At 37.2% G+C, this 284507-nt stretch overlaps 24 protein-coding genes, 3 long non-coding RNA genes and 2 pseudogenes across 37 annotated transcripts; 9 read left to right on the top strand and 20 right to left on the bottom strand.

Annotated features, from left to right (window-relative positions):
• Positions 1–1909: 1909 nt before the first annotated feature.
• Positions 1910–6026, bottom strand: LOC113715661 (putative late blight resistance protein homolog R1A-3). The gene is made up of 3 exons (XM_027239928.2): positions 5886–6026; positions 2526–5618; positions 1910–2307 (listed from the first exon to the last, which is right to left on the bottom strand). Exons 2-3 carry the CDS (start codon positions 5609–5611, stop codon positions 2289–2291), a joined length of 3105 nt encoding a protein of 1034 aa, XP_027095729.1. The 5' UTR covers positions 5612–5618; positions 5886–6026; the 3' UTR covers positions 1910–2288.
• Positions 6027–13494: 7468 nt separating this feature from the next.
• LOC113717402 (uncharacterized) lies at positions 13495–14961 on the bottom strand. Its single transcript, XR_011823193.1, has 2 exons — positions 14045–14961; positions 13495–13901 (listed from the first exon to the last, which is right to left on the bottom strand). It is a non-coding gene; the product is annotated as an uncharacterized lncRNA (long non-coding RNA).
• Positions 14962–23272: 8311 nt separating this feature from the next.
• Positions 23273–24598, bottom strand: LOC113716205 (putative late blight resistance protein homolog R1A-10). The gene has a single exon (XM_027240501.1). It carries the CDS (start codon positions 24596–24598, stop codon positions 23273–23275), a length of 1326 nt encoding a protein of 441 aa, XP_027096302.1.
• Positions 24599–27182: 2584 nt separating this feature from the next.
• On the bottom strand, positions 27183–30157 carry LOC113716204 (uncharacterized). Of its 2 annotated transcripts, none has more exons than XM_072069875.1 (2): positions 29896–30157; positions 27183–29690 (listed from the first exon to the last, which is right to left on the bottom strand). In XM_072069875.1, exon 2 carries the CDS (start codon positions 29599–29601, stop codon positions 27919–27921), a length of 1683 nt encoding a protein of 560 aa, XP_071925976.1. In that variant the 5' UTR covers positions 29602–29690; positions 29896–30157; the 3' UTR covers positions 27183–27918. The 2 variants fall into 2 exon arrangements, with proteins under 2 accessions (XP_071925976.1, XP_027096301.2); XM_027240500.2 differs by having other exon boundaries at positions 27183–29618; positions 29896–30155.
• Positions 30158–31032: 875 nt separating this feature from the next.
• LOC113716346 (putative late blight resistance protein homolog R1B-16) lies at positions 31033–34423 on the bottom strand. Its single transcript, XM_027240642.2, has 2 exons — positions 31676–34423; positions 31033–31457 (listed from the first exon to the last, which is right to left on the bottom strand). Exons 1-2 carry the CDS (start codon positions 33916–33918, stop codon positions 31439–31441), a joined length of 2262 nt encoding a protein of 753 aa, XP_027096443.1. The 5' UTR covers positions 33919–34423; the 3' UTR covers positions 31033–31438.
• A 1791-nt stretch (positions 34424–36214) lies between these two features.
• On the bottom strand, positions 36215–40397 carry LOC113716382 (putative late blight resistance protein homolog R1A-3). 2 transcript variants are annotated; one of them, XM_027240685.2, is made up of 3 exons: positions 40202–40397; positions 36735–40098; positions 36215–36562 (listed from the first exon to the last, which is right to left on the bottom strand). In XM_027240685.2, exons 2-3 carry the CDS (start codon positions 40094–40096, stop codon positions 36544–36546), a joined length of 3381 nt encoding a protein of 1126 aa, XP_027096486.1. In that variant the 5' UTR covers positions 40097–40098; positions 40202–40397; the 3' UTR covers positions 36215–36543. The 2 variants fall into 2 exon arrangements, with proteins under 2 accessions (XP_027096486.1, XP_027096487.1); XM_027240686.2 differs by lacking the exon at positions 40202–40397 and having other exon boundaries at positions 36735–40195.
• An 8821-nt stretch (positions 40398–49218) lies between these two features.
• Positions 49219–54621, bottom strand: LOC140016580 (uncharacterized). The gene is made up of 4 exons (XM_072070145.1): positions 53131–54621; positions 52843–52956; positions 50359–51909; positions 49219–49863 (listed from the first exon to the last, which is right to left on the bottom strand). The coding sequence occupies exons 1-4, from the start codon at positions 54619–54621 to the stop codon at positions 49219–49221; spliced, it is 3801 nt and encodes a 1266-aa protein (XP_071926246.1).
• Positions 54622–57400: 2779 nt separating this feature from the next.
• Positions 57401–58704, top strand: LOC113715481 (uncharacterized). The gene is made up of 2 exons (XR_003453992.2): positions 57401–58254; positions 58408–58704. It is a non-coding gene; the product is annotated as an uncharacterized lncRNA (long non-coding RNA).
• Positions 58705–61344: 2640 nt separating this feature from the next.
• Positions 61345–61847, top strand: LOC113715749 (uncharacterized). Its single transcript, XR_003454069.2, has 2 exons — positions 61345–61514; positions 61647–61847. It is a non-coding gene; the product is annotated as an uncharacterized lncRNA (long non-coding RNA).
• A 15550-nt stretch (positions 61848–77397) lies between these two features.
• On the bottom strand, positions 77398–78214 carry LOC113715790 (hevamine-A-like; annotated as a pseudogene).
• Positions 78215–79908: 1694 nt separating this feature from the next.
• On the bottom strand, positions 79909–81044 carry LOC113715345 (acidic endochitinase-like). Its single transcript, XM_027239531.2, has one exon. It carries the CDS (start codon positions 80991–80993, stop codon positions 80094–80096), a length of 900 nt encoding a protein of 299 aa, XP_027095332.1. The 5' UTR covers positions 80994–81044; the 3' UTR covers positions 79909–80093.
• Positions 81045–85330: 4286 nt separating this feature from the next.
• Positions 85331–86399, bottom strand: LOC113716203 (E3 ubiquitin-protein ligase RHA2A-like). The gene has a single exon (XM_027240499.2). The coding sequence runs from the start codon at positions 86224–86226 to the stop codon at positions 85705–85707; it is 522 nt and encodes a 173-aa protein (XP_027096300.2). The 5' UTR covers positions 86227–86399; the 3' UTR covers positions 85331–85704.
• An 8689-nt stretch (positions 86400–95088) lies between these two features.
• LOC113715660 (nuclear poly(A) polymerase 1) lies at positions 95089–102745 on the bottom strand. The gene is made up of 12 exons (XM_072070728.1): positions 101799–102745; positions 100986–101063; positions 100795–100902; positions 99778–99840; positions 99501–99662; positions 98782–98895; positions 98637–98699; positions 98209–98532; positions 97027–97191; positions 96121–96939; positions 95535–95599; positions 95089–95384 (listed from the first exon to the last, which is right to left on the bottom strand). Exons 1-12 carry the CDS (start codon positions 101919–101921, stop codon positions 95321–95323), a joined length of 2148 nt encoding a protein of 715 aa, XP_071926829.1. The 5' UTR covers positions 101922–102745; the 3' UTR covers positions 95089–95320.
• A 2040-nt stretch (positions 102746–104785) lies between these two features.
• On the top strand, positions 104786–107155 carry LOC113716202 (uncharacterized). Its single transcript, XM_027240497.2, has one exon. It carries the CDS (start codon positions 104786–104788, stop codon positions 107153–107155), a length of 2370 nt encoding a protein of 789 aa, XP_027096298.2.
• Positions 107156–107767: 612 nt separating this feature from the next.
• On the top strand, positions 107768–109961 carry LOC113716201 (uncharacterized). The gene is made up of 2 exons (XM_027240496.2): positions 107768–108984; positions 109082–109961. Exons 1-2 carry the CDS (start codon positions 107768–107770, stop codon positions 109959–109961), a joined length of 2097 nt encoding a protein of 698 aa, XP_027096297.2.
• Positions 109962–113789: 3828 nt separating this feature from the next.
• LOC113717087 (2-oxoglutarate and iron-dependent oxygenase domain-containing protein CP2-like) lies at positions 113790–120226 on the bottom strand. The gene is made up of 9 exons (XM_027241736.2): positions 119489–120226; positions 118237–118284; positions 116739–116915; positions 116493–116643; positions 116313–116399; positions 115476–115600; positions 114766–114884; positions 114379–114490; positions 113790–114304 (listed from the first exon to the last, which is right to left on the bottom strand). The coding sequence occupies exons 1-9, from the start codon at positions 119948–119950 to the stop codon at positions 114269–114271; spliced, it is 1317 nt and encodes a 438-aa protein (XP_027097537.1). The 5' UTR covers positions 119951–120226; the 3' UTR covers positions 113790–114268.
• A 5782-nt stretch (positions 120227–126008) lies between these two features.
• Positions 126009–131425, top strand: LOC113716920 (fructose-bisphosphate aldolase 3, chloroplastic). Its single transcript, XM_027241473.2, has 6 exons — positions 126009–126370; positions 129020–129289; positions 129372–129481; positions 129601–129691; positions 129788–130057; positions 130937–131425. The coding sequence occupies exons 1-6, from the start codon at positions 126206–126208 to the stop codon at positions 131213–131215; spliced, it is 1185 nt and encodes a 394-aa protein (XP_027097274.1). The 5' UTR covers positions 126009–126205; the 3' UTR covers positions 131216–131425.
• Positions 131426–131933: 508 nt separating this feature from the next.
• Positions 131934–147092, top strand: LOC113716919 (DExH-box ATP-dependent RNA helicase DExH5, mitochondrial). Its single transcript, XM_027241472.2, has 19 exons — positions 131934–132913; positions 134315–134469; positions 134555–134642; positions 135022–135252; positions 137011–137106; positions 138027–138215; positions 138306–138465; positions 138547–138677; positions 139471–139638; positions 139726–139998; positions 141075–141269; positions 142309–142512; positions 142688–142757; positions 142874–143022; positions 144665–144970; positions 145257–145316; positions 145395–145547; positions 145759–145869; positions 146079–147092. Exons 1-19 carry the CDS (start codon positions 132527–132529, stop codon positions 146544–146546), a joined length of 3594 nt encoding a protein of 1197 aa, XP_027097273.2. The 5' UTR covers positions 131934–132526; the 3' UTR covers positions 146547–147092.
• Positions 147093–153590: 6498 nt separating this feature from the next.
• Positions 153591–162226, top strand: LOC113717254 (CDP-diacylglycerol--serine O-phosphatidyltransferase 1-like). Of its 3 annotated transcripts, none has more exons than XM_027241999.2 (14): positions 153591–153976; positions 154200–154254; positions 155469–155635; positions 156945–157010; positions 157108–157167; positions 157845–157935; positions 158385–158439; positions 158579–158658; positions 158793–158909; positions 158997–159081; positions 159925–160016; positions 161276–161529; positions 161672–161760; positions 161908–162226. In XM_027241999.2, the coding sequence occupies exons 2-14, from the start codon at positions 154252–154254 to the stop codon at positions 162033–162035; spliced, it is 1287 nt and encodes a 428-aa protein (XP_027097800.2). In that variant the 5' UTR covers positions 153591–153976; positions 154200–154251; the 3' UTR covers positions 162036–162226. The 3 variants fall into 3 exon arrangements, with proteins under 3 accessions (XP_027097800.2, XP_027097799.2, XP_027097798.2); XM_027241997.2 differs by having other exon boundaries at positions 153839–153976; positions 161276–161574; XM_027241998.2 differs by lacking the exon at positions 154200–154254 and having other exon boundaries at positions 153837–153976; positions 161276–161574.
• A 14394-nt stretch (positions 162227–176620) lies between these two features.
• Positions 176621–179375, bottom strand: LOC113717929 (palmitoyl-acyl carrier protein thioesterase, chloroplastic). The gene is made up of 6 exons (XM_027242776.2): positions 178878–179375; positions 178669–178802; positions 177797–177910; positions 177546–177714; positions 177404–177472; positions 176621–177295 (listed from the first exon to the last, which is right to left on the bottom strand). Exons 1-6 carry the CDS (start codon positions 179238–179240, stop codon positions 176954–176956), a joined length of 1191 nt encoding a protein of 396 aa, XP_027098577.2. The 5' UTR covers positions 179241–179375; the 3' UTR covers positions 176621–176953.
• A 3248-nt stretch (positions 179376–182623) lies between these two features.
• LOC140016805 (uncharacterized) lies at positions 182624–188846 on the bottom strand. 4 transcript variants are annotated; one of them, XM_072070707.1, is made up of 5 exons: positions 186129–188846; positions 184381–184486; positions 184182–184282; positions 183778–183856; positions 182624–182995 (listed from the first exon to the last, which is right to left on the bottom strand). In XM_072070707.1, exon 1 carries the CDS (start codon positions 188551–188553, stop codon positions 186289–186291), a length of 2265 nt encoding a protein of 754 aa, XP_071926808.1. In that variant the 5' UTR covers positions 188554–188846; the 3' UTR covers positions 182624–182995; positions 183778–183856; positions 184182–184282; positions 184381–184486; positions 186129–186288. The 4 variants fall into 4 exon arrangements, with proteins under 4 accessions (XP_071926808.1, XP_071926805.1, XP_071926806.1 ...); XM_072070704.1 differs by having other exon boundaries at positions 182624–183016; positions 186129–188845; XM_072070705.1 differs by having other exon boundaries at positions 184381–184457; positions 186129–188845.
• Positions 188847–192928: 4082 nt separating this feature from the next.
• On the bottom strand, positions 192929–198372 carry LOC140016989 (origin of replication complex subunit 4-like). The gene is made up of 16 exons (XM_072071325.1): positions 198148–198372; positions 197891–197981; positions 197719–197775; positions 197531–197578; positions 197085–197135; positions 196962–197005; positions 196771–196834; positions 196599–196685; positions 195943–196034; positions 195776–195857; positions 195223–195308; positions 195029–195138; positions 193919–194011; positions 193765–193829; positions 193530–193673; positions 192929–193239 (listed from the first exon to the last, which is right to left on the bottom strand). Exons 1-16 carry the CDS (start codon positions 198255–198257, stop codon positions 193198–193200), a joined length of 1266 nt encoding a protein of 421 aa, XP_071927426.1. The 5' UTR covers positions 198258–198372; the 3' UTR covers positions 192929–193197.
• Positions 198373–212116: 13744 nt separating this feature from the next.
• LOC140016579 (uncharacterized) lies at positions 212117–214583 on the top strand. Its single transcript, XM_072070144.1, has 4 exons — positions 212117–213175; positions 213266–213317; positions 213360–214366; positions 214452–214583. Exons 1-4 carry the CDS (start codon positions 212117–212119, stop codon positions 214581–214583), a joined length of 2250 nt encoding a protein of 749 aa, XP_071926245.1.
• Positions 214584–217625: 3042 nt separating this feature from the next.
• Positions 217626–222588, top strand: LOC113717021 (sec-independent protein translocase protein TATC, chloroplastic-like). Its single transcript, XM_027241654.2, has 4 exons — positions 217626–218019; positions 220516–220823; positions 221601–221891; positions 222266–222588. Exons 1-4 carry the CDS (start codon positions 217746–217748, stop codon positions 222473–222475), a joined length of 1083 nt encoding a protein of 360 aa, XP_027097455.1. The 5' UTR covers positions 217626–217745; the 3' UTR covers positions 222476–222588.
• Positions 222589–223001: 413 nt separating this feature from the next.
• Positions 223002–226565, bottom strand: LOC113717020 (uncharacterized). The gene is made up of 4 exons (XM_027241653.2): positions 226417–226565; positions 226223–226316; positions 225376–225585; positions 223002–224112 (listed from the first exon to the last, which is right to left on the bottom strand). Exons 1-4 carry the CDS (start codon positions 226492–226494, stop codon positions 223397–223399), a joined length of 1098 nt encoding a protein of 365 aa, XP_027097454.1. The 5' UTR covers positions 226495–226565; the 3' UTR covers positions 223002–223396.
• A 2326-nt stretch (positions 226566–228891) lies between these two features.
• Positions 228892–233118, bottom strand: LOC113716643 (protein DETOXIFICATION 14-like). Its single transcript, XM_027241035.2, has 7 exons — positions 232750–233118; positions 230463–231007; positions 230287–230373; positions 230142–230198; positions 229804–230042; positions 229453–229664; positions 228892–229334 (listed from the first exon to the last, which is right to left on the bottom strand). The coding sequence occupies exons 1-7, from the start codon at positions 232987–232989 to the stop codon at positions 229272–229274; spliced, it is 1443 nt and encodes a 480-aa protein (XP_027096836.1). The 5' UTR covers positions 232990–233118; the 3' UTR covers positions 228892–229271.
• A 5058-nt stretch (positions 233119–238176) lies between these two features.
• On the bottom strand, positions 238177–244030 carry LOC113716439 (protein DETOXIFICATION 12-like). 3 transcript variants are annotated; one of them, XM_027240768.2, is made up of 8 exons: positions 243693–244030; positions 240934–241478; positions 240752–240838; positions 240606–240662; positions 240272–240510; positions 239945–240150; positions 239765–239843; positions 238177–238423 (listed from the first exon to the last, which is right to left on the bottom strand). In XM_027240768.2, exons 1-7 carry the CDS (start codon positions 243930–243932, stop codon positions 239781–239783), a joined length of 1437 nt encoding a protein of 478 aa, XP_027096569.1. In that variant the 5' UTR covers positions 243933–244030; the 3' UTR covers positions 238177–238423; positions 239765–239780. The 3 variants fall into 3 exon arrangements, with proteins under 3 accessions (XP_027096569.1, XP_027096568.1, XP_027096567.1); XM_027240767.2 differs by lacking the exon at positions 238177–238423 and adding an exon at positions 239239–239588; XM_027240766.2 differs by lacking the exon at positions 238177–238423 and having other exon boundaries at positions 239599–239843.
• Positions 244031–259714: 15684 nt separating this feature from the next.
• LOC113716200 (protein DETOXIFICATION 14-like) lies at positions 259715–260928 on the bottom strand (annotated as a pseudogene).
• Positions 260929–278187: 17259 nt separating this feature from the next.
• LOC113716438 (protein DETOXIFICATION 12-like) lies at positions 278188–283309 on the bottom strand. 2 transcript variants are annotated; one of them, XM_072070616.1, is made up of 8 exons: positions 282913–283050; positions 281210–281289; positions 279591–280135; positions 279408–279494; positions 279253–279309; positions 278917–279155; positions 278595–278800; positions 278188–278484 (listed from the first exon to the last, which is right to left on the bottom strand). In XM_072070616.1, the coding sequence occupies exons 2-8, from the start codon at positions 281285–281287 to the stop codon at positions 278422–278424; spliced, it is 1275 nt and encodes a 424-aa protein (XP_071926717.1). In that variant the 5' UTR covers positions 281288–281289; positions 282913–283050; the 3' UTR covers positions 278188–278421. The 2 variants fall into 2 exon arrangements, with proteins under 2 accessions (XP_071926717.1, XP_027096566.1); XM_027240765.2 differs by lacking the exon at positions 281210–281289 and having other exon boundaries at positions 282913–283309.
• Between the last annotated feature and the right edge of the window lie 1198 nt (positions 283310–284507).

Genomic DNA, 284507 nt, shown 5'->3' with positions numbered 1-284507 from the left:
GATAGAGAAGCAAAGTAACTCAGAAGCATTTCAAAATGCTGTTAGCTGTGCTTTGGATGAGGTTAAAAGACGTGTTGAGCTAGGTCTAGCCTGCTCTTGTATACCAAAGAGAAGCACATAAAAGATTGAATATCAGATTGTTGAAAACACTGGGATCCAAGAGGAATCAAGCAGAAGAAAAGGTGTCGAAAGGTAAAGTTCTCTTGTTACTAAAGTGTGAAGGGTAAAGTAGGCATATTAGGAACAAGTTTGTGGTAGAAATCTATTTTCCATAAGAAACACGGGCATTTCCAGTGTGTTTAAGACAAACGCCGTACATTTGACGATTTCCGTCCACTTTTCAAAATAATTCAAACTATGAGGTGCCGACGCGTATGATATCAAACCACAGGGGACTTTTCTGTATGATGGTTATACCACAGGGGACTTTTTTGTTTTTAACCCTTTTTTTTTTGGGTTCAAAGTAAGTGAAACTGTGAAAGCATGACCCTTTTTTCTCTTCTAAAGTGCATATTCATATAATCAGGTGATCTAGAAAGCAAAGAACATTTTCTACAGAAATCTCGAGCCTGGAATTGCTTAATTTGGAGAGTGATACCCGGGAAGCGCAGCAGATGCTACAGCGTTTACAAAAGAGAAGCAATCGCCTAAGCCACCCATACAAGTATTGCAAACCGAAAATGTGGAGCTTGTTATTTCTTTCCGCGTTTTTTTTTTCCTGAATGATGTTGATGGTTAGGCTGATACAACATTCCTCAAAGCTGAATATTGCAAGCCAACTTCTAAGCAGAAGCTTGTTTCTATTTCCTATGTCTCTTTCTTGAATCCTGAACCCCGGTTAACATGTGTAGGTTTTCACTGCAGATTTGGGTACTAGAATAGAACTAACTCGCAACAACTCAAATCCGTTTGTCTTTTTCATTATTCGACTAGCTTATCTCTGTTCTGAATTCATATCAAACTAGTTCAGATTTTATATGTAAGCATATTTATTCATTCCCTACAATTGAAGGCTTAATTCTTTAGGGGGGGAAAAAGTTCCAAGACATGCTATAAACAATCAATTCTAATCAGGACCGTACTGAGAACAGAAACTTAAAAAATGAGCATAAAAATGGGTACCATAATATTAATCATCAAGAACAGACTAGAATAGATTAGGTGCTCCCAAGCCACAAGAATGGATCAGTTCAGGAAGCTTCTTTTTATGTCTTTGCTTTCCTCTGGGCTACTGAATTGTGCTACTGACCATCATTCGATCTGGCTTACTAACAGAACAGAGCTGCACGTCATGCTAGCTATAATAGACACCATTTTTGTCTGCATGGGTTAAGATCATGGGAATTTGGGTTCAAGAATTATAATTTAGCAAAGAGTATCAGTGAGAGAAGAAACCTTTAAGATGGATCATCAAGATGGATTTAATCCTATTTGGAGCAATGTCAGGACAACAAAGTCAACAACCGATCAAGCATTAAACAAGAGCCAGTTATAAACATTACATGGGAAATCAAGTAGTCAAATTTAAGAAGGATAGAAGGTGTTGAATCAAGTATTCAATTTTCAATGGACTACTTATCTAGTCCCAAAACCACAGGCCTCCTATGAGAAGAGATGCTTCTGTTCAGATTGTACTTTCATGAAGGGATATTGGTACCAACATCTCTTCACCATTAAAGTTCTCCTTCCTTTCGCCAAATTAGATACCTTGACACTGTCTTAACAGACAACATACTGGTGGACTGCATTTCAGCCCCGTTATTAGAGGGCAATAGTAAAGTGCTTAGAAGGAAAACTCATCAGACAAAAGTGAAACTGGATGCATTTCTGAAGCAATTTTTCCCTGGATTGATGGAGAAATTTTATTAAAACATTCTATTGCAAAATTTAATCGAATAATACACAGATGTCTACCATCAATAACTTCTTTACAGAAGAAAGGATTACATCCAATAACTAGGAACATACACAAAGATTATTATTGCAAAGCTTCTTGTGAGAGGAATTCAAGACATCCATGTTAACAGTCATGAAACTCATCTGAACCATAATAGATAATCAAGCAGGACATCAACATAGTACTACTGACACAGGCATCAAGAAAACGTAGAATAGGAGGACCAACTTGTCAAATCCTAACTGAAGACTAAAACCATGAATATGCATTTGGCAGTCACAGCGCATTTGCCACATGAGAGAGAAGTCTTACAAATGGTTATTTGGAAAGAAAGTTGGAAACAAAGAAGTTGTAAACATTGGATATTAAGAGAGAGAATTGAAAGCACTCCTTATGCAGAGTCTGGATTCCTGTTACAAAAAGGGGAAGAAAAATAAGTAGCTTCATAGACAGAAGAAAAGAAAAGAATGCCATTAGCAATAGTAGGAACAGGAAAAGACATAACTACTCGAATCTCAGACATAAACCGTTTGAATCAAAGTGCTTCCGTCTTAACTGAAGTTCAAACTATCAGATGCAAGTAAAAGATCACAAGTCAAGAATCATACAAGGACAGTGTTTAACATACCGATCACTTCTGATAATAACATCAATGCCTTCAATCTGTTCTTGAATTTCTTTAGCAGAATTCTCAATAGGTTCACTACAATAGTGGGCCTCAAGCCGCTGCAGGGTACCAAGTTCCTCAACACCAAAAGGGATCTCCTCCAAGAGCTTGCATGATTTCAGAACAAGATGTTGAAGGCACGGAAAGTGGCGAACTATTATTGCTTCCCAATGGATCAAATCAGTGTTTTCAATTAGCAAATGCTTTAGACTATGAAAACCTTCTTCAGTTGGCTCCCATTTTGGCCCTTGGAAAGCATAATTTTTGAGTTTAAGCACCTCAAGGTTGGGCAACATGGCAATAAAGGTCATATCTTCCCATGGTAAGTAACTCCAACTCAAACTCAAATGCTTAAGAGTCGCTGGCAAAGCAGCCAAGCCCAAATTCTTTCGCACTTCTCTATTTTGTGTGTGGAAGGAACAGTCCAGGGTTTCAAGTTCTTGCAAGCAAACAAGATTATTTAGGACTTGTGACAAACTGTCTGTGCTGTAGTCTTCTTTAGTTTCACAAATTCCCAGTTTCTTAAGATGGGGCATGACACTGAAAAATTCCTTTGTGCAACATGAAAATTGTATTGTATAGAGAGTTTGCAGGTGTTCTGAAGCAAATGGACGAGGAAGGTTATCTTGTACAGTGAAAGGATTCTTTAGATGACAAGCTGCAGTAATATGCACATGCCTCAGTGAAGGCATACTCCAATACTCCAGTAACAATGTTGGGCTACCGCCAGATTCCCGACAAAGCCATGGACCATGAATGACTAAGGTCTGGAGATTCCTCAGTTGGGAAACTGAGGCAGGAAGCTCATAAGTAACATTGAGTGCAAGATACCTCAAATGTATCAGTTTTAGTATTTGATCAGGGAAGTAATCGAAATGCAGAAAGAATATGTCTAATACTCTAAGCAACTTAAAGCCTAACTGAAAGAATAGAATATCAGGTACTATATTAGCACCCAGTGTGAAACACAGAAAAGATGAGACATGTGGGATTGCAGGTGCTGCAGACACATCACTGTAGGGATCCAAATGGAAACTCAGACGACGTTGATTACGCGTGCCTGTTTGAACACCTTTGGCACTTCTCCTTTGTATGACATGCATGAAGTTCTCCTTTTGAGCTTCTTTCAAGCACAATTCCCGTAAGAAGTCATGGAGGCGACAAGTTTTGACTTCCCCCCCAAAGCGTTTCTTTTCAACCAAAACTAAGTTTCTGGCGATAAGGTCTTCCAAGTAATCCTCTCCAATCTGTTCCAACTGTTTCTCTGAATCCAAATATAAGAAGCCCTCTGCAGCCCATAAATTAATCAATTTTGAAACTTCAATCTCACAATCTTCAGGGAAAATCCCCATATAGAGGAAGCAGGCTTTCAGGTGATGGGGCAAGTAATTGTAACTCAAAGCAAGTATATCTAAGCAATTTTCTGGATCAGTAGAAACAACTGAGCTAACCTCCTCTGCAATATCATTCCAATAATTGTATTCCCTGATGACACGTGAGAGAACACCAGCAACAACGACAATAGCTAGAGGTAATCCCCGGCATCTCTTAGCTATTTTTTTTCCAACTCCTACCAATTCTTGGGGGCAGCTTGCTGTGCCGAAGATGAGCATTTCCAATAGTTCCCAGCTTTGTTCTGTATTCAGAAGGTTCATGCAATGAGGTGGCTTTTTGGGACTCACATTTGTTGCTAACTCCATGAACCGGGTTGTAACTACTATTCGACTTCCATTTTTGTCATCAGGAAAACATCTTTTGACATCATTCCAAGCATCAATACTCCACATGTCATCCATAACAATCATATACCTCATACCTTTCAAACTTCTGTATACAGCTTCAGCTAATTGAGCATTGCTCTTCTCAACCATTTTATCAGTGGACCGTGCAATGGAGCTCAAAAGGCCTAGTAACAAATCTCTCACTTGATAGACTTGGGATACAGTTATCCATGCACGACAATAGAAGTGATAAACAATATAAGGATCATTAAAAGCTTTTCTAGCAAGAGTTGTCTTACCAATGCCGCCCATCCCAGAAATTGTCACTATTTCTAGTCCTGGCAGTCCAGTGAGCCCCTCCAAGATAGTCGTCAGCTCAGCATCAAGACCTACCACAATATCCTCCTTATTCGAACTAAGTGGTGCTTTCCTGACGCTTGATCCCTGAAATCTTAGACTCTTTTCATCTATATTTGTAGTCATTCTCTTGATAGATTGAACATCCTGTAATGCATGAACTAAACCTCGACGAATGCCCTTCTTTCCATCTAAGGCACTCTTGACCACAGTTTCAAGAGAACTTTTCCCCACTGCCTGCGGTAGGAATCTAGATGGTGACTCACTATTGGACAAAGTGCAAATGAGGTACGTCTTTACTGGCTCGACTTGATTGTCCACGATACATTCTTCAACAAGATCTCTTGCTCTATAAGCAACGTCTTTGATGCATTTCAGCAATTCATGATCCTGGAATTTATCAGAAGAATCATCAAGAAAACTCAGCAAGGAGAAAAGATCCTGGTAGAGAATTGTGATCTCACAAGCAACTTCATAGAAAAAGATTATGGCATGTTTGAGCTTATCCACGGCCCGAAGCATTTTTCTTGCTGCTTCACGAGAAGGTTGATGAACAACGTAGTTGGATAGATCTGTCCGGATGTCGCGGGCAGTGGTTTCCAGAAATTTCTTCAGGTCTTGCTCCAAAGATCCAATTTCCGTCAGAATTGGTGGCTTTTTTTCCTGCAATTTTGGTATTCCGCAGCTCAAGGACACTGTTCTTTTCTTGATCTCCAAGAAGTCAGCATGCAGACCAACTGCCCCAAGAAATCCTTCAAAGCTGGATGCCAGAGTTTCAGGTTCTTCGCTTAATTGCTGTAAACCTGAGCTCGACGAAGCTGAGGGTTCTCCTTTCAGGAGCAATAAGACTTGACGGAATCTCTGTGTGACAACCTCCGCTTGCATCTTCTTCATTTCCAGAACCAAACAGGGAAATTGCAGCAGATACTCCAGCGTTTGTACCAGGGAAGCAGCTGCAGCGTAGGCCATCTCTCAGCTGTAATAGGAATATATCCAAGACGATTAACAAAATCTGAAGGTACATGATAAAGGGTTGAAAGACAAGCAATTACAGGAACCAGAAGCATAAAAAGGAGAATTTTTTGGTTAAAAATATCCAGTAAGAGATGGGATATGCATGTATTAGGGATAAAAGAAAAACTTGTTGAACATAAGCACCTAACAGAGCAATCAAAAGGCAAAAATGAACCGCTTTTGACTGATAGAAAATAAATGGAAGAGAAGTTGTCAGGATTACACTCACCAGTAGCAGAGAAGCAGAACACGATTAGAATTCAGAAGGATGAGATGATCCCTTTTGGTCAAAAAAAAAAAAAGGTTCTTGAGTAGTCGGAGTTACTTACTAGAGATGAATACAGAAGAAAACCCGATTATGACTGTACTAGTCAACCCGGGGAAGGGTCCTCGGTCAAGTGTTGGAATACAGTTGTTTGCTACAATCTGTGGATGAAAATGTAAAATTTGAGTTTTTAATTTTTGTGGGGGCAATGGATAATATTGACCGTGGTTGAGGCCTCTTTTCAGTCTTTAGTTGATGGTTATTATCACGTTGCCCCCTTAACGTTTGGTATTATTATCAATTTTTTCCTTAATGTTATTTTTTAGTCACTTTACCTCTATAACTAACTATCAAACTTAAGAGAATTTGTTAATTAAAGTGAAAAGACATGTTTAACTCTTAAAATAATTATCACTTTACCCCTATAAAATATAGTATCATTATCAATTTACCCCATAGAATTATTTTTTAGGCAATTTATCATACCATTAAACCAATTTATCAAGTTAAAAAATTTTAAAAGAAAATACGCTCCTCTTTGCACAATAAAAATAATAAAAAATTTAGAGTGACTCTTCTCCTTTTTAATATCAAGGAAAAAAAGTCAATGTATTAATTTCTTTCTTCTTGGCAATCTTATTAATATTGAAAAAAATAGAAAGATGGAGAGGGGAAGGAGGAGAGAGAGAGAGAGCTCAATTCTTTTTTTAAAAATTACAAATAAGAAAGAATTAAATACTTTTATTATTTTAAAATTATTTCACTTTTTTATTTACCACCAAATTCCAATTCTAAACCCGACAACCTTCAAGTAATACGATAATGGTAGACTTTTCTTTATTTTCTTTTTTTTTTTTGGTAAAATCTAATTTTTTGTCTCCTTCTTTTCTATCTCTTTTTCTTTTCCTAGTATTAATAAGTCTGAAAATTTTTTTTGAGAAAATCCTTTTATTTTTATATTTTTTGATCTCTTAAAGTGAAAAAAAAGGAAGAATAACTATTCCAACTTTTTTATTTTTAATTATATATAAAAAAGGATAATTATATTTAAAATTTTTGAATATACTAGTTAGATTAATGATGAGATAAAATGTCTAAAAATTAGGAACTAAAGTGATTGTATCCCTATAATCCAAATGAATAAAGTGATAATAACAATGTAGTAATGCTATAAAATAAAAGGGTATTTTTATCCAAAATATCTTAGCATGTTGAGTTGAATTACTTATGGGGGTAAAGTGACTAAAAGATAACGTTAGAGGGTAAACCGATAGTAATGATATAATTTAAGTGGGTAAAGTGATAATAACCCTTTAGTTGACTTGAGAAATCCATCTTTTTATTGTTTTATGAGTTAAGTTCACTTTGCATTATTTAATTATACCAACATTTTCACTTTCATCTCTAACGTTGAAATGAGACGCTTTAGTTCCTTAAATATAAAGGTGATCCGAGTTAATTAGTGAAAATGAGATAGACTTCATGGATTAATTTTTATTTTCTTACATTATCAGGGTATACACGGATAGGTTTAGATGTATGTCATATCATCTGAATTTGATCTTAAACTCCAAAAGTTTCAAATATGACATGCATCAAACCATATTAATATTTACACTGTTAATATATAAAAGATTTGCTCTAAATTTTATGTTTAAGTGAAACAAATTTTATACTTTAGAAACTAAAGTGGAATAGATTTTATACATGAGGGGATTTAAGTGAAATAGATTTCATACTTTAGGGATTAAAATATGATAAATTTTATATTTTAGAAACTAAAGTGTTCTATTTTGAAATTAGGGATCAAAATAAATATTCGAGTATAGTTTGATTGATTGATTTGGAACTGACGCATTGTTTCATTTTGGATTAACTGCACCTCATACTTCTCACCTATGCTCTTATTGTAATTTGCATCTTCGAGTATAAAATTTTAGCACTCAACTACCTTTAACTTTTAATTTTTCGCAATCCCTTACAATTGACCAAACCCTGGTAAATGGAAACAAATTCTGCCGGCCACGAATCAATATAAAGACTGTTTTATCCCTTTTCTTCTCCTTCATGGGAAACTCATTGAAATTGTACATATATTATTGCATATTTTCTCCCATTATCCTTACTTCTTAATGTCTTAAATTCTTAATGGAATCTCAAAATTATCCAAAATTTTGATTTAAAAGTTAGTCTTTAAGGAATATATTGGTGGGAAAGAAGGGATCATTGCTTAATTTTTGTTGATGAAACTCTATTATTGTGAGGCATAAAAGCTTGCTTATTTATGTACAAAACATAGAAAGGATATAGTCAATAAAAAAACAAAAAATCAATCCCTACTTGGAGTTATGATGAAAATCAATCTAATATAATGTTCCAATTTAAGCCGTCAATTGATTTTCACTATTCTTTGAACTCTTCAATGTGAAATGAGACAATAAAGTGGTGTTATTAATCATTAATTCATCCATTCACTTCCCCTAAAAATGGCTTAAATCAATAAAGTTACAAAAAGACTCTTTCAAGTTGCATGAGACAGAAAGCTCGCCCCCGTCTGGATTGCGATTTTTTCACAGAAAAATTGCTACGTTTTCCGTGAACACATTTCCCTATCACCTTTTTTCCTCACATATATCAAATCGCTACAGTAATTTTTCTACAAAAAATCCAAAAGAACCTTTTTCCCTCACATATATCAAATCGTTACAGTAATTTTTCTATAAAAAATCCAAAAGAACGCAATTCAAACATGAAAGAGGAAAGTATTATTAGATTGGAATTGGAAATTGGTTTCTAAAACAAATGAAGGATTGGATTTGGAACTTCAACTTGCATATATTTGAAAGTGTTCCTTTAGTCTCATCTCAATTTTTTTTTTTTTTTTGTTGTTGTGGAAACATACGAGTTTAGCCTTAAGAGATTCTTGTTAGTTTGCATTGATCTGGGAGGCCCCGACTTCCAATTGATTTTATTTAGATTTGGAAGAAGGGGTTGACCCTAGATCTCTTTTACAATAGCTAAAAATGAGCATCTTTTAGCAAATATTTTTGTTAACTCTGATTTTAAGCACTAGTTTGATAAAATCATAGAAAATTTCCTCTTTGTTTTGCTGTAACTCCATTAAAATAGACAATAACTTAGCTCAACTTCCATCTTCAAAGTTTTTGTATGATCGAATATAAAATAAATATCTAATTTGTTTTATATGCAATATACACTTTGTATGATTGACAATTACTAAATTTTGTGGATCATAATTTCTTAGAATGTATTCTATTTACAATCAAAATTTAGCAAAGAAATTTAGTATATAGAAAATGTTATATTTTAAAAATAATATATTGAAGTACAAAACACGTGACACATTACTAGTTGTTGTAAAAGTTGGGAAGCGAGGAAAATAAAGTGTAAACAATTTCGATTGGATTTGACTCATATTATCTTTTATTGACACAAGGAACAAAGACTCATGGAAGCTTTTAATTATCGAACTCCATTATGTCATTTTGCATAAAGTTTCCCATGCAGCAGATCTTAATCCACCTGACAGCATTTTAATCACATTATTATGTCATTTTGCTTTAGTTTACGATGAGGATATTTTCCAGCAAGTACCTTAAAACTATTCTACCCCAAAGCCGACTGATTCCCCTTGATCACGTAATTGGGAGGGAAGAGGAAACATATGACATTAGAGGTGAACGATCAGACGGACAATGAAAAAAACTTGAACCTAAATTAAGGAATCAGGACGGTGCAATAAGATTGCATTAACGTTTGTACTTTTTCTAAACAGAGGCTGCTTTATGCCCCTTTTTTTGAAAATCTGGCAAGATTAACTTCTTGGAAAAGTACTATAAATTGTGCTGATTTTCTGCAATGCAATTGTGCAAAGCACCTGCTCTTCTTCTTTTTCTTCCTTTAAAAGCACTTAGACAATGTGTCATAGGCAGTGAAGGAAGATCTTCTCTGGCAAACATCTCACAGATCATAGACGGTGAAGGAAAGCCATTTCCTCCAAATGCAGCATTCTGCGATTGAAGGTCTTTTCTGTGAAGCTTGCTAAGAGTCATATCAATAATCCCTTCCTTGCAGGAATGAAGCATTTCTAAAGCATCCAACAAAACCAATCGCTTGCCATTTTTCCCATCAAAAAATTTCTTGGCCATCTTCTCGACACAATTTTCCTTTATAACTTCAGCATCTTCACACATTACATTAGGATCCAACAGTATGCGTTCCTCAAATTTCTGCATCTCCGAGGTAAGACTATGTTTGTCTGCACAGTTGACAGCATCAAGTGCTTTGATCGTGACATCCCTGATGCCTTCCACGAATTGGTGACAAGGCCATTCATTTGAATGCTCGCACTTCTTGGAAATGGTCAGCAGGAACCTTAGACATTCGCACAGAGCAGCTAATTCAGTACCGACTTCATGGAAAAAGATTATGGTGTCTTTGAGTAGACAACTAGCCTGAAGCAGTGCTCTTACCGCCTGACGTGAAGGTAGTAACGCCAAATTGTTGCGTAAATGTTCCCAGGCATTTCTTTTTTTGTAGAAGTCAGTTGAATCAAGAAATTTCTCCAGCTTATTCTCATTGAGATCAATCTGTTCTACTAATTCTGGCACTTCATTTGATAATTTTCCTCTGTAACAAGTAGCCATTGTATACTCAAGTTTCGGCCTTATGGTTCGTTGCCTAGGTCCTCGAACAAAATCTCCAACGGGCAGTGCAAGAGGTAGAATCTCTTCTGCTAATTGTTCCGGCAAAGCTGGGGCTCCTTCCATTTTCAGTAACATGATGATCTCACCAACTTTTTTGGTAAATAACTTGGCTTGCAGTTTCTTTATATTCAGTATTTTCCGTAATATAAGAATCAATTGATGCAGCTCGTTTACCAGACTAAAGATCCCACTGTCAGCCGTCCTTCCTTCTGTCAATCCTACCCCATGTAACGAATACTAGATTTAACCTCCAAAAAAAAAAAATTCGCCTAAATGTTTCGAATTAAAGCTGTAACCAAGATGCCAAAAGCAGCTAGCATGAAGGAATTCCAAGTAAAACTCCAAGAAAAAAGAAAGAAAAATACTAACATACAGGAAAATTAAAAGTATGGAAACTGGGGTCGGCCATCATTGAAAAATGTGTAAGAGAAGCTACAACTTACCAGCAGCAGAGGAACGAAGGGCCTTCGGCTGAACGGAATCACGCTGCCTGGAAGATAGCCAGCCATGAGAATTTGTGGTCAACGAAGATGAAGCAGCCAAACCGCCCGAGTGCATCTTCTTTCATTTACCGTAACAGCGTAACGCGACCGATAGTAGAAAAGTTAAATCATTTATTTTAGGTGGCAGGACACTTGGTGCAATATTATAGGTGGCATTGAATTAACATAGAGAAACATGTCACCGAGGATCCCAAGTGCTCTATGGACCCTACACATAGGGAAAATTTAAGGGACAATTTAATTTCTCCTAAAGTTTATAAAATTACACAAACCTCCCCTAAGGTTATGATTTTGATAATAAAATGAGTTCAATTAGAAAAAGTAACATTAAAAAAAGTACTTTAAGGAGAGTGATGGAATTTTTATTTCTTAAGTACCTCTTATGCATATATATAAGTTGTACCAATAAAAGAATAAAAATAATTAAAAATTAGAAACAATTAATACACAAATTTCGGCACTCAAAAGTTCACATTGAATAAATTAGACAACACAAATAAGCCACAAAACTACACTAATGATCACAAGATTCAGCGTAACGAACTAGTCATCTCTTTTGACATGATGTTTACTATGATTCTTGTGATTTTGAACAGAAAATTTTTTCAAAATTTACCTTTCTTTTCCCTCCATTCTCCTATACTAATATCAACAATTAAGTAATTAGAGTACCAATTAATTATTAGTAACTAATTAATGAAAATAACTGTTGAAAATTTCTTTAATGATAAACGATGACTTGTATTTACATAATAATATCAATTGATATAGCTAATGGAGGAAGGAGGGAAAAGAAAGACAAAATTTAGAAATTTTTCGATTCAAAATCACAAGAATCATAGCAAATATCATGTTAAAAGAGATGACTAGTCTATTTTACTGAATCTTGTGATCATTAGTGTAGTTTTGTTGCTTAATAGTGCTGCCTAATTTATTAAACATGAACTTTTTGAGTGGCAAAATGTGTGTATTAATTATTTCTAACTATTAATTATTTTTATTCTTTTACTAATACAACTTATATACATGCATAAGGGGTATTTATAGAATCAAATTTTCATCTCTCTCCTTAAAATACTTTTTTAATATTACTTTTTCTCATCGGACTAATTTCGTTATCAAAATCCTAAAATCAGGGGAGATTTGTATAATTTTACAAATTTCAGAGGAGGTTAGTTAAATTGTTAAAAACCTTAGGGGAGGTTTTTGAAATTATTGCAAAATTTAATTAACTATACCCAAATGAATGTTTGAGTCAGTTTGGATATGGTTATTTAAATACATATATATATATATATATATATATATATATATATATAATTATTTTTATGTCGCCTTCTACACCATTCAAACATCTCTATATTTTGCATACAGTACCAAAGAGTTATAGTAGAGTGTTCAAAAAAAATATTTTACAAAAGTTTTACATGACAAAACGGTTCCATTTTCAACATAAAGAAACAAAGACTCAAAAAGAGTCTTGCATTATTGGACACTTTCTTCTTCTTCTTCTTTGGTTAGTTTGCACCAAATTGCCCCATGTTGGCGTTTAATAGCCCCAGATTTTAATTCGGTTGCTTTTCAGTAAGTAATGCATTGTCTTGTTAGTCCTGTTAAGTATCCTATTGTGGCACTTGCTCTCTCTTTCTTGTTAAGTGCGTGCGTGCGTGAGTGAGTTAGCAAATGTTGAAAAAGGCTTTCATGACTGGATATGCATATTTTGTTGTTACATGTTTTCTTTTCTTTTTGCTTTTTTTGTTTTAAGCAACTAACGCATTTCCAGATTTTCTCAAATGGGTAATGAAAATTTTCAATTGCGATTTGCTGGTATGTCAAATCAATGGTTGATCATAATAGCAGATAATCCATGTGATACATTTTAAACTTCCCCTGCATGCAACTATGGACTAACACAAATTCTGGACATCAGACTTGAAACTTTGCGCACATCAGGTTAGCTTCATCCATTTCCTTTTACATTAATGCAGCTTCGCATTAGTACACGACAAGAATATTGCAGTAGATTGCCTCAACAATATTGCCTCTGCTCGCTTTTCTGGGACTGACCTCGTGGAATGAAAATTGACAACAGAAATAAGTAATGCTAAACCATTTTTAACCTGTTTCTCAAAATCAAACAGCTTTAAATAGTGTATATTGCTGACACAAAAGATCAAGAGACAGAGGAGTTGATGTCAAACGAACATATTAACTTTTTTATTGTAAAACCCTGTAAAAGATTAAAAGATATCCTGCAAGGGAACAAGCAATTTTGCGAACTTTGAGAGAGTTTGACGAATTTTTGTTTACATGCACTAGATGATTACTTCAAACGCATCAAGATGAGTAATAAAACAAGTGAAAATTGATATCAGTTCACTTGGGAGGTACCACAAGAACTAAAGGATTGTGTTTATTCAATGTAAAAAATATAAGCATTCCTAGCCAAATGGGATTCATTTGATTCTTGTCCATTCATATTCAACAAGACGTATTAGAAGCTTCCTGCTCAATCGTTACCTAGGACTAGGAGAAAATCTCAGATCAATTTCAAGATAAAATGAACGAGGTACATGCCAAGACCTTGAAACGCTTTCATCATATGGCGTAGGGGCTGGCCTTCCACTCTCTTATGCAGCATTTACGAGAAGCCTCAGCAAGATGGATGACAAGAAGCAATTCCAGATCAGGTGGGAAATCGAAATTGCAAGCCGCAGCTCAAAGCTTCCCTTTATGCAGAGTGCTGAAATCTGTGACATGATTTTGGAGACATCACAGATACATGCAATCCATACAATGTCAGGAAATGCAAGTGCGGGAATGGTGCGTCAATATAAACTTCATAAACTGTATGTTTCAATCAAAGTGATTCTAAATGCAAATAAAGACTTACCTATTGCTTTTGATGACAACATCAAGGCTTTCAACTTCAATACTTGTAGCAGAAATTATTGCAGATTCACTACAGTTGTGCAACTCTATCCGCTTCAGGGTAGAAATTTCTGTAATACCATGGGGAACCTCTTTCAGGTACTTGCGAGACTTGAGAACTAGATACTCAAGACGTGGAAAGTGATTGCTTGTGGCCACCCATGACACTAGATCAGTCATCTCAACCAGCAAGTGCTTCAAAACACGAAAGCCCCCTTCATTTGGTTCCCACTTTGGCCTTTGGAAAGCATAATTTTTCAGTTTGAGCACCTCCAGTTTGGGTAACAAGTCAATGGAGATCATATTCTGCCACGGTTGATAGCTCCAACTTATGGTCAATTTCCTGAGATTAGCTGGCAAAGCATCCCAAAACAAAATTCTCCGTATTTTTGTACTTTCTGATAGGTTGCAATTTTATCATTTATTTTATTATTAATTTTCCCTATTACTTGACCCGATGTGGACTAATTGCTGGATTCTACTCACTTTTAGTATTTGGCATATATTTCAGGAAGTAGAACGAAAATACCATAATAAGTATCAATTTGACAGTTATCAGGAAAGAGTCCAAATAGCAGGCAATCAAAGGCATTCGTGAAACAAGGAGGTGCAAGACCTTTTTGGTAATTTTGACCGAAGACAGCAACTGAAAAAGGGAAAAGAAAGCAAACCTCAGGAGACTTCTTCTTCCTCTGCGGAAGGAGGGCCGCCGCACAGAGCCGCGGCAAGGAGGAGTCAGACTTAGATAGGAAAAAAGAGAGGACTGCAGATGCCTTTTACCTTTTTCCTTCATCTTTGACTTTTCTACTTTAACTTGTAGTAGTGAAATGCTTCTTACGAAAGTCAGGCAGCATTTAGAAATTCTTAGCTTTGACTTTTTCTTCATGTTGAACGCTTAGTACTCCCTTTGCTCCCTTCGCATGTCATCCGAAGTGAAACAGAGGATTGCTTCATGTAACTTTGCTATCTCTTGATTGGAACGGATTAAATTCTCAAAAATCAATGACAATGGCCGCGGCTCCCTCTCCAATTTTGCGTCAGTTTTTCATATTAAACATGAACTAATCTCTTCGCTCTAGTCAAGGAACAACGGAGGCTTTGGTTCGCCTACATTTGTGAGATCGATTTAATTTTATCTTTTCCTTTTATTTATTGGTATTTGCTTATTCCCTGGTTACAGTGCTTATGATTGTTTAATTAATTGATTGTCTTGGATTCGGATAATTAGTTAATTTAATAATCTATTGTCAATTGGGACGTTAAATCCGTAATTGTTTAATTGTCTCAAAATAGTGATAACTGACATGATTGGATTTGTGTCAGGAGAATACGCGGGCTAATCTAAAATAACCCTGGTAGTGCGTTATTTGATTAGAATAGGGCTCCTCTAATACGTAAGGTAATTGGGGAATTAAATTCTATGGGCGTACCTAGGATTATTTCTCAATTAGAGCAGTGATTAACGGGCGTACCTTAATCATCGACACAGTAAGGAGGGGTTGACTGTCATCGCTTGTTTGACAGTTATAACCTATTTATTAGTAAATAATTGGAATTGCCTTTGCTTATCGATGATCAATTGGGTGAACCATTGCTGAAGTTATTTCTTGGCTAGATCCTTAATTATCACTCATTAGATTTTAGTAACTTGTTATTTAATTTCTAGTTGGCTATTTTATTTTTTTACTTTTAATTGAATTGTTTAAATTGTCACTCCTGATATAAAACACCCCCTTTGTCACTGTGAATTTGGAAAGGAACAATTACTCTCAATCCCTGTGGATTCGACCCTGCTTACTGCTATCTACAGAAATTAACTTTAGTTTGAGCAGGTTTTATTATTGCACAGGTTTCGACAACTTGTCAATTTTTGGCGCCGTTGCCGGGGACTGGTGTCAGATTAATTTGTTTCTTTTTGAGTTCACCTTGTTTTCATTTTTAATTTATTTTTCTCTTATTTTTTTTATGGCTTCTAACACTCCGTATTTTGGTGATGTACTGGATTTTATTTCCGGGGAAGGCGATGAGATTTGTTTTTTTCCTGAGTCTGCATATGCAGAGGCAGTAAACTCTATTAGAAAAAGAATGGCTGCTGCAACCTGTAAAATTTGTTATGCCAGAAATCATTCAACCGGTATGTGCTCCGAATATCAAGATAATCTGAGTGTCCCACTCAATAATTATGGAGATTTTTCACCTTGGTCTCAAACGTGGTATAACCCTAATCCATACGGGTATGATCAAGGAGGGTGTGATAACTCCAATTATAATTATCCAACGGGGCTAATGAATTTTCAGCAGTATGAGTCTCAAGAATCGTCATCTATGTCAGGTATGTCTCTTGAAGAAATAGTTGAACCAATAGCTACTAACACATACCAATTCCAACAGGAGACACAAATGGGAAATGAAATGATAAAGGATGCAATGAATTATCTGGCAGATCAACTATGTCTATTGACATCCAGAATGAATCGATTGGCTTCTCAAATGGAAGAATTGCCCTCGGAAACCATTGTTGATCTAGAAGAAAATGAGAGTGCAATTTGCTTGACTAGTGATAAGGAGATGCAAGAGTGTCAAAATGAGAAATCTACAGATGCAGTTGAAAAAGAAGCCGAAAAGGAAGAAATGGAACCCCAACCGTAACCCATTCAAGTGAAAGAATCCAGTGAAAAATCATCAAATATGGTGACACCACCTCCATTCCCTAACCCGCATTTTCTTAACTCTTACTCCATGATTTCTGTTGATGAGATTGATTTTGTTATACCGGAAGTTTTTGAGTCTCATGCCAGAAATAAGTTAAGAGTAGCTATGGTCAAATATCTGGAACAGTTGAGTGCTCTTGATAGAGGAGTGGATGAAGAATTGAGATCACTGCTCTATTATTTGGCGCCATCAACTAGTCCATGGAAGACCGTACCTCGTGTGTTCAAAGATTACTCCATCTATGAGGGTTACCAGGATCACATTGAAGATGAAGCATTGAAACGAGCTACACGATTTTATCCTCCATGAAAAAACATAATAATGTCTAGCCAAAGACGTTAAAAAAAGGCGCTTATTGGGAGGCCCCAATTATTTCTTTTAATTGTTTGTTTTGATTTCGTGTGATAGTTTAAGTATGTTTTCCTTGAATTCGACTGATTTTGGGTTTCAGTTTTCGTTTTTGCTGATTTATAGGTGCCCTTCACTCATCTCTTGCCCTCATGACGCGCCCGCGTGGTGATGTGCATGAAGCTCACGATCAGAAACTTCTGGGAGCTCTCTTTCCCTCATGACGTGCCCGCGTCACGTTCACGGGAAAGGTAAGAATTACAAAAAAAAAAAAAACAAAGAAAATTTTTCTTATCACCGTAGCTTTAGTTTCTAAAATTCAAAAAAAAAAAAAATTTTAATTTCCATAGAAAAAAAAAGGAAAAAAAAACCAAAAAAAGAAAAAAAGAAAAAATATTTCTCACCGTAGCTCAAATGGAGCCTAAAAAAAAAAAAGAACAAAAACAATTTCTTTCTTTTTCTTTTTCTTTTCCTTCTTTTCTCTTCTTTCTTTTCCTTCTTTTTTCTTTCTTTCTTCCTTTTCTTCTTCTTCTCCGCTGCTCCCCTGTGTTTCCCTTTTTTTCTTCTTTTTCTTTCATGCCGCTGCCCACCGCGCCGTACGCGGCCAAGAAGCTTCGTCGCCCACTACCAGCTCGCCAGGCCCAAGCCACTGCCCGCGCTCATCTCTCTCTCTCCGTGAGCTCCGCCACCAGCTCCTCGCAGCTTCTACCTCCACCACGGGCAGCTTCACTTTGCGGCCAGGAGCTGCCGCGAGCCCGACAGAGTGCCGCCCATCTCCCCCTTCGCTGACCAGTCCGCCGCCGCCTCTCCCTCACTCGCCGTCCACGCTGCCATCGCCCACACCAGCGGTCACCCTCGCAGCCAAGACGCGCCACCAATCTCCCCTAGCTCTCCTCCACTCTGCCCAGGCTCCACGACCACAACCACCACTTCTCCTCCTGCCCAGCAGCGCACCACCATGCAACCTCCTCCAGTTCACCACCCTCTCGGCCACCTCAGCTCACGTTCCACCAAAGCCACAAGCAGCCGCGCGCATCTCCCGTTCTCCTCCATTGCCGCACGTCATCACCTGTCAAAATTGACAGGTGGAGGTATTGTAATTTCTTCCACGATTAGCATAAATTTCTGGAATTTGTGTTTGGGTTTCTGATGATTAGAAGAAGGTGTTGTTTTGGGAAATTTCTAGGGTAAAATTGTGGACGGAATTAGGTTTAATTGCTGCCATACGTGGGGATATTTCCTGATATTTATTGAGTTGCTGCTGTCTGATTTAAATCCTCCCTGTGTGTACACCAGTGGTACTGGTTGTGGTGTTGACTAAAATTTCTTAATCCTTTATGCTTGACTGCCTACTTGATTCTTGGGTTTTAGTGCTTAAATTGTTTCTCAAATTCTAAACGGTGGTTGCTAGAATTGCCAGTTGCTTGGCTCAATTGCTAATTTTGGTCGGTTGAATTGGGTAATTAAATGTCCAATTGGTGACATTTGTTGAATTTCACTTGCTCCAATTGGTTGAATTCTTTGCTCTGTTGGGGTCCCTGTTGGTATCACTTGATTTCTGCTTTGTTAGTTTCTATATCATGCCCCTTGATCTTATTTTGACTGAATGGGTGACCCAGTGCATATTCATTCAATTTGCGGTGTTGTTAGGGTACTTTTCTAGCCTTTGGGGTGCCTCAGTTGTGCTTTTTATTCATTGGGTTGGCCATGTGGTTCCCTCCTTTCCTGTGTATACACCAGTGGTACTGGTTGTGCTAATTTGCTTACAATTTCTTATTTCGATATGATTGAGCATCTGTGACTGAGTATCCTTCGATCTTGCTGCTTTGTTGGGATTGTTTTTGGTGTCAATTGAGTATCATTTGGTACTTTCTGCCTGGAGTCTATTGAGCTGCCTTTGGTTGGGGTTTACTGCATTTAATTGATGCATTGGACGGCTCCTGTGCCATTTCCGTTGCTTATTGAAGTAGGTTGCCTCTATTTGCCTTGGGAGTTATTTGCCCAATTGACTACCATTTTGGTCTTTTCGATTTCTGGTACTGCTTGGCGTTGCTTGGAATTATCAATACTTTGGGTTGGTCATTTGCTTTAATTTTTCCCTGTGCCTCCACCAGTGGTACTGGTTGGAGTAATTGGACCTGGATTTGTTACTTTTATTTGGTTGGTTGCCTGCCTAATAGCTACGAGTTTGTAATTGAGATACTGAGGTCAAAGTTGTGCGCTACTTTGCTGGATTATGTTGGTTTCGAAGGTCATATGCTTATTACTGTGAGCGGTTATGCTTTATGGGAATGTTCGCAACTAGTGGTTGGGTGGATTTTCCTTGAATTGCTTGATAGCAATTGGTAGAGTACATTTGAATTGGTGGGCTGTGGTTTCAATTGTGGTAGCTGGCCTGTTTTGTTCTTGTCAAAATTTGGATCTACTATTGCTAGAATTGTCGATTTTGAGTTGAGATACTCACTGACCAATTGGAGCCTTTGTTGAGATTTTGGGTGGACAGAGTTTGGCATTTGCTGGTTGAATTGAGTTATGATGTCTCAGAACTTGGGCGCGTACTTCCACCACATTGGTTTCCCTCCATCGTCCCCGCCTACCCCGTAGCCACTTGAGAGGGAAGTTTCGTTGTCCTCTTCACTTTAATTGCTTTAATTCCTCCATTGAGGACAATGTATGGTCTAGGTGTGGGGGGGCAGCTGTGCTAGTTTCTTTTTCTAGTTTTTAGTTTTCAGATATTTTTCTTTTATTTTTAGTTTGTTATTTGTCTAGTTTTCGCCTACTTTTTGTCATTTATCTGTCTAGCTCTACCAAGTTTGATGTTGGATTATTGCCTCTATTTCTACTTTTGCCAAGTTTTAATAATAAAAGGGTGTCAAGTTAATGTGGTTGAATCCAAGAACATCTTTTTGGTGAATATCGATGATTGTTTTACTCTTATAATTTTTTGGTTAACTCTCCTAGGCATAGGGAATGACTGTTGGCATTTTCATGTGAATTGGTCCGGTTATTAACCTTAGTTCTCCATATTTAAAAATGAGACCAGCAGCTGCAAAGTTCCTTTTGATTTTTGTGTTTTTTTGAATTTTTGGTATTATTTGGCTGTGAATAAGAGTTGACTGTACTCCGCTAGTATTTACTACCGAGTAACCGGGGATCTTCACCAAAAGTGTTGATTCTCGCGTCAAAAGATAATAATTCCTATGAGTACGTGGTCACGTGACGATAGAAGCTGAGTAACCGGGCTCCTTCATCTGGCCAATGTTGGAGTTCGCGTCAAAAGGCTCAAATGGCTAGCGACTAAGTCTCTTGTTACTATAAAAAAAAAAAGAGAGAAAAGGAGAAAAAAATTGTGAAAAAAGTGAAGGTTGTGTTAGTGTGTAATAAAAGTCAGCTTGCCGAATTATGGATTTAATGTTGAGATTTTGGTTAATAGTTGGACCATTTACTGATAAATGTTATGCGTCATTCCTTTTTCTTAGAATAGTTAACTTGAAATTAGAGGAGTTTGTGGTTTAGAAGCTAACCGGAGTGATATTTCTTGGACTTGACCATTGGTGCTTGATTATTATTTTTCTTGGTATCTTGGCAATATGGTAGATGGAATAATGACCATTATCAAATTTTGGTATTTGTTTACTATTCTTATGCTTGAGAACAAGCATGGTTTAGGTGTGAGGGGAATTGATAGGTTGCAATTTTATCATTTATTTTATTATTAATTTTCCCTATTACTTGACCCGATGTGGACTAATTGCTGGATTCTACTCACTTTTAGTATTTGGCATATATTTCAGGAAGTAGAACGAAAATACCATAATAAGTATCAATTTGACAGTTATCAGGAAAGAGTCCAAATAGCAGGCAATCAAGGGTATTCGTGGAACAAGGAGATGCAAGACCTTTTTGATAATTTTGACCGAAGACAGCAACTAGAAAAAGGGAAAAGAAAGCAAACCTCAGGAGACTTCTTCTTCCTCTGTGGAAGGAGGGCCGCCGCACAGAGCCGCGGCAAGGAGGAGTCAGACTTAGATAGGAAAAAAGAGAGGACTGCAGATGCCTTTTACCTTTTTCCTTCATCTTTGACTTTTCTTCTTTAGCTTGTAGTAGTGAAATGCTTCTTACGAAAGTCAGGCAGCATTTAGAAATTCTTAGCTTTGACTTTTTCTTCATGTTGAACGCTTAGTACTCCCTTTGCTCCCTTTGCATGTCATCCGAAGTGAAACAGAGGATTGCTTCGTGTAACTTTGCTATCTCTTGATTGGAACGGATTAAATTCTCAAAAATCAATAACAATGGCCGCGGCTCCCTCTCCAATTTTGCGTCAGTTTTTCATATTAAACATGAACTAATCTCTTCGCTCTAGTCAAGGAACAACGGAGGCTTTGGTTCGCCTACACTTGTGAGATCGATTTAATTTTATCTTTTCCTTTTATTTATTGGTATTTGCTTATTCCCTGGTTACAATGCTTATGATTGTTTAATTAATTGATTGTCTTGGATCCGGATAATTAGTTAATTTAATAATCTATTGTCAATTGGGACGTTAAATCCGTAATTGTTTAATTGTCTCAAAATAATGATAACTGGCATGATTGGGTTTGTGTCAGGGGAATACGCGGGCTAATCTAAAATAACCCTGGTAGTGCGTTATTTGATTAGAATAGGGCTGCTCTAATACGTAAGGCAATTGGGGAATTAAATTCTATGGGCGTACCTAGGATTATTTCTCAATTAGAGCAGTGATTAACGGGCGTACCTTAATCATCGACACAGTAAGGAGGGGTTGACTGTCATCGCTTGTTTGGCAGTTATAACCTATTTATTAGTAAATAATTGGAATTGCCTTTGCTTATCGATGATCAATTGGGTGAACCATTGCTGAAGTTATTTCTTGGTTAGATCCTTAATTATCACTCATTAGATTTTAGTAACTTGTTATTTAATTTCTAGTTGGCTATTTTATTTTTTTACTTTTAATTGAATTGTTTAAATTGTCACTCCTGATATAAAACACCCCCTTTGTCACTGTGAATTTGGAAAGGAACAATTACTCCCAGTCTCTGTGGATTCGACCCTGCTTACTGCTATCTACATAAATTAACTTTAGTTTGAGCAGGTTTTATTATTGCACAGGTTTCGACAACCTGTCACTTTCCCTGTAGAAGTATAGCTTCAAAAGTTCAAGTTCTTGCAAATAGAAAAGCTCTTTTAGGCATTTGGCTGACCAATCCATCTCATAGTCTTCCTTGGTTTCTGACAATGCTAACATCCGTAGAGAAGGCATGCTGATGAAAACTTCCCTGGTGCAGCTTGCAAATCTAATTCTGGACACAGTTTGGATGCATTTTGAAGTGAATGGCCATAAACTAATATCCATTTTGACAGAAGGGCTTCTTAAACAGCAAGCAACAGTAATATAGATATGCCTTAACTTTGGCATACTCCAATATTCAAACAACAAATTTGGGGACTCAGCATAATCTGTGCTAGTCCAGGGACCATGAATCACTAATGTTTGCAGATTCTTGAATCTAGATAACATTTTGGGAAGCTCAAAAGTGACCATCAGTCCAAGGTAACTCAAATTAACCAGTTCTAGTATTTGAACAGGGAAAGTTTCAAATCGCAGAAAAATCACATCCAATACTTTTAGCAATTTAAAGCCCTACTGGAAGAATAAGATGTCTGGTTCGAAGCCAGAACCCACATCAAAATACAGAAATGATCTGACATATGGTATTTCAGGTGCCAAGTGAACATCAAGATAAGAGTCCTTGTGGAGACTGAGACGGCGCTGATCAGCTATACCTGCAGAAAACCCTTTTATCACAGACAAGAAGTTTTCTTTCTGAGCTTCTCTTAAGCACAGTTCCCGCAAAAGATCATGGAGGATGCATGTTTTGATTTTGCCATCAAAACTCCTTTTTCCAACCAAAACTAAGCTTCTGCCAATGAGGTCTTCCAAGTAATCCACAGCCACTGCTTCTGGGTGTTCAAGAACTTTTGGATCCAAGAAGCCCTCGGCTATCCATAAATGGATCAAGTTTTGCACTTCAATTTCACAATCTTCAGGGAAAGCCCCCATATACAGGAAGCAGACTTTCAAGTAAGGGGGTAGGTGGTTGTAACTTTAAGCAAGCATTTCTAGACAAAGTTCAGCGTCAGTGCATAGGAATGAACTAATGCTGCTTGCTATGGCCCTCCAGGAATCAAGGGTTCTCGTGACACTGCAAAGAAGACCAGCAACAACAACAATAGAAAGTGGCAGGCCTTGGCACCTTTTGGCTATATATTTTCCAACATCTACCAACTCCAGAGGACAACCTTCTTCTCCAAACAATATATTTTCCATCAATTTCCAGCTTTCTTCTATGCTTGGCAGGCTCATAAAATGAGGATTCGTTTTCGGATTGACATAGATAGCCACATCCGTTAACCGAGTAGTTACTACTACTCGACTTCCATTTTTATCATTTGGAAAAGATCTTTTGACATCATCCCAAGCCTTAGCACTCCACATATCATCCATGACAATTAGATATCTCCTGCCCTTCAAACTTCTATACAAGACCTCAGCTAATTGGTCATTGGTTTTTGAGTAGGTTTCAGCACTGAGTTGACTAACAGAGCTCAAAACGCCTAATAACAAATCCCTCACTTGATAAACTTGGGACACTGCAACCCATGCACGACAATAGAAGTGATAAATGGTGTAAGGATGATCAAAGATGTTTTTGGCAAGTGTTGTTTTACCGATGCCACCCATCCCAACAATCGTGACTATTTCTAGTCTAGATGGAAATCCAGTAATTTGGTCCAACATTCTACCCAAGTAGTCATCAAGGCCAACCACAATATGTTGCTTATTTGAATCATGCTGTAATGAGCCCCTGAGCGAAGCATTTCCTGACTGCAAATATTCCTTGCCACCACCTCTTTTACCATACATCTTCCTCATCATTTGTCTAACTGAACGAGCCATCTGCAGTGTCTGGAACAAACCTTGATAAATCCCACTCTCTCCATCAAAGAATTTCCTAACTACTTTCCGGACGTAATGAATCCCTATCAGTGATTCTCTTTGATCACCGAGTGTTACATGTATGAATTCAATGATCTTTGACTTCATTGGATTAACAAACAGATAATCATCAACAATATCTCCAGCCTTGTTAGCGAGATCTCTTAAACTTTTCACCACTTGGTGATCACCACGGAATTCATTTGAAGAACTCTCAAGAAAACTTAGCAAATATCGTAGATCCTGGCAAAGAACTGTCATCTCCATGGCCATTCTATGGGAAACGGTTATGGCGTGTCTGAGTTTGTCACTGGCCTGCAGCAATTTTACCACCCAGGCACAAGAAGGTTGTCTTGAATGTTCTCCCACCCTGTTGTTGTGGGGATATGTTGTCCTACCGAGCAATTTCATCAGCTCTGCCCTAAAATGACCCATTTCTTCCAGTACTTTGGAACATTTTTCCAACATTCTTGGTGGTCAACCAAAAACATGTTTTGCAATATCTCAAAAATTTTTGATACTAGCTTATGAGTATTAACTGTCTCGATAAATTCTCCTACAGTCAATGCTAGAGGTTCAGTTGTCGCGATTAATGTCCTTAGATGAACCTTGGACATAGTTGAGGTTCTTCTGGAAAGGTTAAGGGCCTTGTCAACTTTGTTATTGAAAGCTTTGGCTTGCATTTGATTAATTTCTAGAATCAGACATGGGAATCGCAATAGATGCTCTAGTGATTGCAAGAGAGAAACCACCGCAGAATAAGCCATCTCAAAGTAAAAGCATATGAAACCACAAGAAAAGCTTATACAAAAATTAGACTGGAAGGAAGGAAAAAAAACTGAATGAATGTCACAGGGATAATGAACTGAAAAAAAGGCAGTTACTTACCTGCTGCAGTTTTGATACTTAATACATGATCAAAAGAGAAACTAAGTACCACATCAGGACCTCCCTCACCTTAGTGGAAGGAGAAAAATCAGAAATTTGCACTCCGCATGATCTACTTGTATCTGGTCAAAAGAGAAACCATTGTCAACTTCTCACATTTTTCCCATTGTTGGTGGGCGCTGTCCGTAGACGAAAGGGAGGTGTGTACTCTTATTTTATGCCTCTAAACTAGTACTACTTTCTCATTTTACACTCTAAGCACTTAATTTTGAACATTTTACACCTTACATTTTTAAATTTTGTCAAATTAAAATTCAATTAATAATTACATTCACAAAATTAACTTGAAAGGAAGGTGAAAATTAATGATAATATACTGTTTCCTTAGCTTTTTTTTTTTTTTTTTTACCACTTTCAGTACATTATCTTTGGTCATTTTTTGTTTTGAGCGATCAAATCTTGATTTTCCCTAGTCCTCCCATCCCGGTGATTTCCTGTGGATTCTCCTCTTCCACAACTTATTCTACAGGCTCAGATCTCTCGGATTCAGAACTTAGTAATTGCGTACCAAGTCAAAAGATAGTAGGCTCTCTTAGCTTTGCCTTCTTGCCCCTTGATCAATTACTACTTAGTATAGTAGTTTTATGCTGCTTAGATATGTTGTATGCAAAACTTTCTGATCGTCATATTTCCTGACCATGGTTCTAGCCGAAAAGGGCTTGGATTTTGGGGATACTCCTCCTAAAATCTGGAATGGGTTCAAGATGCAACCAAACTGATCTTTTATGCGACTTGCCACCATGAGTATACCGGATAATAATGAAAATTCTGCATCCCAGAACAATGGAATCTCCTAGCTCATTAGACATGGAATAGATGAGTTAGATACCATAGCACCAACTAAAGAAATAGCAAAATATCCCCCAAAATTTTAGGAAAAGATCGCTCCAGAATTGAACTTACGACATTCTGTACCAGCCTATCAGGGCCCAGTGGCTCCTCCCCTACATAATCGAGGAAGTTGCAACTTTTACATTCTACTGATTCTACATGTGATTTCTCATCAGATCAAAGGAGCACTACAAGGATTGCATAAATAGCTGAAGCCCGATAAAATTTTGTCGACTTTATTTTGGTGGTTTTTTCTTTGTTTTATTTGGATGGTGTAGAAGCAATACTGCTTGGCAGTGGCGGGGGTTGGATCTTTTAGGAATAATTGACTTGCTGTCAATAGGCCTGTCTGGTCAATTTGCAAAACAGCAGAGACATCAAACACTTAACCTGAGCTTGATGATCAAATGGGCATGTAGACATCAAACACTTAATCGGCACTCGTTTCTCATCCATTTTTGAAGACAATAAAATAAACAATTAACGCATTCAATGAATTTGGCTTCAGTGAATTTGATGGAAGACAGAAATGGAAATCTAAGCCAACAATAACAACGTTGGTAAGCTTCACTTTGAAAATTGGTTCTCTAACAATTAGATTACCACAAAACTACCCAATCACGAATGAGATTAGTTAAATAAATTTTTTCTTGCATTGTGTTCCCACGTTCACGTATAGTTTATCAAGGTGTGAAGCACTTGGTTTGGCCTAGAAGATCAAGATCCTGTAAGATGGTGCCCCCTTCTAGGCTTGCATCCGGAGACTGAAACTTGGCCAAGAAAAGCTATGTTTATATGACCACGAAAGTTTTTAACATCCTCGTATGTTATTACCAAATTCTGATGCAAACCTAGGGAACCAAAACCCGCATCAAAGAGACGTACAGGAATGGTTACCTAGTTTGAGGATTCAAGCTAACATGGATTTCAAATAGAAAATTCTTTACTGCTACTGCGCAGTTCAAAAGCACTTCTGTTTTCTTTTAGAAACAAAATTTAACGAGGTGTTTCATTTGCATTAGTATATCACACTATTTTTCAGTGAGTACCTTGAAACTATTTTACCAAAAGAAAAAATAATATAAAAACCTAGAAACTAAAATGAGGAATCAGGACACTACGCCAAGGTTAAAATAACTTCTGTACCTATTCTAAATGCACACCGTTTTCTTTCCTAGAAAATGCATAATAAAGTAACTATGTATTCATTTTAACATGCACGAATCTACATAGGTATCTGTTGGTAAATTAAATACCCTGCAATGCTTCAACAATTGAAAATCGGGGAAGATTAATCTCTTGGACAGTACAAAGCTGTGCTGATCATGTTCTGAGCAATTCTCTAGAAAACTATGATCAACGAGAACAGACACCAGATTACATGATTTATGACGAAAGAGGAGTAGAATTTTACCACAAAGTAGAGCAGTCACAAAAGAGTAGAGTTTCACCATGAAACAGAGTATAAAAGCTATAAAAAAGTGTTTCTAGTCCCAAAAGCATTTAATTACTAAAACACAAGAGAACTCAAAATATTTATTCGATGAACCAAAGGTCTAAATAACTCATTAAAAGCTCTCTTAGTGGTTTGGTGATCAACGGACCCATACCGTGAATATAGTAATCTTGCTCTATCTTCTTCGCAAAACTCTTCACGAGCTATTTCTCCATTCTTGGTAGCAGCAGCGCATACATTCTAGAGCTATTTCTCCATTTGTGGCAGCAATACCACATACATTCTGGTTCTATTAACATAGTTTGTCATCATTGTCGGAACTTGACGCTTAACCAGTCTAGTACTAGACCTAACACTAACAACGCTTCTTCTTTTTCCTCGAAAAACACGTAGATAATTAACCTGTTTGTTAGATCTTGTTTAAGGCGGCAAAAAAATTAAGCTACTCATGAGCAGCTGGAGTCAAAACTCGACTTAAGTTCGATCAACATCAAACTCAAGTCTTTTTTAAGCGCTTGAGCTAGCTCGAGTTGCGCTCGCTCTCGAACTCGAGCTCGAGCTCGCGCTCGTGCTCGAGCTTGAGCACGAGCTCGCGTTGGCGAACGAGCTCGAGCCGGCGCTCGAGCAGCACGAGCTCTAGCCGGCGCTCGAGCAACACGAGCTCGCGTTGGCGCTCGAGCTTGAGCTTGAGCACAAGCTGGCGCTGGCACTCGAGCTTGAGCATGAGCTCGCGCTGGCGCTCGAGCTGGAGCTCGAGCACAAGCTGGAGCTCAAGCTCGAGTTCGAGCTCGAGCTCGAGCTGGAGCTGGCGCTCGCGCTCGTGGTCGAGCTGCACGAGCTCGATTGCCAGCTCCAGCTCAAGCTGCATGAGCTCGAGCTTGCGCTCGAGCACGAGCACAAGCTCTCGCTCACGCTCTTGCTCGCGCTCGAGCTCGAGCGCACGAGCTCGAATTAGAGCTAGAGTTTGACCTTGAACTTGATATTCAGATTGGCAGCTTGTCGAGTTCGAATTCGAGTTCAAATTTGATAAAACTAGGCCGAGACTCGGCTCGATTAGATCAAAACTCGATTCAATTCGATTCATTTGCCGCTCTAGTATGATATTAGACACTCTTCTTCTTTTTCCTCCAGAAGCAAGCAAATAATGAACCTGTTTGTTAGGTCGCCTGATACCAGACCTAACACTAACTCTCCCTCTTTTTCTTCCTTCAATTAAAGGAAAAGCACGTAGATAATACGTGATCGGCAGTGAAGGAAGATCTCCTCTAGCAAACTTCTCACGAATCACAGACAGTGAAGGAAAACCATTTCTTCCAAATGAAGCGTTATGCGATTGACGATCTTCGCTGCCAAGTTTCCCACAAGTAGTATCAATCTCTTCCGTGAAGGAATGAAGCCTTTCTAAAGTCTCCAACAAAACCAATCGCTTTCCATTTTTCCCATCAAAAAATTCCTTGGCCGTCTTCTCGACACAATTTTCCTTTACAAGCTCGGCTGAAGCATATACATTCGATTTAAATTCCCGCATCTCTGACCTAAGACTATCTCTATCTGCACATTCCAGCGCATCAAGAGCTTTGTTAGCAACATCCATGATGCCGTTCACAAATTGGCGGCAACGCCATTCATTGGAACGCCCGCACAGCTCAGCAAAGCACAGCAAGAACTTTAGATGTTGGCAGAGAAAAGCTGATTCAGTCCCCACTTCACTGAAAAAGTTCATGGCGTCTTTGAGTTCTCGACAAGACTGAAGCAGATCCATCACCGCGTCACGACAAGGTAGGAAGGCTGAATTGTGGCGTAAATCTTCCCAGGAGCTGTAGAAGTCAGATTCATCAAGAAATTTCTCCAGCTTATTCTCATTTAAACCAATCTGTTCTACTAATTCTGGCACTTCTCTTGATAGCATTCGTTCCCAGCCGCGACGAATATTCATTCTATACTCATCATATAGCGGTGAAGTAATTAGTAGCTTAGTTCTCCGAGCAAAATCTCCTACAGGCAATGCAAGAGGTGCAATATCTTCTACTAATTGGTCCGGCAAAGTTGGGGGTCCTTCCATTTCCAATACTCTGATGACCTCAACAACTTTTTCTATAAATAACTTGGCTTGCAATACCTTGATATTCAGTATTTTGCCTAGGATAGTAGTTAACTCGTCCACCTCCTCCACCAACAGATAAACAACGTCATCGTAAGCCATCTTTCCCTCCGTCAATCCTACCCGATGTAATCAATAGCAAATTAACAAATAAATCACCCTTCATGTTTGGATTTAAAGATTTAACCGGACTGCAATAAGTAAATATAAAAGAAAATAACATGAATGAATCACCTAGGACAAAGCAAAAGAAAGTGTAGGAGAAAGAGCATACTAAATAAGTAAATATGAATGAATCGGAAAAAATAAAAAATAAAAGAGCATACTAACATGTAGGAGAAAGCAAAAAAACCGGGGCCTGACAACTATGAATGCGAGAGAGAAGCTACAGCTTACCAGCAGCAGAGGAGGAACGGACTTTGATGATCGGCATCACGATTGCTAGAAGAAAGCCGGCGATGAGAACTTGTGGTCAACGAAGATGAAGCAACCAAGTCTCCCCAAGTGCCAAACGTCTCCGTCTTTAATTTCTTTTCTTCTCAATTTTCTTTGAGGGGACCTCGCTAGTGACAGTGTGACACAAGCTGAATATTTAGGAGTCCTAGAACAGCTGCACCGGGCCTTGCTAAGGGAGTAGCATTGGTTGCATTCCTAAAGGAACTATTACCCACTCCAAGTAGTTTGAATTAGTTACTGTAAATTGCATTTGTATCGATTTTTTGTGTAAATTAAATAATTCAAGTTTACCTATCTCTCCTTTTTTTCTTTGAGGTTAAAAGTAAGTGACCCTTTTTTCTCCTTTTTTTTTTTTTTTCCTATTTTTTCTCCTGAGCTGGCACACAATTCATATAAGAGAAATAGATCTTCGTAAATATGAACTGTGCAACTTCTGTTTCAAAGTGCTTGAAATTTGTGGGATACTTTGACCGTCAAATGCTGGAGCTTTAAGTTTACTAATTCCAGTTTGTGACTGAATCCAAAACAAAATTATAGCAGGAAAATACAAATGATCCGGTGCATATTCACGTTCGAAATCCCTTGTATAGTTCTTCTAAAGTGCATATTCATATAATCAACGAACATTTTTTCTACAGAAATCTCGAGCCTGCAATTGTTTAATTTGGAAGCACAGCAGATGCTACAGCGTTTACAAAAGAGAAGCAATGGCATAGGCCACCCATACTAACCGTATTGCAAACTGAAAATTTGGAGCTTGTTTGTTTTCCTGAATGATACAACATTTCTCACAGCTGAATATTGCAAGCCAACTTCTAAGCAGAAGCTTGTTTCTGTTTCCTATGTCTCGTTCTTGAATCCTGAACCCTGGTTGAGATGTATAGGTTTTCACTGCAGATTTGAGACTCGTAACAACAACTCAAATCTGTTTGTCTTTTTCATTATTCGACTAGGCTTCTCTCTCTTCTGAATGCATATCAAACTAGTTCAGATTTTATATATTTCACTGGATTGATGGAGAAATTTTATTAAAACACTCTATTGCTTAAAATTTAATATTATAATACACAGATAACATGAGCTGAGCCAACATACAATGTCTACCATCAGTAACTTCTTTGCAGAAGAAAGGATTACATCCAATAAATAGGAACATACACAAAGATTATTATCGCAAAGCTTCTTGTGAGAGGAATTCATGACATACATGTTAACAGTCATGAAACTCATCTGAACCATAATAGATAATCAAGCAGGACATCAACATAGTACTACTGAAACAGGCATCAAGAAGACGTAGAATGGGAGTACCAACTTGTCAAATCCTAACTGAAGACTAAAACCATGAATATGCATTTGGCAGTCACAGTGCATTTGCCACAAGAGAGCGAAGTCCTACAAATGGTTATTTGGAAAGAAAGTTGGAAATGAAGAAGTTGTAAACATTGGATATTAAGAGAGAGAGAAGAATTGATAGCACTCCTTATGCAGAGTCTGGATTCCTGTTACAAAAAGGGGAAGAAAAATAAGTAGCTTCATAGACAGAAGGAAAGAAAAGAATGACATTAGCAATATTAGGCGCAGGAAAAGACATAACTACTCGAATCTCAGACATAAACCATTTGAATCAAAGTGCTTCCGTCTTAACTGAAGTTCAAACTATCAGATGCAAGTAAAAGATCACAAGTCAAGAATCATACAAGGAGAGTGTTTAACATACCGATCACTTCTGATAATAACATCAATGCCTTCAATCTGTTCTTGAATTTCTTTAGCAGAATTCTCAATAGGTTCACTACAATAGTGGGCCTCAAGCCGCTGCAGGGTACCAAGTTCCTCAACACCAAAAGGGATCTCCTCCAAGAGCTTGCATGATTTCAGAACAAGATGTTGAAGGCATGGAAAGTGGCGAACTATTATTGCTTCCCAATGGATCAAATCAGTGTTTTCAATTAGCAAGTGCTTTAGACTATGAAAACCTTCTTCAGTTGGCTCCCATTTTGGCCCTTGGAAAGCATAATTTTTGAGTTTAAGCACCTCAAGGTTGGGCAACATGGCAATAAAGGTCATATCTTCCCATGGTAAGTAACTCCAACTCAAACTCAAATGCTTAAGAGTAACTGGCAAAGCAGCCAAGCCCAAATTCTTTCGCACTTCTCTATTTTGTGCGTGGAAGGAACACTCCAGGGTTTCAAGTTCTTGCAAGCAAACAAGATTATTTAGGACTTGTGACAAACTGTCTGTGCTGTAGTCTTCTTTAGTTTCACAAATTCCCAGTTTCTTAAGATGGGGCATGACACTGAAAAATTCCTTTGTGCAACATGAAAATTGTATTGTATAGAGAGTTTGCAGGTGTTCTGAAGCAAATGGACGAGGAAGGTTATCTTGTACAGTGAAAGGATTCTTTAGATGACAAGCTGCAGTAATATGCACATGCCTCAGTGAAGGCATATTCCAATACTCCAGTAACAATGTTGGGCTACCGCCAGATTCCCGACAAAGCCATGGACCATGAATGACTAAGGTCTGGAGATTCCTCAATTGGGAAACTGAGGCAGGAAGCTCATAAGTAACATTGAGCGCAAGATACCTCAAATGTATCAGTTTTATAATTTGATCAGGGAAGTAATCGAAATGCAGAAAGAATATGTCCAATACTCTAAGCAACTTAAAGCCTAACTGAAAGAATAGAATATCAGGTACTATATTAGCACCCAGTGTGAAACACAGAAAAGATGAGACATGTGGGATTGCAGGTGCTGCAGACACATCACTGTAGGGATCCAAATGGAAACTCAGACGACGTTGATTACGCATGCCTGTTTGAACACCTTTGGCACTTCTCCTTTGTATGACATGCATGAAGTTCTCCTTTTGAGCTTCTTTCAAGCACAATTCCCGTAAGAAGTCATGGAGGCGACAAGTTTTGACTTCCCCCCCAAAGCGCTTCTTTTCAACCAAAACTAAGCTTCTGCCGATAAGGTCTTCCAAGTAATCCTCTCCAATCTGTTCCAACTGTTTCTCAGAATCCAAATATAAGAAGCCCTCTGCAGCCCATAAATTAATCAATTTTGAAACTTCAATCTTACAATCTTCAGGGAAAATCCCCATATAGAGGAAGCAGGCTATCAGGTGATGGGGCAAGTAATTGTAACTCAAAGCAAGTATATCTAAGCAATTTTCTGGATCAGTAGAAACAACTGAGCTAACCTCCTCTGCAATATTATTCCAATAATTGTATTCCCTGATGACACGTGAGAGAACACCAGCAACAACGACAATAGCTAGAGGTAATCCCCGGCATCTCTTAGCTATTTTTTTTCCAACTCCTACCAATTCTTGGGGGCAGCTTGCTGTCCCGAAGATGAGCATTTCCAATAGTTCCCATCTTTGTTCTGCACTCAGAAGGTTCATGCAATGAGGTGGCTTTTTGGGACTCACATTTGTTGCTAACTCCATGAACCGAGTTGTAACTACTATTCGACTTCCATTTTTGTCATCAGGAAAACATCTTTTGACATCATTCCAAGCATCAATACTCCACATGTCATCCATAACAATCATATACCTCATACCTTTCAAACTTCTGTATACAACTTCAGCTAATTGAGCTTTGCTCTTCTCAACCATTTTATCAGCGGACCGTGCAATGGAGCTCAAAAGGCCTAGTAACAAATCTCTCACTTGATAGACTTGGGATACTGTTATCCATGCACGACAATAGAAGTGATAAACAATATAAGGATCATTAAAAGCTTTTCTAGCAAGAGTTGTCTTACCAATGCCGCCCATCCCAGAAATTGTCACTATTTCTAGTCCTGGCAGTCCAGTGAGCCCCTCCAAGATAGTCGTCAGCTCAGCATCAAGACCTACCACAATATCCTCCTTATTCGAACTAAGTGGTGCTTTCCTGATGCTTGATCCCTGCAATCTTAGACTCTTATCATCTATATTTGTAGTCATTCTCTTGATAGATTGAACATCCTGTAATGCATGAACTAAACCTCGACGAATGCCCTTCTTTCCATCTAAGGCACTCTTGACCACAGTTTAAAGAGAACTTTTCCCCCATAAAAAGGAGAATTTTTTGGTTTAAAATATCCAGTAGAGACGGGATAAGCATGTATTCGGGATAAAAGAAAAACGTGTTGAACATAAGCACCTAACAGAGCAATCAAAAGGCAAAAATGAACCCCTTTCGACTGATCGGCGTAGAAAAAAAATGGAAGAGAAGTTGTTAGGATAACACTCACCAGTCACCAGTAGCAGAGAAGCGGAACACAATCAGAATTCAGAAAAATGAATGATCCCTTATTGTCATAAAAACAGAAAAGTTTTTGACTGATCGGAGATACTTACCTAAGAAGAATAGAATGATCAGATTTTAAGTATAGTAGTCAACCCAAGGAGAGTCTTCTGGTCAAGTGCTGGGATACAGTTGTTTGCTATACTGTGTGGATAACATATTATTATAAGAGTGTGTTTGGATAGCTTTTAATTTTTGTGGGGGCAAATATTGACCGTGGTTGAGGCCTCATTTTTGGTGCCTTTAGAAATCCATCCTTTTATTGTTTTAGGAGTTAATTTCACTTTACATTATTTAATTTTACCCGAAATTTCACTTTCATCTCTATACTTTGAAATGAGATGCCTTAGTTCCTTAAATATAAAAACGTTTGTCCTATTTAAGTAAAATCATTGGGGGAAATGAAATAGATTTCATAGATTAATTTTTCTTACATTGTCTTTTTCTTTCAATGAGATCTTACATTATTTGTGTACACACGAATAGGTCATGCATGGCACTTTATTTGAAAAGTCATTTTCCCCTCAAAAAATTTTTACGTTTTTTATGAACAAATTTTTCAATCACCTTTTTGCCTCGCATATATCAAATCGCTGTAGTATATGTTTACGCAAAATTCCAGAAAATAGCAATCCAAACATATCTGAAGTTGACTTTGAATTCCAAATTTTTCATGTATGGAATGCATCAAACTCCACTAGGATACAATGTATGGAAGATTTACCTCAAATTTTATATTTAAGTGGAATAAATTTTATATTTTATGGACTAAAGTGGGATAGATTTTCTATTTAAGAGGATTAAGATGAAACCAATTTTATACTTTAGGAATTAAAGTGTAACACATTTATACTTTAAAGGCCAAAACGTATTATTTCCAAATTCGGAGACCAAAATAAAAATTAATGCAAGTGATTATTACTCTTATTTTAAATCGAGGAAAATAGAGAAAAGTTTGACTGATTGGGTTGGACCTGACTCATTATTGTTTTCATTTTTGGATTAAGTGCACTTTGTTCTCCTCAATTATACTCTGATCGAACTATAAAAGTTTAGCACCAAACTAACATCTCTCTTCCCACCACGGTTATCGCCCCACAAGAGACTGAAGTGGACAAGATCGTTAGGCATTTGGATGAAATGTCCCTGTAGGCTTCACATGTTGCCAGTCTTTTTTAAGATATCAAGGGATGGAATGAAACTTCGGGAGCAACCACCAATCAAGGTCCTGGAAGACCGAAATGATTCTGAGATGTGAATCTTGTCCAGGTTCCTAAGGAACCAGCTCACAAAAATGGTAGGAATCCTAAATTTTTGGCTGAGGTGATACGGAAACGTCTCAGAGATAGCAGTTTCTAATACTCCTCCTCCAATCGCAAGAGCAGGGCCTTTCTTTCATATCCCCATATTCAACCATTGCTTCCCAGAACCACAGTACACTTTTCTATACCACTCACAAGAGATTCCCAACTTCGGATATAGGATATTATGGCAGAATCTTAGAAATAGTTGCGGGTGTGAGAACTTCAAGTGCAGGACTATTAATGTATCATCAGATGATGGGATGGGACTTTATTCGTATATTGCAGCCATTTATTCTGGGAAGCTGCTCTTGGGGAATAGAAAGGTGTCTTAGTTATGGAAGCTCCTAGCTCCTAACCAATATTAAAAACGAATTAGAAGTTGCCTAACTGGTAACTTTGCTATCTAAGACAAGAAGGATATTTTCGCATTGAATTTCCAAAGCAAATTTATTTTCTGGAAACTATGCAGAAAGCTATAAACCTCCCAATTTCCTGGTACTGGACTGATAACTTACACCCAGCCAATGTTCAATCGGCACTGTATCATGGTGTTGAGGTAACATGCACAACCTTGGATCATCGGCGACCAAAAATCGGATGAACACATGCACGATTATCATTTCAAAGCAGAAGAGCATGCACAAGAAGATCATCAAGCAAATATATTGTGAAAGGACCTCATATCATCCATGATAATCATAATGAAACTAGTTTCTTCTCAGTAAAATTGATAAATTGAGAGACACAAACGTAGCAATACTGAAAGAAAAAATATAATGAAGAATGGAAGCAATTTGTCAGCTGCTGACCAAGATCATACACAGTTCTAAATTTCCCCATGCACATAAATTAATCAGAGGCTGCGCATTCAATGCATTGTTAAATGCTTACACAATGCCTTGTAGAAGAGAAAAGAGCAGCAGAGAAGTTGAGATGGAGTGGGAAGTCCACCTCAAAAAGAGGAACTGAATTTTCTTCTTATGCACGGTCTGGATTCCTGTCACAGACACCAGAAGGAAATAAGTAGCTTCATAAACCAATCGAAGACGTATAACAATATGTCAATTAACAACAACAGGTGCAGGGAAAGACAGCACAACGCTACTCAAATGAAATTGCAACCATTTGCACCAATGTTCGTCGGAAATTAGACAAGAATTTTCACTTACTGCTCACTTCTAATAACAACTTCGATGCCTTCAACCTGTTCTTGAATTTCTCTAGCTAATATCTCGGTAGTTCTGTTACAGTGATGCAGCTCAATTCGCTGCAGGGTACCAATTTCCTCCACATCAAAAGGGATCTCCTCTAAGAGCTTGCAAGACTTCAGAACTAGATATTGAAGGCGTGGAAAGTGATGAACTGCGGCTTCCCAATGGACCAAATCAGTGTTCTCAATCAGCAAGTGTGTCAGACGACAAAAACCATTAGCCTTTGGCTCCCATTTAGGTCCATGGAAAGCAAAATGTTTGAGTTTGAGCACCTCAAGTCTGGGTAACATGCCAATCAAGCTCGTGTCTTCCCATGGCAAATAACTCCAACTTAAACTCAATTGCCTAAGAGAACATGGCAGGGCAGAAAAAAATGATATTTGCCGCGCTTCTACTCTTTGTTTGTAGAAGCAACACTCAAGTGTTTCAAGCTCTTTCAAGTACTGTAGATTCCCAAGTAATACAGATGGCTCACATATGCCGCAGTCTTCTTCTGTCTCACAAATTTCAAGTTTCTTGAGATGGGGCATGACACTGAAAACTTCCTTTGTGCAGCATGAAATTTTGATGGTAGAGAGAGTTTGTAGGTTTTTTGGAACAAATAGCTGAGGGAGTTCACTATTAGCTCCAGGAGGATTCTTCAAATAAATGGTCACACTACACTGGAGATGCCTCAATGAAGGCATGCTCCAATACTCCAGTAACAATGTTGGGCTACTGCCAGACTCCCGGCAGTGCCATGGACCATGAATCACCAACGTTTGGAGATTCCTTAGTTGTGATACTGATGCAGGAAGCTCATAAGTAGCACTCAGCGCAAGATACCTCAAATGAATCAGTTTTAGTATTCGGGCAGGGAAGTAATCAAAATGCAGAAAGAATATGTCTAATACTCTAAGCACCTTAAAGCCTAATTGAAAGAACAGAATATTCGGAACAATATTAGTACCCAATGTGAAACACATAAAAGACGAGACGTGTGGGATTCCAGGTGCCGCAGCCACATCACTGTAAGGATCCAAATGGAAACTGAGGCGATGCTGATTACGCAAGCCTACTCGAGAGCGTTTGGTACCTCTCTTTTGTATCACATGCATGAAGTCCTCTTTCTGTGCTTCTCTCAAGCATAATTCACGTAAGAAATCATGGAGACGACAGGTCTTGACTTTTCCTCCAAAACACTTCTTTTCAATGAAAACTAAGTTTCTACCAATAAGGTCTTCCAAATACTCCTCTGCCACCTGTTCTAGATTTTCTGAAGATTGGGGATCCAAGAATCCCTCTGCAGCCCATAGATTAATCAACTTTTGAACTTCTATTTCACAGTCTTCAGGGAAAGCCGCCATATGGAGGAAGCAGGCTTTGAGATGATGGGGCAAATAATTGTAACTCAAAGCAAGTATATCCAGGCATTCTTCTGGATTAGTGGAGATGATTGCGCATACCTTCTCTGCAAAATTATTCCAACAGTCACATGTCCTGACGGCACGTGAAAGAACACCAGCCATTACAACAATTGCTAGTGGTAGTCCTTGGCATCTTTTAGCTATAAGCTTTCCATATTTCTCCAATTCAGGCGGGCAACTTGCTATCCCAAATACAAGCTTCTCCAACAGTTCCCAACTCTGCTCAGTATCCAGAAGACTCATACAATGAGGAGGCTTCTTTGCATTGATGTAGCTAGCCAACTCTGTAACGCGGCTGGTTAATAAGATTCTACTACCAGTTTTGTCATCAGGAAAGCATCTTTTGACGTCATTCCAAGCATCGATACTCCATATGTCATCCATAACAATCAAGTACCTCTTACCTTTCAAACTTCTATACACAACTTCAGCTAATTGAGCGTCGTTTTTCTCTACCAATTTATCAGTGGAGTGACCAAGACAGCCCAAAAGGCCCAGTAACAAATCTCTGACTTGATATACTTGGGAAACTGTGATCCATGCACGGCAATAGAAGTGATATTCAGTGTAAGAATGGCGAAAAGCTTTTCGAGCAAGAGTTGTCTTACCAATGCCGCCCATCCCTAAAATGGTCACAATTTCTAGCCCTGATGGCACTCTGGTGAGTCCCTCCAGGAGGCTAACCAGTTCATCATCAAGACCCACCACAATGTCGTCCTTATTTAAATGGCGTAGAGATATGCTGCTAATTGATGTGTGCGCACTGGAACTCTCATCGTTTATCTTTGTAATCATTTCTTTAATGGGTTGAATCTGCATTGATGCCTGCACCAAATATTGGCAAATGCCCTTCTTTCCGTAGAAAATCCTGTCCACTGCACACTCAAGAATCTTTCCAGAGTCTTGTAATTTTGCAGGAATCCCAGCCAATAAGCAAAAGGGGTACGTTATAATGGACTCGATTTGGTAGTCTACCATACATTGTTCGACAGGAACCCTTGCTCTATCTGCAACATCTTTCATACATTTCAGCAATTCATGATGAGGGCAGAATATATTAGAAGAATCCTCCTTAAGAAAGGTTAGCAAGAACCGAATATCCTGGTGGAGAGTTGTTAAATCGGAAGTGGCTTTCGAGAAGCTAGTGATGCTGTCATCGACCCGACGACAGGTTCTCCACAAATGTCCCATCTTGTTAACAATTACTGGAAGTTGGCTCTGGCGAAATGCCAACGACAACAGCTGTTCAAGGTCTGGAAAGGAGATGGTTCCATTTGAATGTTGTACGGTCGAGTCAAGTTTGTCGACGTAGGGGTCATCAGTCTCACTGCTTGGTGAGGAGAACGGGGAATCAACTACTGGTGTTTCACTGTCTACTTGAGAATATACAATTTGTATAAAAAAATCTGGCAATTCTCGAGGATTTAGATCCTCTTCCACATGGCCATATCGGTACAAGAAATGGTTAGGCCTGCCTGACAAGCAGTCTTGGACAGTGCTGTGGAGAAATTTCCTCAAATTTTCCTCAAAGGATGTGATCTCCTTGAATATCTGAGGCTTTCCCTCCGCAAGAAGTTCAGATTTTGGCTTTGTACTACTAGTAAAGTAGAGTAGCAATCTTTGTCTGATCTCCGAAGTATCAGCTGCATGAGACCTCCCAAGTGCCTCAATAAAATCTTCTACTGATGATTGCAGAGATCGATCAGTTTCTTCAATTAGCTCCCACAGACAAGAGCCGGAGCCCGAGCTCCACACTGCGGAGGGTTCTCCTGCCGTCAAAAGCAATAAGAGTTCATCGAGTTTTGGTTTGAGAGCTTCGGCTTTCATTTTCTTAACTTCGAGGATCAACAACGGGAACTTCAGTAGATAATCCAGCGTTTGCAGAAGAGAAGCCAGTGCAGCATAAGTCGCCATCTCTGATCAACAGGATGGAACAGCTCCATTAGTTATCTGATTTCAAGAAAGAAGAAATCCAAAGAGTAAGATCAAAGAATTACTAAAAGCAAAAAAAGATCGTACCAATAGTTCAATTTTGAAGTAGAAGAAGCTTTCTGGTCGCGGCTGATCGGAAAATTTACTACCGGTAGTAGACAAGAAACCATGAAAGCGGGGAGCTTTTCTTTGGAGCCCACTGGTCAACTCTATTCAAACTTCAGTCCACAAAGAGCCAAATTCACATTACAACTTTAGCCCCGGTTTCCCGGGGAATTTAGCATTTAGGCGCACTTTTTAGCTTCAATCAAAACAGGATACACTTACGCTTGGCAGTAGTGGTGGGCAAAAAAACCCGCCGATCCGAAAACCCGATGAATCCGATCCGATCCGATCCGAAAAATAGGATATCCGATCGGATCCGAAAAATAGGATATCCGATCCGATTTTTTTTAGCGGGGCAGATGAGGGTCGGGTACCCGAAAAATCGGGTACGGATATGGATCAGAAAAATAAAAACCCGCGGGTACCCGACCCGCAGGGTATATTTTATAAATATTAAAAAAGTAGGGATCATTTTATAATTTTGTAATTTTTAATCCTAAGTGCAAGTGAAGTGGCTCGCAGCCTCATATTCTAATCCTATATGATCTACTCTTCTCATTTTTTTTGAAGAAAGTGAATATTCTCGGTGAAACATGAACAAAATGAAAAAAAAAATTTGTGAAACTCTGTTATAAAAATTGTTCATCCCTTTCATCTTTTTTATTTTTATTCTACCTGCATCGATCTTTCCTGCAAATCTTGTATCAATTCAATCAAAGATTTTTGTTTAGAGTCTCAATTTTCTGTTAGCTAGATAATTAAAATATTTGTGTCATTCATTTGCAATTATATCTCTTAAATTTGTCTCTTTTATTTAGTGTAAGAAATTTATTTTTCTTTTTCATTACCTTAATACCATAAGGTCTATTCCAAAGTTGTAAAGAAGTTGGGGAAGATTTTTAACATTATTTTGGTTATATTTTTTTCAAAAATAATTAGTTCTATTCAATTCTTTTCCGAACTTGATTTCACAATTGACTTATTTGAGATGCGGTCTTGTACCATAATATCCTTGGGGAAGTTACCAAATACTTATTATCCTTGTGTTTGTTGTGTTGTGGAAGTATGAAATGTGTGAAAATGGTGATGTACTCAAAATTATTATGAAACTTCGTTTTGTCCATTAGATATTCTAATATGTACTAAATTTATGAGATCGATTTGATTATTGGATGAAATGTGTGAAAATGGTGATGTATGGACTTTAATTACAATATCTCTACCAATATTAATTGGAAAAGCATGTTTCTTTATTGAAAAACATGTTGATATTAAGTAGAAAATAAATTTTTTTTTATTGAAAAATAGTTTTTTTTAGGGGTGGGTACCCTATGACCCGCCCCTTTTTTTCGGGTACCCGCCCCTTTTTTTCGGGTACCCGCTATTCGGGTACCCGAAAATATTAGGAGCGGGTTAGGGTCGCAAAATGGCTGATCCGACATATTAGGGTCGGGTCAGCCAAATCATGTTAGGGGCGGGTACCCGACCCGTGCCCACCCCTACTTGGCAGCGTCTGCGTAGCTGGGACTAGGGCTACAAACAAGTCGGATCGAGTCGAGTTTTGAGCTAATCGAACCGAGTTTCGATTAAATTTTACCGAGCTCGACGAGCCGGTAATTTTTAAGCTCGAGCTCGACTCGAATCAAGTCGAGCCAAGCTCGAGCTCGAGCTTGAGCTCGAAAAAATTAAAAAATAATTATTTTATTTTTAAAAAAATAAATAAAATAATATTTTTTTGAATAAATAATAAAATATTAAGGATATATACGTAATTTTACTATGAAAATAAAAAATAAAAAAATATATATAATATAAGTAATTTTATTATTAAATAAAAATAAAAATAAAAATATATATATATATATATACTCAAACTCGCGAGCCGGCTCGCGAGCTAACGAGCTTAATATTCTGAACTCGAGTTTGACTCGAGCCGGCTCGAGCTCGACTTGAGCTCGACTCGAGCCGCTCGCGAGCGACTCGATTCGTTTCCAACCCTAGTTGGGATCCGTTCTATTACCTAAAAAATTCCTCCGCCTTCCGCTCCATCCGCCACGCCACTGGTGCCCCAATCCCCACTTTTACTTTACTTTTTACGTGACTTTATTTTTATATATGTATAACACTAATGATAATAGATTTAGCAAAAAATTTAACATGAGATAAAATTTAAAAATTATTTTAATCACATGGATCTGTGTTTTTATATTTGATATTACATAAATTCTCAGTCAATTATTATTTAACAACATGCCATGACAAAAAAAATGGGATAAACTCACGTAACAAAATTATCATTATATTATATATCTTATATCTTATATTATATTATATATTTAATATCTTATATATATAATATTATAATTTATTGATTTTTTTTTTTTGGTTGAGAAGTAACTTATTGAAAGTGAAGCATTTTTAATGACACTGACTTGTACAACGCCTGGGGTGATTTACCCAACATTTTAGCGTTACTACCGTCTCGTGTGGCAGTAAGAGCGATGCTTCAGGCTAGTCATGAACTCAAGGCGACCATCATGCTTAGGTTCTTGAGAGAATTGCAGTGCGAATGTTCACCTGAATTGGTCAAAAGCATCAGGGATGTCGTTAAAAAAAACACTTGATGCTGCAAGCTGTTTGACAGAAGATCGTCTCATCTCGCGTTTTTGAAAATTCAAAGATGTATTCTGGGGTTATTCTACCAGATCAGGAAAGGCCAAGAAGCATTCCATTGATGAGATGGCCAGAAATTTTTTTTTTTTTTTTATGGTAATAATGAAGGTTTCCGCTTGGTTTTGTTGGAGGCGTTAGGAGGGTTTCATGCCATCACAGCAGGAGAGATTGATATGATATGTGAGAAAATTTGGTAGAGAAGATATTCTAATGCAAAATGCTTCATTTTAGCTTTTCACATCCAACTGCGAGAAATGGTGCTTTTGCTTTTCCTTTGTCCACAGAAATCAAAAGAAGAAGAAATCGTTCTTTTTAACTTTTGAGAAGAAGGAAAATAGGCAGATATCCATTCCTGATTCATATGAAGTCAGCCCCCTTAAAATAAAGGAGCATTGCTGACAGGTGCCGAACCTGTGCAATAATAATTACTAAAAAGTCCTAACTACCACATCAATTAAATAATTATAGAACAAATCCAAGTACTGGAGCAGGGACCCTAGGTGTGCAATGGGTTACTTGATTCACCCTGTTCTCGAAGAGTTTGCTTGATCCGATATACCGGATTTATCTATAAAAATACTAATTTTGCGTACAATGGCAAGTAGGGTCGATTCCACAGGGAGCAGGTAGGAAATTATTTCTTTCCAAATCAGCAGAACAAAATTGGGGGATTTTCAATGGGAGGCAAATAAAAATAAAATAAAAGTAAAACAAACAAAACGAACTAAATTCAAAACTAACTCACAAAGCTCAATTCACTAAAAATAGCAATTAACAAAAGTTCTACCCAAAGGATCAACTGCTCAGGCACGGTCCTTTTAAATGCTCATCGATGCAAAGATATTTCACCCATTTATCACCAGGTTGGTTATAGCCATCAATAAGCTCTGACAACCAGCTCTTCCTTACTTTTTCGACAGTCAAGGTACGACCATTGACTGCTTCTCTAACCAGATAACAACCCTAGGTACGACCGTAGGAATTTAATTACCCAATTGCATTAAAACTAGAAGAACCCAACCCTAACTAATAAACACGCTAAGAGGGTTTATTTAAATTAGATCTTGCATTTCCCCATCATAAAACCAATTATGGTGGTTGCCACGAGGTGTTAACTAAAAGAACAATTACGGATTCTATTTAATTAACGTGGCAGTAGGCTATTAAATTAAATCAAATACCCGGCCGTTGATATTCAATTAATCAAATACCCATGAACAATTAATTCAGGAAATGCACGAATAACAATAAATTGGGAGAAATAATGAAGATTCGATTAGATCTCACAGATATTATGGACCGCGCCTTCGCGTCAACCTTTGGGTAGAGGAGAAAATTAGCCGCTCCTCATCGTGTCAATCCCACGTGATTTAATTGAATTCATTCAATTAATTGCCGAAGAATTGGAAAAGCACAAGAGTAATCTCACAGAATTTTGAAGAGTCAAAGGCAAAAAGTAAACAGGGTCTCCGTTCTACGGAGCCCAGATGCAATCCGCGAGAATATTCAATGCCTGGCCGCTAGCCACAGGCGAACAAAAGTAAAAAGAAAAAGAACAGGAGAAAGCGTCTGGCACCAGAGCCGCAGAAAGCAAAAGAAAACTCTAGCTACCTAATTTCTGTCGTCTCTGTTGCCGACCAAGAAAGGGAAAAAAACAAAGCCCCGCCAAAGTGGCGGCTGACAAGGGGTAGAAGAGGAAAATTAAAGCTAAGCCTAAAAAAGTTCCTCTGAATCTTGCTTTTCTTTTTCTCTTATAGCCGCCGCAATTCACAGTCCAAAGCCCACACGTCTGGTACAATTCAATCTCCAAAAGCTATTTCCCCCATTGAGTTTTGATCCCATGCGCCTGGTCCACATGGACCACGGTCCGTCTTTCGGTTTCGTCCACCTTCCAAGGCGTGGTCACGCTCTGGGACGACAAGTCTTCTGGAAATATTTTCCCGCGATATCTTTTTAATGCTAACCACCTACAATTCACGCAAATGTCAAATATGAGTGAAATCCCCTTTCTTAGCACCATGAATAGCCAAAATTAGGACAAGATGACAGTGCAAATCGTGCCAAATAACGGCTCTATCAAATCCCCCCACACCTAGACAATGCTTGCCCTCAAGCATTTCGGAGCTCAGAAATACAACCAAGAGAGCAGAGGTTATGCAGTAGTCTATACTAACACAAGCATCTAGGGTCCCTGACAATATCACCAAAGGTAGAACACACCGGCCATGGTGTAATTCGAAGAATATATATGAATACTAGGAACGCTCAATTCAACATCACGGAATGCCATTACCATAGGCTTGCACATTTATCACATCTCCACCACTTAAAAGTGAATCGAACACATAAATCAAAGGGACTTTAATAGGGTTGTAATGGGGCTCAGGTGAAAGGCAGGTTAAGAAGGTATGGATAGGGGGTAAAGTGTCAAGAGAATGTCCGAAACTCCCCAGTAACCACAGTGCTTTATCGACGGAGTTTAACTAATAAGGCAGTTTCCATCTGCTGTACACCCCGTACAAGTGCCCAAAATATATATATATTTTTTTTTTTTTTTTTTTGGGGGAACTGCTTGCAAGGCGTGGGCACGCCTTGTAGCCCATAGTCCTCTGGTCACGAGTCTCTTCAAGGTTTTTTTTTTTTTTTTTTTTTTTTTGAAGAGAAAGTCCTGTAAGGCGTGGGCACGCCCTGTAAGCCATAGTCCACTGGTCAGTGGCCCTCTTCCAATTTCTCATTCTTTCTACAAGGCTAACATCATATGGCACCTAATCTAAAACCACTTGCAACCCCCCAAATTTGTTTGTTTTCGCACAAATGATGGAATTCAGGCATCCCTTGACAACACAGGGGTAAACAAGAAAGTTTAAAGAGGTCTTGGGTTAACAAATATGGGTAACAACCAGAAACGAGGGACAAAAGCTCAAATTGGTTTACTATTGGGAGATAAGATGAGGGATTGATTTTTTTTTTTTTTTTTTTTTAGATAGCTAAAGAGGGTTAAATCCTAAATGCCCTTATCATTTCAAATGCATCCAATTCAACAAAAATGTGACCTTGACATGTATAAACTAGCAAGTTCTAGAATGCCAATACCATGTGTGATACCCACTCATTCAAACAAAATAGAGCAAATAAGAATAATATGCTCAAGCAAGGCTCAAAAGCTCCCAAAAGTTTCAAAAAGGGGTGAATTCCAGCATACTCAACATTCAATGACATTGCCAAGGGAAGCAAAATGCATAGCTAGCATATTCGACCACATACCCACTCACTTTGATTATGTCATTCATCACAGCAACATGCCCCAACACTAACAAGCATAGAAATAACCAAAAAGCCGACTAACTATAATGATTCTTTTAGATTTTTCATTTTTTTTTTCTTTTTTCGAGTAACTAATGAAAAAGAACTAATGGAAGCCACTCCCCCCCACACCTAAAACCTACATTGTCCTCAATGTAGAAAAAACAAATGAAGTATTAGGGGAAAAGAAAAGAAACTTCCCTGACCACCGGGGAGAGAAAGCGAGACACTAAGGAGGAGGGGGATGAGGCGGCGTGAATCCAATGTGAGCGTAGAAGGCCGCCTGATTTTCTGCCTGAATGCGGGCGAAGACCTGGAGCGCCATAAGACGGCCATCTATCTGTGAAAGCTGGGTGTTGAGCTCATGAACGCCCTCCTGGAGGTCCGGGTAGCGGGGGTCTCTAGCAGGGGGAGGACGCGTGGAGGACGGTCCCGCCTGATCCGGATGCGGTGGCAAGTCAGTGGAGGGTGCAGTGGCGGGCATCCGAGGCTGTGGGCCGTCTTCACCAGGGAGCGTAAATTGGTAGACATCGCCACCTTTCGGATGACACCCATTCGCTCTAAACTGCGCAAATCTAGTGGCTCAATCTCTCGAGCTAAGGCGAAGTTGTGCTCCTTGTCAAGGTCTAGCACTCCCAATCGGATGGCCAAGTGGGTAATGAGCGAGCCTAGGATAATCGGTTTATTTTGCTTATGAATGACTGACTCCATTTGAGTGGCTATCCAACACCCAAAGTTAACCTTAACATTGTTGCGCATGCACCAAAGGAAGTAGAATTCTGCTTTGGTAAGGATGCCGGAGGAATCCTTTCGTCCCGAGAAATTGTAAGCCAAGAACCTGTGGATGACCTTTAAGACCGGATCCTTCAATTCAGAGGCCTTGGACTGACTCGGATTATAAACTAGCCGATCCGTAGACCACTCCCTCCAGATGTCAATATATTCAGTTCTGAACGGTCTGGTGTAGTCAATAGCACTATTAATATAATCTCCGGAGGCAATGGTGTCCTCACTGACAAACCCCAAAGTCAGATTAAACTCATTGATTGAAAAATCATAATCTTTGCCTTTTAATCTAAACCGAATAATCTCCCGCTCATCCAGAGTGATATGCTGATTCCTGATAAACTCAAAGGAGCAGTAGAATTCGCAACAAAGCTCCTCAAACGTGGGGTAGTTAATGGTGAGATACTGCCCCCAGCCTATTGCCGAGAACAACTGTTCAACCTCTCGAGCAATTCGCAGATGGTCCAGGGTTGGGGCATGGAAGCACTTACAAGGGGCAACAGGTCGATTCACCAAAGTGTTAAACCGGTCCTGTTGGGCCCTTGTAAGATTAGTGATCGGTTCCCCCCATTCCCCAGGGGACATGGTACTCTTATTCAGGCCCAAACGGGACCGAATGGGGGGCTGGACCGGGGCTCGTCTCTTCCGCGGTTGGGACCCAGATGGCCCAGCCGTAGTTGCCTTTTTAGGAGGCATTCAGGGACCACCAACAAAGTGTATCAGCTCAGAAATAGCCAAAGAACCAACAAAAGCAGATCGGGGACCACAAACAACAAGAATTATCGAATATTCCAGCAGCTTAGCAACAAAAGGACACAATTACCCCACCAAGCAACGACCAGTCAACACACACCAACCAATCTCCCCCACTGTCGCCAATTAGCCGACAACAATAAAGAAAACCGAACTAACTCCCTTTAAATCAAAATATTGGTTAATCAAAGGCAACAATCAGAGGGCTACCAACCACGTGTTCCAAATAATAAATTCACTAGGGCCCACAGATATCTCAAATATATAGTCACAGGGAAGCAGATATAAGGTGTTTCTCTTCAGATAATCAAACCACTGGTCCCCCCCGACAATACCAACAATTATCGCAACCCAAAAGGAGGCAAAGTTTAGCAATAAAAAGTCCCAATCGAAGTCACCAGTTTAACAAGAAAGGCAAATCGAGGTACCATTTCATTCCCTTTGTCCACGCTGAAGAAGAATTTGGCGGAGAAGGAGAGCTGAGGCTGGGCGGTCGGCAGAGCAGGTCGCGGGCGCTGGGGTGCGACTGGCGGGCGCCCAGTGGGCTGGGCTCGGTTGCTAGTCGGGCGGCGCAGGGGCCTGGCGCGCGATGGAGAGGCGCGCGCGCGGTCAGCTTGCTGTGGGAGATGGGCGCTGGTAAAGGCTGCGCAGGTGGGCCGGCGCGCGGTGGAGGCTGGCAGATCTGGCGCTGGGCTATCGCGGATGCTGAGACGCAGCACGACTGGGGAAGCGCGCGCAGGGGGTCTGCCGCGCGCGGGAGAGATGCGCGGGGCTAGAGGTTGCGCGCGTCTGGTGGTGACCTGCGCGCTGTAGGCGCGCGCGAGGATGCTGAGCTGTGCAGGGGGAGGCGGCTGCTGTCCGCGCGGGCGCTATGTGCGACAGATCTGGACGCCGCGCGATGGATCTGCTGCTGGGTCGCGTGCAGCACGGCGGGCGGCGGCGGCGGCGGCCAGCAAGCAAAAAGAGGAGAAGGAAGTGAACTAGGTGCTAAAGCAAAAACAAAAGAAACTTTCAGCGTGGGAGGACTTTAGACAGAGGTGCTGGGCAAAACTATGCAAAGAAGAAGACAAAGTGACGAAGTATGGTCTTGGTCAAAAATTGTCTTTCTTCTTTGACTTTCGTCATCGGAAGGGTTGGAAGGCGTGGGCATGCCTCGGAGGACCTAGTTCTCTGGCCAGCGCATCCTAAATGACACCCAAGAGTTTTTTTTTTTTTTTTTTTTTTTTTTTTTTTTAAGTGGTTGGAAGGCGTGGGCACGCCTTGGAGGACATGGTCCTCTGACCAGAGCAGCTAAATGATTTCCAAACGAATTTCCCTCAAGGCGTGGGCGCGCCTTGGAACCTCTACTCCTCTGTCCAACACCACAAACACAGTCAAAACATTACGATAAAACTGGAAAATCACAACTAATATTGTAGTCATTGGATTGCCTCCCAAGCAGCGCCTTTGTTTAACGTCTTTGGCTAGACATGGCCTTCAAGTGTTCAAATCTCTCCATTTGGATCTTCAAGAAATAGAACCTCCATTTGCTCATTATTAAACCCTTCGTAATAAGGCTTTAGACGGTGACCATTGACTACGAACCTTTTCTCCGTCTTAAGACTTTTTATTTCCACTGCACCAAAATGAGAAATGTTAGTAACAACAAATGGACCAATCCAACGGGAGCGCAACTTACCAGGAAAAAGCTTAAGTCGTGAGTGATAAAGTAAGACTTTTTGCCCTAAGACAAACGACTTTCTCGAAACTTGTTGATCATGAAAAACTTTGCTTTTCTCCTTATAAATTGCGGAATTCTCATAGGCTTCATTCCTTAGCTCTTCCAACTCCTGTAATTGGAGCTTTCTGTGTCCTCCAGCCTCCATGAGATCCATGTTACACCGCTTAAGTGCCCAAAATGCTTTGTGTTCATATTCCACCGGGAGGTGGCAAGGCTTACCAAAAACTAACCTGTATGGGGACATCCCAATCGGCGTCTTATACGCTGTGCGGTAGGCCCAGAGAGCATCTTCCAATTTCACACTCCAATCCTTCCTATCAGGCTTCACCATCTTCTCCAGGATCGACTTAACCTCTCTATTCGATACTTCGGCTTGACCATTTGTTTGGGGATGGTAGGGAGTGGACACCTTGTGAAGCACACCATACTTACGAAACAAAGCAGTGATCGTCTTATTACAGAAATGGGTGACCCTGTCACTCACTATAGCTCTTGGCATTCCAAAACGGACGAAAATGTTAGATCTTATAAAATCTGCAACCACTCTAGAATCATTAGTCCGGGTGGCTTTTGCCTCCACCCATTTGGAAACATAGTCAACAGCAAGTATAATGTACAAGAAACCAAAAGACGAGGGGAAGGGACCCATGAAATCTATACCCCAGACATCAAAAATCTCAACAAATAATATGGGGGTTTGACTCATTTGATCTCTTCGAGAAATATTCCCCACCCTTTGACACTTATCACAAGATTTGCAAAACAGATATGCATCCTTAAACAGAGTAGGCCAATAAAAACCACTTTCTAACACTTTACGAGCCGTCCGCTTCGGACCAAAATGCCCACCACATGCAAACGAATGACAGAAAGCCAAAATAGAGTGAAACTCACCTGCACTTACACACCTTCTTATCACCTGGTCTGAACATTGCCTCCATAGGTATGGGTCATCCCAAAGGTAATGTTTGGCATCACTCTTTAGCTTATCCCTTCTAGCTTTTGACCAACCTGTAGGTAATTGACTTGCTACCAAGAAATTTACAATATCGGCATACCATGGTGTCGACGAATCAATGGCCAGAAGTTGCTCCTCAGGGAATGACTCCCTCAACGGTAGATCTTCTTGATTCGTGAGCAACCGGCTCAAATGGTCAGCCACCAAATTCTCAGCTCCACTCTTATCCTTAATCTCTAAGTCGAACTCCTGCAGGAGCAGGATCCATCTAATGAGCCGCGGTTTGGCATCCTTTTTCGCCAACAGGTACCTCAAGGCTGCATGGTCAGAGAAAACAATTACTTTCGCACCCAATAAATATGACCTAAATTTCTCCAGTGCAAAAACAACAGCTAGTAATTCCTTCTCCGTCGTGGAGTAATTAAGTTGGGCTCCACTTAAGGCTCTCGATGCGTAGTAGATCGCGTGTGGCGCTCTTCCAATTCTTTGTCCCAACACGGCCCCCACGGCATAGTCACTCGCGTCGCACATGATTTCAAACGGAAGGCTCCAATCTGGCGGTTGAATGACAGGCGGCGATGTCAGTGACTCCTTCAATTTATCAAACGCTACCTTACATTCACTTGTGAAATCAAACGGCACGTCTTTCTGCAGTAGTTTGAACAGGGGTGCTCCGATTTTCGAAAAGTCTTTGATAAATCTCCTGTAAAAACCTGCATGGCCCAAAAACGAACGCACTTCCCGTACACATACGAGGTAAGGTAGAGCAGAAATAAGGTCTATCTTAGCTTTATCTACCTCTATGCCCTTAGCCGACACAACGTGTCCTAAGACAATGCCATGATCTACCATAAAGTGACACTTTTCCCAATTAAGTACCAAATTCGTCTCTATACATCTTTTCAGAATTAAAGCCAGATTTTCCAAGCATTCATCAAAACTGTCCCCGTACACACTGAAATCATCCATGAATACCTCAATTATTTTCTCTACATACTCGGAGAAAATACTTACCATGCACCTTTGAAAGGTCGCTGGAGCATTGCAGAGTCCGAAAGGCATCCGGCGGTAGGCAAACGTGCCAAATGGGCATGTGAAGGTGGTCTTCTCCTGGTCTTCTGGTGCAATCGCGATCTGAAAGTAACCTGAAAAACCATCCAAGAAACAATAGTAAACACGACCTGCCAATCGTTCTACCATCTGATCAATAAAGGGGAGGGGGAAATGGTCCTTTTTAGTCACGGCATTTAGCTTCCTGTAGTCGATGCACTGGCGCCAGCCAGTTGCTTTCCTGACCGGGACCATATCACCCTCCTGGTTCTCCTCAACGGTCACTCCCGCCTTTTTCGGGACTACCTGGACAGGACTCACCCATGGGCTATCCGAGATAGCAAAAATGATCCCCACCTCTAGAAGCTTTAGTATCTCCTTTTTCACAACTTCCATCATCAGGGGGTTCAACCTCCTTTGAGCCTGTCTTACCGGCTTCGCATCTTCCTCGAGTCGAATTCGGTGCATACATAAGGATGGACTTATTCCCTTGATATCTGCTATACTCCACCCAATTGCCTCCTTATGCTCCCTCAGGATCCGCACTAGTTTGTCTTCTTGACTTGGAGACAGGTGCGCAGAGATGATTACCGGCAGTGTCTCCCGATCTCCTAGGAATGCGTACTTAAGATGCTTTGGCAGAGGCTTTAATTCTAAATCTGGTGCCTGCACCACTGAAGGAAGCAGTTTCGTTTGAGTCTCTGGCACAAAAAGAGAAGTAAGCTCATACCTTGGGGATACGGGTGGAAGTGAGTGTAAGGCTTCCACAGCATGGAGCAAATCTCCCCTTAGGTCCACATCATGAGTTACACCCAACTCCAAGTGCTTGGCCAGAGCCACTTCCAAAGCGTCTTCGCCATCTAATTCGAAAATTTCCTGCACAAAAGGCTCAATAACACTCAAAGCAAAGACCGAGTTAGATTCTTCTGGGTACTTCATCGCCTCAAAAATATTGAAATTCACAGTTTCACCATCAAATTCCATTGACAAAGTACCCTCATTCACATCTATCTTAGTCCTGGCAGTGCTAAGAAATGGTCTACCTAACAAGATAGGTGATGGGCTTAATGATTTCTCATCTCCCATGTCCAAGATATAAAAATCTGCAGGAAAAACCAATTCATTTACCTGAACCAAGACATCCTCAACTAGCCCCTCTGGATATGCATTTGTGCGGTCAGCTAGTTGGATTATGATGGCTGTTTCTTTAAGTGGCCCAAGATTTAGAGAAGCAAAAATAGTCTTGGGCATCACATTGATTGACGCCCCTAAATCTAACATTGCTTTCCTAATCGGTGTATTCCCTATCTTACAGGGGATCGTGAACATACCTGGATCTCCACACTTGGGGGGAAGCTTCCTTTGGAGCATTGCTGACACATTCTCTCCCACCGCTACTCTCTCGTCCCCTCTCAGTTTCCTCTTATGGGTACATAGATCCTTGAGAAATTTCGCGTACTTCGGTACCTGTTTAATTGCCTCCAACAAGGGGATGTTGATCTCCACTTTTTTGAACACCTCCAAAAGCTCTTTTTCCTTCTCTACCTTTTTTGTCTTCTCCAGTCTACAAGGAAAAGGAGGTAAGTTAGATTTAATAGTGGGCGGAGAAGTGAAGGTTACCTTAGGATTCTTGCGAATACGCCCTTCCTCTTCAATTTCCTTCTCTATCTCCTCTTCATTTTTGCCTTTTGAACTTTCCACTTTAGGCCCTTCCAGTTCCTTGCCACTCCTCAGCGTCATGGCACTTACATTCTTGGGATTCACCTCGGGTTGCGATGGTAGTTTCCCATAAACGTGGGACTCCAAGCGGTTGATGGCAGTTGCCAGTTGACTTATTCGACCGTCTTGGTCCTTCTTGTCCGCTTTGGTGTCCTGCTGGAGCTGCGCGGTATTCGCGGCCAAGGATCTGATCTCCTGTTGAAGTTGGGTAGTAGTCGTGGCCAGGTTAGTAGTAGTCGTGGCCAGATTTTTGACTAGATCCTCCAGGGAGCTCCCTGAATTGGAGGACGAGGGTTGAGATTTTGGTTGCCATGGCTGGCTGAATCCTGGTGGACGATTTGGAAATGAATTTTGCTGCCTGTTCCCATAACTAAGATTGGGATGGTCCCTCCAGCCCGGATTGTACGTATTGGAGTATGGGTCGTACTGCCTGCGGGGCGCGGGCACGCCTCCGGCCATGTTTACCTGTTCTGCCCCGTCCTCTTGCAAAATGGGGCACGAGTCTGTGCAATGGTCCATGCTAGTGCAGATTCCACATACTTTCGCTCGCGGCGTGTCTCTCATGGCCAATTGTCTCACAACAGACGTCAATTCTGACAGTTGCTGCTGTATGGATGAAGTCTCTACCTCGTTGACTCTACGGGGAGGGTTGCTCTCACGTAAGCCAAATTGCTGGGAGTTCTCTGCCATGGCTTCGATGAGCTCCCACGCTTCCCTCGGTGTCTTGTTTGCAAGTGCTCCCCCACTGGCAGCGTCAATGATACTCCTGTCTGTTGATTGGAGCCCCTCATAGAAGTATTGGATTAACAGTTGCTCACTAATTTGGTGCTGCGGGCATCTAGTGCACAACTTGTTAAACCTTTCCCAGTATTCATACAAGGACTCACCGGGATATTGCTTAATGCCACATATCTCCTTCCTCAAACTCGCAGCTCGGGATGCAGGGAAGAATTTTTCCAAGAATTTCTTTTTTAACTGTGCCCATGTGGTAATACTACCTGCTGGTAGGTAGTACAGCCAATCTTTAGCTGCATCTTTGAGAGAAAACGGGAAGGCTCTAAGTCTTATCTGCTCCTCTGTGACCCCGGGAGGTTTCATGCTAGAGCAAACTACCTCGAATTCCTTGACGTGCTTGTGGGGTTCTTCGCCAGAGAGGCCATGGAAAGAAGGTAGGAGGTGAATCAATCCCGACTTCAGTTCGAAAGCAGTGTTCTCAGCCAAAGTGGGGAATGTGATGCATAAGGGCTGGTGAGTCAGCTCCGGGGCAGCCAGCTCCCTCAAGGTTTGGTTGGTGGCCATGCTTACTTCGTCTTCCGCTGACTCGTTTGCAGCAAATAAGTGCCCTTCTTTTTGCCTCTTGGTCTCTTGCCTCCGCCTACGCGCTGCCTTCTCTACCTCAGGATCGTATACCAATTCACCTGTGCGAGAAGAACGGGGCATAAACTAGCAAAAATACCAAGAAGAATAAAATAAAATAAAAACTGAATTTAAAAAGAAACAAATAATCCAAACGCCAACTCCCCGGCAACGGCGCCAAAAATTGACAGGTGCCGAACCTGTGCAATAATAATTACTAAAAAGTCCTAACTACCACATCAATTAAATAATTATAGAACAAATCCAAGTACTGGAGCAGGGACCCTAGGTGTGCAATGGGTTACTTGATTCACCCTGTTCCCGAAGAGTTTGGTTGATCCGATATACCGGATTTATCTATAAAAATACTAATTTTGCGTACAATGGCAAGTAGGGTCGATTCCACAGGGAGCAGGTAGGAAATTATTTCTTTCCAAATCAGCAGAACAAAATTGGGGGATTTTCAATGGGAGGCAAATAAAAATAAAATAAAAGTAAAACAAACAAAACGAACTAAATTCAAAACTAACTCACAAAGCTCAATTCACTAAAAATAGCAATTAACAAAAGTTCTACCCAAAGGATCAACTGCTCAGGCACGGTCCTTTTAAATGCTCATCGATGCAAAGATATTTCACCCATTTATCACCAGGTTGGTTATAGCCATCAATAAGCTCTGACAACCAGCTCTTCCTTACTTTTTCGACAGTCAAGGTACGACCATTGACTGCTTCTCTAACCAGATAACAACCCTAGGTACGACCGTAGGAATTTAATTACTCAATTGCATTAAAACTAGAAGAACCCAACCCTAACTAATAAACACGCTAAGAGGGTTTATTTAAATTAGATCTTGCATTTCCCCATCATAAAACCAATTATGGTGGTTGCCACGAGGTGTTAACTAAACGAACAATTACGGATTCTATTTAATTAACGTGGCAGTAGGCTATTAAATTAAATCAAATACCCGGCCGTTGATATTCAATTAATCAAATACCCATGAACAATTAATTCAGGAAATGCACGAATAACAATAAATTGGGAGAAATAATGAAAATTCGATTAGATCTCACAGATATTATGGACCGCGCCTTCGCGTCAACCTTTGGGTAGAGGAGAAAATTAGCCGCTCCTCATCGTGTCAATCCCACGTGATTTAATTGAATTCATTCAATTAATTGCCGAAGAATTGGAAAAGCACAAGAGTAATCTCACAGAATTTTGAAGAGTCAAAGGCAAAAAGTAAACAGGGTCTCCGTTCTACGGAGCCCAGATGCAATCCGCGAGAATATTCAATGCCTGGCCGCTAGCCACAGGCGAACAAAAGTAAAAAGAAAAAGAACAGGAGAAAGCGTCTGGCACCAGAGCCGCAGAAAGCAAAAGAAAACTCTAGCTACCTAATTTCTGTCGTCTCTGTTGCCGACCAAGAAAGGGAAAAAAACAAAGCCCCGCCAAAGTGGCGGCTGACAAGGGGTAGAAGAGGAAAATTAAAGCTAAGCCTAAAAAAGTTCCTCTGAATCTTGCTTTTCTTTTTCTCTTATAGCCGCCGCAATTCACAGTCCAAAGCCCACACGTCTGGTACAATTCAATCTCCAAAAGCTATTTCCCCCATTGAGTTTTGATCCCATGCGCCTGGTCCACATGGACCACGGTCCGTATTTCGGTTTCGTCCACCTTCCAAGGCGTGGTCACGCTCTGGGACGACAAGTCTTCTGGAAATATTTTCCCGCGATATCTTTTTAATGCTAACCACCTACAATTCACGCAAATGTCAAATATGAGTGAAATCCCCTTTCTTAGCACCATGAATAGCCAAAATTAGGACAAGATGACAGTGCAAATCGTGCCAAATAACGGCTCTATCAAATCCCCCCACACCTAGACAATGCTTGCCCTCAAGCATTTCGGAGCTCAGAAATACAACCAAGAGAGCAGAGGTTATGCAGTAGTCTATACTAACACAAGCATCTAGGGTCCCTGACAATATCACCAAAGGTAGAACACACCGGCCATGGTGTAATTCGAAGAATATATATGAATACTAGGAACGCTCAATTCAACATCACGGAATGCCATTACCATAGGCTTGCACATTTATCACATCTCCACCACTTAAAAGTGAATCGAACACATAAATCAAAGGGACTTTAATAGGGTTGTAATGGGGCTCAGGTGAAAGGCAGGTTAAGAAGGTATGGATAGGGGGTAAAGTGTCAAGAGAATGTCCGAAACTCCCCAGTAACCACAGTGCTTTATCGACGGAGTTTAACTAATAAGGCAGTTTCCATCTGCTGTACACCCCGTACAAGTGCCCAAAATATATATATATTTTTTTGGTCATCTGTCGTTTGTTAAGTGAAAATGATGGACCCAATAGAAAGAAGAATAGATTTGGGTTTCAATCATCGTCATTTATGAGTATTGATTTTGTCTAAGCTTACCAGTGTTCTTATGGTTAAAAGACAACCTTGTTATGCTCGATCTAACAATGCCACTACTATGTTTCATTAGTGAGTGAGTCAATACAGCTCAATGATTGCTCTAACGACTAATTCTATGATGCTCGATCTGCTAATTCAATGCCGCCATGATGTTTCACTAGCGAGCGACTCCATATAGTTCAATGATTACTCTCACGACTAATACTATTTTGCACTTTTAAACTTGTATCACTTTTTTATTTTATAATCTAACCTTCAATTTTAAATGTTTTACACGCTTAACTTTTTATTTTGAACATTTACGTTTTAAACTTTTAAATTTGTCCCATTTAAATTCGATCACTCGCACTTTACCGCCTAAGTATCCCGGTATTATGTGTAAATCTGTCAAATGGCACTCCACAAAAGAACAAAAAATCCTCAAATTGCACTAGGAAATGGTGATATTACTACTCACACCCAACTAACTCTTATAATATTATCAAAGTGGTAGACGTTTTTCTGGTACACTTTGATTAGGGTTTGCATTTCTTCCACAATTGGATGGCTTCTTTTTGGGCCGGATGACATGCAAAAACGAGGTGGGCTGGGTTAGGGTTGATTGGTGGGGTCCTCTAACCGCGTTCTCATTCTTGGACTTAATGGGGAGGAAAAGTTTATAAAAGGTGTCGCACGATGAAACAAACAGTCACTAAATGCAATTCGATGCTTCTCGATTAGGGTTTTTGCCCTTCCCCTCTTTGCTCTTGCGGGTTTTTGGCTTGTTTCTTTTTTTTTCCCCTTAAAATTATGGTACAGAGGATGATATTGGAGCTCAGGAAGAAAGGGGGTAAGATGGAAGCGGAGCTAGATCTGCAGGAAATTGTGGGCATCGCCTGGCTTGGAAAGGAACTTTATTTTTTTTTCTTTCTTATTTTTGTGGGTTTTTAAAAAAAAATTCTATTTTCGATCTTAAATTTTTAGGTTTGGAGATAGGATGGAGAGAATCCTTACCGAGGCCAGCCATGCCTATGATTTCATGTGGTTCCTCCATTTCTTTTCCTTGTCCTTGAATGGATCTGGCATGTTCAGCTGAGGTCATGGACTGTCTTCTTCTTTTCCTTGTTTTTTCATTTGTTCTATTTTGGGTTTAGGGTTTTAGGGGCTTTGGAGTAGGATCCTTTCCAATTCCGGGCATGCCGATGATTTCATGTGGTTCCTCCTTTTCCTTTTCCTTACCTAGCTATGGTTCTTTGATCTTTGACCATCTTGCGTGGTAAGGTAAATGGTTCAGGTTCGTATTTTAGTACAATTTTCCATGTAAATCTGTCAGAAAATTTCCAAGTCTATCTCATTCTAGCTCGAGCATTTTGTATTATGAATAAGTTCCTAGTTTTGTACGATTTCTATGAAATGCTGTTCTAACCTGTTGATTGTTTGTTGAAAGTTTGCAAGTCAAAAATCATTTGACGGGTCCCTGGCATTCACCTGTTACAAGTTCACAAAGAGAGGAGATTTGGCATAAGGTGCTGCTGCCTTTGGAGCGACTTGACTATTTCTTCCAGATTTAGGCAATTGACATGCTATAGGACTGGATTTTTTTTTCTTTTTGCCAGATTAACCAATTGTATCGTTGCTGGTGTAATAATTTTGTGGCAAAGATGATTGAAAACGTTAATTGGACCGCTAGTTTTGCCTTTTTCGCTGGCATAATATATGGGAGTGTGGAGTGCTATAGATCGAACTTGGAGGTTCCTTCATTTTCTTGCTGTGATTTTGACTCATTCTCGCATACCAAAACTCGAACCGAAACTGAAAGTATAAAATTGCTATACCTTATAGTTTGAATAACCTTTTAACTCAATGACACAAATCCAGTTTTATGGAAGTTCTAAGGATAAAATTCTTACCCAAACCGAAACTGAAAGTAAAAAATTGGTCAGAAGAGAACATGGTAAAGCTTCAAAATCAAAATGGTGCAGCGTTGAGTAGCTTGTGATAAAGGTACAAGGCATGATAAACCCACAGCTTACTGCCCTACAAAATTAAGCTAAGTTTTGTTTTGCTACCCGACTTGATTGCTCTTTTAAGTAGTTTCAGAGCTATTCTGCTGGTTCACTTTGTGTTTGGTGCTGAGATTGTCCTACATGCACAAACCTAAAATCTTGGCCCTGTTTGGAAGCTTGGTTTTTTACCAAGTTTGTATAAAACTAGTTTTTTAATAACTTTTGCTACAGGAACCCCAAAAAACTTATCAAAGTTTTTAACCTACACACTTAAAATATCCAAAACACAAAAAAAAAAAAATTCCCTTCCTCTTTTCTTCTTCTTCCTCCCCCACCACCACCTCCATTGCCGGCTCCGTCACCAATTTCCGGTGCCGGTCTTTTTTTTTCCCCCCTTTTTTTCCCTCTTTTTTTCCCTCTCCCCCTCTTCCTCCACTACCATCATCCTCTCTTATCTTTTTTTTTTCTCTCTACGTCCGGCGCATAGGGGGGTGGCGCAGAGGGGAGCGGCGATAAAAGAAAATGGCCTATGAATTGAAGTACTCAAAATATATTGCTCATCTGGAGATGGTTCCATTGAAGTATATATGGCCGGTGGTCCAATTGGCTCCACTGACCCATCCAGAGAGGCCACAACAAGTTGTGTAGTAGCATAGTACTCAAATAAATCTTCATCATATTCGTCTTTGAGCAGATCTTGGAAGGTTCTCGTTTGAATAACATTTTTTTGCTCATTAGACTGAATCTTAGGACCAGAGGGGGGCAGAGGGGGGTGGCGGGGGGAGGGGGAAGGGGCAGAGGGGGCGGCGCAGAGGAGGGTGGCGGGGGAGGGGGAAGGCGGGGGGGGGAAGGGGCAGAGGGGGGCGGCGGGAGGTGGAGTTGCTGCTGGGGGTGGCGGAGGTAACGGGGAAGAAGAAGAAGAAAAAGAGAAGAAAGAAAAGAAAAAGGAAAGAAAGAAAAAGAAAAAGAAAAAGAAAAAGAAAGGGAAAGAGAAAAGAAAAAGAAAAGAAAAAAAAAATTTTCACCTTACAAAAACTTCTACAAAATTTTTCACCTTACAAAAACTTCTACAAAATTTTTTCAAAAACTTCTACAGTGCACTACAGTAAAGTTTTAGACAAACTCCCAAAAAATTCAGGTTCCAAACAGGCCCCTTATTGCTGGGCATCATGGTCTACAACAAAACCATGAGAGCATACTTCAGCTTGTGGGCTGTAAGTTTTGATTTGCAGCTTACTGGGTGGTTTACTTCAGTAAACGAAAAGAAAAATACACTGGACGCCCAACCTTAGTCCCGTTTGATGAATGAGTTTTTTTTATGTTTGTTTAAAATTTTACCGTAAAAGTTATAAAATAATTTTTGAAGTATGTAAATTTTTATATATTTTGAAATATAATAATTTAAAATTTTTGATGTTATTATAACTAAAATTGTTAAAAATACTTGTAGCAGATAAATTTGACCAAAAATTTGTTTGTCCAACAGGACAAACATGGGGCATGGAGATAAAAAAAAATAAAAAAGTTTATAGAAATTGTTCAGCAAAAAACACTGCACCCAACCCAATGAGAAAGATACTTGAAATTTCGACAAAATATGGGTGTGTTTGGATTGCTTGTTTCCGTCGGAAAATATTGTCGTTTTTCGTGATCACATTTCCCTATCATCTTTTTCCCTCACATATATCAAATCGCTACAGTAATTTTTCCATGAAAAATGACGGAAAATGCAATCCAAACACACTTTTAAAACTACTACCGAACTCCTTGACACTTGTTCTAATATTTCAATTTTCATTTTTCTAACTCTTTTTTTTTAAATCATTTTTCTAACTCTTAAGCAATTTTGTATCTCCAAATGCATTGAAACAACATATTAATATAACTCTTGAAGCCTTCCATTCTTTACTAAGTAGATACAGCTCATAAATCAATCGTCAAATCCACACAGTAATGGTAACAAGTATTATTGTGTGCTTAGATCAGTGAATGGTGCTGGCGGCGGCCCATTGCCCACGTAGTCACGAGTAGAGAAAACGCAAAGGACAGAAAGACTTGGAAACACCAAGGACAGGGTATTAAATAATGTACTACTATGAAAGAAAAAGAGCATCCAAAGCGGCAATTGGACCAAGACACATGGAAAGAAAAGCAGAAGAGATAAGACACCCAACTTCCAAGAAAGGTTCCATTTTCCAGTACCAAACGCAACTTGCCTTAGTGGTGGTGGTGACCAGGTCTACTAATCAATTTCCTAGCAGTTTCTTTTGGGGGATTGCATCTGTGTATATATATATATATTATACATATATATTGGACATGAAGCACCATGCCATGCTAATCCATGGTGGGAGTTACTGAGTAAGAGGGAAAGGCAGATAGATCTGCAGGAAGTTTTGGGAATGGGCTGCTAGGGATGGAAGCGACTAAAAAGTGAATCCCTTTCCTAGCCCGCCCATTCCTATGATTTCCTGTGGTTCCTTTCTTTCCCTACCTTGCTTGTTTGATTAAATCCAATTCATCTGATCCCCTGCTTTCTGGACTGGTGGTATTTTCACTTCTCCTTGCTCTACATGATTATTACTGTTTTGGGTCTTATTTGTTTTTATCATTATGCAATTGCTAGCTACTACTCTTTACTAGTATCTTTCAGGATCATCTGAAGTGATTCTTCTTGCAGGAAATTTAGCAGCTCAGAGTGGAAGATATTAATTAAGCTGCCGGTTTTACTCAGGTTTTTTTTTTGAAAAAAAGCAGCTCTCTGATCTTTTTGGTTTCCATGCGTGCTTATTCATCGTTGAGAAAAATTCTGCAAAAAAAAAAAAAGGAAGTGAAAAAGAGAAATACTCTGTCCTTGAGAAAGACGAACAGGAGACCTTAAGCATATGGGTTTATCGGCAGAAAGACCTTTGGTGCTTGGATCATAAGATGAAAAGCTACAGCTTTGTGAAGGAACTTCAATTTCTACAGGAACTAATTGAAGTAGATCTTACAAGTATGAGTAGATCTTGGCTTTAAATTCTATTTAGATGCTTCTGCAACAAAATTGAACGTACATAAGCCAAATCTAAAGCAGGTCATATAACCAATGCTAAACTTGGTTCAAAATCACTCACTGAAGTGGCTTGGAAATCCATGAACAATTAGCTATACAATTCCTCTGGACGGTTTTTTTTTGTTTTTGCCTTTATTTTTTGGGGATTAAATACTTGGAATGAATCCTGAATTTCCGCCAGTAGGATTTGCCTGGCCAAATAAAGAAAGGGGATGTACGAGTTGAATCTCATGTCCAAATTACAGCCGATCGATCCAAGTAACCAATTTCGAACTCCGATATTCTCTGGGCTTTAACCAGTTCATATATTCCACTTGATGCAAATTTGTGCATTCAAAACCTGCACCCCTTCAAGAAAAATGTTCTATAACAAGTATGGTAGTAGTGATGGTTAGCTAGAACATCTGGGGAAGTTACAAGTAGGATGGTTAGTAAATTTCGTCCTTGGAACATACCTTACAAAAGAAATCGAATCTTTTGAATGCTGGCCAAGATTTTCAGCCTAACAAATCCATTGTTGAAGTCCCAATATGCTATGTTTTTAGATTCGAATCGGGTATCGATTCGGCCGAACTCAAAGGGCAGGGTCAATGGATTCGATCGGGTTCAATCAGAGTTGAACCGGATGATGTCATAAATAAAAATTATTTAAAAAATTAAAATATTATATATAAAATACCTAAAAGTATGTTAATATTAATAAAGTATATTCATATATATTTAATGTTTCAAATATATTTAACAAGAAAATACAAAGAAATTAGAATAACCAAGTAACAATTTATATTATTTAATGAACGTTAACAAGTTTAGAATTAAAATTATGGATTTGATTGAAAAACAGCATCAAATTTTAGGACAATATTTATAAAGTATGAAATATTTGAGACATATTAATAAGTTTTAACAATTTAGGGGTCAAAACATAATATTAAAAAAATTTAACTTTTTTTCAAAAATACTCTGATTGAATCACTTTTTTTCGATTTTTTGGGGTCAAATCCGAGTTTTGAGTCTTTTGATTTTGAAAAACAATTCAGACCGAATATTTGGCCGGTTCTTGATTCGACCGCACCGGTCCGATCCGAGTTTAAAAACACAGCGAATATGTCAAGGGAAGAATCTCTGTACTATACGAGAATAAAAGGAATCTGTTTCCCCTGTTTCATAACCACCTTCTTTTATGTTATCATCATTTGGGGGGTGTTTCAATTCCAGTGAAATCATTTCTACAGTTGGTAATGGCTAATGAGATGAGGAAGCAGCTGGACTGGCAAGACTTAATTTTAAAGCTCATCACCTGAGCAGGAGAGTAAAAGTGCTAAATGCAAATTTCCAAACATTTGTATTTGGATTGCAATTTTTTGAAGTTTTTATAGAAAATATACCGTAGCGATTTGATATATTTGAGATAAAAAAATAATTAAAAAGTGCATTTACGGAGAGTATAGAAATTTTTTTATGAAAAAATTATTTTCAAACAAAGAAATATTCTGCATAGTACATATGAAGAATTTCATTCAATCAACTATATGCATTGCTTTGCCAGTGTACTCTCATACTCTCACCTACCAGCATTCCATATTGTGATCATTTCCAGCAACTCATACTTAAAATCCATCAACAATTCAGTGAACGCTCAATGGAAGCCAGCCCAGCAAATGACACCTTGGACATAGCCATATGACCCAAACTGTTGGTGTGGACTCTCTCTTTTGGGTTCGATTGGAAGACTGACGACAACCCACTCAATTAAAGCTTGTAATTTTCTTGCAAGCACGGCTCTTGTTTTATCGTGCACCATCATAGGAGTTCCAAACTAAATATAACACTTTTTGTTTTTTGTTGTAAGAAAAGTATTGTATGCTACTTCTAATTTCAATGATTAGGACTTCCTTCACCTTTGCCATCATTGATGATCTTAAGCATTATGTTAAGGGCGATTTACTATGCAACTGGATCTTAGCAGAAGTCACTCTAATCTCATCCAAGAGGAAAATATTTTTGAAAAAAAAAAAAGACAGAAAGGAAAAAAAAAGCTATTTTTAAGAGTTTTTGTAGAAAAATTTAGTGTAGTGACTTAATGTTTGTGGGATAAAAAGATGATTGAAAGATATAAAAATTTTTCTATGGAAACTTACAACACAAACAAGGTATCACATGATGAAAAAAATTAGAGTAGACATCCAAATTAGCTTTTCTTTACCTTTTCTTTTTCTTCTTCTTCGGTCACCTTGTATTATATCCTAAATCCTAAAAGGTATAAAAAGGGGAGTTGGCTTATGAATTTGAGCAGCAGTCATGGTCCCCTATGGGCTATGACTAGGTGGCTAAATTTGGAATTTTCATCTTAACATGTTAGTATTGTACAGATTGAGTTAGGTTAGTGGTATATTGATTTTGTTGTGCCCTAGGGGTGAAGTTGCATGTCTGTCTAAAATGCTCCAAATGCAAATTTAGTGTTTTTTGTGCTGACAGTCTCTTCTTCCCCACCTATGTCTAAAACCATGTACCTCACTTATGTTTCGCATAGAGATGTCAAAATGGGTGATTTGGACGGATTTATGTTGGTTAAAATGGATAATGGGTATAAGTGAGTCAATCCATTTATACCAATTTAATTAGATGGGTATAAATAGATAAGTCAAAAAATGAATTGGGTAACCCAATTACCCATTTATTTTAATTTTTGTAAACTCATTTAAATTCATTTTTGCAAACTAAGCTGCCTATTTATACCACCCTTTGCACCTATCATTAGTTTTAAATATTTACTTATAATGCTCAATAAGCCTAATTACCAATTTTTTTTTCATCCGTACTCTATGTCGCAAAATTACAAACTATTTAATAATTGAACAATAAGAATATAAAATTTTGAACTAAGTACTATAAAAGTTAACATAAAACTTAGTCCAAAAATTTTGAACTCCTAATATTTTTTTGTGTGTAAATTAAAATTTTCATTTTGGAAAGGTAGGAAAAGAAGTTAAAACCTGTCATAAATTGGTAATACTGAAAAATGAGCAAGTTAAGAAACTAAGAGAAAATAAAATAATAATAATAATAATAAAACAAAAGTAGTTAATATCATGACAAAATGAAGAATCTGAAAAAAAAAAAAAATGGGTAGGGGAAAAGAGGAAGTTTGGAAGAAGACAATTCTAAATGAATTAATTGGATTTGATGAGTTATACAATAATACTCGTATGTTAAAACTTACGATACTCATATCTATCTATTCATAAGCGGCTATGGGTAAATTTAGTTAAATGGATTTATTGGTCATTTATAGTTTTACAATAGTTGTTGATATTAGTTTTCTACCATGCAACCACCTACTTTTGCTAATTAAATAGTGTTTTTGTCTACGGTTCTTTGTATGAATTTTCTATCGTGTAATGACCAACTTTTGATAATGTACATATTACTATAAAAACAATGTAACTAGTTATACTGAACTACCACTCTTCCATCATCAAATTTTCATACATCCACTTTTACCTCCATACACATACAACTAATAATTTCACCAAAAATTGGGCACCCTCATGCATCGCATGAGGCACAAATAAACTAGTACTCCAAAAGAATGGCGATGGCATAGCCTGAAGATGACAAAAAACTCGAAGAAAATAAAAGAGGATGATAGTTGATAGGGGACCCATTGTGGAGCTTGTGTTGTGTAATAGATTACCCAATCATTTTAGCATCCCAGTTGAAGTTTCTACTCGAATTCAGAAATGCAAAGCATAAGTAGCACAGTAGACAATTATGCGAAGAAAGAAAGAAAGCAAAAAGGGGATGCATGCATGGGGTGGCCGCCCTCAATTCTCTTCCACCACCAACCCACTCACACTACCAACAGTGTCAAGAAAAAGGCACTGGATCCAATGCTTTGGCGTGCATTTTCAGCCGTTGCAACTCCAATTTTACCACATGAATATGTGTCTTATGCGTCTATGAATGTGTCATTGGATTATGGCATGAGGTTTCTCCTTTTAGTTTTTTTTTTTTTTTTGGGGACCGTGGCAAGTTATGAGGTATTAGAATGGGAAAATTAAAGACAGGGTGGTAAAAAAGAAAAACAAAATTAAAATTTATATGTTGAAATATGGATGTCTTGAATTAATAAAAGTCATATGTGTTGGATAATCAGTTCAATATTCATCATAGAAGTTGGCATGCCGTTTCTTCTCTTCCATCAATTTTCTTATGGTTAATAATTTAAGCGAGAGAAGAGCACAGATTATGCTCATTTATCTATTTGTTATCCTTATTGGTTTTCCAGCTTTCAATGCACACAACACATCCAGACATAAATAGATTTTCCAAATTTTCCTTCAGTTGGATTAGAATTTAGAAGACCATTATAGACGTTCTACAATAATAATTTTCAAGTGGAATTAATCCAAGTAAGAACTGTTAGTGCATATGGAGCGGTATTAGCATAAAAAAATTTTCAATTAGAAAGGTGAATCTTACACTATATATAGAGCAAAAAGGATGAATTTGGTGAAAACAAACTGTGTCATTTATGACACATGTGTAAAATTTGAGTTTCAAATTCAAATTTGGATTATGTGTTATGTATCCAATGGTGAAAGTATATATACTGTCAGTATATAGCCCTTAATATATTATCTAATTTATCTTTATTGCTAAAGATAATTACATCATTTCAACTACCTATTTTTCCACAATCACTCCATATATTGTTAAATTAATTAACACTTCCATAACCAAAAAAGAACTACAACTTTACTAAAATATTAAAAGAGTTGAATTTTTTTAAATTACTACTTTCCAACAAAAAAATATTTGAATCCTTTTAATATGTTTTTATTAGTTGCACACACATTGAGTGTGCCTCCTAGTACTAAAAAAAGAATCACTAGATCAAAAATTTTCTATATACAGAAACTTCAAAAACTCAAGTGAAGAAAAGAAAAAGAGAGAGACTGAGAAATAAGTGTGTTTGGATTAGAGATCATATGAATTGTATGAAATAATTATCCTAGCAGTTTTTATGATATGATGCGTGTAGGATAAAAGGATTATCGGAAGGATGATAAGTTGATTGAAAATTATAATTGTGATGCAAACAAATAATTTAGTTCTTCTGGCCTTTTGTCTTGATAAAAAACTAGTAGAAAAGATAAAAAAGGAGAAGGAAGAAAATAAAAACAAGAAAAAAGATGGAAAAGGCAAAAGCAACAGTCTCTGGCCAGCTTGAAACGGCTAAAACCGGGAGAGTTGTTCCTATCTTATGTGGGTGGGACCCGTTAGAAAAATGTAGGGGGAAGTTAGAGTTCCAAGGCTCACGCGCCGCTATATGTCTACCCAAGACGGGACAGCGAGTGGACAGTTGGGACTTTGGATAGCTTTTGTTTGGGTTTTAGATTTTGCCGACGAGACATGAGGCGTAGATTAGGCCGTCGAGTATCTAATGATTGATTTTTTCACATTTTATTTTACCTGCTGCTGCTAGCTGCTTTCCAACGCGCTGCTCAGCCTCGTAAGCGTCACGTTCCAAGGTTTTTGCCTTCAAGTTTAAGTATTCTGCTATGCCCATGTTTTTCACTTGATTCTTCATCTTTTTGTTTCTTACCTTTTCCTTTTTTTCTTTTTTCTTTTCCATTTTGTTTCTCAATTAGACCGTTCTTTTTACTTTGGATATTCCAAATTTTCATTTTTGTTCCTTTTGCTTTTTTTTTTTCTGGGGTTTAATTTAGGGCACAACGTAAATCAAACAACAAATTTCGATATACGATAAACTTGGAAAAAAAGTTGAAACAATTATGAATCTGTTGATAAGAGTAGAGAATTTGTGGATTCAGCTTGGAAAACTTGCGAGTTACTATTTTGATGCAGTCATACTTCAATAACTAAGCCCTTTTTTCTTTTTCTTTTTTTATGGGGGTTTTTGGGCAGCAATGAGATAATAGAAAGATTGTCAAAGATACCAAGATGTGGAAAGTGAAACAAGGAACAAATAAAAGGGTGGGATAGATTTTGTATCATTGAACAAAGCAGACAAGAAGAGATTCAAGTGGTCAAATCAAGTTAGCTGCATTTGTCATTTGTGATCAAAGATATTTCTTCCTTTGATGAATAAACTTAGGCATGAGACACCAAGTACTAGAGGCTAGAAACTAGAAAGCCCCAAGGGGGCTAGGTCAAAATGTTGAATTCATCTATTATCTCTTCAATTATTTCATCCCTTTTTTTATAACTGACGTTTAAAAATTTTGCTCTAATGTACTTTTATCTGTCATTTTATTATTTTCATACAATATTAATTATTTTTTCACAATTTTACCATTTTATCTCTCTTTTCCAATACAGGGTTCTTAATTACTACTCGTAGTAATTATTGCTTCTTTCTTTGGACAATTAATGAGGGTACAAAAGGAAAATAGTGTACAAATTTAAGCAATGAAAAATTTTTCTTAATTGATGTGCAAAACCTTAAACGTCAGTTATAAAAAAAGGGAGGGAGTAATTTCTAAAAAATGATGATTGCAAATGAATCATTAATTAACCCTCATTACTAATCATCAATGGCAATTCTGCAATGTTGATGAACGATGACCAAGTGTATAATTTGTATGATTACTTTTTTCAGCGCTTTTTTCAATGACTAAAATACAAGTGCAGTATAAATTGTAGTATCATTTATGAAGCTTGCTACTATTAATCAATTTGCATTGAACATTCTCTTCTTTTAAAGCTGAGGGCAGCTTTTCTCTTTGGTTTAGAATTTCTAATTACTTGCGTCAGTATTTGTGAGTAAAATTTAAACTTAGGAGATTTGATTTCTTTTTCTTTGTCTTTTTCTTTTTAGAAGAAATGAACCAATTTAAGTATTTGATGTAACTTGTCTAACCCCATCATTTTCGAAGGAACTGAACAAGAATATGAATATTCAAACGCCACCCATTAGTGAATGTTTATCCAACATTTTATGATGACTTCTCGTACTCAATTAAGAATCTGAAATTAATAATGGAGTTAATAATCTGAAAGAGAAAAGGCAATCTGTTGCCTAAATAACACGTGTGGTAAATTCATAATTTGGCTCTTTATACATTGGAATCATTTTAGTTCCAAAAGTAATGGAACAATGTAGATTCATGAATTAGAGATTCTAAATTCAAATCTCTCCTTTTTTTTTCATTCCTTAAATTCATCAGGGAAAATGGCTGAAAATTTTTTAAAAAGAAGTCCTTGTAAATTAGGTAAATCTTGTTCCACTTTTTTTTATTCTTTTCCAATACTCATTGCATATCCCTCCTATACACATGGAATCCATTTAAAATTAGTAAAATGAAAAAAGATTCAAGGTTTTAGCCAGAAAATGACACATTCAAAGGCATGCTTCTGTGTGATTGCTGTAGCAAAATTGCAAATAGTTCATCGGTAGGATTCAAGGACTGATGATGGAGAGTAACAGGTACTATTTATGACGCAAAATTGGCGCAGTGATGATGAATGGTGGCAATCATAGAGTCAATCACGATGGCCAATGGGGAGGCATAGGATTCAAGGACGGCTGAGATTCATTTCATTTTCCAGGCGAAGAAGTGGAGCACTAATTAAAGCCTAAAGCAAGGAAAACAGATGTCTAGCAGGTGGCTTTAGGCTTTTCGAGGTTTCAACCATGGCCCCATTTGATCATAACTTTATCATGGCAAAAATATGTGTAGAGTCAACTTTGGAGATTAATTAAATCTTTGTTTGGATTGTAAGTTATTTGAGATATTTTTACTGTAATATTTTTTGTGACGTGATGTATGTGAGATAAAATGATAATTGAAAAAATAAAAAGGTATATTGAAAATTATAACGATGATGTAAACAAATAAAATTGGAAAAATAATACTCAATCCAAACAAATCACACGTTATCATTGAATCAAGAACTCTCAGAATTTTCTAGTTGACGAAGGGGTGGCCAAGCTGATGATATCATCTTCCTCTTCAGCTAGCACTGCCATAGTTGAATCCAACTACAGAACTGCCCTCTTCTCCTTTTTTTTTTTTTTTTTTGGTAGTATTATTTTGTAATGTCGGTGGAGATCAAGATTTCTTGAATTATAAGAGGCAAACATCAAGGGAGAAAAAGACATGTTTTTCAAAATTGAGGGTGGTAATTGTATGAAAAACTACTAATTTATAAAGCTTTCAAACCTATTTCTTGCTAAATTTTGGGGTGATGGTGGAGGGCAATTGCCCACGCTCATCACAAGGTGGCTCCGCCCCCTATTTTTGAAGAAGAAACAAGGTGCACTTTTTTAGTGTTTCTTTGGGCAAAAGAAAAGTTTCATCTAGAATCGTGTTTTCTTTAGACTGTATACAAAACTTTTGTCAGTGCTTAACAATGGACGTAACAAAATATGGTCTGTGGGTCAAGAACAAGATGCTTTTACGAGGTTTTTAGCTGTGAGTAAAAGTGTGAAAAAAGTGTTCTGAATTAATGAGGAAGACACTACACATCAACTTTTTGGTTGTCATTAGCAGCAGCAGCTCCACCACCACCAAACTGGCAACCACAGTAGTATTATCCATGCAAAAGAAAGTTTTTTTTTTTTCTTCTTTATTTTTCATGGAACGAGAGAGAATCTAGCTGATCGCTGACTTGCGACTTTCAGCTTTTGCATTTGCTGTGCTTTTTCATCTGATGGACAAACCCACCGGAAGAAAAGGGATAGCAAACCATTTATTTCTACTGTTTTTAGCTTCTTCATTTCAAAGCTAAATCCACCAAATCTAGAAAGGGTGTTTTATGTCGCAACATCTCTAAAGTATCTTGGAACCAAAAAGGAGGAGTAGGCAGTAGCGATTTCTACACTTATCTACCCAGTCAATAGAAAAGATTTCAAGTAGTGTGAATTTTCAACCGTCTGCATTGCTGTTGTTTGACAATGTTTTGTTTTCTATTATCTGTTCATGGAGATTTTCCTTAACCCCAATCCCGTGGGGATTTTGCTGTTCTGAACAACAAAGATTTTGCAAATCAACAATGAGTCTATCCTAATGTCATGTCATGCTCATACTAATTCACCATTAATTAAGTCACGTAGCCAAAGCCATGTTACAAGGTTGGAGAATTTCAACTCACAACTTGAGATTGAAATGAATTCTCACTCAAAATGTTCTAATCCATCTGATGCATATGAAATAAAAAAGTTAATTGAAAAACATGTCTGGCTGAATTTTTCTACAAAAACTCAGAAATTCAAACAACGTGGTGGATATTTTGAAGGAATTTGTCAAGGCCATGCATCATGAATTTGCCTCCCCATATTCATCTCCAAACAGTTCAAGACTATTCTTCTGCGTATGTACAAGCCGTATTAGGCGGTAAAAGTCTTCCACTAATTTTCAGTCAATCCACTCTCACTAATTTTCAGTCAATCCACTCTCGCATCGACTTACTACTCCCCATAGCAGGAATCGATCTGAATGAAGAAATTTCTTTTTCTTGCTTTGGACTTTTGGAATGCATGTATAGACGCGTTGTTGCATTATTCTTTACGTGCATCCATAGAAAACCTTGCCATCCAATAATCATTCAAACTTAATTCTAAATAATTATATATATGACTCTTGTATCTTTCATCAATCAACGACCAATACTACTACTTGGTTTAGAATACGAAATAACCCTCATCATGTTTGCCGTTTATATCAAGTTATGACTATTTTCTAGGGGAATGACTTTTTCCCCCGTAGCACTAATCACATTATTGCACCTTTTCTGTATACACTACTCTTTTTCTTCTTTTTTTTTTTTCTCTTCAAAGGTTTCAACTCGTGCTTGCTGAATTCAACCTTTTTCCAGATTTGCGTAAACAAATGGGCTTATGAATTTCCTAAATAATAGAAAAGGATAAGTTGTGCATGTAATGTCAAGCTCAGTTGGCACGCTACTACGACCCTTCACCGTTGATGGGGTTCCAGTCCAACTATCCTCTTTCTACATTACCCTAGAGGGAAATTGAAAAAAATGAAAACAAGAAAGTGTTTCATCAGCTACACATTACAAGAAAAGAAAGTAGTTCCTGATTTTGCTGCTCAGTTAATGGTGGTTCAATTCATCTAGCTAGCCTGCACAACAGCAGAGGCACAAGGTAATTCAGTGGAAGTAGAGAATTCATGGGACATTTGGGGAAGACTTATTTCGAATTAGTACTTTCTTATACAGGCAAATGTTGAAATATTTGTGATAACAATACCTGTTCTTTTAGGGAAGAGACTTCAAATCTTACAAAAGGAAAGGTGAAATAAGAGGATCGGAGAATCAAATTATGAATTTCATGATTAACTGACTAGTATTCATACTAGATGAGGTGGGCTACAGGGATATATATATATAAAACTTTTCTTCTTTACCTATATTGTGCATTTATATACCTAAAGAAAATATTAAGCTTTAGATGTTAGATTGTTGCTTTTCGAAAAAAGAAAAAAAAAATGAACACATAGGCGAAAAGTTGTTTAGCCTATTTTTTCAACTCAAATTGCATGCTTCCAAATTCTCTCACATTCTACAAGACTACTGTTAACCATCATTCTCTAATCTCCATAACAGTCCACATTTCAAACACACACTCAATAATAAGGTAATAAAAACTAAAAAGTTGGTCATGAAGAGACTTTTGTCTTGAGTGAGGCTGATAGATAAGAAATTGAGCCAACAAATATTACCAAAAGTGAGATGAGCCACGTTCACAACACAGACAAACCAACCCCATCAAGTGCCACTTTTCTTCTCGTCCATGGGAATAATATGAAAATTCCAAGAGCCTTGGAAATCGAGTTAGTGGAGTTTTTTGCATTCCCCACAAACATGCCCTTAACCATCACCTTAGACTAGAATTTCCACACTAGGACTGCTACTGCAACTCCTTCAATCCATGGACCGTCAAATTCATTAATTACTCTAATTCCCATAATCAATAATACAACCCCCCCCCCCCCCCCAACAAAACCAATAAAAAATCAGCCCGTAAATCCCACTCTCACTTCTATCACATCCAACTAAAAGGCAAAGCTACTACTACTACAATCGCGCCTTTATATACGACCCATCATGTCCCCTTCTTTCATACCTACGTGAACTTTATTTTTATTCTCCAGTAGTTTCACTTTCTTGCTAACTTAGCCAACTTTGGCCATCTTCCTCTAAGCACCCCATTTTGCTTTAGGACTTTGGCCGTTCATCTTTTCTTAGTATTACACAATGATTGGTGGCCACTTGTGGAGGTCCTGTGACTTCTATGGAGGAAGTGCAAGATGGCGGCCGCGCCGGAGGAAGAGGAGAACCCTTGTTTAGCTATGGAAAGCTGGTGATCTCCTAAACAACAAAGGCTGTGCAATTTCGCTCTCCCGAGTTTCTAGCTTTTTGGTAGAAAGGGCAGAATTGGGAGACCGATATATTGCATTGCGGGGAATTGAGGGTAGCGGTCCGAGTTTACCTTAATTTAGGTTTTATATATTTCCAATATGATGTTTGAACCTTCTTGTTTACTAATCCTTTATTAGTTTTTAGTCCTTCTCTGGCTCTTTTTTTTTTTTTTCTTTGGGTTCTTTTTTTTTTCCATCTTTTGGGTATGGTTAGTGACATATAAAACATGGGATGTAAGAGATGCATACAAGGCAGCTTATTTTGGCTTTGATTAGTAAAGGTTGGTAGTTTTTGTGTAGAGGTTCTAAGATTTGGGGTTATGGACTTGTGGACTATGGAGAGTTGGTTATGCAGCCGGGCATGCATCACTTACACGTATCATGTACTCTCTATGTATTGGGGTATTTATGTTCTTGATGTTAAGAGAAAATGTGTCCATTTGCTTTTATGGTTATGAAATTATTTCCATGCTTATTGAGCGATATACTTTTTTTTTTTCCTTTGTTGTGATACAATCATGCAATATCCTTCGTAATTGAGCTCCACAATAATCCCGACTCCATGCTTGAAGGTTGCTTCATTTCAACTTGAGATTTAAGAGGAAAAGGGCAGTTTGTTCTTCATTTACGCTTCCTTCATAGTGAAGGGCATATTTGTTTGTGCCCTTACAAGGATAGTGGGATATAGTTTCTTTCCATAGTGAGAAAAGATGACTCAAAAAATTCTTATTGCAAGAAAGGGCAAGCAAAATGATGTTTTCCAATGATTGCATAACTCATCATAGATTTAAAATGGTAACGTTAGAGGATTTAACATCACTTCGTAAAGAAGAAATTAATTCGTACATGGCACAACAATAAAATTAGTGAAATGTTGAGAGAAACTTCATTACATGTAACCGAAAACCCAAAAAAAAAAACAAAAAAGGACGGCTTGGAAAGCATACATGCATATGGTGTATCAAACGTATTTTATGCCTGCGACCAATGAAAGCATACATATATTCTACTAATTTTTTCCATAGTCAAAAGTTTAGGTGCAAATGCAGCTAACACGGCCATCCACCTTTGTGCTGCGAAAGAAAGAAACTCTTATACTGTGAAAAAAGAAAGAAAGAAATAATTACTACTGTTACTATTATACTCCCTCCGTCCCGTTTTCTTAGTCTTGATTTTTTTTTCACACAGATTAAGAAAGTGTAATTAATTTGGTTGGAAACATAAATTTAGATTAATAATTTTCTAAAATACCCTTATGCTAATCAATGTAGTCAATGTATTCAATGTATTGGAAAAACTCAATGTATTCAATGTAGTGGGTTAGTATTTAATAATAATGTATTAATAACAAAATATTTAATAAGGATATTTTAGACAATTTAAAAGATTATTATATTTCTTAATGGGAAAGTGGACTACAATTTGGGACGGATAAAAAAGGAAAACAAGACTAACAAAGTGGGACGGAGGGAGTATTTGTTTTTGGAGAAAAAACGAAGAACCCCAGGTGTCCAAGTACAATCCAATCACAAGAAAAACGTTCCCTCTTTTCAGGAGAAGAAAATTAATTGCACCTATCTTGAGCATTAAAGACTAGGTGTTTTGCAACTTCTTGTTACCCATTTAGCAGCATACGGTCCAGCAGCAAATTAATAATTTCTTCTTTTCTCAGCTATGCATCTCCTTTTCGCTTTTACAATTCATGGAGTGATTGAACACTGCAGTGAAACAAACTGTACTAGTACTAGTACTAGTGTTGCACGGTGATGGGACTGCTAGTTTTGTGCCGTCGTCTCTATGGCTATTGGGTACGTGGATTCTGCACCAGCTAACTATCCCAACCACCAAGTAGCTGTACTGTTGCAGGCTATGTTAATTAGCCTTTATTGAATCCAGATAAGAGCTAATTAATCCAGTTTCTGAGTATAGCTGGAATGAATTTAAGTACATTGAAATTTGGAATAACTAGTCACTTACTAGTCTAGTAACTTTACTGCGATTTTTCAATCAGTACTGAACATCCATTTAAAGAACGTATCGCCTGGAGATGCTACTAAACCTATTGCTTTGGAAAGTTCAAAAAGAGATCAATATCAGCCAGAAAATCTGTTTCGGTTGTCTGAATTCTGAACCATAACGAGTTTGGTTTCACCCCCCGAAGAAATCCCTTTTTTTTTTTTTTGGGTCCCTTTAGCTCCCTTGATTTTCCTGAAAAGTTTAGATGAACTTTTTTGGGTAACTGAGTAACTCCTATTGCCTCGTGCAAATCTTGATCAAGTTGATTACCTTCTTGTGAAACTTGTGCTCTATATGACAGTCCAAATTGCCTCGTATTGATTAGTTTAGAAACCAACTATCTTTAGAGTAGTTAGCTTTTAGAGTGAGTCTCAAGGCTTATATTCATCTCCAAGATTTTCTGAAAGTTTTACCAGCTGATGTAAAAGTACCCGTTTGATTCGATAGTAGTTCAGATTATTTCAAATTTTCCCTTAACTCATTTGAATCTATCCCTCCCCCTTAATATAAAGCAGAGTATGTATAGAATAAAAAGGTATCATGTCAAAAAAAAAAAAAAAGATTAGTTTGCTAGAAGTGTCTTTTAAGTGTTGCACTTGGGTAGTGCTTTAAATGAACTATAAAAGTATCTAAGTACGAATTTTTTTTCCCTTTTTTTGGGCACCCCAGATCTTGGTTTGTATTCTGGGATATGCTTGTATCATGCTTCCTAATTCCAGACACTACAATCAGTCCAAGAGCTTGATTTTAACGCTTCCTCAACAAGGGACTGTAGTTCCCACTTTAATGTGTAGATTAATGTAATGATGGCTCCTACAACCAATGAGACTGTGATGTTATCATTTGTTTGGTTGTTAATATACAAGCATACAAGCTATGCAGGCAAAATTGAAAAAGAAAAAGAGAAAAAGAACGAAAAAAATCAAAAGACACTTAAAGCACCTAATAAGTGTTCACCAGCACTCATGAAAATATAGTTATATTTTAGAAATAAAAAGTCCTTTTTTCATAGTTAACTAATACAAGTTCATAAATGCAATGCAGGGTAACAATTATTAGTATGTACATTCACATATTAGGCTAGATGTGATTTAAATATCATAACTAATGTTTATTAGGCTCCTGTTAAACACATCTAAAGTTTTATTTGTAAAAGTAATATTAAGTGTGTTTTGATTACACATTATTTCCACCTTAGTTACGAGCACTGATTTGCTTACATCATCAACATATTTTTTAATCACATTTTTATCTCACATATATTATATTAAAAAAATGTTACATTATTTTTTCACAAAATTATTATAAATAATTTATTATCCAAACACGCTCGTATGTCCAACTAAGTTCCCAGTGTCACGGTCGACTGTATTGTATCACTAGAGGGAAAAAATGTAGTATGAGCCCACAATCGGTCAATCAGAGTGAACTTAAAATGGGCCTGATTGATATAGTACTTCAAAATATGGGCAGTAGCAACTTGAAATACAAACTGTTAGCTTGCTAGAATTGGGCCATAACCATAGAAAAAGATGCTAATATTGGACCATGACTACGTAGCACCTGCTAAATGAATGGAATGATTAAATTTGATAAATATGTGAGCAAAGATTGAAACTATAGTTTGCCAATTTCAGCTTCACTAATGATATTATATCCTTTCCTTCTGCAGGCAAATGAAGAAAATCAACTGAGCTGGTGATCAAGTAGAAAATCCCTAGGGTATGACATGAAGCAGGGGATTTTGATGGGGAACCGAGTTCCGAGCAGATCACAATTGAAGCTCTATTTTGTTAACTGAAAGTCTAAGCAACAAGGGAAAACAGAGGAAAATGTTATGGTACTAGAACAATATTATAGTGTAGTTGTAGCTAACACAGCGTGAATGTACATGAACAAACAAAAGATCAGAACTTTATTAGCTTAGTAATCGAAGTGTACAATACATTCTAGACATGAGTTTCGATGGAAGCACTATAACCAGTTTCATCATCGTAGTACTTCGACCACAGCATTACACCTCCATATTTGGCAGAGCCGTTAATCGCAGGAAGCACCTTTGATGTCAGATCATTCACTGGAATAAAACCACTTCCAGCAGCATCAGGGGCAGCGGGCAGTCCAAGGAAAATCTTGGTAGCATGGATGGAAGAAGTCCATTGCTTCCATGAATTTTGAAGATTGGATAATTCCCCAGGAGTGTACTGACAGGGTGGATTGTTGTAAAACTGAACCCAAACATAGTCAAACAGGCCTGTTTTAAGGGCGCCTCCAATCCATTCATCAGGGAATGGGCACTGAGGTGCTGCAGTTAAGTAAACCTTCTTGCCTCGCTTGCTATATTGCGAGAGATATCTGGCAAGTTCGTCCCAATGTTCGCTCCTGCCCCCTTCAATATCAAAGTCAATTCCATCCAAAACTGCATCGCCTAGAGGGCGAGTGTCCACCAAGGAAGTTGTTCCACAGGTAAATAGCAACCTGTCTGGCATCTTCAGAGGAATCAAGAGAATAGCTGACTACTCAACCTCCTATGGAAAGCATTACCTTGATCCCTTTTGCTTGGCATGCTTTTATATCGGCGCTTAAGCCTATACAAGCATTACTATAGGGATCACAATCATGGTTCAAAGACTCCAGTAGATAGCTATTCCTCCACCTTCAGATCGTACCATCAGCAATAGCATTGCCAATGCAAGAACAGCTACTTTGCTCGAGGCCTTAAGTGCCATATTAAGCCTAGACCTGCTTTGATCTGGGCTAAGAACTAGTGTGTATTATGTTGCTTTGTTGCTGAAGCGAAGGATGTGATCTGAGCTGTTTATAGGAGCACAACTATATCAAAAACAAGATATCTATCACATACATGAAGTGGAGATGCTGCTATTTTGTGCCTATCTTAGGTGCGTGACTGAACAATTGGTTTACCCTTGCCTCCCACATTCATTCTTTTTATCAAAGTTTGATCACTCCAGTAAATTAAGGGATTCCATTTTTTTATTCTAACTGGAAATGGGGCAGGTACAATTGGTACAGTTACTGTACTATTTTCGTGATTTCATATACATTTTTCGTAATTTTGTTGTATTTTATGATTTGATATACACTCACGTAATTTTTGTTGTATACTATGAAATATAACAAAGTTACGCGAACATATATCAAATTATGATAAAAGTATAATAATTATGAATCACATCAGTGACACCAACCATACCTGTCCTAAACCCATTTTAATCATGGTGTTCGTGTTCGCCAAACTATTCCACTTCGGACATCAAATATTATCAATGGCCAATTTTTTCACAATACAAGAATATTATTATAACACTCTGTTAAGTGTATCACAATCTTGATTCTAGATAATTGAATCATATATCACCCAAAAATGTTCAGAATTGATAAACCAGTTAACAAATCCTCTATTTGATGCCTTTCTTTTTTCAACTTAGTAAAGTTCTTCTAATTATAAAAGAGGATTATAAAGCTCTTCTAATTCTCTAAAAGGTTTAGTTTCATATTAAACTTGAGATTAATAAAATATTCACTAATGCGGCAACTTAGTGGCCTGTAACTTGGCATGGACGATGCTCTATTAGAAACAGAACAGAAATTGTCATCATTCATCTGTCGTTTTGTTTGGAAGGATTGGATACTTTCGAATCGCTCTATTAAGAAACTGACATAATGAAGGCCAACTTTAGTGTCTTGCCTAAAACAATCAAGATCCCTTCTAAAGTTCACTTCCATTCATATTCAAGGAGAGAAATCTAAAGCCAGCATAATAAAGATTACAGGCTCTCCTTTTTAGTTACTTATTCCAAGTTTTGAATGTAAGTAGCATCTCTACATTCACATCATTCTCAACTGTTTTCCCCATTTTTGTAAGTGAAAACTCAGCAAGCTAGCTACATGAAATCTACAGAACGAGAATTACTAAGTTTTGGACAAGTGTAATGACATTCCTAATATTTCTAGAGCATATGATTGCGAGGTAACAACAAGTGTAGTTACAAAGCTTCTAAAGAGACCATGACAGTGTGGCATTTTTTTACTAAAAGAACAAAAAGAAAAATGCAGTACTGGAGACGGAATAAATTATTGGGCTATTTCAAAATTAAATATGTATTCTCCATTGCACAAGATTTGCTACTAATGGAATTTCTTTGCATTCGATATCGGCAGAACCCCTTAATCTTGTGATCAATGTAGTGATTGCTATTGAAAATCAGAGCCTTTAGAACTCATAAAATCCAGGTTGACTATATAATATCAGTGGGTCTAGTGTGGCTCCCTGCTTGAGTTTGATTCATCAAAATGATGTTAGTTCCTGTTAAACTGTGACATATTCAGGTGTATTGATTGTTCTAAAGAAATAGTTTAAGCTGTGGGATTTAAATTTTGCATGACAGTTGCGTTAACAAGTCATAAGCAGTGGAAGAGAGAAGTTTTACATGTACAGATGAACAACAGCAATCATATGAAACTTCTATTGACATGATGTATGCATAGGCACATACATACGCAAAAGATACAATGTATACAATTTTTTTTTTGTCAAACTACAATGTATACATAGATACGTACATTGCATACACAAAAAATACAACAGTTATTTGCATACTGCAAGAAAAATATACAACAGGTTCTAGACATAGCTTTTGATAGAAGCACTATAACCAGTTTCATCATCATAATACTTGGACCACAACATAACCCCTCCATATTTGGTAGAGCCCTTAATAGCCGGAAGCACTTGTGATGTCAAATTATTTACAGGAATAAAGCCACTTCCGGCAGCATCAGCAGCAGCAGGTAATCCAATGAAAGTCTTGGTAGAATGAATGGAAGAAGTCCACTGCTTCCATGAGTTCTCAAGATTGGATAATTCCCCAGGAGTGTATTGACAGGGTGGATTGTTGTAAAATTGAACCCAAACATAGTCAAATAGGCCTGTTTTCAGGGCCCCTCCAACCCACTGATCAGGAAATGGGCACTGGGGAGCTGCAGTCAGGAACACTTTCTTACCTCGCTTGCTATATCGTGACAAATACCAAGCAAGTTCATCCCAATGTTCGCTTGAGCCTCCTTCGATATCAAAATCAATTCCATCCAGAACTGCATCGCCTAGAGGGCGAGTCGATGAATGTCCACCAAGGAAGTTGTTCCACAGGTAAGTAGCAACTTGTCTGGCATCTCCAGAGGAATCAAGGGAGTAGCTGACAACTCCACCTCCAATTGATAGCAGCACCTTGATCCCTTTTGCCTGACATGCTTTTATGTCGGCGCTTAAGCCTACACAAGCATTACTATAGGGATCGCAATGACCAGCCAGGTTGATCATTGGGGTCCTGCCACCACCAAATGTCGAGAGAAATGCTAAATTGACAATATGGTAGTTTCCACTGGCACAAGTCTCAGCTAATGTTCCTTCATTTCCATTCTGGCCCCAGTAAATAGCAATTCCCCCACCTTCAGATTGTACCACCAGAATTAAGATAACTAGTAATGAAAGAAAAGTTTGTCTCATTGATATCGTAAATGCCATTCTCAACCAGAGCCTAGCTAAATTACCTGCTCTGAATTTGAGTTCGCAGAAACATTGCATGTATGCAGGCTTTTATAGGCGTAAAAACATAAAGACAACAGCATCTTTCACATGAATGTAGTACTGAAGCTGTTGTTTTGAGCTTATTATAGGTCCGTGCTCGAGCAGTCGGGCAGTTTCACCTTATCTTTGGCATCCATTTCTAAGAATAACTTGAGATGACCTGAGTATAGAAAGCAATTCTATTTCTGGAAAGAATAAGTTTCTAGAACGATTGTCATGTCTTTTTGCTGGTGTCTTTAGCCTGTTCAGCTAAACGTATACTCACTGTTGTGATAATGAAATACGCGCAAGTATTGCCACAATTTGCATTTCAGGTATCAATCATCAATCTGCCAAGGGAGTTGGCATAAATTAAAGAACTCAAGCCAAAATGGTCCCATCAATTTGAACTCTTTGTTGCACCTAGTGTAATCTTGATCCAAGATATTAACACAAACACTGTTCACTAAATTAAGCAATGTGAATGAATGGACTCTTGACATGATCATTAGTTCATCTAAAATCAATAATATATTGCCTTTTCATTCCTCAGAAGGCTTTTTAGCATTTTCTCAAATGTTCTTCATATTACCATCTTCACTCTTATTTTTTTATCCTGATCTGATGAACTTTTTGTGTTACAAACATGTCTCATCTGTAAAACAATAACTTGTAGGAATAACAATCAAAACTTTTACGTGTATTGTAAAGAATGATCATGGGAGGGAATCTGAAGCCTGTGTCAGAATGGACACAAGACTACTACACGAATATTGATTCTTCCAACCATACAAGTCCTGACTCCTGAGCTAGTTCATTCATCTTTGTTAAACTCATAAATCAACATAAGCAAGTGTTAACTTCTTATGAATGATTGAGGTGGTAAAATCAAATTACCTGAACAAAATAGTATATAACCTTGCATTTAACTGCAGATTTCTTGACCAGTCTAAACATTTGAGCTTGATTTACTGAAAGCCATAACAATGGAAAGCAAGTTTTGAGTGTTTTATGTTCATGTGTCTAAGAAGAGTTGCATGAATTTCGTTCATCAGAAGAGAGAGAAGATTTAGCAGATTTTGGGATGGAATTCTGCTTCCGAGTTCATATAAGCAGGCTTTGCAGCCCAATACACACTAAGAAGTCGTTAAGCCCATAGCTAACTTTCAAGCTCGTAGCTGTGGGCTTAATCAGATCATTGAAGAAAGTTATTGAGCCCATCAAAACCTTGCCTTTGCAGCAAAGGAAACACTTCCCCTTGGCCCTTGGCGTAAACATTGTTGTACAAAAGTTTAAAACAGGTTGAAATTGGATAATCCTCTAATAAAGAACAGTTATTATCGTGCGATTCGAGTTAGCGTTATATTTTTAAAAATTGGAATAACTTTTGGTAGTCAGTCATTAGGAAGAGTAATTAGGGAATCTAATATTATATTTTTGAGTTTTGAATATGGATTAATCTTATGTATATTGACGATTTATACACTATCTATCGTCTTTGGATCCATGACAATTATACAAATTTTAAATTTAATTTTTACACATGTATCGTCGGTCTAACAGGAACAGTTTATATGTATACAGTGTCAGTATGTATAAAATTCTACTTTTTGAATAGTTAGGAGCATACATTGCTTTAAAATTGAATTTCTGGTCTTTTTAATGTATCATTATCATTTGACATACAAGTGCTATTTACTTCCTTGGATACTTATTTACATGTGAACAAAATTTCTTATGCCGGCCGGATAATCCTCACACAATAGTACAATACAGGAGAAAATGGTTGTGAGCAATAGCATTTTCTTTGCAAGGAAGTCAAACGCGATGAGCAGAAATGCTACGAACATCTGGCAACATGTCATCACTAATTAGGCAGTCCGATTGGTCCAAAAAAGGGAATGAAGTGCACGTTTTAATCTGGCTACAGATACAAGTGATCGCCATGAACATTGACAAACTTTCATTGCACATATCTTCCAAACTTCAAAGTGTTAGGTAGAAAAGTTCTTAGGCGGCCAATCGCAGCCTCCCAATTTGGGCAATGCCCCATTATTGATACACTTGACCGTTGTATTTTTCCACTTTCACCACGTTCAAGGCCTCGACCTTTTCACAAAAGTGTAAAGCAAGCCTGTGCCAGAAACTGGATGTACAGCCATTTAATCAAAATCAACATAATAATTGACCTCCATCAACTTGCAAGTAATGACGAGGAATGGATAAATCCTAACTGTCCTTGAGCACCTTTTTGCATGGGATGATGGAGCCTTTGCCCATAAATTGTAAAGTTGCTGTTTATTAATACAAATACCTACCGTTTCTAGGGACAATTTAAAAAAAATAAACTTGCAAATAAGCAATCTGTTTGGATTTCTCAATTTTTGAAAAAAATAAGTTTTTCATATACAATATTACAGTAATATATAAAGAAAAACAATTTCAAAAATACTACATCTATACAACATATCAAAAATAATTTCAAATATATATATAAAAAAATACACCACCACCACCACCCATCACTCTCCATCACCGCCGCTACTATCCCCACACTCACGACCCCTCCCTTCTCTCTCTCTCTCTCTCTCTCTCCTCCTTTCTCCCTTCCCTTTCCCCGCGCCCCAATTTCCCCTCCCCTTCACTAACTGCAACCGTCCTATTCACAACCAAATCTAATCACAACCAGAAGGTTGTGACCCAAAGCCTCAACTCATGGCTTCCAGTCGCGACTTTTCTGGTAGCGACCAAGATGGTTGCGACTAGAGTCGTAGCCACCACCAGCGAGTGGAAAAGGGGTTTGGGATTGGGAGAAAGGAGGGAGGGGGGAGAAAGGAGGGGAAAGAAAGGGGAGGAGGAAGGAGGGGGTGGTGGTGAGTGGTGAGTGGCGAGTGGCGTGAAATTTTTAAAAAAAAGTTATAAATTATAAAAAATATTCCAAAATATATTTTAAAAACATCTCTAAAAACAATCCAAAAAATATCTACAGTAAAAGTTTTTCGTATACAAAATTATAGTAAAGTTTTTAAAAAATATCACAAAAACAGCTAATCCAAACAGATCCTTTGTTTAACTGCTTCTATTGGTGCAAAAATGAGTGAGCACCGGTTTAAGAGTCGAGTACTAAAATTTCTGCACCAAAATCAACGTAGACTCTTTGTTTTGGCTTCAAAACAAAATGGATTTATACTGCTGAAATAAAAATTCGTACAAGAAGAAAAGCAATTTGTTTTCTTTGAGTATGCAACAGCGCACAAAAGGACCACCATGCATTTGCTAGGTAACAAGTACTAGCAGCACAGAGGGCTATTGCCCGTGTGGGTCACAATAGTCACAATCAAGTAAAAGTTCAAATGACCATATATTTTGGCTATGAAGGCTGCAAAATATCACACACAAACCAAATTGCGGGACTAGACCATATTGTGAAACACAACACAGACTGCACAGAAAATCGGCCAACGTTGGCTACTAGGCATGGTTACTTCTTGTTACAGCCACCAGTCTTGAAAATGGTCCATACAGATTCGCTAAGATCAAGTGCATGGATCCAAGTGTGTCTTCACATGGACTCCCTTGTGGAACCATGTGCAGAATGTGGACGACGACCAGAAAGGTCTTGTGTTTGCCAAGTGCTTTCTTTTCTTGGGGATGGCCCTGGCCCCTACCTGAAAAGGGCCTTGGGGCTCCTGTTGCTTTTCAAGCTTTTCCTGGCGACGGATAATCCTCAACTTGTCACGATTCATGAATGTTGAATTGCATCAAACGATTACTAAAAGATATGCAGGTTGTCTCTCAAATATCAAATGGGATCAATCAAACTTTTTTTTTTTTTTTTTTTGATCAAATGGGATCAATCAAACTTGATCTCGTACATCCATTTTTCACATCAAGTTGACCTCAGTTCATTTAATTAGGCTTGATTCAGAACCCAAGAGCCAAAAAGTTGCATTACTATTTATGCTAGAATTTTAACGTGGCAATTAAGTTGGTGATGAGCCCATCATTAATTTGTACAATTTTTACATTTTTTTTTCTTCTATCTCTAGAAGATCAATATACTACTAAATATAGCAGTTGCAGTTGGCAACTGGGTTCTAAATCATAGTACCGAGAACTTTCAGTTTGATGTATCATTCTTATGGCAAGTAACTGGACTGGATTGTTTACACTTACTTGTACATGGCTAGACTTCTGAAAGATTCTCTAAATTTGGTTTTTTATCTCTTGACACAGCTATATCAGTCAAAATTACGATTACCCTAATCCAGCAAAATAAAGGGTAAAAACCAAAAAAAAAAAAAAAGCAACTCTATTATTCACCACCAACAAGGTGGAAAACTATTTACAGCAGCTGCTACAAAAAACAAAGGAACTCTAACCTGATCTTTCCAAACATATATATATATATATAGTAAACAAAAAAAAAAGGCCAAAGTTTCCCCCCAAAAAAAAAAAGGAAAAAAAAAAAAAGAAAAGCTCAAAGGTCAAAACTTCTACCAACCCTTAACATATTTACACTCCCTTCAAACCCCTCCCCCCTCAAAAAAAAAAAAAACACCTCCAAGAATAAAAAAAGAAGCCTCATCATCATTCGTCCATCAATCATAATCCTCATTAATTATCATCAAGTCATCATCACCACGGACGCTGCAGCGCGTGCCCACACTCACCTCAAAGAGAACCATTCAAGAACATCACCAGTCACGCGCCGCTTCGTGACGGCCACGCACTCATCGGCGACCAAGGGCATCCGGCAAAGAGGACAATTAAAGTTCATATGATCAAGCCAACCATCGAAGCACTCCTTGTGGAAAACATGGCGGCACGCTAACTTGCGCACATGGTCACCTTCGCCCAACCGGTTCAGGCACACCACGCAATCCGAACCCGAACCCGACCCGCATCCCGCAGCACCATCACCGGCAAGCCGGTAAGAAAAGGCCCGGTTCAGCTTTAATTGCTCGGCGAGCATAATGATTCCGGTTAGGCCGGACCCGACAGCGTCGCAAGAGGCGTCGTCGACATGGTACAGATTGGAGACGTCGAACATGGCTAGAGAAAGGCCAAAGGCTTGGAAAGCTCCGATGAGGATTGAACGGATGTAGCCTACACAGTTGGCGACGAGGGCTACCATTAAAATTGGGAAGGACTCCGTGGAGATGTCTGCGAGCTGGTTTTGTAGTCCCATCTTTTTTGGGTTTAAAAAAGGAGTATGGAAAGGTATTGGTAGTTTAAGCTATGGTTGGTCGGTTCACTTTGAAATGAGAAGGGACCATGGAGATGAATTGGGGGGATTTATATATACATATATATATATATATATATATATATATGTATGTAGGGAGAGGAGGGATTTAATATGGGATGAGGAAAAGGTGGAGGAATTATCAAAAGAAGTAGCTTCCTCCTTTTCTAATCCAAGCTTTGCGTGACATTAATAATTAATGCGAGAGAAGTTTTATGTCGGTTAACTCGTGCCTATTGGTTGGTCCAACGCCGATTGAAAAGCTACACACAAAAATATAAAATGTATATATATATAAAGACTGCACTTATTAATTTACATACTAAGTTATACGTCGATTTGGCAGGTTTAATAGAATCAAGTGCAGCCTTTGCATGTTTACGCAGAACTCCTTTTATTGGTACCGGAACAATTACTAAACTAATTATCCCAAATCAAGATAAAAATTTTCAATGTAAAGATATAATGTATAGGTCATTTGGCAGGTTCAAAGCCATACCTACCATATGTACAAATTTTGACAGTCAAATTTGAATTGAAATTGCTTGTCAAGTATTCAGAATCGCTAGTATATACGTTGTTGATATTAATTTTTTTGAATTAATCTTTCTTACGTTGAAATATGTACACGATTAATTTTGGATAAGTAACAATGGTGCAAAATTTGAATTTGAAATCTAAAGTTTTACAATTGTGTCATCGATTCAACGGTGATAGTATATATACTGTCAGTATATGAGATTTATTCTTTTTTTTAAAAAAAAAATATATATATATATATTAGTGCAAGAAAGATTAATCATTATTCTTTTTTAGACCAAGGGTTTTTTAGACTAAGGGTTTTTAAACTTTCTTTCTTTTTCTTTATATTTTAGAGTTTTTTTGTAAAAAAAAAAATTTTAAAAAAAAACTTCTTATTTGTACCAATATTCGAGCCTGTTTAGATTGCTATTTTTGAGAATTTTTGTAAAAAAAAATATAATGTAATTATTTGATATATGTGAATTAAAACAGTATTTGAAAAATATATTCACGAAAAATGTAAAAAACGACAATCCAAAATGCCTAATTTATTATAAGAGGCGGACGTACGTGGGAAGGGGAGAGGGGGACAGGGAGACAAGCTAGAGTGCATGTGTGGCAATTTGGGTGGGTGAGCGTAGGAATGAAAGTGCTAGAGCTAGACTACTAGGGATGGGAATTTACTAATTTAAGCAGAAGAAAACTAGTGTGGAACTAGAATGAATTCACTATTTTAGGAGGAAGACAAACAAAGGGAGGGAGAAGAAGAACCGGAAGAGTTGGAGATTTTCGCAACAATTGGGGCCATGCGTGGTGGGGTCCTATTCGGAAATAAAAGTTGAAAATTGGTCTCTTATTTTTATTTTTTTTTTCTTGAGTAGATAATTATTTTTCTTTGACAATAAAAAAAATTCAAGAGAAAAAGAAAAGAAATAATACAATTTTTCCTGAGAAAAGCCGGCAGTTGACATTACATGAGTAGAGATCATGCTGTCTACGGATAGCGTGGAACATTTCTAGGACATCAATCTTTTGATATGGTACCTACTAAACTTTTCCCAAGAAACTTGTTAGCCAAGAAGGGTAGCTTTAGACGGATAATATGGGAAGAAGCTCGGAGGCTCATTTTGGGATAAAAGAATTTGTTTTAGGTTGAGGATCTTGGTTGAAGAGGCAAAGCTTATATACTCGTTTGTTTGAGTTGCTATTTTTAGAAATTTTTGTAAAAAAATGTACTGAAAACATTTGATATACATGAAATAAAAACGTTATTAGAAAATTTGTTCGCGAAAAACATAAAAATTTTTCTGCAGAAAACTGCAATCCGAGCAACGACTTTAAACGTTGGTAGCTTTGTCCAAATTATATGCATACCTCGTTGATGATTTGGCAGTAGTGTGAAACTTTAAGTTCATCCAGATTCATCTTTTGAGTAGTTGCATGGAAATCCAGAAACACATTTGCAAGTTTCCTTTCTTTTTTTTTTTTGGGGGAAAATGATGACAACCCCTCAAAGTTTGTTTTCAATCAGTACGTATTTGTAATCCTCAAGAAAAATGGTTATATTGCATGCTTGATCTCACTTTTTCAATGTACCATATTCAGAACTTATTACGAGAAATTAAGAGAGATATTTCATGCAAGTGCTAATTTAACCGTTGGATTTTACAATGGACAGTTGGACGCGGACTTTCTTCATCATCATCTTAAAGACAGCATACGTCTTTAAGACAAAGAAAAACTTTCTAAATCTATGCCTTTCTCATCCATCTTCTTGCAGGATCTCAGGTATTAGATGCCATTTTCTTTGGTTTAAGAGTTTTAAATGGTTTTATTTCTCTGTACAATTCGGCAATTAAATGTGATGGCTCTTATTCCTGAGCTTATAACTAACTAAACAGTGGACTTAAGTGTCTTAATATTGTTGATTATATTTTCGCTAGTTATCTGACTGAAAACAAGTGTACGAATGTTAACTAAATCATATGCTTTTTACTCCAATGGAGCTTCAAATTAACCTCTCTTACGTTGTTTCAAGTATTTGCCACTCTAAACGTGTAAGAATCTTTCAAGTGATGATACTTCAATCCTTTTAAGCAATATATGGATCTATTACTCATCGTGGAATTTTTACCAACTTTTATAATACTTCAAAGAATTGGCTTTTTTTAATACTATAAAAAGTAAATTTTATTAACGGATTATCGAAAATCATCCAGCAAATTTTAAAGACTTTTGCTCTATTTGGATTGATCATTTTTTGAAAAACAAGTTTTTCATATACGATAATGTTATTACAGTATTATACAAACAAAAACAATCTCAAAAATACAAAAAAAAAATAACCTCAAAAATACAAAATAAATAATAAAAAAACAGCCTCAAAAAACAACATCATCTACGGTAAAAGTTTTTCACCTACACTGTTACAGTAAAATATTTCAGACACACCCCAAAAACAGTTTTCCAGCTAGGATAGTGAATATCCTTCATAACTTCTCATCGGGTGATATGCTATGTACATGGTGAATTAGTTGTGAAATGCTACAATTATTAACCGTTTTACTCCTCCTCAAGTGTTCTACACTTCCTTATATAGAACACAATAATAGTTTTATGGTTGCAAGATAACTGCTGTCTTCATGACTTGGCGTCTGATAGTTATGGTAGTATATCTTGGTTGCTTACCCTTTCAGGATTTATATCGTTCAAAGTTCACAATTATTTGGAGAGAAGGAAGGGGGGAAGAAAGAATTTCTCCACATACCATTCTTGTGGCTGAGATTAAATGGAAGCTTTGCCACACTAATTAATTATTACTTACTAATTTAAGTAATGCCACTCAAAAATAGACGAATTCAACGAAATATGAGCAGAGACAGTGATGTAACAGTAACCTCCTTGTTGACTATAGCAACGTGGTCCAGAACCAGAAGGTCCTCTGATCCTTAAGAAGATGTGTTGATTTTTTTTTTTCAATAGACAGAAGAAACACATATACAGAATTAGATTAGAAACGCTCAGAAAGTCATCGCTAAATCGAGTCAGAAGACTAATCTAAGGGGAGAAGATGCGTTGATTCAAGATGCAATTTTCATTCTAGTATACTAATCGCATTCACTTTGAACCTATAGATGCCCAAAAAAAACTCAAAAAAAATGAAAAATGATGAAGCATTCAAGCCTAGCTAGATCTTTTGGTCGGGAAAGCCAATAAAGATATAGAGAAAAGGAAAAACATTTGGTAATTAATTTGTGAGATGTTCTCCAACTTCAGCAATATTTTGCGTGCAAACAACTTCATCCTCATGAGAAAGAGAGAGACGAAAGGGGCCGGAAAGAAAAAGGGCAGTGTATCTGCAGCAGTGATCAAACAAAGAGAGAGCCGCAGGGTTTTCACAAGTTTGCACGGATTTAATTTGACTTTATTTGGATATAAAAAGTTTGTGCACCTTTCTATCTATGGTGCATGCTGTCCGAAATTTAAAAAATTGCTTGTGACAGCATCAACTTCCAAAAGTTCCCCAGTCTAATTCCTTTGCTCCTAAGGAAAAGCCTCTCGATTTTGGTAGCAAAGTCTTCAACAACCAAGTGGGGTCCCAACCGCCAAGGCAGAAGAAGCCCTTAAATCATCTTGCTTGGATCATCATGAATTTCAAGAAAAGAAAAGACAAGGTTTTGAGTCCCTTGAATTGATCCAAGAGAAAAATGTAATGCACATCTTTTGGATTTGAGAACCAAACGACACCTAATGCAATTTGATGCAGAGCAGCATGCCTTACTTGACGTGTAGCAGATGATCCCTTCCATCAGAGGAACACTGCCAGCAACATCATCTCAGTCCTCAGAATTACTAAAAATATCCAATACGTTTTGATTGATATTTTTAAGGGTTTTTGCAGAGGAATATATTATAGTAATTTAATTTATATGTGATAAAAAAAAAAGTGATTGGAAAATAGGTTCCTTCCTTTGACAGCCGAAGTTAATCTCTCTTTTTCTTCTTCAGCCTCTGTGTTGTTACCCCAGTTGCCAGTTTAATGCTAATTATTAAGATTTCTTTTATGCGTGAAAGTATTTGACAGGTTCTTGACAAAACCTTCGAGATTACTTTTTACACCGTTAAATTTCTGCTCTAAATAAAGAATTCTAGAATGCTAATTTTGCATTATTCTTCATGTTTCTGGATTGCATTCTACTAACAATTGCTGCCCTGCAAAATTATATGGATGCAGCACCGAGTTCTAAGTATTTCGCATGCAACAAGATAATCCTACTATATATTAATGTTAGGTCTCATTAATTTTTGTTTATTAGGCATGGTTTCATTAATTAATCACCCCATCTTGATGCAACCAGCATGAGAGGTTCTGGAGGTTTATCAAAAGTCAAATCAATTAGCACCCACCAAAAAACAAAAAACTACTCTATAATGTTTGTTAAAATAAGCCATCTTGATCAATTGTTCCGGTTTATTACTTGCATTGGTGTCCTGTAACCTGCGACAAAATTTTTTACTAATCAGATGTTTTAGCTGTTTCCAGCATTATAATTTGCTTTGGATAAGATTAATGTTCATAATTAAAAGGAGATTGTTGGTTGCATTATGGGTGGTAATGACTTTTGCCACTGTTCAGTAGAGAGTGGACAGACAGGTAAGAATGGAATTTTTTATGGAATCAATAGAAAAAACTTAGAGAGGAATTCAAGAGTTTAGGTCAAAGTGGCTTGGCACTGTCCAAATTCATCTATAGACTAGAATGTACTTTGTTCCTGTGAGTGGCCTTGTTGTTCCACATTTTCTCTTAAACAATTAATTACGTTGTTGTCAAGGAAAACAACAACTGAGTTCGTCAATTTATTATGTGAATATGTGGTCGAATAACTAAACATCTTATATATGTTTCACTCAAAAACTTCAAAAGAGTTAGGCATGCTTTAGTTATCACTTGCTTATGACACAAAAATGGGTGCCAACATGTGTTTAACAAAGAATCAATAATGACTTCATCTTGGAAAGCAAGTAATGTGAGGTAGAAATGAGACACCCAAAAAAAAAAAAGAAGGAAAGATTACATGTAACTTACAATTGTAGAATCAATCAAAATTTTTTGTAATTTAAGGAGCCCATTTTTTGGTAACTTACAAGTATTTTTATTAAGGGTTTGTCTAACAGGTGCACTCGTTAAAACATATTTCAGATGTCATTTTTTTTGGAAATGAAAGATTAATTAGAAAAAATAAATAAAAATAAGGGAGCCTAAGTAAGATGAAATAGAAAAAGTATATAGATACAAGGTTGGGTAATAATTATTAGTATACGTGCATGTATGGTAGGTTAGGTAAATATTTTAGGTGTGTTAACGGGAGGGTACTCGTTAGAAAAACATTTTTATATTAAAAACACTTGTGTCAGAAGCGTTTCTTTATAATTATCGCAATCTCAAACGGGGCCTTATTAGAATAAATACCAATATAAAGTTTGAGAGAACTTGCAAATTGTGAAACTTGAATTCAAAATCTTGCCATCCTGAAACTTCAACTTCAACGTTAATCAATAGACTTGCAGGACATTAGCAAATCATAAAAACTCCAATTTATTCTCCAAAATTAGGTAGATCCAAAGAAAAATTTTCGGATGATAATATATCATGTTTAGTGGTAGATCTAAATGACTGCAGTAGATAAGAAAGAAACCAGTACCAGAATTAGGAAGGTTGGTTTGGTTAAATAAATAAATAAATAAATAATAATAATAATAGGTGGTGTTGAAAACCGCGTTAGGGCGGTGGGAGGATTAGAGTAGATAAGCTGATTAATAAGTCAACATGGAAAAGGACCATATGATTATGTGCTGATTACTCTGACCAAAAAAGATTTGCCCCGCGATCTTAGACAACTTGCTGCCTAAACTACCAATCAATAATACACTATTACACAATACAAAAACAATAGCGAGTATTAGCAGTACTCTGTTATTACTAATAACTTTTAAATTATAATTAATCCAAAAGCAGAAGAGAATGAATGATAATGCAGAATATACAACGCATCAACTGAGATTTGCATATCCACCGTCCACGCTCTTATGGCCCAATCAAAATCTCTCAACTCAGAGATTAATTTTTTAGTACTTGAATCTGTCCGGGGGACCTCATTGCTTTGGTGCGTTGCCAGTTTTGTTTCTTCTGGTAGCTGTATTATTGCCAGCTCCAATGTTCAATCAATTCTTTGATGCCAATTTTCAACATCAAATGCTACATTTATTTTGTCCTCTTCTTCAAACCATCTCATCATCATTTCTCTATGTCCTGCTGTGTCATGTCCATCAACATATACATACATATATATATGTATAGGAAAAAAATTTACATAATCAATAGTAGCTTCAAGTCTAGCTCCCGCGTGAATGGTCCAGCGACAGCGCCTCTCACCAGTGAACCTTGAGGTCACAAGTTCAAGTCTCCGCTCCGCTGGATTCCTCTGCGCACTTAACGTGTTCGGGCCGGATTGAGGTGCCGGGCCCGGGTCGCAGGGGATTAGTCGGACACCGTAAGGATTGACTCGGACACTCTTGTGTCGACCAAAAAAAAAAAAAGCTTCGAGTCTAAACCTTAATGTGTTCAATGTCTTCTATAAATGGTATGTTAAATAAGTTAGCTATAAAAAGTTACTATTAATTTTTTTCCGATTAGAGAAGTGAATGCATGCCAAACGTACAGAAAATTGAGGTTCAAATTTTAATTTGAAATTTATTATAATGCATCTAAATCTATTAATATATGCAGTTTGAACGTAGAACAAAAAAAACAATCTTGAAAGTCGATTACGTTTAAGCTAATAATTTCACATTTTTCTATTTCATATATACGAGTAAACAGACGGACAGACGTGTCGTGTTGGACAACAAATTGAAATTAGGTTTGACAACCAAATCTCCAAAAAGCCCTCATTCTTTTGTAGGAGCAGAATAATAATAATTACGATAATCATAATATCAACGCCCAACAGGCTAAGGAATGATGAGAGCGGAGACCCAATCAATTATATGTAGAGAGAATGTTCTTAGAAGGTGTTGCGAAAGTTCAGTATTTGGCGTCTTAATGTACTCTCAAGTCGCTATCCTTGGCCGCATGCCTCCAAATGGTCAACATTTGATATAATTGCATCAGAATAAGGCTAATAGTGGCATTACGCCTGTCTAATAATTGTTCAATTGTTAATGTAAAACATAAAGCCTGTAGCCCATTAGAACCATCGAGATAGAATTTTTTTGGATCTATACATGAGCCTGATTATGACAATGATGACCGCTTTGAAGGTGACATGCACTTTTGCATGTAATTTGTAATTAAGAGTTTGTTCACCTGCCTATGGCAACCTTGCTGAATAAAATAAAATATTAGGGTACCATAAAGAATTGACAAAGCGATGGAAATAGGTTGTGTTGTGTGACCTGCACCCGCTTGGATTGCTATTTTTTGAAATTTTTGTAGAAGGGTATTTTTTTTTTAGCGATATAGTAATATATGTAAGATAAGAAGGTGACTGAAAAATATATTCATGAAAAGTACAAAATCTTTTTAGAAGAACAACGGCACCATGATGAAGTACAAATGAGCCTTCGAGTTCAACAAGTCGCGCGTACAAATATAGAACTAGAATTAGGTCCTCTTTTTTCGTTTTTTTTTTTTTGGGGGGGTGGGGGGCTGTTGGTTCGTAATTTTAAACCAAATTGTTTAGATTGATCTAAAAGTGATTACTTAAATTCACACGTCACTGAAAAAAAAGCAGAAGAAGAAGAAGTAGATAAGAGGGATGGAGAGATTTTAATAGATGATTGCATATTTATTTGGTTTTGGTTCAGAGGCAAACAACTATTGTAATTACTCATCAGACTGTAGGCAGCATTAACACTCCAACGACAAATTGACAGGTTCATGCACCTCAGCTAACATTGGCCTAACCTGCAGATGATTTTGTAAGAAGCAAGCAAGCATGCATGCGCGTACACCGAGGAGGAAAAGAGACTGAAAGAAGCTCCCATTAAAGAACTCGACACAGAAATTTCAAAAAAGAACACTTGCATTGATTATGACTCTTGGATTTTCCAGATGCATGAACAAGTGATCCTTCATGGAAGGAAGAAAAGGGATGGTAAAAGATTGGTCATAGTATTGATTTCTGTTTCTTCCTCTGTCCCACAATCATTAACTGAACAGAAAGGAATCGAAGTTAGTGCTTACAATATATTATTATGTTTACTTGCCAATGTACAGGGAACTGAAATCTGAACTGACTGCATTTCATTTCACAGAAATGGCAATGTTTACACTTTCTTCTCTATAGCTAGTGAGTGACACAATTTACAGCAGCACTTCAGTGGAACATCATAACAGGAGAGGGCATCAAGCATTCAGGAAGGAAATATGAGCTATGAAACAATGAGATTAGGAACTTAAGGGGGAATCCTGGATGACAGAAAATCTTGCACCGGTGAATTGAACTCCGGACATTCAAGCCATTTGATGCCTCTCAGCACTGGGTCCAACTGCTTTCTTCGAGGAAGTGAAATTGAAGCTGAAAATAAAAGACTAAATTAACAAACTAAAGGGGAGGGGAATCTTTTAGCAGCAGTAAATAATAGAGATATCATCCAGTGGAAGGGAAGGGAAGGGAAGGGAAGTTTAATTGAATCAAGTGATTTGACTTTGCAGGGCATTACAACACCTGATAAGAGGCTTCTGAGAGGCCTTGGAAGTTGAAGCGGATGCAACGCTAGATGGTGGAAGCAACTGGAGAAAACAATCGTGAAAAGAGTAAACATCAGATAGGGATTCCATCTCAGTATAATGCAAAACAACATTTAGTTTATCGAAGCCACATAATTTGAAGTTCAGAAGTTTTCGTAATCGCATAAATTTCTCTCTGCATTTCCACTTTTGTATGGCATATGGCAAATCAATGTAAACAAAGAGTATATAAGAGTATCAAAAGAAACCCTGTCAAAAGAAACCATACAGCTATCTAACTGCATAGAACCCTTATGACTTGAGTACAACTCCTTGATAAATTAGAAGATAAAATTGTTAAGGAGGTCCACACATAAATTAGATATGAACTCCCGTCTTTCACCAATTTCAATCCAAATGCATGACTAACACCCTCATGGACATATATATGAATACAATCAAATGCATGAAGATTGGAGCTGATCAAGCTATCCAACCAAAATTTTGAATTAAAACATGGGACAAATTGCCAGCAGAAAGTCTGTTACAAATGATTAGAAGAACGAAATATCAGCTGACAAGACCTCAAGCTCTTCCAAGCCCTCATTCTGTAGGGGTTTGGAGCAAGAATTGCGACCCCCAGCGCCTACCACTGGAATTTGAACTCCTTGTTCCGTCATGGACAACTGAAATGAATTATTTTCCACAGTTCCACCAGAAACTTCAGTCTTCATATCTGACAAACCAACAATCTCCCCAGAAGAAGAATCAGTGACCCACTTTTCCACAGGTGATGCACCTTTTGGATTTGAGCATGAGGGTGATCTGCACTTTACAGATCCTTCAGGTTCCTGATCATGGTTGGTCATATTCTTGCGGTAGTTTTTGTTTCTGATGGTGTCAGCAATAACAGCTTCAGATTGTTCTTCCTCTCCTGCTTCAATCTGCAAGCTTGCAGTACTAGTCCCACTAGTCAGGGATGAAAACTCCTCCAAATGAACTCCACGATTAACTACTACTTGTTTTCTTCTCTTTCTGCTACCAGCATCATCAGCATGAAGAAAATTATTTCCAGGCAATCTTTTACCCAAGCAATCTTGAGCAGCAACTTTTGCTCGCTGGGAAGGCCAGATTCCCCCAGAGAAGACAAAAACTGGAATGTTTTTCCGCCTCACATGACATACATTTATCCACATTGTGGCTTTCCAAGCAGAGTACTGACATACTTGGTGCTTAAATTTATCAACAATCCACCGTATGTCAAATTGTTTACCACCTTCAGGACTGCTACCTTGTTTTCTTCGTAAACCCATAAAATAAGAGCAGCAATGAGGTCTACACTCATCCGAGAAGTCACCAGGGCAAGGATGGCATTGGAGAATGCCCCCTGTATATCTCTCAATCTGATTCATTCAGCAGACGGAGTTATTGAAGTTGAAAAATTGAAGCTTACAAATCACCAAACAAGTTAAGGGAAAAATAAAACTCACCATTGAATTAAGAAAACGTAATCGAGATTCAACCCAACCCTTCCAATTTCTGAAGTCATCACCACTCTGTGCCTTTATGTCTATCTGCAAGTAATCTTTGTATGCTTCAAAAAATGCGAAAGGCTCAAAAAGAGTTACCCAGACAGCTTTGTTTGCCTCTATTGCCTGTATACATATGAACAAAGTTAAAACAGCAAAACAATTCAACAAATGCACAAGTTAACAGCAAATAGAAAAATCAACTGATGCTGAATATTTGTCCTACTTGGACCATGTCAAGGTAATCTACTTCACAAAATTTGGGTGTACGATTAATATTCCTGAATATTTGGACATTCAAAATATTCCGAGATTCTAAAAGTCAACAAATGGTCTACATTCAAGAAAGAACTGGATATCCTGCAAATGTCTTGGTTAACAGATTAATTTTATGATACTACTGCAGCTCCCCAAGTTTTGAGAATGCAGACACAATTTCAAATTTGTACAAGGAACATCAAAATGACAATGCAACTTGCATCAGAAAGGCACAAGCTCCACAAGACAAAATCTTAAACTAAAAATTACATGGACTTTTTCAGCCAACTTGGAAATAAATTATTTTTTTGTAAAAAGTCCAATTAAAAGCACCCCGCATTGCATTACATAACTAACACACGACTAGAGGATATGCTTTCTAAGTCTTCCTGATGATGCTCAATGTGCGAGGGAAAATCTAAAACAGTACAGACCAAACCAACCAATAATGATTACATATTAAGAATCAGCAAACATTGATCGAGGATGACTATTTGAAATCATACAAGTTGCCTCATATTTGCAAGAACATCTTTACTAATATCACAAGCTATTAGTGTTTGCAAGGCTGAACGGTGATGCTTAAATCACTGGACTGTACTTAAGAACAGATCAGAAATTAATTTATCGGAGAAGTTGAAAGATTCCTAAAAAACAAACACGTGCATTTTCCCAATTTCTTAGCGTATCCTTCAAACGATAAACGTACTGTTATGTCACTGTAGGATTGTCCCTTATTACTGTGTAGAACCATCATGGAAGGATTAATCAGATTTAAGACTTGCGCAAACATGAAAGTAGGTTCAAAAACAGAAAACTTCCTATCTCAACGAGCAAAACAAAAAGAAACAATGAGAAGACTTAATACCGATTCATGTAAATTACCTCACAAATCTCATTTCCCCTCCGAAACTCTTCCATCATGATTCGCAATGTGCTATTTGACACATTGTAGCTAGAGTTCATGCAAGGATATGCTGGAGTTATAATTGGCATCAGGTGCTCCCTGTCTTTCCGATTTCTTCTTGGATCCCAGGCATTTGAAGATCCTTCTTGAATTGGACATAAAATAACAGGATTTGGCCATTGCCACAGGTTATAGACTCTGAAAACCCGAGAGACTAACGTGCAAGGCAGGGCATTGGGATATAGCTGGCAAATGCGAGCAACAAGTATTGCCCAATTAACACCACCAAGAAAGCCTGCCACCTGGCCATAACAAAAATAAAATCAGGTTAAAGATAAGGATAGGCGACAAGCAAAAGCATGCCTAGGAAAAGAGAAGTAAAAAGAGTTATAAATCTGTCTCCTACATTTGAATATATCCCACGCCGCTTTGCCCACAATCTTAGACATCTTAGAGCAGTTCGAAAATTCTGTGGAATAAAGATTAGAGAAACCATTAGAAAATGAAAATCACATAGCTGCATTAGTACTCACTTATATAGCAGTACAAACCTGTATATTTGGTACCAAATTCAAAATTTCATCAGTAACCCTGCACCCATTTAAAATGCGAACAGTCTGCTCATCCACATTATGTAGTATGGAATCTTGAGAGATATCCAGGTCCTACAAGAGTAGTACACGTTCAGAGATGCAATTATGGAAGTTTACAAATCTGAGAGCCATCTTTGAGCCTGAACTTTAAAGTTTTCAAAAAATTAAAAGATAACTTCGATTTTTTCAAAAGACAAAAGATGATGACTCAGGAGCACCAACAGGATGGGTTTGACATAAGGAGCCAATGCCAGAATTTCATAGGCAGAGAGGCAGTAATAACAGATGATAATATCACAAACAGAATTTATCCCACTAAGAATGTGCCTCCAAAGTGTCGAACAATAGTGCACCATAATCACTTTTAAAGCACATAATACTAGGCTCAACAATCTCAGAATTAAACAAAAGAAAGACCAAAAAAATCATACTCCAGGAATATGCATACAACATACCACAAAAATAATAACACAGAGCTTCAGAAGTATAGGTTACATAAAGTTTTCCAAATGCGCATGGAAAAAAAAAACCACTCAGAAAAGGTTCATAATAGGTATACGACATATTACAAAAAATAATAATAGATGACAGCTTCAGAACCATAGCAAACATAAAGTTTTCCAATGCACATGGTAAGAAGTAAAAAGAAAGAGATCACTCAAAAAACAAATTCATACTTCAGGTATATTTGGGAGTGGTAGACTTGCGTAAAGCAGATCTATGGGAATGCCATCAAGTTTGAATCTCATGACAGGGACATAAGCATCAGGCACTGAATTCAACTCTTGCACATCAGGCATCTCCACCAGAATTCTATGCAATTCCCCAAAAAAATCCTCCTGCATTTGACGCATAGGGATATTATTTCATCATCGCTAATCAAAATAGATAAGCAAAAAAATTCCACATTTTGAGGGGGAGGGTGGAAGAGAGGGAGAGAGGTTCTAAACTTACATTGCGAGTAACATGCATAGGGCCCACGCATAAGGTGTCTATATCAGCTCCGGGGCTGTGTACCTATTCACGAAAAACATAAAGCGATTAAAACCCAATTAGCAGCAGTAAATCTTTGGCAGTTTATAGAACAAACGAACAACTGAACAAATATCTCTTATTTCTCTACAGCTCCACAACAATCTAATAAATAACCATCTATAGTCCTGGAAAATGTTCTTAACTTTTGAGTGTTGCTGAAGAAGATTTCAGATTGTTTCCCTTGAAAATTGGAAGTATATACGATTATATGTACTCCAGAAAATATTTGAATGAAATTATAACCTCCTCCAGCAATAAAAACACTCAAAACTAAAGGCCACAAGTCATAATTCGAGCATCAAAAAGTATATTCAGTTCTCGTATGGGCAAGGCCACGCACAAGTAGCACCCCTTAGCTTACAGGTGATCACTTGAGTTGCAACTACAAGATGCAACAAGTAGGCACAGAATGTTAACATGTTTAATGTTTAAGGGAAAAAAAAAATCTGTATCACTTGCAAATAAGTTCAACTTAGAAAAAAAAAAAATTTCACTTAAGAACTTGAGTTCTTGTATAAAATCCCAGTCTGACAACAAATGGCTTAACTTTGTCTTCTGCACAAAAGAACTATCCAAAGACCAGCCCCACCCACCCGTAAACCCATCTTTGTACTGGACAACTAAAATTTTCAAAAAAGGAATCCCTGATGCTCACAATCCATAAAATTTTTGCAAAAAGGGATAAAAGAATAGTCACCACCATAAAATAGTTGAGGCCCAGGTAAGACCGCCAAATCTATATAGTTATAGTGTGTCCAAAGATAATTTAACAAAATCAAGACCTAATACAAGCAATAGCAATCTAGTTAAATATCTCAATGGCACTAGGCATATGGAAAAGAAAAAGAACAGAAATTACATATCAATAGCAAACAGGAAAACTTTATGTAAAGACACAGTACACTGTGAAGAGATAAGATTTCATAAGAATCATACCCCAAGCCTATAAGAACCGGATGTGAAAATCAATGCAGTCATTTCTTCAACAACTTGCTCATTTAAGCCTTTGGAGCGACTAACATGCTTTACCCAATCCTTAACAATCTGTTCCATATCTTACGATTAGGTGCATACAGCCAAATTGTGGAACAATGACTAATATAAACTCGAAATTAACAATATGATACCTGGTCCAATCTAGCTAGAGCTTCCTCCCTTCTGATAGCTTCCTCAGGACTTTCAAAAAGTCCTGCATCTGCTAGAAACTGTTAACCAAAACATCATCAGATTTTAAAACCAAAAATATTTAGGAAATTAAGCTTAGCCGCTAAAAACTATCCTTTTGCATGAGTTTAAAAGATAAACCAATAAGCCAAGAGCAGTAAAAATGCTTTTTCACCATCCCAATATGCGAGAGAGAGAGAGAGGGGGGGGGGGGGGGGGAGGGAGGGAGAGTAAACCAGCCTCCCTTCAGGCCTGGCCAGTTTTATACATATCAACCATATGTCTATGTATAGTTAACCTTTTCACTCTCTGGCCAATTGTACACATAACAACATTTCTATGTGTCGTTAACCTAGATACACTGCATGTATGTGCATGTGCAAGAAAAAAGAAATAAAAACCAAAATGAAACTTAAAAACGGGGGACAGGCATGATAATGACACAGTGAGGTAGGCACACTGCACATAGATTTCTCTTCCTGCATAATCTTAAAACCTACTCTCTACATCCCTTTGAGAGCCAAACGTTCATAATATTCTCTGTTTTCCACAATAAGACTCCAGTGAAGCAACATTTACACATAAATTCAAGACATGACCAATTTTAATAATTCATAAAATCAGCTTTTATCCACAAGCACAAACTTCCTCCAACAAAATGTAGAATGACAGGATAGACCATTAACTAAACCTTTGTTAACATATCAAGAACGAACATCTTTGTTTGTGCTACTCCATATCAACGAAACTAAATAGAAAAGGTAAACGAGCCTAACCTTCTCTAATTCCCGATTTCTAATCATGTCAGATTCAGAAGGTCCAGCCATCGAAATTGGCTCTGTTACTCCATAAACTCGATTAGGATTTTGCGACCTGTTACCCATCCTATTCATACTCATATCACCACCAGCAGCAACCTATTAGGTTATTAGTCTCTTTTCCTTCTCCAAAACTTAATTTCAATGATCTTTTGCTTTTCAACAATTTTTTTCCTTTATTTGTGTTTCAACAATAAGACAAAACAAGCACCCCTTTTTTGTACTCGATCAAGTATGATAAGAAGTTAGTGATTCAGTACAATTATTCAACTCAAAAAATTAAAGGAAAAAATAAAGGAAACATCAAAAACTCCTTAACAATATCAGAATTGTTCATTAATTTTTTTTTCCAAGGCTACAATCGGACCAACCATACAATCCACCAAGATACCCTAAACCATACAATCCACCAAGATACATACAACTCAATCAGAAACAATCACAAACTTTCTTCTCTCTTTTAATACTTTTCTCTGTACAAAACAAGACTTGTAAGAAAAATGGAATACAGCGAACGAAACCCTAGAATTTCGAATTAGTGAAGCTCTTCCGCAAATTTGCTTGATTGGTGCTATCCGACGCCGTTTCTCGAGCTCTGTAATCGAAATCGTTGTACTCGATCGCCGGCGGATGGTCGGAAACCCTAGAAAATCGAGCTTCGTAACTGATTATGGTTGTTTGATTTCCAATGGAGATTAGGAATCAAACACCGAGGAATTATGACGCAGGAGAAATAATCTCAATCTACTGCGTTAATGTTTTTCGACCAAATCCAAGACCTGAATTGATTTCTTCTTTTTCTTTTTTCCGAGGATTTCGCGGATGAAAAATCGTTTCGATCCTAAAGAAAGAACCACTTATAGAGGAATCGCCGAGTCAACATACACGCTCTCCCTCGGCTGTACTATTTATAGGGTGGAAAATTCTAAGTCAGTTTATTGCAAGGGGATAAATCATGGTAATTGCCACTTTAGTCCCCTATTATTCGCGTGTGCCGCAAATTTGGTCCTAAAAGTTTTAACAAAAACTAATTTGGAATCTCATATTGCTTATTTCAATTGATTTGGTCGCTCAAAATTTGCAAAGTAACCGGTTTATCCTGTTAGTATGTCTCCAAAGTTGACCAAATCAACAATGGATATTTAGAAAAAGTTTTCAAATAATTTGGTCAATACTTGTCCTATTATACACATGCAAATAAAGTTGATATTCTATAAATAAATTAATTTAGTCTTACGCGTAATATTATTGTTAGACTTGTATCTACTCGCATACAAATACTCATTGTCAAAGTCATCACCGTGTTTTCATAACGTACAACTATGTCAACTGATCTCCTCAATGATTCCATCTTTAAATTTTTTGTCAATGCGTTGTCATCACCATGTTTTTACCATTTACAACTGTGTCAACTAATCTCCTTGATAATTCCATTTATAATTTTTTCGAATTTTTTTTTGTTAATATGGATAGTTGTGAGAAATTGGAGAGGAGAAAGGTGGGAAAGAGATGAAGATAATACGATAAGAGACGAGTGGAATAAAAAAAAAAAAAAAGGAGGCAGAGAGGAGGGAAATTGTGGGAGGGGGATTGGGAGCAAATATTTTTTGCTAATAGAAGTAGAAATGTAGAAAAGAAAACGGGTTTGAAGTGGACACCTAGCTATTAATATTTTTGCAACCACCGTAATATTTGAATTACTCTTAATCATCTATCTATTAGCATTATATAATAGATAGGTAGAGCAATAATGGAGGACAGTTTTACAAAGTTAAACAAACTAACTAAATGGTACTTTGAAAAAAAAAATCAATATTGGGAAATTTGATTAGGGAAAAAAGAGTTAAAAAAATAAAATATGATTTATTAGATATTTAGGCGGTGTAGTGGGGCAAATCTGCATGTGACACGTGTCAGCTCGGCAGGTTGTACGCGCCAGGTCGACGGTGGAGACCTCGCAGCTCGCGGGCACCAGCTCGGCATGCGGATGCCGGCTCGGCCTTGCCCGTTACTCCTTGAAAATGGGCCTATGGGCCGCCGCCTCCGAACTTGTAGGAGCCGCCGCACGAAACCCTAAGAAAACTCCGAACCCTAAGGGGACACTGACTCCAATAAGGAAACTGCAACCCATTCTGCTCTATATATAGTCAGCGTAAGGACTATACAAGGTACGCATACACAAGTATTCTCTACTATCACTCTGTGGACAAGCTTGACTAACTTGGCCGTCGGAGTTATTCCGGGGACACCAGTCCCGCGCCTGACCTTCCTTTGTAGGTGCAGTAGCTCGGCTTCCACTCCCAGGTCGCCTGCGCCTGATCAGCTCGGCTCGATACAGCTCAGCTCGGATCTGGTTTTTGGCAGTCGCATCAATTGGTGCCGTCTGTGGGAACACGTAACTTCTCTTGCGAATCATGCCAAGGACGAGGTCTCAGAGGAATGCCGATGGCTCCAAGGGGAACGGAGGAAGCGGCCCCCAACAGTCTGCCCGGAGTCCGACCCCTGGAGGTGAGGGGACGGGACTCTCGCGGATCCCGCCGGAGCAACTGGTTCAGGCGATAGCAGGAAACCTGCCCACTTTCGAGGCCATTGTGAATTACCTCAGGGGGCAGACAGGAGGGCACCTGGACCAGGAGCCGAAGGACTCGGAGGGCCCAACCGAGTCCAGGACTAGGAGCCCCAACCCCCAGCTCAAACGCGTACGCCGGGAGCCCTCAAGTGAGCACATCGACGTGGGGGAGCCCACTCACAAGCACTCCCGAACTGAGCACCCGGAGCCTGTCCGGAGGTATTCTAGGGATGAACCCTCACCTCGGAAAGAGCAGCTCCAGGTGTAGGACGAGCTGGACCTGCTCTTGGATGCCGAGGCGGACAGGTACATCGCGTCTCCTTTCGTGCCTGATATAGAGAACTATCCATTGCCCGCGAAGTTCAAGATACCTAACATGAAGCCTTACGATGCGACCACGGATCCGGAGGATCATTTGTTTGCATTCCTGACCCAAATGCGTCTGCAAACTGCCGCAGATGCAGTCAGGTGCAAGACTTTTCCCATGTTTCTGGAGGGGAAGGCACGTCAGTGGTTCCAGGGGCTTCCCCCCAAGTCCATTAGGTCCTTTGCTCAGCTTGCTCGGCTGTTTGCAGCCCAGTTTGTCTCATCACGAGCCTTCTCCAAGAGCACGGCGCACCTAATGACCATTCAGCAAAGGCCTGAGGAATCCTTACGCGAATACATGGTGCGTTTCAACAACGAGTCCCTTCAGGTCAGGGATCGCGATGACAAGGTGGTTATGGCAGCCTTAATTAACGGGCTGCGCAAGCAGAAGCTCTACACCGAGCTCGTGGAGAGACCTCCCAAGTCGGTACGGGAAATGCTGGACCGAGCTCATGAGAAGGCCAATGCGGAGGAGGCTAATCGCCTTAAGAGCGCACAAGAAAGGCTGAGGGATGACAAACGTAGGAGGGGAGCCGATCAGGTGAAGGCTCGTCCCAACCAGGGAAGGAAGAGCACTTACGATCGCCTCCCCAAGAGCCGTCCAAGTGGAGGAGATAAGCCCTGGACTAGCCTCACCGCACCTCGAGCTCGGGTGCTGGCGGTCATGGAACAGGAGGGGCTCTCCCGACCTCCTCGACCTTTGGGAGGGGACAAAAGCAGACGGGACCAAGGGTTGTTCTGCGCCTATCATCGAGATGTGGGGCATGACACGGAGGACTGCCGTCACCTCAAGAAGGACATCGAGAAACTAATCAAACGAGGTCACCTCGGGCAGTTCATACGAGAGGACCGGGCTGACCAGCAACAAGGGAGGTCCAGGCCAGAACGACCAAGCTACCTCCGGGATCGACCTCAGGGGCCTCATGGTCGAGCTCCTGAACAGGAAACGCAGAATCTGGCCGGGGTGATTAATACCATCGCAGGAGGACCGGCTGGCGGGGATAGTCATACAGCTCGGCGGCACAATCGACCTCCCCCCGCGGGGGAGAGCTCGGCCAAGCGTCTGAAGATGTATGAGGAAATTATCTACGGACCAGATGACGCAATCCCCCTGGCCTCCAACAATCATGAAGCTATTGTGATTGAGGTCATCACCTGCAATTACAAGGTGAAGAAGGTATACATAGACAACGGGAGTGCTATAGACGTGCTGTATTACAAGACTTTTAAAGAGCTGCAGCTGGAGGATAGGCAGCTGGTCCCGGTTCGGACTCCATTAATCGGGTTTGCAGGCCCTCCCGTGAGGCCAGAGGGAATGATCACCCTCATGGTTACGGTCGGAGTATCCCCGAAGTGCCGAACTGTTCCGGTAAACTTCGCGGTGGTTAAGGAGCCGTCGTCATACAATATGATTTTGGGACGGCCCACACTGAATGCCCTCCGAGCTGTTTGCTCTACGTTGCACCTCAGCATGAAGTTTCCTACTCCCGAGGGGGTGGCTGAGGTGCTCGGGGATCCAGAAGTGGCCAGGGCATGTTACATTGCTACCCTCAAGGGCAAAGAGAAGTTAGCAGCTCAAACAGCTTGCTTAGAGCCCTGGGAGCCCATGGAGAAGGGAGAAAGATTGGAAACGGACGAGGGATTAACCGAGCTGCCCGTCCAGCCCGGCCGACCTGAGCGCACCATGAAGGTCGGCATGGGCCTAGCCGAGCTGGTCAAGAGTTCTTTGGAAGCTCTCTTGGAGAAATATGCTGAGATCTTCGCTTGGAGTGCTGATGACATGCCAGGAATCCCCACCGAGCTGGCGGTTCATAGGCTACAGGTGGATCCCAGCGTCCGACCTGTGAAACAGAAGAAAAGGAACTTTGCTCCTGAACGAAAGGAGGTCATCAAAAGCGAGGTGGGTAAGCTGCTGGAGGCCAAGATCGTTAAGGAGGTCTACTACCCGACCTGGTTGGCTAATCCGGTGCTGGTCAAAAAGGAGGAGAAAGCCTGGAGGATGTGTGTGGATTTCACAGATTTGAATAAGGCTTGCCTTAAAGATTGTTACCCACTTCCCCGGATTGATCAGCTCGTGGACTCAACAGCAGGTTATGAGATTTTCTGTTTCTTGGATGCTTTCAAGGGGTACCATCAGATAGCCTTGGACGAGGAGGACCAGGAGAAGACCTCGTTTATCACCGAGGATGGCACATATTGTTACGTCACCATGCCGTTTGGTTTAAAAAATGTAGGTGCAACCTATCAAAGGCTGGTAAACAAGTTGTTCAGGAATCAGATCGGCCGAAACCTGGAGGTTTATGTGGACGATATGTTGGTGAAAAGTCGAACTCAGGAGCAGTTCATCTCCGACCTGAGGGAGATTTTCGAGATCTTTTGACACTCACGAATGCGGCTAAACCCAAAGAAGTGCACTTTTGGTGTCAGGTCGGGAAAATTTCTGGGGTACATGATTTCCAAAGAGGGGGTGAGAGTTAACCCAGACAAGATTAAGGCCATCATGGATATGGCTCCACCCCGGAATATTAAGGAGGTACAACGTCTGACAGGGAGGATGGCTACCTTGAACAGGTTCTTGTCTAAATCGGCAGTTCGGGGGGCGCCTTTCTTCAAGACCCTGAAAGGAGGTCGGCAGTTCGAGTGGAACCCGGAGTGCCAGAAGGCGTTTGACGAGCTCAAGGAACACCTCGTTCGATTGCCAGCTCTGACTTCCCCCGAGGTGGGGGAGACCCTATTCATTTACTTAGCTGCGGGAGAGGGGGCTGTAAGCGCAGTGCTGGTGCGAGAGGAGGACAAGTTACAGAAACCAGTGTATTATGTCAGTCGCGCCCTGCAGGGGGCCGAATCCAGGTACTCGGCGATAGAGCGATATGTCTTGGCGCTAGTCCACGCAGCTCGGAAGCTGAGGACCTATTTCCAAGCTCATCCCGTGGTAGTCATAACGGACTAGCCCCTGAAGCAGATCCTGTCCAAACCCGAGTCCTCAGGTCGGATGGTAAAATGGGCGGTGGAATTATCTGAGTATGACCTGGGGTATCAGCCCAGAACGGCCATCAAAGCTCAAGCACTAGCAGATTTCATAGCAGATGGCATCTCTTTTGGGTCGACTGGAGGGGAGATAGACCAGGCCAGACCGGATAGGGAAGTTAAGGACACGCGCGCCGCCAGAGCCACACAGATCCCGGAGACTGCCAAGGCCGTGCAGATCAGAGAGGCAGCCGAGGTCCCACGGACCAAAGACGCTGCTGAGGTCGCCCAGGCCAGTCAGGTAGCGGAGGGCGGATTGACCAGAGAAGCTGGGGAGACCGGACCGGCCCCAGAGGCTGCCGAGGCCAAGCAGGCCATAGACGCAGCGGAGGTCCAACAGGTCGGAGACGCAGCTGAGGTCGCATATCCCGAAGAGACTGCCAAGGCCGAGCTGGCCAGGACAGCTGCCCGAGACGGGAAGGCTAGGGAAACAGCGGAGCAAACAGAGCCCACGTGGACGCTGTATGTGGACGGGGCGTCAAGTAAAGAAGGATGCGGAGCAGGGCTTCTCCTAATCAGCCCTACGGGAGAGGAGCTGCCTTACGCATTAAGGTTTGATTTCAGAGCCTCTAATAATGAATCTGAGTACGAAGCTCTAATTGCAGGAATGGAGATGGCTCGGAAGTTAGGGGCCAGATCGTTGAAAGTCTATAGCAACTCGCAGCTGATAGTCAACCAGGTATGGGGAAGCTACGAAGTCAAAGAGGGGACGCTGAGAAAATACGTGGCCAAGACACATGAGCTGAAGGGCCTGTTCGGGCAGTTCGCACTAGAGCAGATCCCGCGGAGTCTGAACAAGAGAGCTGATGCCCTGTCCAAACTGGCCTCCACTTCGGTTGGCACCCTAGGTCGGGAGATAGTTGTGGAGGTCGTCAGGAGTCGTGCATATGATCAGGTCAGTGCTGCGGTCATCCAGGTGGTGAGCTCCTGGATGGACCCCATTGTTCGATACTTGGCGCAGGGTGAACTCCCCCCGAGCAGGATAGAGGCCCGCAAAATCCTCCTTAAGTCGCAGAGGTACACGCTCGTGCAGGGCGTCCTGTATAGGAAATCCTACTTGCAGCCCTGGCTGAGGTGTATAACATCTGAGGAAGGGAGCTATGTCTTGCGCGAGTTGCATGAGGGCATCTGTGGCAATCACGTTGGCTCCAGGGTATTAGCCAAGAAGGGAATGCTGGCCGGGTACTATTGGCCCACCATCTTCAGAGACTCGACCGAACTGGTAGCTCGGTGTAAGTCTTGCCAGCTACACGCTCCAGTTCATCACACTCCCACTCAGGAGATTATCCCTCTCAGTAGCCCATGGCCGTTCTTTCAATGGGGAATTGACTTGTTGGGGACCATTTCCACGGGCTCCAGGGGGCTACGAACACTTGGTGGTAGCCATTGACTACTTCACTAAATGGGTGGAGGCCGAGCCACTTGGCACAATCAGCAGTAGGTCAATTCAGAAGTTCCTATGGAAAGGCATAGTCTGCCGATTTGGCATCCCTAGGGCTCTCGTCTCGGACAACGGCCGACAGTTCGTGGATCGTTCGCTTCAAAAGTGGTGCACTGAGCTCGGCATTCAGCAACACTTCACCTCAGTAGGGCACCCCCAGGCCAATGGACAGGTCGAGAATGTTAACAGAACCATCCTGCACGGTCTGAAGACAAGGATAGAATCCGCGCGGACGGGTTGGCTGGACGAGCTGCCCACTATATTATGGGCTTACCGAACTACTCCTCGAACAGCTACCCAGGAGACTCCCTTTGCTCTGGTATATGGGGTGGAGGCGGTGATCCCTGCGGAAATTGGGATGCCATCAGCCAGGGTGCAACACTTCGTGGCCCAGGGCAACAACGAGGAAATGCGACTCGACCTAGATCTGCTCGAGCATAAAAGGGAAGAGGCGGCTATAAGAATGGCTAAGTATAAGAGCCAGGTCGCACGCTACTACAACGCCCGGGTGAGACAACTCTCCTTCAGGACGGGGGACCTGGTGCTACGCAAAAATTCTGTAAATCGAGCTGGGGGCACGGGCAAGTTAGATCCGAATTGGGAAGGCCCTTACGTCGTAAAAGAAGCTGATCGAGCAGGGTATTGTAAGCTAGCTCGTCTGGATGGAGGCGAAGTCCCACGCACGTGGCACAACTCAAACTTAAGGCTTTTTCTTTAGTACCCTGACCGAGCTGCGAGTGGCCAGCTGGACAGGTCTGTCTTTATTTTTGTTATTTCGGTATTTGGGATTATCCATGTACTCAAAGCTTTGAAATAAAAAAGAAATTTGTTACAAGTGTTGGTTAAGAGAAAAGGTCATGCATTTTATTCCAAAAAGGCATATACAAGAGGGGGGCCATACAAAAGCGAGCTGGCCAGCTCGGTCCCTAGTCTAGCTTAAAACCTACAGACCTAAACCGCCTAGCTCTCTCCCTGCTGTTCCTGCTCTGGTTCGGGAGAGAGGGCGGGAAGGTTGGGGTCGGCGATCAAGGCAGTTAGGTCACGCCCATTGAGGTAGCCTGTGACAAGCCTGTCAATTTGGTTGGTGGCTTGAGGGTTGTAATCAGGCCATTTGCCCAGGTCAAAACCCGGCAAGTTCTGGGACTGCACGTCAAGTAAGGCTTTTGTGTAGCCGAGCTGCAGGACGGGACCATTCAGGAGGGCCAGGTCGTTCATGAAGCGTTCAGATTTCTTGAACTCCTGGACGCCCTGCTGACGCCCTTCTTCTCTTGCCGCCTCCACTAGCTCAGCAGATTTTTTCTGCTCTGCCTCCAGAGTCGCAGCCAGGTCGGCCGCTTTCTTCCTTTCCAATTCGCAGGAGAAGTTGGCGTCTGCGAGCTGCTTCTTCAGGGCCTCCAGCTCGGTCTCTGCAGCCTCGAGCTGGCTCGACAACTTCTCCTTGGCAGCGTCAACCTGGGACAGGTTGACCCCCATGTTTTCATACCGCTGAGCCAGCTCGGCCCCCACAACATTGATCTGCATGTCAGTCATGAGATAAGTAGGCAGCAAAACTCGGAAGGAGGCCAAAGGAAGTGCTAGTTAAGGAGCTACCTGGGTGGTGCTGAGGTAGAAGTGCTCTAGCAGCTCGGCATTGGAGGCAAGTTGGATGAAGTGGTGATCGCGGGGGAGCACCGCGCCCTTGAGGAGCTCCTTCGCCACTTCAGGGAACTGAGCTCGGTCGTTCACCGACAACCCCCACTTCGGGCAGAAATGGAGGGGGTGGGGGTGTGAGCCCAGTTCGGTAGGGGGTTTCATGGGAATCACATTCCTCATGCGCCACATAGCGGGGGGAGATTGTGACGAGGCCTGCTGCTCGGCGGAGCTCACCCCGTAATGAGAGGTAACGGCAGTAGAGGGCTCCTCCTGGGATTGGGGGGAAGCCGCCTCTGTTCTGGCCTTCTTGGCCGTGGATTTCTTTCTTTTCTTCTTGGGTCCCTCCCCCAGTGAAGACTAGGCGGCAGTCTGGGGAGTGGACACAGGTGGAGGTAGAGGAACCGTGCTGCTCGGCGCAGTGGAAGGCGCAGGAGTTGGCGTGCTCGCGCTACCAGCTCCGCCAATGTTCAGCAGCTGGGAAAACCTCTTCACTGCAGGACAAAAACACTTAGTCAGTTAGGGTGGTGAGGACTCATGGAAAGGAGCAGGTCGAGAAAATTACCAGCTGTCAGCTCCTCGGGGGTGATAGGTCGGAGATCGGGGGCAGGGTCGTTCACCTCTGCTCGGATTAGCCCCGCCGACCAGAGCTGGGCATTGTTAAATTCCTTCACCTTCAGTTGAGCTTCCGAGCTGACCAAGCGGTCTAGCTCGGCCTCGGGCAGAGGAGAAGGGATGGGATCGGTTACCTGGGTATCCTCTCTCCAAGTTAGGGGAGGAAACCCAGTATTCTTCACAAAAAAGAAGTGGGCTTTCCAGCCCTTGATGGAAGAAGGCATATGAGTGAACAGTTCGCGGGTAGGAAGTTCCCCTCCGCTCCTGCGAGCAAAGTAGAACCAACCGTGAACTGGGCCACTTACCTTCATCTGAAAGAAGGACCTAAATAAGTTCAGGGAATAAGGGATTTCAAGAGCTCGGCACAAAATAAAGAAGCCGAGGATGGACCGAATGGCGTTGGGAACGACCTGGGTGATTCGAATGCCCCAGAAGGTCAGGATGTCATAAAGGAATTGGGGAATAGGAAGGCGAAAACCAGCCACGAGCTGATCCCTGTAGATAGCTACAAACCCGGGGGGAGGTAGGCAAGCGTACTCCCCTGGCCGGGCTGCCCTAGCCTCGAACTGGGGAAGGATGTCATACCTCCTCACTAGCTCATCTACGTCCCCCTGGTCGAGAAGGGGGGGAATAATTTCGACTTCTCCAAAGTCGATGTCTGGCCCCCTAGGGGGTCCTGCCCTAGAGCGAGCTGGGGCTACCTCCAGAGGAATCCCTGGGACAGCAGCTCCAGCCCCGGGCTGAGCAGATGGGCCAGGTTGGTCCATGGCTGTAGCAAGAGGTGGGGCTGGGGGAGGAAGGTATTCAGAATCAGACGAGCTGGAAGAAGAGGGGCTGGAGGAAGGTATTTCTATGAATGCAGGTCGGGTAATCCTACGCCTAGGTGCTGAGCTGGTAAGGTCTGAGTGTGTGGAGGAAGACGACATAAAAGGAAGAAGAGGACTTACTGGTGGATAAAGGAGAAGAGCTGAGGTGTGCTTAGAAGGTAATCCTACTCTCGGACGACCTCACGGAATGCGGAGCGAGCTGAGGAAGACTGGAGGAGAAGAGAAAATGAGAAGGAAGGCTTGAAAGTGACGTTTGGTGGGGCCTATTTATAGGCTCCCTGGGCGGGAAGCCGGAGAGTCCCGAGGAAGAAATTCGAATTTATTGCAAGGGAGCGGTTACCTAGGAAGACGCTTGAGCTGACAAACCGCCATCATGAAGGACGCGACCCTTGAAGTGACGGTTACGAAGACGGACGTGGCAGTTTTTCGGAGGAGGAACGTGATTGTGGGATCGTGGGTCCCGCCCGAAGCCGACGTGATGCTTCGAAATTTGATCTAGACCCACGTGACTCATCAGTGACTCTAGACTCAAGGGGGCTAGTGTAGTGGGGCAAATCTGCATGTGACACGTGTCAGCTCGGCAGGTTGTACGCGCCAGGTCGACGGTGGAGACCTCGCAGCTCGCGGGCACCAGCTCGGCATGCGGATGCCGGCTCAGCCTTGCCCGTTGCTCCTTGAAAATGGGCCTATGGGCCGCCGCCTCCGAACTTGTAGGAGCCGCCGCACGAAACCCTAAGAAGACTCCGAACCCTAAGGGGACACTGACTCCAATAAGGAAACTGCAACCCATTCTACTCTATATATAGTCAGCGTAAGGACTATACAAGGTACGCATACACAAGTATTCTCTACTATCACTCTGTGGACAAGCTTGACTAACTTGGCCGTCGGAGTTATTCCGGGGACACCAGTCCCGCGCCTGACCTTCCTTTGTAGGTGCAGTAGCTCGGCTTCCACTCCTAGGTCGCCTGCGCCTGATCAGCTCGGCTCGATACAGCTCAGCTCGGATCTGGTTTTTGACAGTCGCATCAGGCGGCATTAAAATGAATCAAACTCATTTTAGTCCCGTTCATATTGGTCCCATCACTAATACTATGAGATTGCTTGAATATAAACCATATTAAATAGTAATACAGTTCCAATTAAACCCCGTCCAGATCCCGCTCATTTGCCACATACTCATCCCACTCCATACCTTTCTCCTCTCTTTTGTACGTTTTGGAAAAGGAAGCATACCTTTCTATAGTACGCGTTTTTCTTTCGAATGTTTTGGAAAAGGAAGCCGCTCTTTTGCATAGTGGCCATATTGCTACTTGTAAAAGGTGAGTAAACTCCGTTTAATTAGTAATAGTCTCTCCTATCCTAGTACAATCTGATTAGCAGTTGTTTTGCACATCTTTGGCAGCCGACACAAATTATAATGAGCAATTACATCATATCGAAATTATCACCTATTTCCATGCCAGGGCAGCACCTCAGCAAACACTGATTTGATTTCACAATTTAAATGCAGCAATTTCTACAATCAAATGTATGTACCTAAGATGTGCAGAGCACCACTCATCTACAGAGTACAGCTTCATTCACCATGAGGATTCAACTCACTACAAAATGTTCATTGTACCAAATGGTAAAGCCATATTCAAGTCAGCTAACAATTGGGATGACCCAACACCTACTTGATTTAGATGTACAGCTATCTTGACAAAAAAAAAAAAGGACAAAACAGACGACATCTTCAGCATCCCTATACGACTAACGGGAAAATGCTTCTGCCATGAGGATGAGTTGAGCTATATTACAGTTTCAAAGCAAAAGTCAAAACACAATGAACAGCTAGGAAGCAGCTTCATCTCCTTCTCTTTGCAGCACAATAATTAGAGACAATAAACTGTTCAAGTAGCAGCTTCATCTCCTTCTCTTTGCAGCACAATAATTAGAGACAATAAACTGTTCAAGAAGCAGCTTCTCCTTCTCTTCTCAGTAATTCCTGATGAAAGGAAGAAAAATGAATGCATCCATAATTGAAATCTTGAAGTGAAATCTTAAAAGGTAACACAATACCAGTTTCGTTGCAGCAACTGACTGACGCTGCCTTTCTTTCTTCTCCCGTTGACACTCTGCACACCAGCCTGAACAATCCTTTTGGTATTTTCTCAACTCTCTGAAAACGGAACTGCAAAGACAGCAACAGTTTCAGAGGTAGCTACTGAACATGATAACAAACACCAACGCTATTACCAATAGACTAAATAACAGACATCTCAATCTACTCTACCATCCTTTCCTCGTGATCTACATCTGATTCTAAGGAAGGTCCTCGGAACTTTCACAGAGCAGACACCACTTCAAACAAATTAAGAGAGTTTGCAATTGGGAACTCGGAGATCTATATGATTCATGTGCAGCACAGCAAAAATCCTTCAAACAGCTTCAATGAATAAAATGTACCTTCTACACCACAGTAATAAATTAATTCGGTGCCCAGATGTTGTAGCCCTAGCACCATGCCGATGGCGCCCACGGTGAAGAACAGCTCGCCCAGGGACATGGGAATAATCCAAGATTTCCTATAAAAGAACAAAGATCAAGTACACATTAACTTTTGCTTGTACATGCAAAACTAAAAGCAGCATATGTTATAGATAGTCATCATCTTGTGATTTAAAGTTCACAGGAAAAAGATCAATCATCAAATTATAATAAAAGTTGCATATTTCATAGTGAGGAAATAGTACAATGCGTGCACAATGGTAACGTAGTATATTTCAGTGATAAACTACAAAAAGACAATGAAAAATAGGATGATAATTCCCACACCCAAAACCAAAACAAAAGCGTGCCAAAACTTATCATGCAGGGCTATTACAAATCAGGAGCTCCATTTCCATTTGCTGACTATAGAAAACTTCTTTCCTCTAGCAAAATTAACATAAAGCACACCCCATAACCCCCCTCCCCACCACCTCTGTGGCCCGGCGTCAAAAAAAAAAAAGGGCGTAGACATGACCGCCATTGTTGCATTTACAACAGATAGTAAAAACTACAGCATTGCAGAAATACATCAACACTAAGCCTTTCCCAAAGTCACCACCAACTTTTTCATTTTTTCTTCTTTTAATTGGGCTACTTGATCATATAATAGTTCAAATGTCACTTACCTCAGGCTGAGTTTCAGAATTTACATGTTTCTCACACCGCACACCTCGGAAGAATAACTCTCCACCAGAGAACTGCTTTCCCAAGCATACATTCAGAGTGACTTCTGAGTCATCCACATGGAAACCTATAAATGTAAAGCCCTTGAAAGTCAGAGACGTATTGTTTTGCCATATAACAAGTTAATTAGCCATCCCGATCTTTGATCGAATCACAACCGGACCAATGTATAACTTTTACTCTAAATGAAGTATCCTTAACATCACAGTCCAAGGCTTCAAAGAAGAGCACCTTTTGATGAGGAAACAGATATAATACCACAATATACTCCAGCAACCTGCAGTCCTTAATCAAGTGACACTTCAAAATACAACTAGAGATTTACAAAAATCCAGCATTAATACTTTTACTAAAAATTAAACTTCTGTAATACAAGGAACTGAAAAGTGTGGACAGGCAAAAGTGATCAGTAATCACCAGTTGATTAAAAAGTCTTTAGCTCATTACATTCTTTTTCAAGCTAGTGGACTTGGTCATACATGTGCAAATGCTTTATCCTTCCAAATATATCTGACAAAACCAGGCTACCTAAAACAAAATTCACATGACAGAAAACATGATATATATATAGTAACTACTTGTTACAACACCCCAGATTGTAAGACTGTAACTTAGCTTCACTGTAATGTCAAAAAGCAGACCCATGCAATGACATCCTATACAAAATCCTGTTAATGAATTGAATCAGATTGGCATCCACTAGTTATGAGTCACTGGTTTTGAGATCAGGAAATAAAACATAATAGGTAAGTCGGAAATGCTCGGATGCAATCACACACCGAGGTCAACATCTCTATCCATTCCATACTCGACGACAAATCCATGATGTGTGTCAAGTGTGGCTCCACCAACTTCGGGAAAGAACACTGCAGAAACAAATAAAAATTATCATCCTGCATTCACCTTGTTAAACAGTTTAGAAATTGACCCTCCACAGGGGAGGGAAAAAAACCTCATACCTCTTGACATTGGGCGTATAAATTCTTCCATCAATTTGTTGAGCATTGTTTCCAGTCCAAAATCATCAAGGACAGCACCATATTTGTTCATAGTATTGGGCCGCATGATTCTGAATTTCGTTTCGTGCACCCACTTCTCAAAATTTTCTACCTAAGCAATCAAAACCTGATAAGAAAACATAGAAGCTAAACTACAGAAATTAAACAAATAGCATTTTAGATCACTGAAAATGATCTACATCATACCTCAGCCAACAGCATTTCACAAAAGCGAGGTTGCAGCATTTCAAATGCAAAAACTCCTGGAGATGGTTCAGACATTATACTTCTGAAACTTTCTTCAGTGTTTTCACTCACAGCCTTGAGAAACGAAGGGACAAAGAAATTTGAAGCTTGCATAATATACAGTTCCCTATGTAAAGGCTGGAAAAAAAACAGCTTTAGGTGAGGAACATGGCTAACATAACAGTGAGCAGATCTAGGTAAGCAAAATAGCAACATGAATAATGTATCCATTCACTACTATCCTTTCAATGCATATCTATGCTATATATAAAGGGAGAGGGAGGAGTTGGTGTAAACTTTTTGTATCACTTTATGTTCTTCCTAAACTAGCCTTGATAACTACCCACTTCCAACGTCCTATATATCTTTCTTCCAGCTAATATGTATTTCTTATTATTTTGTTTTTCAACTTATTTAGTAGACCTTAATTTTTTTTAGCAACTATCAATTATGGTTATGAATTACTACTAAATAATTATTTGTTCATATATTTTATTTTAATGAATTTTCTACATACTTACTATTACAACATAAAACTAATTCTCTTGAAAATGATTTCAAATAGAGTCAAAAAATTTGGCACAAATTTCCTTTATTAGTTGCACACATATTCGTGTGTGCCTTGAACACTAGTGGGAATAAAATTCATGGCTATAAAAAGCTGGATAAACATCAAGCTGTAGTATTTACCATGTTGCAAACATTGTCTAGGTGTTTCTGTTATGACTAGTACAACACATGCAAAAGAATGGGGAACTAAAATTTTGCCAGCATAATTTGTTACTGTAAATTGGTAATGAAAAGGCTGCTGTAGTGTGTTATATTTCCTAATTAACATATATAACAGTATTTCATAGGAGCAGCCACTTTGTACCATAGAAGCAGTATATATGTGTCTCTGATCCAATTTGATCTCCACACAACAAAGAGAAATTGAGATTTTAGAAGTTAATTTTCACATGAATCTTGTGAGGAGCATTTTTCTCTTCTTCTCTATCCCAAAATACTTTTTTCCTTTCTTTATAATTTCCAGTGTATAGATGGTCCATATGTTTTCAAGTATTATCTTCAAATTTCAATATTACACACTTTAGATGTCCGCCATAGGACTCAAACTGTGCTCACACAACCAACATTAAGTTCCATCCAGACACAAAAAAATCCACTGACAATCTAATTTCATCTGGCACCTATAAAATAAAATATGGGGGCAAGTGGCAATAGCCATTAAGCCATCATAATTATCTTTTGCTGGTAAGCAATTTTCCATCCCCTTCCCGATAGAATAGGCATTAAACCAGGAAGGATTGGTTCCTCAAAACACAAGTTATTGCAGCTTAAAATATAATGCACGTTCTACTTGTTGATAAAAATAAATTGAGCACCCATATTTATGTCGATGTCTAACATAATTAGGTAAAAAGATAATCCTCAACTATAGTTTTATCAGGGTTTATACCTGATAGTTCGATATAATCTTTTGCCTGTATTCTCTGTGCTTCTGAACCTGTCAACACAAAAGAAGTTGAAAACTCTCAAAAGTTGCTTCGGCAGAAGCATAGCGTAGAAGAGATCTTCTCATCAAGATAATGGGAAAAGCATGCTTTACAGAACATGCTAGAATCCCAGTTGCATCATGTTTTGTACATCATTCAGTTTCCACCATACGCTATCAAGCTAATAATCTTCTTGAGTTAAGACAACCCAAATAATTAGAAAAATAGCAGATTTCCAACAGATATACAGAACCACATGAATAATTCCAGGGGAATGTCACTTAAATATCGTAGTTGAACACAAAATGTCTGTGCAAAAATATAAGCCCCTTAGACAGCTCCATTACCTAATAAAGTGTTCAACTGACAGAGAACACACACGTGAAATAAAAATCCAACAAATTCCTTTCTCTCAGTTTTCTTATCCCTTCAGACATATCCTCCAAAAAGCCAATCAAAATCCCTAATAATTTAACATGAATAAAATGCCCAAAACCCAATTAGTCTTACTGTCAACATTCCCATTCTCTTTCAAAGCTAAACAGCAGCAGAAATTCAAAGCAAAAAATGATGACCATTTTCAGTAACAGCAGCAAAACTTCCAACCCTCCAGAAATTGCATTCCTTTTTCCTCCTCAGTCCCCTTCCCCAAATCAACCTCTATTATGGAAGAAAAAATAAAAATACAAGGAAAAAACACATAGAATTTACTCCAAAAGTTCATACCCTCTCCATACTTTAAGCTAATGTCACAGTTACCGGTAAAAACAATTCACAATCTTCCTAACATTTTTATTACTTCTATCTTTTTTATACCATCACAGAAAATTGTCAAATAAAACAAAAATAAATAAATAAATAAATAACTGTAACTCAATCCAATTCTACTTCTGTCTCCCAACACCACTACTGCATCTTCGCATGCACAGTTGCATGCAAGAATACCTCAAAACGTCCTTTAAAAGTTCTTTAAAAATAAAAATTCCAATCTTTTTACACGTGTCTCCTTGCACTACAATGCCTAGCCCATGTATACATACGCGTAGAAGCAGAGATATAAACCCGTATAAATACACGTAAAATGTAACCATTATATTCACTTCCCCCCATGCAATTCTAAAATTTCCACATATCCCCCATCCACAAACCGTGATGCAAGCAACAAAAGCAAATGAGCGAACATGCAGAAATATTAGTGCATGTATATATACTTACACGATTTCGCTCGCTTTCGGTGGAGTAACGGAGGAGGATTTCACGCATGTAATGAACCTTCGTCTCCCGCGACGAATTGAGGAGAGTTGGCGGCAAATACCTCTCCAGAGAGCTGAAAAGCAGAGGACTGAAGTCCAATTGCAAATCCTCATAACTATCCGGCTTGTGATCGGCGCTAGGGTTCAGCCGCAGCCTGTGGGAACTATAGGTCGGAAAAACCTGCGATGGCGGTGGCGGTGGAGGCATAAGCGTCCCATTCCCATTCTTACTGGTAATACTTTTATCGTTTCTGCTGCCATTGTTGTTATTAACATTTCTAATTTCAGTTGCCGGAGATTGAGGCTCGGAAATCCTCCGATCGACGGTTGCAGGCACTATTCCCGTCCCAGCTGCCGCTGCCGTCCCCGTCACAGTCGCGGTTAGCGTTGCCGAAACCATTGCCGCTGCCCCATCCTGCGACATAATTTCAGAAAATCTGTTTTGTGTATGGGTATGTATGTATGGATTATATGTATGGAAGGGGGAGGGGCAATGCCGAAATGATATGGGATTATAGGACCATTTTGGGAAGCTTGGGGTTAGGGTTAGGGGTGGGTTGGGAAATGAGGAAATTTTGTTACCGTTTCAGTTCGGTTCTGGTGGAGAGGATGAAGATGGAGAACGTTAGGGTTTTCTGTCGAGTAGACAATGCTGACGTGTGTCTTTATGTTTATTTCTTTTTCTTCCTTTTAAATTTCAGAAACAGCAGACAAATACTGGATAGGACTTTCTAAAAATTTTGGATAATATCAGCAACTGAAAAAATAGAGAATATGTTCTTTTTTTTTTAGCAGGATTGAAAAAATAGGTTTTTTGTGAACAAATTTGTTATTTCTTTCATGGAATGTTTTTCCTTGTCATCTCTTACCTTTTTGTTCTTCTTTTTGGAACTTTTTTACTTTATCCACAGTTTAAGGCCTTGTTTGGATTGCCATTTTCCACCGAAAAATGGCCTTGTTTTCCGTGAACACATTTCCCTATCACCTTTTTACCTCACATACATCAAATCGCTACAGTAATTTTCCAACGAAAAATCCATAAAAAATGCAATCCAAACGCAACCTAAGATTTTCAAATGTTCTTTTCATCATAAACATTTACGGTTTATTAATTTCATCTACATTTTCCCCTTTCTATGGACAAGGGATAGATTTCAAGTTGCTATTTCCAAATCCATTTGGATAGTGTGTAGAGTCGAAAGATGAAGCAAATTATTTTAAAAATTCGGTTTGATAAGAATTCATTCGAGTTTGATTTGTTAACTAATCAAGTCAAGATTAAATAACATTTTATATTCGATAAAATTCAAATTTGATAAAAATAAAAAAAAACTCGTTCAAACTCAATTTAGCGAATAAACAACTTGAACAAAATTTTAAACTCATTAAAATAATCAAACAAGTTTGAATAGTAGAGTGTTCAATTTGATTAGATTCGTTTATACTCCTTATTGTGTGCTCTACTATAACCTAATATTTATAGATTTGCCTATTTTTCAAATACTAGTTTTTTTAAATATAATGTTATGATAACACGCTCCATAAGGCGATAAATAAATTAATTTTGAACAAAATTTCAAATTTGTTAAGAAAGTCAAACAAATTTGAATCTTAGAGTGTTCTACTTAATTAGATACGTTTATACTTCTAATAGTGTGTTTTAATATAACATAATCTTTATAGATTTGCCTATTTTTAAATACTAGATTTTCAAATGTAATGCTATGATAACACTTTCCATAAGGCATAGTTATCCCTAAAACACTTCAAATACGAATCTCAAACACACCTAACAAAAACACAAAAAATAAATAAGAAGATATTCTACCATTTCTTTCCTTTTCCACCTATCACAAACCACCATCGTCCCACAACCTATTCCTAATAAAATTTTTAAAAATTTCTAGATGAAATTTTAAATTTTAAAAATATCTTAAAATATATCTACAGCCAAAAAAAATTTTGAGATACAATGTTACTTACAGTGTAGTTTTTGAAAAATATACCAAAAAATACTTAAGCTCTATGAAAGTTGTTTTAAAAAAAGTTTGATGCTTATCCTTGCTCTTCCTCTCACTACTTGCTACCCTCTAGGCCTCTACTGGCAACAACTACTACCTACCACTATTACTCTATTTTATTTTTTAAAAATTGTAGGGATATAAGAGTATCATTGTAGATGATATTTTACCAAAATTTTGTTTCTTTGTGACATACATAAAATAGGCGTGCCAAATAGACCCTTAAGTATAAGAAAAACATATTTGAAATGGGGGGAACTATTTCTTAGGTGTTCTTTTGAGAAAGACGATTTTTTTTTTAAAGGCCAAATGTTTAAGTTGAAAATTCAGCTTGAAAGCTTAAATTCAAATGGAGAAAAGACATTAAAAAAATTAGTGGAAAAGTGAGAGGCAAAAACGAAATCATTCAACTTTTTTTTTTTTTTTTTTGGAATGGAAATGGTAACATTGAATCTTCTTTAAAATTCTTGAATAAGAACATTGTAGTACCAAGATGAAAAATTAATACCAAAAGTTGAACAAGGTGTCTATTATTCTCAATTTTATTATGAGATAGGAGTATATCTCATTGACAACATTGTGATAACATTTTTCTTTTTTTTTTTTTGGAATTTATAGGTTTCTCATGTTGAAATAGGCTTTTTGGCCTAGAGACTTATATTTGGCCCATGGTTTCATCACTGCATAAACAGCAACATGAAAATTAAGGAGGTTGGAGGCCTAGGATAGAATTAGATTATAAAATGAGATAAGTATAAAAGTACATTAATCTAGTTAAGTTATACTTTAGAATAGAAGATTATTTGAAATAACATTATAGCATTTTTTGCAATGTGATATATATGAGATGAAAAAAGATGATTAAAAAATATATTCATGATACAAACAAATAGTTTCTGTTTGGATTGTAAGTTATTTGGGATTATTTGGGATATTTTTACTGTAGCACTTTTTGTGATGTGATGTATGTGAGATAAAAAGATATTGGGAAGATAAAAAGGTGTATTGAAAATTGTAAAGATGATGTAAGCAAATAAAATTGGGGAAATATGAAGCAATCCAAACAAACCAAATTAATTATGATCGTTATCCAAAAAAGGAAAATCATTAAGATTTTGAGCAAAGACACCTTATAGCATTTCTGCTAGTAAAAAATGGAAATCCTATGCTAAACAACATACGACAAGTGATAGAAACAAACTAACAAATGGCCTACCTCTTTGATTTTAAGGATTTTCTTGTCTATGACTATCGCTCAAAATTGTCGTGATTTTCAATTGCTTTTTTATAGATGAAATCTAAAAAATATATATGATTTTGAATACGCGCAATTGTACCCATATACATAAATACAAGTTCAATATGCTACATGGCCTCATAAAGAAATAAATTTTTTTTAAAGACATGTATTTTGATTGTGATTTAGAATACAAGAGCTTGTTTTAATTGTCATTATTTGGACATATTATCTTAGATTTCTCCTAAATATTTCTTTTACACATTTCTAATGACTTTTTTACTTTTAATTATTTTTCCGTCTCATATGCATTACATCTCAATTACAACAAGATTGGAAATTATTTGTAAAACGGAAAAATGAAAAAAATTTCTACCACATCATAGACACATTTCCAATCACTTTTTTTTTTTAATTCTCAACTACATTTGTATTTCATTTAAGATCATATCATAAAACATCTTACAATGTTTTTGAAACAAAACTCAATTATTTTGAAATATACCCCTAAAGGTCCTAAAAAATGAGATACGAATGAAACATAAATCTCCAAATAATACACGAAAACTTTTTCTGCTAGAAGCCAAAAAAAAAAAAAGCAATTCAAAATTGTGCATTAGAAAATTCTAACATGAATAAAAGATGCATCTTCATCTTAGGAATATGCTTCATTGGAATTAGAGCTTTCTACAGGAGCGGTACGTGGTTGTGGGGAAGGAGAGTGAATACCAAAAGCCATCGCACTTTTCAAGCTTGCATGTTAGGTGAAGGGAAAGGTCCGTCACCTACTCACACTGAGCTATCATCCCGGATCCCGTTTCCTTGGCATTTTCGGAAACCCGCTGGCAACTGATTATTGTTGCTGCCATCCCTGTGGGATGAAATCACGAAATTATCCTCAAGCGCCTAATGCCGAAAATTCAATAGAGCATTAAGGTGCCATTTGATAAAAGATGATCGGAATCAAAAATTAAAATAATTCCAATTCTTATTATCTGGGTTACATATTGGATTCAGAATCCTGTAATGAAACATTAAAATTTGAGAGTTCTCAATTCCTAGCAAATTGGAGGGATTTTGATGGATTTCCAAATTTGATTCAATCCTGAATAGCTTCTTTCAAAAGGGCTTCCGCTTCCTCGGTAAATGTTTTGGTAGAAGAAATGATTTCTTGGAATTGAGGTTTATTGGTTTTTACATAAGCACGTAACGCAACAAGAAATTTCCTTACCTGTCCAATTTCTAATGAATCAAGATAGCCGGGATCGTCATGTCTTTCTACGGAATCGCGGGTTTCTTTATTAGCTCCTATTTGTGGTGCACAATTTCCTGGAATGTAGGCAATGGTTATGATCGATTCGATAGAAAGGAAGGCATAGTGTGTATTTTTCGTTTTTCCTCTTCTTCTATCCCTATCCCATAGGTACAGTGTTTGAATCAATAGAGAATCTTTTTTTCTGTACGAATCCCTATTATTCCATTCCAATTCTTTCACGATACCTCCCAAGGAAAATCTCGAATTGGATCCCAAATTGACGGGTTAGTGTGAGCTTATCCATGCGGTTATGCACTCTTCGAATAGGAATCCGTTTTCTGAAAGATCCTGGCTTTTGACTCGAGAACTTTAAAAAAGAAAAGAAAACATATGTTTTCATCATTCAATCACATCGGCCCAATTTACATGGTAACACCTTTTCTCTCTTATTCAATCTTCCATAGCAGGCTTTTATCATTATCATCTCTCTCTTTTTTTCTTTATTCACTTTCTTCTCCAATTTTTCGTGGCAACGGTCCCACCTCATCTGGTTATCTCTTATTTCTCGTCAATCTCTTTCATTTTCCTTGTCTTCTCTTTTCTTCTCTCCTCTAATACTCCATGCTAGCCACTCCTCTTCATTTGGTTCTCTCTCCTTTCTTTTTTTCTTTTTCCCTTTTTGTGTAAACCTTTCTTTCATCTCTTGTAAGCTGCTTTCTCATGCTCCACAGATTGTAAGGTTGATTAGTGATGATCAAGTGTTGGTTCAAAAGAATATTGTGAAGCATGAGCACTTAAGGGTTGGGAAGACAACAGCAGGAAAAGGGAAAGAAGAAAAAAATAAAGAAAAGAAAATGAAGAATAATTTGATTTCAAAACCTTATATAAATATATACTAAACACTAGTCATTGTAATAATATTCTTGATCAAAATTCATATTGAATTTTTGGACAGATTCTAATTGGAATTCCGATTCCTAAGTATGAGTCCACCCCCTTAAGAGTAAGCTATTATAATCTCGTTTGATGTCGACTAAATTGAAATGAGTAAGTGCCATGGCATGGATCTTCTGATTATTAAATCGTAAATTTGATAATTGATCCAATCTATATATCAATCGTGATTGTTCATAATTTGCATGATGGGTGTACTAAAATTATATAAGGATTCAATTATGAGTTTTACTAATTTATTATAATTACATATTATTCTCTTCATGTTTTGAAAGTGCTTTTTGCACCCTTTTGAAGTCACTGCACTTTCACATTTTTAACTAATCAACCATTTGACATTGATATACTCCTAATCCTTTTTTCGCCCTCTATTATATTCATAAGCAACCTACGGAAATAGCTTTATACAAGACATTCCTAGGAAAACTAAATTGGAGAACGCAAAAAATGAATCTTCCTGTTTGGATTGTCATTTTCTGCCAAAAAATTGTGTCGTTTTCTGTGATCACATTTTCCTATTACCTTTTTCCCTTACATACATCAATTCGCTACAGCAATTTTTTCATAGAAAATCATGAAAAATGCAATCCAAACACATACGTGTATTGATTCGTTTTTATGAGACATTGAACAACATGAATATTTTTTTTTTGTTGAGAATGAAACAACAGTCGTACCATCTCATGAGTATCAAGAAAATTCCTAAATCACCAATAAAATGCTAAATGACACTTCTCCACTATACATTTTTATATTGAAGTAAGTTTCCATAAAAAGGGATACAAGTGATTGAAACGTGAAATACATGATTTTAGTTGCTATTTTGCTGTTATCCTAGCTTTTATATATATATATATATGTATGTATGTATGTATACAGATGTGGTCGGACCATTGTACCCCTAGGGGCAAATCGGACAAACAACAAAATATCTACTGTGTGAGTGTGTATTCGGTAGCTCCGCACCTGACTTGTCCTATTATTATATTGTACTGCATTATTTCAACAGCTACTCTCCCGGTCATAGCAAAGTGCGGACTTCCCGAGGGAACCAAAATATTTAACCAACTTTGCCCATTTTCTCTTTTGAGTTCTCACGCCAAATCGCCCTTTTTTATAAACGTCTTTCCTCTCTTTCTCACCGAGAAAGAAAGAAAATTTATCAGTCCTACAAATAGTAATTTCGCCGACTTTGATCAATCAGTCACGGCGATGGCGGCGTGCACGACTTTTGTTAAGCTAAACGCATCATCATCATCGTGGATCGGCCAGCAGTCCTTCAACCAACGGGCCTGCGCTTTCCCCTCCCGCAGCCGTGTCTCCGTCGTCAGAGCCTCGTCTTCTGGATCTTACACCGACGAGCTCGTCAAGACCGCTGTATTGACACTGACCCGATTTTCCTGTTTCTGGCTCGTTAGCGAGATTTGTGATCTTTTTGCTGTTTGAATAGTTCTTAAATTTGAGATGATCATGGGGTACGTTTGGATTGGTGTTTTTGAGCCTGTTTTTTAAAAACTGTTTTTCACATTCCAAATGCTACAGTAAATGTGTATTTCAAAAACAACTTCAAAAACGCCAATCCAAACAATATATCAAAAACAACTCCAAATATATTTCAATTATGCATATTTAATTTGTATATTTTAATAAGTATATTTCAATTTGTATATTTTAATTATGTATTTTATATGTATATTTCAATTATATTTTAATATATTTTAATTATATATTTTAATATGTATATTTCAATTATGTATTTTAATATGTATATTCAATTATGTATATTATATATATATATATATATATATTATATTAATATAAATATATTTATTTCAATTATGTATAATATTATATATATTATGTCAATTGAAATAAATATTATATATTTATATAAATACATTTATTTATATATAAATTTATAAATATATTTATGCAATTTTGTTTTATAATATATATTAATATGTATATTTCAATTATGTATATTATATATAAATTATATTAATATTAATGTATATTATATATATTATACATTTCTAATATTATATATTTACATATACATATCATAAATATTTTATTTTATTTAAAATATATTTTTATATATTTATAATATATTTACATAAATATTATATGTTATATAAATTATATATAATATAATATATAATATATAATATATTATACATTTATATAAATGTATATTTATACATTTATATTAATATACATAATATTAATTTTACATTTATACATAATATTAATACATGTATACATTTATATTAATTATATTAATACATTTCAACATAATATTAAAACATATTTGTAATATATTAATTTATACATTTATATAATATTCATTTATAATTTATACATTTTTAATAACATACACTTATACATTTAAATATACATTTATATTATGTATTATATATAATATAATACATTTATACATTTATATTAATATACATAATATTAACTTTACATTTATACATAATATTAATGCATATATACATTTATATTAATTATATAAATACATTTCTGCATAATATTAATATATATTTATAATATATTAATTTATACATTTATAATAATATACACTTATAATTTATAATATATTTATAATATTCATTTATAATTTATACATTTATAATAATATACACTTATACATTTATAAATATATTTATATTATGTATTATATAGAATATAATACATTTATATATTTTTATATGAATATATAAATATATTTATTTATAAATGTATTATAAATGCATAAATGTATATTTATATAAAAATTATAATTTATACATTTATACATTTATAATTTATAATTTATAATTTATAATAATATACATTTATACATTTGTAAATATAAATGTATTATAAATGCATAAATGTATATTTATATAAAAATATAAAAATTATAATATTCTAAAAATACTCAAAAATATGTTTAAAAAATACCTCTAAAAATAATCCAAAAAAATCTACAGTAAAAGTTTTTCATATAGTTTTTGAAAAACAACCCCAAAAACAACTAATCCAAACGGATTTGTTTTTCAGATTCGAAATGCTACAGTGATGTTTTTGAAAAACAACCCCAAAAACAGCTAATCCAAACGGAGCACATAATTTTCATTTGATATTTGTGATTTGCTATTTGTAATATAGTAAAAGTTCTTTTTTTTTTTTTTTTTAATCTGTTTTGGAATTTTGGGTGGTGGTACTGTTGAATTTTTTTTTTTTAGTATGATGTCATGGTGCATGCGGTTTGCTCATTATTGAGCTAATAAAGTATTTAAAAACTGTTCTGAGGACGATTTGTTTGAGTTTTTTAATCTTTTGCAGTCGGTTGGTGAGCTTCGCTGTTTATTGTAGAGTGTAGAAGATTTATTTATTTTTTCTGGGCGCGTGCTTTAGCATGCAACTTTGTCACCTAAATTCACTGGTATTTTGTATTTTATGAACTTGTAGTTTCTTTCACTTTTTCTTTGCTTTCCAATTTTTCGTTTTATGGTGTGCAAACTGGAATCAAATGTTAATGGTTGGGTCTACTTTCGTGGGTAAGATATTTGGAACTGATTTTTTTAACTAGCATTTCTTGTGAAGGAGTTAAATTTTATCATGAGGTTGAATGTGCTGATGAACTGGAATCTCTATGTCTAGGGATTGAAATGTACTGATAGCGGAAGTTATACTGGTTAATCTTTTATATTAGTGCTAAGAAAGATGAACTGCTCATGCAAACACTAAAACTGGTGATGGATCTTCCTACTTGTTCTACTGGAAAGATGCTTGCCTTTGTTAGAAGGTTTTTCTCCTTCTGTTTCCTATATTACTCTTCTTCTGCTTATCTGGTTGTCCCTTCATTCAAAATGACTCTAAACTAGGTACTTGAGAACAGTGTATTTCCTCTTTGTGGACAATGACTCCCAACTGCATCCTTGAGAGTAAAGCATGCTATGTATGTATTATACAGCTCAGCTAGCTCCCTTTTCTGATTTGCTTTCCTTTTTTTCATTTTTCCCTTTTTCGGAGTAGAAATCTATTGCATCTCCAGGACGGGGTATCCTTGCCATTGATGAATCAAATGCAACTTGTGGAAAGAGGTTGGCATCTATTGGACTTGATAATACAGAAGTCAACAGGCAGGCTTACAGACAACTTTTATTGACCACTCCTGGCCTCGGTGATTATATCTCTGGTGCCATTCTCTTTGAGGAGACACTATACCAATCAACCACTGATGGAAAGAAGTTTGTGGATTGCTTGCGTGATGAGTGTATTGTACCTGGAATCAAAGTTGACAAGGTATGATTGATCTGGTAGTTTCAGATATTGAAATTGTGGTGTTTCTGTCACACATTTTTAAATTTCTCACTTTGCTGGACAGGGTTTGTCCCCCTTACCAGGATCCAACAATGAATCATGGTGCCAAGGTTTAGATGGATTGGCTTCTAGATCTGCTGAGTACTATAAGCAGGGTGCGCGGTTTGCAAAGTGGTAAGTGGTTTTCTGCAATTATTCTAGACATGCTGCTTATTAAAGACGTTGGATGTTTCAAGAAATCTTTCCAGTTGTTTACACTTCATTTCTTTGATAGTGTTATCTCACAATTTCAGGAGAACAGTTGTTAGCATTCCTTGTGGTCCTTCTGCGTTGGCTGTTAAAGAAGCTGCATGGGGTCTTGCACGTTATGCTGCAATTTCTCAGGTATATCCGCTACTTCTCTAGAAATTATGACCTATGAGGTGCTTTCCGGTCCATAACCTGTGATACTGGAGTTCAAATTGAGAATGGTTGGTGCAGGATAATGGTCTTGTGCCTATAGTGGAACCAGAGATCCTGCTTGATGGAGATCACCCAATTGAAAGGACGCTTGAAGTGGCAGAGCAAGTGTGGGCGGAGGTCTTCTACTACTTGGCTGAGAATAATGTTGTCTTTGAAGGTATTCTGCTTAAACCTAGCATGGTAACTTCAGGAGCCGAACACAAGGAAAAGGCTTCTCCAGAGACTATTGCAAAATATACTCTGACAATGCTTAGGAGGAGAGTACCTCCAGCCGTTCCTGGAATCATGGTATGGAGACCTTAACAGTTTCTGATTTACACGTGTTTATTTTTAGGAAAATGTTAAATCTCTTTGAGTTCTTTCATCCAAATAACCAAGGTGTAGACAAAGTCGGTTAGTGAGGATTGGAGCCGGGACATAGTTTGGAGGAAGAGCTAATAGTGTAGCACCAAGAACAAGAAAGAGGGGAAAGGGCTAAGAGGAAAGCGTGTGGAAGGAACATTGCGACAACAATTGTGACAACAGTAGTAAATTAGCTAGTTTAAGTTCAAATAAGTTCTTGTAGCCATTTGTCATAAGCTTTTTCTGGGATAACTCAATTTTAGGATAGTGTGCTCTCGAGAAAATCAGATGGTACTATGCAAAACCTACTATTATCTGGGAACAGGAAAGAGGGGAAAGCTAGGTGAAGCTGTCACTTCCTGTGTCTTTTTGAGCAACCTTGCCAAAGATGATCAACTTCAATCATCTTGGAATTGTGCTATAGATCTTACCCCTAGTGGCAGAGTTTGGCATGAGTACCACGTGTGAGCGAGGACATTTATTTAATTTGTGCTACATTCTCTGTGTATATAACCAACAATGACAGATATGAAGCTGAACAAATATAGAAGAATGAGAATCTTAGGTTTCTGCAACTTGCTAAATCATGTGATACAACTGCCAAGTAATATGTGATATTTCTTGGGCATGGTGATGCCAAAATTTTTGGTCGTCGACAAGTCTCACTTAAGGACCTTTGCCTGAACCTTCATCTCTGATGCAGCTTTGTTGCTGCCTTACTGTTTGAATCATATGATTAGCTTCTATTTGTTTCTTCATTTTCATCATTTCATTTTTCATGTATTGTATAAGCATTACTGAAGACGGTTTTGCTTTTCTGGTCAGTTCTTGTCAGGCGGACAATCTGAAGTGGAAGCCACATTGAACCTTAATGCTATGAATCAAAGTCCCAACCCATGGCATGTTTCCTTCTCTTATGCCCGAGCACTGCAAAACAGTGTGCTGAAGACATGGCAGGGACGTCCTGAGAATGCAGAAGCTGCTCAGATGGCACTTCTGGTTCGTGCAAAGGCAAACTCCTTGGCTCAGCTTGGAAAGTACTCCGCTGAGGGTGAGAGTGAGGAAGCTAAGAAGGGAATGTTCGTCAAGGGCTATACGTACTAACTGGAATCGTTCGCAACTTGGCACCCTCGGTTCATTGTAGCTTTGTACTTCATTTTGTGTAATTTACATCTCTCTAGGTTGAAACATGAGGAGACTTACTAGGAGAAGCCCATTTTGCCCGAATCCCTACCCTATTTTTATTTCGTTGTTTGCCGTAATGCTACTACAAAATGATTGAATAAGTCCATTGTGAGAAGCTATTGAAATGCAGCCTCAAGAAGCTCTTTGTTTTTTTTGGTCAACACGATAGAATCTATGCTACACTTACTCCTACTTGACATTAGGAGGGGAGACCTAAACGGGATTAAGGGTAATTCAATGAATCACCATCGATCTAAACGGATGCCTATTATCCGATAGCGAAATAGTTTTTAGAAAGTCTTCGGCGGAATATTTTCAATAAAGTCTGGATATTAGAATGCAGGCATTGTTGGTGCAATATTTCTAGGAAAGTTTGGATATTAGAATGCAGGTGATGACTTGATCTGTATTCAAATCCCTTGATCTGCACTTAAGTAAAGTTTTAAATCTCTGTACTTGGAGGCCAATTGCTTCTAGAGAGTAGATGGTTCTCAGGATGTAGTGCTACAGTTACAGAGGAATGTATGAACTTCAACTGCCTTTACATATGTTTTGGGTTTGTTCGATACCCAAGCCCCAAGGCTGTTGGAAGTAGTCTACTTATTATAATAGTTCTTTACGTGCTTGTGCATTTTCCACTCTTCATTTCCCCTGCTGCACTCCAAGCATGTTTCCAATTTCCATACCTTAATAATCATCCACAACTGTGCAGAAGTCATCAGACAATTGCGCCCCAGGATTATATCGTTACACAAAGTCGTGATAAACAAGAAAATCTTTTCCTCTCTTTCTTTGGTAGGAATTATACTTCTCTCGTTAATTTGCATTGAAGCTAATCAGCAGGCAGCAGCTAAATGGTTTGATTAATTATTTAATCATGAAGAAGAAGACAAGGGCTACAGAAAACTGTCTGAAATGGTAAATATACTTTTAAAACTGTTCTAACCGATGGTTTTGACTGCTCCTGATCAATTGGGATCTCAAAACTAATCTAATCTAGAATTAAGCCCACAAATCTAGTTTGTCAATCTTTCTTCCATATATCACCCCCCCAATGAATCAGGTCACGTGACTCCTTCACATTAATCGCCTTTTGAACCAACCACCCGATCAAACCGTTTCTCTTCAGCCCAAACCCCCCACAAAAACAGCTAAAACTTCCATGACTGTTCCGGCAACGGGAATCGGCACCAGCACCGCTGACTCACCTCACCGGACACCTCGCCGTGGATGATCCTCTCTTCTCTCCATTTCTATACTTACAATTCACACGCCAAAACCCTAAAACCCCAGAAATTGGTAGTATCTCGGGAGGTGAAAATGAAGGACCGGCTGCCGTCTTCCTACGGCGCTGTCTATGTTCCTCCGCACCACCGCCTCCGCTCCGTCATTTCCAAAACCAGCACTCCTACTGCTCCTCCCGCGTCTCCTCCTCGTGCTATTCATTCCAAGCCGGCGTTAACCAACAGTGATGATAAACACAGCTCATTTGTAAATTCTAGAAACAATACTTATCTGCCTCCTCACCATTTTCACCAGCAGCTTAAGAAGAAAAGCTCGACTGATGACGTGTCATCGGAAGGCTCCGACCGTGACATTGATCTCCCTGTTCATCCAGTAAATCTCGAATTTGCTTAGCTTTTACATAAATGATAGTTTTGTTTAGTTTGTAGTCATGATTAATGTGCTTATTGTTATTGATTCTGTTGTGAAGTTGACGGATTGGGAACAAGTTTATCAATTTTTTTTTGGTGGAACTTACTATGTGGTATGTAATTTATAGCTTCACATTTTGGTTGCTTTTCCCCATTGTAAAGGCTGGGCTGGTTCTCTAGAAAATTTTTTAATATTTTTGCTGGATATATGGGCAATGGTGAAAATTGATTAGCAGTCAAGTTGAATGTTTATCAGGTGACTGAAGTCGAGTTAATAGGTGATTTCTTTCATATTGTCAGTGGATGTATAGCTGCATGAATAAGCATCTAATTGAAGGGAAAAAGGAAAAGGAATTTTTTTGGAGTCAAATTACAGGCGATAATATAATTATACCTTAACTATTAGTGATTCATTAGCATGTTGAAAATCTTAATTTTCAGACTTGATAGGAAATGGTGTTTACTGCTGTTGTCATTTTCATGTTGCGGATTCATGTTAACATAATCTGCTTGAAGGAGTCTTGATGAAGTATTATTCTTTGGTATTCATCATGTCTTGTCAACGTGAAGTTCTCTATTTTCAGTTTTGCAAGCTGTCATTGTGGCTCTCTCTTTTTGTTTAACTTCTGGGATATTTTTGTAAAATTCTTTGATTGTCCATTATTGGAGAGTTCTAATGAATTTTGCAAGGGTGAGTTCTGCTTAGTGTTCCCGTTGGCACATAAGGCTGGTTGGCATGTTTGCTACTTCATCACGGTGGCCTCATATTGCATAGATTTTCTCAATTAATTGTTTAAAGTCTGAGTTAAGAAAAGGCTTTCATGAGCATAAAAGCAATGCAGTTCTCCTCACGAGAACATTATAATTAAGTGTTCCAAAAAGGTTCCAATAATCTGAAGCCATCCGAGATGGTGTGGTGCAATTTAGCATTTAGAGTAGTGTCTAAGAATTCATTTGAGTGGTTCTGGGATGTTTTGTCTAAATTTTTCTTTATTTATATATTCCTCATTTATTACCATTTACCATTTAGTGTATCCTGGGTCAATTAAACTATTGCTTCTGTCATTTTCTTCGAGATGTAAAGTTCTATTGAGTGTGTTCGACAGCAATAGATGCACCGTAGGATGCCAGTTAGTCGTACAAGTAGTTAAATTTGTAGTACTTCTATGACATATTGAAAGGGTAGGTATTGGTGCGCCTTTTGTGTGCAACATGCATTCAAAAAATGAAATAGACTTGTCTGTATTGAGTTTTGTGACTGCTCAACTTACGATTTTAGCTGAGTAATATTAGACTTCTTATGTATATGAGGAGGGAATGATGTGTTTGTTTCTTCTTAAAGCTTATATATGATAATTTCCAGGGTGGTTCCTCTTTTGATAATATTGATTCTTGGAAGTGGAAGCTAACCACTCTTCTGCGAAACAAGGATAACCAAGAAGTAGTATCGAGGGAGAAAAAGGATAGGCGTGATTATGAAGATATAGCAGCTCTGGCAAGCCAAATGGGTTTGTATAGGTATCTTCAACTTCATAGGATCAGCTTTACTTATGTCTCAACATACTTTTGGCATGCAATCTTGACATGTGATTGTCTTTTGCAGTCATCTGTATGCTAAAGTGGTTGTTGTCAGCAAGGCTCCCCTGCCGAACTACAGGTTTGATCTGGATGACAAGCGTCCTCAGAGAGAGGTATGTTTAAGCTCATAAAGCTTTATGTGTACCCTCGCTTAAGTGCATGCTTGATGGTTTGATATATATTTGTGCAATTAGTTTTGTTTCATTTGGTCTTACAAACATGTTGGCTTTCGTTGTTCTTTCAATTTATTCATTTAGATTGTCTACGTTTTGGATGCAACTGGCTTTTCCCTCCTATTTTGAGTCATATCAATTTCCTCAATGTGAGTAGGTTTAATCATTGCCAACTGAGTTAAAAGGTGCTTGCTGTTGCCATGGTCTCATTAGAATTCTTGCTTACGAAGAATGTTCTTCCTTTACCATTTCATTTACTCCCTCTTCTACTTTCACCTTTGGAAGTTACTAAATTTCTGAATAAACAAATTTATCACAGGTGATCTTGCATCCAGGGATACTGAGACGCGTGGACTACTATTTGCGAGAGTACATGTCCCAAAAGCCTAAGGGCATGGATACGTTTTCAAGGTCAAGCAGTAATGGTAGTATTGCCACTGATGAGGGGCTTTTTGAGCAACCAGAACCATTCTCACATAATAAGGCTGCCATGAAGAAAATTATTTCACGGAGAAGTTTGCAGATGCACACTGAGCGGCAAACCTGGCAGGTTCAAGAACCTTTCAAATCTAGAAAGCATGATATCCCTCTTTCATGACTAAAAAGTGGAATTATTGGGATATTTGCTGTTTCAAGAAAGCAACTTGCTTGCTGTCCTGTATTTTTAGTTCAATTCAGCTGTGTTTGCACTTAAAAATTATCTCAGAGTCATAGCTTATATGGCCAAGTTGCATAAAACACATTTGAAGCATAAAACACATTTGAAGGAGGTGCACGATGGTGCATAGTTACATTCAATTAGAGAGCGTGAGTTTTCATAACACAGGGATGTTACTTCTCAACCTAGTGGTCTCTCATTTTCATGTTGGAAGGGCTCTAGAGTTCTTGTTGAATGGCTGGAGAAGCATATTGGCATTTGCAAGATTTTGAGAACTTTTTTTTCTATTTGGTGTTTGCATGTTACCCGGGGCATGGTTCCTTGGGCCTAAGTGCCAACTATAAACTTAGAGAAAGAAAAGTGCACATAAACACGGTGATGGAACTTTAATAGCAGTTGCATAGTTTCACAAAAAACATTATGGGGTTGATAGCTTTGCCATTTCAGATATGTGGTATAAACAGGCAAAAGTGTCAGCGATATATGGCAGAGGGTAAGTAGTTAAGATAGGAATACTGTAAAAAGGATCAGTAGTTGGGTATAATTCATTGGGCAAATAGAGATAATAATTGCAGAATTAAGATGGGCCAATTATGGGTACTGGGAGGGAAGAGAAAGCTCAATAAAGGTAATGATGCTAACTGAAGAAGTCATCATTTTAGGTGTCCTATGGCTTCTTATTCTGGAAAACTTCATTGGAGTAGACAAGCTTTCGTATCACATTACAGAATCACTTGGAGAAGAAGAAATTAGCAAAAAGAGTCAAAATAAACCAACTGAATTGTGAGTTTGGCGAGTTGAAACCAAAAAGTTGGTGCTGTGAAGGGAACTATCAATGGGGTAGCAACTTAAGTGAATGCTTATTGTGAAATGGATCAATTTCCATATTCTGGTTCTTCTGATACAATTTTAGCATTGAGGGGCTTTGTTCGCAACTTTTGCGCTGCATTTTGTCCCTCTTAGTACATAACCATGCACATTTTTTTCCTTCTGGCCTCTTGTTTGTTTGTCATTTCTCCTTTGTTCAAACAGCAGTATATTGCTGATTTATCTCGAAATACATTTTTTTGTCATTTGAGAAAAATTTATTTCTTAACACTTGTTGATTTTTTCATCTTGTAATTCTCTTCTTAAAGTAGAAGGTTATGACTGCCCTTGTGATTAACTGTTGGAGCTTTAGGCCTAGTATTATCTCACCAGAGTGTGGAAATATCATTCACCTGACTGGTTAGGTTCTTAATAATGCCAGTAAGATAGCAGTCCCTGATGAGATCTTCCGTTGGTGAGATGCACCACTAGTTTTAGTTCTTATCAGCTGTTGAAGTAGCATGTATGGCTTGGAATGTAGTATCTGACATGCTATTTGTGCTGCTTATTGAGGTTGATTACACTCTCTTTGAGTTGATGTAGCTTCTCCATTGGCTTGGGGATCCAAGAAATCCTCCTTGATGCTTGTGTGAAGTTTCAAGTTCATAGAGTTTCTGTTCTCTGTTATGGTGTTCTCATATGCATTGCTTATTTAGCTATCGAGTATTTAAGGCTTAATGCAGAGTCTGGAGCTATGCAGAACGTTTAAACCTTTCAGTTTCTTGTTTAATTGAAAGAAAAGTGAGGTGTAATTGTAGTTATAATGCTTTTTGGTTTTGATAGGAATCTCAACAAGGCCAGAAGATAATGGAATTTCGCAGGAGTCTTCCTGCTTACAAGGAAAAGGATGCAATATTAAGTGCCATTGCAAATAACCAGGTAGTGGAAATGCTAATTTTGACCTTACTGATTGCCTGCCAAGAGTCAAAGACCTTTGAGAATTATGCATATTTCTAAATTTTCTGGACCATTAGAGAAAATATTTTTAGCTACATCTTTCATCCTCTCCTCTTTTGCATCAAAATCAGTTTATTTGTCATCTGTCCGTTAGATTAAGCTAAAAATTTTTCAGACTTTCTTTCCACTCTATTCTGCCCTTACCAATATGCTAATCAAATTGCAGTTTGGTATGAGTTCTTAAACAGTCCAGGAAAGATGTTCTGACAAGAAAGTTTTTCTCGCTTTCTAATATTTTGGTGCATAAGTTGTATTATGGCCTTGCTGATACTAGCCAAACCCCAAGGGCTACATATTTTCTAGAGAGAGTTTTATTAATTCAACATCTGAAACTTTGATAGGGGTCTCTTCCACCCATTTCTCCCTGTTATTGATGCTTAAATGTCTTTTTTGTTTCTTTTCTTTTTCTTTTTGTTGGAGAATGCAAGCAAATTATTCTTATTGGTGGAGGGAAGATATAATGCCCCAGTTAGTATTGAAAAGCTTGGCTGGGATTATTCTCCAGTGCATTTCGTGATAACAATATATTAAAAAACTCTTCCTTTGAGCATCTGTTTTTATTGTTATTAGCTATATATTAGCGTAGCTTTGTGAAATATTTATAGATATTTAAGTCTTCATAAATTTGTTCCAACAAGAACAAGCAAGCGCACACACACACCAAAAAAAAGGAATAAAAAAAGATAGATATTGAGAGAATGGGACTTTAAATTAGTTTTGAACATTATGGGAATCTTTCAGTTTTTCACTTGGAAGCTTTTCTTCTATAAGTAGATTGAAATATTTTCTCTGGTTATTATAACTTATTTCATTGAAGATGAGAAAACATTTGTTGTCTATAGGTGGTTATAATCTCTGGTGAAACTGGTTGTGGAAAGACAACACAGATTCCACAGTACATTTTGGAGTCTGAGATTGAGGCTACTCGTGGTGCAATGTGCAATATCATATGCACTCAACCTCGAAGAATATCTGCAATGTCTGTATCTGAAAGAGTCGCTGCAGAGAGGGGAGAATTGTTGGGTGAAACAGTAAGTCCCGATATTTCCAAATGTTCAGTATAGCCAGGGATGAGTTTGCAGACATGTAAAGTGACCTAAATATCTGATGTATATTCTCAGGTTGGATATAAAGTCCGATTAGAAGGTGTGAAAGGAAGGGATACTCACCTCCTTTTTTGCACAACAGGCATCTTGTTAAGAAGGTTATTGGTAGATAGGAACTTAAAAGGTGTATCACATGTTATTGTCGATGAGGTCCATGAACGTGGAATGAATGAAGGTAAAATCTTGTCTTTACAGAGATCGTACCATCAGATCTCATTAAGGAAAGTTTCTAACTTCTAGTTATTCTTGATTTCAGATTTCCTGCTTATAGTTTTAAAAGATCTACTTCCTCATCGACCAGAATTGAGGCTGATTTTGATGAGTGCAACACTGGATGCAGAGCTCTTCTCGTCATACTTTGGCAGGGCTCCTATGGTCCACATTCCAGTGAGCATACACTGCATCTTGCACTTATAAGGAAATTATGGTTTATCTTGACTGGCTAAATTTTCTTTCAGATCACTTCATTTAATTTCTTTTTGTGGGTTTCCTTTCTTTTTTCTTTTATTTATTTATTTATTTATTTTGTTTGTTTTCTTGTGTGTGTGAATAAGACTTGCGTGGTTTTGTGCATATTTCAACTCGTTTTGTTTGATGTGTGTTCAAGAGTTACAATTGTATAGCTTGTAAATCAGCTGGTGCCTGGTGTTGAATTTTTTCTGAAATTCATGAAGGCTTTGATGTTAGGAAAATTTTTAAGATGATGCCCCTTTAGTGAAATGTTTTACCCACTACAGATCTGGTAAAAGAATCTGGTCATCAAACACATTTCTCATCCAAATTTGTTTTTTGGAGCTTATGGTTCCTCCAATGATTTTCATGTTTTCAATTTTAATTTTTTATTTTAGCGTCCCAGTTTGACGTTTAACTTGCTTTTTCAACTTTCACGTTGAAAATCATGCCAAGGCAATGCAGAACATTTAATATGGGATTTGGATTATTTGCCATTTAGTCATTGTCGGCCTTGTTAAGACCATGGTTATCATGGATTATGTGTGAGAAATTGGAGTTAGTCTGAGTTTGTGGGGTTTTACTGGTCTTGGTGTTCAGTCAGAAAAGATGGAAAAGATATATAGTTTTGCAATGCTATAACAGTTTTTCTTGTGAAACAAATGGATGAATAATTTGTGCAATCAGTGGAACCCCAAGTGAAATTTGTTATCAACTCGTGTTTATCTAGGGCTTCACGTATCCTGTACGAACTCATTTTCTGGAGAACATTTTGGAAATGACGGGATACAGGTTAACACCATACAATCAAATTGATGATTATGGTCTGGAGAAATTATGGAAAATGAACAAGCAAGCTCCAAGAAAGAGGAAAAGCCAAATTGCTTCTGCTGTTGAGGTATTGTAAGTTACTATTACTTCTACTTCATTCTAAGTTTGTCATTCTCTTGCTGACATGCTTTGCATGTTTGGTAAATGTAATCAGGATGCACTTAGAGCAGCTGACTTTGAGGATTATAGCCCACTGACACGGGAGTCCTTGTCTTGTTGGAACCCTGATTGCATTGGGTTCAACCTTATAGAGCATCTTCTGGATTATATATGTCAAAATGAAAAGCCTGGTGCTGTGTTAGTTTTTATGACTGGTTGGGATGACATAAGTGCATTGAAAGAAAAGCTCCAGGGCCATCAAATAATAGGAGATCCAAACCAGGTTCTGCTGTTGACCTGCCATGGTTCTATGGCTAGTTCCGAACAGGTGATTTCAAAGTATACAAATTTTTTGCTTCTTGGGTTTCTCATTTTATAAAGTTGTGTTGAAATGAACACGTCTGTTGGTAATGTTTGTCATTCCACCAAAACTTAGCAGATGCCTTGGCATTTGTCTATTGTAGCTGTAGATTCCTGGTGATCAGGAGTGTAGGAAAATATAAATATACACGTAAACCCATCTCAGTGATGGAAGATAGATCAATGAGAAATTATTAAGTAATTTAAATTGAAGTATTTGCTTAACAAGGAAGAAAAGGTGCGAGGATTAGACGGTTGAATGATACGAAATTTCTTTCCTGAGTTTTCTGCCACCATCCTGCCACTGACAAGTGCCGGTCATCACCCTACTTCTCCAAAGGTGACCCACCCATGGAAACATTGGTTTCGCCTGTGGCCCACCAGAGATGCTCTAAGAGTTGAGTTTCCTTTCAGTTGCTTTAGCCGAAGCTGCCTTAGATGCTCCTTTTCTGGCATAATAATCAGCAGCAACGATATTTTTGTCAATTTGACACTCTTAAGATGGTTTCTGTCATCTAGATTTAAAAATAACACAGAACATTTTATATCAGATGTGCAACATGTTCTTTCTTCCTTTTTTCCGGTGCAGTTAAATGTTTGGCTGAGCCTTTTTTTTTATGCTCATATCTGTTTCGAAGTGTTGTTGTTTGCTTTGACTTCTATTTGTTTAATCAAGCTGATTCTGACAAGCAGCCATGGAGGTGCGTTTGGAAGTAGCTTTGCCTGTTTGAAAAATTATATTAAACCAAAGCTTCATCTTTCTGAATTGCTTGTTGGATGACTGCTTTTAAGGTGCCTGAGAGAAGTTGAAATATCAAGAAGGAAACATGAGTTCCAAATATTTCTTTATCTTGAAGCATTTTGACAGGTTGTAGTGTCAATAGTTCAACATTTAGGCCGTAACATGTATCTCACAGAAACTTTAGTAGTCTTATATTTTTTTGCTTTCAGCTTTATGTGCAGAGTAATAAATTTTACCATTTGAAGTTAATTATGAGACATCCAATTCTAGTGATTTATGCTTTTGATCTTGGATGCCTGCAGAGTTTAATTTTTAACAAAGCTGAAGATGGAGTAAGAAAGATTATCTTAGCTACTAATATTGCTGAAACCAGTATCACAATTGATGATGTTGTACTTGTGATTGACTGTGGAAAGGCAAAGGAGACATCATATGATGCATTAAATAACACTCCTTGCTTGCTTCCTTCCTGGATCTCTAAAGTTTCAGCCAAACAAGTGAGTACTTTTCTTTTTGGATAGTTTATTTCATGTGGTAGCCTTGCTTGCATTATTTTGTGATCTTGTTGCCCTCAAAAGTTGATTTTTCTCCTTTGGCTTTTTAACCACGAGCATAACATTTGCGAGGATGTAGCCTCAGGGCATTGTCATGTTCAGGCAAATAATAAAAGGACCAATATTTTTTCCCTTCAAAGAGTTGATCAGATCTCTTGTTTGGCCGACAATGAACAACGGATACATACTACTGTGATATAAACTTAGGGCATTGCGATGTTGGGAAAATGAAAAAACATATAGAGGAATAAAAAATCTGATCTTAGTGACTGTGGGATTGAGAATGAAATATTTAATGACCATATCATTTACTTGAATATAAGAGAGCTTTAAGATACAGGTGTCGCAGTATCGAGATCATTGTTTTGATGAAAAGGTAAAAATCAAAGGGTTATTGTTGTTTCAGGAATGTTTAATTACTAGACACATATGACAGGGAAGGGGCAGCTGTTACAAAATCATTGTGTAGTTTTGAGGTTTTATGAAAAAGAATGTAGTTGATGTCAACAGCATTTAACTGGCAGTTTAGGTATACATAAAATCATGAAAATTTTTGGGTTAACATAAGCTTGTAGGAATTTGAAAAAATTCTTTGTAGTTATGGCAGGAGGTATTGTGGTTTAGTTTAACTTACCCTTAACTTTAGGTCTTTGTATCATATGGGCAAGTCCTTCACAAGAAAAGTAAGGCAATAAAAATTGACAGTTTTTTCTTATTCTATGATGTTATTCCAGCAAATTTTTATTTTGGAACAAGTAGTATTGATCATAGTCAGGTGGGTGATGATAAATTGCCTCCGTAATTCTGCTAGGTTTGCATGCAGAAAAGAATTTCCTTCCAAAAATCTTATCATAGCCCTTCTATGATGCTAATTTGGAAATTTGAGGGGGTTCCTATAGCACTCTTATGAGTGATATACTGCTCTTAAGTTTTGATTTCTATATTGACTACCCCATTATCTTATTGGTTCATGGAATTTCAGAGAAGAGGAAGAGCTGGACGTGTACAACCAGGAGAATGTTACCGTCTTTATCCCAGATGTGTATATGATGCTTTTGCAGATTATCAGTTGCCAGAGATATTGAGAACACCTCTGCAGTCACTTTGTTTGCAAATCAAAAGTCTAAAACTCGGTAGTATTTCAGAGTTCCTTTCTAGAGCTCTGCAGTCACCAGAGTTACTAGCGGTAATACTACGAAGTATACCTTTCATTTTGTTCTTATCACTTGTGTAATGTGGAGCCTCTTCTTTTGCAATATTTCCAGTTGGTTCCTTTAGCAACATGGGCACTTGACCTCCCAGCACACAAATTGTTAAATTCCAACATTACTAACTAATTCTTTTTCCTGAATTTGCTACAGGTGCAAAATGCTATCGAGTATTTGAAGGTTATTGGGGCTTTAGATGAGAATGAAAACCTGACTGTTTTAGGTATTTGTTCATTGCGTGTTCCATTGCCAGCCTGTGTTTTGTTTATTAATCATGGATATCAGCAGATCAACATTTAGTATAGATTCTGATATTGTGTTTCATCATTTTCTGGACAGGGCGCTACTTAACTATGCTTCCCATGGAGCCTAAATTTGGGAAGATGCTAGTACTTGGTGCCATCTTTTATTGTCTGGACCCTATATTAACTATTGTTGCTGGTCTAAGTGTCCGTGATCCTTTCTTAAGCCCTTTAGACAAAAAAGATGTAAGTCAAGCTTTCTTTTCCTTATATAGATTCTTTCTGCTTGTCACATGTAACAGTTGGTCTTTCTTCTATTCTACTCCTACAAATATTATTTTGATCTCCAAAATGTCCTAAAGACCTGGTGCTATATCCAGTCTACCAGTGTGGTGGTTTTCCTGCCCTTGCATATCCTTTTCCAGTTAAATCATCCAGTTAATTTGTAGAACTGCTAATATTTTGTGCAATAGTTATGATTTTAGTCATGTACATCAAACAAGGATAAGCAGGAGTTGCTGATGGCATTATTTGGATGGTCAGATGGTCAACAGAAGCATGTGACTAGTTGCTTAATGTTATTTTCTGCTGTCAAACCTCTAGTCCATCCAAAAACATGTTTACATTGCTGTGATCTGCTGATGATCTGGTTCCAGCAACCTTACTTTGCACTGTATTTCTGTATTAACCTTTTCCATATAGTCAGATGTAAATGAAATAAAACAATTCTTGTATTGCACCTTGTATGGGGGCCACATGATTTCTTGGGTGAAATGTTGTCGGCAGTTAATGCCACTATCATTTTCCCTGAAGCAGTTACCTTGTTTTCATTTTGTCTGTCTTCAACCAGCTTCTACCCTTCTTTCTTAAACAATCATTTGACTTATTACGAAATTGGGGAATCCAGCAACGCTAAAAATATAAAACAGAAAGGCATATCAGGACTAAGGGAAAAAGAAAGTGATCCTGTACATTAGGTTATCTTGTTAAGATAGACTGTTTATCTTGTTAAGATAAACCGATCCCATACATTAGGTTATACTGCTCGTTAAACAAGGGCTCTCCAGGCATTTTGTGGATCATTGGCTACCAAAAGAGTGAACTATTGCTTGCAAATGCATTTCCAAATGGAGAATATCAGACTAATTACTGCAAGACTTTGAATTCTATCAAAATTAGGTTCCACATCTTAATCTCAACACATAAATAACCTGACATTTTCTGTTTGCTCGTGATCATGTCAGTTCATATCTGTTATAGGGGTTACATGGACTTTTAAAAGTCTAATTGATGAAAGAAGAACCTGGTTTGCACCTGTTGCTCCATTGCCCTTCTGCTTTGTCCATATGCGTGTATGTGTGAATGAAAACTTGGTATAAATTGGATTTTCTGCTCCTCGTTGATGCTCTTTTAAGTCTGTGTCTTAGTGCATAAGCAATATACCCTTTAATTAGAGGACATTGTGGGGGATAATTACTGCCAGTAATTTATGTGTCAAAATCACTGAGAGTAACAAGTTAGACTCACCATTAATGTTAAGGATCATTATCGAAATAGTATTTGAGGTAAAATACTGGTGTTTCTGAAAATGTATGTTTTTGATGCTAAGGTGACATTGTTAACATTGCAGATGAGATGTTGCCAGTTCATAAAGTGCAAAAGAAAAATCATTGGCAAGGCTTAATTTGAAAGTACTAGGCACTTCACTGTCAAGCTTCTACTGGCATTAACTTCTAAGTACTTGAATTTAGGATTTTAAGCACAAGTGGGAGTTCCTTTGGCAATCTGTGAGCAGTTATGTGTGATCATGCTGATTTGCATTATTAACAGGCATTTTGAGATATCTATGTTAATGAACTGTTTCATAAAATGGCTTTTTTATTCTCAGCTAGCAGAAGCTGCAAAAGCACAGTTTTCTCAAGACTACAGTGACCACCTTGCCCTTGTTAGGGCGTATGAGGGATGGAAAGATTCTGAAATGGACCTAGCTGGATACGAGTACTGCTGGAAGAATTTTCTGTCAGCACAGTCGATGAAAGCAATTGATTCTCTTACAAAAGAGTTCTACTTGTTGCTCAAGGATACAGGCCTTGTTGATAGCAACTCCACCACCTACAACACCTGGAGTTATGACGAGCATCTCCTCAGGGCAGTTATTTGCTATGGGTTGTATCCAGGAATTTGTTCTGTTGTGGTAAGCCATGCTCTTGTTGGAGGTTCTGTATATAGTTTCTTATGGCCTTCAGTTTCTTGGTGCATCAGTAATAATGCTTATATAATATGAACATAATATTGACCTTTTGTGTTTGAATGAACTGAATCGTGCTACAAGACACCGCTAACTGTAGCATCACGTTTTTTAATATGATTAGTGAATTAGTTTACGTATATACTGACATCGTGGAAATGTTGCTTGTTATAGATTTTTGTGTAGACCTTGCTTGTTATATTTCTGATTGCTTGCACAAATTTCATTACAGCCAAATGAAAAGTCGTTCTCATTCAAAACAATGGAAGATGGTCAGGTGCTTCTATACTCTGTAAGTGTTCATTCTCTACCTCCTTGTTTTCAAATTCTCAAAGTGGTGTTGGCTAATTTTTGTTTCAACTTTATTCAGAACTCAGTCAATGGACGTGAATCTAGAATACCATATCCATGGCTAGTTTTCAATGAGAAGATCAAGGTGAACTCTATTTTTCTTCGGGATTCAACAGCTGTGTCTGATTCAGTACTCCTCCTTTTTGGTGGAAGTGTCTTGAAAGGGGACATGGTGAGTTCATTCATTTAAGCATATATATATTCTGCCTTAACAAACCCTCTTGCCTTAAGACCCCACATCTCTTTAGCTGCAAAACTAAGGTAATTAAAGAGAGAGAGGGAGAAGAAGGATATCAGGCTTTCGTTGTTGCTGCTTGTTTTGAGATTATAGCGTCGTTATGCATTTGATGTGTAATGTGAAATTGTGTTCTTCTTTTTGACAGGATGGACACATAAAAATGCTTGGTGGATACCTGGAGTTCTTTATGAGCCCTAGTGTAGCTGAAATGTACCAAAGCTTAAGGAGAGAACTCGAGGAGTTAATTCAGACCAAAGTATGTCGAATAGTGAAAGAAAGTTTTGTCATGCCTGAATGTTGCTCCTATCCTATTTCATTGCAGATTTTGTTTTCTGTGATTGTCTGTAACGATTTTTGCCTAGTATTGCTGCATTTTTTTGTTTCCTACGACTCTTGGTTGCTTAGTGTTTCATAAGTGTAATCGCTTGTAAACAGTGTACTAAAACTAATGAAGTTCATCTACAGCTCCTAAATCCTAGAATGGACATACACTCCCATCATGCGCTCCTATCAGCAATTAGATTGTTGATCACTGAGGATCAAGGTGATGGCAGATTTGTATTCAATCGGCAGGTTCTACAACCCCCAAAACCATCTGCTGTGGCAGTAGCAGCACCACCAACCTTGATGTCTAGGACAGAAAGTGGCCCTGGAGGTGATAATTCAAAGAGTCAACTACAAACATTGCTGACACGAGCAGGATATGCAGCACCCATCTACAAGACCAAGCAAGAGAAGAATAATCAGTTTCTAGCAACAGTTGAATTTAATGGAGTGCAAATAATGGGCCACCCTTGTAACAACAAGAAACAAGCAGAAAAAGATGCAGCAGCTGAGGCTCTCGAGTGGCTGTTGGAAGGACACCAGAGAGGTCATGATTATATTGAACAAATGTCCTTGTTTCTCAAAAAAAGCAAGAAAGAGCACAGATAACGTTGGTGTTGTCATAGAATGAACAGAAGTAAGCTGCCATATTGCAAGATCACGATGATGAAGCATGGAAGTGTTGCTTCTAAGTGCATGCCTTGCAGGCTTACGGAGTACGGATTCTGCTCTTGCACCAAGGAGCTTATCCATTGACAGGTAGATAAAAGGTTGTCAATGTGAAGTTTGTTTATGGCAAGAGCTATTGGGTCGGTATATCCAGGCACAGAGATGCAAGTGTTGGTCAGATATGCAGCCGCTCCTGGGTGTGGTGGATGGATTGGCAGATAGACGAAGTTGTAGAAATTAGGCTAGAGGATTAATTGTTATTATCAAGTGGCAACGAGGTCAGGAGCCTTTGTGCTTCCACCAAGCAAGCACTTTGAGATGATCCCGATGAAAATATGCATGATAGCATATGGAGAGATCTCTGAAAACCGGGCTTGTGTATTCCTCTAGTGCTTAATGATCACGTTGATGATTGTTGTACCTAATGTTCTGTTGTAAGATCATCATCATAATCCGATGGGTCATCATTTTCCTTTCAGTCTCCAATCACCTGTATTGTGAAGGTTTTTTCTTAGCGTTTGCTTTACGATTGCTAGCAACCGACCGTTTTTAAGTCATAAACCATGTTCCTATTCCTCAATCAACAGCACATAAGCCGGGCACGCGCAGGCCTGCTTGATAACCTGGAAAACTTTCTGAAGTCTAAATTTCAGGTACAAGAAAACAGACACTGCAGAGTTGAAGGTTGGTGTCATAGTTAATTCTTGTGGAAGGGTCTGTCTTTCTCTCTCTATCTCTCTTTTTCTTCCTTTTTTTTTCTTTTTTTTTAAGAGAGGTGGGGGGGTGGGGGTGGGGTTGGGTCAAGCCTGCGTGGTTTTTCTTGTATTCATTGAATTAGAGCATCAAAAGTTACAGTTGGATTATCATAGGCGCCTTGCCATATCTTTAGTTGTTGATTGAGCGAAAAATGCTGCAGTTCCAAGTTAGTAATTTTCTTCTGAGACAAATACGCCTGCGAATCTGTGAATGTGTGTGCATGAAAATTAGTAAGTTGTTGGACCACCTCCAGAAGATTGTGACACTGTTCCCAAATCAAATGAAATAAAAAATCAGGAGTGTCCTCGAAATGCGACATTGATCCGACTGTCGGGGATCATCTATTTGATTAGGTAAATAATGTTGAGAGAAATGGAATCTAACCATACGAGATTGGGACAGCTTGGGAAACTCTGTTCCTCCTTGTCTTGAATCCTTAACTGAGAAATGCGTTGTTAATTAGTCTCAATCTGTGCTGCGCATGAAAAGGCAAAATTTTAGTCTGTAGGGTCGGCAAATGGCCAAATGCTGTGCTCCTGTCCACAAAATGAGGGCCTTAATATGTTCATAATGGTGGTGGGGAAAAGAAGAGATATAAAGGCTTCAAGTACTTAAGTTTCAACTTTCAAATCCATCCTGTCAAATCCATTGGAGTGCATGCTTTTGATTTGTTATGTTACTATCAATTTCAAGCCTGATAAACAGATCTTTATAAAACTGAAGGGATCATGAAAATAGTAATATATGCATGTACGCACCAGCCACATAAAACACTTTTTTTTTAAAATTTTTTTTTTCATTTTTTCACCTTTTATTCAAATTACAAAACTCAAAGAAAGAGAGAATTATGAGTTCAATTTGTTGGTGCCCTCTTCATAGTGAATCAATATTGGACCAATCATATGATTAAAGTGTCATGTATAATTATTGGTATTAGCAAAAAATTTTATGAGGAACGAACTTCAATTCCTCCTTTAAATCTTTTGAATATCCAGCAGGACATATTGAGCCGAGAGTTTCTTGGCAAGAGCTAATCCCTTCCAAGGCCCACGGTTTGGGTTCCAAATTCAAACAGTCCGTTATGTAACTAGGAAAAGTAGATAATTTTGGAAATCTGCCCTGAGGTTTTGTGAAATATCACTTAGCTCCTCTAAATTTTCAAGATTTGGCTTAGCTCCCCTCGAATTGATATTTTGTTAATAGTGTCAGCCCTTCTAATCAAAAGTAATAGAGTATTAGAAATTGCACGTTAGAGGAGAGAGAGTATTTTGGTGTCCTTAATACCCTTAGGCTGTTCAAAAATAAACATTTGAGAAACTAGGAAATGAAAACATTTTGAAAGTGAGAGAGTAACAGTATGATCAAGAGAAAGGTTTGCTGCAATCAGTAGCTAGTAAACTGTTGAAAGCCAATGGTCACTTCAAATGTTGCAGCATTAATAAAAGGCACAAACAACATGAAGAGAGGTAAATTGAGAGGAAATTGGTAGTAAAAAATGACTAGTTCAACCTACGAGGGGCGGTCATACAAATTATCATCATTGTTGAACATTAAAAATCGCTATTGTGGATCCTATTTTTGATCATAAAATCTCGGGCTTAAGCACCACTATCAAAGGTGAATATTATCATATTCCATTGTATATCAAGTATCGAATTCGTTTACAACCCAAACCATCTCCTGTTACTTATTACATGATTATTTAGAACATCAAATAGTTTAGATTTTTAATTGTTATATAGTAAAGTTTGCGGAATGATGCCTTTACTCCAAAACATTAGGGAATCCCTTTGCTGGTTGTGCAAATTTCTTCTTATTCCAAGAATTACACCTATTATTCTATACATAAGAGAGGAAAAAAGGATGGTCCTGCCAAGTAGAAACAAAAGTTCTTTTGTAGGTTATAGCACTCTGATAAAGAAGTTTGCGCCTTTGCTACTATAAGAGACAATTCGTGTCTTTGCTATATCTAGGGTGTAAAAAATGTGCCAATCTCATTTCTTGCCCTTTTCTATTACACGCCAAGATCTCTCTCTCTGTTGAAGCTAGATAATTGCTTGAGAAATGAGTATATTGTTGGCAATTCTTCCCCTCTAATAGTGAAATATAATCCCTCCATCGCTTCACAAAAGTTAAACGAGATTTTGAAAATGTCGGGGGAGTTAAGTGATGTTTCTTGATGCCTCAAAGGAGGTTTCTAAAATGATCCTAAAAAAGAAAGGCAAAACTGAAAATCAATTGATTAATAGTAATTCAAATTCAGTCATTTTAGGGTTGTTCTAGATTCCAAATCAACCAATTTATATAAGAGTCTTAGTGACTTTCAAGCCAACAGGATGGCCTATGATTCTTCGTCGCGTGGCTGTGTGTTTGCTGGACTGTTGGCCACAACGGTGTGATGACAATCACAAGTTGCAATTTGACCTAAAGTTTATGTGACATTTTCAATTGAATTTGACAGTGAAGTTTAATGGGACACATGTTTTTTAATCTTGTCGAATTGAAATTTGTGGATCCTTTTCTGGGAAGAGCCCTTATCCCAATATATATGGCCATGGGCTAATTGTTTTTTACTACTTTCCGTTGTGTCTTCTTTTTCTGGGCCATGTTGGTTTAGATCTTAGATGTGTGATTCCCAACCTATAATATAACCAAGAAAGATGGGTCAAAATCTCAAACCATATGGGGAGGTGGGACGGCCTGTCAGGTGTAAATCAATTATTATTTTCTAAGCTTGCTTGGTCTTGATGATCATCATAAGGACAAAATTTTTGTCATCAGCATAGATGAAGGCCCTTCTACTTTCACCAAATTAAGTTACAGAGGGATAAATTAAATTTCCCCCACAAAATCCCTTGCTTTCAATAAATAATAACCATAACCATTTGCACCGTCGATCGATCGATATTAATACATCGGTTGCTTCCTTTGTTTTGGAACACTATTGTTATGAAATTTCTGATATGAATCGAACTTACGTAAGTGATCTGTCACAAAAATGTAAAACCTCACAAATTCCAGACAAAATGCACGTGAGAATGACCTATTATGAAAAACACAGTGCATATGCAGACCGATGGATCTATAACATACTTTCTTCCATTAGAATTTGCATGAAAGTCGAAAGAGTTATACTCAAAGTATGTAAAACAAGTGGGGGCAAATTTATAGACTACACCACTACGCATTATGCTAAACAGAGATGTCATTGTATGCTAGAGAGGAGATTTGATGGGTTGTGGAATAATATTGTCTCTTTCTGTTTGGAATCTCTCTACATCTTCAACCCTACAGTCAATATTGACCGTGGGCCACATTTTGTGTACATTACATGTAGTTCTAATAGTCGTTTATTAAATAATTCTGGGCCCAACTGCAACTAAAACCTTAGTATTCTTAAATTTTTCTGTCTCTTCATTTCCAATTTTGGGTTGAGAATAGTAGAATACTACCTACCAATCTGGACCACACAAGGTGGCTTGCCACCTTGCTGTTTTGTTTTTCTAATTTTTTGAGAATCAAGAATTGGCAATTGCATTGGGGGTAATTATTGTCCAAAACCTTCTCATCCTAAGTGAACCATTGCATATTACACTGTTGATGTATTATCAGACAATGAATTACATGAAAAAAAATTGATCTATCATTGTTTGATAGCTTGGGGAAAGCTTTTTCAGCAGAGAAATGCCAGGGACTTTGTTTGTTAAGAGTAAACTTTTCTAAAAGCCATAAAAGTTGCAGAAAAACACATTGAGCCAATACTTTGCTCCACTTTTACCCTTCAATTTTTCAAGTCAAGAAAGAAAAAAGATAGTAGCAACTTGGATGGTTAGGTGACAACACCCTTAAAAATTTTTTTTGCCATAAATGACATTAGGGTCATTATTGATCATTTGCTCAAACAAAAAATGGGGTTGAGTGCCTCTCCTATGTAGAAATAGTTGATAGCTATTGTTGTGTCTAGTGGCAAGAGCTAGCCAAGTAATTTCTTGAATCTCAAGCACCCTAATCTTAATCAAGATATCTTGCCTCAAATGATTAGCCATTCACAAGATCATGGTTGGTTATATTTGCCAAACTAGAGGACATTTCAATGTATCTTAATGAAGATGTCTTATTCCAATTATTGTGTAATCTTCCAATGTATTTGAATGATTGTGCCAAATATTCTGACAAATAATGACGAGGGTATCAAAGTTTTTGTACTTAATCATACACAACAAACTTTTCTAGGAACTCATGAATCACGGAAACAAAAAGTTGTGCAGTCAAAGAAATTAAGCAAAGTAATTAGGCCTGCATCATTGGAAGGTCCCAAAAGAACAGAAAGCAATCTTTTCTGAATCTTTTGTGGTTAATAAATCAAACCAGGAATCATTGCATCCTAGATCCTCACAGGCATTATTTGACTGGCACTCTTTTTCTTTTCTGATTTTTAAAGCTAATAGGTGGGCAATAATTAATAAAGCCACTGGAGTAGAGGTTATCCATTTTTTTCTCATTTTAACCGGCAACGCCAACTTCAGTGAATCCAACCCCACTCTCTGTACAGACTTTTTCATGAGCTGGGGAATCAAGAAAAACAGATTTCCAAAAAGGGCAAACTTCTTTTGCTTAGATCTCTTTGCAGGTTTTTCTAGCAGGTGCCTTTAGACCAATTGTTAACATGCATCGTATTCACTTAATCTATCTTATACATACATATATATACATATTAATAATTATTATTTTTTCTTGTATTTATATATATTATTTAATTTTGTATATCCTTTCTTATATTTATTTGCTTTTCTTAATTAATCTTATATTTTAAAAAATATAATACTTGAAATATATCTTAACAAGTGTCCTACGGACTCCCGTTAGACAGATCGCTCTTCATTTTTAGTAGACTATCCTGAGGCTCAACCAAGTGTTTGTAATCTGCTATTGCAGTGAAAAAATGCAACATCTCAAGCACTGGGGGTTTCTTGGACCAGTTGAAGCCTGTATTTTAATGTAAACTAAAATTAGTCAGGGATAGGCAGTAAAATGGCATGTTGGTCAGATATACCAGCCTGGGCAATGGTACAAGCCATATGCCCGAAAGCACCTAATTAACAGTTGATAATATGCTGTTGCTATTGGAAATTGCTATCCCAGAAGAAGGGCCCTTTAGGCTTTAGGCAATAGGCATCTACATAAACCTTTTGTCACTGTCAACAAAGTTGCCAAGAAGACTTTCCACGTTTGCTTCTCAATTTATTAGTACTTTTTTTTAAAAATTTTTCCCTTCTAGTTGAGGTTTTATTCACTTGGAAGAATTTTGCTCGAGGGGTGGAGTAGAATCGAGCTTCATTAATCATTGAGTATTGGTATGAAGATTTGAAAAACATAAATATCTTGACATATAAAAAGAACAAGGTGGTTCATCCACATATTTAAGCTGCAATTCATGCAGTATATCCCTGGCAGAACAACAAAACTGTACTTTCATTTATTAACGTTCTCATCCTCCTAGCTATATTTGTTTAGTAGTAGTATTAAACAGATGGTACCTTGTGAACTTTCTGGCTCTGTGCAACCACCTTGTACAAATTCTCCATTTTCACTCTTTACTAAAATCGACACTAGTTGGAATTGAATCATAAATACTATTGTACTTTAATGTTAATGTATCAATTTTTTTTTAACAATTATTCGAATGAGCTTGACAATAGCAAGGGAGGGCTTTTAGAATCCAATCTAGTGTCAAGTTCGGAGTTGTTATACTTTTGACTTCTTATACTATGGAACAAGTCTGGTGTTGGTGAAGAACGATTAATAATTCTAACGTATGTTTTGATTCATGATGATGATCGAAATCGCATTCATTCAAATCTTTTGCTGAAAAAAAAAATTATAAAACAAGCATCTAATCGTCAGCATCCTTTAACAGTTAACACCCCATTTGCAATATAAATCCAGTAAAAAAAAAAAATACAGGAAAAGGTTTAAGATCCAAGTATATGTGTAGATTGAATTAAACCGAAGAAAAACTAAACAAGTAGCAGCAGCAGCAGTCAGCAGAGGGTACTCTGTAGAAGTAATAGACTATCGGTCGTAGCAAATAGCAATCAATTAATTACTCCAAAATCAACACATACCACCGTCCTTTTCCTCGAACTCCGTATCTAATATACACACGCAACACTGCACCAAAACACACACACACACACACAATCCTCAGATCAAGTCTTTTGACCGTCGTACACAGACACACACACTTTTTTGACACGCATTTCTCCTCCTTGTCATCCAGCTTCTTCTGGCAGGGAGGGAGAAAGATTTTGCAGAAAATAAAAGAAAACTGGCAAAAAGAACAGCTGACCTTTCTCCGTCCCTCCTTCAGTTACTATAAATACCGCCACCACCGCCTTATTATTATTACTACTACGAAACTACCTTTTAAGAGAGGGAGAAGAACAGAAAGAAGAGGCAGTTATCTTTTAGTCTCGCTTTTCTTTTCTTTTTCTGCTCCTTTCTTCTTGTCAATCTCGATAAATTCATTAAAGTTTTTGGTCTTTTACTATTGTCTAACACGAGGGGTTTGATCCAACGGCCTCAATCACCCTGCCATTTCATCGTTCGGCCAGGTATCCCTCGACAACATCTGGCATTTTTTTTCGTACCATTACGTATGTTGCTGTCTTCAATAACTGATTAAATACTCAATTAACTTTTCTGGGTTCTGCTTGTTTTCCCATTTCTTCCTTCTATTCAATTGTAATTTTCTCCATTTGTATTCTTATCCTTGGTTTTTATGGTGTAAAGTTGTCATTTTTATGCCAATAACGTGTGGGGTTGGCAACCTGGCAGGCAATGCTTTCTGCGGGTTTTGAATTCTGAGCTGTTGTTATTTGCTTGAGTAATGGTAAGTTTTGGATTGGATAAGCGTTACTTTTTCCATGATTTCCATTTTTTTAGTGGAAATTTGGGAGATTATAACGGCTTCTGATCACATGCAATATTGAGTAGAGGTATTAATAGCATTGGGGAGGGAGGAGGCAGTTTAAAGTTTAGATTTTGTCTATTAAATTCAGTGGCAATAATGATTTCAATTTGGTTTTAGGTTTCTTTTCTTGTTATAATGCTGTTATGTCAGCTTTTTTTTCCCACTTGTGTAGCGTTGATTCTGTTTGGTTATTGCCGTGTTCAGGAGGGAATTTTTTTTTAATTTGTGTTTTGATTTTTAAGGCTTTTTGATGCTTATGAAGTTCTCAAGTTCTCATCTTCTGTAAAGTATTACCAATGCATTTAATGGTAATGATAACTTTTTAAACTTTTGAACTGAACTTTTACTGTCGCTGAGCTGTTTCAGAAGTTGTTATGCGGGTGATATGATTTCTGGTTAATGAAATTAAAAAATCTTTTTTAAAAGGGATATCTTGTACATCTTATTGATTATTCAGCTTATTATATGCGTCTTTTTTTTTTTTTTTTTAAAAGTTTACCGCATGGCCATGCTGTGTAAGTAAAGAAGCAAATTTATTATGATAAAGCTGTCGAAGTGACTCTAGCTGAACTGATGTTTGGGCGGTAATATTCAGTGTATAGGCTAAGAATACCAAGACTAGCTTTGATTATGTAATTGCGGAGAAGGGATGCTGATATTTAGGATGTCCTTTGACTGCCTTTTTTGCCGTCCTTGATTATTACCTTTCTTCTGGATTGTTGTGTGTAGAGTACATGGCCTGTCATGGGGTACTTGCTAGTTATTTGTTTATTCATCTTTTGACATTTGTTTGTATGCCTTTTTCCAACCATATGCCATCTATGAGTGGGGTTGACAATTCCGCTTATACTAACAATGATTTTGACATCTCTAAGCTCACAGGACTCACTCTCTTATTCTTATTGCCAAATCATTTTTGTTGGCGATGTCTGTAGAGTTCATGCTTCAAAGTATAGCGATGTTATTGTCGTTTCACTTTCAGTACTTCTTTCTGGACATTTATTATCTAATCTTTTCTGATATAGCTAGTGTTAGTTTATCTATTTTCTTGAAGCAGTATTTCTTTCTTTTCTTTTTCTTGTTATACCTGTTTTGCCATTGAAATTGGAAACTTGAATTCTTCTCAACTCTAGGAAATGGACCCTAATGATCATCAGAAAATGAGGAGGAAGGATTATACTGCAAAGCAAAATGGTAATGTCAACATATCAAGTCCCGATGATGAGTTGGATCCATGGACTGCCTGGGCATACAAGCCTCGCACACTTACATTGTTGTTTGTTGGTGCCTGTTTTCTCATGTGAGTAAGCACTACTTATATGATAGATTGACTATTTTGGTTTTCAGCTATTATTTTTTTTCTTTTTAGTTGTATAGATGTTTCAAGTTATGAGGTACATTTCATACGAAGCCAACTTTGGTGAATCTAGGTACTTAGGGAATCCAAAGCACAAATTAACATAAACTGTGGTCGATTAGCCTTTAGAAGCAGTCATGTTTATTTTTTATACCCTCAGTCATGTGAATACCTGACGATCAACTTTGTTCTTTGCTGTCAGCCACAGGCTGAAAATTTAAACATGACTCCTCTCTCAGCCTCTAAGTTGTTGAAATCTAGGTAGACTGGTAGAGTGTATATTCTTGGTTGAAGAGCTTTTTCTGTTATTACAGCTATATGCTTGGCATTTCAAAAAAGCATCTAGAACATTCGGCATTTCTATTTAATTACCAGTTGCCATCTTAGTTGCCATAAGAGAGGCCTCCAGAATTTTAGTTCCCTTTGGATCTTATGCTTTAAGCTTTGTTGGGGTAGCATTGTAAAGTCCATTAAGCTTCAGCATATTTTCCAAATTGGCAAAGTTGATGACGTTTTGTTGTCTAGATGAATTCTTCAACCAGAGTCATGGAATTCCTGTAAAATTATGGTGAAAAAATAAATCAAATTTCCAACCAATTGTGATGTCTAGTTGGAAATGATCCCCCTCTTAGTTTCTGATTTTTTCCCTTAGTGTTGGTTGAGACTATGCATCTATGCGGTACATACAGCTTTCCATTTTGTAAAGAAGTTAGTGTTGGGAGTAACTATAACCAGTTATATAGACAATTACTTTTTGATTAGTTTTTGTAATTCAATATCTAATACACTTTTTCAGTAGAGTAGCTTAACATTTTCTTGGCTGCCTTGAATACTGCCAATTGTTTGACTTCATCACTTTTCAGCTTGTGATCTAGGCTTATTTTCTCCCTATTTTATTGTTCCATCAATTTAAGAATCTTGTCAACCCACCTTGTCCCATTTTGAAGCTACTTTTCCCTCTTTCAGACAGATATTCTAGCATGTAGTAGTTTAAATTTCACCATAGCCTACTTGAGCATCTCTAGCTTATAGAGGATATACAAATATACTACTGTATCAATCTTGGTCCTTATGCCTCCCAAATTGCATGCTTATTTTCTCATTGCAGATGTCATGCATCATGTTTATTCAACTGCATGAATAGTTTTTATTTTGTTGTGGTCCTGGCATGGCTGTCGTACTGTATGCAGTATGTAGAATGTGTATTCTGTTTTCTGATTCTTTTGATCCTTTTTTTAAAATAAATTTTTAGCTGGGCCAGTGGAGCCCTTGAGCCTGAAAGCGTTTCAGCTGGAGATAGTGTTGCATCTGTGAAAAGGTTTGTCTTTTCTTTTTATGAGCACTTTCCTTCCTACATTAAGTTTTTCAGAATCAGATTTTTTTTAAGGTACCAATGCATTTATGGCATTTGATAGGGGTGTATGGGCAATGATCGCAGTTTTTCTTACTTATTGCTTGCTGCAAGCCCCTGATACGTAAGTACAATACTAACATACTCAATATTGGTTCTTCTTGTCTTCTGGTGTTTCTTAAAGTAACTGAAGTTTATGATGAGTGAGGAAGTTGTCAAATGGCCTTTTTTTTCATTTAGGCTGATTTTAACAGGTAAGCTTCATGAGAAAGGAACACTCTTCTATTGTTATAATGCCTTGATAAATTGCACTCGTATTGTCCTTTTAAATATTATACCAGAGCGCAGGTCAGCCCATGAATTGCAAATGTTAAACTCTAAAAGTTTTCTTATTCTTTTTTTTCCTGCTGTGTCAAAGTGTATAAAAAATAAAACCTTTAAATTCAAATGTGAGTCCACAAGTAATGGTATGAAAGTTTTGGGAATAAGATACATGGCAACCATTCCAGAGTTTGTTGTTGCTTTGACCAAGAGCAATTAATTCTTGTTCTTTACCTTTTTCTCTAAATGGATGACTTGCTGTATCATGAGGCAGCTAATTGTTGATGGGTGGTTGCGTAGTTCCCAACTGAAGTTAAGAATAAGGAGAAATATACTGGAATTTAGTTGCTTAATCTGTGACCATGGGGTCATGTGGTTGGGGAACAAGATGGATTGTTGAAGTGCTTCATAGAGTTCTTATATGCTGAACAGCAAAGGGATTGTGTCATGATTTCCTTTTTAACTTTCTTACACTTGCAGGATATTGATTAGGCCTCATCCTGCAATTTGGCGGCTGGTTCATGGAATGGCTGTGATTTACCTTGTTGCATTGACATTTTTGCTTTTCCAGGTGATTTCTTTTGTTTGGATTCTTTATTTTTTCTTCCTTTGCAGGTGCTAAGACTTTAATTTTAAGTTTGTTTTCTGTTTTAGTTATTTATTCTCATTATTCATGATGATTTCTGTAGTGGTGCTAAGCTCAAGTATAGTTGGTTCAGTTTTTTTTTTTTTTAATCAAGTCTAAAAGTAATAAGAACTTTGAAAAGTGCATTTTGTTTTTATCATTTGTTTGATACTTGCCACTTGTGGTCAAAGGAAGTATCAAGTCTGTTTCCTATTCTTGATTTCTCTGGCCCCCTCCCCCCTCCCCTCTCAAACTCCTGCATTAACCTTGTTCTGGAACCAGATTTCATATCTACGATTTTTTTAGAAGTATTTTTGTGTCATCTATGGGATTTTGTACCTAAACTGTTAGTTTTGCTTTAGCTACTAATTTTTTTCCCTTTTCCTGATCTTCAGAAGCGAGATGATGCTCGGGAGTTCATGAGATATCTGCATCCTGATCTTGGTGTTGGTAATGGATTTCATCTTCACATTTTCAGTTACTGAATTGGCTATTAATGGCTCTCTGTGGATTACACAAATATTTTCTGAAACAGATTAAGTAACTGAGTATTTTTGGCTTTGTTTTCTAAGCTCCCTTTTTCTTGCAGAGCTTCCAGAGAGATCTTATGGTGCTGATTGCCGGATATATGTGCCTGAAAATCCCACAAGCAGGTTTAAGAATGTTTATGTATGAATTCTCTCAGTCCTTCTACCTCATAAAGTTAATCTCTCCTTATTTTTCCCCTGCTTATATTATACATGAAGCATGCTACCGAATGCCTGTCTCTTGCATCTTTTAAAATTTCATTCTGCCTTTTCTAGGATACGCTTTTTGATGAGTTTGTTTTGGCACATATCCTTGGATGGTGGGGAAAGGCCATAATGATTCGTAACCAACCTCTTTTATGGGTATTATCTATTGGATTTGAGTTAATGGAGGTGAGAGGCTTAGTCAACTATGCTTAATGATTAGTGATTTTCCTACCTAACCTATGAGTATTTTTCTTCTTTCATTTGTATTATCAGCTTACCTTCCGCCACATGCTACCGAACTTCAATGAGTGCTGGTGGGACAGCATTGTTCTTGACATTTTGATCTGCAATTGGTTTGGTAAGTACCTTGAAGCCGTTATGTTGGTTGCTTGCTATAACTACAGGCATTAGCTTTCTTTTTACAGCCACTTTATTTTGTTGTCTATGTTTGTCAATGTTGGCTGGATACATTATCCCTAGGACACATCCCACTTCTTGTTCATATGCATGATGGTACTTGTCAGTTAAGATGGTCAGCGTATTAGGACGCATGCAACATGAATAATTTATTATTATTTTTTCCTTGCAAGGCTTGAGATGGCATTCCTCTGATTGTTACAATTGTGTATCCTATTGTAAGTGATTGTGAGCTATCGATCACTCTGTTGAGAAAGACTGTGGTAGGAGATGAGTTAATGCTTGGGCAGATAGTTTGGAATCTCATGTTAAAAAGTTCTAGCAGAAAAGTTTGTTGAAGGTGCTGAGGAAAATGTTCATTACCTTTCATTTCAAAGTGAAACTTATGTTTTGGCTTTGTTGATATTTTTGGGAGTTGAAATTGTATAGCTTTCCATTTAAAGTTTTTTGATTATGTTTTCTTCACATAATTTAGCTATGACTTAAAAAATGTAATTCTAGCTAAGTTAAGGTGTGCACCATATTGTCAAGTAGAGAACAAGGGGAATAATGAAGCATCTTCCTCTTGAAAATTTTCAACAGTGAAAAATTGATGGGTGCAGCCATATTAACGTCTGATGTTATTTGATAAAGAGTAACAGATCCTCGTTTTGGGAAAAAGGATGTCATTTTTTGAATGCTTTCCTATAATTGTATAGTCGATTTCCTTTTCCTGCTATTTTCAGGTCATTTGTTGGTTAGTTGAAAGTGACTTTCTTGTTTGTGTTATTGCTTTGTTCTTTAGGAATCTGGGCAGGAATGCGCACTGTACGGTACTTTGATGGTAGGACATATGAATGGGTTGGCATAAGTCGGCAGCCAAATATCATGGGCAAAGTATGTGTTTCACTCCACTTACTTTTACTTCTCTGTGCTTTGAGATTGTTTTATACACTTCTGTTGGCCATCAGATCTTTTCATCTCTTTTCTGGTATCCGACCTAAGGTATAAATTTCTGAAATTTCCTTTTGTTACCAAGACATAAATTTCTCTAGCCTATGAGTATAACCTTCTGTTGCATTCTCTCTCGCTTTTGATAAAAGCGTATGCTCCATAACTTGCCTTCTTCAGCAGATATCTTTTACTCTTTGGACTTTGTGTTGTCTAAGCTTCTTGATTTCCTCTTTTGTTGAACAATTACAAGTGAAGGAAAATTAAGCTTTTTTCTATAGACAAAACCATGATGGTTAGTGATTGGAGAATTTGTATCGGTTTGTAGTTAGAATTTTATGAACATTGTAATTAAATTTAGGAATCGAAAAGCAGAAGACTATCAGCTTGTTGGAAGGTTCTGATAGTTCTGGACATTCACCTCTGTTTGTCATAATTCCCTTTCCAATGTATGTTTCTCATGGTACCTCCTTCAATTGCATCATTCAAATTACATCATTTGGTTTTTGTATCAATGAAATTTAATTGCCAAGTGTCAATGATTTCTTGGTGTTTCTGTCTTCCTTTTTTACACGTAGTAGGTCTGTTCTGTTATGATTTGATATTTCCTTCTGAATGTATTTGGAGTGCTTGCACAGGTGATCTATAAAAATACATAGACATCATATATGTCCATTGACATGTCCCAAATCTATATAAACAGAGTGAAAATAATTTTGCTTTCGAGCAAAAACTTAATTAAGGGTGGAAATTTACACATACATTGAAGATCATTGGAGCCTTCCTCTTCCTGCTCTCTCTCCTTCTCTCTCTCTATTTCTTTGTGCTATCAATTGATTTTCAATGTTCTGCTGCACAATTAAGAGTTCATTCAATTGTTAGTCTATTATCACTGCAGCTTCTAACAGCAGAACAAAAGAGTTAATTTTATTCTTGGTCTAGTATTACTGCAGTATTGTGGACCATGTCCCTGCTCCACAATTTTGTGGATTTCGTACTATATTTTCTGGAATTTGATATGTTCTTCGACTTTGATATGGGTTTACTCTTCTACAATCAATCTACTTTTTGGATTGTTAGTGAAACACTTTTGAGGAGCCGCTGTTGTCTACCGTTTGTGCTTGCCTTTTTTTTTTTGGCCTTTGGGCAGAAGTGCAGTTGTTATTTCTGATTGTTATGCGTATAACTTTTACGGGACTTACCAGGTCAAACGGACGCTGGGTCAATTTACACCCGCACAGTGGGACAAAGATGAATGGCACCCACTTCTTGGACCTTGGCGTTTTATTCAAGTTCTGAGTCTTTGCGTTGTGTTTTTGACAGTGGAGCTGAATACATTTTTCCTAAAGTTTTGCCTTTGGATACCTCCACGAAACCCCCTTGTAATTTATAGGTTGATTTTGTGGTGGCTTATTGCATTACCAACCATTCGGGAGTACAATTCTTACTTACAGGACAGGTACTCCATTGCTTTCTGCCCCATCTTTTGCCAATCACAAACCATGTACTATTTCTCTCTATTGGATAGTATCTATCATGTCTCTCTCTCTCTCTCTCTCTCTCCACACGATGCTTGAATGAATGGTATAATGATTTTTCAGAAAACCAGTGAAAAAGGTGGGCTCCTTTTGTTGGCTCTCCGTGGCCATCTGCATTGTTGAACTCCTCATCTGTATCAAGTTTGGACATGGTTTGTTTGCTTTCCTAGTCTGACCATTTCTCTTGCTTTTTTTCCCCCTGTATCCTCTACTCTAAGCTCATTCTAGAATGAATGATTTGTTTGACTACGTTGCAACTGATAAATCCTTTTCCCTATTGTGGCTGTTGTGCTCTCCAGGATTATTCCCCAATCCCATGCCAAAGTGGTTGGTAACTTTTTGGACAGCGTTTGGTATTGGCCTTTTGATATTCTTGAACGCATGGACCTGGGTATTACATCGAACAATGAGGACAAAGCAGGAATAGTTCATTTTTGTTGTCTCGTCTCATTCTTTGGTTCCTTCTCTTCAGTTGATATTCAACCATATTGTAAATACCTCACTATTACAAACTGTAAATGCTTTCTCCTAGGTCAGCCATCACAGTTAATCCATGTAGAGAACCTTTTGAGTTTTGATTAGGATGCAGGAAAGGTCTAATCATCTTCATTTCTTCAATTTGAATTTTGCTGCCTCTGCTGATGAGATTTTCTTTTGGTGGTTTATGATTTTGACAAACTCTTTCATTAATCACATGACACACTTTATCCACCCAGTGTCCATGCAAGCATGAGAGTGTACACATTTTCTTTCTTGTAATTTGAAAAGCTACAGATTGTCTTAGTGATCAAGGTATTCCTCAGGGGGAATTAGAGATTGGTTTTTCTCCCACATGAATACCTTGATCATTATGGATGAAAACAGAAGTTGATTTCCAAATAACAGAGTATAATATCCTCGGATTCCTTTGTATATTTTTTTATGCACTGGATCATCTGCATCTGCAGACAATGCACTGGCTTCCAACACAGAATAAAAAAAAATTTTTTTTTTGGGGGTAAGCAAAAAGATTTAATACCCTTTCTTTTCCAAAGTAGATGAAAGTGCACAGCATTTGGCCATATATATATAGGGATAGGGGCTCCCCAGAGAAAAGGATCCACAAATTTCAATTCGACAAGATTAGAAAACATGTGTCCCATTAAACTTTACCGTCAATTCAATTGAAAAAGTCACATAAACTTCAGGTCAAATTGCAACTTGTGATTGTCATCACACCGTTGTGGCAAACAGTACAGCAAACACACAGCCACACGAAGAATCATAGGTCATCTTTTTGGCTTGAAAGTCACTAAGATTTCATCTATATCAGTTGATTTGTATTCTGGAACTACTTTAAAATGAGTGAATTTGAATTACTATTAGTCAATTGGTTTTCAGTTTTGCCTTTCCTTTTTGGGATCATTTTAGAAACCTTTCCTGAGGTTTCACGAAACACTACTTATCTCTCCTGACATTTTCAAAATCTCGCTAGCTCTTGTAAAGCGATGGCGTGAGGGGAAGAATTGTCAACAATACACTCATTTCTCAAGCAATTATCTAGCTTCGAAAAAAGGAGACAGAAAAATCTTAGCATGTAATAGAAAAGACTTGGGAATGAGATTGGCACCGTTTTCGTACCCTAGATATAGCAAAGATGCGAATTGTTTGTCATAGTAGCAAAGGTGTGAACTTCTTTGTTAGAGTATTATAGCCTGCAAAAGGACTTTTGTTTCCACTTGGTAGAGCCATCCTTTTTTCCTCTCTTCTGTAAAGAATGATAGATGTAGTTCATATGGATAAGGAGAAATTTGCACAACAGGCGAAAGGATCCCCTAATGTTTTGGAGTAAAGGCATGATTCAACAAACTTTACTATATAATAGTTAAAAATCTAAACTGTTTGATGTTTTAAATGATCATGTGTAAGTAATAGGAGATGGTTTGGGTTGTAAGAGAATTTGATACTTGATATGCAATGAATATGATGATATTCATCTTTGATAGTGATGTTTAAGTGCAGGGTTTTATGATCAAAAGTACAATTCTTGATGTTCAATGATGATGATAATTTATATGACTGCTTTCCATATGCTAAACTAGTCATTTTCTATTACCAATTTCCTCTTAATTTACCCATCTTTTGAAATTGTTTGTACCTTTTATTAATGCTCCAACATTCGAAGTGGCCATTGGCTTTCAACAATCTACTAGCTGCTGATTGCAGCAAACTTTTCTCCTTGTCACACTTTCGCTCTCTCATTTTCAAAATGTTTTCATAGATATAATTTTTTTCCTAGTTTCTCAAATGTTTATTTTTGACCAGCCTATAGGCATTAAGGACATCAAAATACTCTCTCTTCTCTAACATGCATTGTCTAACACTATTACTTTTGATTAGAAGGGCTGACATTGCTAACAAAATGTTAATTCGAGGGGAGCTAAGTGATATTTCACAAAACCTCAAGGGAATTATTTACTTTTCCTAGTTACATAATGGACTGGTTGAATTTTGTACCCAAACCGAGGGCCTTGGAAAAAGATTAGCTCTTGCCAAGAAACTCTTGGCTCAGTCTGTCCTGCTGGATGTTCAAAAGATTTAAAGGTGGATTTGAAGTTGGTTGCTCATAAAATTTTTTGTTAATGCCAATTATACATGACACCTTAATCATATGATTGATCCACTATGAAAAGGGCACCAACAAATTGAAGTCATAATTCTCTCTTTCTTTGAATTTTAACAAGACAAAGAACGAATTTTTTTTTAAAAAAAAATGTGTTTATGTGGCTAGTGCATGCATGCATACACTACCATTTTCCCGGTCTCTTGAATTTTATAAAAATCTGTTTATCAGGGTTTGCAAATGTAGTAACATAACAAATCAAAAGCATGTACTCCAATGGATTTGAAAGTTGAAACTTGTGACATCCCCACCTTCCCCTAAGGCGAACCAAAGAGGTTAGCGGACTGTCTGCCCAACTCTCGCCAGGACTAACGGTGCAGTATAAAGCGATCTATCACGTTCTGAAACTTATAATGCGCGCAAACAAGGCAAAAGGGCAAAATACCCCAAAATAAAAGAAATGAAATCCAGAGTCGGCCATGAATAGTAACCGACCCGTCCGAAACCCAACCAAACATCGAAATACATATACAACATAACATTAACCATTTACAAGCCACAATGGCATTTAAAAGTGATACAAAAGTCACTACATATGTGGGTTGCCAAAACAAAAGTGAAAACGGCCCTAATGATACATTTAGGGTCCCATTTTATATATAATACAAAAGAGGCATTCATCTAGTTCATTCGGCAACCACTTAACAAAATTCATTTCAAAAGAGTCATATTCCTGTAAGGAAAACAAAAGAAACGGGGTGAGCTAAATGCCCAGTGAGAATACAACCACCATAGCAACTAATTTCACATAAGCATAACCGTTCAGTTCAAGTATACAAATAAGAAGTAAATCAAAACAGTGAAAGGATACGGACGGCTCTCAAGAGCCCATTTCCTCGCTTATATTCTTGATCCAATCTCATTGACCCTCCGTCAATGTTAAAAAAATAACCAACCGTAGACAACTCTTTACTTCCATTCCTTCCACCCAACATTCCCCAACCGGACCCGCACTCCATTCAGTCATTTTGGTAATACTCGAGTTTACCTGAATCAAGAGTCTCATTACTACAAGATTTCCCAGTACAGTCCCCGTGGCATGTCAATTATCACGACCAAGCCTTCGCCGGCTCGATCCAATTGACTACCTAACGGAGTTGAGCTCAGTGATACAGTAAGGTCGTTGGACATTCGTCCAAACAACACCAAATCAGTTTCCATGAAATGGAATGCAATAACTCATATATCAAGTTCAGTAAGACAGTGAAGCAGTAGACAATCAGTGATACTATCAAAAGGGGTGAGGGCGGTCAAGTACACCCTCACCTTAATCAATTACAATATCCAAATAAGCCTTCAAGGCAACACAACCACATATTGCAAAGCGTCTGGGTAACATTTAAGTGAGTAGTATACTCACCAATCACGTAAGTGATACTTCATGCACCGCCGTTAAACGAACGTCGTGCACCAACGTCACTTCCTAAAACATGCAAACAAATGCAATGAGACTCGATAACGAGTCATATAGCCATGCCAATTATAACCCTAATAGGGTTTCATATGCATAAATAAGCATCATAGATAACCAGAAATTAAGAAATGGCATTAGCTTAGGCCTTAACAAAAAAACAGTTTTCGTCATACTTTTGCGGTAATGGCACAAAATGCGCTACGCTTATCAGATGAGGGTGTAAGACCCACCATCTCGACGCTAAAATACAGGGCTACAACAATGTAGAAGGCCACTCAGTCCAAATCCTAGCACAACTAGGTCAAAAATGCAGATTACCAAACCAGAACCGCAATTGCAGGTTCCCAAATCGCACTATGCTGTAATTAGTCTATTTCAGTCTACACAAGTCCAAATGCATTGATTCCAAAGGCATATGATAACTAAGACATCCAGCTACATTTCATCAGAAGACACCAACAACAAAATCCAAACCAATTCCAGTCAAAATGGCCAATTACTAGTGCAGTTTTCGCATTCTGATCAACCCAAAACAGCAACAGTAAAATCGACATATCTCACTCTACACTAATCCAAATGACCTGAAATTTTGCAGGCACTTCAAACTCATCAATACCTACAACTTTCATGTTTTGAACAAAGTTCAATTCGGCCTCTAACCCTATGATCCAAAACCGGACAGAATTAGGGGTTTTGAAACCCTAACTTTTCATTTTTCAATCCAAATCCAAAATTGGTTGCAATTATCAATAATTCCCACCTACTAGAGTCATTCTAGGCCATTGCCAATCATCATACAAGTCCACAACATCAAGATCATATTAAACTAGAAAATTCATCAATAAAATAAAAATTTCACCAAATCACTTCAAAACAAGAAATAAATCACATATATCATCACTTTAGCCACTACTAAACATAACTTAAGGTTCATTAAGTGTAAGAGGGCATTCACACACCACTCACCTAGTAACCAAGAGAGGTAGAGATGTTGGACACCTTAACTCTTCAAACAAACTTCACTAAACTACTTACTAGCACCCAAGGGAGGAATTTTATGGAGTGGAATCTAGTTTAGGTATTTGTTTTTGGAAGATGGAACCAAATGGAAGTTTGAAAATTGATGAAGTTTTCTTCCTTCTTGAGCTTGAGAGGGCCGGCCACCAAGGAGAAGAAATGGTGAATTTTAGTGATTTTTTTGGAGATATTAACCACTTAGTCAAAAATAGTCAAAAGTATGAATAGTTGTCTACAAGTCCAACCAACCAACAAGTGACATTTGGCACTCCATTAATGCATGTCAATCCTTTTGTTTCCTCTCACATCAATCAAATCCCACTCCGGAATTTAACCTAATTGGCCGAATTTTTCCGAACTTTTCGCACTAGTAGGTCCCACGTCCAATATATATTCTTAATTTTCTAAAAACTCTCCAATATTAGAAAAATTATCTAAAAACTATAATTACTCATAAAATCCACCAAGAAAATATTTCTAAGCCAGAAAATGCAGAAAACATGCAATTAAGGGAACTAAAACCCTAGGAAAATGATTAGGGTTTTTTTACGGGTTCTCACACTCTCTCCCCCTTAAAAGAATTTCGTTCTCGAAATTTCTCACCTTAATTCCCGAAAAGGTTTGGGTACTTTTTCTGCATTTCCTCTTCCACTTCCCAAGTAGCTTCCTCAACTCCGTGGTTTCTCCACAGCACCTTTACTAATGGAATCTTCTTGTTGCGAAACTCTTTGACTTTCCGATCAAGTACCTGGACCGGTTTCTCTTCATAGGCCAGTGATTCATCTACTTCGATATCCTCCGGTTGCAATACATGGGATGGGTCAGGATGGTACTTCTTTAGCATCGAGACGTGAAATACATCGTGGATTCGAGAGAGACTGGACGGTAGTTCCAATCGATACGCGACCGCTCCTACCCTTTGCAGGATCTTGTAGGGTCCGACGTACCGCCGTTGAAGTTTCTTTCCTTTACCCGCTGTAAGACTTCGTAAGGGTGTGATCTTGAGAAATACGTAGTCTCCAACTTCAAACTCCAAGTCTTTTCTTCGATTATCAGCGTAGCTCTTTTGTCGGCTTTGAGATGTTTGGATTCGTTGCCGTACAACTTGACCTTCTCGTGAGCCTCTTCCATCCATGGAATAGTTGCTGGGTCTAGAGCTTTCTTTTCACCAACTTCGTCCCAGTAAATCGGCGACCGGCACTTGCGTCCGTATAGGGCTTCGTACGGAGCCATTTGAATCGACGAATGGAAGCTATTGTTGTACGCGAACTCTACTAAGGTCATGTGCTGATCCCAGTTGCCTCCAAAGTCCAGAATGCACGTTCGTAACATGTCCTCGAGAGTTTGAATCGTCCGCTCTGACTGTCCATCCGTCTGAGGATGATAGGTCGTGCTCAAATTGAGTTTCGTCCCCAGGGTTTCTTGAAACTTTTGCCAAAACCGAGATACAAACCGTGGATCCCGATCGGAGACGATGCTTACAGGAACACCGTGCAGTGTTACTATCTCGTCCATGTACAGTTGGGCCAACTTGTCCATTGAATACTTCATGTTCACCGGCAAGAAATGGGTCGATTTGGTTAATCGATCAACGATCACCCAAACGGCATCATGTCCCCTTTGCGTCCTTGGTAATCCTGAAACAAAGTCCATTGTGATGTTTTTCCACTTCCATTCGGGTATCTCCAAGGGTTGTAACAAACCCGATGATTTTTGATGCTCTGTTTTCACCTGTTGGCAAATGAGACATTTCTGCACGTACTGAGCGATTTCCTTCTTCATATTGTCCCACCAATAGGTTCCTTTCAGATCTTGATACATTTTGCTGCTACCCGGATGGATTGTATACTTGGACCGATGAGCTTCCTCCAGAATCTCTGCTTTCAAAGACTCATCCTTGGGTACCACTATTCGGAGTCGATATTTCAAAATGCCCTCAGAACTCAAATTGAAGTTCGTAGTTTCTCCCTTTTCCACTTTCTCTCTCCACTTCTGTACCATCAAATCTTCACCTTGCGCCCCTTTGATGCGTTCCAGTAGAGCGGAAGTCACCCTAACATTGCCAAATATCACCTTATGGCTCCCAAGACAGGGTCTCCACTCGCACACGGATTCTAATAAATCCCACTCCTTAATCATTAACCCCGCTACTTGCACTTTACGACTCAAATCATTAGCTACTACATTCGCCTTTCTCGGATGGTAGTTGATTGTACAGTCGTAGTCCTCCAGAAATTCCATCCATCGCCGTTGTCTCATGTTCAATTCCTTCTGGGAGAAGAGGTACCTAAGACTTTTGTGATCCGAGTACACTTCAAAGGTCACCCCATATAGGTAATGCCTCCACTTTTTCAGAGCAAACACGACTGCAGCTAGCTCCAAATCGTGAGTCGGATAGTTCTGCTCGTGAAGTTTCAATTTTCTAGAGGCAAACGAAATCACATTCCGGTTCTGCATCAAAACGCACCCCAAGCCTTCTCGCGACGCGTCCGCATAAACTGCAAACCCGTCCACTCCATTTGGCAAGACCAGTACCGGAGCCATGGTCAATCTTCTCTTTAATTCCTGAAAACTTGTTTCGCATCGGTCGTTCCAGATAAACTGGCCATGCTTCTTCGTCAGGTCAGTTAGAGGTCCTGCTAGTTTGGAAAAATCTTTAATGAACCTTCGGTAGTACCCAGCTAGCCCTAGAAAGCTGCGAATTTCCGTGGAGTTTTCTGGCCTCTTCCAATTTGTCACGGCCTCTACCTTCGCTGGGTCCACCGAAATACCTTCGTGGGAGATCACGTGCCCTAGGAATGCTACTTTCTCCAACCAGAACTCACATTTACTAAACTTGGCGTACAGCTGATGTTCCCTCAATGTCTGCAATACCACTCTCAGATGTTCCTCATGCTCCTCGCGTGTCTTAGAGTAGACCAAAATGTCATCGATAAACACAACAACAAATCGGTCTAGATAGGGTTTAAAAACCCTATGCATTAGGTCCATGAAGGCGGCGGGAGCATTGGTCAGTCCAAAGGGCATAACGGCGAACTCGTAATGCCCGTATCTCGAGTTGAAGGCAGTTTTCGGAATGTCCTCCTTCCTAATCAACAACTGATAGTATCCTTGTCGGAGGTCCAACTTGGAGAAGACCACTGCTCCTTGCAGCTGATCAAACAACTCGTCGATGTGGGGCAGTGGATATTTATTCTTGATTGTAACATTGTTCAGACCCTGATAGTCAATGCACATCCTCAAGGTTCCGTCCTTTTTCTTCACAAATAGGACAGGAGCCCCCCAAGGAGATCCACTCTCGTGAATGAACCCCCGCTCCAAAAGGTCTTGTAATTGCAACTTAACCTCCTTAAGTTCTGCAGGCGCCATTCGGTAAGGGGTTTTTGAGATAGGTGAAGTTCCAGGTAAAAGATCTATTAGGAATTCTATCTCCCTTTCCGGCGGTAAGGCTACTAACTCATCAGGAAATACATCCGGAAATTCCCTCACTATGGCCACGTCTTCCACTTTTGACTTATCCGTAGGGGTATTAATTAAAAAGGCCAAAAATCCTTGCGCCCCTCGACTTATCAGTTTCCTAACTCGAATGCCCGAAATTAGAGCGGATGAGGCTAACCTACCCCTTATATCTAATCTCAAAGTTGCCTCACCAGGAATGCGAAACTCTACTACTTTCGTTTTACAATCCATTTGGGCGTTATATTTGGCTAGCCAGTCCATACCCAAAATCACATCGTACCCCTTAATGGACAAGCTAATCAGGTCTCCTAAAAATCTCCTTTCACCTACCCAAACATCGCAATCCCTATAAACCATACTAGTCACCAAACGTTGATTTCCCGTAGGTGTACTAACCTCCAGGTCATATGTAAACTAGCAGGTTTTATATCGATGCCACACATGAAATCAGGGTTAACCAACAAATGAGTGGCACCAGGATCAATTAAAACTTTGGCAAAGCGGTGAAAAATAGGGATCGTACCTTCTACGACCTCGGAAGACTCTGGGACCTGATGGGGCTCTAAGGAATACACCCTAGCTGGAACTTTAAGTTTGGATCCGTCTCCCTTGGCTGGTCCAGTATTGGTCCTTGACGATGGTTGGCTCCCCTTTCCGTCTTGTTTCAGGACCGGGCATGTAGCCAATTGGTGGTCTGCACTTCCACATCGCAGACATTTGCCCTGTTTCCTCCAGCAATTATCTTCGGAGTGGTTTGCTTTGCCACAATGCCCACAGGGACCACGAGGTGCCGAAACCGAGCCACTCTGAGCATTTCCCCTTTGTCCTCGCCCAACTTGACCACCCCTGTATGGAGTCCCTTTGCCCGAACCAGATTGTCGACCACCACCCGTTCCTCGTCCGAATTTAGAAGGAGTAGTCTTTTCACCCTGTCCGGAAGTACTCCCAGGAAAGCCACGCTTCTTAGCTTGGAAGTTTCGTACCGGCAACCGTGCACTTTCAACTCGTTGGGCTTTTTCCATTGCCTCGCTAAACGTAGTGATTTGAGCCGCCGCGAGATCTTTCTGGATCTCAACGTTCAAGCCCTGAATAAAGCGCCTAATTCGCCTTTGCTCAGTCATAATTAGCTCAGGCGCGAATTTGGACAGGCGGGTGAATTGACTCTCATATTCCGCCACAGTTTGAGCCCCTTGCCGGAGTCGGATAAACTCGTCCTCCTTCCTCTCCTGGACTAGAGGAGGAAAAAACTTTGCATTAAATTTCCGGATGAAATTCACCCAAGTCCTAGGTGTCTGCTCCCGCTCCCATTTCTGTCTAATTACGTTCCACCAGGAACGGGCAGCCCCCTCAAGTTGAAACACAGCAAAAGTCACCTGCCGTTCGTCTGGGTAATGTAAAGCGGCAAATATATCAACCATCTTCTCAAGCCATTTCTCAGCAACATCAGGGTCGGGTTCCCCAACAAACTTTGGCGGGGAAAACTTCTGAAAACGTTCGAGAGCTCTATCTTCGCTCTCGATGTGGTTACCAGGGTTTCCGGGGTTAGGGTTTGGGTTCTGGCCCTGTTGTTGCACGACTTGTGCCAGTAAGTTTGTCATTTGCTGCATAGCAGCAGCTATTTGCACATTAGGGTCTATTTGTGGTTCAAGATTGGTTCCAGTAGAGGTTTCCCCCGTTTCCCTAACCGGTGTGGGTTGTCTAGTTCCGCGCCCACGTCCCCGACCACTCCGTGTACCCTCCATGAGTTTTACTCGGTCTAGGCAAAAGTACTAAACCAAAGCAGTAACAAGGCATGTAAGTAACACTTAAACTTTGCACAATAACACATATTTATACAGTCCAAGCATAATCACAAACACACATATATACAATCAGTCAAGTCAAGTACGGCTAAAGCACGTACAAACACAAACGATCCCCCCGAGGATTGGCCTATCAAAAGAGATTTACACGTAGCTAACCCAACCTAAAACGGTTAGCTAAGGCTCTATCCCTATCCCTATGTACATACAAAACCACCAACTATCCAAAAGATGCCTAAAGATCAAGGCCTAGTCAGTCGCTGGGGTCTGGGATCCAGGCGACGGGGTAGACTCCTCCCCCGCCTCAGCCCCCGCATACGAAGCCTCATCGCTAGACTCCTCAAGACCATCGTCACACAGATTAAGGATCGCCTCAGCGCGACCCCTGACTTTGCGAGCTCGTTTAATCTCGCGCTCGCGTGCCGTCCTCAGTTGGTCGCAGAGGTCGTCAACTCTGTCCTCGACCTCGAGCACGTCATACTCTAACTCTTTGATACGTGCGGCTTGCTTCTCATTGGCCGTTCTAACCTGAGTCACCTCAGCTTCCAACGTAGCAACCACAGCTTCCAATTTAGTGTTATCATCCGCTAGCTCCTTACGCTCCTTCGCCACCGCCAATACTAAGGCGTTCGGGTAAGCATAAGTATCACGGCACTCACACTGTCGAAGGCAGTTGGCCGGGCTCCAACGCACCACGGCCCCCTTTTGCCTGATCTGATATGGGATCACGGGAAGTGCTCTGGGAGGTCTCACTCCCGAATGACTAGCACTAGGGTCACCACTCGCATCCATCCTATAGCAAAGGAAGAAATAACATGAATACACTTAACAGGTATAAGCAATAGAATCCTCAAGTCAAGCACTTCTATTACACCCAAGCTAATTCAAACCTAGGCTCTGATACCACCTGTGACAGCCCCATCTTCCCCTAAGGCGAACCAAAGAGGTTAGCGGACTGCCTGCCCAACTCTCGCCAGGACTAACGGTGCAGTATAAAGCGATCTATCACGTTCTGAAACTTATAATGCGCGCAAACAAGGCAAAAGGGCAAAATACCCCAAAATAAAAGAAATGAAATCCAGAGTCGGCCATGAATAGTAACCGACCCGTCCGAAACCCAACCAAACATCGAAATACATATACAACATAACATTAACCATTTACAAGCCACAATGGCATTTAAAAGTGATACAAAAGTCACTACATATGTGGGTTGCCAAAACAAAAGTGAAAACGGCCCTAATGATACATTTAGGGTCCCATTTTATATATAATACAAAAGAGGCATTCATCTAGTTCATTCGGCAACCACTTAACAAAATTCATTCCAAAAGAGTCATATTCCTGTAAGGAAAACAAAAGAAACGGGGTGAGCTAAATGCCTAGTGAGAATACAACCACCATAGCAACTAATTTCACATAAGCATAACCGTTCAGTTCAAGTATACAAATAAGAAGTAAATCAAAACAGTGAAAGGATACGGACGGCTCTCAAGAGCCCATTTCCTCGCTTATATTCTTGATCCAACCTCATTGACCCTCCGTCAATATTAAAAAAATAACCAACCGTAGACAATTCTTTACTTCCATTCCTTCCACCCAACATTCCCTAACCGGGCCCGCACTCCATTCAGTCATTTTGGTAATACTCGAGTTTACCGGAATCAAGAGTCTCATTACTAAAAGATTCTCCAGTACAGTCCCCGTGGCATGTCAATTATCACGACCAAGCCTTCGCCGGCTCGATCCAATTGACTACCTAACGGAGTTGAGCTCAGTGATACAGTAAGGTCGTTGGACATTCGTCCAAACAACACCAAATCAGTTTCCATGAAATGGAATGCAATAACTCATATATCAAGTTCAGTAAGACAGTGAAGCAGTAGACAATCAGTGATACTATCAAAAGGGGTGAGGGCGGTCAAGTACACCCTCACCTTAATCAATTACAATATCCAAATAAGCTTTCAAGGCAACACAACCACATATTGCAAAGCCACATTAGAACATTTAAGTGAGTAGTATACTCACCAATCACGTAAGTGATACTTCATGCACCGCCGTTAAACGAACGTCGTGCACCAACGTCACTTCCTAGAACATGCAAACAAATGCAATGAGACTCGATAACGAGTCATATAGCCATGCCAATTATAACCCTAATAGGGTTTCATATGCATAAATAAGCATCATAGATAACCAGAAATTAAGAAATGGCATTAGCTTAGGCCTTAACAAAAAAACAGTTTTCGTCATACTTTTGCGGTAATGGCACAAAATGCGCTACACTTATCGGATGAGGGTGTAAGACCCACCATCTCGACGCTAAAAGACAGGGCTACAACAATGTAGAAGGCCACTCAGTCCAAATCCTAGCACAACTAGGTCAAAAATGCAGATTACCAAACCAGAACCGCAATTGCAGGTTCCCAAATCGCACTATGCTGTAATTAGTCTATTTCAGTCTACACAAGTCCAAATGCATTGATTCCAAAGGCATATGATAGCTAAGACATCCAGCTACATTTTATCAGAAGACACCAACAACAAAATCCAAACCAATTCCAGTCAAAATGGCCAATTACTAGTGCAGTGTTCGCATTCTGATCAACCCAAAACAGCAACAGTAAAATCGACATATCTCACTCTACACTAATCCAAATGACCTGAAATTTTGCAGGCACTTCAAACTCATCAATACCTACAACTTTCATGTTTTGAACAAAGTCCAATTCGGCCTCTAACCCTATGATCCAAAACCGGACAGAATTAGGGATTTTGAAACCCTAACTTTTCATTTTTCAATCCAAATCCAAAATTGGTTGCAATTATCAATAATTCCCACCTACTAGAGTCATTCTAGGCCATTGCCAATCATCATACAAGTCCACAACATCAAGATCATATTAAACCAGAAAATTCATCAATAAAATAAAAACTTCACCAAATCACTTCAAACCAAGAAATAAATCACATATATCATCACTTTAGCCACTACTAAACATAACTTAAGCTTCATTAAGTGTAAGAGGGCATTCACACACCACTCACCTAGTAACCAAGAGAGGTAGAGATGTTGGACACCTTAACTCTTCAAACAAACTTCACTAAACTACTTACTAGCACCCAAGGGAGGAATTTTATGGAGTGGAATCTAGTTTAGGTATTTGTTTTTGGAAGATGGAACCAAATGAAAGTTTGAAAATTGATGAAGTTTTCTTCCTTCTTGAGCTTGAGAGGGCCGGCCACCAAGGAGAAGAAATGGTGAATTTTAGTGATTTTTTTGGAGATATTAACCACTTAGTCAAAAATAGTCAAAAGTATGAATAGTTGTCTACAAGTCCAACCAACCAACAAGTGACATTTGGCACTCCATTAATGCATGTCAATCCTTTTGTTTCCTCTCACATCAATCAAATCCCACTCTCTATTTATCTCTTAACACCCGATAAATTTCACACAGTATCCGGAATTTAACCTAATTGGCCGAATTTTTCCGAACTTTTCGCACTAGTGGGTCCCACGTCCAATATATATTCTTAATTTTCTAAAAACTCTCCAATATTAGAAAAATTATCTAAAAACTATAATTACTCATAAAATCCACCAAGAAAATATTTCTAAGCCAGAAAATACAGAAAACATGCAATTAAGGGAACTAAAACCCTAGGAAAATGATTAGGGTTTTTTTACGGGTTCTCACAAAACTTAAGTACTTGAATCCTTTATATCTCTTCTTTTCTCAACCACCATTATGAATATATTTAAGGCCCTCATTTTGTGGACATGTTTTGCTGTATGCACTGGTTTGACACATTGTAGAAAATTTCATCTTCTTACCGTCACAATTCAAGTAAAATATGTGACAATTTAGTTTAAATATTATAATCTTACATCTTCAGAGTTTGTAATTGTAGAATGCACAATAAATTTTTAATCCCTTTGTATATAATAAACATTTTGTACAACCGGCAATTCCTTAATTTTATTTATTATATAGTTTCTTAGTTAATATTATGCCAACAACTTAGTTTAAATATGATAATTTTCCATCTTCGGAGGTTTTCCAACTGTAGAATGCATAATAAACTTTTAATTAATTTATCTATGGTAAACGTTTTGTACACCTATCAATTGCTTGATTTTATTCATTATATAGTTTTTTAGTTTATATTATGCCAATCATCAAAGTTTTACACAGAAATTTAGTATGTTAGTAAAAGTTTTATATCTTGGGAAAATATATTCACTTGCAAACCACATGTATTATTACTTGCAGCAATAAAAGAATTAAAAATGGTCTAAATTAATCATTACTCGCTCAGAACATCATTAGTTTATTTCGCTTAATCTTTTTTTTCACCCCTTTAAAAAAATTAAAGATCTAATATTCCCAGGAATTTGGACAATCTGGGTGTAAATAATTGAAACACTCATTTTCTTGGTTTACCTTTAAATTGTCCTTTGCTGTCCTAGTCTGGAACAAGTCCTTGTAGTTTTATCGATTGTTCCCAAGTCCATCTGCGGTATAATCTAGTAGATTCTATTTCCTAGTCAGTCGGTAGTCTATTCAGACTAGGTGACATCTATGAGCAGCAAAAGAACCTTGTCTGCCCTGACTGGAATGACACACCAAAATGTAGTAAATACAGCACAAATTGTCTCAATTTTGTTACCAAACTCTATTAGCAAAGTTAATGAAAAATACATGCTGGCTGATGTAGAGCAATTTCGAAATCTACCAATCATTTCTAGGCTCCAAACTGCACATTTTTGGACATCTCACACACTGCACAACTAATGAGAATTAACGGTTTGTACAATTCTATAACTCTAGCAGAAGTTTAGGTGAAAATTTTCATCGAATTTACAGAGAATGCAATTTTCACACTCTGATTTGACGCCAGCAAATTGATTTTGCTTCGAGTTTATGGTCCTGAGGATTAGCTAGCAAGCAGTGTAGCCTAATCCCTTTTCCATAACCTCTTGATTCATCCCTGCAAAGGCAGGCTATTGATCTTTCTATTCCATGTTGTTTTTCCCCTTAAAATTTCTTCATTTCTGGATTCTCCTTTTGCTTGGAGAAGATGTGTATAGCTGGATGGCCCTGGATTTAAAGATTGGAGCAGTCCATTGCCTTCAATGACTCCTGATGACCGTGAAAATCCGCTCAGTAGACGAATGTTGTTATCTTGTTGAATTCCATCTGCAATAAGTCCACCTTCATTAGGCTCACAGAGGGATTGGACGACATCTGAGCTTCCACACTCTCTCCTGTACTCTAGAATGATGCCAGAAAGCTGGTGATTCTCGAAAAATTTGTCAGGAATTGCCTGAAGAAGAACTTAGGGTTCAGTTATTTAGGACTCCAGACGTGGATATTAATATACCATCCGTTTATGTACCATATAGTAGAGAGTTTTTGTGCAGTTAATTTTTACCTCAAGCATCCACCAAACATACTTGACATTGTTGACATGCTGGTTCATATCCAAATCACTCCTTTTTGGCTGCCAGAAATAAAACCATGGATAAGTAAAATTATCTTTCCATGGGAAGAAGAATACGAGTTATTGGACTCACCTTCAAGCCTGAAATGATATATTTTGCATTATCATCCAACTTCTCAATTTTTTCTGGGATGTCTTCCTTGATAGCTTGCTGCCCAATGAACCATGGGGAGATTTCAGCCCTGACTTCATCTGGCATTTTCGACAGGCGTCTAGTTTGCCGGTTCATCATCACCCATGTACTGAACGATCAAGAGATCCTCAGCTCAAACATGAAAATGCTAAATCCCTCAGAAGATAAAAAGATGATATTTTGAGCTTCACCTTGTTGCACGAGCGAAAACAAGTCCTGTGGCATGACTTCGAAGCAGCCAGTCCCTCCTCATGCCATTTTTTCCTGATGCTCCAACCCATGTGTCTATTTCCATTATTTCACCCCTTATATACAGTAGCCAAGATATTTTGCAAGAGTCAGAACATGTGGCATGATGATGAACAAATTTGTCTCACTTCTTATTGTGCATGATTATGTGACAGTAAATTAGCAGGTTTTTCTAATTAACAGACTATACTTTTCATGGATGGAAACTGTTAAAAAACTATGTTAGTTTCTGCTAGAAAGGTATTGACCTGCTGATTTCATTTTATTTTAATTTTAACAAGAACAAGCGGATTCTTAGTTTAACCAGACACGAAGGGTTGGTCTGTCTCTCGTGTTTTACTGTTTCTGTCAGCAGCAGCCTTTTGTGTAGTGTAAAACAACAGGAAAAATCTAGGTAGACTAAACCACAAAACTACAAAAGCAAAGCAAAAGGAACCGTGCACTCTTTGGTTTTCAACAATTTTCCACGTCATGGCGAAGATCTCAATGTGCTAGTGAACGTTTCTAACGCGAGACTGCAGATATTACAAATTTTTGCCGAAACTTTTGTCATGCGATCGAAAAAGTTACAATTTTCTTCTATTGGACGGTTCTAGCAATATAGCGTCACTGCAAAAAACTGTCCTCATTAGAAGCTGCGGTGGCTTCTGCCATTTTATGCAGACGAGGATTCTAAACTGTGGTTCAATATGAGACGGAACAACTCATATTAAAGATTTTGTGCATATAAACAGCAAAAACTAGAGCCCGTGAAGATTAATCAAGTAGCTGAAACTCTAAGCATGGAAGAACTACTCTTGATAATGAGACTTACCAAATTGGATAATGATCAACTTGAACTTGCATTCTTGAAACAACCCAAATAAGATTGTTCCTCATCATACCATGTGTTGCTCCAAATCCATCACCAAGAAGGCCTGACATCCATACATGGTTCAATGCTGTTTCCTGCATTTTGCAGCTTTGATAAGCACATATTCAGTTGCATAATCATATCTACATATAAAATGTTGGAATAATCACCTGAAGAAGGTTGAGTACGCTCTCAAGTGTTGCAGTTTTATCAGGACCAACTTCATATGATCGAATGACAACAGTTTGCCTGTAACCAACTCCCTCTTCAATAATCAGCCCTTGACGAAAAGGATCAACCAGTTGCTTCTTTGTTGGAATGTTCTGTCGAACCTCCTGAGTACTGATGTAAAGATTCTCAGAAGCAACTGTTACATCTCCATTCCTTTGGCCTGATAATTCAACCTTAGCAGAAGGATAGCAAGAAGTGCCATTGATTTTGACACTACTGATATTTTGCTCGTTTGGTTCATGGCCATCCCTATTGCTTGAGCATGTAACAGTAGAACAGGCCGAGAAAGAGAGGCATGCCATGTCTTTTTTTTTCTTTTTTTTTTTTTTCTGTCTGGATTCCAAAAGTTTGGAAAATTGTTTCTGCTGCACTAGTGCCTTTATAGTGCTTTGTGGGAGGAGTTTGACAGAAATTTTTATTTATTTAAGAGGAACAAAAGAGGGAACTTTGTAAAATTGTCTTATCAAAGGGAATTCTATGTCTCTTCAGAAGATTGTTTTTTGAGAGCCAGAATGTGATCGGTTGAGGCATGTGCTTAGCTGTGACCGTCATTTGAGGTAGGACAAAGAGGTGAGCTCCTTTTCTAGCACTTTCCCCACAAAAACAAAAAAACAAGAAAGAAATTAGTATTTCGGTGGTTAGACTTATGAGAATATAGGATTCATGTGATCCGGTTTTCATACTTGAATTCCAGCATCTAGCAAGGCTACGTATTTTTGGTTGCCATGAACTTACAAACATCTCATGAGGCCTTCCAATCTAGCAAGGCTAAGTTTCCTTAATTTTTTTTTTTTTTGGAAACTGGCTTCGGCGACACAATCGAGAGATAAGTAAGATGCTGCAATTTTTAACAGGTAAAGTCATGCTCAAGTTATCCCTTTCAACTTGTCAGATTCAAAATTTTGCATGGAACAAGAGACATTTTCTGAATGATTTTCAAGATCTGCTTGGGAAGATCGATGCTTACTTGGAAAAGGGTTGTTCAATTCCTCAAACAAAGGGAAATGTATTGTCATCTTTCTAATATGTATTCTCAAAAACCTTAAAATTTTCAGCTTGTTCTAAAACAATTAATATATATACATGTTGTTCAAGGATAAAAGAGAAATATATATATATATATGGAGGTTGGATTAATATACATGTTGTTCAAGGATAAATTGTGGATATGTAAACTCCACTGTTATAACAACTGTAAGATCTTCACCAAAATATCAACATCTGACAAGAAGAGAAGTCAAGAAACATATATTCTGAAATCTTGTTTGTGATGATATCTATTGATTGAATGTGAGCATGCAAGATTTAGATCAATATCTAAATACTCAGGATGACTTAAAAGCCTCCATTGCTTAATAATAGTGCTGCTAATACCAAACATTAGCAAAAAACCAAAAATTTTGCTGCATCATAACATTAGCAAAATCACATCTATTTAGTATATATAGGAGGTTAAAGGGTGGTTTTACTTTTAGAACTTGAAACAAAAATCCCATGATTAATAGTCCAACACGAACATGAATAGGTTGCAGAATTATTACAATTTACAATTCTCCAAATTACCAGATATTATTGTGTTTTTATTTTGGGTATGCTTAATGTTAGAAAATTATTAATCCCTGCCTTTGAATTTTATTTATTTTTACAGCCATAGCCATAAAAGAACAATTTGATAACCCAAAAAAAAAAAAAAAACTGATAACGCAAAAAAATAATGGAGACAGGCTAGCACAATAATATTAGACTAATCAACCAAACACAATATGATAGTTTATACTACTATAAAGAAAACAATCTTATGGCATATTTATTGCCTCGTACTAGAAAAATAATTATAGTGGAATATGTAGCCTGATAATACAAAGTAGAGTCAATTATACTTAGATATATATAATACTCGTCCCTTTGAATTTTGGTTCTTTTACGTGTGTTGTTAATCCTCGAGCACTACTCTAGTTGGTGTCCTTCGTTAATGAACTAAAACGAAATTAGTTTTTATACAGTCTTGAAAGTTTTTTTTTCTTTAATAATTCCAATAAAATAAAAACATGGTAGGAGCTGTACAAATGATGGCTCAAGCACACCAAAGTAACTAACCTATGATTGACTTCTCTACATCAGTAGATTCGGTACAGTTTCTTTCTTTTTTTCTTCTTGGAGTTGGAGCTATTCACGTTCATGAAGCATCTCCCAAGTAGTATCAAGTTCATCATAATTGTGTTTTTGTATTATTTTTAGAAAGGGTTCAAGTACAATCTAATTCATTGTAAAATACAGTAGAAAATCTTTACCTATCCATCACATCACATCAGATCACTTCATATTCAAGAATTATGCAGAACGAACACATGCTTTCACTATTAAAGCTGATATGCATCATCCAACATGTTATTTAGGGCATTCTTCACTTGAGGTTAATTACGAGGCAGGTACCTTCCAAACAGGAAAGCGAAATTTTGTACTGTAACTGTCAGGTTTGTTTGGATTTTTACCAATAATGTATTTATTCTGCTACCTTTGAAAGAGATTTTTTTTTTTTTTTTGATACGATAGAATTTCTATAACCTAAATTAATCTATTCTGGTGGAGGGGGAGGGGAATCGATGTGAGTAGAAACTCCATCGAAACTGATCAATGAACACCGTCACATATGTGACAAATTTTATGGGAGGCAAAATTCGAATGGCTTGGAAATGCAAAATCCATTGTCAACTCTTGACTCACTCGATAACCTCGAGAAAGAAATGTTTTGCCACTCAGAAACTTAGGAGCCTTGAACTTAGAGTGGTTCTATGTGACTCAAGAGAATTGGCAAATGGTGGACTTTTATATGAAACGTACAAGGACTGCCTGTATTGACGAGAAAAAAAACTTAGAAATGACAGAGAAGATAACGTGTCATTGACCAGTTTCAGGAGTTCAGTAGTGATTCTCGTTGCATATTTTCAGAACGAATTTCTTGGAACTGTCACAGTGATGAATAATAGAATACACATCCAATGCTTTTCGTTGGAGCAGAATTGTACTATCACAATCAGCAGCCAACCAATGAGTGACCAATGACTTGGCCTTCTGACAAGCTTTCAAGATGAAGAATCTAAAGAATTAAATGTCATGCTCGCGGAAATAACCAGATACTTTGGGCAAATGAAGACATCAAGGAAGTGCATCTCGACTTTACTTGACGAGGGAACTTTCGACTGACTTTTTTAAAAGGGATCTATCAAGATAACTAAAACTTTGTTTGGATTAGGGTTTTTTTTTTTTCATAAACTATTTTTGTTCGTGGAATTTACCGTAAAAAAAAATCTAAAAACACACATCTCAAAAACAAGTTATAAAAAACACAAAAAAAAAAAAAAATCCTACCACTTCTCTTCTATCACCCACCACCTTTTCCCACGATCAGAAGAGAAGGGGGAGGCGAGGAGGGAGCCGGAGGAAAGAGCAGAGGGGAGGAAGAAGGAGAGGGGAGAGGTAGTGGTGGCGGTGACAGTGGCCATGGAAGTGGAGAGAGGATGGGGATGGTGGTTGGTGGTTTTTTTTTTTTTTTTTTAAATAATCCCATAAAATTTTAAATTTTAAGAATACTCCAACAAACAATTATAATAAAAGTTTTTCATATACAAGACTATAGTGTATTTTAAAAACACCCCCAAAAATACCTTGGCTCGACAATCTAAACTTCAAGAAAGCAACTGACAAAACAAATAAATTAAAAATCCAAGAATCTGTGGTTCACGAGTCATACACTTCACGCAAATTGAATAATACAGCATAGGACAAAAAAACATTCTGCATCCCATCCCAGCATCTACAGTCAAAACCTAATTAACTTGCCAATCACCAAAGCAACAGGTACTTAGCATTTTATAGGGTTCTAGGATATCAATGATAAAAGGAAAATATTCCATCCTTCCTTCGCATCAGAAACAAACTTACATCCGAGCCTTCCCTCAAACCTCCGCATAAGATCTTTGTTGCATTCAGCGTGCACTCACTGTCATATCTCTTGAGACAGAGATTGGAAGTGCTAGTAGTATCAGCATCATACCTTCTGCATGAATATCAGCAAGAGCTGCATAAATTGCCAATAACTGAGCAAATAAAGCAAAATCACAAATACATAAGGCAAAGAAGCATCATCAGCTTCCATCTTTCAACCATTTGCAATCCCTCATTGCAGCCTTTGTAACATTACTGTTTCAGTCTTTTAACTTTAAAGACAAAAATATCTTAAATATAAGTAACTTTAACAAAAATGCAAAACTGAAAACTTACAGCATAGAAACATTGTTAAAGTTAACATTCATCACTTACTAAAGTTTTAAGTCCTATATTAAGCTTTGACACAAAAAATAATGGCTTGTCAAACATTCTAACAAAGAAAGTACAATGTTTAAGAAGGAAAGAACTGCAAATTGGAGATAAATAAAATAAGACCCATCAAACAGTGAATCATTGTCATTAGTGGGTACAAGTCACCGTGCAAACACAATGAACGGTAGAGAGGGAAGTGTATAGAACATGAAAGATAAATTACAAATAACTATATCAGGAAAAATGTTCCAGGCATCATCTTCAATTCATAAATCATATAAACTTGTGTCCATGTATATCTAGAGTCAAATGGCGAAAGAAGCTGATGTCCAGAGTAATCATTCAGTATTCTAAATTAATTAGCCTGACAATGGCTCACATTTTCCAAAACATCTTTTCATGGTTTTAGCTGCCTGGTTGCCCTAAAACCACAAATTGGGCCATGGCCTACGTAGCTTGAAGGCGTGGCAGTTACTTCTATGACCAATTAAATCGATCTGTAAAGTGCTCACAACTTACCGCATAAACACATATAGGACCCGCATAATTCTGCATCAAACATGTACACCCTTTGCAGCACCACTGGCCTTTATGTTACCTGAGAAAGGTTAGGGATGATTAATGAGGTAAATTTACTACAAGACTGAAGAAACCTGTACCAAACTGAGCACCTTTCAACATATAAAGAACAACAGAGAGAAAACCCCCAAAAGAAAAAAAGAGAGTAGCCCATCACATTCTGGCTGCATTGGAGAAGTTAAGTATTACACAAGAAGTACTGTAGAACAACGAACTTAATACATTGTGGGGAAAAAAAGAACACCAGTTTATTAGAGGTCATAGCTATGCAAACATTTTAAACATTGTACAAGCACAATTAAGCATGAAATTCGCTAACCACAGAGGTTACAAGAGAAGTTAACCTTCAGAAGTCCAGCTTTTAGCAGCCTGTTTTAAGTTGAAGTAGAGGCACTCAAACTGTCTCAGAACCAGATTGAATTCCGCTTGGCAAACAGTGCACATCCTGTCGTCAATGCGCCAGAATTATGATTTCCGCAACAATGACAGTTCCAAAGCATGCATTAATAAAATTTATAATTTTAGACAGAAATGGAAACTCACTATACTCTTGGAAGGAAGAAGTATACAATTTCTTCCCCAACTTCTTCAGAGCAAGCACCAACTCGCTGATTGTGCAACTATCAATGGTCAATAAACATTACGGTAGCTGTACAAATTTAAGAATTTACATTCTCATTATCTAGTCAAAGTGATCTGACTTGAAAACAAAATCATTGTAGAATAACTGTCCATGGTGGACAAATTAACGAAAGAAAATATTCATCCATGTAATTTACTAGGTTATATGGGCATATATATCCAGAGAGGACTAATAAATCAATTAACAAGATTATGTTCACATAAAATACAGAGTTTCCATAAACCCTTCCAGAACTAAATATGATTTCAAGCACCTCACTCACCAGCTCTGAACCACACATTGATTCCTCTTCTTGTTCTCAAGAGAAATTATACTATTGGCAATGAACTTTACCAAGGTACCTTAACCTTCATTTCTATAGTTTACTCACCCATGGTCATGGCAAAAGCATTAAGCACTTGAACCACTCTTCATGCAACTTAGTGATTAAAATTCTCAAGATTCTTCATCTTCTTCATGAATACCTTGTTTTTGACTTCTTTTCCTCCAAAATCATAATAGCTTTAACACCAATAAGCTTTCCCTATGTCAGCAACAACACACAGAAAAATTTTCTCTTTGCTTCCTATATTCTTCTAAACAGATTTGCAGGAAATAAAGTGTCTCCACTCTTGGTAGTCTCACACCTTCCTGTTGCTTATTCACCATCTCACAATTCCAATTGCATGAATCATCACTTCTATGTCAATCTGAAGACTTTTAAATTTAACTTGCACAGTTATAGTAGTAATAGAATCTGTATAGACTTAAAACATTTTCTTAGTCATGATGCAAATGTAGTTAGCTGAGATAGTTTATCCTTGATGGTGGGTCAGTTCCTTTCCTCTGAGCTCCTTAGAACTTCCAAACTCCAATAGGAATGCATGGCCTTTCTTACTTCAATATACCATTTTATGAAAATTTCAAGTCCTCCAAAATAATAGTCACTTCATACTTAAGTTTGTCAACAAATTATGATTTGAGTAGTTTCTCAAAAAAGATTTTCAACCTTTATTTGATGTTCTGGTCATCACTGAACATTTAAACATTTCCTTAAAATTATTGATGCAAGGTAAACAATTTAACTCTACTTCCTCTAGCCCTTATTTCAGTAATCCATAACCTAGCAAGCAGGTTGGTCCTTTCACAAATAAATATTCAGATCAAGGTTTAAACCAAGCAAAGTTATGGGGCCACTCTGCTTCAGATCCAAAATCAAAGTTATGTTCAATAACAGTTATGTCAGTTATGCCAAAAGGGAAGGATAGGGAGGAAGAGAGATAACATAAGAGCAGAAACTATTTTTTGGAATAAAATAACTCTGTAATTCCTTCAAAACTTTGCTGCAATCTAAGGTTCATTCTCATGGATTTGTAAAACAGAAGACTATCAATTCTATCAGGAATGCCAGGAAACAAATACTTAGATTGATCCGAGTTAACACTATTCAAAATTGGACAAAAAAATTTTAAGAGATTCTACACAAAACTAGCTGTGTGCATCATTCTCAATTAGTGAATAGTCATTCGACTGCATATCTATCAAGTTGAAGAACCAAAATTTCAGGTGATTATGAACAAGATAACATCTATTGGTACTTGCTTCACAATGAAGAGAAGTTTTCTCAAAATCTGTGCTACAGAAAAATTCAGGGAAATGGAACTCGTACCTAGTCATTCATCCTGGAAAAGCACATAGTTCCAGGAGATATTGAATTCTTCAATCATGTACAACATCCTTAGCAATTCAGTATCCCATTCATACACCAAATCCTCAGAAGTCCAGTGTTATGCGTATGGTTATTTCAAGTCCTTTCATCAGCTCTATCTTCACTTCCCGACTACATAGTCAAGGTATTGCACCGCATATAATTTATAGTCCTTGTTTAGATCTTTTAACAAGGCACTGTGTGTGCAAGAATCAGGCTTTATTCCCATATCCAGCATTTCTATATACAATCGCAAAGCCTCCATCCAATTATCCAAGTCAATGTTCCCATTTATTAAAATGGTGTAAGTATATTTATTAGGTATTACTCCTTTTGTTTTCATTTCAGAAAAGTACGTGTAAGCCTGATCGAGCCTTCTGCATTTGCAAAGACCATTTACCAGTGCATTATATGTTATCACATTTGGCACAATCCCCTTCTCCTGCATCTCTGAGAAGTACATAAGTGCTAGTTCTAGCCTTCCCAGACCAGCATGTGCATGAATCAGTACTGTGTAAGTCACAACAGTTGGAGACAAGCCATTGCTTAACATCTCATGAAATAACTCCCGGGCTTTTCTAACACGCCCATTTTCCAAGCAAGCATGAATAATGCTTGTGTAGGTGACATGGTCAGGCACCAGGCCGTCGAATACCATCTTTTGCAACACTGCATATGCTTCATTTAAGTTCCCCATCTTACAGATCCCTCCCACAAAAACATTGTAGACTATCATATCAGGTGGGAATCCTTTTGCAAGCATCTCTTCTTGCAGAGTCCATGCCTTGGATGCATCACCAAGTTTCAATTCACTGGATATTCGAGTTGTATAGGCAAAGCGGTCAGGCCGTAAGCCTTTATGCAACATCTCATCGAAGAATTCTGCAGCCATAGACAAGCGTCCTGCCTTGCAAGAACCATTTACTAGAATCGTATAGGTATATACATCAGGGGATATACCATGATCAACCATTTCATCCTTGAGCTGCCTTGCATCCTCTAAGTTCCCAAGTTTGCATAGTCCGTCAATAATTGTGTTGTACGTAACAACTGTAGGAATGAGTTTCCTGCGTTTTAACTCATCTAACAAGAAGGTAGCAGCCATGGCATTACCCACTCGACAATAGCCATAAATCAAAATATTGTATGACACTATATCTGGAACAAAATTCTTCTTCAACACCACAGGATACCATTGCCAGGCATCACCAACTCTTCCCTGTTTGCAAAGGCCATACATTAATGTATTATATGTAGATAGTGTAGGAGAAGCTCCTCTCATTTCCATCTCTTTAGCAAGGCCCAACGCCTCAACAAGCATTCCGTTAGCACAGTAGCTAGATATTAAAGGGTTATATGTGTAAGCCGAAACCGTCAATCCCTTGTTCAACATCTCTTGAATCAACCCTTTAGCCTGGTCAAACTGCCCTTTCTTTGATAGTCCATTAATCAACACATTATATGTAACACCATTAGGAAAACACCCTCTCCTTTGCATTTCTGAAAGAAGATCCACTGCTTCTTGCACTTGCCCTTCTCTACAATAAGAATCCAACATTGTATTATATGTAACAATCGTTGGCTTGATACCAAACTTGCCCATGATTCTGTACACCTCCCTGGCTTTCCCGATAAAACCCCTATTCCTAAGCACTCTGAGAATCCTATTACAGTTCTTAACATCTGGCAACAACCCGTTCCTCATCATCTTATCAAAAACCAATAAACAAAGCTCAACATTCTCCTTTTTCGTGCAAACCCACAAAGCCAAATCAAGAACCTTAACAGAAACTTTCGAATTCAAAAAACCGTCGATCAAAACATCCATTACACTACTCAGATTCACACTTACAACCCTTTCCACAACCCAATAAGCAGACCTCATAAAACCATGCTGTACCAAAACATCAAGAATCGTACAAAACAGAAACTCAGAATACTTGAACCCCGGTTTCCCCTCAGCCCACCTAAACAATTTGAGGGCCACTTTCGGCTTTTCTTGAATTGAATTAAGAACCCTTATTAACAGCTCAGAATCAGCATGATAATGGTCAGGAAAAATCCATAAACTATTCCCAGCAACATAAGGCTTTTCAAGAATTGTCCTCAAAATAAAATTCTGAAAATAACTATCTGAATGCTTATTAACTGAGTATATAACTGGAGACATATCTTTAAAGTTGATACTATTTAAATCTGCAGTATTACCAATAAACACAGGGTGGCAATGAGACTGATGAATTGAGGCAAAAAATAATAACTTTACCTCAACCTTTAGAAAATTCTTGGAGATGACAGATTTTGAAGCTCTGGCATAAAGGGTCATCATAAATCGGATAAAAAAGAGAACTTGCCGGATAAAAACTGAAATTAAGATTACATGCATGTGCGTAAAGAAGAAGAAAAAGATGAAGATTTGGCTTTTCAATTTAATTGGTCCAAATGAATTTTGGGTATTTGAGAAGATGATGCCACTGATGGATTACCATTAATCTCCAGCAGCTGCATAGGGCGGCAGTTAGCGGTGGTGGATGGAAACTCTGGAAACTCGGGAAGCAGCTGCTATCGGCGGGCAGGTGTGCAGCGTGGTTAAGTGAGGATTACAGAAGCTTTAGCCCGAACCCGTATTTTCCGCGAAGCTCAATGGGTCGGGTCCCTTTCTTCTATAATCTTCCCTTTGCTTTGTTGGTAACTTGCTACTTTAGGAGTATTGATAATTTGCTATTGTTATCTTTTTTGGGTAGGGTAAAAAAAAAAATCTAAGGTAATATTATTATTGGCACTCTAAAAAAAAAGTTTCAGGCGCTCCACCATTATTTGTTATTCCTTTTTCTATAATCCTCCTTTAGCTTTGGTTGGTAATTAAAAACTACTTTAGGGGTATTATTATTATCTTTTGTAATTAAAAATGTTAAGGTAAATAATATATTGACACTCTAAAAAAGTTCTAGACACTCCACCCTTACTTGTCATCCCTTGTTCTATAATCCTCCTTTTTGCTTTGGTTGGTTATTTGTTATTTTAGAAGTATTACTATTATCTCTTTTGATAAAAAAAAAAAAAAAGTTAAGGTAAACAATATTAGCATTCAGAAAAAAATTATAGTCTAGAATCTTTTACAACTTTAATGCCAAAATCACCTTCAAAACATATAGTTTAATGATCATTTTGTATTATGTTTATAGAGATCTCTCCAGGGTTGATTACAAAATTTTAATTCTTTTTAAATTTCTAAGAAAACAAACTTTAACATTGCTTAAGGTTATAAAAATTCACCTGAAAAATAATAAACAAACTCAAAAGAAATATACAACTCCAAACCACAAAATCTAGTACTTCATTCAAGAACTATTGAAAACCTCATGTGAACAGATAGTTTTAAAATCATCATTATTAAGAATTTTCTTTGTTATTATTTGTATGACAATTTAGAAATAATTTAAGAATAGAAAAAACTAAGTAAATTAACAATTTTTATTGATGAATAAATAAAGGCACAATTTTGTCTCTTAGAGTTTTTGGTAGGTTTTTTTTTTGTATCATTTACAATTTCTAAAAAAATAAAACCTTTAACATTGTTTAAAGTTGTAAAAATTTCACCTGAAAAATAATAAACAAACTCAAAGGTAATATACAATTCAAAACAACAAAATCCAATACTTTGTTCAAGAACTATTAAACAACTCATGTAAATACGAAAGTTTTAAAATCATCATTTTTGAGAGTTTTCTTTATTATTATTTGTACGATAATTTAAAACTAATTTAAGAGTTATTCATGTATGCATAGAGGCACAATTTTGTCCCTTAGAAATTTTGACAGGTTTTTGTGTCATTTCACTAAGTAAAAAAAAAAAAAGGATGAAGTGTTTTTTTTTTTTTTTTTGAAGTGCAAATATCATACTATGCTAAAACTGAAACCTTGAAATTTGTTCGGTCATGTCATATGTGACAACAGTTCAAAATAATTGTACATACTCGAGTAACCGTTGTACAAACTCATATATAAAATGTAAAACTTGGGATATTCTTTGGTAAAGTTGTATTTATCATGGCTGAAAAATTTTGCAGTCGCTGATTTCCAAATTTGCTTTGCCAGTCCATTTTGGACCGTGCAACATTTCGGGACAACAGGCGGAATCGGGCTTTTCCCCCCCTATTCGTACAAGAACCTGCCCTCAAATTTATGCAAGCATCTGGTTCTCCTATTGTTCCTTTTCCTTCTCCTTTGCTGCAATGAAGAAAGAAATTGAGGACACAAGTTTTTAAGGGACTTGCTTTAGTTGCATGACAATGTGCATTATATCAAGGGCAATGGGATCGAGTCTACTAATTACAAAAGTCAAGGCCAGTTGATTATGGGATCTGGTCTATTAAATGCAAAAGTCAAGGACAGCTGATTATGGGATCTGATCTACTACTAAATGCAAAAGTCAAGGGCAGTTGCTATGGTCTACTAATTACGCTAATCAAGGGCAGCTGATTATGATCTACTATATTAGCTGTATATTAGCATATCTGTAATTAATATATTAGATAGGTAGATATATTCTGACCAGAAGAGAAGGTACAGAGTTTTTCTATTTAAATGGAAAAGATGCACAAAAGACAGCACTCAGTCTTTGATCTAGAAAACTTGTCACATTATGTGAATATATTGCCTTGCATCATGGGAATGGAAGGAAGGACTGCTCTCATCAGGCGCAACATTATCTAAGTTTTCTGATTGTAAGCAAGGCAATGTAGTTTCTAAAATGTGGAAGTGAACAAGACTTGTGGATGCAACTCAAGAAAGCTAGTGGAACATAGTTTACAATCATTTTATCCACAATCACTTGAGATGGACAAGAAACAATCGAGAGAAGCAAAGGACAAGAAACTCGAACATCAGATGAGCTCGACTCCAGAAGTAACTAATATAAATAAAGAAATGAAAGAGAAGAAGCATTCAGGCTTACATGCAAAGTTTACATTATTTAGCAAATCATCGGGCAAAGGACTCTTTTCCTCGTTCATGTCATGTTCCAATTGGCCAGCAAAGAATGAGTGAATGGCAGATTTTGACTCCTTCCTTGGCCATATCTTCAATCTGTATTAGCAGAGAAGTCAATTTCTCTGGCTCCATATAGTCCTTCAGGTGGGGATCCACATTGAGAAAATCTTTCAGGAACCTCAGTTCCTCAAAAAGGACTTCTATCTCATAACACTTCGATTGGCTTTCATGTGCAGCAGTTCTTTAAGATCATCCAGCAGAAAATCCACAGCAAGCACAGCCTGAACATCAACCTCAATAGACCTAGGATTTATTGTTTTTGAAGCTTTCAAGGCTTCCACATAAAACAATCTGATCTCTGGCTCAACATGGTTTATCTTTAATAACAGATCAAAAAGCTTCACTCTCAAGTATGTTTCTTTGAATGAACACTTCACAGAGCACAAGAAGGACAGCACCAGAGCATTTTCAACGACAACTTGAACACGAATTAAGACACCTTTTTCATCTTATTTTCTTCCTTTTCCATAACTTTCAAGAAATTTGTCAGTAATCTTAACTTCTCTTCAAGTTTTTTTTATCTCTTCCACAAGAAATCTGTTTCTGAGCAGATATTTCCGATTTTCTTGTAAAGGGATGATTAGTTCCATCATAATTTTCTCAACTTCCATGCCCTCATAACTCATTCGAGTGTTCTGATGATACTCAAAATAATAGCCACCAAGAAAATGGATTTCTTGATCTAAAGATTTATGTTTATCAGAAAGATCCTTGTAGATTGTACCAACCAAGTTGTTAGCATCGATGTTTGTTGATTGAAGAAATTGGGTTTCAGCATATCGTACCTGATCCTCCATAGTTCGATAACAAAATTGGATGTAATAGTAATCCTGGATTTCTGGCCTCCACTTGGTAAATATTCTGATGAACATGAACTGAAATTTAAGCTCTTCGATTTGATCCTCTGCGAAAATGTTCAAGTTCCCTTTCTTCTATAGCTCATCAAGACCCTTTAAGACACCATCAGTGGAGGCACAAGTCATGATGAGAATCAAAAGCTTCGCTAGCTCAGCTCTGCAACAAGGGTCTGCATCAACTAGAAACCAAGATGGCTGGGACAAAATCCAAAAGTCGTCTGCTGCTACAATTTGTTTGTTGTACTATTTCAGATTACTAAATGAAATAAACTAATTGCTTTGTTCTCAGCAATCAATGCTCCCCAACTACTTTAATGTCAAAACTCGAAAGTTTGACTCTCTTTTACCCTTTTTTTCTACTCTGGTTTTGCAGTTGGCGCCACTGAAGATGCCGGTGTGGCTGGACATTACCGCACGGCCGATTTTGATTTGACCCTCCAAATTTGAGGTCTAAAGTTTTAATATATACAGTTTGATGTCCTGAAGGCTTTATTCCAACTGGGCATCGTATCAACTTGTCAAGCTCAATCTCTTCCCTATTGCGTTCTGAGGCGTATAGAAGGATCATAGCACACATTTTCCTCCGTATTAACACCAACAATTACAAGAGCTTTGGTTAAGTAGGAACTTGGGAAGTGTATAAACTTGCCATGTGCACGAAAAACAATGCCTTGTATGTGATGAGAAATTATTTAGTTCAACCGTTTTGCCGCGTCAATTCCAAGAGTTTATTACAAGGAAAGAGCCACAAAGTAAAAAGGAAGCGTCTAAAATTGAGTAACTTCCAGTTTGTCTATGCAAGCTACCTCAAAAATAATCTACTTGATGATCTTTTTGTGCAGACCATGCAACTGAAGATTAAATTTTATCTTCTATTGATGCACAATAGATCATCCACTCAAAACAGAAAAGACTTGCAGCCCTCAGTCCTTGTCTCATGGTAGCCTAGACATTCAAGTTACAGAATCTTTGAAACGAACTGCATGTGTCATAAGAGTTATATTACACTTACAGAAAAGATGACATCTTTTGACAGTTCTTCTAGTTGTCACAACAGAGGACTTGTCTATCTTCATTTACAAACAAAGGTGCACGCTGCACCTTACCAGAGGGAAATGCCATCAAGTAGTCGTTTCACGCTCGACTAGTTTATAAAGTATTGCCTGCAAAAACAGGGAATAGTAAATCAGTAACCAATATGAATCGCCAACAGCTTATTGCAAACTTCTGCAGTAATGCTTGTAATCCGAAGCTTGGTTGAACTTCAAAAACACTCCAGAGAGAAAAGAATCTGCAACAAAAAACAGAAAATAGTTCTTCTAACCGGCAATGCCGTTATTATCCAATTTCTTGTAGAAATCAATTTTACTCCAGTAGAAACAAAGACAGTTTGGTAGTTTGTTACACATTGCAGGTGGAGAACGGATGAGCAAAACTTGAACAAGTAACTTACAGGACAAGAACCATATGATTTGAGTCCTTGATAAAGTTCTTGCCATGAAATGAGTAGCTTAACAGGTCGAAATTCAATAGAATGGCCATGACCTCTGTTGTCCAAAAATGAGATCAGTTCACGCTGTAGAAGGTGCTCAAATGCCTGGGAAAATGCAGATTGCAGTGTTTGCTTGACAATCATAATGACAGACCAAATATTGTTCCTAACAACATGAATGGAATCATATGCATACCCGTCGGCATACATCCCTTGCATAATAATCTGTTGTTTGGAATGAATCATGAATGCTTTTGTACTCTGCAGTATAACAATATTAAAGATTGAGATATTGACAGAAGTGTAACAATATAAAGTTATAAGTAATAATTTGATTATAATTCAGTCACCTTTCATTATAGAGTTGAAGTTGCAAGTTTCATGCTCTCTCACTTCCAACCGCTTCATGCAAACAAGAATATATAGTTCCAGTATTGAACAATCTGCGCCAAGAATTTGAATTAATGCCAAAGTTGAAAAGGGATGGGGAAATAGGAAAGCAGGTAGGCCTAAATGCTATTTTATGAAAAAGTTGTTAGAAGTTTCCTGTACTTGTCACCAGCAAGACTTACAAAAGACTTATGGATCAAATTCAGAAGATATTTCATTATGTATCAAATAAAAGAACTTAGCAAATTGGTTAAACAGCCATTTCCTAATTTCAAATTCAAATGAATATTTCAGGTGCACATGTTCATTCTGAGTAGGTTAAAAAGATTATAGCAGAAAGATAAGAAACCAAAGCAAAAGATTTTGACTCCAAAAAAAAAACATTGGTTAATTTAATCGAGCCCTCGTTTCAAGCAGAACATACCGAAGAAAGTAGTCGAATGATAAAACATTAGTTTGTGCAGAAGAATGTTTGTCGAGTTTTTCAGGTCAGAAAGACAACTAAGCTCAGGTTGCCTATTAAGGTCCAGTGACTTTTGCATTCAGATCCATAAAGGTTATTGAAGTCTTAATCATTGCATCACAGAGAATGCAAGACTTCCAGCTTCTTTCTTCTCCCTTTCTTATTTATAAGCAAGACAAAATTATGGCCGAAGTGTGCAGGAAGACAAATGCAGAATATGGTCTGAAACAAAACAAGATACAACATAATTCATTTCTTTGAACTGAACTAGCACATTGAAACATATGCTGGGCTTCAATGTGGAAATGAAGACAAAGTCGAAGGAAAAAAATTAGGAACCATTAGACATGATGCAGAATAGTTTAGCAAGCAGCATTTGTTAAATCTAATGCACATTTTAGAAGAAAGGAGCGAGTAGCTTGGATCACAAATAATCAGAATTAGTACTCTGATTGACTTTGGAGAAAAGTAAATGAAGAACTTACTCCTAATGCTGAAACGAGTAATAGATGGAAAGGATAGATTGATATCAGTTCAGCAAAGACATGGGCATAGGGGCGAAGTATAGCACATTGACATCACCCAATAACAATTGAGATATTTTCACCTTTCAAACACTCCAGCTTTGGCTGTCTTTGTATATTCGATAGTGCATCTTTAAAATTTTCAACTGATAAGAAGCCACATTTCAGATCCAGGTGACAAAGTGCAGAAAACCTATAGCACCAGAGATGAGCTAAATACTAAGCATTATATTCTCGTGATGAAATATGTAGTTAACTTTAGCAGAACCAAACTTACAGGAACGTCAGTACTTGTTTGAAAGTTGAGTCTGTATTGAATACTGTATCCATGATGTCTTTGAACTTTTTATCTGCAAATATGTTCTAAAATGTTGTCAAGGGTAACATTGTCTTATTAAGTGCTATGTTAACAGCACTCAGGAGCTGTACAATCTGGACCACTTTCCACTTCACCTACATAAAACATAAAAAGTCAATCTAGACCCACAATCATTACTTCAACATAAGTTACTTGATTTTCTAGAGATTAGGAACCATTTCAGTTGTGCAAGCCATGAGATTGGTCTAACATTTTGTTATGAGCTGGCTGGACAAAGATGGATTGAAGGTCAGATAGATTTCTTTACAGCAAGAACAGTTTGAGTTATACTCAACTAACATATTATCATGGTATTGGTATCTAACTGGACCTCATGCATCATTACCATTCACCCAGTTCCGAAGCTGCAGCAATTGGTAACAGAAGGGAGACATGATTTTGCAAAGCCAAAATTATGAGATGCAGTACTGAAGTTCTTATGCCAGTAAAAATATAGCATAGGCAAGGATACAAGAAGATTAGAGTTGAAATTAGCCACAAACTCATGAGGTAAATCTGAACCAGATGGTAAAAGCAATGCGTGCTCCAAAAGTCTGCATATTCAACATAAAAATCATAATGGCAGCCTTTTCCAGGAAATAAATGGAGGGCAGGATGGAAAAAAGCACACTACTTTACCTTTGCAAATCTTCTCGTGAAGGAGGAAGAAACAACAACTTTCTATGTGAGAAACGAGATCTTACTCTTTTCTCCAATAGCTGATCAGCATCCTGCACACATAGCTTGATTAACTTATCATTTTCCTACGAATTTTCGTCCAAAGACATCTAAACTCAAGTTGGAGTGAAAAGTAATGCCTTTCAACCCATTAGCGTCTTCTGGTTTACAAAGACATACAGACACAAACAAATAGACATAGTTCCTTGTCAATCAACTGAAACTAACCCGCTACAAAGTTCACCGCCTAGGAAGCTAACTGACAATAAAGGGGTCCAGCCAACTTTTAATTTGCACACTAAACATCTGGCGTGTTCACAGATATTTGCACATAACATAGGCCATGAAATATTGAGCTTGCAAATTAGCGATGCATAATATTATAATTCATTTTTCATCAACAATTAAAGAAATATTTATGTTTAAATCGCAAAATATTTGTATTGAATGGTGACTGAACGTGAATTACAAACAGCATTTTTGTCTGCTAACAGTATTCATTTTGTTTCCTGTATCTTTCTGTTGATAAAATACCAAAAGTATTTTAATTTCTGCATTGGAAGCTAAACTGATGCAAGTGTATAAGAAGAAAAAATTCAGATGGTAAAAGAACATACCAATCTGCAACTCACACCTATTACAACAGCTTGTGATGTCACAGATTGCATAGCATCTAGTAAACTATACAGCAATCGTTGTTTGCCCTGAAAAAAGAATATTACACCCAGTGAAGATAAACTCATTTTCCAAATGAGTATTTTTGGTATCCTTTTTACAAGATAACATCACCTGTGCAAACAGGTCAAACTCATCAAGTACAAAAAGTACTGTTTTATGTGCCAATCCACACTCCCTGGGGAAAAGGAAGTTCCCAACCAAAAAAGCAGAAAAAGTTATCACCCCATCTTGAACTAAAAGGAACATGACAGCATTCAAGAGAAGATTGTCACATATATTTCAAAAAATGAATATCTACTTACCGAAGCATCGCTATTAGAAATTGGGAATTTTCATCAGATGATGCCTAAGAGTTACAAATTATGGTTAATATGCTTTACATTTCGAATATATCACAGTAATCCTAGTTGTCAAGGCCATCATACCATTTTTGAGAATGCCAACTGATGCTCCAAACACAGTTGCCTAGCAATTTCCTGCATAATTGGAAAAGCAGGCACTGTATCATAATGCAGAACAAGCTCTTCAACTAAATAAGAAAACTTCAAGACCAACATATAATTGTTAGAAGTTTAAGCTTGATAAAAACAATTAACACAGTTGAGAATATTGGACATATTTTTCATTACTATCTCATTCTCACAACTATCAAGCTCCTTTATATTTAGGCAGATTAACTTTGCTGAAAGGTTATATGACAGTGAGTAAAATCACTATGACAAGGAATCAAAGAAGCTACTTTTGAAGTTTTTTTCCGAGAACAGCTAATCTGCAAGCACATATTTAATGAAAAACATAAACTATGAACAAGCAAGCAAATTGATTGTTGTTAGGGAAATTAAAAAGCGAAACTTGGGTTTAAATTTCAGACCTTTAAGGCGCAATTGTCATCACTGTGCAAAAGTCCATTGAGCTTAATCTGAGACCACCATAAGAAATGCAACATATTCAATGGTAACAATCCCCATCAACTTAATTAATAAAACAAATTTCAGTAAACCAAAAACTCAACAAATATATAAAGATACAAAACTGCTGCAAAATATCGATAACCAATACCACGGATATCATATCAGGGAACTCTCTCAATAAATCTTCAAGAACCAGCTCTAAAACCTAAAACAACCAAAACAAAAATCTCAAATAAATGAAGAATTCATGGTCATAAAGATCCATTTCCCAGAACCCGCACAGGAAAAATATGCAGGAAAAAAAGAGGAAAAAAACTCACAGCAAGTTTTCCACAGCCACGCGGGCCAAGAAGCAGAACTGAATTATTACATGACTCAGTCACTGAGCTTGAGATTATATATTTCAATTTGCTACAACAAAAATAAAAAATCTAATTAAAGAAAGAAACCCATTACTTGAATTTGCGTAAAATCCAAGGTAAAATCAAATCTTCTACAGAAAAACGAGAAAAAGAAACTGTGGGTTAATTGTATAAGACATGAATCAATATTTGGGATAGTGAGAAAGCTATTGCACCTGTAGTTGCTGTCGGGAGAATCTGAGAAAAGGGTGAAGATGAAATTGGGGTTGCAAAGCCTTGATCGAAGGAGGATTACAGCTTGTTCTACTGGATTCTTGAGATCCATTTTTCAGCTGCAAAAAGGGGGATTTTCTTTCTTTCTTTCTTTCGTTTTTTTGGGTGAGAAAAGAGAAGGTGGAAATGGCGCGAAAGAGGCAGGGCTGCACTGGGAGAGGGTACACATTGACATAGCATGGTCGATGATGGGGACGGCTAAATTTTTTAATAAGCCCTTGAGAATTTTGTGTTTTGTGTTTCTGGCCTATGAAATTGTAGTAATTAATGGTTTAAAATTTTAAATTGTCAACTTTAATTATGAGATATTCTCGAGCAATGGCGTCTTTCCCCTTTTTGTTCTAATAGTATAAGTGAGAGGATTCAAAATCAAGGTCTCTCACTTACATTATTTTCTTCGAACCATCCAATCCATCATCTTCCTTTCACAGTAATGACATCTATTTAAATTATCTTTTATTGGTTTTTTATAATAGTTTTGAATATTATATCTGTTATATATTTTGTTATATTGCTGAAAAAAATACAAAGTTGCTATCAATAAGTACAGTTACGATGGAGCAAATTTCTACTGACCAAAACCTATTGGGACTTGGCTGCGGAGTTTAGAATTCTTTCTTCTTATTTTAGCTTATTATAGCTCCTTGGATGGGCAGGCTACCTCTGCAATTTATTCTTCAAATTCTCTTACGAAGGCAGATTTCCAAAGAATCAGAGATCCTTGGAAACAGGCTTTGATTGTAAAAACTTTTGGCAGATCACTTGGTTTCAAATTTTTTAATCAGAAAATCCGTGATATTTGGAAGCCTTAGGGAGATCTAGAGATCATTGACTTGGGTAGGGATTTTTTCATCACCAGATTTTTAGACCACTCTGACTTTAGCAGAGTTCTAACGGGAGGTCCTTGGTTTATCAATAGCTTCTTTCTCACCATCCGCCTCTGGGAACCAAACTTTAACCCAGAAGAAGCTAAAACCTCTTCTGCAGCAGTCTAGGTTAGGCTCCCCCACCTCCCCATTGAATACTATGATCTGCAGATACTCATGAAAATTGGCAACCAGATTGGCAAATTGCTAAAGGTGGATGCCAAAACTGCTTCTACGGAGCGAGGACGATTTGCTAGAATTTGTGTCCAAATGGACATAAGCAAACCCGTAGCTCAATTCATCTCTTTGGGGTCCTTCAACCAACCTGTACAATATGAAGGGATCATTTTTTGCTTTGGATGTGGTTTGGTTGGGCATGCGATTGATCGGTGCGTCGACACTATAAAGTAGCAATCCTCCGATGAAGATTTGCTAAGAATATCCCTAGTGAATATCCCCTACAAAATCATCAAAATTCCACGGATGAAGGCTCCAAGCTCAAGACGGATTTGGAGTACGGCCCTTAGATGCAAGTTCAACTGAGGAGGCAAAGTACAAAAATTTTTCAAACTTGGGCCGTACGTTTGGGTTTAAAAATTCAAATGGCCAACCTGACGGTTTAGCCAAAAGAAAGTGGGTCCTGCGTACCAAGCTTTCTGGCTCACTTGGCTGACCCCTGCCTCCCCTGTCTCCAAAGAGCCCAACAAAAGAACTCACTCTGCATACTTATTGCAGGACCACCCAACCTCCCCCTTTGACTTCAGCCTTACCAAACCAATCTACCATTGTTTCTAGGGCCTCCACCACTGCTAATCCAAAGACTACTTCGTTCCAAACTAGTAACCATCAACCCCAACGACCAAATGTCAACCTCCCACCATTTCCATCCGTACCTTCTCTCTTACGGTCTGAGGGGGAGACCTCTAAGGGAGAGACCTCTCACCTAACACTCAACTCCAACACCACCCTGCAACCGACATACAACAGCACCACAAAATTGCCCTTCATCCCCCAACAATCAACCTGTCTTTTGCCGTACAAGAAGAAATTCCCGACAAATGTTTCCTCAAAGGTCACATCAACAACCCCAACCCCAGAACCTAGCTCAGCCGCCTCACCTTTCTCCTTCTCGAGGGAACTTTGCTCAACCTCTCTGTCAAGAGGAAAATTGGACCCTCCAGAGCTCCTTTCTTATGATGGAGCCCAAAGTCCCGAAGCTTCTTCTGAAAAGCAAACAGAACTCAGAGATCACGCTGGGATTAGTCCACTTTTGGACTGCAGGGCCAAACATAGTGGTAACCATGACTAAGTTCGCAGCTTGAGGAGGGAGAATTACATGAGAGCAGTCAAACACATCTCGCAGGAAACCTATTCCTTCTGGAAGGATATGAGAGTGATGACCACATCCAACAATCATGTAGGGGAAGCCATGGGCTCAAACCCAAAACCAGTTTCAAAGGCCCTTGGAAACATGGTTTGGAGGCTAGAAACTCTGACATTGAACCTCTTAAGCTTAAGACTGGGTATTCTAGAAGAAGAAGGGGTCATCTTTCTACCCATCCCAGATATTCTGGGAGTAAAATTAGCTCTTTTAGCCTTCGACATCCCAGGGGCAGACTGCAAAGAGTTTCTGGTAGAATTTTATCCAAAACAAGTAAAATCTCAGGGTTGGAAGAATGGTTTAAACATAGACCAGGAAAGGCCACGGTGGTTGGCCCAGTGCAGTTATCAAAACAACTCCTATAATCCCATGAAGATTCTCATGTGGAATGTAAGGGGGGCAGGTAGCTCCGCCTTTAGAAGTCATCTTATGCAACAACTAGACATTCACAAACCCAACATAATGATTGTCATGGAGACAAAAGTTTCTGGTGACGTTGCCACCAACATGTGTAAAAGCCTTCCCTACACCAGATTTTCCATCATGGACGCTATAGGTTTTAAGGGCGGAATATGGATCTTGTGGGATGACCATGAGGTGCACTTGGATATCCTTCAAAAGACTGAGCAGGAAATCCATGCTCTAGTCAAGGTACTGCCCTCTTTCCCCTCCTGGATTTTAAGTGCAAGATACGCTAGTCCTAATCTTGAATGTAGAAAAATATTGTGGAACAACCTATGCTCTGTTACTAGTACTTTTTCTTTTTCTTGGCTCTGTATTGGGGACTTCAACGAAGTCCTAAACTCTTCTGAAAAATTTGGGGGGAAAGGGGTTAATTCAAAAAGAATCTCTCTGTTTAGAGACTGCATCAACAGTTTGTGGCCTCATGGACTTGGGCTTTGTTGGGGCTAAGTTCACTTGGCTTAACAAAAGATATGATGGGGGATTAATTTATGAAAGAATTGATACGGGTCTTTGTAACACGGAGTGGAGAACCGTTTACCCTGAAACCTCTGTTTACCATCTAGTTAGAACACATTCTGACCACTATCCTATCCTTGTTAAACTGCATAATGCTACCCCTTCTCGAAACCTGAGACCTTTTAGATTTGAAAAATTCTGGTTTTCTAACCCCACCTTGGAGGACATTGTTCACTCCTTCTGGACGAACTCAACTGACTCTCTTCATACCATTATTCCCCCTTTCCAAGAGAAATTAAAAGTTTGGAGCAAAGTGTCATTCCCCAACATTTTTAAAGAGAAAAAAAAAAGCTTCTAGCCAGAATTTCAGGAGTCCAAAAAACTCTCCAAATTAGACATTCTAACTTTCTGCTTTGCCTGGAAAATGAGCTTCAAGCCCAATTTAAATCTATTTTAAGCCAGGAAAAAGACTTGTGGGCTTTAAAGTCTCGAACCGATGCTGCCCTTTGGGATGATTTGAACTCTAAGTTTCTACAAACTACCACCATTTGTAGGAGAAGAGCTAATAAAATCTTGGGGCTGAAAAATACTGTTGGCGATTGGACCTCTAATGATCGCAGCCTTAAGATGCTTATCACAAACCACTTCAACAATGCCTACACCACAGGTTTTTCCTATTCCTATTTGTCTCCTCAATCTTCCCCCAGTAGCACCTCAAAAGTTCTAACAGATGCCTTACCCATTCTTCTAGCTCTTCCTTCTGAAAGGGAAATAAAAAAAGCTACCTTTAGTTTCAAACCTTTCAAAAGCCCAGGTCCGGATGGGGTCTACCCTTTCTTTTATCAAAAATTCTGGTCTGAAACCAAGAACCCCATCCAAAAATTCATTCTTGATTCCTTCCAGGGACACCACTTTCCTATTGGAATTAATGATACTTTCATTTGCCTCTTTCCTAAATGTGATTTCCCTGTAAGCATCAACCAGTATAGGCCTATTAGCCTCTGTAACTCCTCTTTCAAGATTTTAACAAAAATTCTAGTAAACAGGATTAGACCTCTAATGAACTCCCTTATTTCCCCTTACCAGGCCAACTTCATTCTTGGTAGAAAAGCTTCCGATAACGTCATTATTGTTCAAGAGGCTATCCGTAAGCTCAGGATAAAGAGAAAAGACAAAAAAAGCTTCTGTGCTTTAAAGCTAGATCTTGAAAAAACCTTTGATAAACTTGAATGGAGCTTCATTAAAGAAGTCCTTACCCTCTTTGGTTTTCCTCATGATTTAATAAACCTGATCATGAACTGCATTACCACTTCTAGATTGGCAATTTTGCATAATGAAGTGCCAACTGATTGGATCTTGCCTTCTAGAGGAATTAGACAGGGGGACCCCTTGTCCCCCTATATTTTCTTACTCTGCATGGAGTACCTTTCTATCTCCATCACAGAAAAATGCAATCAAGGGAGTTGGGTACCTATAAAATTTGGAAGGGAAGGGCCTGAAATGACGCACTGTCTCTTCGCAGATGATGTTGTCTTGTTCAGTAGCTGTGATTTGAGCTCTATCACCACCATAAAAGAGGTCTTAGACCACTTTAGTGCAAAATCAGGTCTTAAGATAAATCCCCTCAAATCTTATATCTTTTTCTCTTCTAATGCCCCTCCTGATACTAGAGATGAAATTTCTGCCACCCTCAACATTTTTGAAATTGATGATTTTGGCAAATACTTGGGGTTTCCCATTCCACGTAGTAAAATCTCGAAAAACTCCTACAAATTCATTTTGGAAAAGATGCAGAAAAAGTTGGCTGGTTGGAAGGCAAATTTAATTTCTTTTGCTGGAAGAAAAACTATTATCCAACAAGTTGCAGCAGCCTTGCCTATATATTATAGTCAAGCAGCTCCCCTACTTGCCTCATTGTGTAATGAGCTTGATAAAATCCAAAGAAATTTCCTCTGGGGCACCACTGATGAGAAGAAAAAACTTCATTTAGTAAATTGGGATTCTATGTGCAAACCTAAAACTTTGGGTGGCCTAGGACTCAGAAAGGCTTTTGATAACAACACCGTGCTCCTTGCTGGACTCTGTTGGAAACTAGTCAAGGAACTTAAAAGCCTATGGTCTCAGATTTTACAACATTGTTATATTGACAACAATGGTACTACCTCCAGCCATAACCTCACTTTGAAAAGAAGAAATGGATCCATCAATAAAAAATCATTGCAGAAGGGATTAGAGTTGTTTAACCAAGGCATTATGTGGAATGTCAGAAATGGGGAGGAAATTCTTCTATGGTGGGATGACTGGACCGGTAGAGGCCCCCTTAGATCAATGATCTCTGGGCCACTCACCCAAGCAGAAACCAAAATGAAAATCAAACAAATTTTTGGAGACTTTGATGCTTGGGATTTTTCTTCTCTCTCGTTTGAACTCTCGGACAATATTTGCAAATTCATTCAAAGCATCCCAAGGCAGTTAATGAGTAATCAATTTGATACTCTAAGATGGAAAACCAACCCAAATGGATCTTTCTCTGCCAAATTTGCCCTTTTTATTTTGGAGCAGGAACTAAAGAAAAAGCCCCCTCAAGGGGATTTTGAACTATGGTCTTGGGTTTGGAAGGTCAAAACAAAGTCCAAGATTAAACATTTCCTTTGGCTAGCTTGCCAAAATGGATTGCCTTCTAAGGCACTTCTCCTTAAGAGAAATATCATTTTTGACTCTTTTTACCCTCGCTGCAACCATTCCTGTGAAGACTCAGCTCATGTTCTTAGATATTGCCCACATGCTTCCTCCTTTTGGCAAAGCCTCAACATTCCCACTTCCTTTGATTTGGATTTTACAGTTTGGCTTAAAAATGGCTGTCTGTCCAAGCATATTTCTCCATTTTATGGAATCCCCTGGGGTACTGTTATCTCTTTTGCCTGCTGGAATCTTTGGATTGCCAGAAATAAGGCTATTTTTGAACCATCTAACCTCTTCTCCATTTTGCACAATACTCTAGCAATGGTGGCTGAATACTCCTTTTTAGGACCTATTCAGAACATAGTATATCCTAGAACAGAAGTGCTAATTAACTGGATTCCCCCTGAACCTTCTTGTTTCAAAATCAATACTGATGGATCTTCTATAGGGAATTCGGGTCCAGCTAGATCAGGTGGCTTGATCAGAAATCACCTAGGACACTGGATAGCTGGGTTTAGCAGAAAATTGGGACACGCTACCAATATTCTTGCTGAGTTGTGGGGGATAAGGGATGGACTATCCTTAGCTTCCTCTCTAAACTTGCAAAATGTTGATTTAGAAGTTGATGCTAAAATTGCTCTACACTTGCTTAAATATGCAGATACCTCAACTCATGAGTATGCTTCAATTATCTCTGATTGCAGGTTCCTGATCTCTGCCCTGCTGAAAGTCACACTTAGACATGCTTATCGAGAAGCAAACCAGTGTGCTAACAAATTGACAAAACTGGATGCTCAACAAGACGTGAATTTTGTATGCTATGAAAGTATTCCTTATGCTTTGAGAAGTCTAGTAGATGCAGATCTTAAGGGAATTTGTTTCCCTTGTTTTGTACCTATAACTTAAGTTTGCTTAATATATAGTTCCTTTCATTACCAAAAAAAAAAAAAAAAACAGAATGTAGGGTTTTAGTTTTTTTTTTTTTTTTGATGTACCTCGAATTCTTACATTCCCTGTACGCTCTTTGTAGTTCTATTAATAAAATGTCAATTTTTGCTCAAAAAGAAATAAATACTGTCATGAAAAAAAACATGTACCTTTATTAAAGCATTAAGATCATAAAATCTCATGTATGAAAGCAAAAAATTTGTACCATGATAATACTGCTTAGGATAAACCTAAGCTTTTCAAACTGTGAGAACTTAATTTGTGTAGCATCACAAGAAGATCAGGGCTTGAACTTGTGAATTATGCTTAATGGATTGATCAATAAAAGTGATGGTTAGCATCTTGCACAAGATGATAGAGGTCCTTCTTTTTTGCACCCTCTGCAAGTTTTTCGAGCTTCTGTTTTTCCTCAAGCAATTCTGCAGCTTTTTGTAGCATGACGCTAAAGCAGGCATTAGCCCACACCACAGTTGCTTCTATTTGTGATTAGTGACGTAATTTTTTGCTTGTGATCTTTCTTCTCTTTTCTCACAATTTCCAATTCTTCATGAACTTTTTTCAAGATTTTCAGCAATTTTCTTTTCCATGGTAAATGCTGTTTTTGGAACTTCCAACCAAAACGATCATCTTGTGTCAATCCATTTACACAACAACAACAACAACAACAACAACAACAACAAAATCAAAATACAGTGTATGTTGGGCATGGTTAAATTTTTATGAAAACCCTTGAGAATTTGGTATTTCGCGTTTCGCACCAGATGTCCTCCTAACTTCATGCTTTCAATTGTCAACTCTAATTACCAGATATCCTCGTATAATGGCATCGATTTAACTTTTATTTTATTGGTATTTTTCAAGAGCTTAACGGTATTCCTACAATTTACAAGTTGACCAAGTTTGTGATTTTTTTTTATTTATTCAACAATTATGTGGTATAGTAGTGATGAACATGCTGTACAGTTAAAAATTTCATTCAGGAAAGCAATATTTTTTAGTGTTAAATAATTCATAATCATCTCATCTCCCCCCCAGGGGAAAAAGGCAAAATAATGAATAACATTTTATTTTATACATGTAATATATCATTCTTACCACATATCATGAATATGAGATAGCACCTCCATGAGTCGACTAGTAGTCTAATTGTCCATGTTAACTCAATAATATAATTCCAGTAAATGCAAAAACTATGAATATGAAATGTTCTCTAGATATTATATAAAATGCTATTATGAAAACCTAAGCTCCATACAATTAATAACCATGAACGATCCATAAGTACAGTAGTAAAGTCATGATAACAAACCATGCCATTTGATAAATGATTAATCTTTTTTACAAATTCAGAGGAGTCTGAATGCACGATAACTGATCTAAGTTTAATTTTAAATTCAAATTTTGTACATATGTTATATATGCACCAGATCATAATAATATATACGTTATCAGTGTATATAAGATTTTATTTACTAAAGTTTTAAGTTTGTATGATCTCGAAAGCTGCATGAAAGGAGAAAATTAGTTGTCCCATGGTAACATTTGCTTAGGATAAACCTAAACAATGATACAAAATGATGGAGCTAAATTTGTGTAGCACAATAATAATATCACCCTAGCTAAAACTTAATCAAAATTAAAACGACCGAGAATAGCATGTTGCTTAACGAAAACGATGGGTAGCAGCCTGCACGAGGTAATGAAGGTCTTCCCTCTTAGCACTCTCTGCATGATTCTGGAGCTTTCGTTTTTCCTCAGCCAGTTCTCTCTCTTTCTGAAGAAGACGGCCAAAGTGATCATCAGCCCAGGCTTCCAATTCAGATTCACTGATACCATGAGTCCAGTAATGTGTGACTTTTAGCTCGTAGGCTTTCTTCTCTCTTCTCACGGCTTCCAATTCTTGACAAACTTTTTCAAGACATTCAGCAATTTTCTTTTCCATGGCTAATGCTGGTTTTAGAACTTCCGCCCACAGTCACCCTTTGTGAAATCCATCAGAAAAAATAAAAGAAAAGAAAAAGAAGATAAAAAAATTGTTGCCAGTGTGGGCTGCTAAAATTGATACTAATTAAATGTGGACATTGTCAAATATATTCACATATTAACACACAAGTAATGACCTGAACTATTTCAATTATTTTAGCAGTTCATCGAAACAATTGACGAAAATTAAGAAAACTGAACGTAGCTACGAGGAGAATTTTATCTTCTCTGTTCTATCTTAATTGTCCTTAGTTTTTTTTTATATGAATTTAAATATTTCTATGTTATATAAAGTACACTAATTAAAGCAGCTTGAAACAATTGATGATGTATGTATCATAACTAAAATAAAAGTCGTGACTATATAGTCGAAAAGGTGCACGAGTACAATGTAAATTCGCTACTTTAATTTGTCAACCGAAGATTGATCATATATTTTGGGACGACAGATTTAATGGAAAACTCGTTAAGTTTTCTGGTTTCATGCATACCTAACATATGCTACTAGTCCATGGGACAAAGGGGAAAAAAAAAAGTAGTTCATGACACCAATGTTTCGAAAACCGACGAATTGGTCGGTTCGATCGATCGGACAGTGAACCGGTCAAGTCTGCGATCTGATTCAATACTAGTGTTGACTTATCATAAAAATCGGTCAAAATTGCAAAAAATCATTTGAACCGTTCAACCAGAGTGCGTGTATGTGTATGAGATCATTGAATCGGTATTGAGACCGATTGAATCTTGATCCGATCACTTTACCGGTTCAATTAATTCAAAACATTGCATGATACTCATGGATACTACATCAAACTTGACTAAGTATAAGTAAATAAATAAATAAGCCCTTATTGCAATAAATGAAAGCTAAATAAATTAAGCAAAGTACATAACATAGTGGACAACCGTGGGAACTAATTGAATAACCAGTCAGAGATGCTTATTACGTCGGATTAAAAACATGCACATACAAAGAAGCTTTAATTTAATACATCAGATTAGGCCAGGCATATTCAAAGAACTAAATAAGATTGCAAGAACAAGGAACACATGTTAAAAGAAAGATATATAGAACAATAGAATAAGACACACCTGTTTGATAACGTGTTTGAGAGTCAACAAGGTTAAGAAACTAGGGTTGTTATGACTTATGAGCAGCATATATTTATATATAGAGAGATCAATCTGTATGGATTGAGAAGAAGAGGAAAGAAATGTTCAATCAAAAAGAAGGGTAAAAAAAAAAGGAATCAAAGAAATTGTACAGGACTCAACAACACAAATAAGGCAAATGGTGTGCAATTAAAAGGCAATGTCAAAATAAGGCAAATGGTGTAGAATGTGAAAAGAAGGTAGTACTAATAATTTTCTAGGAAGTCTCTCCATTATGTGTTCAGATTATTGCCTTTTCTATTTTACCAAAAATATCATCCCTTCTCCTTTTTCATGAAAAGTGTAAGTATGATTAAATTTGGTAGCTAGTTTTGAAACTAGTAATTGATGACAACATAGAAGGTGATAGATAGGCCATTGGTTGCTTATGGGATCGCCACCCGGTTGGATTCATTATCACGAACAGATAAATGAGCACACAACTTCTCCAGTTCTTCTGCCATCGTCAAAGGATCACAGCTTTTCAAGAGCAAAAAAGCCAAAGCAACCACATAGAGAAAACGTACGACATCCAAGACTACCCTGCAAAAGAAGAAATATAGTTAGAAAAGAAAGAGTCGTGGAGGAAGAAGCAACGCAATAAGAAACAAAAGGGAAGTTGAGAGACAAGCAAGAAGAAGAGATTGTACAGAAAGCGAAACGAAGCAATAAACCCTAGAAAAGATCACTAAAACTTGCATATGAGCAAGCTGATAATCATCCTTCTTTTTATTCACTTTTACGTTTGTGATCGATCGATAATCAAAGATAATAAAAGAGCAGTAAATGGTGCTTTGCAAACTGGTAATCAGATCGATCAAGTGTAGTTGATGTTCATAAACAAGAGACAAAAAAAATACATGTTCTAGCGTCGGTCGTCAAAGTACTAAAAAAACTGATTGCATGCATAATTTTCACATCATTGGAAGCAAGAATTATAAGACTGATTTAACAGACCCACATTTGGTAGCCCATTTACGAGGATCAAATATAGGATGTAATGACGAAAGACATGTAAAGCTTTCTAATATTGGCAGCCTCTTCAGTTAAAAATCATGTATATATAAGCGTGCAAACACAACTATGAATGAATGATATTTTTTTTTGGTGCAATTTTTTATACAAGCAAATTAAGTAATGCATGCTTGCTCAAAGGACTAAAAGAGAATGCATATACAAATAATTTAAAAGAAAAAATATTACAAGTATGATGTAGACATGCATGTTGAAAAATTATACACGTACACTTGGTATGGTGTGGTGAATAATATCCAATGGTTTCCTCGACTTGCAAACAATAGAATAGGAATTTCTCTATAGTAATAGTTTGATTGTAGATTAAAGACAATAGTGTGATTGCAATTAGGCAACTGACAGGTCGTCAGCATGTGCAATAATAAATACCTGCTCAAACTAAAAATAATTTCTGTAGATAGTGGTGAGCAGGGTCGAATCCACAGGGACTGGGAGTAATTGTTTCTTTTCAAGTTCACAGTGACAAGGGGGTGTTTTTGTGCAGAAAGTGACAATCAAATAAATTCAAATAAAATCTAAGAAACTACTAAAAATTAAATAACAAATTACTAAAATCAAATGAATGATAATTAAGAATCTAGCCAAGGAATAACTTCAGCAATGGTTCACCTAATTGATCATCGATAAGCAAAGGCAATTCTAATTATTTACTAATAAATAGGTTATAACTACCAAACAAGCAATGGCAGTCAACCCCTCCTTACTGTATCGGTGATCAAGGTACGCCCGTTAATCACTGCTCTAATTGACAAATAATTCTAGGTACGCCCGTAGAATTTAATCCCCCAATTGCCTTACGTATTAGAGGAGCCCTATTCTAATCAAATAACGCACTACCAGGGTTATTTTAGATTAGCCCGCGTATTTCCCTGACACAAACCCAATCGTGCCAGTTGTCACTATTTTAGAGCAATTAAACAATTACGAATTTAATGCCCTAATTGACAATAGATTACCCAATCAACTAATTATCTGGATCCTAAACAATCAATTAATTAAATAACCATAAGCATAGCAATCAAGGAATATGCGAATACCAATAAATAAAAGAAAAAGATTAAATTAAATCGATCTCACAATTTTAGGCGACCCAAAGCATCCGTTGCTCCTTGACTAGAAAAAGGAATTTAGTTCATAGTTAATGAACAAAATCCACAGGAAATAAAAACAAGAGTCGCGGCCATGGTCTGCGTCTTGGAAAAGTCCAATTCGCTTCAGGAAAGGAAAACGAAGCTACAAAAGGTGATTGCTTGTTACTAATTGGAAAATTTGCCAAATTGGTCCCTAACATTTTCCAAAAATACTTTTTTAGTCCCTAACATATAAAATCAGCCAAAGTGATCCTTCACATTTAAATTATGAGCCAATATGGTCCTATTGCTCGTTTTTGCTAATTTCTCCGGCTAAAAATAGCACGCCCCCCTCACGTGGTCATTTTTTTAGGGGCAAAATCGAAAAACACATTTCATTACCGGTTGAAGGTAAAAGGATAGGGGACCACTAGCAAAATACACATTTCACCTTTGGCCCTCAAATTACAGTTCGAAGAAACCCTAATTGCATCCCCAAATTAACAAGCATAACATGGAAATGTACTGCCGATGATGACGACGACAAACCTGTAAGGTGTGATTGAGAAAAGATTGAAGGTTTGGCCAGAAAATCGTGAAGAAAATTTTCGAAAAGATGCAGAATGAATCGGGAAAATGGGACTTCACAAAGGGTTACGGTAAGTTTTTTTTTTTACCAATGTGGTTAAAAATTGTTGACGAATCTTGCTTAGAACTGTATTTTATGTTAATTAATTGAAGATTGTTCATTATTTTACTTAGTTTTGCTGTGGTCCCCAATTTTTATTTAGTTTTGCTGTGGTCCCTATTTTTATTATGAAAGGCTCCACCTTTCTGTAATGGTCCAAAGTAATTGTCGTTTTAATGGCTGACAGGGGCCAATGAGATGCATTTTTCTATTCGTATACACTTTGGAGGTGAACTTAGAGATACAGGAAATAGAGACTATGTAGGGGGTTCGGTTGACATAGTCGATGGTTGTAATCTAGAAAAATGGTCTCTGTGTAAGTTGGACGAAGTAGCTAATAAACTTGGATTTGAGCCTTATACAGTGGGTTACTACTACCTGATTCCTGGTAGGAATATGGCAGATGGATTAGTGTATGTGTTGCAAGAGGATGATGCTGCTGAATTGGCTAAATTAGGGAGTATGTATGGGTTAGTTGATGTGTTCTTCATTCATCGAAGAACATATAATTTGCCTCATTTTGCTGTTGATGAAGAAGGAAGAAGGCATGATAGTAACAGAAATAATGAAGAATCTGTACATGTGGCCACACCAGAGAATGTTCAAGAAGAATCTGTACATGTGGCCACACCAACACCAGCTACTGATGGTGGTTTTCAAGACTTTAACATGGATGGAGGAACTCCTTCACGTACTAGTAAGAGGATGAAACAGATTGCGAAGAAGAGAACTTCACCTGCAAAAAGATTGAAAATGCAGCAGAGGAGAAAGGATGTTGGCCATCAACATGTTACTGCACAGAGTGGTGTTAGTGGCAGGAGTGGATCATACCAAAGTGCATCTCATGCTGCTGAACATGAGAGTGGAGGAACTACAAAAAGTCATACTGTTGATGATGAAACTCCTGATGCTGCTGAATATGAGACTACTGAGGCTGTAGAAACTGATGTAGGTGAACATGCAACTGATGGAGCTACAGAAATTGATGGTAATGAAAATGAAAGACATGGCAGTAGCATACAAGGAAGAAGAGCATGAACTAAGTCAAGGAAGACATCAAATAGAAAGGCTGAAGGTAAAAAGTCATTCAAAAAAAATAAGGAGCAGATCATAAAAGATATTGTCTCAAGTGATCCCGAGAGTTTGTATGATAGCGAATATGTTATAAGTGATGAGGAAGAGCTAATGAAATCTATTAGTGAAATACCTCCAGATTGGGCTAATGTTGCTAAACAGTTCAAGACAGCAAAAAAAGGTAAAGAAAAGGTACAAGAAACTGCTGTTAATGAAGAAGATAATGAGTGCAGCATGGAGGAGTCAGATAATTCATCACATGATGGGCTGCACAGCAATGAGAGTTCTGAAGATGAAGGAGGGAGTAATGATGTGGACAAAAAGAAGTTTAGAGTATTCAATCCTGCAACAGAGATGGATGACCCAAAGTTTGAACTTGGGTTGTTATTTAAGTGTAAGACTGACTTTATCAATGCTGCAAAATCACATGGAGTGAAGTATGGAAGAAAAATCAGGTTTAAGAAAAATGATTCAAACAGATGCAAAGCTATATGTAGAGGCAAGAGATGCATGTGGAACATATATTGCTCAGTTAGGAGTGATAAAGTGACATTCCAAATCAAAAGCATGCTGCTGACTCACACTTGTGGTAGGACAACCTATCATGGCCTGGCCAGTGTGACATATTTGGCCAACAAGTATTTGGAGGACATTAGGCTGAACCCAAATTTTAATGTAGGTGATTTTATGATAAAGGTCTACAAGGACTTGGGAGTTAGTATCACACCTAATGTGGGGTATAAGGTAAGGGCAAAAGCTAAAGGGATGATACATGGTGATGTCATGTCCCAATACAGCAAACTTTGGAGCTACTGTGAAGAACTTCAAAAGGCAAATCCTGACTCTAATGTGTTCATGACTACAACTGAGAATAATGAAGGTGATGATGAGTTTCAGAGATTCTATGTGTGTCTAGATGGTTGTAAAAGAGGGTTCTTGCAGGGTTGTAGATATGTTGTAGGTCTTGATGGATGTCACTTAAGAGGCTGTCACAAGGGAGTTCTTCTCACAGCCGTTGGTATTGATCCAAATGATCAACTATTTCCGATAGTACATGCTCTAGTTGAGACTGAAAATAAGAACTCTTGGAAATGGTTTGTAGAAGAGCTAAAGGGTGACCTTGAAATTATTGATGAAAGCATTTGGACATTTATAACCGACAAGCAAAAGGTAATATATAACTAATTTTATCTTCAATTGTTGTTATGATAATACTTAGTGACAGTAATATATGTTTGATTTTTTATTTCATTTATACAGGGGCTAATTCAAGCTATTCAAGAGGTACTGCCAGGGGCTGAGCATCGCATGTGTGTACGGCACATGTATAATAATTTCAAAAAATAACATCCAGACCTAGCTCTCAAGGAAAGGATATGGGTTGCAGCACGAGCTTCTTATAGGGACAGATTTGCTGGATTGATGGAGTCACTAAAAGAGGTTGATGAAGGTGCTTACAATTGGTTGGTAAGTCATACTTATCCAAAGGAGTGGACAAGATCACATTTTAGAACAAGTGTAAAATGTGATATTTTGTTGAATAATCTGTGCGAAAGTTTTAACTCCACAATCCTTGATGCTAGGCAGAAACCAATTCTTGACATGTTGGAGACCATTAGATTTTACTTAATGGTTAGGATAGAAAAAAAGAGAGAATGGATAAAGAAATACACTGGGGAGATATGTCCTAAAATTCTGAAAAAGTTGGAGAAAAATAAGCTTGCTGCAAATGACTGCATTCCTAGCCACTCCAAGGACTGGAAATTTGAAGTTAGGTGCATGTATGGTGATAGGTATACTGTGGACCTTATTAGTAGATGTTATAGTTGTAGAAAGTGGGATCTTAATGGCATTCCTTGTGCACATGCCATTGCTGCAATTTGTGACACTGGAGAGGAACCCGAGAAGTTTGTACATAATTGCTACTCCAAAGAAGCTTACATGAGGGCATATGAACCCATGATAAGTCCAATGAATGCTGAGCACATGTGGAAAAATTCTGACATGCCGCCCGTGCTATCTCCTGAGAACATAAAACTTCCTGGTAGACCACGAAAGGCTAGACGAAGGGAGCCAGATGAACCAGCATCAGGTAAAAAGCAAAATAAGCAGCAGCAAAAGCTGTCTAGAACTGGGCAGATGGTGTATAAGTGTCGAAAATGTAACAAGACTGGCCACAATAGTAGGAAGTGTCCAAGCCAGACACAAAATGCCTCTGCTGAGACTGATTCACATGGATTTGTTACACCTACACCTCCAGTTCCTACGTCAAATACTCAGATGTCTGAGGATCTCATGGCAGATGCACCATTGGGAAGTCAACAATCTACATCAAACCATTCTACTCCTGCAAATACTCCAGTGAGTATCATAAACATCATTTGCTTGTCAAATACTCATATTTTACCTTTATGTTATCTAACAAGCCTTCGTTAAAATTGTCAAGATGGAGAATATTGGGAAGTACAAGTGCTCTATCTGCCACCAATATGGTCACACCAAAGGCAGGTGCACTTCCACTGTTGCAGAGCTTTCTCGAGGGCAGGCACATGAATCTTCAAAGATCAGTGAAAAGTAAAAGAAAAATTGAAGTGCTGGTGGCTTGTTTAAGCATCTTTTGGTGGCTTTAGTTTCAACTTTTATGTTGTATTTTGCTTTTGGGATATTATAGTTCATGTATTACGACTTGAGCTGAGACTTTAGCACTGCTGTAAAGAGCATCTTGGCTGTTAGTTTTTGCTATAAATATTTTGCTGTTAGTTTTTGGCACTTCTGTAAAAAGCATCTTGGCTTCTCATCTTTTGTGGAACTGAGTTTGGCCAAGTTTCTTTTCCCTCTATTAAGTATTTTGGACAGGTATAATTATGTTCTTGGCTAGTCTAAAGCAAGTAAATTTTCATTAACAATATCTTGTAGGTTTTGAATTTTCAGTTTCTGGAATTTTATATTTGTTCCTGTGAAATTGTTAGTCATGAGCAACAAGTTACTAAAGAAATCTCTGAACAGAGTTATACACAGAATTACATTTGCAATGCGCAGTAGTAAATGGAGCAAAAGGCACCTTAATTATCGAAGGGATTGATTCTCAGTCTTAACGACAAATTTTCAGTTTTTTTACATCCATTCTTATCAATTGTTGATGTTTAAATTTGAGTGTATCTGCAGCTTATTGTCTTCAAATTCAATGTTAAGAGACATGGTCATTCATCATCTTCACTTTTACATTAGCAAATTTCCCTTTTCGACAATCAATTGACCAAAAAGCAGCTTTGCATTCATAATTGTTAATGGTACAAACATGAGCCTTTCCTATTACACAATAATTGCCAAAAGTGCTGCTGTTACTATTACACAACCATTAACAAAAGTGCAGCAGGTACAACAAAGCCTCCTCATATTTTGGATGCTGCTACATGCTCTCAGATTCACATCCTCCGATAAACCCAGACAGAATTAAAACAACATGTTAGACCCACCAATAACTATCTTCCAATTTTTGTTTAATTCCAACTTATTAACAACAGCAAAGTGCACATCCAAGAGGCAACCAAAGCAGCCCAAAGCAATTTCTCTCTTCGGATTCTCTGTTCTTGATCAGCTTGTAGTCGGTTGATTGATCTTAATAGGCCAGGTATTATTGACACAGATCTACTACACATTGGCGGGTCACACCACTTGAAGTAGCCACAAGCCCGAGTTACCTAAAATGCACGAAGAACATCAGATATCAAGACCAAATTTTAACCCCACATCCCAAACCCAAACTGACCTGAAATTTCAAGAAAATTTACTCCATAATTTGGACAACCATAGAATCTTCTCCCCGGATTTGCAGGCTTCCAAGAAGTCACAATGATGGGTTCCTTTCCACAAAGACATCGCTCGTTTGGATCCATTTTACTCTTCAAAGGTCAGCTTCTTCTTCCCAATTTCTTGCTACTGTATTTTCCCTCTTCAATTTCTAAGGATTAGTGAGGTGATTAGATGAAGGAAAGATGGCTTCTTTCAACCGGTAATGAAATGTGTTTTCCGGTTTTGCCCCTAAAAAAATGACCACTTGAGGGGGGCGTGCTATTTTTAGTCGGAGAAATGAGCAAAAACGAGCAATAGGACCACATTGGCTCATAATTTAAATGTGAAGGATCATTTTGGCTGATTTTATATGTTATGGACTAAAAAAGTGTTTTTGGAAAATGTTAGGGACCAATTTGACAAATTTCCCTTACTAATTCTTCCTGACATACGCAGGGGAAAGGAACTACTACTAACCAAAAGAAAAGTCAAAAGCTCAAAGCTATACTACAAGACGAAAAAACTAAAGAAGACCCGAGGATAGTGCTCTCCTCCTGCAATCTTAATTCCTATTCTAATTGCTACTCCTCCTGTGCGGCGTCCGCCGCACCAGAGAAAAAGAAGACTCTGAGGTTTGCTTTCTTTTCCCTTTTTCTAGTTGCTGTCTTCGAACAAAATTACCAAAATGGTCATGCATCTCCTTGTTCCAAGAATGCCCTTGATTGCCTGCTATTTGAACTCTTTCCCGATGATCGTCAAATTGGCCTTGATTGTGACATTTTTATTCTACTCCTTGAAATAAATGTAAATTACGAAAAGTGAGTAGAATCTAATAATTAATTCACATTGGGTTAAGTAATAGGGGAAATTAATTATAAAATAAATGATAAAATTACAACCTATCAGCAACTTAAAAGATAAAATAAAAATAAAAAGCCAAATGGTGTCTATAGAACTTTCATCCACGTTTTTATTATTAAATAGAAGAGAATTAAAGGTATAAAGAAAATTTTAAATCAATCATTTTTTTTGTTTGGCTAAATGGTATAGTAATGGTGTGTGTTTGATGGATATCTAGTGTACATTCATTAGTCATTAAGATGGATTTGAATCTCAAAAAAATTAAATTAAATTAAATTGAGAAAATATAGAGAGTGAATGTGATTTTATACCTTCTTTGAGTTAGGCTGCTATCCATTGATTGGAGATGATTTTCTCTCTTTTACACCTAAATAAATATAATTATAGTATTATTTTTAAAAATCAAAACTATCCACATTATATTTCTCATGTTGTTTAAAGTATACACAAAAATTGAAATTAAATTGATTAAATTTTACCGTTGGCTCAAACTTTACAACTTTCTCATAATTTTAACCCATTTTGCACCGACAAAATATTTTGTACAAATTGAATTACAAAAACATTTATAGATGAACTTGATTTTTGAGTATATTGATCTACTTGTGGAAATAAAATTATTGACACAAAAAGATCATTGTGAAATATTTTAATTGTATAAATATAAAAAATAATTAGATAATGAAAAGATGATTGTCCAACTAAAGCATGCTATTTTCATTTAAATTCGAGATAAAGTTGAGAGGGTCACAAATTAAGTCTCAGGTCCATGTCACATTTAAGCTTTGCTATTTTCATTTGAATCCGAATTTCTTATTCACGTTGATTTTTACATTCACAATTTCTGCCCCCAGGAACCAAAAAATAATAATAATACAAATAAAAGGACAGAACAAGACAAAAAAGCGCACATCAGAAAAATCCTAGTGTATTTCTCTAGGGTGCGCCACGATCTAAATATCCTTCCCGAGCCTCATGAACACCAAGCATCCACATTTCCACCCACCCAAACAAAATTTCCAATTTTTTCCTTGAAAACCCACAAGCCATTTTGGATCCAGAAGAGAAATCTGGAATCAATTTAAAAATGGGGAGCACAAGTGCAAGTGCTGCTCTCATCCATAATCTTCACCTCAACAGCTCAAATTACTTCAGATGTTTAAATTATTCAAATAAAATATCAAGAACTTCTTTGCTTGTTACTAACCAAAGAAGAGCATCCAAGTTGAAATTTTTCAGTAGAAAAGAGTGCAAGAAATTCAGCAGAGTTGTTTGCTGTGCTGTTGAAGAAGATGTCACTGAAAAGCAACAAGAAGAAGAATTCAAGAGTGCTGTTGGTTCTGCTGTTGAAGAAAAGCCTGGTAAAACTATGCCCAATAAAGTTCTGTTTTTGCATAATTCGATGAAATTGTTAATTGCATTAAGTTTTCTGCTCTGTTCGAGGAAATAATTGATTTTTTTCATTGTTATTAATTGCTTAAAGGGGTCATTGATGGTGGTGAGTGTTATATCTTGCTAATGTAATATCATTGTTTAATTTAAATTTTGGTTTTTTCGGTTTAGCTAAGTCGTGTGGTGACTCTTAGTTTTACTTCTTTTGCAGAAAGAATTTAGCTTTAACCTGTGATACTCTGCTTTAGCTTTATGGAATTAAGTTTGTTAATATGTGTTATAAATTTGATTTTAGTTTATAATATCGGTGTAGATTGAATGAGAAATAAAACATCAGGGTCAATGCTGAATTTTTGTGACTATAGTGGTTATATTAATGCTAGAAAAAGATGAGCTACAGTGCATTTTGGGAAGGAACATCAGGAACTGCATTTGCAGCTGATCCTACCTATTATGAGAAATTCATTCTTCCACCCCTGTTCTATGTGTGGTTCTTCCTTATTTTACATTTGAGTACTTTTTGCTATATCTATGAAGAACCAAAACGTTCATTATCCACCCCTGTCTTACTTGTGGTTCTCTGATTAAATTTAGGTTTTTTTTGGCTGTTACTAATTGCGTTGTGCCCATGAAGCTAACTGCTAGCTGATTTGATAGGCAGGCCTTTTCTTACACTCGCACATGCTTGATTTGAGTTCCTCATCAATTTATAGAATCATCTATTTTGGCTGATAAAATTTATGGCTACTTGAAGAGGGCATGGATCATAAATTAGCTATTTCTTGTTGGTAGCAATTAGAAGAGAAGATCCTAGGGATGTTTTCAAATTTCAGTAATATTTGGTGCAAATTTAGAGGTCATGAGACCAGACCTCTTGCTTCATTGAAGGGGCTATGCATGCCACCAGTCCTATGCCTTCCCCTGAGTTTAATGTTGGAAAGAGAGAATAACAGTAATGTTAGGAGATAACACTAGTTAGGAATCTTTTCACCTTTTCTCCAACAAGAATGCTCATTTTTCCATCAATTGAGTTGACATCTTGCCTCTCTATGACAAAAGGCTATTGAATGTCAATTAGAGTTAACATTTAGTGGAATGTGGGTAATGCCTAAGCCCACAGGTTATTTGTTGATTCCAAATTATATAGGGACTACCAACCAGTAAAATATGGTAATAAACAAGATTCCCTTGGTTCTTTAGTCAACCGATTGCTGAAGATTTTATTTACACCTGACAGTCTGAGATTTGACCTTCAAATTTAAGCAAGTTTCTACACTGAGTCCAGCTGCCAAGTGATAGCTAAAGTAAAAGAAAAGATCTCAGTCTTTTCACTGGAGGGAGAACCCAAAAAAATTGCTAAACTAGCGGTGCACTCAACCCATGAGGAAAGAAAAAACCGTAGCTGGCCATGGAAACTACACTGATTTCTATAATCCTACAAATCGTACCTGTAAAAGTGCAATAGGAAGAGAAATAGAATTGATTCCTGTATTGCTATAATATTATATCTTTACCATGTAAAATTAGTGTTTTGCCTTTACCCTTGGTTTGCTTGAAAATTTTGATATCTGATTGCTTGTCTTTTATATTTTGTTTTATGGTGGAATCCCTTGCTTCCTCAATGGTTTTGATTTGTTAGTCCTTGGTCCTGCAAGTATCTTTTATAGCTGTAAAAACATTTTAGTCCCACCAAAATGAAGCAGGAAGAGGACAGTTGTATATTGTTTGCTGGCCCTTTGAAAACTCTGAATCAATAAAAAGGAAAATCTTAGGCTTCTTCCCTCTTGAATTTTAGAGTGGGCAGTAGCTTTGTACTGATCTTGGTGCTGCATGTGTTCTGCAGGACAAGTCAATCTCTCCTTCACTCAAAATGTAAAACTATAACGATAACATGATCACATTAATTCAATAAAAGTAAAATTTGGCTACACCTTGTTGGTTAAGTGTGTATTGCTTCTTTTTGTCATTTTGATTTATTGCTTATTTAGTTGTTATCAGTAGCGTTCAACCTAATATGTTCAATGGATCATTATACACGATATGAAACACATTCTTGGGATGACTTTCTTCGAGTTTGAACTGTTGGTTTTGGCTATCTAGCTGTCAAAAACCTTTCAAGCAAATACATACAGTTCTATTCAGTCCATATCAAAATTCCATTTTGTTTTGCTTTTGTGTCTATATCTTTATTCATCTTGGCTGCTGTGACTCCCAAGGGAATTTACTTTTGCCATAATGCACTTTAGTTTTTTGGAAGGTGGTAAGAAATTCTATTGTCGAATTTTTCCATTTTACATGGAGACTTGGTTTAAATTGTTGTTTCTGTTTTCTGTTTTTCTTACTTTAAAATTTTCTATTTTCAATTTCTACATTTTTTTCCTACATTAGGGGTTTGATCAACTATACTTTAAAGTGGAAATTTACCTTTTAAGGATTGGGTTCTAAAATTGTTTATAAAATTGTAGATGTTGCTAGTGGCTCAGGAGAAAATTTATTTCAGAATGACGAAGCTGGTGATGAAGGAAGTGCTCTTTACAATTTTCTTTATCCAAGTAAAGAACTCCTCCCAGATGATAAAGAAATGAGCATATTTGATCATTTGGAGGAACTGCGTGGGAGAATATTTGTGTCAGTATCCGCGGTAGGAGCTGCTATCTTAGGATGTTTTGCTTATTCAAAGGAACTCATAATGCTTCTTGAAGCTCCTGTTAGATCACAGGGTGTTCGGTTTCTACAATTAGGTCCTGGCGAATTCTTCTTCACTACATTAAAGGTTGGAATATTATGTTACTTCTGTATATTTTACTCATTCTCATTATCATGTTTCACTTCTTGTAACTAAGTGTCATATCAGTTATAAGGTCTAAACATGTTTAATTTGGTGACTGATTTACTCAATTGCTTGCCAAGATGCTTGGATCAAATATATTTTTAGTTTCCTAGGATATTTTATTTGCCACAAAAAAAAAAAAGGAGTTGCTGTAAAAAAGAACATTGATTGGCTGTGTCCATATTTGCCTACACGTTGAATCAATTGTGGAATTCTTTTCTTCTTATCATGCTAAGGAAATTCTGTACAATTTCTCATGGACAGTGCATACATGAATTTGGTAATTGATAAAATGATATGATGGGCAGCTTTTTGTGTGTCCTTTTTTATACAGATCGAGTTCTTCTGTTTAAACATCTTAATTTATCTCCGCACAAATTCTTCCCTGATGCAATGTGACAGTGTGTGTTATTCTGGAATATCCAATATTCCGACTTCAAAAGTGGTCTAGGTCCTATATTTTATTATGTGAGGTCATGCATATTGGAACCCATGAAAAGGGCTTATTTGGATGGGAAGCTATCAGCTGTATTTGTTTGACTTTGCATAAATATTCTTTTCTTCTGCTGTTGAGATTTTTTTTTTCAATTGGTTCACTACTAGTTTCAAAGATCATGGCTTGTTTACTTCGAATTTCCTGGAATTCGGCATTTGTGGCCTTTTGACATGCGGGATCATAAATCATGTATTCAAGAAATAACTGCTTTGTCTGTGGTGTAGGTATCAGGGTATTGTGGCATTCTCTTAGGAAGCCCTGTAATTCTCTATGAGATCATTGCCTTCATTCTTCCAGGCCTAACACGGGCTGAAAGAAGATTTCTAGGCCCAATTGTCCTTGGATCCTCAGTTCTATTCTATTCTGGCATTGCCTTCTCCTACTTCGTTCTCACTCCAGCTGCTTTGAATTTCTTTATTAATTATGCTGAAGGAGTCGTAGAATCACTATGGTCTATTGATCAGTACTTTGAATTTGTGCTTGTGCTCATGTTCAGCACGGGGTTGTCATTCCAGGTAAAATTGTCTTCTCAGTTACTATTCTTTTATGTATGAGATTTTCTGGATCCAAGTGTGAATGCAGTAGTTTCATTATTTTTGTGGATCCAAATTTTGGGGAACAAAGTATCCGTCTGTATCTTACTTTGGTACCAGTTTCTCCATGTTTGCTATTCCAATTTTGCTTGTTTTGTGTACTGTCATATGATTTTGTCTGCTATCACCCTCTATTACATCTATGTTGATGTTTAGAATCTGGAGTTCTATTGTTGGATTGTTAGAGACTTCTTATTGCTATATTGAATCCTCATCGCAAAGCAAACTAAGTGCTGTTAAAGTGAAATTGGATCTATTTTCAGCTAGTTGATTTGTTTCCATTTTCTTTTTCTCAGGTTCCAGTTATACAACTGTTGCTGGGACAGGTTGGTTTAGTATCAGGAGATCAAATGCTGTCAATCTGGAGATACGTCGTGGTAGGAGCTGTAGTTGCAGCTGCTGTACTAACACCTTCTACAGATCCACTAACTCAACTACTTCTGGCCGGCCCCCTTCTGGGCCTTTATCTGGGTGGTGCATGGATGGTAAAGCTTACAGGGAAATAACTTAAACCTCAGGCAGTAATGGATAAGTTCCATATGCTCCAGCAAATACTACCAGATCTTAAAGCTCATAATCACAGCCTTCATGTTGTGCATCACTAGATATGTACTGCAAATTCTGTTTTGTCTGGGTAGGGATACATGTCATAGAGTTGCTTTCTAATGTCTATTATGTGAGTTAAGGTGATGATTACACCCCAAAAAGAAAAAAATGGAAGCTTAAATCTTTGCTTTTCTTGTAGAAGATTCTTATGGTAGATGTTCATATGGAGTCTATTTTAAGTGTTTTGATCCCGATGTAAATGACATATTGTAGCTTCAAAACTTGGCCTGGACGATGGTAGTGCAAATTGGATCCTGGATGAACAAAACTCAATAATGAAATGTTTTATACTTTATATTTCTGTTCTGGTTTGATTTCAATTTTACGTTTTCAGTTCCTCTTTCCTTGTTGAGAAATGAACCTCTTTTCCTTCCCAATTACGATGCTAATGCAAAGCCCCCGGAACCCCCGCCTCCCCTCTCCTGCTGAGGAAAGTGTTCTTGCAATCTTCATCAAGAGTGATTCTGTTACAATGCTAAAAAGACCCTCATACACCAAAATACAGGAAGCATGAATGTGGCCTGCATGTACAACCTCCAATTTTTGTGAACCTCAGTCTGCTGCTAGACAAATTCAAGCTCATTCGTCTAATGGTCTATGACAAAAATAAAAGAAGAGAAAAGAGAGAGATCATCTTCCTCGCATTGCTTGCATAATAGCTCCTCTTCTTTATCCCTCTTGAAACAGTCGTTTGGTCCAAGTTCACAACTTTCGTTTATGTACAGCATCAGTGCCCAGAGAAGATTTCCAGTGAATATGCAGATAGAAGTTCATTAACCCTGGGTGTGAGTCTCAACCAACAGGCTTGTAGCAAGGCATGACTAGCTATTAACAACGAGGTTCTCCATTTTAGGAACTAACAAATCATTTGCATTAGAGCATCCCAATTCAGATTCTAGCTGTCTTATCAGGCTCTTCAAATTTGTGCACGCTTGAACAAAATCTTCTGAAGAGCCTTTAATACGTTCCAACTCTATTTGAATTTCACCAACAGCTGCAGAAATTTTTTCCAATGCAGCCTTCATCACAAGGATTTCCTGTGGGGGGTAGAGACAAGCTCCAAGCTCGTCAACCTGAGATCCAATAGCTTGGCTTAGCTTCAATAGTCTTTCCAGAGAATCTGTGGAATTAGAAAAAGCTCCTTGGTTTTCCTGCCTGAGCAAGCCTATGATGGCACGAATAAGTTTGTTTACAACAGCTAGTGTCTCAGAAACAACAACAGTAGACAACTGAGCAATCTTCATTTCTTCAGGTGAAAGGTCATTGCCCAAATCATCCACATCTGAATCATCGCTCTCAGGTTTGCTTTCTGCTTCCTCAGAAGCCTTATCCTTGAATTCCTCTTCCAGATCGGAGGAAGCTGCCTTCAGTTCCTTCATTTCGCGAAGAACATCCTTGATTGAGACAGTGACCTGAGTCATTGCTCGCCCTATTGCAGTGACATTTGTTGAAGGCGTCTTCTTAAGAGCAGAACAAGATTCCCAGACTGTGCCTACCAACTGCGGAATTGATAGATTTTGGGTTTTACTGCTAGAACCTGCATATATCAGTTGGAAGAGAAGTACATTAATCCAAAGAAACCAAACTCTCAGGACAAACAGGGAGGCACATAAGCGTCGCAGGATAATGACTTGAGGCAACTTATAGAACAATGGATGACAGAGAATTTGGTAAAATTAAATTAGAGGTGACAAGATACATTGGAATTTTGAGACAATAGAAAAGTTAAATCCTCAAAAGCGTGGGAGAGCTTACTGGCTACAAATGTTTGAAAAAGGCAACAATTTTGTACAATGGTTTTATTTCCCATTCTACACCGCTGCCACACCATTAAGGCAGGTAAGAAGAGGTATTTTATATACAATTCTACCCATAATTTAGATTTATATTCTTGCAATGGCTAGACATCTATCACCTACATATCATGATATTTTATACGTAGTTAATGAATTAAAGTTCCAGCAACTTATAATCAAAAGATACAAAATTCTCAAGAGCATAATTACATGAAATTTAAAAAACATTTAGACATTCTCTACTGATGTAATATGCTTTCAAGTATCAAAGTAGAGACTTCAGTCGCCAATTTGGTTAGAACTTTTCCTTTTTCTCTTGAAGCAATTTACTTAAGCAGCATGGCCCAATGTGCCAATTAACTTCAGGCACCCAACTACGGAGGCCCGAAATAAACAGGCAAGACATTCTTAGCAGTAACCTTGAAATCATCGGCCCCATAATACATAAATTTTCACTCTTAGCAAACTATACAAAAGCCCCAAAAATCAAGAAAAATACTGCTCCGGAATATTCTTTTCAATACCTACAATAGTCATGCCTAAATTCGTTTCATTAGTGGAATGGACATTTAATAGGCTTTGCTTTTGTTTCTGTCCCTTTAACACTTGATCAGTTGGTTGGCTCTTTTGGTCGGTTACTTTATGAATCTCAAGATTCTCGACTAAATGTCAAAAAGAGAATCCCAAGGTTCACGAATTTAGCGTGCATTTAATGTTCACATGATGATGGATTTGTTATAATAATTTTCATGTAACTTTCTCAAGAAAAGAAGGCGAAATTTGTTTAACGCAATGAAATATAGATTTCAAACACAACATAAATCCGTTAGATTTTATAGATACTGGTATAACATCAATAAAGACAATGATAAAAACAACATTAACAACCAAAAACTAACTTATGGAAAGTGAAAGTCATGCTCTCAACCGATACATGTTAAGAGCACTCGCAACAGAAAAGAAAGTAAGTATGAAGCGAAAAATGAATAAGAGAAGAAGTATACCATATGAAGAGACTGACTCTTTCATTAGCACGAAACTACAGTCAACGACTTGCTTTACTGATGCATGAATACAGGAAGCAAGGGTCGGCCCTGCTCCCACAGTACTTCCATGGGAGAGAAGAAGGAGACCCTGAAGGATATTAAAGTATGCAGCCATGTTTTCCTCCAGGGCTTTCACTTCCACTTTTTCTCCATTCCAAAGCATTCCAACTACATTTCAAACCAAGAAAACTTAAGCTCAATACATTCTGCAGTACTTCAATGGAAAAAACTATGTTATTTGACAAAATAGTGCAAAAAAAATTAAAAAATAAAAATAAAAACCAAAGAAAACCCACCAAGAATTTGCATTACGAAATCCTCTGAATTCATTCAATAATGGTAAATAATTTGGCTTTTGAACCCTTCTAAAGAAATTGATGATAAACAGTAATCTTTATATGGAAAAAAATTTTCTTTTTCTTTCTTCTCGCTGTCTTTTTCCATTTCTCTCTGTATCTCTTGCAAACATCGAATTGGTTATTTACTCATTTAGCCATTTATGGCTTCATTTTGCCAAAATTTCATCACCAAGGACCAACAGCTATAAACCAATCAAAAGTGAATGCTAAGTAGGCACAATTCGAGTACCAAAAAGTTGCAGACTACATCCCTTTATTTTGCATTTCTGCCATTTATTCATCAACAGAAAAAAGATTCATTCATTTACTCCCAGTTCTCAGAACTCAAAACAGCAAATTTCCATCCATTTTTGAGTTTTGTGCATGAATCCATTTAAGTAAAAATTCGAGCTTTCAATTGCAGCAAGAAAAAAAGAGGGATGAAAGATTAAGCAACAGAAGGAGACCCATAGTGGCTTGTTTGGAAAGCTGTTCACCCATTTGAATAACCTCATTCCAGCTGACTTTTTCAGAAGATGAGGCTGCTGTTTGATCCAACACCTACAATTTTTTCATCCCATATTACCAGTAAATATATGCATAAAAAGATAAGCTTTTTTCCAATTCAAAGAAAACCCAGAAAAAAAAAGGTAAAGCAAACCTGAAGAGTTTCATGAACTGTGTTGAGGTATCCAATTAAAGCATGGTTTAATTGCTCTCTTTCTCCTTCACTTCCCATCTCCCTCTGTCCCTCACACAGTCACGTAGTGGCAAAGCAGAAAGAAAGTGGATTTTGGGCAGGGTTTTGAGTTGAGTTTTGTCTGTGGGCTTATAAAAGAATCACACACTAAAACGAGGTCGTATTATGCTGTTGGCTAATTGGTTCAGGAATTCCAATAAGATTTCTAATTTAGGAAATTATAGCTATAAGTATTAATGTATTACTCCCTCCGTCCCACTTTGATAGTCCTGTATTTCTTTTTCATCTGTTTCAAATTGCAGTCCACTGTTCAATTGAAGAATGTAATTGTATTTTAATTTTCCTAAAATACCCTTATTCAATGTAAGTAGTACTATAAACCTACCCCATTTAATGAGAGTTAATTTTTTTTTACCATCAATTCAAGTTCCCATAAAATTGTACCATATTTAATGTGAGGGTATTTTAGAAAAATAGCAATCTAAATTTACTTTTCCAACAAAGTTAACTACTTTTTCTTAAACTGTGTGAAAAAGAAATAGGACTATCAAAGTGGGACGGAGGGAGTAATAAATTAAATTTTCAAAATGAATTTTGTCTTAATATCATAAAAAAACCAAATAAAATTTGCAATTGGCCCTAGTTCCAAAGATCGAATTATGTGGAACTCAACAAAGCTTTTAGTATTGTAGGAGAGAATATTAATTTGGATGCCACAGTGAATTCATGTCATCATTAAGGCAAGGTCGTTCATGTGTGAACTCTAAAGGAGCTAAGTATAAGGGGTCTCAAAGGTTAAATTTTGTCCGGTTCAAATCAGTTCGAGCATAATTTTTGTAGTTTCCTTTCCTTTGTTATAAATTCGTGTAATTTTGATGTAATTGACAAATTCAAATGTACATTAATATCATATGAGTTCACATCAAAATAAATTGATTTCAACTTAATAGAATTCAACTTGCGAGACTCCTGATCCCGGACTTATTATTTTTTTTTTTAATCCAAAAAAGATGGATGTACTTTTGTATCCTTGCTGATTTGCTTGATCATTTTAGTCTTGAACTGGTCTCCAATCCCAAGAAAATTTTTCTGCAATGGAAGCTGGATTTCACTCTGGAAGAAAATTGTAGACAAACAGGAAATGGCAGAGCCAATGTGGTAATATTCCTTGCCAACTTCTCACTCACTAAAAGTCTCAGTCTGAGCCTTTCAAAAAGGAGAGAACAATAACAGAAGAATGAATCCTAGCCTCCTAGGTGATAACAGTCCTTAGCTCCAGCTTCATGCATCCATCAAAGGCACAACAGGATTACACTAACTTGCTGCAAATGAAGGAAATAGTCCATATTTCAGTTGAAAATTTGGTGTTATCCTGTGATTTCTTCAAGCACTGAGCAGTAAGTTGTTCAAATCCCATCATCCGTACGCTCTTGTCACCACATTACTGCATCTTCAGCTGAAAACATTTTCCGGAGCCACCACCTCTCTCGTGTCTTTCTTGCCTGCATGTTAAACGAAACAATTGAAAGCTTTGTGGTGGTTGAAGAGAATCAAAACATTGCCAGATTTAAATTTGGAAGATGGAAGTATGGAAAAAGTCAGATAACAGACATCTGTTTCCCAATTTGTGCAGATTTTTGCTACGGCTTTCGACCAGTAAAGCTCTGCAGAACAGCACCGGATAGGATTCCAATCCACTGATCCAAAGACCTCTCCCTCTTAACTTTACCACAAAAGCTAAAGTTTTCTTTCTTTTCTTTTCTAGGATTACATTGCTTTTCTTTATAAGATTACGTACATAACCCACAATTGTATGATCAGTACAAGTAACTACAAATTGATTCAAAATATCATTAGCACCTATATTTGGTGAGATAATAGTAACATAAAATAGACTTACAACTTAGCAAGACTTGAAGCCAAGTTATGGGGGTAATAACCTTGACCCTGACCAATGGACCAAATATTCATTAGCATGAATGCTTCTTTGCTTAGGAGTTGGTTCAGAATTTGCGATTTATTTTCACGATCTCGCTATCATTAAAAAATATTCACTTTTTAAAATAATTGTCACAAAAACCAAACAAAAATTGGAATTGGCCGGTCAAGAGTTCTGCTTCCAAAGATTTATTGATTGGAACCAAAGGAAGCACTTAATTTATGGATTATCGTGTGACAAAGTTGAGAACTTTGTTATAAGAAAACGTTAATTTGGATGCCACTGTTACTCCTTTGTTGTTCATAATGCTGGTAGACGAAAGGTGGCTCATTTGTCTGAAGAAGCCAATGCACCTTTTACCGAACCAATAAGGTAAAATGAGGCAAAAAGTTTTCACGTAAGATCAGTCATAATGTACCTGCACCCTTGTTGAGTTGCTTGGTATTATGAGTGTTAAACAGGTCCCAAGCAAATTCTCAGAGAGTATTAAACTGGTCTGCAAGCAAACTTTCATGTTGTAGATACTGGATTGCACTCTTGAAGAAAATTGTAGCAAACAGGAAATGGCAGTGCCAATGTAGTAATGTTCCTCGCAAACTTCTCAGTTCCCACTCACTAAAAAGTCTCATTCTGAACTTCCCAAAAGGAGAATAATAACAGAAGAATAAATCCTAGGTGATTACAGTCCTTAGCTCCAGCTTCATGCAGCCACCAAAAGGCATGACAGCATTATACCATAACTTGCTGAAATGAGGAAATTTAGTACAAACTGCAGTTGAAGTTCTGGTGCCAAAATGAAGAACTGCCTATCAATTATTATGCAATTTCTTGGACCACAACAGAAAAGTTGTTCTAAGTCGGCTGTAGGCTCTTATGATCACATTACTGCATCTTCAGCTGAAAACTTTTTATGGAACAACCTCTCTCGTGCATTTCTTGCCTGCATTGTAAGCAAAACAATTGAAGCCTTTGGAGTAATTGAAGAGAATCAAAACATTTTCAAATTTAAATTGGAAGTAGCATTATGGAAGTATGGAAAAAAAAATCAGATAAAAGACCTCTTTTTCCCAATTTGTGCAGATTGTTACTATGGCGAGAAGTGAACTTTGCAGAAAAGAACCGGATAGGATTCCGATCCAAAGACCTCTCCCTCTTATTTTTAACTTTACCACAAAAGCCAATGTAAGAGCAATAGGGATTCCAACAAGATAAAATGCAGCAAGATTGATATAAGCTCCTATGTGCTGCCTGCCACTTCCTCTTTGAACACCTGAAAGTAGTAGTTTCATTATAAGGCAACTGTCCAACCTCAAGCCCCTCCTGCCCGTCCCTCCACTGCATAAACATAGATGAAACAGGACAAAAAGAAAAACAAAAGAAACAAAAATGTTTATGGATGAAAGGATTACCTGCAAGGGTTCCTTGTATACTATCCATTGAAATAGATAGACAAAGAAAGGGGGCCATAGTTGTGACATAGTCAACAACTTCCTTGTCACTGCTAAAGACATAGCCAAATACATGCCGGCTACCATAAAGGGCTGAATTTAGTATTATGTTTTCTATGACAGCAAGAAGCATCACACTAATTACAGAAATTCGAGCACCTTCTGGGTTCCCTGCTCCTAACTGATTTGAAACTCTAGTGCTGCAGAAAAAAGAGAGAATTTAATCTTTGCATTCTTTTGGTTATCCAAACGATAGAAGCAATATAATCAGAAATGAATGCCCTTTGCTTTCAGCATACCTCACAGCAGCAGCAAGTCCATATGGTACTGAATAGAGTGTTATAAGGGTGTTGAGGCTATTGAGAAAGTTCAGAAAAAATTTCAGATTATTTCATGAAAATCAATGTATTTTGTTTATTTCAGGATAATGATTTTAGAACATACCATACAGTCAGGACTGAAGTTTCAAGCTGCGGGTTTGGCAGAAGGCCTGATGACAATATGAGAACCTCATATGACCACCATTCTAGACTGCATTAGGGATGGAAGATCCAACAAGACCTCAATAAGTTTATTTCTTAGGCACTTGCATGCACAAAAAATGCAAACTTGGATATTACCAAATCATGACAGCGGAAGGAATTGCAAAGCGGAAAAATTCTCTCACTCCGTGGAATATCTCCCTTGAAATTGGAGCGCGGGTTTTTGCACAGGAGGAAGAGTAGTACATGTACAAAACGAGAATAGTCACATTTACCCAGATTGACGCGCCCATAGCTAATGCACCTCCACGGCTTTCCAATCCAGACTTATATACCAGCACCCAGGAAACGAGTACGTGGAAGGAAATTGAAATGACGGAACTCATGAGCAGGGGAAAGATCTGACTTTGCATTTGATAGTATCGGACAATTGGGTGAAAAGTTGCATAGCCAAAGAGAGTAGGGATAAGCCACATGGCAAATTTTCCAGCTTCTTGTGAAATCAGAGGATCTTGTCCAATCAAAATAAGTATCTTTGCCAAGTATATCCACATAATTGAGATAGGGATACAAACAATGAGGAGACAAAAGATAGCAGTATAGGTCTGTGTTCCAAGTTTCTGGTATTGCTGAGCTCCATAAGCTTGCCCACATAGAGTCTCCAGAGCACATGACATTCCTAACTGTAGTTTTGACAATTTTCAGCTTTTAATGAATCCATATAACACAGTTTTAGCATATTACTCATAGAAGTCCGTTTAAATTAAAAAAAAAGTCCATTTAAATTGTAGAAATATTCATTCTTTCCTAAAATACTCTATTAGTTTTTATACTCTCTCCATTCAAATTCAATTTAGGTCAAAGCAGTATTCATATAAGCATGGGGTTGTAAAAGTTATCCCAAATTACATTTCTTAATTTTAAATAGTTTGAGCAAATAATAAGTTCATCATCTATTAGTTTGGATTTAAAATTCTTTTCAAGGATTATTAAATTCTTAAAGGACAAGAAGATGATCTTGACTTTGATTATGACCTTCAATTATTGAAGGCGAACTATTAAGATGTGCAATGTATTTAATCTAACACGGCAACATTTTCAAACATCAAAATCTTCTCCACAAGATTTTCATTAGAGAAATCCGGCTCTGGAACCTCTTCCGTCGGTGCATTCAAATACGTTAAATATTCCAGTCCAGTCTCATGCTGCACGAGCTCCAGCTTTAATCTTAATTAGCACTCAAAGTCAAGAATTCAAGCCGCTGATTATTCTGAATAAAAGTCTCCTTGACATCTTGAGTCTTTTATTCTTCTTTTTGTTTTTCCCTTTCTTTTCTTTTCTCCTTCTTCCTATAGTTTTTCTAGCTTATATGTATGATCTATATTTGTGTTACTTTTATTGTCAAGAATTGATTAAGTTCTCATTTTATAGCTAATAGTATATGATTATGATGTATAATGTGGAGCTTCTCATTATTATTCGTATAAATGCATAAACAAACTACCCACAAAAAAAAAAAAAAAAAAGATGCAAAAATAATTGCGATAGCAACAGTACATTGAATGCGCAGGAGCAAAGTTGCAGGGCAATGGATTTAACCTTAAATCCAATCCAAACTCAGGGTCAAAGATATGTTCCAACACTTTTGATCGTACATAGGAATTAGGATGGTCCATTGCAATATTAATGCCTGCCAATAGAAAAGAGTTTGGCAGCATGGATTTGACGAGACTAGCTGCTTTAACTTTAATCCTGAGATCACTAATGGACTTGAAAGAATAGATTAACTGCCAATTACTCTTGACTTTCCTTCTTATCATGCCTCTATTAATTACTTGCTGCACAGACCATGATGAAAGATCTGGCAAAGTACATCGCTCCCAGCCCTATTGCTCGAATAAAGCAAGCCCTCTTCCTTTTCGACTGTATGCATGTAGATACTGCCAGACTCTGTAACTCTTGGTTCCATATAAAACTTCGACATTGTGTTATAGCTAACAACATCTATTCCTAATCGTACAATTATCTACAGCAACAAAACGTCTAAATTTCACATCATGATGCCAAAAGGAGGGGCTACGAAAAAAGAAGGGCACCATTATGAAGCCAATGGCCTTGGTTGTGGTTGTGGTTGGATTTAGCTGTAAACTTTTGATCAATAAATAATGATCAGAGACTTCATCAACAGTACTGAGATAGACCTTTTGTTAGTCCCCTCCCCCACAACCCCCGCCCCTTGTTTCTCTACTTTCAGTTACCCCTTTGTCCCTTCTTCCTTGAATATATCACACGAGGACAAAAATGGAGCAAAAACTGCAAAAACCCTGAACTAGAAATGCTTTGGTGATAGAAAATATTACGTACCCAAGAAGCTCACATTAAACATGAGTATATACGTAGTAGAGAAAAGCAAGAAACGACTCACCATAAAACTCAAGCCAGTAACACCACAGACAGAAATGGCTATGGCGAAGCTAGAAAGTGAAAGTTCACCCAAATGTCCAACCATCGTCAAAGATATAACTTGGAGCAAGAAGTGGGATAGAGTCACAGCCACCATAGGTCCTGCTAGGTAGCACAGTTTCTTCATTTCTTCGCCTACAGCACCCCATGTTAGCCTTTCTCGCTTCACTTCTACCTCTTTCACCAACAACCCGTCTTCCATTCTCTTTTATATATGAGTAGCCAAAGAGTTTAGAGCCTTCTTCAACCTCAGTGCCAGCCCTCGTTATACAGCAGAACAATGATAGAAGAGACAGAGAAAGGTTTATTTCTGGTTGGTTGTAATGTTTTTTCCCCCTGGTTATTGCTGGTGGTGTGTTTTTCTTTGCACAAAAACAAGTACTAGATATACTTCCTGATCGAAGCATCTAGATCGTATGAAGCTATTCACGTTTGTATCTTTCTCCAAAATACGTGCTTCGGTGCTCTTTTGAGTGCTCTTCCTCCAATACGGGTATATTTTTATTTTATCCAATAAATAAATTTGTTTATGGGAAAATGGGTGTTAAAGAGCTGGTTTTTTATGCCAAAATGATACTTTAGGATACCAATGGATAACAGTTAAAACACATTCACAGATTTGGTATTTTAAATAATGAAGATTGGTTCCGTTTGGATTAGATGTTTTTTAGGGTGTTTTTAATAAATAGCACTATAGCATTTCGAACATAAAATACAAGTACTGTACATATCTGCTATTCCTTTCCCTTTTAAACCAATCATTTTGACTTTTGTGCTTTCTGATAAAAAAATTTTCATTTGTTTTTTGCGGAAATGCAAAAAAAAAAAAATTTAATTATGTATAAATCGAAAAAATTACTAATTTAATTATTGGCACTTTGCTCATACGTTGGAGGACTGGTAAGAAAGCCGTGAAGAGCTGGTATTTTTATTAATGAAATATTTTCCCGTAAATGGCCTGATCTTTATGGTTTTCCTTCATTATATGATCAAAGTACCGTACTTTTTTGTATTTATCACGAATTCACATATTGTGACTATGAATTAAAAAATTTTTGAGATCGTATTTTCATTAATTAGTCTTTTTTTTCGTACTATCATTAGTTTGAATGAAAAATTTAGTTGCACGGTGTTTGGGAGCAACTTTTAAAATAACTATATAATCCTAATAATTTTTATAATTGCTTAGTATATTTATGTCATGGGTATTTATTGTTGGTATATTGTTATTAATTTTATTAAATTTTTTGGTATATTAGGTGCAGAAAATTATAGTTTCACAATTTTTTAAATGTAATAAAGCAGTTGGGGAACAATGCACAGTGAACGGAGGAATTGGAGAGAAAAAAATGCTGCATCCAGACACGTCTTGTTTGGTTTATCTCCACGGGCGTTACCACTGCAATATAACGGTCCGTGAGCTCCTTATTTTACAAATACACGTGTTATGCTCTGAGGAACTGACTACGGTAGGAAGGGTCAAAGGCTTCCTACCATAAAGGTTTCCCCCACCCCTAAACACTAACCAAAGGTTTCTTTGGTTTGTCCAGATTTTAAAGATTTCAACATATTTTTGCTACAGTTACAGCCTAGTTTTTCTTTTCTCCAAATTTTCAACCATCAATCTACCAAAATTATCAATGTCCGTCTTGCTGTCAGTTAATGCCAACGACCAAAATTATGGCTCTCCTTTTTTTCTTCTCCTTAAAGTTTAGACCTTTTGTCCCTTTTGCTACAAACACAAACAGGCCTAGTTTTAAGACCTAGGCGTGGTTGAAGTAATCAGCAATTAAAATAATTTTTATAAACCCATTGACAATTATGATGTTTGGATATGGAGGAAGTATCAAGCAAATTGGGGTCTTCATGGAAATTTGTATTTGACTCATATTTTCTTCTACCTTTTGTTTTGACTTCCTCTAACTTTATTTTCAAATTTCAAATTTTACCCCTCAATTAAGTCTAACAATATATCAGTTTTAAGTTTCTCTAGAAGCTTAAAACAAGTAAACTTCATGGACACTTGATTCGAGTTGATTGTTTTATTGATTTGATACTTTAATTATTAAGCAAACATTTTCCAATTTGGTTGGTTCAATATGTTTAATATTACCTAATTTATTCAATTTGATGTAAATGAAACACTACTATTGTTATTTATTGAATAAATATGCTCTTAGCACATTTGTCACCATATTAACCTAGTTGTATGATAATACATTTATACCAAATATCGTTAAGAATAACATGCTCACATATATTTAAAAGGAGACTTTTTATTTGCATGTAAGGAGGTATTCGTTCTAATTGTTTCTGTACCCTTGCATAATATATAAACTTTCACTTGTACACTATCAGTGTAGGAAAGATTAATCCATAAATTATTGCACCCCTATAAAAAGAAGTCGGAAAGAAAAGGACAGCACAAGATCCTTATCATTAAGAATAGAGATGCACATTAAACCATTAATATCTACAATAGCACTTAATTAGTCCAGTTCGGATATTTATACTTCATTTGACTGTGAGCAACATAAGATGATGAACGACTCTGTTATGTGAAATCTATTAATGGCTACATGTTTAATTTTGTGCTACTAAGATTACACGAATTTTCACCTACTTCCGTGACATATATTTTTCTTATTTCTATCACACTATATATGCAAACGGTCCACAATTGTGGTACACATTATGAAAACTATTCTTGTCCACAAAACTAAAATGCTCTCAGATAAATTGTAAACGGGGTAATCGAGTTTAAGGAGTATCATATTTGATTTTGTAGTGCATTTTCGTTTCAAAATTCACATGGCTCAATCGGCAAAAAATGTAAGGAACAAGTATAAATTTCATGTAGGGGTGCAAACGAATCGAGCCAGAGTCGAGCTCGAGCTCGAGCTCAAAACATTAAGCTCGTTAGGCTCGCGAGCTCGAATATATATATATATTTATTTTTTTTATTTTTATTTTTAATAGTAAAATTACATAAATATTCTTAATATTTTATTATTTATTAAGAAAAAATATTATTTTATTTATTTTTTAAAAAATAAAATAATTATTTTTTATTTTTTTCGAGCTCGAGCTTGAAAATTACCAGCTCGTCGAGCTCGAACTCGAGTTCGAGTTCGAGTTCGATGAAATTAAGTTAAGGCTCGACTCAATAAGGCCAAAACTCGACTCGACTCGACTCATTTGCACCCCTAATTTCATGCCAGTTTCTATGGGTCCTGCTGACTCCAAAACCTCAACAAAAGAAGAAAGCTGCACAAATATAAACATGGTGGGTCGCATTTGCATTTTTTCAGCCTCTGTGTTTCCCATTTGGATTTGGTTTCGTAGTTTTCGTTGTGCTTTTTTTTTTTGCACCAACTGCTTGAATCGGTATCCGGTGGCAGAGCCCACATCTAGTCAATCTTATTGACTTATCAGCCACATTCCAAATTCGCTGAGGACAGCAAATTTTGTTTGTCGCTGACTGCAGACGGTGTACTTCCAAGAGAACATGCTTACGTTTCCAGAGTAGAAGAGTACAAATCATAGAGAGAACAAAATTTGTGTTCGAGACTTATTAACGAAATAATGTGCAAGGAATTTCACTATACAAAAGTGATTTTTAAATTAGTGTTAGGATTGTACAGCGAACAGAATTTTTGGTCGCATTTTTATGTATGAAGTTGTACGAAATTATGGAAATTTGTAAACCATAGAGCAGGTTTATTTATAGCATGATACTTTCATTTAATAATGTAAAAAATAAATAAAAAATATAACAATGCAATACTCGCTATTCTCAACCTGAAAGAAGAGATGATTTGAATTTCCTAGAACTTTTTTTTTTTTTTTTTTTAAGTTTAGGGGAGACTCCAAGATTTTCAAGTGGAATGATAAAGAATTTCAACTTTCATTTCAAAAGTAATTAGCAATAAGTGGAGTGACACAAAATCTTATTAATATGGTTAGAAATCTTCAGAATATCAATGTGGGACATTTAGTCACTTAATCATTATTGTCTCAAATCCTCTGTTTTCCAAATAAGGTGATTAAATTGACCAAGATTTGCAATATCAAACTTTGAAATTCACTTTTAGAAACAAAACTTCCTTTTGTTCCGAAAAACTAAATTTTGTCTTCATTCTCTGTACAAAAACTCTCTAGTCAAAACTTCCTCCAACTCTCCCATGGGAGAGAGATTTTTCTAATATTTCCCCATGAATAAGGTGATTAAATTGACAAAGATTTGCAATATCAGAATTTGAAATTCATTTTTAGAAACAAAACTTCCATCTCTTTAGAAAAACTAAATTCTATCTTCATTTTTTTCTAGAAAAACTCTTTAGTCAAAACTTCCTCCAACTCTTCTACTAGAAAGAGATTAGATTTTTCTAATATTTTTCCATTGAGTCCTCTCTCTAGTTTTTTTTTTATTTGTGTGAATAAAGTCTTTGCTAAAATTTTCTAATGAGAGTTTCTTCTTTCCTAGAGTTGCCTAGTGAAAGTTTTCTTCTCCCTTAGATTTTTTTTAGTGAAGCTTTTCTTCTACCCTAGAGATTCCTAGTGAGAGTTTCTTACGTAGATTTTTCATTTTTCTTTTATTAGATATATGTTTTTCAGACATTGATTATCATATATAGAATTTCTTGGATCTATTAGGCAGATCTCACCATGTATTTGAACTTGAAACAATTAATTAGTACATCTAGTCATTAGAACTATATACAGATGTTCGTGGAACTACAATTAATTTATGCCATTTTTTAAAAATATTTTTTTGGAACTTTTCAGTGTCATTTTTATCTGTTCTTCGAATATATGGTATCCATTTTTCATATATGTTCTTTGATATCTGTATATGTTTGATGATGTAACTTGTGCAATTAGTGCAGATTTTAATAAAATTATGATATGTTTTATTAAAAAAAATTTTGAAATTCATTTAATTTAATTCTTATTACTTAATCCTTCTTCAAATCCAAATCCATAAATGAAAATTATTTTTGGTCGTTCTAATTGACTTCACTATAAAGCTAAGAATCAAGGAATATTATTTCATGCAAACATTCTGAAATTTTCATAGTTGAGCCCAAAAGTATTAAACTGAGATGCTGTAATAACTACTACCCCCTCCATTGCATTTTGATAGTTTTGTTTTCATTTTCATCAATCCCAAATTATAATTTACTTTTCAATTGAAGAATATAAATAACTTTTAATTTCTTTAAAATGCACTTATTTAATGTACTTTTTTATCAGTGAATATAACCTATATTATTCATTAATTACTTTGATTCATACCTTAAATGGTGCAACTTTTTATCAATATTATTGTTACAATTAATGCAAAGATATAATGGTTAGTTATATTACTAATATTAATATAAGGGTATTTTAGAAAAATAGTAGATTAGATTTAACTCTTCTAATAAGTTAACTAATTTTTGTAAGCATATGAAAAAATAAATCTGTTAAAATGGGATAGAAGAAGTATTAAATTGAGATGCTGGGCACGGATCCGTGGACATAGTAACTGCTACCACTACAGACTGCAGCGTCACAACATCCGCATCGACAAGGACGCACATGTTACAACCACATGCTCGCAGGGCTCTTTCCTCTCCTTCGGTCTACGCCACCTAATCCAAGAAAGCCATGCAACCATCAGTATCAGTGCCTCCATGCACTTAGGGGCTGTCAACCAATTTGTGAGGTAATTCTGAAAATTGGCTATTATTTGGCTAAAAAAAATAAGTTCTAGATCACATTTTATACATCAATTTTAACATTATGCGTGTATCTCACAAAATTTTGTTCTGTATTTATAAATTGTTAAAAATGAATTACGTCCAAACAAACAAATGAAGTTATATGTTGTGTTTGAGCAAAAATTGATCCAAACTATTTTTTTTTTATTGACAACCCTTTGACCCGCAACGGATCTTCTGTCCCACACTCTGTGCCACTCTCTGTCCCATTATATTGCTATTTCTCCTTCACAAACATCATGTTTTAATTCTTTTTTATTTCCTTATGATCCAATAACTATTAATTGAGTAAAAAATAAATACAACAGTTTCAAAAAGCTAATATATAATAAAAAATTAAAAAATACAGCAGAAAATTCATAAAAAATTTCATTTTTTATGCATTTTGATTTTTTGAGTTTGTTAAATTTCGTGTATTACTCAATTAATAGTTATTGGATCATAAAGAAATAAAAAGGAATTAAAACATGATGTTTGTGAAGGAGAAATAGCAATATAATAAAAAATGGGACAGAGAGTGGCACAGAGTGTGGGACAGAAGATCCGTTGCGCCTTTGACCCCTGGTCTGAAAAATTTTGTTTCTTACCCTAAATGGTTAACATCTAGGCTCCCGAGAGTGACATTACCATTGAAAATAAAATCGGAGAGGCCATATAAGCCGGCTGTAATGATTAAACGCAACGGGTTAGGTGAATCAACCGGATCCGATTAGGTAAAATAAAACAAAAGATTCACATGAGTTCAGTCATACTGTGCTTGTAAACCTTGTTGATATGCTTGATCTTTTGACTCTTAAACTGTTCCCAAGTAAATTTTCCTGTGGTAGAGACTGGATTTCACTCTGGAAGTTCTAGAAACAGCAGATGGCAGAGCCAAAGTAGTACTATTCCTTAGAGGAACTTCTCAGTCAGTAAGAACCTATCTCTAAACCTCCCAAAAGGAGAAGAGAAACAGAAGAGGTACTTTTAGGTGATAATAGTCCTTAGCTCCAGCTTCATGGAGTCACCGTAGACATAACAGAATCAAAGCAATTTGCTGCAAATGATGGAAGTAATTTCAATTGCAGTTTTGATGGAACTAATGTTGCCGTTTTGATAAAAAAAAAAAATGGAAGTAATTTCAATTGCAGTTGAGATTCTGGTGCCAAAATGAGCTATGATCCAATTCTTCTGTAAGTTCTTAAATTATAGCTTAGATGTTGTTCAAATTACCAGTAGGCTCTTGTTATCACATTAGTCCATCTTCAGCTGAAACAATTTCTTGGAACAACCTCTCTCGTGCCTTTATTGCCTGCATCAAATGGAGGCTTTTAAGTGATGAAGCGAATTAAAACATTTCAAGATTTGGTGAAAGTAGCTCAAAACAGTTAAGAAATATGACAGACAGAAGACCTGTTTCTCCCAATTTGTGCACATTGTTACAATAAAGAGCAGCAAACTTTGTACGGTAGCACCGGATAGGATTCCGATCCAAAGACCTTTCCCTCTTATCTTTACCACGAAACCCAATATAAGAGCACTAGGAATTCCAACAAGATAAAATGATGCAAGATTGACATAGGCTCCTATATGCTGCCAGCCACATCCTCTTGCAACAGCTGAAAGAAGCAATTAGATCATAAGGCAACAGCGGCCAATTATCCAACCTGAATCCCCTCTCCCCTTTTCCTCCAATACCACAATGCAGAGAAAGCAAAACAAAAGAGAATAAACCATTACCTGAAAGGATTCCTTGTAAGCTATCCATTAGAATAGATAGACAAACCAAGGGAGCCATAGTTGTGACGTAATCCACAACATCTTTGTCACTGCTAAAAACATAACCAAAAACATGCCGGCTAGCAAAGAGGACTGCATCAACAATTATCACCTCTGTGACAGCAAGAAGCAAAACACCAATTACAGAAACTCGAGCACCTTCTGGGTTTCCTGCTCCTAGCTCATTCGAAACTCTGGTGCTGAAGGAAAACAAATGAACAGTTAACATCCGTATATTTTTGTCATGCACCAAAGAACCATCAGCAGAAATGGATTCCCCATGTGCTCAACATACCTTACTGCTGCAGCAAGTCCATATGGTATTGCATAGAGTGTAATGATAGTGTTGAGGCTGTTCAGAGATTTCGAATGAAAAGTAAGATTATTGCATCAAGATCAATCTATCCCTTTGTTTCTTTGAGAAGGCTGAGAAGGACGTACCATACAGAGAGGACAGAAGTTTCAAGCTGTGGGTTTGGCAGAAGGCCTGATGACAAAATCAGAAGCTCATATGACCACCATTCAAGGCTGCAATTATCAGAGCATCATTCTTTATAACCTAGAGATATTTCATTTCTGAGGCCCTAAATACATGCAAAAAAAAATGCAAACATAGAGATTACCATAACATGACAGCTGAAGGAATAGCAAATCGGAAAAATTCTTTCACTCCATATAACACCTCCCCTGAAATTGGAGCACGGGTTTTTTCACAGGAAGAAGAGCAGCTCATGTACAAACCGAGAATAATTACGTTCAACCACATTGAAATACCCATAGCTAATGCAGCTCCATGATTCTCTAATCCAGAATTGTATACAAGCACCCAACATATGAGTATGTGGAAAGAAATTGTGATGCAGGAACTTATGAGCATGGGAAAAATCAGACTTTGCATTTGAAAGTACCGAACAAGTGGTTGAAGAGTTGCATAGCCAAAGAGTGCTGGAATAAGCCAGGTGGCAAATATTCCAGCGTCATGTGAAATCAGAGGATCTTGTCCAATCAAAGCGAGAATTTTTCCCAGGTACATCCAGACGATAGAGAGAGGTATACAAACAATGAGGAGACAAAAGATAGCAGTATACGTATGGGTTCCAAACTTTTGATATTGCTGAGCTCCATAAGCTTGCCCACATAGAGTTTCGAGAGCACTTGCCATCCCTGACTGTTTAAAAAATGAATAGTTCATTTTGATTAGAATCATTTCACGAACTCATAGTAAGTCACTAATCTTATCTTCAAATTAATGCATCTACGTCAAACGTACTACACCTAGTCATTTCTGTACTATACCCGGTCTACTTTAGCAAATTAAAGCCACCACCATTTATCACCATTGCCACTCCCACTGTCATCTCCCCATCAGTTCTTCCAAAAACCAGCCATGTTCATAATCTACACCGGATTAAATGGCCTGGCAGCATTGAGCAAACCAAAAAACACAGCTTTTCTAGAGTTGTATATGTAGATACTTGTTTTCTAATGAGGTGTATTCAGGGGTACTTAATAGAACTCTTTGTCATGCCAGGAATCTTCTAATCACATATAAGATGGCAGCAATAGTCTTGAAAATTTTACATCTTCAATTCTCTATGCTGTAAGCATATGAATGTAATTGCCTCCGCTTTTCATCATCATGATCATAACGGACAAATGTCACAGAATCTCCGAAAAAAGTTAGCAAAGCGAAATTTTTGGGCAAGACCATGTATCTGAAAGTTGAAATTCATCTTCCCTCACAACTGATGATTAGAGCTGCTCAGTTGCATAGTCGCTTAGCTATCACCTATACAATAAAAATTATGGTGAAGGCTTCTTCTTTTACTTTTCTCTACCATGACCATCTGAAAGTTGACACTCATATTCCTGCATAACTGGTGACTATGAAGTACAATCCCGCAGTTACTTATCCATCACCTATGAAATGAATAATTATGGAGAACACTTTTCCTTTTACGTTTCTTTGCTACCAAAATAAAATCTTCCAAAGACTTGTCTAATTTATGGAGGCAAAATGTGTCATACTTCCAACAACATACAGTTCCATTTAGAATAGTAAAAAGTCAACTTTCTTTTTAACCGTGCTACACACAATGGTTCCACAAGTCACAATTGCCTAAGTGCTTTACCCTGTATTGTCACTAAAAGTCAGAAAGCAGCGCTACCAAAAAGAGAAGGTGACATCTCTTTTTCAAAGTGACTGTATGCACATAAATAACCAACCATCCTTGCTAATACAACTAGCAAAAAGTACTCTGAATTACCAAAATGAAAAAAAAAAAAGAAAAAAAAAGAAGAAGCAAGAGCATTCAACTTTTTCACATTTCTATACTCTCTTTTGATAGCAAAACCATTTCCTTGTGTCTTCTGAAAATGCCTAAGGAATTTAGATTGGTAGAAGGAAAGATCAAGACATGTAATTCTGTTATCTTGTGGCCCTAAATCCCAATTACCTGCATTGTGCAAAATTTGACAATTCTACTTCTCTATCTTGCTACATAAGGTGTAAATGGTGCTGGTCAATTTTCAACCATTGCTAAGATTTATTTAATCAACCACCGATGGCAAAAATTATCATCCACTTTGATTTTGACCTTTATCATCCAAGCTGAAGTGTTACAACAAAGTACACCATTACTGCCTACTACTAATCAACAGGAAATTGATAAGGAGATATTTAAGTAATAAAAGTATCTCCACGGGAATTTGGCAAAGTATTCTTTCCAATCATAACATTCCTAATTCTAAAAGTTCTTTGACTCGTGCTATCAAAATATTCAACAGTCATATCTTCTATTCTCTTCACTAATCATGACAAGAAAAATGAAGAATAAAACGAAAATGAGAAATCCTTGTATAAAGCTAATGATTTTTCACTACGTAACGATACTAATGGTTCTATTCAACCTCCAAAATCCTTATTCATTTGACTTGGAGCACTACCATATTGGAACTACTGTACTGGTAACATCGTTCAATTATCTGTAAAATGTTTTTAAAAAGAGAGAGAGAGAGAGAGAGAGAGAGAGAGAGAGAATAATCACTTTATTCAAAGCAACAACATCTAAAATTTTCACAATATTGTCAGAGGGAAGGAGGAAAAGAATAAAGAAGTGCATAGTTGTGAAGCTAAATCTTGTAAACATTTTTTTAATCAATAATCATCAGACCTTTTTTTTTTTTTATCAAGATTGGGATTGAATTTTAAGTTTTAATTACCCTTCATTCCTTCTACCTCGAACATATCAAACGAAAAAACTGTGACAAGAATGCTATGGTGACAGAAAATAGAACAGAAAGTAGAAGCAGCCCACATGTAAACACAAGCATATAAAAAAACAATAAGGCCAAGAAAAGAGGCAAAGTAAAGGCTACTCACAAGAAGACTGAAGCCAGTAACAGCACAAAGAGAAATGGCTATGGCGGAGCTAGAAAGTGAAAGTTCACCCAAGTGCCCAACCATCATCAAAGATATGACTTGAAGCAAGAACTGGCATAGAGTCACAGCCATCATAGGTCCTGCTACGCAGCAAAGTCTCTTCATTTCTTGGCCTATAAGTCCCCATGTTAGCCTTTCTGCCTTCACTTCTCTCTCTTTCACTAACAACCCTTCTTCCATTCTCTTTGTATATGCGTAGCTGAAGAGCTTTGAGCCTTCTTCAGTCCAGAGACTGCCCCTTCATATACTAGGATTAACGACAGAGACAGAAAGACGACCATTGTGATTTTTATTTTTTGGGGCAGTCCCAACTTTCAAGTGGGATGGCTCTCCGACCATTGTGAGTGACAATCGTGTCATAATGATTTGAATTAGCACGACAGATGTTGACACTTAACAACAAACAACGAATAAGAATAAATCCAAAGAATATAAAGACGGGAGTTGATGTTAAGAACAGTAACCTGAGGTCCCCCTATAGGCACCTTTAGTGCGTGGACTTCCTTGGAAATTTGCAAATGTTGTTGCTGACGTGGCAGTGAAGTGAAGGTGCTGAAGTTTGTTAGTTGTGTTAGGCATGGGTTGTTTTTACTGTAATGCCCTTTTTGGCAAGACAGTAAAATGGTTGGCTTAGGCGTCTATTATTTAAGTGTTAAGCAACTTTGCATGCTTTGTTTAAGCTCTTTGATGCTTTCTTTGCTGGCACTCTCTTGGTCCGTTGTTGTGAATTCCTTGTATCAAAGCGCTCAAATTTCTCCTATAAAATGAAGATCATGTCAGCTGTTTTGCTTTCATTTCAATAATATGGCTTGCACGTTCTGTAGGTATTAAATTATATATACTTTCTCTGCTTTCCAGTTGCTCTGCGCTAACTTTGAATGCTGTTGGTAAGTTGCTCTCTTATTTATTGTTCATTGTTGTTTCCTTTTGCATTTGCCTATTCATTGTTTTCATTTGGAATTTTGTATGAAAACTTTGTTTGCGTAATATGGTCACCTATAACTGCTTGTTTTTACGAAATCGTGTTGTCTTTAGAATGTGTCCATAGAGTTGCATGTTAGATCAACTTGAAAGTATGGGTGATTAGCCCAGGTTTTGAAATTAGTGGTGATTTGCCTTTGCATGTGTGGATTCAGTAACTATAAGTGAAAATGCAAGTTATTGGATTGAAGAAGCTTTTGTTTTCAGCTTCGTTTATTGGATGCATGGAGCTAATTTTGTATGGATTTTTTCGTTGCTTATTATGCTTGCCTGTTTTTGCTTCTTTTCACAAAATCACCACCCAACAATCAATCTTCACCACAGGAGAGGACTATCAATCAATCTTCACAGGATTCTGATGACTAGAGAGCATTTCCAAGATAAGAACACTAGAGCAGGAAGCTCCGGCAATACAAAAAAGCGACTGACAGAAACCATAGCCAGCCAAGCACAGCACCACAAAGCTAACTAACAGCTAACAATGTGCATAATAGAAAGCAGACAAATCTACTAAATCACCGCACTTCGTTTTGTCTACAGCTTATTAAGAGCCCCTTGCTCAGGCATTTTGTAACCTAAACTGAGCGCTACTTTCTTAGCTACAACTACACATTACTTCTGTTTAAATATTCCACATTTTCCACTAAAATCATAAGCAAAATTGGACACCCTCACGCAACGCATGAGGCCTAAATAAACTAGTATTAATATACAAATCTAATATGTAGATATTATATTAGTACCCACGATTAAGATATTATTTTTACATGCTATTGTATTAGTAATATGCTGTTTTAATGCACAGGACGTACATTATGCAATTGCCACTAACAAGATCTTGGGAATGCGGTATGAGACTCTTAAGTACTACAGCATAGTTCTTCTCTATGTACTTCCTGATTTAAGTCTCAAGATGGTTAATTAAATGGACAAAAGCGATTTTGTCTTTTCTTGGATGAAGGCAAGGAATGGCCGCAACGGTTCAATAGTGAGGATTTAAGCTTGCAACAATCAACATTGGCAAAAAAAGATTTACAAGAATATACTTCTCTTTTGCAAAAAAAAAAAAAAAACCCTGTCCAAACTTAAATTCAGCATGTTGATTGTCGTGATATTGTTTGGATGGGAGATTATTTGAAAAAAAAAAAGAGATTATTTGAAATAGTTACTATAGTAAATTTTACGATGTGATATATATGTGAGATAAAAAGGTGATTGGGAAGCTAAAATAAAAGCGTATTGGAAAATATATTTATGATGGAGGACACAATTGATCAAGTCATAATAATGTTTAGGGATAATTTCAGAAACCTCCCTTGAGGTTTATTACAGTTTCATTGCTATCCATTGAAGTTTTAAAAATCTCACTAACCTCCCTTAAAACTAATTTTCTCATAACAAATTAGCTCAATTTTAAAAAATCAACAATAAAAAATGATTTCAAGAGTGAGAAGAATATTTCATTCCAAAAGTACCCTTCACCTTGTTACTAGTGGGTTGACTTATAATCAAAAGGAAATATTAGTTAAAATAGAAAATAAAGATTAAAACCATTTTTGGGTTACTATTTTTGTGAAAAAAATTTTCTTACATATTTTAAATCATTTTTCACTTCATATATATATCACATTGATACAGCATATTTTTCTATAAAAATTCTAAATAGTCGCAATCCAAATGAGACCTAAAGTTTGAGAGGCTCAATTAAAGTGAGGAATATTATAACACTAGCATAAGCATAGTAAAATTCAGTAACAATGACTACTTTCTTTTCTACAGTATATTTCCTTTCTACAGTAACAAGTACTACAGTATATTTCTTTTCTATGTACTTCCTGATTTAAGTCCCAAGATGGTATAGTAAACGGACAAAAGCGGCCTTGCAGCAATTATGGCCTTTTCTTGAATGAAGGCAGCATTTGCTGAGGAATGGTTCGCAAATCGCAACGGTTGAATAGTGAGGCTTTAAGCTTGCAACAATCAACATTGGAAAAAAAAGATTTACAAGAATATACTTCTCTTTTACAAAAAATAAGAAAACCTCTGTCCAAACTTCAAATTCAGCATGTTGATTGTTATGATATTATTTGGATAGGAGATTATTTAAAATAATTATTGTAGTACTTTTTACGATGTAATATATATATATATATATATATATATATATATATATATATATGTGTGTGTGTGTGTGTGTGTGTGTGTGTGAACTAAAAAGGTAATTGAGAAGTTAAAAAAAATGTGTTGGAAAATATATTTATGATGGAAGACACACTTGATCAAGTCATAATAACGTTTAGGGATAATTTCAGAAATCTCCCTTGAGGTTTTTTACAATTTCACTATGATCCCTTGAAATTTTAAAAAAATCACTAACCTCCCTTAAAACTAATTTTCTTGTAACAAATTAGCTCAATTCTAAAAAATCAACAATAAAAAAATGATTTCAAGAGTGAGAAGAATATTTCATTCCAAAAGTGCCCTTCACCTTATTACAAGTGGGTTGACTTATAATAAAAAGGGAATATTAGTTAAAATAGAAAATAAAGACTAAAAGCATTTTTGGGTTACTATTTTTGTGCAAAAAATTTTATTACATATTTTTAATCATCTTTTTACTTCATATATATCACATTGATATCACATATTTTTCTATAAAAACTCTAAAAAGTTGCAACCCAAATGAGACCTAAAGTTTGAGAGTCTCAATATAAGTGACGAATATTATAACACTAGCATAAGCACAGTAAAATTCAGTAACAATGATTACTTTCCATAGAATTGCATAAAATAGTAGAATTAAAGAATTAGAGAGGAAGTTTTGTTAATTTGGAATCAATAATTACACGTAGTATTGGGAATTTCTCTTTGTATTGGAACTTGAAACTCTTAGTATTAGGATTCAGAAGATTTTGAACAAGATTTGGAAGAAAAAAAAAAATCTCTTCAAGAAAAAAAAAGAAGAAATAAAAAAATGCTAAAATATGTTATGTTCTTTGAATTAGTTCTTTTACTTATGAGGTCCATTATTTCACAGGATTACTAAGAAATTTTCATCATTTGTAATAAAAAAATAACTTTCAAGCATGTTTGGGTTAATAGAAAGGAAATGATTTTAATAGAAAAACAAGTAAATTAAAGCAAAAGAAAATAATTTCCAAACATCTTGTTTGAATTACGTATACAAAGAAAATAAAAAAAATACCAAATATTTTGGAAAAGAAAGGAAAGAATAGATTGTGTATAGTTACATTTTATTTGTAACTTAATAATATTTAATTGTAAACATATTTTAACATGTGTGTTTTCATATTCATCTTGTTATTTTCATGAAAAATTTATGAAATAATAATGTCTCAATAGAAATTTTAATCTTTTTTGGGGGAAGAAATTACAAGAACTACTAAAATATAGAAAAAATTTTTAAAATGTTAACAATTATCATTATAAAATTTAGTATTCAAGATTTTTTAGTATTCAAGATTTTCAAAATTTTTACATTCCAAATAATGGTTAATTTAGTACAAGTGGCTAAATTATTTATCTCCATAGAACCATGTTAAATTTCCTATGTTATAAGGGTAATAACGCCATTTGAGCATCAATGAGGTAATCATTGGATCCCAAATAGCCGATACGAGAGGTAAGAGATATTTCTAAAATCTCAAGAGAAAGCACTGAAATTGTTACAAATTTCAAGGGAGGTTTCTTAAATTATCCCTAACATTTAAGTATGAAAAATCATAAAATGTAGTGAAGGTCTAAATATGAACTAGTGAAGGTGAAAATTCACTTATTAAGAAATAAAGGTTGTGTTTGGATTGCATTTTCCGTCATTTTTCATGGAAAAATTACTATAGCGATTTGATATATGTGAGGGAAAAAGATGATAGGAAAATGTGATCATGGAAAACGACAATATTTTCCGACTGAAACAAACAATCCAAACAAGGATTGTGCTCATACATTTGTAAATCTTAAATTCTTTTAGTATAAAAAAAAGACGGGAAAATAGATGAGGCAGAAAAAGGGGTGTGCCAGAGCACCTAATAGTGCTCTGTGAATACTGCTCCCAGATGACAGCTATTCTTGGATTGGGAGTCACCTCTGCATGAAAGTAAGGAGTTGCGATATCAAAATAGGCCAATCACCGAACATGCATCAATGGCACAACGCCAAACATATCACACTATACATTAGGGGTGGAGCTGATTCAAACTACTCGACTCGAGCTCGATATGTACTCGATCAGAAACTCGAGCTCGAACTCGCTTCATCGAACTCGAGCTCGATCTCGAGCTGCTCGTTAGAGCTATCGAGTCGAGCTCGAGGTCAGAAATTTAATACTCGACGAGCTCTATCGAGTATCACATAAAAAATTTAAAAAAATTATATATAAAATTACTAATATAGGTAAATAAATTCTGAGAAATTACCGGTGAGTACCCTTATCGAGTCGAACTCGAGCTTTTTAAGGACTCGATCGAGCTCGAGCTCGAGTTGTGATTCTCCGATTCGATCGAGCTCGAGCTCGAGCTCGAGTATAATTATATTATAGCCGAGTCGAGCTCGAGTATAGCGGTACTAGAGCTCGACTCGGCTCGAATACACCCCTACTATACATCAGCATCAAAAGCACGCTTAATTGCTGCCCAAAATTCCTCGATCGAGAAAAATGGTTTGTTCTCAACGCGGTATATAATGTGCTCGGACGCATAACAGGCTGATTCATAAACTATTAATCTGACAACTAACGGTAATGACATAATCATTATTATCTATAATTATTTAAAAGAATATTGATTACTATTGTAATCAATATATATATAATCATTATTAGAAGAAATATTCATTAACTACAATGTTAACTAAAATATACAAATTATGTGCTTTATTTGCTTTCAGGTGTAGTTTATGATAACAACTAAAATATACAAATTGTATGTCTATTAGTTGACAATATAAAAGTTTTTAGGTATAGTTTATGATAACAACTGCTGAACAGTCAAATGGGTCTATTTTAGAGTTATTTCCATTTTGTACATTCTTTTGATCATCGAGTGTTGACCTTTATTGGCTCACTTTTCATCTCTGCTTAGAAGTACTAGTTCTACTCTCTCTCTTTTTCATCGTTATTTTATTTATACTACCCTACCCTACTCTTAACATAATCCAAAGAGGAGGTTTAACTGAATTTACGAGAGACTGATAGGGATTGAATCACCATTAGATCTGATGGGTATATTATGCACCCGTATGAATTTTTTGAAAAAAATCACATATTATAACAATTGATAGGAGATAATATTTAAAAACTTGAACTTTCATCCCACCAAACTTTTTAAAATTTTGGTGGTGATCAATGGCTCGAATACTATTGGTTTACTAGTTCTTCTTAGACCACACAATATCAAGCAAATATAGGAATATTCATTAATAGCTATGCATTCCACCTCAGTCGCCCGCATCCACTATTTCGTGCCGCGTCCCTGCCAGCTCCACAGTTGCCGTATGCGACGATTGTGGTGACCAATAAAAAAAAATTTTTAGCTAGTTGTACCATGAGAAAAAAATAATGAAAACAAAAATATTATTCCGTGGTCCTCGTATCTGGAAAATGCGGTAACCACATAATTGAGAAACGGAACTTGTAGAAAATGCGGCGACGCTAAGCGGAGAAATAAATCCTGTGGAACACTATAATTGAGATTTTTTCTGAATTTAACATATTATTTCTAGAAATTTGCTGAAATTTTCACAATTGATCCCAAAAGTATTAAACCGAGATGTAGGGCACAAATCCGTCAAAATGATAACTATTATTCCTTCCATTCAACATTGGTATTCTCGTTTTCTTTTTTCATCTGTTCCAACTTATAATCCATTTTTCAATTAAAAATATAGTTAATTTTTAACTTCTCTAAATCACGATGTATAACAAACCTTATTCAATAATTGTTTTGATTCATGTCTCGAATGGGGCAACTTCTATTGGTATTGTTGTTGTAATTAATGTAAAGGTATAACAAATGGTCTTATTCTTTATATTCATTTAGGGCATTTTAGAAACTTAGTATACTAAATTTACACGTCTAACTATTTTTTCTTAAATTGTGTAATAAAAAAAAGGTGAAATACATTTTATTCTCCTATGGTTTAGTATTTTTCACATGACTCCCGTGTGATTTGAAAAATTATATATAACTCCCTCATAATTTAAACTAAAGTGTCAAAATTACGTAATTTGTGTTTTGTAACAGAGTCAACTAAAATATCGAAAGTATTTCTTTGTAAAGTTGAAAATTGCTAATTAATCACAAAGAGAATATGTATATATTTTGAAAATCATAAGGAGATTATGCAGTAAAATATTAAATCATAAGGGGTTAAAATATTATGCATATTAGGTTTATATATTTTGATCATTTCAGTTATTTTAATTTTTAAACTAGAATATTCTTAAAATTTCCTTGGGTTTCATTATAGAGGATTATTTTTATTATTTTGACACTTTAATTCAAATTATTAAAAGATTATATATAATTTTTGAAACTACGAGAGATTACGTGAAAAATTGTTAAATCACATGGAGGAGGAGGTAAAATATATTTTACTCTAAAAAAATCCAAACTATCAAAGTGACGAAGGAAGTACTCTAACGGACGATTACAGCGTCACAAATTTGCATCGACAAGGACGCGTACTACACTACGACCACATGCCTGCAGACCCTTTTTGAAGTATTTATGAAAATTTAACGTACGCTGTAATTAATGAAGAGATGGCATGAGCTTCAGTTACCTTCTCTTGACCGTCCCTTTTATTTTCAGCAAACTTGCCTGAAAAGTTCTGTCGGTAGGGTAAGGTAAATGACTGTGTTTTAAAATTCGGACCGGACTGGGCGGTTCGACCGATCGAATCGAAAACTGGTCAAATATTCGGTCCGAGTCATGTTTAAAAACCGGATAAGTAAAAATCCGATCAAAACCGGTCAAAAATCGGGTTTTGACAGGGAAAAATCCGATTTTTCGGTTCAAATAGTTTTTTCAAACTTTTCTAATATTATGTTTTGACCCTTAGATTGTTAAAAATTATTAATATATCTCAAATATTTCATACTTTATCAATATTTTCTTAAAGTTTGGTATTATTTTTCAATTAACTCCATAATTTTAATTCTAAACTTGTTAATGCTCATTAAATAATATAAATTGTTACTTGATTGTTCTAATTTCTTTGTATTTTCTTGTTAAATATATTTAAAATATCAAATATATATGAATATACCTTTATTAATATTAACATGTTATTAGGTATTTTACATATAATATTTTAATTTTTAAATAATTTTTATTTATGACGTTATCCAGTTCAACCCCTATCAAACCTGATTGAACCCATTGATCCCTGACTCCTGAGGTTGATCGAGTCGATACCCGGTCCGGTTCTGAAAACATAGGTAAATGGTTAATACCCAGTAGGGCGTCCGAGAGTGACATTTCCACCGAAAATAAAATCGGTGGGGCTATCTAAACGGGCTATCATGATTAAAGGCAACGGGTTAGGTGAAACAACCGGATCCCATTGGTATGTTACAATCAGGAAGAATCAACTAATGCAATTAAATACTACAACTAGTGATAGAGACAAATAGAGTTGGAAATGAGTCTAATCAAAACAAACACTCTAGTATTCAAATTTATTTGATTATTTTAAATTTAAAATCTTGTTCAAACTTGATTTATTTAGTTGTCAAAATGAACCTGAGCAAGTTTTTGATCAAGTTTAAAAGTTATTGAACACAAAAAACTGTTCAAGTTTGACATGATTAGTTAGCGAATCAAGTTTGAACAATTTTTTTTTTGTATATTGTAATTATTAAAATTTTATATATTAACTTTCCCCCATTGAATTTCTTTTCTAGCTCCTCCAATGCTACACCCTGCAAGTTGCCTGAGGCCATAAGACATATTAAGAGTTCAAAATAGCCAATAAGGGTATTCAATCGATATCAACTCTATCTAAGCGGATCCGAGATTTCATAAGTTGAGTTTTGTTCAATTCAAATTGATTTATGTAATTCTTATAACTATCAATGTAAACTCATACAACTTCGGTGTAAACTTAAAATTGTATGAGTTACAAATCGAAAATTACACCGAATGTAATAAGAATTACATTAATTGATTTGAATAGAATAGAACTCAATTTTATCAAGCCTTGGATCCTATACAAAGGTGTTAGGCCCTTAAACAACCCTCTTTTGTAGACGACCATACAATGGAGCAATTGATGAGAAAACACAAGTGCTTGTAAGTAGAAAAGATAAACAATGTACAGATCACAAATGTAACAATAAATAAATTAAAAGAAAAGAATTGCAAACCAATTAACTACCCAACTCCTCTTGAGCTTGTAGATTAATTCAAACATGCTACTTCAAGTTGATAAATTACAATCATTCTTGTGTACAAAGGAAGGTTCACCTCCTCCTTGCCCCGAACTCCACTCGGTCAAGTCAGGACGTTTTACTATCTCTCAGGACAACCCTCACAGAGCTACATTCATGAAGTATTCACTCACAAATGAAAAGTTTACAATGAATCTCACACCACTAAAATTACAAATTTTCTTTGAAGAGTATTTTCTCACTAAATCACTCTAAATCTTTTGTATTTTCAGTGTGCAAAAGTTGTTTGAAGTATCTGACCAACCACTATTTATATAGGATCAAGAAAGTGTCTCATTAGTACTTTCAACGGATAGAAAGTAGTTGAAGAGTCAACTAGCCGTTGGAATGTCGGACGTCCGATAGCTCTGTTTTATGCATCCGACAGCAGGCAGTGAGTTTAAGAGATTTTCTTCAATTCTTTCGGACGTTCGGTGTAAACTTTTTGTGCGTCCGACAACAAACAAAGAGATTTGAGAAATTATCTTGTTTCTATCGGACGTCCGGTAGAGACATATTCAGCGTCCGATAGTTTTGTCGACTTCAAAAGATCCTATCGGACGTCTGAAGCATGCGTCCGAAGTTGTGCAATGATTATCGGACGTCTGGTACTGTTTTCTTGAGCGTCAGACAGGTTCAACATACTCTGTCTTTTTCAAATGTGCTTAATTTTTGAATCTGATTTGTTTCATTACTGAAAAAACCTTTGAGGAGATGTTAGCAACATCCATTTGTTTTGTAATCATCAAAAGTTAGGGACCAAGGTCAACATTCTCCCTCTTTTTGATGATGATAAAGCAATGGATGGAAGAAAGAAAAAAAAAATTGAGCATATATGCATAAACTCCCCCTCACACAATGCATCTAAACTTATGAATTCAGAATAACTCCGCCTTACACATAGCATCCATATCTCCCCCTTTTTGTCATTATAAAAAATCTCATACCGTAATCCAGCAACAATAACAGGGAATCCAACATTCGAAACAAAAACAGAGAAATGATACCAGAAATCAGCAATCACCAACATACCAACATATCACAGAGAGTTTAACAAATTAAATCATCACTAGATCAGAATTATTTTTTTTCTCCCTTTTTGACATCATATAAATTCAGTAATATTCAAAAATATCAAAAAATAACTCAGTTCTAAGCATCAGAAACTTCAAAAAAGAATTACAGAAAAGCATTATGAACAAGAATCTCATCAATCTTATCAATATCTCCTACTTGTTAGAGTTAGTATCATGTCTAACTATCCACATGCATTTCATGCCTTTTCTTTCTCATGTAGCAATCACTTTTCAAGTGACCTTTTTGACAATAGAAATTACACATAATCATGAAGTTATTTACATGAACAGATTTAATAAATCTTACTTGTCTTCTCTTATAAATAGCAAATTCGTTGGAATTAAAATTCAACATTTTCTTTTGAAAACAGATTTGTTTCTTGTGTTTAAGCAATTCATTTAGACCATCCATTCTTCTTTTCAAATCACCTTGTTCCTTTTTGAACAATTCACAAAGTTTTGTTTTTCTATCAAGTTCAAAGTGTAAAGCAGTCTCACTCTTTTTGAAATAATCATTTTCAACTTTCAACTTTTTATTTTGTTGAAAAAGATTTGCATTATCTCGAAACAAAAAACTAATTTTCTATTTTAACTCCTTGTTTTTAGCATAGGATTCTTTCAAACTATCATACAATTTTATAATGAAAGATTCAAGATCATCATCAGTTTCATTATCACTTTCAAATTGAGAGTTACAAGATGTTACCTCATCATCTCTAATGGCCATGAAAGTCAATTGAGCAAATTCTTCATCCTTTTCAATTTCACCATCGGAGTTGTACTCATTCCATATGAATTGAAATTTGTTGAATTTTGGTTTTCTTCCTTCTTTTTTCTTCATCACTGGACGCTCACTTGCATAGTGTCCAGGTTGGCCGCATTCAAAGCATTTATCAGTTTACTTTTTGTTGAACTCAGTTTCCCTTTGTTTCTCAAGTTATTGGACTGATTCGGGAAGAAGTTGCTAGGTCCACCTTTTCTGAATTTTCTCTTGTTGAGTATTCTTTTGAAGCCTCGTGTGATGAGTACAATATTACTATCATCACCTTTCATATCATCTTCACTCACGGAGGCTGTAGCATCTTCATCTTGTGAAACCTTCAGAACAATATTCTTTCTCACTTTTGTGTCTTCTTCTTCCTGTACCTTGGACTTGAGTTTTAGCTCATAAGAAGTCAGTGAATTAATGAGAGATTCAATAGGCAAGGTATTTAAATCTTTGGTTTCCTCAATGACAGTCACTTTACTCTCCCAATCCTTCGATAAAGCATTCAGAAATTTTCTGTTTTTCTCACCTAGAGAGTATTCTTTTTCCAACACCTCCAAATTCTTAATGAGGTCATTGAATCTACAATACATCTCATCAATGTTTTCATGAGATTGCATCTTGAAGGATTTATAGTTTGTAACTAGAATGGACTTCTTTTGTTCTCTAACATTCTCACTACGTTCATGAATTTCTCTCAATTTATCCCAAATTTTCTTGGCTGACTTGTAGCCTTTGACTCTAATAGATTCATTTGAGTCTAAAGTACAATATAACACATTCATGACTTTTGCATTTAATATGAGATGAGCTCTATCCCCAGCAGTCAGTTCACTTCTTGTTTTTGGTCTAGATCTCTGAGTATTTTCATCTATAAGAGAGACATCATATGGACTTTCACTAATAATAAATCACAATTCAATATCAATAGATTATAAAAAAATAATCATTCTTTCTTTCCAACTCACATAATTTGACCCATTAAACATAGGTGGTCTAATGACAAATGTCCTTAAAAAAATATAGTATTGTTGGTTGTCATCTTTACTCCAAAGCCGATTGAACTTAATCTCCAGGAGACCAAGCTCTGATACCAATTGTTAGGCTCGAAAACAATCCTCTTTTCTAAGCGGCCACACAATGGAGCAATTGATGAGAAAGCACAAGTGCTTGTAAGTAGAAGAGATAAACAATGTACAGAGCACAAATGTAACAATAAGTAAATAAAAAGGAAAGAATTGCAAACCAATTAACTACCCAACTCCTCTTGAGCTTGTAGATTAATTCAAACAAACTATTTCAAGTTGATGAATTACAATCACTCTTGTATACAAAGGAAGGTTCACCTCCTCCTTACCCCGAACTCCACTCGGTCAAATCAGGACGTTTTACTATCTCTCAGGACAACCCTCATAGAGCTACACTCATGAAGTATTCACTCACAAATGAAAAGCTTACAATGAACATCACACCACTAACACTACAAATTTTTTTTGAAGAGTATTTTCTCACTAAATCACTCTAGATCTTTTGTATCTTCAGTATGCAAAAGTTGTTTGAAATATCTGACCAACCACTATTTATATAGGATCAAGAAAGTGCCTCATTAATGCTTCCAACGGATAGAAAGTAACTGAAGAGTCAACTAGCCGTTGGAGTGTCGGACGTCCGATAGCCCTGTTTTATGCGTCCGACAGCAGGCAGTGAGTTTAAGAGATTTTCTTCAATTCTTTCGGACGTCTGGTGCAAGTTTTTTGTGTGTCCGACAGCAAACAAAGAGATTTGAGAAATTATCTTGTTTCTATCGGACGTCCGGTAGAGACATATTCAGTGTTCGATAGTTTTGTCGATTTCGAAAGATCCTATCGGACGTCCGAAACATGCGTCCGAAGTTGTGCAATGATTATCGGACGTTCGGTACTGTCTTCTTGAGCGTCCGACAGGTTCAGCATACTCTGTCTTTTTCAAATGTACTTAATTTTTTAACCTGATTTGTTTCAATACTGAAAAAACCTTTGAGGAGATGTTAGCAACATCCATTTGTTTTGTAATCATCAAAAGTTAGAGACCAAGGTCAACAAAAGAACATAAGATTAGGTTGATAAAACTTTAGTGTTATGTTATATAAATAATTACCAAACAAGCTCCAAATATAATGTATGAGGTTGAAATTATTTTCTTTATTGTGAACTAATCGGTGAATTATTTGAATTCTTTTTTTATTTTGTTAAACTGACGACAAGAATAAAATTATATGTTCATGTTGTAAAACATGCTTTTTTAAGTAGATTAATCTTTTCTACGTTTATCTCACACACACACACATATATAAAACATTAATACTCCTTCCCAAATAAGTGTAACATCATGCCATGTGCCACTGAAACCTGAATTGTCCGTTCATCATCTTGACAGAGCCGCACCACAAGTACAAAACGATCCATTACCCTAAGGAGGGGAATTGCTGCATTCTTTCAAGTAAGAAAATGAAATTTTTGAATATCAAGCATAGCCCAGTTGAAACAACCATTCTGGTGATGCTTACCGACGTTAAAAGTTCAGAATGCGAAGTTCCTATCCATACTGCACTATAAGTATAAAATAGAAACACAAAAGACAGAGATGTTGCCCTTTAAGTCTATGATAATGGAGACATGCATTATTTGAATGTGCAGAGTTGCATGGGTAAAAAGTAGCGGTGTCAACGGGTTGAGTTTAGGCCGAAATTGAAAATTTCGGACTTATTTTTATGTAGTATACCTAGATCTGATCCATAAATCCGACAGGTCTTGACTTTAGAGTCCCGGAACCGGAACCGAATTTATATATTTCAAAATTAAATTCAAAATCAATCACAAATCCAATCTCCAAACTAAACAAATCAAATTACAAAGCTAAATCACATTAATTCGCAATAGTCAATCCAAAACTAATCACAAATCTATCTACAAATTCATTACTAAATTGTTAATTTGGTAAAAGAATGTATTTAAAAATATTTATATTTTATAATTATTAATATATTATTTGGATCCGAGTCGAATACGGATCGAAATCCTATATTCCGTTTCCAATTCATTTTTTATTAGAGTAAACGGGTTCAAATCTAAGTTCGAATATCGAAATTATTTTTCAACTCAAACCCAGAAAATTTTATCGGATTGACACCCCTAGTAAAAGGTCCTGGTAAATCCTTAGATGGTTAATTCGCAGACTCTTGAGCCCAAAGCTTTGGAATCTGCATTACGCTTGGGCACGGTTTTGTTTGTGGGTTTTTAGAAGTTTGGTTAAGCAATCATTGGCCACTTGGTCAGTGCTGCGTTTTAATGGAATTGGAAATAAATAAGAAAGCTTATTTAGGAAATTATAGCTATACGTATCTTCTTAGTATGGAGCTGACTTCTTCACCCCCACACACCTCTTATAATTATTCTTTTTTTAAAAAAAAGGTACGTAAAACATTAATTGAATAAGATATTGTTTAAAATATTATTTAGAATAATTACCGTCGTACATTTTATTACTCCCTCCATCTCACTTTGATAGTCCTGTTTTTCTTTTTCGTCTGTCCCAAATTGTAGTCCACTTTCCAATTGAAGAATGTAGTTATATTTTAATTTTTCTAAAATACCCTTATTCAATGTAAGTTGTTGTTACTATAAACCTACCTTATTTAATGAGAGTTGATTTTTTTTTCCCATCAATTCAAGTTCCTATAAAGTTGTACTTTAATTAATGTGAGAATATTTTAAAAAAATAGCTACCTAAATTGATTGTTCTAACAGAATTAACTATTTTTTTCTTAAATTGTGTAAAAAAAAATCAGAAAGTGAAACGGAGCGAGTATCTTGCTAATGTTACCATGGCACCGGTACCACGACCACGCGCATCACAACACTCCAAATGTAAGCTATTCACCTATCCCCACAATTGCTAGCTTGATGGAATTCCCTCGATCCACTCATTATCACTGAGAAGAGTTAAGGAAGTAAGAAGAGTTAAAAGTGGAAAGCAAAAAATTTGAAGCCTCACTTTTTTCAATTTTAACGGTAGTCCGTGTGTGACTTGCTTTCATCTACCCTGTTAATGTCTAAAAAATTTTACCTAGTCATTCTTCTCAACAAAAATATCCTTAACTAGTAAGACTACAATGGTCCGATTAAACCCATCCTCAAATAGTCAAATAGATATCCTGTTATCAAATTAGTCCAGCTTAGCCGAAAACTATTCCTGGAGCAACCTCTCCCTTGCCTTCATTGCCTGCATAACAAAGAAAAGACATTGAGGCTTTCATTTGAAGAGAATAAAACAATTTTCAGACTTTAAACGGAATAGCTCGACGGAATGAAGAGAAACATGAGAGTTTGAAGACCTGTTTTTCCCAATTTGTGCAAGTTGTTACGATTGAGAGCAGTAAAGTTTGCGCGGTAGCACCACAAAGGATTCCAATCCAAAGACCTTTCCCTCTTAACCTTACCATAAATCCTAATATGAAAGCAATAGGAGTTCCAACAACATAAAATGATGCAAGGTTGACATATGCTCCAATATGCTGCCAGCCACATCCTGTTGCAGCACCTGAAAAAATAAGTTGCATTGTAAAAGCAACAGTCCAACACAACCCCCCTCTTCCCTTTTCCTTCTGATACTAGAAGAAAGAGAATTTACGGAAAAGAAAAGAGTGATAGAATTAACCTGAAAGGGTTCCCAGGAAACTGTCCATTACAACAGATAGACAAACAAGAGGAGCCATAACTGAGACATAATCCACAACTTCCTTGTCACTACTAAAGACGTATCCAAATATGTCCCGGCTAGCAAAGAGGGCTGAATTCACTAGTATCGTCTTTGTGAAGGCAAGAAGTATGCCACCAATTACAGAAACTCGAGCATCTTCTGAGTTTCCTGCTCCTAACTCATTTGACACTCTGGTGCTGAAGAAAGAGAAAAAGATCTGTTAGTTTCTGGGTATCGGTTGTCGTCAAAAGATCAGGCAGGCATGAATATTCCCTTTGTCTTCAACGTACCTTACTGCAGCAGCAAGTCCATACGGTATTGCAGAGAGCGTCTCAATGGTGCTGAGGCTGTTCAGAAAATTAAAATAAAAATTCAGACTCTCTTGTGAAGATCAATCTATTTCTAAAATTTTTGGCTTCCAGGAGGCTGATACATTACAACATACCACACGCACAGGACTGAAGTTTCAAGCTGCGGATTTGGCAGAAGGCCTGATGACAAGATTAGAAGCTCATATGACCACCATTCAAGGCTGCACGCATACGTAAATGCAACATCTTTTATAACCTCAAGACATTCCGTTTCAAAGGCCAAGAAAAGAAAAAGTTGCAAATATAAATAGAGATTACCAAGCCATGAAAGCCGAAGGAATAGCAAAGCGGAAGAATTCTTTCACACCACGAAACACCTCCATCGAAATTGGACCACGAGTTATTGCACAGGAGGAAGAGTAGGTCATATACAAAGCGAGGATAATCACATTCAACCACATTGAAACACCCATAGCTAATGCAGCTCCATGGTTCTGCAATCGAGACTTGTAAACAAGCATCCAAGAAAGAAGTATGTGGAAACCAATTGTGATGCAGGAACTTATGAACATGGGAAATGTCAGACTTTGCATTTGATAAAATCGAACAAGTGGCTGAAGAGTTGCATAGCCAAAAAGAGCAGGAATTAGCCATGTAGCAAATGTTCCGGCTTCATATGAAATCTGAGGATCTAGTCCAACCAAAGTGAGTATTCTTCCCAAGTATATCCATATGATAGAGATTGGGACACAAACGATGAGAAGAAAAATATTGCAGTATATGTCTGAGTTCCAAGTTTTTGATATTGCTGAGCACCATAGGCTTGCCCACATAAAGTTTCCAGTGCACCTGCCATTCCTACCTGTTTGACACATGAATAGTTCACTTCTGATTAGAACCATTTCAATACCTTGTGATACTTGCTAATGAATCATTTATCTTATCTTCTTCAAAGTGATTGTATATCAAACACTGCCCCTAGTCATTTTGTTCATATCCTTAAGCTATAACCCTTGATCAATTACGCAGGAAATTTCTGATCTCGTACAAGATGGCAGCACTCATCTCATAATTTGCATCTTCCATTATGACTTACGAGTCACCAGTAAATGAAATTTGAGCCCATAATTTTTCGAAAATTTTTCTTGTTACCAACATAAGGAGTTATCTCAGCTAAGTAGGAAAATTATATCAGTGTGACTTTTTCATGAAGTTGCATTTTCCAATTCAAATTTCATGCTCTTATGCCTTAATTAATCTCATGATACACATGATGGAAACTTTATTTGAAATAATACTATAACTTTTTCATGATGTAATGTGTATGAAATGAAAATGTGGTTGAGAATATAAAAAAAATTGAAAAATGTGTTTGTGGTATGAGCAAAATATTTTTTACAAAAATTTTACCCAAATTGCTTATCAGGCACGTTTGTGTACATAAAAGAAAAACGTATGTGTACTACAAGAAGTTTTAGGGCATATTATTCCCTTTTCACAAATCTTACTTTCTGAGAAAACAGATCTGAAGAAATTAATTGCAACCAGACCATTTTTTAAGCTATAACAACTTGAAGTAGTTCCAAGCAAATATTTTAGACAAAACTTTTATTTACTAGGTGAATGGTCAATACCACTGTAGACTTTCACAGTACATGCATTCGGACTGGTTTTTATGCATAGTTAAATTAACTTTCATGTTATGACTCCTGTGGCCAACATGCAATTCAAAATTCTTGCATATTACATTACGTTTTTTTTTCTCCGGTGAAGAAGCTAAGAAAGAAGTGCAAAGAAAAGAGAAAAATGAAGAAATATAACGAACTTTCTTTGCACATAAACAGATTAAATTTGAAGGACATTGATAAAATACTATATGTTAATTGTTGGTCAAAACTGTTAGATTTGTTAAACAACAAATCCAACACTAACCCTTAAGAATGCAATGATAGATCTATATCCCTATCTTTTAGATCAGAAAAGAAAAAAAAATAACTTAGATAATAAAATTTACTTGGTCTAGATGTTGTTGAAACAAAATTACTTATTTGGGCAAATTACTGGATAGCTTAGTAACTATATGAGGGTTAAACTAACTTGAATTTTGCGGAATCATTTATAAATATAAAATGATAATTGCATTTTATAGTAGAGTTCATCTACAAAAAAATTACTTAAAACCATGATCTTCTTAAGTGATAGACACAAACATAGAATCTCTAAAATCAAGGTGATGCATCATTTTTTAGTTTATGACTACCGCTTAAGTCTGATTGTTACCTTTTTTTTTCCAGGGTTGGAGGCTAATCCCCAGGCTAGGCAGGGCTTTGTCCCAAAGATACCCAACAACGGTAACATGTGAGGGTCGAACCTGAGACTTTGCTGTAACTACAGACGACTAGTCCCAGCCGAGCTACCCATAGGGGGTCAAGTCGTATTGTTACTTAATATAAGATTTTCCTATTGGTTGAGTCTATCTACAAAAAGCAACTTAAAATCATGATCCCTAAACTATAGACACAAACATGAATATACAAAAAAGGATGAATCTTTCTGGGGCTCAAATAGTCTCTTTTTATTTATTTTTTTTACAAAAACAAAATATATGGATGCTAATAAGAAGGTACATATGTGTGCTACATTATCAGTTTCACTAAATTTAAGTATGAAAAATCATAAAAATATGCCCCTTGGCATATACCTCAATGGCTCAAGTTCATTTGGTATCACTGTATACTATAGTACTATGTTTTATCTTATCATTTTTGATAGAGTAAAATACACTTTATCTCCCGTGATTTAGTGCTTTTTCATTTAATCCCCACGTGATTTGAAAAGTTATATATTCTCTCATAATTTGAACTAAAATGTTAAAGTAACGAAATTTGCATTCCATAATGGAGTTAACTAAAATATCAAAAGTGCCCTCTGTAAAGTTGGAAAGTATTAAATAACCACAGAGGGATTATGTATATATTTTGAAAATCATAAAGGAGTAATGTGGCAAAGCACTAACCAAAAGAGAGTTATGTAATCAAACACAAAATCATAAGGGGTTAAAATGTCATACTTATTACGTTTATATATTTTATATATTTTGGTTATTTCAACCATTTTAGTTTTTAAACAAGAATATTCTTAATATTTCCTTAGGTTGTGTTACAGATGATCATTTTCATCACTTTGATATTTTAATTTAAATTATGAGAAGATTATGTATAACTTTTGAAACTACGGAGGATTATATGAAAAATCACTAATTTACAGTGAGATAAAGTGTATTTTACGCTTTTCAATAGACTGTAAGTGTAGTCAAGAGGGTCTAAATATAATGTAGAGAAGGTGAAAATTCACTTGGTAAAAAATTAAGATTGTGCTCATACATTTTTAAATCTTAAATTCTTTTAGTATTGTAAAAGAAGACGAGAAAATCGATGAAGCAGAGAAACAACAAGAAAAGCTATGGTGACAGAAATAAAACCATAAGTAGAAGCTCACAGAGTCCTCGCCTACAAGTTTTCAACGTCTTGTAAGCTTGAAAAATACAAGAATACGTCAGGAAAAACCAGGGCAAAAGGATAGAAACTTACGAAAACACTGAAGCCAGTAACACTACAAAAAGAAATGGCTATAGCAGAGCTAGAAAGTGAATGTTCGCCCAAGTGTCCAACCATCATCAAGGATATAACTTCGAGCAAGAACTGGGAGAGAGTCACAGCCACCATAGGTCCTGCTATGCAGGACAGTCTCTTCACTTCTTGGCCTAAAACTCCCCAAGTTAGCCTTTCTCTCTTCACTTCTCCCTCTCTGGTCAACAACCCTTCTTCCATTTTGTATGTATATTTGTATCTCAGGAGTTTGAGCTTTCATCAGCTTCAGAGCCTGCCCTCTTTAAATGGAGCAATGAGTGACGGAGTGAAAGAGAGAGACCACTTGCTACAAAAAAAAAGACCACTTCCTAACACGAGAGAGAGAGAGAGAGAGAGAGAGAGAGAGAGAGAGAGAGAGAGAGCACAAAATGTTAATTGGTTTGTAGATAAAGAAAATTTATTTAATTTATTTAGTCAAGATTTATTTAAATTAAATTGATCTTGATTAAATTAAGTTAAATGATAAAAGTTCATTATATTTTGAACTTGCAAATTGGGCCAGTATTATATGGGCTATTAAATCAAATTAAATTTGTAATGCCCATTTAAGTTGAAGTGAATTAATTGATTTATTAATTCACAATGGACTATATGGGTTGACCCATTATTTAAGCCCAAGTTAAATGGATTTCTTGAGTAACAAGTGATCCAAAATGCAGGAAGATTCTGAGGGTTTTCTTGAAGACTTAGCCTACATATTTTGGCTATAAATAAAGGTCTTCCCTCAAGGCAAAGATATAAGAAAAATCCCTAACTTTCGGAGAAACTCTGTCAAATTTTCTCAAGAGCTTTCTTTCTCAAATCCAAGTCCAAATCAAGTCGAACAAATCCTCCTGCCATCGGTGTTGAAGACTTGAAGTTCCAAGTGTTTGATGCCATCATCAAATCAATTGTTTTCTACGCCGAAATTGTAGGAAACATCCTTTCAATTGGAGAACAAGTCTTTTCGGCCCTTCAATTGAAGCTATTCGAAGAAAAGAATCAGGGGATTAATTTCTTTGATTTAAGAATTTTCAGATATTGTAACCCGCTTATTATTTGATTTAATCAATTTGATATTTGTGCAAGTTTTCTTGTCTTTTATTTTAGGCAACAAAATTTGTGCTTACATGGTTTTTTGCTTTTTTTTTTTGTTATTATTTTGGTGCTTTGGACTTTGGATCAATTTATAGTTCTGATTGTTGAAATTTGTCTTTGACATCCTTGAGAAATCATGCATGGCGCTGTCAAGCTTTGTGGACTGCATGGGCATTTTTTCGCTTTTTACCTACTTACCGTCCCATATATGTTGCAGCTTTACTATTGTGTTGAAGGCTTTAGCCGGCAGTCAAAGATTTCAGCAGCAACTCATGCTCAAATAGTGGTTTCGCGTGACAGAATTTTTCTTATAATTAGGGAGCTTGGCCAAGGATTTCAACACGCCACTGTCACATTTCTTTCCAAAGCCATGTGAGAGAATTGAAAGCTCAAGTTAGGAAATCCTCCTTGTTTGTTCAATTTTGAATTTCTCTCATTTGTTTTGGGCTTTAGGAATTTTGTCCCAGGAGAAGACGTTTATAGTTCAAACCATTTAAAGAAGGAAAATAAAAGCTGAATATATAAACAAATTTTGAATCAGTTTATAAACCATTTTTAAACAAATTTTCAGCTCTGTAGTGTAGATTCTGTACAAGGCAAGAACTATATATTATTCTTCTCATTTTCCGTGAAAATTTGTTTAAATTGTTTATAATCTGAGAGGCGTGTACTGTTTTTTTGGTTATTATTTTGATACTTTGGACTTTGGATGAGTTTATAGTTCTGATAGGGATGTTTAGGCTCGGGTAGAAGTAAGCCTCTCTAGCGCCTCCCCTTCACTCCGAAGTAGCAGCTGTTTGTTTGTTAAAATTTTGTAGAAGTATACTATAACGCTCATAACATAATATAAAGAAATGGTTAAAAAAATAATAATGATAATTGAAAATTCATATTTATAATAGTTGAAAAAAAAGTTTCAAAATTATTTGATATTAGAAAACATCCTATAAAATTATATTGTATTGTTAGGGTTTGGAAAGTTAGAGCCCGCTGTAGGATTAAAACTGTTTATCGTGGCTATATATGCTGCCATAATCAATTGGCGTTGAGGCACCTCCTGTTCAAGAGGAGGAAAATAATTCAGGACGTTCCTATACGGGGCTCTTGTTGAAGATTCTGATCATGCAGTTATATGGAAAATACCTAAAGTGGTTATCCCTCTCTTTCTCCATCAATGATCCTCAGTTGGATTGTTTGCTGCTTGTAATTTATTTCCCGTGGAAAATCTTTTCTTGTATGATTGATTGCTGGGGCCTTTCGACCGACAGGCCCAAAATTGGTTGATGAATAATATGAAGGATTAATATCATTGGTTGAAGAGTGGCGTAACCAAAGAGGGCGGGAAGAAGCCAAAGACTGAATTTTCCAGCTTCTTGACAATTTGTAGGGTTTTGGCCAGCTAAAATGAGTATTTTTTCCAAGTATATCCGCAAGATTGAAATGAGGATACAAACCATTATAATAGACAAAAGAGCAGTACGTTCAAGTTTGTGTGCCAATTTTTGGGTATTGCTGAGCTCCATAAGCTTGGCCGCATATAGTTTCCAGTGCATTAGCCAGTCCCAACTATTCAACGAGTTAAAGTCCAATTAGTCCTGATCATAATGATTTCAAGAACATAATGAGCCCGTGAAAAATATGAAGAACTAATAAATCAGGAAAGGTGTGGATGACAAGAAACGCAGGTAGTAGAGAAAATGGACTACCAAGAAAAATTAAGCCGAAGACGAAGGAACGTACGCCAGATGGATTTGGTAGCTTTAATGAAAAAGAAATGAAAGTGAAATGCCAACAATCATTAACTTTATTTGCAGAGTCTCGGATTGAAAAGATAGCCTGTGTCTTCAGTCTTAACCAAGAAATTCCATATTACTTTTTCTATTATCTCTGCTCTCCATTTTCATCTTACTCTCACCATGCATTAATGAGCGGGGCACTCTTTTGGTCCACCGTCTCAAATAGCTTTCTGCGAACTTGAATTGTGAAGGGATAGACCCTATCTATTTCATTGACACGCGTCTTTCGTGTGCTTAGTTTGAACTTTTTTTTATCTCCAAAGTTACTCAACAATGCAGAGATAAGTTATGAAAAATTTGTTCAAAATGTTCTTTACATTTTTTTAAATGAATTTTTGGTTAATCATTTTAAAAATAGTAACTTTATGTTTCTTACAAAATTAAATTGGTAAAACTTGATCCCAATCTAAAATTTTAATCACTTTTTATCCTAAATCTATCACGTAATCCACACATAATTATTTTTAGTGACAAAAAGATTATATTTCATTTGCCGTTAGAAACAGAATCTATTCATATTCATTTTTTTTGCTAAAAAAAGGATTGAACTCGAATCATATTCATTTTTTCTCTAAAAAAAGTGGGATTGGACCAAATTCATATTTATTTTGGCCACAAAAAAGGTGAAATCTGATCTTTTATACATAAAAATGATTGCATGTGGGTTACATGATGATTTTAAACTATAAAGTGGTCAAAAACCTAGATTAGATTTAATTTTTACCAACTTGATTTTAGAATGGACGTAGAGTTACTATTTTAAAAGTGAATGATGAAAAAATCATTTAGCGAAATGTGAAGAACGTTTTGAATGATTTTTCTATAAGTTTTTTGTACACAAGATTGTAAACCAACTAAAATTAGGATATACATATATATATATATATATATATATATATATATATATATATATATATATGCATGACTACTTTGTAAATAAGAAGAAGGTCAAGTTATTAACTTATTGTAGCAACTCATCTTTTGACATGTGTATTGCCTATGTTTTTGAGAAGGGGAACCTTGCTTATTTTAGCTAAATTTTCTCTTCTCTTTTTTTGTTCAATTGGGTCAAAAAGGTTAAAATATTTTTTCTCGCTTAAAAAACCTATTCCATCTCTTCTTCTTCTCACAACAATTGCCGTCATCTTTCACCTTTTTTTATTTTTTAAAACTAATCTAACTAAGATTGTTGTCATTTTTCCTAGGTGATTAGCTGCTTAGCAAGGAGAGGTTTTTATTGTCTCCTTGAGTCCGTATTACATTTTCTTTTCTTGCTTTCCTTCTTCTCTTATCTCTCATGTTTGCTTCGTTCTTCAATCTTAATGTTATAGTCAATTGACATTCATTTGCTGAATTTGCAAGATGATGTTGTTATTTGGTGTTTTTTCTTGCGTAAAAGAGGAAATATTAAAATATGTGAAAAGATCTTAGGATTAGTATTTTGCCAGTGATCCTCTTCTATGAAGAATAAAACAAAAATTCATTATTTTCTTTTCTCCTCCCAATATTTGATTTCTTACTTCACATTTTTTCTTTTCTTTTTTTGGTTATATTTTGTAATTATCTACAATTTTTATGTATTTTTGTTAGGAGAAAAGATATGTCATGTGATGCTTCCACCAAGATCATTCTAACTAGGCATTCTTCTATCTTTGTTTCTTTTCCCTCCTTTTGCAATCACTTTATGGTCTATTAAATTTATTGAAGGATCTAGTAAGATTTTGTACATATTTAAACCAATGTTAATTTCTATTTTTTTTAATTACGCAAGTGTTGTAGTTGAGCATCTTACTTTTATTTTGTTAAGCAATTAATATTGTAGTTGACATAGGAAGTTTATATAGTATAATAATATGTTGAGAATTTGATTTTTATCATTCCCTTAGAAGGTCCCAAGGCTTGGTGTTAGGTGTGAAAAGGCATAAAATTTGGCAAAGAAAATTCTTTGCATGGTAATTGCCTTGAAGAAAATCCTTATAAAATTTTATGTTGGCATGTCCCCCCTGCCCTTGAATAATAATTGTAGCAACTAGCTTGGGAAAGACCCAAGTTTTTCATTTATTTGTCCGTATATTGTAATCTTGCATGTTGATAATTTTGCATAATATATAACTCTCTGGTTATTGAGATAAGTTTTCCTTATGATTTGCTAATAGTATTCATACCCCTGAATTGTTGACTATTGAATTTTGGACACATTCATTAATTGTGTCAAAATAGAGATTGTCATATAAATACAATCAAAATTGATAAGTAGTTGCTTTATACCAAAATTTTGGTCCTAAATGGATGTTTGTAATTTTAATACATGGTTGTGTTAATGCGTAATATTTATCAATCTGGTTGCCATATTGATGTGGAACTATGAACTCATAATAGGAATAATGCAAGAGCTCTACTACCATAGGATTCATAACTAAAAGCTTTTAGTGAGATGTCAGACATATCACTTTCTTATTCATGTATATAACATCTCTTTTATTCTGCTTTCCTATCTCATGCAATCAAATATTTTCCCATTTTTCTTTCAAAATGCAGCCTCCCCATCTGCCACTAATGATCCTTCCTTTCAAAATAGTGTCTTATTCATGTACTGAGTCTAAATAAGCTTTTATAATTTGTGTTAAGAAGCAACATGTGTAACACTATTTTTAAATTTAAAAGAATATCTCTTGCATGCTAACACAGACTTTGACTGCTTATCACATATTTTTTAGCTTCTTGCAACCTTTTAAAGAGGTTATTGTCAAACTTGCTATGGTGGCTTTATTATTGAAGAAAAAGATAAGGATATTGCCAATAATATGAGCATGTCTTAATTTATTTTATGATTTAACTCTGAATTTTTTTTATTCATTTTGTGTGTATGACTTGTTCATACTTCTCATAAATGTAGAAAAAATTATTGGAAAAGTAACAAATCTACTGCATAGTCTGGCCTAATTCAGCATCAAATTGACAAGTTTTGTTACCAGGATTGTTTGATAATTGAACAATTCAAATTTATTGTAGAGTTCACCACTATAGCAAAGATGGAATTTTGTTATGCTTAATTTTGGTTCCTATGTTACAGACTTACAGTTCATTTTTCAGAAATTTTATTTTGTTATCGAATTTTTATCAGAAATTCTATCTCTAGGTAGGCCTAAAATGTACTTTGCACAATAACAAAGTGTAAAATTAGATTTAAGAATATTTTGCTTGAGCTGGTTCTATGGCTTTATACTCTTATCCTTTTTTTTGTTGTCCTTAATGATATGATTGCTACACGTGAAACTGGGTATATCATGACTATATGGTTGAAGGAGTTAGTAACATTTTATCGATTTAACTAGCCAATTGCGATTGTAAAAGGATTGCAAATGATGGTGGAAGTCGGAATTGAGACTTTTGCCTTGGTGTGTGATTCAACAAAAAAATTATTAGAAAATTCAATTTTGATTAGGAAGGCATTTTTGCAATAAAAAAAAAAAGGTTGGTTTCTAATTTGTATATGTAGATCTGAAAATGTGGCTGAAGAGGCACGGAACTTCCCCTAGGAGAACTGACCTGATCAGCTCGGGGTGTCGATGGGAGAGCTGATCCAAGACCTGCAAAACAGAGAAGAGGAGCTAACAAAGGGGGCCCGAGGGTTGTCCCCGAGGGCGCTCCGACGGCCAAGTTAGTTTTCCGGTGAGCGAGTTTCACGGGAAGTAGTAACTGTTCGGAGTAAGTTGTCAATGGTGAGCGTACCTTGGGCAATGGGTGTGTAGCACTATTTATACCTGGGCCAGAGTCCGACCTCCGTACGTTCCGAGACCTTCCTGATATAATCTCAATCCCGCGCCGAGCGGGATTCCGACCTCTGCGGGACGGTCTCCTGATCCCCCTGGAGCCCTAGCGGGGGTGCGGCCCAGGGCGGTCGCCAGGAGCCTGGGGCCGGAGCCCAGCTCGGCTTTACCTGGGCTGCCACGTGTCTAGGCCCAGTACGGGGTCTCTGCACTAGCCCCCTAGATTAGGTAAGGCTTCCAGGCAGACCTAATCTATACTCTGCCACGTGGGAGACCAGCGTCGCGCACTGCTCTGCCCTGGTCACCTCTGGTACAGTGCTGTCACTGAGAAAACCGCGCCGATCTCCTGGGTCGAGCGTCAAACTCCCAAGTTTCGACAAACTTGATCAATGCGTGCCGACCTCATGGGACCGAGTATCAAATTGCCACTGACATGGTTTAAGCCCCCGACTTTTTAAAGTTTTGAGCCTTGCCGACCTCTTGGGTCAAACAAACCCATTCAAGTTAAGGCACAACGTGCCGACCTCTTGGGGCCGAACATCGCACTTTCCGACTTCAAAATTTCAAGCCGTGCCGACCTCTTGTGGCCGAGCATCATACTTTGAATGCAATCACGCCGACCTCCAGGGTCGAGCGTCGAACTCTGATTTTAGCGGATATGCCAACCTCTTGGGGTCGAGCATCACATTTTCAAGGCAGTTATGCCGACCTCTTGGGTCGAGCGTTGAGCTCCCTGATTTTAGCAGACGTGCCGACCTCTTGGGGTCGAGCATCACATTTCCAAGTCAGTTATGCCGACCTCCTGGGTCGAGCATTGAACTCCCTGATTTTAGCAGAGGTGCCGACCTCTTGGGGTCGAGCATCATATTTTCCAGGCAGTCATGCCGACCTCCTGGGTCGAGCATTACATTCTCAGGGCAATCGTGCCGACCTCCTGGGCCGAGCCAGCGTGCTCCCTGGTTTTGACAAGCTGCCTCAAAGTAAGTCACGGCGTGCCGACCTCTTGGGGTCGAGCATCACACCTTCAAGACGGTCATGCCGATCTCTTGGGTTGAGCGTCAAGCCCCCCGTCTTTAACAGGCGTGCCGACCTCTTGGGGTCGAGTATCGCACTCTCAAATTTCGCAATTTCAAGCCGTTTGCGGACCTCATGGGGGGTTTTTCCGTCCTCTCCGCTCTCCGAGCCCCCCGCGCCCCGGGCCGCCTCGGTCTCCGCCCGTCAGGATCCCTCGCCGGCTCTCGGGCCGGTGCTCTCAATGGTTCGCTTGGATCGTGTTCTTGCCATCAACACAACGATAATTACCTTGCGTTTCCCACAGACGGCGCCAACTGAAGAGGCACGGAACTTCCCCTAGGAGAGCTGACCTGATCAGCTCGGGGTGTCGATGGGAGAGCTGATCCAAGACCTGCAAAACAGAGAAGAGGAGCTAACAAAGGGGGCCCGAGGGTTGTCCCCGAGGGCGCTCCGACGGCCAAGTTAGTTTTCCGGTGAGCGAGTTTCACGGGAAGTAGTAACTGTCCGGAGTAAGTTGTCAATGGTGAGCGTACCTTGGGCAATGGGTGTGTAGCACTATTTATACCTGGGCCAGAGTCCGACCTCCGTACGTTCCGAGACCTTCCTGATATAATCTCAATCCCGCGCCGAGCGGGATTCCGACCTCTGCGGGACGGTCTCCTGATCCCACTGGAGCCCTAGCGGGGGTGCGGCCCAGGGCGGTCGCCAGGAGTCTGGGGCCGGAGCCCAGCTCGGCTTTACCTGGGCTGCCACGTGTCTAGGCCCAGTACGAGGCCTCTGCAGTAGCAATTCATATTTTTATCTAAACTTGCTATTTATATTATGGAGTTACAGGATAATATTCTCACCTCCTTTAGGTAGGATTTAAATAGATTAACTAGCTTCTTTTCACAAAAAGAAAGAAAAATGTGCAAGTTTGTAGTAAAATTTATTGATGTTAATGATTGCACGGGATCTCAGTGGATTTCTAAACTTTTTCTCATTATTAAAGTATTGGAAGCATTATGCTGCTTTTGGTTTAATTACAACTAAAGTTATGCTGTTATTAATCCTACAATGCACTTATACTGCATTAGGCCCCTCTCTTTTTTGGGCATTATCATAATACTGGTTTAAAAATCTTTATCCAAATCACAATAAATATGAGAGACTGAATTCATGGATCGAATTTGTCCTCACAACAAATTTTGAGAGAAATGTTATTTACACTCCATATTTTGTTAATTTTATTTGCACTATTTATTTTATTATATAGCCAAATAAATAAAAAATATATATGATGAAAATGATATAAGACATTTGATTAACAAAAATGAGAGTGCAAATAATATTTTCAATTTTAGTTGTTTTGAAACTCAAATTTTCTCCAATATTTCTAATCATTATGTGTCAAAATAATTTGATATGATGTGTATGACTAAGTTTCTAGGAGGTAGCTTTAGTATTCAGACACTTGTCTAATATTGGCAGTAGTACTAAATGCTATTGATAGGTTGAAAATGTCATGTCTCCCGTTACGTCTTGTTCGAGCTGTTTTATGCTACTGCGATATTACATCAACCTTGAGGGAGCTCTGGTGTTCAGACACTTGTTCTGATATTGGCAGTAGTACTTCGTTGTCATATAAATGCTATTAATTGGTTGAAAATGTCATGTCTTCGAGCTTTTTTATGCTACTGCAATATTACATCAACTCTGGAACACATAATATAGAACAGTAACCACAACCATTTCCAGAAAACAGCCTTAGAGGCCAATAATACGTACAGTGTCTCAAGTGCTTGTACAACATAGCTGGAAATGTTTGCTTGATTTAACGCTAGAAGTATAGCAGGGTCTTTGTCAATGTGCAAGGCTTAATATCTTCACATGCATTTCTCTTGATAATAAACGAGCACAATGACAAGGTATCCATGTCAAATTGCAATCAAGAAATTCAAGATAGAGCAGGCGACAAGAAAACTGAAGCCAGTGACACCACAAAGAGAGATGGCCATCGCACCGCTAGGCAATTCAAGTTGACGCTAGTGACCAACCATCAGAAGTGATAACACCCTGCAACGAGAAAGGTGATAAGGTTTAACGTTTCCCCCGGGAAAAAAAAAAGAGTATGGTGATTAGGTCACAGCTAAAGGTGTCAAAATGGGTTTGGACGGGTAAAAATAGGTAATGGGTACAAGTGAGTAAATTTATTTATATCATTTAATTAGATAGGTATAAATGGGTAAATCAAAAAATGAGTTGAATAACCCAATTACCTATTTACAACCCATTTATTTTAACTTTTTCCAAACTCATAATATCCAATTTTAAATATTTACTTATAATGTCCAATAAGTCTAATTATTGATTTTTCCTATCCATGTGCTATGTTGCAAAATTACATACTATTTAATAATTAAATAATAGGAATATAAAAATGTGAACTAAATAATATGAAAGTTAAAATAAAAACTTAATCCAAAAACTTGGAACCCCTGGCATTTTTTTTCTTGCATAAATTTAAATTTTCATTTTGGAAAGGTAGGAAAGGAGGCTAAAACTTGTCATAAATTGGTAATGCCGAAAAATAAGCAAGTTAACAAATTACGAGACAATACAATGATAAGATAAAATCAACATATAATAATAAACGAAATAAAAGTAGTTAGCATCATGACGAAATGAATAATCTGAAAAAAAAAATAAGTAGGATATCTATTTGCATAAAAAATGCATCAAATATTTGTTAAGGTTGAAAAATCAAACGTTCCACTGCATACAAGAGTTCACCAATATTAATGCATGAAATTTTCTAGCAATGAATTCAATAATCTTGGTGTCCTTCCGGCAGATATAGCTTGAATGCATCGGGTTTCTGTCATGAATTGTAAGTGGCGATGGAGAGGTTTAAATGGGTTTAATTGAGTTTGACAGATTATCTAATTATATCCATTTAATAAATGAATAATCCATTTATACTCATATATAAAAATTTAAAATATCCATATTTAGCTATTTGTGAATGGATATGAGTAGATTTAGGTAAATGGATTTTTTTTGACACCTCTAGCCACAGCCACCAAAGGTCCTGCTAAATATCCTAGCTTCTTCACCTTCTGCCACATTTCCCCCGCGATGGTCTCTCTATCTTCTTTCCCTCCTCCAGTAAAATGCCTCCTCCATTTTTCTCTATGTCTACAAAGGCCGCCGCCCATTTTACAGGTCCAAACTCAAACATCCCAGAAGTCCTCCAAATCATGAGAACTAAACCAAGCAGGGACGAGCCATTTCCTGTCTGTCTTATTATGTTATGTGGATTTATTGTCATTTGTAGGAAACTTAAAGAGTCTCATCAATCTCTACTTTTTGATGGTAAAGTCAAAATTTGCCGTTCGCTTGACTATCCATATCAAAATGCACAAACGCTTTACTCTTTTGTGGAGATGGGATAGAATCCAGTACTAAAGAAACAGTTCTCTGATCCTATCCAAGGCAATCCTTATACTGACAGCTTCTGCAATCGTAGTGCCAGAGACAAGTAGCAATACTCAAATTGTTTTCGAGATAACTTCAGTGTTTTATGATATTTGCACTGACCTTTCCTGAGATTTGAAAATTTTCACTAACCTCCATTGCTTTTCAATTTTTGGTAACGAATCAGTTCAGGTCAGAAAAAGTACAATTCAAAAAGTAATTTGATGAGCAAGATGATAATTTTATTTCACAAATGCCCTTTTGCTTATTTCCTTTAATTTTATTCCATCATTGATTTAGACAAGATTTTTTTGTTTAATCCATAGGTGCAACAAATTATTGGGCCACATAAGTTGTTCAAACTTGATAATTCAGTTGGAACTCTCCCTTAGTGTGTTCTTCAATCTTTTATAACCTCAGTTCTACTCTCTTTTGTAATTTTTCTAAAAGTTGGATTTCATGTGATCTTGTGAGACAAAAATACAATGGAATGCAGTATTTGAATCTTTTGGTTTTTTAAATCTTTCTTTGTTATTTTTTTTTTCTTCTTTCACTCCTTTGACCTTTTGTCTTTTCCTTTCATCTCCAACATTAGAAAACATTACATTTATTTAGCAGGTCATAAACCCTTTAAAAGAAAAGGGAAAAAAAATTGCTGACATGTTCACTTGATTATCAATTTTGTTTCATGACATTATAATTGTCATTAAGTTCCAAATTCAAAATTCTCTAAATGTTAGAAATTTTTATGACCAAAGAAATCCTGAAAACTTCGGTTGAAATTTGGGACAGGAAGGTCCAAATTCCAACTCCAAGTCTCCTTTCATCCTCTTTTTTCAGTTTACCTTGCTTCCTAGTTTTGACTGCTACAAGGACACTGTTGAGAATCATAATAACAATTATTCGGTCAAATGATAAAGAGTTTGATATAACTACAAAGTTTGGTTCAGTGGCCATCATCAAAACCTGTAAGGTTTAGTGGGATGGAAGATCAACGTTCAAACCTTACATTATCAAGTTTGAAAAACTTATGTGGCCCAAAATCCAACTCCAACTCATTATCAAGTTTGAAAAACTAACGTGCCCTAATAATTTTTTCCACCCATAGATTAAAGAACATCTTGTCAATATCAGTTGTGCGCTTGTGCTCTGAAACTTAATAAAATTCTCATTTATTTAGTTTTTTTCTTTTAATTACTACAAATATTTTTTTCCCCCAAACAAAGTTTGTAATAAACTCTAAAGTGTTAGCATAGAGCAATAGGCACCAAAATTCTGCTAGAGGAGGTTAGTGAGGTTTTTCAAACCTCAAGGGAGATTTCCGAAATTACCCCATCTTTTTAATGATATGTTTTGTCTGTGACAAGAAAAGTTGCTTCAGACACTAACAAATGCAACTCTCAAGCTCTGGCTTTGAAAAACATCCTCACTGGGTCACGGTTATCAATTCTTGACAAATGAAACGACAATTCTAGGTTTTCGTACGGTTGAACCAGCCGAAAAGAAAAGTGGCATGTCCAGCAAAAAAGGCCCAAAACTGACGTATGAATTCACCTGCTCTCGTTGCTATGATATCTTGTAGCGTATAGTACGTGCAATACTTAAAGGATAAAATACAAAAAAGTTCTCCCAGATTAAGTAAACTTGCGGAAAAGTCTCTTGTGATTTTAAATCATATATTTTGACATCTCATGATTTGAATTAATTTGAAACAGTAACGAAAATCGTCAAAACTAACCTTCTAATAACGATCCTATTAAGCAAACTTATGAAAAAAATTTCTTGTGGTTAAGCCAACCTACAGAAAGACCCCTTATAGTTAAATGTTGCTTTTATTTATATATTTTGTGCATAGGAAAAAGGTGAGTTTTATTTGAAAATTTTTATTTATTTATTTTGTATATAAAAATAAGGAGAGTTGTATTTGAGAGTTTTGGGTTGTTTTTGGAAAATTTATAAAGTCTAAGGGGTTTAATAGGTACATCAGCTAAAATTTTGATTTAAAAAATTATTTTCCATGTCACGCAACCTCAAACTCATTAATTTAAATGATTTTTATTAATTTTTCCAAGTTAGTTCAAACCACAAGATACTGGATTATATGATTTGAAATCATAAGAGACTTTTTTCTATATGTTTGCTTAACCACAAAGGGCTTTTGCTGTATTATAATTCTAAGGGTATAATAGGTGTATCAACTAAAAATTTATTTATTTCCAATACAAATACTCTCAAAAGAAGTGCGTGTATTTCAAACCCGTTTATTCAAACGATTTCCATCACTTTTTTAAATTAGTTCAAACTATGAGGTATAGAAATGTGTGTTTTGAAACTATAAGGGGCTTTTTTTGTATATTCACTTAATCTCAAGGGGTTTTTCTATATTTTACCTAGTAGTTAAATCCGACTAAGATTCGGTCATTGTTTTTCTTTTTATTTTGTGTTTTAAATAATCCCTCAATAGTTTCACATAAAGAGAAAAAAATAGTCTTTGTATTGTCATTAGTAGACATATCAATATTGCCCTTATTTAGATACTAAATTAAATAAGGGTTTAACTACTTTACATAAAATTATAAGGAAATTATGTTGATAGATACAAAATTACAAGGGGTTGATTAGATATTTCTATAAAAAAAAAAGATAGGAGGATTAAATTAGACACCATAATTTCATCACACACGCTTTTTGAGCATGTCTCCGTCAACACCATTAGCCCCTTAATGGAGATGCTTTCCATCTAACTTTCATTTTATATGAAACCATAGGAGGGTAACTTTCATCTGGTATTGTACAAATGTATAGGGGAATATGAGTAATTTATACCTTTTTTTTTTTGGTTTTCCCCCCATTTGTCGGCTAGATCCGACTAATATTTAGTAATTTTTTTTTTAAATAATCTCTCAAATAGTTTCATGTAAAGTGAAAAATGATAGAAGGATTATTTAAATACTAAATTAAATAAGGGACTAACCACTTTACATAAAATTACAGAGGAATTATGTTGATAGATACAAAATTACAAGGGGCTGATTAGATATTTATATGAAATGATAGGAATAGATATCATAATTTCACCACACACGCTCCTGGAGCATGTCTCGGCCAATTGCCGTTACTGAAGATGCTTTCCATCTAAAACCATTTTCATTTTATATAAAATCACAAGAGGTAACCCATTTTCAAACCTTAAGGGGCTCATGTAATATTATACAAATATACAGGGAATATGAGTAATTTGTGCTTTTTTTTTTTTTTTTTTTATTTGGGGTCCCCATTTGTGGGCTAAGATTTTTGTGCCCTTGCTGTCCAAATCTTCCCAGCTGTAGTTTCTCATGTTCTAATAACAATATTTTGACAGTAAGGAATGGGAAGTACACTGGAAACGCAAGATGGAGAAGCTTATGTTCGGACTCCCTTATTTCAAATGGCAAACCTTAATGACAGTCCCTGCATGAACTGCTTGATAATTTTGTCTCAACACTTCTACCGAGTCATTATTCCTAACAAAAATTACCCTTAAATAGTAACGGTACCATGGTCCAGATAAACCTATTCTCAATTAGCAGGAGTAGATATCCTGTCATCAAATTGGTCCATCTTCAGCCGGAATTTTTTCCTGGAACAGCCTCTCTTTCGCCTTTATTGCCTGCACAATAAGATATTGAAGGCTTCCGAGTTAATGAAGACAAATAAACAGTTTACGGATTTCAAATGGAAGCAGCTCAATGGAATTAAGAAAAAAGCCAGATAGCAGACCTGTTTTTCCCAATTTGTGCAAGCTGTTACTATGGATAGCAGTAGAGTTTGCACAGTAGCACCGGATAGGATTCCAATCCATAGACCTTTCCCTTTTAACTTTGCGACAAATCCTAATGCAAGAGCAATAGGAATTCCAACTAGATAGAATGATGCAAGATTGACATAGGCTCCTATATGCTGCCAGCCACATCCTCTAGCAACACCTGAAAATTTTAGTTGCATTATAAGGCAGCAGTCCAACCTAGCCCCCCTCTTACCTGTTCCTTCTGATACAACAATAAAAAGAAATTAAGCAAAAGAAAGGAGTTCAAGAATTAACCTGAAAGGGTTCCTTGGAAACTGTCCATTACAACAGATAGACAAACAAGAGGAGCCATAATTGTGACATAATCCACAACTTCCTTGTCACTGCTAAAGCCATAGCCAAATACGTGCCGGCTAGCAAAAAGGGCTGTATTCACTATTATCATCTCTGTGAAGGCAAGGATTACGGCACAAATTACAGAAATTCGAGCGCCTTCTGAGTTTCCTGCTCCTAACTCATTTGACACTCTGGTGCTGAAGAAAAACAGGAGGAAAAGTTAATATCCGGATGTCTTCTTGTCATCGACAGATCATGAGGTACGAGTGGATATTCACTTTGTCTTCAACATACCTTACAGCAGAAGCAAGTCCATATGGTATTGAATAGAGTGTCGAAATGGTACTGAGGCTGTTCAGAAAATTAAAACAAAACGTTAGATTCTCCCGTGAAGATTCATTTATTCGTCCCTCAATTTGTAGCTTCCAGGAGGCTTACACAGAACATACCATACAGACAGGACTGAAGTTTCAAGCTCCGGATTTGGCAGAAGGCCAGATGACAAAATCAGAAGCTCATATGACCACCATTCAAGGCTGGAAATCATGCATACACGCAACATCCTTTAGAACCTCAAGATGTTTCATTTTTAAGGCCAGAAAAAGAAAATTAGCAACATATCTAGAGATTACCAAATCATGACAGCAGAAGGAATAGCAAAGCGGAAAAATTCTTTCACGCCATGAAACATCTCCATTGAAATTGGAGCACGGGTTTGTGCACAGGAGGAACAGTAGCTCATGTACAAACCAAGGATAATAACATTGAACCACATTGAAACGTCCATAGCTAATGCAGCTCCATGGTTCTGCAATCCAGACTTATAGACAAGCACCCAAGAAAGAAGTGTGTGGAAAACAATTGTGATGCAGGAAATTATGAACATGGGAAAGGTCAGACTTTGCATTTGAAAGAATCGAATAAGTGGCTGAAGAGTTGCATAGCCAAACAGAGCAGGAATAAGCCATGTAGCAAATGTTCCAGCTTCTTGTGAAATCAGAGGATCTTGTCCAACCAAAATGAGTATCCGTCCCAAGTATATCCATATGATTGAGAGTGGGATACAAGCAATGAGAAGACAAAATATCGCTGTATATGTCAGAGTTCCAAGTTTTTTATATTGCTGAGCTCCATAGGCTTGCCCACACAGAGTTTCCAGTGCACTTGCCATTCCTAACTGTTTGACACATAAATAGTCCACTTCTGATTAGAACCATTTCAAGACTTTATCTTCCTCAGTATATGCATGTAAATCAGAAATTACCCCTAGTCATTTCGTACACATTCTTGTCTTTTAATGAAAAATATTCATGTGTACTTGAACTAAAATCTTTACCAAGACCTGAATACTTCAGATCACATACAAGATGGTAGCACTAGTCTTGATAATTTTGCATCTTCCATTATGACTTACATGTTACCTGTTACTCTTTCCTGTAACTCTTCCATTATCACTTACAAGATTTTAGCACTAGTCCTTGTAACTCTTTCTTGTGACCAAGGAGCTCTCTCAGGTAGGTAGGAAAATTATATTATTGTTTCGTTGAATTTCCATTTCCAAATTGGAAATTCATGCTCTTACATCTTAATCTCATAGTACACATGACGGAATCAAAATTCAAAAGTTAACCATGTGCTCATCGTGTTGTCACTGAAAGTCAGATTGTAGTGACAAAAACCCATCCTCCAGCAGAAAATGAAAATGAAGAAGAAGAATCAAAGGGAAATTTTCTTTTTTCAATTTTCTCTACTTCCTTTTTACTTACAGCATATCGTGGTCCTTCCATCTTATCAAAAATCCTTTGGAATTTGGATTATGAGGGACATGTGTAATTCCTGATATCTCGTGGTCCCTATCTATGAGACGCTAAATTTGACAATTCCCGTTCCTTAAAGGCTTTGGTCATTGTTGGACCTTTGCCAAGAAATAAATTAATGAACGACAAAGACATCAGCTTGAGCAAAGCTCTTTGGCTCATGCTATGGAAACAAAATATATCTTCAGTTGAAGTTTTGTCTTCTGGACCCTCTGCTGTACTAATGGAGGTCCAGCTTTTGTCCTTATTAGCAGCATGACAGAAATATTTCCTTTGGTGACACTCGAATTAGGAATGATTGAATTTTCCATAACCTCTGTCAATGAGTTCAAAATTCTTGAGGCATCCTCCCCCCCCTCCTCCACAAGAAACGAACAAAATGAAAAAGAAACAAAAAATATATATGTTACCCAAAGTAAAAATTAATCAAGAACCTTAGCAGTTGGCAGAGGCAATTGCAGAGTATAATAAATGGCCGTACTCAAAACTTTTCTGCCTTTCCTCCTATTCATGTCTGCATTAATTATCAGCGAGGAAAAACAATGTCTTATTAATTTTGATAGAGACATTCATTGTAGTATGGTAGAAAAATCAAACATAATCTTTCACTGATCATTGATCACACAAACATTAGAACATTAAATATCATAGCAAAATCTCAGAGGAACGAAGAAAACAAAGAAGTTCATGATTATGAAGTCAAATCTTGATGGCAAGGTTGGAAACTGGATTTTATCCATACGAGTCAGATTTTGTCAAGACTTCTGTGCGTACAATCTGAAGAGTTCAATTTCAGGACGATTTGATAACATCGATTCGCTTCTTCCTCCACTAAAGTTGATGAAGCAGACAAAGAGTAAATGACAAAAATTGTCACCAAACTACTTAAAATTGCACCGTTTGATCACTAAAACTTTTTTTTTTTGCCAAAAAAGTCACTCATCTCTTTAAAATGAGCCTGTTGGATTATTTCGGCGAGTTTAATCCAGTTAGTGTAGATTTTCAAGTACAAAAATGTCTAAAAATAATTACCTGAACTTTTTCACAAAAACACCTCAAACTTCAAGACTAATTTGTATTTTGATCAAGCTAAAAGGAGCTAAATGTAATTAAACCCGAAGAACCAAACCAACACCACCACCTCTCCTTCCTCCGCCACCACCTTCCCGGCACCCAACCCAACATCCCCTCCTTCACCGTCACTCCCCTCCCAACCTCCACCGCCGTACTCTCCCACAACCGCAACCTCTCTCCCTCTCTCTCTCTCTCTCTCTCTTCCCATTCTACCCCCTCCTCCACCGTCACTCCCGTCCCCATCTCCACTGGGACCCCTTCCCCTCCTTTTCCCCCTACCCCTCCTCCTTCTTCCTCTCCCACTCCAGCACTTCCACCCATCTCCTTCATGTCAAATTTGGTCGCAACAAGGTCGCGATTGAATCTGATCCAAATTTCGATCTTCAATTTCAGCAATGGCGAATTTCAATTTTCATCCATGGCCGATTTTCAGATGATTAAGGAGGCAATTATTGCAATTAAGGAGGCATAGCTAGATCGGGTCCCTACACGATTGTCCAAAAATTTCAAAAAAAGAAGCAGAAGTTGCTGGCAAATTTCAAGTTGCTTTTGTCGGTTTAGTTGAAAAGGCATCTGGCATCGGAAAAACTATTTTTAAGGTGAATAATTCGTTCAAGCAGCCTGCTCCTGTGAAGACTACTATTGCCATTGTTGTCGCTGGTGAGAAGAAGCCAAAAAAGCCGTTGCTCCGAAGAAAGAGGCTGTGAGTACTAAAAGTGAGATAAACTGCTTATAAGAAGAAGCCGAAGAAAGCAATTGTTTTGAGCAATCTACATTAACAGGTCATTTACTTGTTTCCGGTCACATTAAGACCTAAACTCGTCGGAATGACCTAAAAGGCTGGTTTTGAGAAGATGAGTGATTTTTTTTTTTGGGCAGAAAAAGGGTTAAGAATTTCAAAAAGTTTGGAGACTTTTTTGGCCATTTACAGTGACAGAAAACAAAACAGGAACGTCACACAGTGGTCGCATGTAAGTTTTCAATGTCTCTCCTAAAGCTTAAAAATACTTGCAAGAAAACGTCAGTAAAAGCCTGGAAGAGGAACAAAAGAGAAGGAACTTACAAGAACGCTGAAGCCAGTAACATTGCAAAAGGAAATGGCTATGGAGGAGCTAGAAAGTGAAAGTTCACCCAAGTGCCCAACCATCATCAAAGATATCATCTGGAGCAAGAACTGGGATAGAGTCACAGCCGCCATAGGTCCTGCTATGTAGCAAAGTCTCTTCGCTTCTTGGCCTATAACACCCCATGTCAGCCTTTCTCTCTTCACTTCTCTCTCTTTCACCAACAACCCTTCTTCCATTTTCTAGGTGTATGTGTACAGTTTCAGAGCTTTCTACAGCTCCAGAGCCAGCCCTCGTTAAATCTTAAATGGGGCAACGAATGACAGAATGAAACAGAGAGACTGCAAAATAGTTAAATTGGGTTTTTGCTGTTGTTCTTTTTCTTTTTTATTATTATTTTTGTACTTAGGAGCAGATAGCTCTGACGGAATGTTTCAGGCTAGGGTAACCCTCTTTTTTGCAATGTTTTGAAAAATCGGACCGGATCGGCCGATTCGATCGATTGAATCGCGAATCGGTCATGATATCGATCCGATTCTATGTAAGGATTGATCATGCTATAAAATCGGTCAAAAAATTGGTTCAATCGTAAAACCGGATTGAATCGGTTTTTTCCGATTTTCAATTTTTTTTTTTTTTTTTTTTTTACGTTTTGCAAAAATGTAGTTTCAAGATTCGAACTCATACCTTTGTAATAGAAGACCAATATAGTAACCTTTGCACTATTATATCTTATTAATTTTTTTATAATTTATTTATATAAAACAAACACTCATATTTTTTTTTATTTTTCTTATAAAATCTCATCCTCTCATGGTACTTTCTTTTTAATTTTCAACTCTCTCTTTCTCTTTTTCTCTCTCGTTCTCTTTCTCTCTATCCTCTTTTCTTTTGTCACTCCCTTTTTAATCAAACATCTTTATTTTTAATTTATTGATGTTTTCTTACATCTTTTAATTTTATTTTTGTCCATTAAATTTAAAAAGTTAAAAAAGAATTATTTTTTTAACCCAAATTATTTAATGCCACAACCACTTACTTTTATCTCATTTTTTGTTTCTTATTAAGTTTGCATTTCTATTTTCGATTCTCTTGACTTCTTTCGAATTCCAAACTTTCTTTTTTAAATTGCAATCTTTAAATCTCAAAACGTAAATTAAAATTTAAGTTCACAATGTCTAAATTCTCATAGACGTGAATTTTGTATAATTTCAAAATATTGTGATATTTTTTGGTTGGATTTAAGATTTTTTGGTAGATATAATTGAAATTGAGATGAAATTTATTTGTTTTAACTTATAATTAAAAAATAAATAAATTATTTTTAAAAATCCAAGTTCTTCAAAAATAGTAAACTTTTCATCATGTAAAGTATTAAATTAGTCCATTACATGTCTTATTTTGTACATATATATTTATATAAATTATTTTTTAAAAAATTCATTGAACTAAGGTTGAACCGATCGGACCAGTTGAATCTCGACCCTTTCACTTTACCGATTCAATTAACGGTCCGGTTTTTAAAACATTGTTTTTTGGACCTCTACCAATCCTGAAACTGTTGAAGCCTGTAACTAAAGGTATGTTTGGATTG

Source organism: Coffea arabica, chromosome 11c, assembly GCF_036785885.1.
Source record: "Coffea arabica cultivar ET-39 chromosome 11c, Coffea Arabica ET-39 HiFi, whole genome shotgun sequence".
In the NCBI taxonomy this organism is placed as follows: Eukaryota; Viridiplantae; Streptophyta; class Magnoliopsida; order Gentianales; family Rubiaceae; genus Coffea; species Coffea arabica.
Note: the sequence above shows the minus strand (reverse complement) of the source record. Positions and strands in the feature narration are given on the sequence as shown.

Coding starts and splice junctions, on each gene's coding strand:
- LOC113716920 (XM_027241473.2), top strand. CDS start 126,206: ATGGCGGCGTGCACGACTTTTGTTAAGCTAAACGCATCATCATCATCG. Junction 126,371..129,019: donor ACGAGCTCGTCAAGACCGCT/GTATTGACACTG, acceptor TTTTCGGAGTAG/AAATCTATTGCATCTCCAGG. Junction 129,290..129,371: donor CTGGAATCAAAGTTGACAAG/GTATGATTGATC, acceptor TTTGCTGGACAG/GGTTTGTCCCCCTTACCAGG.
- LOC113717929 (XM_027242776.2), bottom strand. CDS start 179,240: ATGGCATGCCTCTCTTTCTCGGCCTGTTCTACTGTTACATGCTCAAGC. Junction 177,911..178,668: donor GTTGATCATTATCCAATTTG/GTAAGTCTCATT, acceptor ACTGTATATAAG/GGGTGAAATAATGGAAATAG. Junction 177,473..177,545: donor ATATCATTTCAGGCTTGAAG/GTGAGTCCAATA, acceptor TATTTCTGGCAG/CCAAAAAGGAGTGATTTGGA.
- LOC140016989 (XM_072071325.1), bottom strand. CDS start 198,257: ATGGATCTCAAGAATCCAGTAGAACAAGCTGTAATCCTCCTTCGATCA. Junction 197,579..197,718: donor TCCCTGATATGATATCCGTG/GTATTGGTTATC, acceptor TGGTGGTCTCAG/ATTAAGCTCAATGGACTTTT. Junction 195,139..195,222: donor AAACAAGTACTGACGTTCCT/GTAAGTTTGGTT, acceptor CTGGTGCTATAG/GTTTTCTGCACTTTGTCACC.
- LOC140016805 (XM_072070707.1), bottom strand. CDS start 188,553: ATGCATGTAATCTTAATTTCAGTTTTTATCCGGCAAGTTCTCTTTTTT.
- LOC113716201 (XM_027240496.2), top strand. CDS start 107,768: ATGGTAAAATGGGCGGTGGAATTATCTGAGTATGACCTGGGGTATCAG. Junction 108,985..109,081: donor AAGAAGGGAATGCTGGCCGG/GTACTATTGGCC, acceptor ACTCCCACTCAG/GAGATTATCCCTCTCAGTAG.
- LOC113716202 (XM_027240497.2), top strand. CDS start 104,786: ATGAAGCCTTACGATGCGACCACGGATCCGGAGGATCATTTGTTTGCA.
- LOC113717087 (XM_027241736.2), bottom strand. CDS start 119,950: ATGTCGCAGGATGGGGCAGCGGCAATGGTTTCGGCAACGCTAACCGCG. Junction 116,400..116,492: donor TATACGCCCAATGTCAAGAG/GTATGAGGTTTT, acceptor TTGTTTCTGCAG/TGTTCTTTCCCGAAGTTGGT. Junction 114,885..115,475: donor ATTCTGAAACTCAGCCTGAG/GTAAGTGACATT, acceptor GTTCTTTTATAG/GAAATCTTGGATTATTCCCA.
- LOC113715345 (XM_027239531.2), bottom strand. CDS start 80,993: ATGGCATTTACGATATCAATGAGACAAACTTTTCTTTCATTACTAGTT.
- LOC113716204 (XM_027240500.2), bottom strand. CDS start 29,932: ATGCCGATCATCAAAGTCCGTTCCTCCTCTGCTGCTG. Junction 29,619..29,895: donor CCGTTCCTCCTCTGCTGCTG/GTAAGCTGTAGC, acceptor TACATCGGGTAG/GATTGACGGAGGGAAAGATG.
- LOC113717021 (XM_027241654.2), top strand. CDS start 217,746: ATGGGGAGCACAAGTGCAAGTGCTGCTCTCATCCATAATCTTCACCTC. Junction 218,020..220,515: donor TGCTGTTGAAGAAAAGCCTG/GTAAAACTATGC, acceptor ATAAAATTGTAG/ATGTTGCTAGTGGCTCAGGA. Junction 220,824..221,600: donor TCTTCTTCACTACATTAAAG/GTTGGAATATTA, acceptor TCTGTGGTGTAG/GTATCAGGGTATTGTGGCAT.
- LOC113716439 (XM_027240768.2), bottom strand. CDS start 243,932: ATGGAAGAAGGGTTGTTAGTGAAAGAGAGAGAAGTGAAGGCAGAAAGG. Junction 240,663..240,751: donor ACTTCTGTCCTCTCTGTATG/GTACGTCCTTCT, acceptor ATCTCTGAACAG/CCTCAACACTATCATTACAC. Junction 240,511..240,605: donor GGACTTGCTGCAGCAGTAAG/GTATGTTGAGCA, acceptor GTTTTCCTTCAG/CACCAGAGTTTCGAATGAGC.
- LOC113716205 (XM_027240501.1), bottom strand. CDS start 24,598: ATGGGTCATTTTAGGGCAGAGCTGATGAAATTGCTCGGTAGGACAACA.
- LOC113715660 (XM_072070728.1), bottom strand. CDS start 101,921: ATGAGTATGAATAGGATGGGTAACAGGTCGCAAAATCCTAATCGAGTT. Junction 101,064..101,798: donor GAAATCGGGAATTAGAGAAG/GTTAGGCTCGTT, acceptor TTTGGTTAACAG/TTTCTAGCAGATGCAGGACT. Junction 98,533..98,636: donor GGCGTGGGATATATTCAAAT/GTAGGAGACAGA, acceptor TGTTATGGCCAG/GTGGCAGGCTTTCTTGGTGG.
- LOC113717020 (XM_027241653.2), bottom strand. CDS start 226,494: ATGGGAAGTGAAGGAGAAAGAGAGCAATTAAACCATGCTTTAATTGGA. Junction 226,317..226,416: donor CAGTTCATGAAACTCTTCAG/GTTTGCTTTACC, acceptor AAAAAATTGTAG/GTGTTGGATCAAACAGCAGC. Junction 224,113..225,375: donor AGAGTCAGTCTCTTCATATG/GTATACTTCTTC, acceptor TGATATATGCAG/GTTCTAGCAGTAAAACCCAA.
- LOC113716382 (XM_027240685.2), bottom strand. CDS start 40,096: ATGGCGACTTATGCTGCACTGGCTTCTCTTCTGCAAACGCTGGATTAT.
- LOC140016579 (XM_072070144.1), top strand. CDS start 212,117: ATGAAATCTATTAGTGAAATACCTCCAGATTGGGCTAATGTTGCTAAA. Junction 213,318..213,359: donor AGGGGCTGAGCATCGCATGT/GTGTACGGCACA, acceptor AATAACATCCAG/ACCTAGCTCTCAAGGAAAGG. Junction 214,367..214,451: donor CTACTCCTGCAAATACTCCA/GTGAGTATCATA, acceptor AAAATTGTCAAG/ATGGAGAATATTGGGAAGTA.
- LOC113716643 (XM_027241035.2), bottom strand. CDS start 232,989: ATGGAAGACGGGTTGTTGGTGAAAGAGGTAGAAGTGAAGCGAGAAAGG. Junction 231,008..232,749: donor TTACTGGCTTGAGTTTTATG/GTGAGTCGTTTC, acceptor TCAAAACTACAG/TTAGGAATGTCATGTGCTCT. Junction 229,665..229,803: donor TATACAAGGAACCCTTGCAG/GTAATCCTTTCA, acceptor TACTACTTTCAG/GTGTTCAAAGAGGAAGTGGC.
- LOC113716919 (XM_027241472.2), top strand. CDS start 132,527: ATGATCCTCTCTTCTCTCCATTTCTATACTTACAATTCACACGCCAAA. Junction 142,758..142,873: donor TGAAAACCTGACTGTTTTAG/GTATTTGTTCAT, acceptor TTTTCTGGACAG/GGCGCTACTTAACTATGCTT. Junction 145,870..146,078: donor AGGAGTTAATTCAGACCAAA/GTATGTCGAATA, acceptor GTTCATCTACAG/CTCCTAAATCCTAGAATGGA.
- LOC140016580 (XM_072070145.1), bottom strand. CDS start 54,621: ATGCCCCGTTCTTCTCGCACAGGTGAATTGGTATACGATCCTGAGGTA. Junction 52,957..53,130: donor AAGGCAAAAATGAAGAGGAG/ATAGAGAAGGAA, acceptor GTGGAGATCAAC/ATCCCCTTGTTGGAGGCAAT. Junction 51,910..52,842: donor GAGTAGCGGTGGGAGAGAAT/GTGTCAGCAATG, acceptor ATTCGACTCGAG/GAAGATGCGAAGCCGGTAAG.
- LOC113715661 (XM_027239928.2), bottom strand. CDS start 5,611: ATGGCCTACGCTGCAGCTGCTTCCCTGGTACAAACGCTGGAGTATCTG.
- LOC113716203 (XM_027240499.2), bottom strand. CDS start 86,226: ATGGGACTACAAAACCAGCTCGCAGACATCTCCACGGAGTCCTTCCCA.
- LOC113717254 (XM_027241997.2), top strand. Junction 157,168..157,844: donor TTGCTGCAAGCCCCTGATAC/GTAAGTACAATA, acceptor TTACACTTGCAG/GATATTGATTAGGCCTCATC. Junction 158,659..158,792: donor GCAGGTTTAAGAATGTTTAT/GTATGAATTCTC, acceptor TGCCTTTTCTAG/GATACGCTTTTTGATGAGTT.
- LOC113716438 (XM_027240765.2), bottom strand. CDS start 283,152: ATGGAAGAAGGGTTGTTGGTGAAAGAGAGAGAAGTGAAGAGAGAAAGG. Junction 279,156..279,252: donor GGACTTGCTTCTGCTGTAAG/GTATGTTGAAGA, acceptor GTTTTTCTTCAG/CACCAGAGTGTCAAATGAGT. Junction 278,485..278,594: donor GCACAAATTGGGAAAAACAG/GTCTGCTATCTG, acceptor CTTATTGTGCAG/GCAATAAAGGCGAAAGAGAG.
- LOC113716346 (XM_027240642.2), bottom strand. CDS start 33,918: ATGACTACAAATATAGATGATAAGAGTCTAAGATTGCAGGGATCAAGC.